This window comes from Phascolarctos cinereus, unplaced genomic scaffold, assembly GCF_003287225.1.
Source record: "Phascolarctos cinereus isolate Bilbo 61053 unplaced genomic scaffold, phaCin_HiC Scaffold_4;HRSCAF=312, whole genome shotgun sequence".
Lineage (NCBI taxonomy): Eukaryota > Metazoa > Chordata > Mammalia > Diprotodontia > Phascolarctidae > Phascolarctos > Phascolarctos cinereus.
This window is the reverse complement of record NW_027555847.1, coordinates 463,994,637-464,282,994: the sequence shown is the minus strand read 5'-3', so window position 1 is coordinate 464,282,994 and position 288,358 is coordinate 463,994,637. Positions and strand designations below refer to the sequence as shown.

Sequence of the window (288,358 nt, the reverse complement as noted above, 5' to 3'; positions counted from 1 at the left end):
ATTTGAACCAAGAGTCTTGGTCAGATCACCTTATATCAATGTAGGTTCACTGTCTGTAATCCTACAAGGAAATAAGTAAATGCTTCACACTTACTGACCTTTGTATTCTCAGTGCTGGACTCTCTATCAATTGTATGTTGCTCACCCATGGCCAGTTTTATAATTTACTTTGTAGAAGTTTTGACTGAAATGAAATGGAAGAGAAGGAACAGAATTCCAATAGCTCTCAAGGTAATTGTAATTATCTGGAGCAAATCTAAGAGACACATATCTTAGCGACAATTGGGAACTTTAATCAGTCTATATTTATTCAACTAGAAAAACAAAATGGTAGAAAACAGGAAATTTCTTTAATCAAGCAATGCCTTTGTGGTCCACAGTAATGAATACGTAAAGAAAGCTCTTGAATTAAAATAAAAGACATGAAGCAATATAAAAGTATTGTCATTCCTACATTCCCAGTAGTTGTTTCACAGATCATAAGAAATAAACTGATTTAACTTAAGGAGGCTCATAGTACTTGGACTGAACCCAAAGGTCTTTATTTGCCCAAATAAAGATGTTGCTGATGAGCCAGGTTGATCTCTCCTGGAGGACCATACAGTATACCTGTTCTAGGTAGTAAATGGGAGAGCATGGTTTTTGGTACCCAAAAGCTTAAAAACAATCTATTCCAGAGATTCTCTGAGAATTGTCAGAAGCTATCCCTAACCACCTGAAAAGTCCTCACTGTGTCTATAACTGTAAATTCCATAATTTTATTGACTCATCCCTCTAAACTGTGCTCTCAATTCTTTGCTTGTACATAATGTAAATATATATTTATACATACTTATATATTTACACAATATTAATTTGCTTCTCTATATTTCCATCCTACCAAATTATATCTATCTCACCTATCTTGTATTACAAGTCATTATAATTTAAGAAAATGAAAGGCAGGGAATTTATATCTTTACTTGCTTAGTTTTTGCCATACATGGTTAAGTGCTTAACAAAAGCTTTCAGATTAGTGACAATATAGCCTTTTAATCAAGCAGTAGCCATTTACATTCTTGCTGGGTACCACTGTGAAGTTGTGACAGACATCTGATGATAGGCAGTGGTACATTTCTATATAAACAGTGTTACTTGCTGACCACTATGTTGTTGATCTTTGGACATTAAGCTAGGCCAACTGTAATATATCGGCATGTTTTCCTCTGGGAAAGAAAGAGAATGCCAAATGCAAATTCTTAAGAAATGACCAAATGAAAAACACTTTTCCTTTACTGGGAAGGAGGTACACTTAGTAGAAAATATGCAGACCAAAATGCTGCATCACTATTCTAGTCAAGATGGAGGTCTTTAGCCAACTATTAAGGATTTTCTAAAGAACATCTTATGGATCTAAGAAGCAGAAAATGGTGGAAAGAAGCCTAGGATGAAATGGAAGATAGTTCCATAATACTTAGTACATAATAGGCTGAATTGTTGAATTAAATTCAAATTTAGATGCTCCACCCCAACATGATTATAGGTGAAATCAGCCTGAATAGGAAAAAATGCCACAAGCATATGACTCCTGGGACTTTAAAAAAAAATTCAGCTAGAATCTACCTCCTTTTGATTTCATACATGGAATGCTGTGTCCAGTTATGAGAACAACATTTTAGGAAGAACATTGAGAAGCAGGAGAACATCCAGAGGAGGACAACCAGTACATGGAAGGATCTTGAGTCCATGCTATATGAGGATCAGTTGAAGGAAATGTGGATGCTCAGTGTATCAGTCAGTCAGAAGGTCAATAAGCATTTATTAAGTGCCTACTTAATGTGCCAGGCATTTTTTTTAACCCTGAGAATACAAAAAGAGGTAAAAAACAGTGCTTGCCCACAATCTAATGAGTTAGGCAACAAAGAAACAAATAGGTAGACAAGCTATATACAGGACAAATAAGAAATGATACAAAGAGGAAAGGCATTAGAATTGAGAGGGGCTGGGAAAGACTTCCTGTAGTAGATGAGATTTTAACCGGCACTTAAAGGAAGCTAGGGAAGCCAGGAAGCAGAGGCGAGAAGGGAGAGCATTCCAGGTATGAGGGACAGCACGAGAAAGTGTCCAGAACTGAGAGATAATGCCTTCATGGAACAGCCAGGTGGCCAGTGTCACTGGATCAAAGAGTTCATGATGGAGAGTAAGGTGTAAGGAGACTGTACAGGTGAAGGGAGGGAAGCCTGAGCTTTGAACACCAAACAGAGGATTGTGTGTTTGATGCTTAAAGTGACAGGGAGCCACTGGAGTCCATTAAGTAAAGCAGTGACATGGTTGTACCTGTGCTTTAGAGAGAAGAAGGAATATTATGGCTATCTTTAAGCATTTAAAGGGCTATCATATTAAAGAAGGAATCGATCTGCTCCATTTGGTCCCAGTAGGCATAATCAGGAGCACTAGGTAAAAGTTACAGAGAGACAAATTTAGGTGCAAAGTCAGGAAAAACTTCTTAACCCTTAGAGTTGTCCTGAAGAGGAATGGGCTGCCTTGTGAGGTGGTGAATTCTATGTCACTGGAGGTCTTGGGTACATTGTAATGGTAATGATCTTTTGGGTCTGGGTTGGACTGGTTAGCCTTTGAAGTCTCTTCCATTCCTAAAATTCTGAGATATTAACATCCTCTTCTCCTGACCAAACCCTTGCTCCTATGTCCCATTCATACTACCAAAGGCTTCCCAATGCCCCCATCCTAAGGATGGTTCTTATTGCCCAGCTTTTGTCAGACTGGTTTGAAAAAGTAGAATTGGGGGTGACCTAGTCTATCCCTTAAAAGACACTCTGCTGGAGAAGAGTTGAGTGGGGACAAACTGCCCTTTTTGGTCAATCATTTCCAACCACCTTCAGTTTTTTGATTTGAACTATTTCTGTGATGGCTGTTGACCCTGGCTTACCCTAGGCTCTTTGCACTGTCAGGATCCCTGTGCCAAGATCACCTCTCTCTTTAGTGTAATAACCTCTGGGCTTTTTGTTTATTCATTTTCAGAGTTAACAGCACCCTCCAGGCCCTGTTCCTCCTGTCTGATTACCAGGCTTTGGTGTTTCTTGCTCTCTGCTTGTGATGCTTTATTATCAGCTTTGAGCTTAGGGCTTTCTACGCTCTAGTTTTCCTCTTTTCCCAGTTTGGAAAACTGGTTCCTTCCCTAGTCTGAAGAGTGAAAACTTCATTCTGTCCCTTTCATGCCTTGCTGCCAATTCTCAGTAATTTTTTTACCATGAAGTGGCTGGGTGGTTCCCATTGAATGAGTAAAAGGAAGGAAAGCGTCTAAATTTGAAAGTGAGCGCAATAGACTTTTTTCCCCATCCAAACTAGAGGGTCTTGCAAAAAGAATAGAGATGCCATCAGAACTTTAAGTACTATGGTGCTAGCTCCCCAGTGAGAGCAGCAGTCAAGTCAGCTATAGGAGCACAGAGTGTATTTCATTATTATAATTAATACTTTACTTTGCATAGTACATTATATTTATCAATGTGCCTCCCCAATTGATTTCTGTTTTTCCTGAGTGTGCTATTTCTTCCATTGTTTTTTAGCTTATTTATTTTCTTCACAACCAATCACCAGTACTCATGCAGAGAGAGAAAAATGTGTGTCATGCTTGAAAACTAGGTTCTTGAGATTTAATCCATAGTTGCATTTAGAAATATGCCTGCATTGCAAGAATGCACTTACTTTAAGAGTGCAAAGGTGAATAAAGTGGTTTCCTTATTCAAGACTTTTCTTCACAAAGTCTCATAAATATAACAATCCAAAAATTTTATTCAACATTGTGAAACACTGGAAAAGTTTCAGCAATGTTCTCTTTTTCCCACTTCTTTTTTCTAGTGCCAGTGTTTCTTAATTGGCAGCCTACTAAGAATCCCACCTACCTAGGAGGGTCACTGGGATCACCAAGTGTTCTTGCATTGCTTTTATTAGTTAGCAACAGGAACAAGCAAGATATCCCACCACCACCTCCAACCTCCCCTGACCCCCATGGGTGGTTCTGTTTCCAACATATTTTCATAGTGCAACTATGAAAATCCCCAAATATCACATAGCAAATTTAGATGTCTACATATGAATGTCCCTAGTGTTCTAGAGGTTGTCCTGAATATCTCTTATGTCTTATTGGTCAGAGGGTCTTAACTTTTTTGTGTGTGTCATGGATTCCTTTAACAGTTTGGTAAAGCCCATGGTTCCCTTGTCAGAATAATATTTTTAATGTATACATAAAAATTACAAAGGAAACCAATTAGGTTGAAACAGAATTATCAAGAAAAAAAGGTTCATGGACCTCAGGTTAAGAGTCTCTAATTATAGCTGGAGGCCTGTGAGTCTATTGTTAAATTTTCAGTGTGACCATTTACACTTTAGAGGCAAATACTACAAATTAGTGCTTGATTTATTATTTTACTGATTGTCTAGACTCAAGAAAGTGATGCACAAAATGTTAACAATTCAGATTAAACTTAAAAGTGTGTCCTGCTTACATTATCCCTGTCCTCCTTAACTGATTGATAAGCATTCCCCAGCACACCAATGGCCATAGCTGCATGATATGAGTGTGTACAATAGGGCTTGACAAATCTGCTTTGGATGCAGGAGCTGGTTTCCAAATCTAAGAACCAGATGAATTTATTCAATGAGTCATGTTGAAAAAAAGAAACAAAATCAACCAGCTTTCAAATGTTTTGAGCTATATTTTTGCATGCATATATGAGGGGAATCGACTAGATTTGTGCGGATCAGAATATTGCACAAAAGACAGTGATTTTGTTGCTGGACAATATATATAATAAAGACAGGAATGTAGAAGAAGGGTAAGGTTAGGGACATAGACATGTAGACATTTAAATCTGCTATGTGATATTTGGGAATTTTCATGGTTGCACTATGAAAATATGTTGGAAACAGAACAACCCATGGGGGTCAGTGGGGGTTGGGGGTGGGATATCTTGCTTGTTCCTCTTGCTAACTAATAAAAGCAATACAAGAACTCTTGGTTAGGAAATTCCTTTTAACTCTCATTAAATAATGATTTTCAATCTGCTTTCCCAAAATCTATTTCAGGGACCCTACCCAATAAAATGCTATAGGAGTCAGGTAGGGTCTGGAGCAACAAGTTTCTCCCCAGCTCCTGTAACATTTTTTAATTGGCATGCCAATAAATTGAGAGCCAAGAACAAAAGAGATAAAGAAGAATTTCCTAACCCCATGTCAGATGGTTGGCTGAGGTTAGGAACCTTGAGTCTATGTCAGGAGAAAAGTGGTTTAAAAAAAAAGACTAGCTAGTCTTAGCCTGGGATATTCTGCTTGCCTTTCTTGACTGCATGGCTTTGTGTGGTGGCTTATAGATCACATCTATGACTGAAACAGCTCTAGGCCTCCTTCATCAGAGAGAAGTTTGTTAGCTATTACTCTATTCTGGTGGATAACAGAGAGCATCTCAGCTGCCACGAGATTCGCAAACATGCCCAGCAGACCCAGTGCCATGGACAACACAGACATGATACCCAAGAGAATTGACACAATGTTCAGAGAGCAGAGACGTGGTGTCTAATGAAACTCCTAGTGGAGAGTAGCAGAGAATAGTGGTGGGCAGTGTGATGATATCAGAGGAAAATATCAGTGAGCATATGTGTGCCCATATAATCTGATAAACACATAGATTTAGAACCAGGAGGGGCCTTTTAGACCATCTACTCCAAGTCTCCCAATTTACAAGATTAAAAAACTAAGGCTTAGAGAATACATCATTGTGCCTTACAGGTTACTACCTATTTATATGCCCTCCATATGTGTTTGCTTCATACATATTACCTGGCCACACATGTACCCTCCATGTATGTATTCTTCATGCATATTCCCTGGCTACAATGTGCCCTCCACATATGTACCCTGGTCTCACATGTTCTTGCCTGTGTACATAGGATGCAATCTTTTTTGTCCCTTAATTTACTTTGTTTAAATATCTTTTGTTTTAAACTTTTGTTTTCCATCTTTATCATTGGAGGAAAAATTTGCATTGATGAGATAACAGACACATTGGAGTGCTGGAGAATCACATTATTGATACATTGACCTTGTAGCCCACTAAAGCTTCCAGACATTTTTCAGATAAACAGCTGATAAGTGATTCCTCTTCCATTTTGTATTTGTGAAGTCAATATTTTGAACCCAAATAAGAGTTTTTACATTTTACATTTATTTTGATTGAAGTTTGTATTATTAGATTCACCTAATGTTTTTGATTGATTGAATTGCTTGGATCCTGACAGTCAGTCATCCAAAGTGTTAGCTATATTCTTCCAAGCTTTGTTTCATCTGGGAATTTGATAAATATGACATCTCTGCCTTTAGTTAAGTTAATTACCAAAATCTTAAACATCACATAGCCAAGTACAGATTCATGAGGATACTCCATTAGAGAGATCTTCTAAGTTGCTTTTGAACCATTGTTAACTATTTTCTGGGTCTAAATATTAATAGGTCTGAATGCAGGCAAATGTACTGTGTTCTCCCCATATTTATCCATTTTGTTCATAAAAAATTACATGAGACACTGTCCTTTTATTCCTCCCTAATTGATTCCTTATCTCACTCTCCACAGAAGATATTCCAAATATTCTCTTCTCTCCTCAAATCTTCTCATACCTCCATCATTCATAGCATGCCCCATAACTGTGAGTATCCTGGAACATTTTCTCGTCTTTCTCTACACATGCACTCTCTTGGTAACTTCATCAGCTTCAATGGGTTTTTACCATACAGCTCTACATATCCAACTAATTTCTCTCCTGAACTTCAGCATTAGTAAGTAGCTATTAGACATTCCAAACTTGATGCCTCAGAGACATTTCAAAATCAGCATGTCCCAAACGGAACTCATTATCTTTGCCTTCAAATTGTTCTCATTCACCCATTCTGCTGGGGGAAATCTTCACATGCTTGAGCAGACTTTCCCTTAACTCACCAATGGGTTTGAGGCCTGTCAGTTACCCTCATCCTGATTTAGCTTGTATGCTGAGATGGATATGTATATATGTATACATACACGTGCATACTCAACAAATAAACAAAATGGTGTTGATTTGAATATATATGTCATATATATATATATGTATGTGTATACATACATACATACATGTATATATGTGTATATTATATACACACACATACATATATATATATATATGATTTCTCCTATGTGCCAGGCACTGTACCAGATTTTTTAAAAAACAACATTATTTAATTTTAACTACCCAATGAGAATTTAACACTTGCAAAGGCTTTAATATAAACATTAAGTTACATTTTCATAGTTGGTGCTAATTATTGTCAAGCACTAGGTGCCATGCTGCATTTCTAGGTGCTATGACAAGTTGATAGCTGGGATTTGTCTGACTTTGGTGTAGAAAGGAAGGTCTTGGAGAGGAAATGTGATGACTATGGAATGGAAAGTCAGGAAGATATACTTAACAACTTGGTAAATAAATTGCTGTTTGGGTGGAAACAGTCTGATTTTGAAAAATGACAAACTTTTTGGAACAATTCAGATCTTTGCTTAAAGTCAGTCCTGGGACAGAGAGGTGACAGTGGTCAAAACACCCTTGCTGTCCTTTTTGAGAGCAATTTTTAAAATCCCTAAAATGGATCATCTGTGTGATATCCTACAAAGGTCCTCCTAATTCTTCAGAGCACCAGGAAAGAATTTGTGAAAGAAGGAAGGCAGAAAGTATGTGAGGGTCTTGATTTTGCTTCCCTTTACCTGTGAATTATCTCCTTTCCTCACAGTTTAATTTAAATCATGGTATTTGCCTTCTGTTTTTAATTGGTGGGCTCTTTCTAGCCAGCTTTTGTTTTCCTAAACATTGAGTTTAACTTTCTGTTTTTAGATCTTGGACACAAGCATAACAATTACTTTCAAAGTAACCAACCGCAGAGCAACATTTCTAAAGCTAATTAGCCATTTTTCTGAATGTCCTACTCTGAGCTTCCACTCCATGCTGAAGGCACATTTTTCTTTCTTTTCTATTTTGGATTTGGAGAGTCTGAATTTATAATTCAGCCTGGACTCTAAAACTAGTAGCAGTAATAATATTAAGAATAGCAATCAATCAATCAATCAACATTTATTAAGTGCCTAACTGCAGCAGCAACAACCACCAGCAGCAGCTCTTTAACAGAGAGCTTTTCTAGCTTACTTAGTCTTCAGGAAAGCTGTTACAGACAGCTATTATAGTCATATTATTATTTTTTTTTAGAGAAACTGAGGCCCAGTGAAGGTGAAGCAACTCCTTTGATTCCTAACTTTAGTGTGATCTCTGTCCCTCACCTCTCGTATCTAAACAGGTAGCAAATACTGTCAATCCTATTTCCATAACATTTCTCACATCTGTCACTTTCTTACTCTTCCCACTGCCACCACCACTCCTTATCATCCTATTTAGATTATTGCAGTCTTCCTTCCTTCCTTCCTTCCTTCCTTCCTTCCTCCTCCTCCCTTCCTTCTTCCTTCCTTCTTCCTTCCTTCCTTCCTTCCTTCCTTCCTTCCTTCCTTCCTTCCTTCCTTCCTCCCTTCCTTCCTTCCTTCCTTCGTTCTCTCTCTCCCTCCTCTCCCACTGTCCATATAGAGTATTATACCCTGACCTGGGGATGCTCTGCCCAAAGGAATTTTGATCACTGAAACCTCACAAGATATCTTGGGGTTTCCAGGTTAGATTTCTTTCTTAAGGATCATGCCTTGAACCTAAATCACTCTGGCTCTCATTGATTAACTGCAGTAGGTTCCAGCCCAAGCCTTACTTGGTCATAGTTTGGGCCCTGAGGGCTCAGAGTGAGTGTAACTAGCAATTGTTTCTGTTTTTGGCCAGATACCCTGAGGATCTTTTCCTCCCAGATTGTTTTTTTTTTTCATTTTTTCTTTCAACTAGGTAAAAGAGGCCATTCTCTGTCTCATTTCTTACCTAGGCTTACTCACTGAATGGTCATTGCCTCAGTCAAAGTGGAAGCTGGGAAACTTAACTTAAAAAGGCCATTTCCCACTCCATAGGCGCTATCTCCAGTCGTCCTGATCCACATGTAGCCACTCGATCCAGTGGCTCTGGAGGAGAGAGTGAGGCTGGTGACTTTGCACAACCCTCCCTCACTTAAATCTAATTCACTTGCAAGTTATGGCATCATTTCCATTGTTCCTCTTTGAAAACAAAGGACAAACAACAAGGTTATTGCAATAACTTTCTTATATACCTTTCTGCTTATAACAACAACATTAAAATAATAGTAATAATAGTAATGATAGCTAACATTTATATGGACAGGTAGGTGGTGCAGTGGATAGAGCACTAGGTCTATGGTCATGAAGACCTGACTTCAAATGTGGCCTCAGAGACTAATGAGCTCTGTGATCCCAGGCAAGTAACTTAACCCAATTTCCCTCAGTTTCCTCACCTGTAAAATGAACTAGAACAGGAAATGGCAAAGCACTCCAGTATCTTTGCCAAGAAAAACCTGAATGGGATCACAGAGAATCAGACATGACTGAAAATGAATGAATAACAACATTTCTATAGCACTTTAAGGGTTGTAATCCATGTTTCTGGCTCTAAACCTCCTTTAACTCTGCTTCCAGAACACTCCTTCTTAAGTATAAATCATTCTATGATACTTGTTCACTCAAAAATCTTTAGTAGGTCCTGACTGTCTACTGAGTAAACTTCAAATTCCTCTTCCTGGCATTCAAGGCCCTATGCAATCTGACTTCATCTTACTTTTCTATGATCATCTCTTATTCCTGAATTCTGTGTACTGTATATTCTAGACAAGCTGGATTACACTCTCTTCCCTGAACCTGGCCTGTACTTTCCCATCTCTCTTCCTTTGTTTATGCTATTTTCTATACCTTAAATGTCTGCTACTCTTTTCAATCAATCAATAAACAGTTATTAAATGCCTGCTTTGTGCCAGGTATTGTACTAAGCCCTGGGAATATAAAAAAGGGCAAAAGATAGTCCCTGACCTCAAGGAGCTTACAATCTAATCAGTTGTAGCTTTTCACCTGATTTATTCCTACCCTACACTTTGCTTCTTTTTCCACAAAGCATTCCTGAAGGTCTCCTCTTTGTCTGCCATCCAATTTGATAGCAAAATTTCCTCTCAGAATTTAATTAGCAATTTGTGTTATACCTCCCTATTGCATCTGCAATGTATTTTTGTGGGTTGTAGCTACTTTTGATGATATTGTCCCTTTGTAAACACAATGAGGGGAGCTACTTAATCTTATATGATTGTTTTTTTTGCCAGTCCCTAGGATAATGTTTTTCATACAATAAACACATTCTTGACTGAAAGGAGGTCTTGACTTAACCAGACCACACAGAGAATTAGAAAGGCAAAAGTCAAACCTAGGTCTCCACATTCCAAATTCAATACACTTTCTCCTATACCACAAGCCATCTCTATATAAGACATTTGATGTTACAGTGAAATCATGAACAGAATGCAGAATCTGCTGCATTGATAAAGACAGAGTAGAATGATAGAAAGTCCTTGATTTAGAGTTGGGAGATCTAGGTTTTTAATCTAAGCTCTGAATAACTTTGGGAAGTCAATACCCAAATGTGCCTCAAATTCCTCATTGCAAAGGAAGTCCGATGATGGAGGTCTATTGTTGTTCCAGGGCATCTATCCAGAACATGATGGAGAACCACCCAAGGCTTATCAAACCTGACGACAAGTACCTTTGGGGCACAAATGATACTGTCAGAGAAATATAGAAAGCAGTGTTAGAGAGAATGAAGTCTTAGCAAGAAATTGAAGACCTTAAGGTCACAGGGAAAGTTTTCCTCTCAGCTGCTGGTCAGAGAGAGTCAAAGGCTGCACAAGAGAAGGGTAGATTTCAGAAGTGAGCAGCTATGGAGAAGATGTCTGAGAACATGCTTTAGATTTCCAGATCACAGCTTAAAATAAAGGAATGATAAGTTTTTGGCCAAAGTATACCTGACTAAGGCAGGTAAATATGTATTTCTCTAGCTCAGGGGTTCTTAACCTTTTTGGTGTCCTAGACTTCTTTGTCCGCCTAGTGAAGCCTATGGATCCTTTACCAGAATAAAATTTTAAATATGTAATATAAAATACATAAGATTGCAAAGGAAGCCAATTATATTGGAATATAGTTATCAAAAATAGCAAATTCACAAACCCAAAGTTAAGAATTCTTGATCTAGAGTCTTCTAAATATAATTAAAAGGTCTTAAAATTGAAAAATAATGGGGAAGAAAACTTCTTTCTATAAGTATGTGTTTCTGGATCTGTGTATTTATATGTACACCCCCCCCCAAGATAGATAGAAAATGGGAAGAATAGCAATAGAGTTGCCCAGAAATCCACATTGGATAAAATCTAAGAAAGGAAGCAGTAAAGAAACCTTCATGACCTCAGATATATACATAAAGAGGGATAGTGTGGTAGAGTGGAAAGACCACTGACTTTGGAGATCAAAGACTTGGGTTCAAATCCCACCTCTGATACTTACTACCTGTGCAACTTTGGGCAGCTCACTAAATCCATCTGGGCCTTGGTTTCCTTACTGGTAAAATGAGGAGGTTGAACTAGATGGTTTATGATGTCCCTTCCAGTTCTGTATCTATGCTCCTGTGTATCAAATGCAGGAGATACAGGTAATAAGCAAAATGGCCTAGAGAATTGAAGGACTGAAGGGAAGGAGGCAACCTGGACCTCACAGGTATCACTGAGATTGGTGGGATAGGGCCCAAGACTGGACTATAAGAATAGCTAGCAGTGCAGCTAGGTTGTGCAGTGGGTAGAGCTCTGTCCTTGGAGTCAGGAGGACCTGAGTTCAAATTTACCAGCTGTGTGACCCCGGGCAAGTCACTTAACCCCAAATGCCTCACCAAAAAGCAAAAAAAAAAAAAGAAAAGAAAAGAAAAAAAGGATAGCTATCATTTATATTACCTTTACATGTTATCTTACTTAATCCTCACAAAAACCGTGGGAGGTAAGTGCTATTAGTATCTCCATTTTACAGATCAGGTAACTGAGACTGAGAGAAGTTAGATTTGCTCAAGGTCATACAGCTAATGTGTGTCTGAGGAAGGATTTAAACTCAGATCTTCTGGACTCCTCCTTGACCAGTGTTCTTATCCACTGCATTACCTATGGCTCTGGAGGGTATATTCACTCAAACACTATCAGGAAAAGGAGTGGCAAAATAGCAATGTACATTAAGAAGTTATACTCATAACCTATCACAAGGATAATACACTATGACCAGGTAGCATTTACACCAGGAATGCAGAGCTGGTTCAATACTAGGAAAACTATCAGCGTAATTGACCATATCAATAACAAAATTAACATAAGTTATATGATTATCTCAATATATGCAGAAAAAAGCTTTTTGACAAAACACAATACCTGCTTAGGAATAAATGGAGTTTTCCTCAAAATGATAAGAGCAACTATTTAAAACCACCAGTAAGCATGATGTGTAATGAGGATAAGCTAGTAGCATTTTCAATAAGATCAGAGGTGAAAGAAGGATGTCCATTATCCCCACTGTTATTTAATATCGTACTAGAAATGTTAGCTTTAAGTATAAGAGAAGAAAAAGAAATTGAAGGAATTAGAATAGACAATGAGGAAACAAAGCTATCACTCTTTGCAGATGATATGATAGTATACTTAGAGAAACCTAGAGAATCAAGTAAAAAAGTACTTGAAATAATTAACAACTTTAGCAAAGTTGCAGGATATAAAATAAACCAATATAAATCATTGACATTTCTATATGTTACTAACAAAGCCCAGGAGCAAGAGATAGAAAGAGAAATTCCATTTAAAATAACTGCAGACAATATAAAATATTTGGAAGTCTACCTGCCAAGACAAACCCAGGACCATATGAATGCAATTACAAAATACTCTTCACACAAATGAAGTCAGGTCTAAATAATTTGAAAAGTATCAGTTGCTCATGGGTAGGCCAAGCTAATATAATAAAAATGACAATTCTGCTTAAATTAGTTTACTTATTCGGTGCCATACCAAACTACCAAAAATTATTTTATAGAGCTAGAAAAAATAATAACAAAATTCATCTGGAAGAATAAGAGGTTCAGAATGTCAAGGGAATTAATGAAAAGAAATGCTAGGGAAGGTGGCCTAGCTGTACCAGATCTAAAACTATATTATAAAGGAGCAATCATCAAAACTATTTGGTACCGGCTAAGAAATATAGTGGTGGATCAGTGGAATCAGTTAGGTATACAAGACACAGTAGTCAATCACTATAATCTACAGTTTGACAAACCCAAAGACTCAAGCTTCTGGGATAAGAACTCAGTATTTGACAAAAACTTCTGGGAAAACTGGAAAATAGTATGTCAGAAACTAGGTATAGACCAATATCTGATACTGTATATCAAAATAGGTGCATGATTTAGACATAAAGAGTGGTACCATGAACAAATTAGGAGAGGAAGGAATAGTTTACTTATCAGATCTATGGACAAGGGAAGAATTTATGACCAAACAAGAGATAGAGAACATTATGAAATGCAAAATGGATAATTTTGATTACATTAAATTAAAAATATTTTGCACAAACAAAGCCAGTGCAACCAAAATCGGAAGGAAATCAGCAAGCTGGGGAACACTTTTTACAGCCAGTATTTCTGATAAAGGTCTCATTTCTAAAGTATATAGAGAATTGAATCAAATTTATAAGAATACAAGTCATTCCCCAATTGACAAATGGTCAAAGGATATGAACAGTCAGTTTTCAGATGAAGAAATTAAAACTATCTATAGGCATATAAAAAAATGCTCTAAATCACTATTGATTACAGAAATGCAAATTAAAATAATTCTGAGGAATTACATCACACCTATCAGATTGGCTAATACGACAAAATAGGAAAATGACAAATGTTGGAGAAGATGTGGGAAAATTGGAACACTAATGCATTGTTGATGGAGTTGTGAACTGATCCAAACATTCTGGAGAGCAATTTGGAACTATGCCCAAAGGGCTATAAAAATGTGCATACCCTTTGATCCAGCAATACCACTACTAGGTCTGTATCCCAAAGAGGCCATAAAAAAGGGAAAAGGACCTAAATGTAGAAAAATATTTATAGCAGCTTTTTTGTGGTGGCCAAGAAATGGAAATTGAAGCAATTGGAGAATGGCTGAAAAAGTTGTGTTATGTGAATGTACTGGAATACTATTGTGCTATAAGAAATAATGAACAGGTGGATTTCAGAAAAACTTGTAAAGACTTACATGAACTGATGCTGAGTGAAATTAGTAGAACCAGGAGAACATTGTACATAGTAACTAGAGGGTTGTGTGCTGACCAATTTTGATAGACAGCTCTTTTCAGCAATCTAAGACAATTCTAAAAGACTCATGATAGAAGATGCTATCCAAATTCAGAGAAAGACCTATGAAGTCTGAATGCAGATAGAAGCATACTATTTTCTCTTTTTTTTTCTTTCTTGTAGTTTTCCCCTTTTGTTCTGATTCCTCTTTCACAACATGACTAATGTGGAAATATGTTTAATATGATTGTGCATGTATAGCGTATATTGATTGCTTGCTATCTTGGGGAGGGGTAGGGGAGGAAGGGAGAAAAAAATTTGGAACTCAAAATCTTATCAAAGTGAATGCTGAAAACTACCTTTACATGTAATTGAAAAAAAAATACTATTAAGTGGGAAAAAGAAATTATACTCATTAAGAAATCTGGGTATCAGAGTGGGGAAAAGTGGTGAAAATCATCTGGCTGGCAGAAACAAAAGCAAAACTGTGATTAGAATATCTTACAGACCAACTGGACAGAAAGTGGAAAGAAAGAGCAGTTGGGAAAACAGAATACCAACCTTGAATAGAAATGTGATACGAGAATGATGGGGAATTCAATTATTTGTCTATCTGACAAATTCATCTCTTAATTGTCTGATCTAATAATCTTTCCCTAGTCCTTATCTTCTTGGACCTTGATTCTCTTCGACCTCTCCCTTAGCTGAACTTCTGGGACATTCCTTCTCCCTTTTCTCCCCTCCTTCCTGCTAGTTGCTTAATCCTGTTAATTCTATTGCCAAGACATCTCTTACCTCTGAGCCCTTTCACATTCACAATGCCATCACTCCTAACCACTACCCCTCCCTCCAGGTTCTCCAAAGAATTTAATTTAAAAATGATATTTTAAACGTTGAGACTAAAGTATCAACACCATATATTCCCTGACTGCAGGAACTATAGTCTCCTTCCTCAGCAATGATCCCAAATAGCCATTTTGCTTTATACTTAACAGATGCTACTTTCTGATAGATTGATTAGTCTAATAATATTTTAGAAATGTTGATGGAAATGTCATTTTTGGCTTAACTAATTTATTCAGTTCATGAACTAAATATAAGTACCACTGAAAATGTAATGCTTTAAAAGTAGTGAATAAGTTTAGGAGATATCAAAAGTAAGAATTCTTCAATATGGGATAAAGTTGGTAGTAGCTGGAATTTACATATTTAATAATAATAATAATAATAATAATAGCATTTATCAAGTTCTTTAAGGTTTGCAAAGCACTTTATAAGTATTATCTCATTTGATCCTTAAAACAAACCTGGTAAATAGGTGCTATGATTATCCACCTTTTACAGATGAGGGAACTGAGGCAGATAGAGGTTAGGTGATTTGCCCAGGATTAAATAGCTAGTAAGTGTCTGAGCCTGGATTAGAACTTAGGTTTTCCTGACTCTAGATCTGGAGCTCTAAGCATTGTACCACTTGCCTGCTCCTTTATAGTTGGAAAGAGGTATATTACAATGATGTAAGATAATAATAGCTAACATTTACATAATGCTTTAAAATTTGCTTAGCATATTATCTTACTGGATTCTCACAACAACCTTGTAAGGTAGGTGCTAGTATTATCCTCATGTTACAGATGAGAACATGCTGAGACATGGTTAAATTAAGACAGTATCATATAGCTATTGAATGTCTGAGGCAGGATTTGAATTCAGGTCTTTCATACTCCAAATTCAGTATTCTATCCACTATGTTACCTCTAAATCATGGCCTCTTAATCTGGTGAGCTTAAATATTCTGATAGCTATAATTCAATATAATTGTTTTCCTTTGTTCTTATATATTTCATTTTATACATTTAAACACATTTAACAAAATGTCCATGGTTCACCAGGCCTCCATGGTATCCATGACACACATAAAAAAATGAAGAACCCCTGCTCTAGGTGGTGACAAGGTAAGGTAAGTAAGAAAAGTAGTGGTATCTCAACTATGTAGATGTGTAAGATAAGGTTATTTGTCCAAAGGCATGGTAAATAGTCATCAGAATTGGGATTTGAACCCAGATATTTTCTCTCATTCAATCCTCCTTCTACTATACTGCTCTGTGATGGTACATGTTTACTTCTACAATGCAATTTCGAAGCATGAGCAAAGGAAGAGAGAATTTTGCAGAATGAGAAAAGGGAGACTATAGTGTAACTTTTGAATTAAATTAGCATTTGGAAGGAAAATGCCAAATTTAAAAATCATATTAAAAAAACTTCAAGAAAGACATGGAACAAATATCTTAACATTTAGCTCATGCCCACATCTTTAGGTGTGACTTTCAGTTAAGCAACCTGAGGCAAATGATTATATATATTTCACTTCAAAGATCATTGTTAAAAACTATGGTTTTCCCTGAAAATATGTTTCAGCTATTCCCTAAAATTACCTTAAATTTCTTTTTGCTACATTTAAAAAACTCATTTCTATTCTCAGGAGACATAAAGGATATATTATCACCATCTTATCTATATTAACTCCAACCTAAAGTTAACTCTCAGTCATGTGTAGACAATTTATATAATGAATCATTAATCAATCAATGAGTGTATATTATGGGTTAGGGGCTGGTGACACAAATAAAAAATGGCTCTATGTTTAACGAACATTCTAAGGGGGCAGGGAGAAAATAAGTACATATAAAATATATAATATATAATATTAAGTGAATAAGTACAATATGTATATTATATATACACACATTTGGTAGTTTAATACAGTTTTTTTGGAACAAGGGCACTAGCATTTGTGGAGAGAAGATTGGGAACAGCTTCATGCAGAATATGGTACTTGAGCTGTCTCAAACAGAAAAAAGGGACTCTATCGGATGGAAATTAGGAGGTGTGGTGCTTAAAATGGTTCTAGAGACATAATTTCTGGGTAATTTAAATCATTTTATTAAGAATTCCAGCATTTTAATAAAAGGATGGTCATTTGACATCTTTCTCTTAAACCGAAGACAAGCATGGCAACAGGCTCAAAACATATATGTTCTTTTGGAAAAGGAGTGTTCAAAAGGATGGCAGTCAACTTTGATTAGTTAACAATTAATGAGAGAATGAATATTATAATGAGAGGTTGGATCTGAATTTTGATTAAATTATTTGGTTCTTAAGTTACCCCCAGGCTTGGGCAATCTATTCAAAGAATTTATGCCTCATTCAAGCCTGACACAATGGTTGCCCCCCCTGGGTGGGGTCTAGATAGAGGAGAAAGTTAGCTCAACCTTCAGAGACTGAGTTCTTGAAATGAGGATTAAGAAAAGGGGGAAATCTGAATCTCCCCAAATCCCTCCCCAAACCCCCAAATCATTTCTTTCAAAGGGAGTATATTCCAGGCATGTGGGATGGCCAGTACAAAGGCATGGAGGTGGCATGCAGCGTTTGAAGAAAAGAGAGAAACCCAGTTTGTCCATATCTCAAAATGTAAGGGAGGAGGCACTATTTAATGAGAATGGAAAAGTGGAGCTGGAAAGAAATTCAGTTAGTCAGTTAGTCAATCAACAAGCAGTTATTAAGTTTTTATTATGGGGAGGACCAGGAAAGCCTTCTGAAGAAGGTGAGACTTGGATTGAACCTTAAAGAAACCAGGTGGTAGAGATGAGGAGGGTGTCAAGTTGTGAAGGTTTTTTTTAATAGAATTTTACTGATTTAAAAAAAATTTTACATCATCTATATTTTCCCTATATCCTTTTTAAAATGGAATTTTATTCATATCTTCTGTTTATGCCACTTCTATTTCCCCCTGTATCTTTCTCCTTCCTTCTGAATCATGCCTTATAATTTAAAGCAAAAAGAAAGAGGAGGAAAAAAATTCAGAAAAATCTATCAACATAGAAAAATAAATCTAATATTACATGCACTGTTCCATACCTATAGACCCTGATCTCTGCAAAGGAAAGAGGAGGGCTTCTCACATCTCTTTGGCACTATGCTCGTTCTTGATCATTTCACAATATTCAGTTTCAGTGGTTTTGTAGTGGATGTTCTTTGCATTTACATTGTTATCCTTGTGTATATAACTTTTCTCCTGGCTCTGCTGACTTTTGTGAAGGGTTTTATGAGCCAAACAGAGGGGATTATATCTTATCCTAGAGGCAACAGGGAGCCATTGCAGTTGATTGGGTAAGGAAGTCACATGGCCAGATCAATTTTGAAAGAAATTACTTTGGCAGCAGAGTGTAGGATGGCTTGTAATGAGGAGAGATGTGAGGCAAGGAGGCCAGTTAAGAGACTTGCAATAATCTAGGAAAGGCTCAGTGAGGGTCTGGACTAAGGTGGCATGTAAATGGAGAGAAAGGGTTAGGTTTGAGAAATGTTGTAGAAGAGGAAAAGTGGAAATTCAAGAATATACTTAAAGCTTTGTTTCTGACAAAACTTTCAAGCTACTTGAACAAACCCATTACTAACAAATAGTGAAAGAAAGTGACTTGAATATCTATAATTTTCCTTATCTTAATTCTGATGAAAGTTTTAATTAGGAAAAAAAAGGGGTCAGAAGGAATTAATAATCACAACCAGCAGCAACAGTAATAATAGGCACCATCACGTAATGGGTAATGAGAAGGTCTTCAAGTCAGTAAGACGTGGGTTCAAGCCCTGCCTTTGACACATATTGACAGTGTCATTCCAGGTAAGTCATAGCATTCAGTGTTTATGTAATTCTTTAAGACTATAAGTTGCAGAGAAGATACTGACCAACATTACTACAGGGAGTTCCTCATATCAATGAAATCATGTCTAGTCTCTATCCCTGACAATAACAATCTCATACTAATATCACGAGTTAGTATTTACCAAGTGCTTTACTCATTTTTGCATTGTGAGGAAAGTTGTGTAAGCATAATTATGTGCACCATATAGATCATAAAACAATAGTATCACAGATTTGGAGCTGAAAGAGACGTGGGAGAGCTTTTAATACAATCTCTTCATTTTGGAGAGAAGGACACTGAGATACTGGGGGTGGTGGGAGGGGAAGTGATTTGCCTCAGGGCTTATAGGTAGTAAGTGACAGAGCTAGATGAGAAAGTGAGGCTCAGTAAGATGAAGTAATTTGCTTAGGGTAAACCAGCTAATAAATTCTGTAGAAGAAGCAGTATGACACTTGGAGACAGGAAAGACCTGGGTTCAGGTCTTACCTTTGACGTTTGTTAACTTTGGGAAGTCATTTAACCTCTTTAAACTTTAGTTTCCTCATCTGTAAGATGGGGATAATAATACCTGTAGTATCTACTTCATAGGATCATCATGAGGCTTAAATTCATTATATATGTACATATGTATGTGTGTATGTGTGTGTAATGCTTTGGAAATACAAAAGTGGTATATAAATGCAATATACATTGTTATAATTATCACATCAAAGATTTCTGGTTCCAAGGCCATGTCTGTTTTTCCTATACTATGTTGGAGGAAAAAAGCAAAAGAATTGAATAATATATGGACTTGATAATCTGTTTCTGAATAGTCCAGTTAATTGGGTTTGAAAATATGCTTTCAAGTTCTTTCAGCCTTTTATTTCTTGGCTTGTTGATTCTAATTCCTTAAGCAATTACACCACAAAAAGCCACAGTTAACTTCCAGTATTGAGTGCCTACTTGGGAAACTGTAAGCATCTGTCTTACCTTAAATTGATGGCATATGTTCTTCAGTACATGTGCCTCTCCCTCTGTTTCTGGGACAAGCCTTATTACCTTATCTCTGGGAAAAAGACAAAAAAAAAAAGAAACATTTTTTCATTCAAAAATAATTTTTAAAAGAGTAGTATTAACTAATTTTCTTTTCTGAATTTAAAACAACAATAATAAATGAACACAAGTTATTGCAAGTCCTACCAAACTGGAAGTGTTTCAAGTACTGATCCAAAGATGGCCTGCATGTCTTGTTTTAGCACTAGCTTTGCTAATTTCAAAGAGGCTCACCTCTAAAAGGTCTGGACAACAGATGATAAATTTCCACTGGAGATGAAAACTCAACATTGACTAAATCTTTAAATTTCCTCAAGTATGGGGCAGTTGTGATCTGTCTGGAAAAAGTGGTACCCCGTTCTAAAAAAGCCACAGATGCTTGAAGCATTTTTTATTTTTTAAAAATCAAGTTTTTATTGACAACTTTATCTTTTTATATCACCTTCATTTCCAAATATATCTCTCCCCCTTTCCTTCCTCAGTAGGCCATCCCAGCTATAAAGAATAAAAAAGAAAAGAAGAGAAAAAGCAATCCAGGAAAACTCATTAAAATATCAATTGAATTTAATAGTATATTCAGTGTTCAAAGTCATGGTCCCCCACCTCTGTAAAGAAGCTGGAAAAGGGAGGTCCATTTTCTCAGTAGAGCCAAGCTTGATTTTTATAATTACATGACATTTGGTCTTGGTTCTGGTTATTGTTGATGTTCTTTCCATTTACATTGCTACAGCCATTGTATGTATTTGTTTCTTAATGTTGCTTATTTTTCTCCGTATCAGTTCATAGAAATCTTTTTATGCATCTTTGAATTCTTTATATTTGTTATTTCTTATGATAGAGCAATATTCTGTTAATTTATGGGCCACAATTGGTTTAAGCATTCTCCAATTGATAAGCAGCTTTATAAGAAGTGTTGCTATGAATATTTTCAGCATCATGCAATGGATAGGGAGCCAACCTCAATGAGGAAGACTTGGGTCTTGTGACATATACTGGTTGTGTAACCCTGGGCAAGCCACTCAGCCTCTCAGTGTCCCAGGCAGTTCTTTAAGACCATAAGTTGTAGGGTAGGCACTGATATATATTGGTAGATGAAGTTCCTCACAGGAAATTCCTTACACCAATGAAATCACAGGTCTGATTTCATTTAATCCCCAAATGAGTATTTTAGTGTATATGGTACCTTTATTTCTGCCTTTGACCTACTTAGGATATAAGCCTAGTAATGGGATCTGAGACAAAGAGTATGGACATTCTTGTTACTTTTTAAAAGCGCATTTTCAAGTTGTTTTCTATTTTGGTTGGAACAATTCATAGCTCTGCCTAATATAGTATCAGTGTGCCTGTCTTTCTACAATCCTTCCAACATTGGTTATTTACATTTTTTCATCTTTATTAATGAAGCAAAACCTTAGAGTTATTTTCATTTGTATTTCTTTTATGATTAATGATTTAGAACAAATATTAAAGTAGAAGGTGAAAAAAACTAAAGACAACACTATTTTCTGATCAACTATCCATTGTTGTTGCTTAATGTCTTTAATCTCATTCCTTCTTTGCTTTGGTCTTTTCCATCCCTTTTTAAAGTTACCAGGTTGTCCTCAGGTAGCATCTGTAGATTATAGGGACTCTAATTTAGAGGCATAAGAATCAATCAATTAACTGGTCTTCCTGACTCAAGTCTCTCCCTTCTTTAATCCATCCTCCACGCAGCTGCCCAATACACACACACCACACACACACAGAGTAAATGGGCAGTTGGGTGCTGCAGTGGATAGAGCACTGGGTGGGGAATCAGGAAGACTCATCTTTTTGAGTTCAAATTTGGCTTCAGACACTTACTAGCTGTGTGACCCTGGGCAAGTCATTTAACTCAGTTTCCTTCAGTTTCCTCATCTGTAAAATGAGCTGGAGAAGTAAATAAAGACCACTCCAGTACCTTTGCCAAGAAAATTACAAATGGAGTCACAAAGAGTCAGACACAACTGAAAAAAAAATGACTGAACAATAACAAATATGTACGTAAATATGTTATATATAAACATATGTACAGTATACATGTTACATAACATACTTATATATATACATGTTGTTTTTTTAATAATAGATAGAATATAAATTCCTTGAAGGCTAGAACTGTTTCTTTGTATCCACAGCATCTAATACAGTACCAGCCCATCCATAGCGGACACTTAATAAATGCTTATTGATTAAAAGATGTAAGAAAATGTTAAATGATGACATAATGATAGTATCAGGACAGAAATCTTTTAGAACATCACATAGTAGATAGTAAATAAAAGTCACCGATCATAAATCAGTCACTGATGATAAAAGTCAAAGAGCTTTTTTTTTTCTTTTTGCCTTATTATTGAATGTGAACCTGTATTGACTCTACTGCTACAGAACTTCTTTCTGCCTTTCTTGTACTAGGACACTCCATATAATTCAACTGAACAAACATTTAAATGCTTGCTATATGTAAGATGCTGTACTAGGTAGTGGGAGTATAGAGATAAAACACCACAGCATTTACTATAGCTTCAAGGAGCTTGCTGTCCAATTGGGGTGGGGGAGATAACACATATATAGAAATATTTATGGTACCAAGTATAATGTGACAAGAACAAAAGAAAGAATACTTTAATAAAATATTCCCTTCTCAACTGAGAGAAAGTAGGGAAGGATTGATGGAGAAGACTTCTGAGCTGGGCCTTAAAAAAAAGGGAAGGATTTCAATAGACACAGAGAGAGAGGAAGTGTCTTACAGGCCTGGCAGATTGCCTTCATCTATGCATGGAAGCTGATAGGGCAAGACGGGATTAGGAAACAATTAGTAGTGCCATTTGACTAACACACCAAATGTATAAAAAAAAGGTAGAATAAACTAAGCAAAACTAGGTAGTTTTGAGCCAGCTTGGATAGGGCTTTAACACTACAAGGACTAGGTATGTCAAATGACAAGGAAATATATTTGGCAATAAATATTTTCTTTCTCCTATCTGTATGAATGCACTTTAAATACAAATTATTACAAGCAGATATTATAATTTTACTTTGAATCTCTCTCTCTTCTTTGCTTTATGGGATAAAAAAATGCATTGCATCAATTGATGTAGCTTGGTCCTTTGAGGTATTATTAAATTCCAGTCCTATGCATTAGCAATATGATTTTTCTAATATAGCTTTGGCCTTTGGTTTTCTGAAAGGACTATCTGTCAAAATATCTCTATTGCCTTTACCACTGCATGTCTTTGAATAAAGACATAGAATAGTCAAGAAATAAAGGAAAGGAAAAGAATGGAATGATCTAGGTACTGTAGGCAAAGCCTAATTGGGGCATTGGTGGACTGTGAATTAAAATATAATTTCTCAGAGACTTCCAGATGATGTGACCAATAAGGTAAAGGATTAGCCTTTATTCTGATCCTCACAAACTCTTAAAACTTGCCAAAATAAGAATTATGTGCAAGAGGGAAAGTTGCAGCTATGTGCACCGACCAAGATGTTAAGAAGATTAATGAGGTAACAGTGTGATGAATTAATAGCAGAGAAGGCTAATACCCCACTCCCCAATGTGCTCACCCAGCATATGCTAGCCCCCAATTACCCCAAGTACCTTGCACTCCAGCTAGGGTGGCACAATAGAATCCATGGACTTATGCATTAGGATCTGCTCAGTAATTTCCTTATTGTTTCTGCAGTCTTGGTAAGTATATCCTGCTTCTGCCCTCACCTCATCACTTTTTTTGGCAACAAGCAACAGAACTTAACTTTGCCCAACTGTTCATACCCCATCTCATCCTCTTGGGAGGAGGACATGGAGATATAGGAAAGCAGAAGGAAAGGGGACTAGCATTCACCTAGGACCAATCTATCCATAAGAAAACACTTGAGACAGGGACTGTGGCTGACAAAAAAGTAAATTCCCCAACATGAGAGAAAAGTGAGACAGCTTTCAGGTTCAGCACTGGGGAATCTACCATCAAAAGGAAAAGAGGCAGAAAGGGGAATATAAGGAAAACAGACCAAAATTATCTCAGGAAGAAGGAAAATCAGTTAAAACCTTAAGTACATGCAGAAAAATCAACAAAGAGTATATTAAAACAGAAGAGAAGATGGCCTCCAGGTGATCTAAATGAGTCCGATATCTTTGAGTAAAAATTGCAAGACAAAGGAAATTGTGCCAGCACTTGATAAAACAGACGACCTCATGGATTTTCAACAAAACATGGAACCACAGGAGGATGTTCCTGAACAGTTCAAGAGAAAAATAAAATTGTGAAAGCAGAATTTATGTCTTGCATGGCAAAAATATTTGGCAGAATAGAAAAACTTGAATCCACAGTGGAAGAACATGACAAGACAAAAAAACCTGATTACCATAACACAAGAAAACTGCCCAGAACTTCTGAACATAGAAAACCAACTTCCAATCATAAAAACCCAGTTCACCCCCAGAAAAAACCAAAACTCTATACTTTAAACTCTGATATGTAGTTGTTAAATTTAATAATTCCAATAATGAATTCCGCAAGCAACTGGGGAAAGCTCTTCAGATATAAAGGAAAATTAATTTAAATGTCATAAGAGTATTCTGCACCCCCAGAAACTACAGAACAAAATGGATTAATCTGTTCTGAAGAGCAAAGCAGCTCTAGATACAACCCAAAGCAACATAAATTGCAAACCTGCACTAAATCATCAATGAAAAAAGGTGGACTTTCAATGAAAGAGATTTCAAGCATTCCTATAAAAACCAAGCCAGATGTGAGCGTGTTATTTGCTTTGCAAAAACCTCAGTTAACAGAAACACAATATAGGTAAACAAATACAGTAACTGATGAAAATACAAGTAAAGAAATGAATTGGGGCACCTAGGTGGCGCAGTATATACAGCACCGACACTGAAGTTAGGAGGACCAGAGTTCAAATGCGGCCTGAGACCAAACACTTGACACTAGCTGTGTGACCCTGGGCAAGTCACTTAATCCCAATTGCCTAAAAATAATAAAAAAAAATAAAAAAAGAAATGAATTAATCCAGGAGAAAAAAGGAAAAAAAAACTAGAAAAAGACAGATATGGGATTAAAAACAGCAACAATGACAACAACCAAATAAGATCATTAACCAATTTCTTTCTAAAAGTAACCAAGGCTACGAGGGAGAAAATAAAACTTAAATAGAAGAAATAATGGTGGAAGAACAGGTCTGAAACATCAAGACTACACCTCACAACACCAGTTATGAGTGAATCAATGTCTTTTTGTGGGACTAAATTGAATAATGGGTGGGCACATAAAAGAGTAGGGAGGAGCAATTAGAGGGCAATGTATGATGAATCCTATCACATCAATGTAAACAATGATGGGAAAATAACTTGCTTACAAGTCTCTCAGGAAGAACAAGGGCTATAGGAGAATGAGCAAAGTGGCAAAAGGGAGGGAATGAAACAGGTAGAAAAAGGAGCAGTCTAAGTTAAATAGTGTGAGAGGGGTTTCACTGAAGAACACTCCCTGCAAATGAAGAGATACTGTGTAATGGGATATTGGGACCTTACAATGGATAAAATTTGCAGGGATTTTGTGTTTAGTGAGACCATTAGCTTTCAGAGTGTTTTGCCTTCATTGACAGCATCCTGCCTCAGGAGAAAAGGAATTGGAGCTCTCTGGGACAATTGACATCAAGACAAGCAGGAAGACAGACATCCAGATAAGAGATCTCAGGCAAGTGGGAAAGAATATGATCATGAGGAATGTAGGGGAGTAGTGATGAACTGCACTATTAGGGACAAAAGAAAATTTCTACCTCGCAAAATACTTCTATCTTTGCTATCTCCTGTAGAGACTGATACTTCTAACAGTGAAGCAAAACAGATAAAAGGAGTGGAGGGCAAGATCTACATAGAAAAGGGAACTCAAAATAGGTACTTTAATTACACGTGAAACTCAGAGACATTAGAAGGAATAAATAAGAATAAAAACCATTACTCAAAGAATAAAAGTCTAGAACAGACAAAAAAGGGAAGAAAATTAGTGGAGGGTGAGGGAAAGAAATCCTTTTTAGAAAAACATGAAGAAAATAAAAAAAATAACTAACAAAAGAAGCTGAAGGGGAGGAGAGTAAGGAAAGTATATTACTTTACTTAACTGAGAGGGAAAAAAGAGAAGAATCAGATAGCTAGATAAAAGGACAAAAGAAAAGGGAGTTAATAAATTAAGGAAAACTCCAAAAGCCTGGAAAGGATCCACAAAGAAGAGGGAGGAAGGCATAAGGGTGAAGGGAAGAGAGCTAATGGGAATTGGGTTACCTTAATGTAGATTAAGAAAAAGTAATGGAAGAGACAAAGTACTGTCTTTAAAGATAAAGAGTAACAAAACATGGTAAATCAGAAGAAAAAAAATTATTAGAGAAAAATATAAACCTAACTCTCATAAGTACAAACGTGAATGGATTAAACAATCCAATAAAATGAAAGAGTAATAGACTACCTAAGAAAGTGAAAATCCACAATTTGACAATTTGTTGCTTGTAAGAAATGTACTTAAAAAGCAGAGACATACACAGAATAAAAATGAGGGGCTGGAACAAAATTTACTATGTAAATTCCCCAAAAGCAGAAGCTGCAATCATATTACCAGACAAAACAGAAACAAAAATTTACAAAATAAAGGGAGATAAATAAGAAAACTACATTATACTGGAAGGAAACATAGACAACAAAATAATATCAATATTCAACTTATATGCATCATATGCCTTAGCATAAAAATTCTTTAAGGAAAAATTAACCAAATTATAAGAATCCATAGAGAGTAGCATACTAATAGCAGGAGGTTTGAATATCCTTCTTTAAGTTTTGGACAGTCCAACAAAGATAAACAAAAGGGAGAAACTAAAATTAAACAAACTGATGGAGAAATAGAGATAAGACTTATGGCAGATTCTATATTTTTGTCTTATTTTTAGGCAATTGGGGTTAAATGACTTGCCCAGGGTCACACAGCTAGTAAGTATCAAGTGTTCGGTCTGAGGTCAAATTTGAACTCAGGTCCTCCTGACTCCAAGGCCAGTGATCTATTCACTGCACCACCAAGATGCCCCTATTATGGCAGATTCTAAATGAGACTGCTGAAGTGTGTGTGTGTGTGTGTGTGTGTGTGTGTGTGTGTGTGTATGCGTGTTGTGTGTATTTCTCAGTACCACATAAATTAGCCATATATTAAGGCACAGATATATAAATGCAAAAAGGCAGAAATAATAAACCTATCTCTTACATACCATAATAAAACAAAAATTGTAATCAATTTAGAAGCACAAGCAGAACACACAGACTCAAGTGGAGACTTAAAAATGAAATTCTAAATAAGGGGTGCTCCAAAGAACAAAGCACAGAAACAACAATTCTATGCATGAAGATGATAAGGATGAAACAACATGCCAAAATTTCTGGGAGGCAGCCAAAGCAATCCTCAAAGGAAAAAAAAAATCTAAAAATATACATTAATAAAATATAAAGAGATTAATTATCTGAATATGCGCTTAAAACTTTGAAAGCAAACAAATAAACAAATTCAAAAGAACCACAAAAGAAATATGCTGAAAATTAGAAGGGAAATAGATAAACTAGAAACCACAAAAACCCATAGAAATTATAAATAAAGCTAAAAGCTGCTTCTTTGAGACAACTAACAAAATTGATAGACTTTTAGTCAACTTGATTAAAAAGGCAAAAAATAAAATCAGCAAAATAACAAATGAACAACAAGGCAAAATCATAACAAAACTGGAAGAAATGAAAAGAAGTATCAGAACCTACTAGACACAGTTGCATGCTAACAAAACTGGCAACACAAAAGAAACAGAAAATATCTTTAAAAAAATGAAATATCTATACTAATAGAATACTAAATAGAGATATCAAAAATAAAATATCCAATTTCAGAAAAAGGAATAGAATAAACTGTAAATGAACCACTAAAGAAAAAAAAATTCCTAGTCCTGATAGATTCACCAGAGAATTTTATCAAGTTTTGAATGAATGATTAATTAATACCAATATTACACAATTAATTTTTGAAACTTGAGAATAAAAATACTCTATTAGCCTTCTTTTGGGAGACAAATAGAGTTCTAACATCTAAACCATGGAAAGATAAGGCAACAGAGAATTGTAAACCAATATAATTAATTAATTATGATTTAAAATTTTTAAATAAAATCCTGTCAAGTAGACTACAACATTTCTAAAGAAATAATTATGAATAATTTGAATTTAAAATAAGGATATGAGGAATGTTCAACATTAGAAAAACCATGAACTTAATAACACTAAAAACAAAAACATCAAAAACTACTATTATCTTCCTAGATGCAGAAAAAGCCTTTGACAATGGTTAAAAGTCCTAGAAAGTAAAGGCATAGAAGGACATTTTGATATAATAAAAATTATCTAAATAAAACAAAAAGTAACATGGAGACACATTAGAAGTTTTCCTAGTACATACAGAAGTAAAGCAAGGATGCTAACTCCTCCTGTTACAATTTGATGTAGTTCTAGAAGTGTGATCAATAATAATAAGAGTAGAAAGAAATTAAAGGCATAAAAAAGGTAAAGAGAAGATCAAACTCTCAATTGTTAATAGTATGATGTCTTTTCTTTTTAGAAAATCCTAAAAAATTATCCAAAATAGTAATTGAGGAAATGAGTATCTTCTGAAAAGTTGAAGGTTACAAAAGAAATAGGCAAAAATAATAGCATCTGTATGTAATGACAAATAAGAACAAATTAATAACATCAATCAATAAAGCATACAGAATACCTGCATTATTTCAATTACACAATGCTCCTTTAAAAATAGAGAAAATAGAGATTAAAATATTTACATATTTGGAGAAATATTCAGTGCTCACATGTTACCAAAAACCATTTCCTGGTAAATAATTGGTCAAAGGATATGAACAGGGGCAGCTAGGTGGCACAGTGGATAGAGCACCGGCCCTGAAGTCAGGAGGACCTGAGTACAAATCTGGCCTCAGACCAAATACTTGACACTTACTAGCTGTGTGACCCTGGGCAAGTCACTTACCCCAATTGCCTAAAAAATCAAACAAACAAAAAAAATAAAAGGACTGTACAATTAAAAAAAAAGGATATGAACAAAGAATCCTCAAGGCTTCTAATAACCATACAAAATAATGGTCCAAATAACTAATAAGAGAAATGCAAATCAAAAGAAAACTGATATTTAATCTCACACTCTGCAAATCATCAAAGATAACAAAAGATAAGAATAGACAATTTGGAAGGAGTTTCAGAGAGATAAACATGCTAGTTGTTGTTTGTCCCCAAGAACCCCAGACATGCTAGTACATTGTTACTAGAGTGATAGAGTGGTCTAATAATTTTGAATTATTCTAAAAAATTGACTGAAAGTCCCTACATTGTGACCTGGTAGCACTTCCTAAACTGTGGGTTTTGACCCCATGGGATAGTGAAAAATTTGGCAACAGTAAAAGGTTTCTGAATGTGCAACAACCAAAAATTAATTAAAAATCAAATGTATAATGAATCCAAGGTGTTTCTGGCAGCACTTGCCCGTGTTGCATCGTGCAACTTCACTTCAGTCTTGGTTCCAAACACACAGCATGTGCACTTTGCACTGCGCATGTTGTCGTGCCACTCAATGTCAGCAAATATTGCTGAAATGCGAAAAGGGGTCATGAGTGGAAATACTTTAAGAAGCCCTGACCTAGAGCACTCCCCTATTCAGCATATATGTCAAAGAAGTCATTGATAAAGAAAAAAGTCTCCACATACATCTAAATATTTATAGCACTTCTTTCTGTAGTAGCAAAGAGCTAGAAAAAAATTAGATACCCATCAATTGGTAAATGGCTAAGGAAATTACAGATATAATACAATATTGTTGTGATGTAAAGAAATGACAAATGCAATGAATACAGAGGAGTGTTAAAGAAATTACATGAACTGATGAAGAGGGAAGTAAGCAGAACCAAGAAAACAATATACACAATGACTACAACAATATAAATGTAAAGAACGACTACTAAAAACAGTCAAAAGTGAACAAGCATGGCTCCACAGAAGAGATTAAAAAAGACATCCCCACTCTTCTCCTTTGTAGAGCTGGGAGGTCCATGAATATGGAACACTGTCTATGTCTCAAGACTTTTAAAAAATATATTAGTTAATATTTCTGATTTTCCTTTTTTCTTCCTTTTTTTCTTCTTTTCTTTTAAAATGTTATTTGTTATATGGGATGACTTTCTGAAAGGGAATGGGGAAGTGAAAATTTATCAATATAAAAAAGATATTAATAAAATGTTATCCAAAAATATATTTTCTATTTTCCTTAGATTAGTATACATGTGAAACAACTTTATTCCTAGATTCTGAATAGCCTTAGCTTTTTACACTTGACCTAATAAACTCCTTGGCAGAAAAAGAAAAAGCCTGTTAATGTGGTTGCTACTGATAGCCAGATCACTAGGACAGATTGTTGAGAAATATCTCCATCTGGGGCTCTGTCAGCTCAGCTCCTTAAGAGTGCAAAGAAAGCAGTCTGTACTAGTTTCACATCCATCCTGCAGTGATTTTTTTTTCCAGTAAAATGATGGGTAATTCAACTTGGCAATCAATTCTCCTTCTTTGAGTAAGTGATAGAAAAGAACACCCCCAGGGACTATGTAACCTTGAAATTAGTTTTTCAGAGATAAATTTAGTTTTACTTTATAATAAAATGTCTACTTTACAGAAAAGTTCAGAAAAAAAAATTTGGGGGGAGCCTTGGAAATATTTTCCCTATTTTATTATATATCAAAACCCAAGCCAAATGACAGGGTTAAAGTATTTAACAAATAATTAAATGTACTTCTTTGTAAAAAAAAAAAAAAGAAACAACATTGGAGAAAAATGTATTTTATTTCCCAGAACTTATTGTCTTTAATACACAGTCCTGAGAGTTCTGTGGGATGCTTAGAAGTTGCTAAAAATAATAATATAGTTATAATAATAGATAACATTTATGTAATATGTACTATGTGCCAGGAACTATACTTAGCCTTTTATAAATATTATCTCATTTAATTACACAAGTAGTATACATCAGAGAAGCAAGACTTGAACTCGTCTTCTTTATTCCTCTATATTTTTTACTATGCTGCTTCTTAAAAGAAAATACATTAGAAGTAGTGCTGACTACCAGTGGTATTTACATTGAAGTTTTTAACTCTTGGATCCCAAATACTAGTTTTTTCCAATTAGACATTTAAGATGTAATCTTATTTAGACTACAGTATTATATTTTAGAATCTAAGTAAAATTTCTACCTGACATTTTTCTAAGTAAACTTACTTTTGCAATCATTAACATTTAATATTTAGTCAATTTTTTCCCAGAATTCCTTATATTGCAACAATAATATTTTCTGTTTTTAATGGCAAATATTCAATATTTCAGTTACCTTGTAAGGACTAGGAAAATAACTACCATGTATAACTTCCCTTCTCTATTCACCCTAACCCTCCCCCCACCCCCATCCCATGGGAAGAATGGACTTTGAGTTCCCAACCAACTTAATAACTACCCAACTTATGTAATGACAACCCAATTTATGTGGCATTTTAAGATTTGTAAAGTTTAACTTGACATACATGATTCCATCCATTCTTCATGACAACATTGTAAGCTAGTAGTACTGGTATCACTGTGCCCATTTTACAAATGAGGGAACTGGAAAGAGGCAAGTTAAATGATTCACGCATCATAAACCCAGCTAGTAACTGTAAGAGTTGGGATTCTCTCCTCATTCCTGATTCAGAGTTCTTTGTACAATACCATACTGCTTCACAAAATTGCAAATGAAATTTGGAACATGATCAGATTGTAATTTGGGGATTTCTGGCATTTGAAAATCCTTCAGTTTTTCCTTTTAAAGATCAGGCATGCTCACTTAATTTTCCTTTCTAGCTTCCAATAGTTATTCCAACAGTTTATCTTAAATGCCAGTGCTTAAAAAGTAAATTTGCCTAAAGAAAGTAAAATTTTTTACTTAGATTCTAAATAAAGGTGATGAGAAGCAGTGGAAAGAGTGCTGGATTTGGAGTGTTAGAGGACCTACTTTCAAATCCCAGCTCTGCCACTTACTATCTGTTGCATCTTGGGGATTAGTCACTTAATGTCTTTGGGCCTCAATTTCCTTATCTGTGAAATGATGGGATTGGATTAGATGACCTCTAAGATCCATCTCAGCTTTCCACCTCTGTATCTATGATCTCATGATTATGACATGAATTTCTCGAAGTTTTTGGAAGTTTATCTGAGGAGAGTGGAAGGAGATAGAGAAGGGTGGGTAAAGAGGGGCTTCCTGCGTGAGATAGTTGTCTGAGGTAGAATTAATGAAATGCAGAGGAATAGAATGTAGCATCCAGGGTACTTCTCACACATGAAGCTCCAAGAATAGTTACGCTAGGTTCAAGATACTCTATGGGACCACATCCACTTGAAAACATAGCTTACAAGACCCAACAATGTGTTTAATCTTTTTCTAGTCAGCCAGAAAACACAATTAATTCTAATGAAAGGAATGTTAATGGGATAGTGTATTGAGAAAATTCATAACAAAACATTCTCCCCATAAACCTAGGGCAACTCTCCTACCAATGCATTTAACATTAGCAGAAAGAGTGAGCGGGCATTGGCATCACATGAGTGGAAATTGCATAGAGAGGTAACTCATATCTCCAACACTAAAGACCATTGATGTCTTCTGGTGGTGTTGTCGTGCCACTCTCCCTTGGTTTGTTTTCCTTTGAATGTGGTTTCCCTGTTAAGAGAATTGTCTTGCTAGTCTTATGGTCCCTGATGGACAGTTGTTTCAACTAAGTGGTGTTCTGGTGGCTGTATGGCACATGATCTCTGCTGGATGCTGCTCCCTGGGGCAGCTAGGTGGCACAGTAGGTAGAGTGCCAGGCCTGAAGTCAGGAAGACTCCTCTTCCTGAGTTCAAAATACTAGCTGTGTGGTCCTGGGCAAATCACTTGACCCTCTTTGCCTCAGTTTCCTCATCTATAAAATGAGCTGGAGAAGGAAATGGCAAAACCACTCCAGCAGCTTTGCCAAGAATACATCAAATGAGGTCAAGAAGAGTTGGGCATGACTGAACATACCAACACTACTTCTACTACCTACCATTAGCATACTGCTTTAAGTTTTCAAACAGCTTAACAAATTTTATTTAATCTTATTCTCATGGCAATCATGTGATGTAGGTGCTGTTATTATCCCTATTTTACAGATAAGCAAACCAAGGTAGAGAAGGGATAAGTGACTTGCCCAAGATCACATAGCTAGTAATTATCTGAGGTCACATTTGAACTCAGGTCTTCCTGACTTCAAATCCTGTGTAAATCTACTGTACCACCTAGCTGCCTACTAGTTTCTGGGTTCATTTCCTCAGATCTATGCATACTCTGTCAATTTTAATATGCTATAGAAAAGCGGTTAGATCATATTCCTGAGAAGGACACAGTTCTTTAATCATCTATTGAACAAAAGTTAGGCAGAGGGCCCCCAGGCTAAGAATAAGTTTTTTCTTTTTGATGTCTATGCTTTTTTGTTTGTTTGTTTGTTTTTGTGAGGCAATTGGGATTAAGTGACTGGTCCAGAGTCGCACAGCTAGTAAGTGTTATGGGTCTAATGTCAGATTTGAAATCAAGTCCTCCTGACTCCAGGGCCGGTGCTTTATCCACTGCACCACTTAGCTGCCCCTTGACATCTATGTTTGAACATAGATGAATGACCTTGTTAGATAGCTATCTAATTTAGGGTTCTACATTCCAAAGATCCCCTCTGGGTTATCATGCAGATGAGTTTGAACCAGAACAAAAGGTAAGCTAAGGAAACAAGATCATTATTCTCAACCTAACTAGCTCATATTCCTGTGTTTATTATGTATATGTGTCTGCAGCAATGCTTAATGCTTTGGTGGCTTATTTTGGCCAGTCCAAAAAAACAAAAAACTAAAAAACCAACAGCTCCCTACAAGGAAAACACATGATGTATAACACCTTAGTTTCTTCCATCTCGTTCTCTCCTCCAAAACAATGCTAAAATAAGGGAGAGAGGTAGTTGGGGAACAAAGGGAGATTATTGGATCAGCTAGTTTCTGGCGTTGGTCACAAGAACAGTTACTGGGCTAGGCCACTTTAATTTCTAAACATAATCTTGAGTATGGTAGCATTATAACCAATGGAATACTGCAATCATGGATGAAATCTTTCTTCCCAGGGAAAGCTCCTAGACTTGACTTTCTGGTATACCCTGATATTCTGTGGTTTCTATCTCCTAACACCTTCCATTTGTAGACTGGGTTTAAAAATACATTAAAATATATTACAGCATTTTTCTAAGTTTTTCAAGGGGGTTTGTTTGCTAAAAAGGGTAAGTTACTATGAACTAAATGGGACTGCAAGTTGAGGTAAATAAGGTTTCAATAATAAATCAAAGGGGGAAGAGACAAAATTTATTGAAGTCTTTTAGATAAATTGTATTCACACTTACTAGAAAACCAGCTTGTCTATAATTTCTTCTTCCCCTTGCCTCACTAACTCAATTATTTCTTATAGATATTTTGAGTTAATTGGCTGTCTAGGGCAGATTTTATCTCAGTTTTCAATCTACAGACAATCGGATTAGGTTTGACAAAACTATAGCTATTTCACCCTTTTTAAAAATCACTTCCCCAACATTGTCTAGCAATACTGAATAGTGACCTTAATAAACATTTCCCCTTTCTATATGAATCCTTCCCATTTCTTCCCTCCCTACCCACCTCCAAAGAGCTCTAGTCTTCTAACTAACTCTGACTAGTTGGAAATTAGGAGGAGCCCTGTCTCTGACCTTGGCTTCTTAGATTAGAATGACCCTTCCTGTTCTGATCTTTTAGTCTACCTACCCTTGACTTAGCATCTCGATATTACTCCTTCTTTTGGAGGTTTTGAGGCTCCATCCTTCTGCATTATCTGCTCTTGTTTGTCCTGGTTGGTCTGAAATGATATCATGAGCTAATTACTAATGCTGGTCCTATGTTTGTTATGATATCAACTTTTCTCTCCAAGACCCTTTATTGACATCTAAACTGTCATCTGTATTTATTCTTTATTTTCTTTCCTGGACCTTGTGACCAGTTCCAAGCCTCTCTAAACTTCTTTCTTGACTTCATTGCACTCATGTTGCTAGACAGGATGGTTCCCTTTTCATACTATACTCTTTCTCCTAAGACCTTTCCCACCACCTTTTCCTTTGGACTACCCAAGGTAGTTCTCCTACCAGGTTCCTGTTTTATGGCCATCCTGCTTCTGAGTTGCTGATACTTGACAAGAAGATACTACCTGGGGCCAGCTATCTTTTCATTGCTCTTACTTTTTCTTCACATTCCTATATGAGCTTCAGGCCACTGAATCATACTTCTACCCAGAGGATTGGCTCCCTAAACTTCAGTTTTCACAGCAACAACTAAAAAAAATATTTGGGGGGCAGCTAGGTGGCGCAGTGGATAGAACACTGGCCCTGAAGTCAGGAGGACCTGAGTTCAGATTTGAACTCAGACAAAACACTTGACATTACTAGCTGGATGATACTGGGCAAGTCACTTAACCCCAATTGCCTAAAAAAATTAAAAAAAATATTCGAGACATAGAGTGCTCCATGTCAAGTATTTTCTCACTTCTCCCTGCATTAATAGCATGAGTTGATATTGCAGGGAGTATAATGTGGTATATACTGATGTTTACAAGTACAACATTCTTAATTTGGAGGGATATTTAGAGGAAAGTTGTCTAAACAAAATGATTATATGAAAGTCTTTGAAAATATAATACTGTAGAGATGTATATTATATAAAAGTAACTGGAAAGAGTATGAGACTAGGAACTGGAGACCTGAGTTTTGTGAGTACCACCACAACCTGTTTGTGACCTTATTTCTTCTTCTTCTTCTTTTTTTTTTTTGTAATTGACAAATTTTGTTTTAAGTTTGCTATAAGCATACAAGCCTTCAAATCACTGCTATGTGCAGCAAATATCATTAGGGTGTGCAGGGCACCTAGGGAATTTTCTTTTTAAAGATTATTTAATAATCTAAAGGACAACGTTTTCAGTTCATCAAATTAAAGAAGCTGAAAGTTAACTAGACTTAATTTTTAAAAATTAACAAATAAACTTTAAAATGTACACAAAATAAACTGCAAAATAACCATTTTTAAGAAAAGATTTTAGTATATATCTGGTCACACCCAGCAAACCCTGTACAAATGTCTATGACTCAAATTGTGAACAAGAATAAGAAGATAGTAGAGTTAAAACTCAAAATAAGAACATTGATTTTTTTTCTTTAGGGACAAAGCCTTGCTTCTGATTCATTTGTTGATTTTCTAATTCTTTTTAAATTGTATGTTTGGTTCTTTAATTTCTTAAGAAAATTGGTTAATATAAATGTTCAGGGATATAAATTGTTTCTCTGTGAGGATTACATGAGTTACATCCCATTACTTTTGCTGTGTTTTCACCCTTAAAATATCTGAGTCACCATTTAATCATTATTTTAAAGCCCCATTGTTTTACCTTTTAATGACTCAGTTTAATCAATCAGCCAACTTAAAAATCAATCAAACAAGCATTTATCTAAGTCTATAAGGTTATCTAATTATTGGGGATATGAAAACAAAGAGACAGTCCTTACTCATTGAGCTGACATAGTATAGGGTAAAACAACATAGTCACATATAAATATGTGACACAGTTGATCCTCAACTTTCATTGGGCTAACATTCCTAAAAATGGCAAGAAAAAAAAAAAAAATGCAAATCTTGATACATTAATCTATGGGAAATAGGAGGTTAGGCTGCCTCGACCACCAAAAACTGTAATTTTTTGCTGGAGAGTGCTGAAAATACACTTTTTTGCATACAATTCTTTATAATAAAACAGTTCTGATAACATGCATTTTTGTTAATGCAGTAACCATGAAATAACCCATAGGGGGAGAGGAGAGGCAACTCTAGAAGAGGAGGGGCAGGGATGGCGAGAATCCTGAGGTAAGAAAGGGAAAGGGACAACTTGCCACCTCTAACCTTCCATTTGGCTCCATGGTTGAGCTGTTGCCCCATGAAAAGCACATGTCTTGGGGTTGAGACCCCGGTCAAGCGCAGAACTCTTGCTGGGCCATATGGGTGTAGTGCTGGTGGCTGGGACACTTGGGAACCTGGCCCCATGAAGATCAGATATGATTGCCATTTCATTATCCACAAACTTTTGCTTTTCTATTATTTTCAGTTCCCTCATCGCACACCTCAGAGGTTACTTTAGCACTTTTGGAGCAGATTCATGAATATTTTCCTCATTTTTTTTTCTGGATATAAGGATTAGGGGATTTGCTAACACCAAATGCTAGGCTGACAGCAGCTATAGACTTTCCAGCACAAAGTTTATCTGACTCCTTTATTTTCTCATTAGCTGTATCACTCACTTTGCATGCTTAGGCTTAGACCCCAAAGGACTTGCTCTAAGCTTTGGGGGGCATAATTGCTACACAAAGCTTGAGTTTTAAAGGCAAACAATGAAAATATGTGTGGGGAGCTCTTTACTCTACAAAGGTATGGTTCACAAGATCAGTGAAGCACCTAGTAGGATACCAGATTTACCACAAACTTACAAGCTTTGTGCTTCTCATTTTTTTTTCTCTACTGAGCATAGCCATGAATGTGCAGGATTGCCAATGTGAAAGTGAAAATGAGGTTACTAATAAAATCATAGGACGTCTTGGAGTCCCAAAAGTTAAACAGGCAAATGTTGAGGTTGAGGTTGGACTATACACTCAAATGTATCTTTGACCCCATTGCCTTGGGAGTTCCCTCCAATGCTACATATTTGTACCCAAAATAAATATAAGGCAATGGGAGGGAGTTACTAGCAGCTGAGAAAAGAAAGGTATCATTCATGAATTAACATTTGAGCTGATGTGAAGGACATCAAGGATTCCAAGAGGTGGAGTGAGATAAGAGAGCATTCCAGCCATGCGGAACAGTCTCTGAAGAAGATAGGATATGGGTGGAAATAATAAAAAGAAAGCTAGTTTGTTTTGAATAAAGGTTTCATTGAAGGGGAGCAATATATTATAAAGCTGGCGAGGTAAGTTGGAACCAGCTTGCTGAGGGCTTTAAATGCCAAATAAAGGAGTTTTTTATTTGATTCTAGAGGCAATAGGGAATCACTAGAGTACCGTGATCTTTGGAATATCACTTTGGTGGCTATGTGGAAAGTGGATTAGAGAGGAGAGAGATTTAAAATAAGGAAATCAATAGGAGGCTATTGCAATAATTCAGAGAGGTTGTGAGGGGTTGAATTCGGGTGGTGGCTGTGGGACTGGGGAGAATGAGACATAAGAGACAGATGTTTTGAAGAGAGTAGAGATGAGGATAAATTTTCATGTCATTGACTATTCCCAGGACTTATTTCTTGATTCTGCAGAACACCTGGAATGTCTTACTTGTATTATAAACAACAACAAAATATTTTCTCATTAAAAATGTGCTTGGTTTTGCTGAATAGGCAATATTTTTAGGGGGAAGTTTAATTCTCCAAGTTTTGGTGTATCACGTTTTGGGTTTTTTCATTCCTTGTTCTTGATTAGGAGATATGTATGAATTGAATTGGTAATGATATATGATTTATTTCTTCTTTATGACATTTATTGCTGAAACTGGAGCTTGACAGCTATATTTCTGGGTAAGTTGAAATTTAGATTATTTTTCTGCTAGTGTCCTATGGATTATATCAATCTCTTGTCAATCCTGGAAAATCTTTTTATCAGATTTGCTGAAAAAATGGCATTTAAACATTTGCCCCTTATTTTTATGGGAGTCTAATATAATTTTGAGGCTTCTAAGTTAAACTCTATTCTTTAGCTCTGTCATTTTATTCAAGGCCATTCTTTTTTCCAGTTGTGCATTAAATTTTTTTTTTAGTTACTTATTTTGTTACTACTGTCATTTTGTCTTTCATTTGGACTATTTTATTTATCAGATTGTTTATGAAAGTTTTCTACCTGTTGAGTTTCTAAGCTATAAAGTTTCATATTCAACTTTTTGTATTTTTTTAATTCATTGATTTTAATTGAAACTTTCTAGATGGAAGAGCATCCATTGTTTTTCTTATTAAGCTTATTATATAAGCACTCTAAAGATTCCTGTGGTTGGCCTAGTTTTGCTATCATTGCATTATTGTGTACTCTTAGCTTCTGTCCTCCCCTAGTTTTCTTTTACTCTATCATTTTTACCTTTTCTGTGCTGTGATTTTTTTTTTGTGAGCATTTCTTTTTTTTTGGGGGGGGAGGGATGGTTATTTGTTGCTATTTTAATGTGATAAAAGGTAATTAGGTTTAGTTATAACCATCTACTCTTCCACATTGTCAGAATCCCCCTCTTCATTTTTTTTTTCAATATGATATGGAAGCAACAGGTAAGTGGCACAGTAGATAAAGTGCTGGACCTGGAGTCAGGGAAACTCATCTTTCTGAGTTCAAATCTGGTCTCAGATACTTACACGCTGTGTGACCATGGCCAAGTCACTTAATTCTATTTGCCTCAGTTCCTCATCTGTAAAATGAGGTGGAGAAGGAAATGGCAAACCATTACAGAATCTTTGACAAGAAAATCCCAAATGGGATCACAAAGGTTCAGAAATGATTGAACAATAACAACATGAGTGACATTGGTGTGACAGGTGCTTAGACATTTTGAATGGGACCCAAAGGTGCAATAATCTAAATTCAGTATAAGTCATATTATAGGTTAACTGAAGATCCACAACTGTGAACTCTATGCACAGGAGAGCCTCTAAAATGTTTTCTAAAAGTGTACACAGTTCTCTATACTCCTTAAAATGAAATTCATCTAGATGCAGAAGAGTTTATTGTTACCTCCTGTTCCACCCAGGAGTGTCAAGATTGAAACCTGCCATAAAGTGGTACTTGGTTGAGTTCCACAGTCCTGAGTGAACCCGTCCTGATTGGGAAAGTAGGTGAACCAGGAAAGCTGGAATTTTCCAATTCGGGGAGGGAACAAACTCATTGTATGAAAAAAAAAAACAAGGTCACAATTTGGAATTGAAGGAACAAAGCAGAAACTATTTTCTTGACTGAAAAGTCTCAAATAGGATTAAACAAAGTCCAAGAAATTAACATGAAGATACATCAAGGATCAGGCTGAAGGCCTCAAAATCGACAGTTTTCATTTTACTACATTCAATTTTCTTTGAGGGTGTGTGTATTTATGTCTAATGGTGAGCTAGATTCCATCAGATTCACCCTCATTTGATAGCTCCCTTATGCCTACTCTCATTGTTTTCTGTGATAATACTCACCTCTGAGCAGTAGAAGACAACTAGGCATTCTGGATCTTAATGCTGAGTGTCATAATGCCATATGATAACTACCCTTCATATAGAATTTTTTTCTTCTTCTGAGGAGCAGTAAAGGGAACTCTTTAATGATAGTCCTTCAATTTCTGGCAAATTTCAATATAATCCCCTGAACTTATTAGTATCACTTCGTCATCTTCCAGTATCCCTGTAGACTTGGATTTCTATGAACAACCTTAAGTGCATTAGTCAGTAGAGAATGAGGACGCTCTGAGGTCTCCGACCAATTATCTTTTTTATTTTCCTGCTGACAGATGGAAAATTTATCTTGTTATGCTCCACTGAATATTGCCCTGACCTTGTTTTATAATATTGTGTTAATATAGCACAATAAAATTTCACTGTCACACTGTAACAAAAATTTCACTCTAATTCCTTTAGCCAATCACCTGAAATGTAAATTGGATGGTCAGTAACAATCTGAGCTAGCTTCTTACCCCAAAGGCATTAATTCCCCTGAGTGTCAGGGTGTTTATTTCCATTTACAGCATTATTCTTATGGAACTAACTATCTCCTGTAACATTGTTTTGCCTGTTTTCATGTTTTTATGGAATCAATAAAAGATAACAATGTGAACTTTTCCTTATGTTTATATTGCATGTTAAGGCATACAAAGCATCTTGGAGGTATTCTTGTATTTGTTTTTAGAGGGAGAGAACACAATTGCAATCCTTCAATACTGTACCTAAACGCATATATTTCTCACATCCACAAGAAAATAATACAACTAAGGAGGATTTGTTAAAGTCTTTGAAACTTCTGTGAGAGTCAATGGTAATACAAAGTTCCCTTATTCTTCCTTCTTTTCGCTGAACACAAAGAAAACCATTAAGCATTTCCATACTGAAAAATTACTGGTGTATATAGACTTCTTATTATAATGTATTTGGCTCTCTGAGATGTATTTGTATGCATGTGTGTATGTGTTGAAGGATTATGTTTTGATGCCTATGAAAAATTTCATTAAAAAGCAATAAATAAGAGACAACTTGTCAAGTTGCTCCTGAAAATGGTTCTTCCTATGCTGATCATACTTTATAGTTGCAATATAAAGAGTTGTGTGTATAAAGAAATATCCTAAGGCAGTTTGCTCAGGACGTGAAGATTTTAGACTTTACTTTTGATTAACACAAGGTATGAATGATGGCTTGATTCTTTTTTCTTTACATTCATTTCCATAGCAAAGAAAGAATAGATCTTTAGAGACCTTTTCAGCTATACCTTGCTTTACATCACAGATGTATTCTTGAAAAGGTGTGTGTAAAGGGAACTTCTATAAATTACTTGCTTCAAGGGTTCAATGGTTCTGTGATCTCATCTGTGTGGATATTTCCCCTGCTGGTGCCAGTCACACACCTTCCACATATTCTTACCTCATGTAATTCTCATCCCTATCTTTTTGTAAATCCTTCATGGAGCATCTGCCAAATGTACTGGATTCTTTTACATTTATGTGGTTGCCTGTGGACTTAGTTGTATCATCTGTTATCCATATATTTCACTATGTGACTGGTTCATGTGCTTTCCTAGTTATTGATACCCTTGATAATGATGGCTTTTACTCTTTGCCCTCGTGCAAATAAGATCAAATGAGATATTTGTAGAGTGCTTAGCACAATGCCTGGTACGTAGTAGGCAGTTAATGAATGCATCGTCCTTTTCCTTCTCCTTCCCTACTCTCTATGCAAGTCACTGGTATGCTGCTACCTATTTAAATCCACCATGTATTTTTCCATTATCTTTTGAGTCATAATTTTAGTTATTTTAATATCGTAGTATTCCATGATTGGCAGCCATAGAATATTACTGGGAGAACACTGGTGAAAAAAAGATGGACTTTTAAGGCAAGAGGTAGCTTGTAATCCTGACAGTCCTATACAGTTTCCAAATTTTGATCTAGACTAATTTCCTTTTGACATTATTAGTACAGATCACAGAGTGTAGAAGGGGGAGAAATGTCCAATAAAGCTAGAAAGATAAGTTGAGACCAGGTTGTACATGGCTTTAAAAGCTAAACAGAGGAGATATGTTTTATCATAAAAGCAACAAGAAAGTACTGGAATTGATTGAGGAGAGGAGTCACATAGTTAGATCTGAGCTGAAGGAAAATTATTTTGTTAGTAGTGTGCAGAATTGACTGTAGTAGTGAGATATTTGAGGTAGAGAGAACAACTTGAAGTCTGTTGCAATAATTTAAGCAAGGGGTGATGAGGGTATGATCTAAGGTGGCAACTTTGTGAGTATAAAGATGGTGTAGGATGTGAGAAATATTGTGAAGTTAGAAAGGGTAAGATCTGGCAATTGATTAGATATGTGGGGTGAGGGAAAGTGAGGATTCCAAAGTAATGTTGAGATTACAAACTCGATACCCTGGAAGAATGGTAGTGCCTTTGACAGAAATAAGGAAGTTTAGAAGATGGGAGGGTTTAAGGAGAAAGATAATGAGTTCAGTTTTAGACATGTCAAGTTTTAGATGTCTTTAGGAGATGTAGTTTGAAATATCCAGAAGGTAATTAGCCAATTGGGACTGATGCTCAGAGGAGAGACTGGGCCCAGATATGTAGGTCTGGAAATCATCTGCATAGAGACAATAATTAAACCAATGAGAGCTGATAAGGTGTCTAAGAGGGAGAGTATAGAGGAAAAAGAGAAGAGGCTCAGGACAGAACCCTAGAGGATACCCACAGTCAGGGTTGTGATGTGGGTGATGAGCCAGCAGAAGGAAAGGTCAGGCAAAGCTGGAGGAGAAAATAGCCTCATGAAAATCAGGAGAGGACAGAGTATTGAGAAAGGAGGTATGTTTGGTCAAATATTAGAGACAGGTTGAAAAAGATTAGAACTGAGAAAAGACCATGTCATTTGGCAACTTGATAACTTTAGAGTGAAAACTTTCAGTTGATGAGGCTGGAAGCCGTATTGCAAAGGGCTGAGAAATGAATGAGAGGAAAGGAAGTGGAGACAGTGAGCATAGACGACTTTTCCAAGAAGTTTGGCTGAAAAAGGAAAATGATAGTAATTTCAAAATATTTTGAACATGTAAATAGTTCATAAATGCAAGTGCTGGACAAATGATACAAATGGAAAATAAGCTAGGCCCAGAGATGAATAAGAAGAGGAAACTAGGTTTGATTATTTTCCACTTTCTTCTAGTGTTACTGTGAACGCATGATGCTGTGAATAACATTCACTATGGCTATGAATCATGGTACACAATGATTCAGAAGTATTAAAATGACAAATAACTTGAAGGTCAATGGAGAAGCACAATGTAACATGTCATGACTTGAAAAAATGATGACTTACTTGTAGGAAGCAGAGCAAAGAAATCATTGAGGATTTCTGTGCCCAGAAATAGAGGACAGCCAGTCATGAATGATGAACGAGAGACAATAGATGGACAAATCAAATAGTACAATGTTACCTCAATGATACAGAAATTACTAGAGTAATCCTACAGGTATGCTGGGTAGATTCTGACATGAATGACAAGTTCTGGATAAGTTTTGCTGGGAAAAGGAGTAGTGAGTAACTAAATGCAACATAATAAATAACATGGAACTCCCTGCTAAGGTTAAAATTTTTTTTACAAATTTAATACAGGAAAGAGGAGGCTTAACACTTATTCATGTGAAAAGGATTTTGGAGTTTTTTTTTGTATTTTGGTTTTTGCTTAATCTAAATCAGCGCTATCATATGAACCCCCAAACCTATGAATATTATCTTAGACAGCAGTAATAGATTTTTAGTAACCAAAGCAAAGATGTAAGAAGACTATTCTACTTTTCTCTTGTAAGATCATACCAGAAAGTACTGAGTTTTTTACATAACATTTTAAGAAGGATCTTGAGAAACTTTAATGCAGTTCAGTTCAACTACTATTTTAAGTATCTACTGTGTGTAAGACTAATATGTGCCTTTTTAGTAAGGGAAACTAGGATAATAAGGATCTTTGGAGTTGTGTGATAAAGAGTTGGACAAACTAGCAGTGTTTAGCTTTCAGAAGAGAAGACTTAGGGAAGATATGATAGATATCTCCACATATCTGAAGGGCTATTATCTGACAAAAAGTTTAAACATTTTATATATTATTCAAGAGTGGAATCAGGACAAGGGCTGGCAACTAAAGTGACATCGATTTAGCTCAGTAAAGAGAACTTCCTAACAGGAAGATCTGTCAAAAATGTAATGGGCTATCTTTTTAGGTACTGTGTTTTCTAACAATTGGAAATGTACCCACAGAGGTTGGATGACCATTTATTAGTGGATTTGTGGAAATAATCAATGCACTGTATAAAGGGCTAAAGTTTTGGCATTTAAGGTCCTTTTTATTATTCTATGATTCTATACTCTTAAGAAAGGAATCTATAAAAGAGTGCTAATATGTAAATGTATAAATACTTTCACATCAATTCATTCACCAAACATTTACTGAGTGTACTGAACCATGAACTGTCAGGACTGAAAGACACAATGGAAACCATTTAGTTAAACTCCCTCATTTTCTAGACAAGAAACTTACGGCCTAGAGAGATGAAGTGATTTGCCAAAGTCACATGATTATTTAGTGGCCAAAACAAAGCTCACAATATGGACAAGATACTTCCTGAAGTAAAGAATTTCATTAACTCAGTGACTGGCAAGATTGATTTGATGTATGAACAATATTTAGCTCTTATTGGGCCATGACATATTACTGCCACTTTCTAGTATGTAATCACAGAGATTATTCTCATTATTTTTAATAGTATGTAAGTAAAACAGAGCATGCTGGAGTGGAAACAGACTAGGACTTGTAGTTAGGAAACCCAGGTTCAAGTCTTGCCTCAGACATTTACTAGGTAAATGATCCTGGGCAAATCACTTCATCTCTTTGAGCCTCAGCTTCCTTGTTTGTAAAATGGGGCTAATAGAACTCCTCTTTCTTCTTTCAGAGGGATATTGTGAAGAGAAGGCTAAATAAACCTTAACACTTTTGCTGCTCCATGGATCTCCTGAATGTCTTGAATCCACTTAAGTGCTTTGACAGAGTTTGGCCACTAGATGGAGAACCCACCCCTGTAACTATTCTCCCAGGCTCTCAGAGCCGGCCCGGGACTTTAAGAGTAGTCCATTTCTGGCAAGTGGGAATCTTGGAGAGCTTCAGAAATATCCATTTCCACCAAAATAATCAATTCTTTATTATCAATATCTAACTTCATACACAATACATATCAATGATATTTGATTGAGTGATTTGAGGACATATTAAAAATTTTAAAAGAATCATATTTTATAAGTACAAAACAAGTTGTATACAATAATATTAGCTATGTATACTATATATCTAATATTAATAATAGATAACATTTACATAGTACTTACAGTAGGTCAGGCACTGGGTAAAACACTTTAATTCTCATAATAACCCTTGGAGATAGGTGCTATTATCTAAAGCTTTATATATTTTCTACATGAGCTCTCAGATGTTCCCCATAAACATGTATAGATTCAACTTGCTATTTCAACTTCTCTATGACCAATATTTCAGGAAACCTCTAGTATGAGATTGTCCTTTGGATGTATTCACTTTCCCTGGAGCTAATGACCAATGTATCTTCCAGACAGAGTTGTGTTTATTTTTTCTCCAAGGGCAAGGAAACAGGTAATTTCCTCTCTCTTTCACTACTTTGGGATTGAACTAGGACCAACAAGGAGAAATTTTAAGTTGCCATATTTCAAATCCATTGAAAGAAGAACTTTTTGAGAATGGAGTACCTGGTCAGGTAGTGAATTACTACTCATCAGTAGAAATATTTAAGCACAGACTCAAAAACCACTTGTTCAAAGTATCAGTTCTTTCAGGGAAGAGGTTGTAATTTTAACTTGTCTATCACTAGCACAATACCTTACATATAATAATGCTCAATAGATGTTTGTTTAACTGGGTTGAAGTTTGTAGGGAGGGATTCATATGATTACAGTCAATACATTACTAAGTTCTACTAATTTTCCATCTGCATCATTTCTCACATCTATTCTTACTTCTTTATTCCCATTGCCTCTTTTGGAATCCAGGTTCTCATTGTCAGAAAGACAAACATAAATCTGCAACATTCCCTAGCATGGCCTGAACCAGATTAAAATGTAATTGGGAAATATTTAACAGAGTAAATAAAATTACAGTAAAACAAAGAAAATGTTAATATGTTTTTTTTTTTAAAGTCAATAGCTAGGAAAGGACGAAGGTTTTGGGGAAAGATGAGGTCCATTTTGGACATGTTGAGTTTAAGAAGTCTACTGGACATCTGCATTGAAACATCTGAAAGCCAGTTGGAGATTTGAGATTGGAGGTGGGCAAAGATTTGGGGAAGGGTAGGTAGATTTGAGATGCATAGAGATGGTAATTAAATAGATGAGAAATGATGAGATCTTCAAATGAAGTGGTATAGAGGGAGAAGAGAAGAGGACTCAGGACAGAACTCTGTGGGACACTTACAGTGTCCAAGTACAGAACCAAGAACAGGGAATAGTACCTAGTGCACATAGTAGATACTTCATGTTTCTTGCATAAATGAGGAAGGGCAGAGGAATCATAGTGTAACAGTAAAGGTAATGGATTTGGATTCCATTCCCACCTTACCTACTAGCTATATAAGGATAGGCAAATCACAACCTCTCAGAACTTCCATTATCTCTTCTGTAAATCTACACTATCTCCTTTCAGGGTTCTTTTGTTTGTTTTTAGTAAAGCACTTTGCAAATTTTAAAGTACTAGATAAAACACTAGTTATTATTATTATTATCAACAGTAGTTAAAATGTTAGTAACATTTCAGATGCAGCTTGAACAAGTAGACTTCTGAAGTCACTCATTCCTGGCAGGAGTTGTGTACATATTAGAAATGTCAAATAGCAATGGTGATATTTTCAGTAAGTAAAGTTGATTCTAATTCTAATACTCTGATTCTAGTTCTATTATTTTATCACTAACTGAGCTATTTGTCAATCATTTAAACTGAAGTTTACATTTTTCTGAACACAATGTTGGAAATAAGTAAGAATTAGATTATAATGAGAATATCATAGATGTCATATGATGAGAGATCCAAAAAAGGAGAAATCAAGATGATTTATAATTTAATTCCCATATAACATATCAGTAATTCACCAGCAGACTGACCATTAGGTGACAATTCTTTGGGAATTAATGAAATGAAGAAAAAATTCAAAATATCCTTCCACTTTTAGCTCTACCTCCAAAGTTAAATTTAGTGGAAAAACAATGACAATAATAATATACAGCATTTATATAGCACTTTAAGTTTTTCAAAGTGCTATTCAAATGGTTTATTTGATGCTCACAACAACCCTGGGAGGTAGGTGCTATTGTTATTCTCATTTTATGAATGAGGAAACTGAGGCAGGGAGAAGGTGACTTGCCCAGGATCAGTGGAATCTTCTTTTAGACAGAAAAGTAGAAGAAAGATAGGTACTTATATTGTGAATCTTTAGTGACACACAAACACCTACTTTTGGAAGGTCACCCCTCTATTCTTTCAGCCCTAATGGGGACAATATGCTTTCTGCTCAGCCCTTGTTGGTCCCATAATTTTCTTCCTAATCAGGAATTGTCCTGAGTAATTGGAAAGGTCCACTAGTTTCTGCCTACTCTCTTGACTCTCTCCTCCTAAAAGAAAAAAGTTCTTAACGGTTGTCTGAGCTGACAGGGCTCAGTTTCCTTATGACAACATCAACTGTACATAACCATCACTGCAGATTGATGATTACTTAGCTAATTCACAATAGTTATTCCATATGCAACAAAGCGCTCTTTGTATTTCTGTACTGCCACAATAAATGGTTTCTTAAGTAGCTAATAGTCTTGAGGAGTATCTAAGGTCACAAGAGTCCATAATGTAAAATCAAGAAGACAAAGTAGGTCAGTGAGAGATCTGATCTTCATAATTTTCTGGAAACTGAGTTCTAGCACTAGCTTGGTCATTATCTAATTTTATGACCCTGAGCAAGTAACTCAATCTTTCTGAATTTAAGATTCCTTATCTAAAAAGATTTAGATTCCTTATGTATAAAGACTATAAGTTATCCTCAAATACATATTAAGAATGCTTTTGAATATTTCAGTCTATAGACCTTCTCAATGATCCCTTAAGTTCTTATGATTTCTTTGCATTAACAGGAACACCATGTGCCAGATGATACAATTTTGAACTTTCCAAAGTAAGTAAATAACAAGATAGCTCCAGTTTTAAAAATTAGACATCATATAGAAAATGTACTTCGTTGTTTTGACTCTTGTCAATCTCCGTCAGTGCAGCAACAGCTAACCGACAGAAGGGACCTGATTAACATCAGTTCTGGGTGGGAGGGGCAGGACATGTGAAGATTTCCTTTCCTTTAATGAGTTGAAGAGACAGAGCCTACCATGAAATTCTGTAAACCACTAGGAGATGGAATAAAGGCTATTCTAATGGAAAGATAGGATGAGATCTTCCAGAGATCAAGCCAGAACCCCATTAAGGATGGTAAATGAGCAACACCAAATCAACCACTTTGAAATGCTGAAACATCACATTCTATTCAGTTAGGTTTAAAAATCTGCTTCACTCTCCCTGATTTAGAGAGGAACAATAGCAAAAGATGGGAGGTCCTCTGCCAAATCTATTGCTGTGGGAAAATCTGTTTCTGGTTTCTGAACTTTGTCGGAAGCAGCAGGAAGGGATGAGGCTCATCTCTGTTGGCAATGGCATGGAAGAGGGGGAGTCCCAGTATGACTCTCTGTAATGGCTACCACATCAGCAGGGCTCATTACAAAGAAGTATTTAATTTAGATAATCTCTTTCCTTTAATAGGACATGACTGTTAGAATCAGGGAGGCGAGACATGTAATCCCTAGGAAACAGGGTTGGGGAAGGGCAGAAAGATGACTAAAAGGGGACAAACCACTTTTCCAGGCTAACCTATCCTGTGGTCTTTGCCCTCATCCAGTTTCCCCACTGGCAAACATTTTTTAAAAGCTTTATTACCCTGTTGCTTTGAAGCTCTGATCTATATATTGACATATAAGAACCCTGCTTCCAGTCTCTCCCCATATCTCTGTAGGCAAGCAAGGGGGGCAAGCAAACAAGGACATTTACAGAGAGTGTCATAAACATAGAATTGGAAGGGACCTTAGAAACTGTTCAATCCTGTAACTTTACAAATGAGGAAACTGAGGCTGAGAAGTTAAGCACCTTATCCGAGTTTGCATAAATTGTAGATATCTCAAGATATTCTAATACAGAATTTGAAGCTGGGTCCTCCAATTCCAAATTCAATTTCATTTCCTCTATGCCATGCTTCTTTTGGATTCTGGCTCCTTTTTCACCTGCCTAGGTATTAATGGAATCAGGATTGAGAGTGAGGTTTTGTATGGGATGAGGTTGATAAGTTTCCTTATTCCTTGCCACTTTCACTGATGGACCGAGGTGCTTTTGAGTGTCTAGATCAGTCATCATCTTCCAGAAGTCATAACCTGCTACCACAAAACCCATTCTCCAAATGGATGGTTAGAGGAGAAATTGTATTGAGTCAGCTGTGTTTCCAGAATGTCTTACATCTCACCATTGAAAACACTGAGCTTGGAAATTTATGGGAAAAAACAGTGACTATATCTAGAGGAACTGAAATTAATGAACATATTCATTCATCCATCCATTAAACATTTATGGAAGCATCTACCATGTGTGAGGCACAGTACCATGCAGTAAGGATGCCCTCAAGGAGCTCGTAATGTAATAATGAGGACAAGACAGTGACACAAATAATTACAGTAAGAATAGGACTGGGCAGCTAAGTGATGTAGTGGATAGAGTGCTGGGCTTGGAGTCAGGAAGACTCATTGTTCAAATCTGGCCTCAGACAGTTACTGGTTGGATTGCCCCTGGGCAAGTCATTTAACCCTGTTTGTCCCAGTCTCCTCATCTGTAAAATGAGCTGGAGAAGGAAATGGCAAATCACTCTAGTGATTTGCCCAGAAAACCCCAAATAGAATCACAAAGCATTAGACATGACTGAAAAACTACAGAACAACAAAGAATTAGATTGTGATGAGAATATGATAGATGTCATTCTATAAGAGATTCAAAGATGGAGGTGATTTATAATTTAATTCCTATATTCCCATTTAATTCTATATCAGTAGGCTACCAGGAGGCTGACCACTAGGTAATGAATTCTTTGGCCATGGGAATTCGTGAAACAAAGAAAATTTCAAAATTTTGCTCAATCTTATCCCTTCCACTCCTGCAGTGACCTTGGAAGAATAGTGAGAAAGGGGGTAGGAGTGATAAGATATTACAAAGTTTTTAGATCATCTCTGAACATTAACTTTACTATTGATACTAAAAATGTGAGGTGATAGTCTAAGAACAAATGAGTCAACACAGTGTTGGAAGAATAAAATAATTATAAATGATGACATTTTCACTTTAAACAAAAGCAGAAGGTATCTACCCATGAAAGATGGGTGGATAGATTGTTCATAGGTCCTCCTTGGAAAGGCAAATAAAGAAGTTGACAGAATTGGCCCTATCGTGTTTCCAAAGACAACAAGAATGCCACTATCAAAGGATTATAGATCTGGAACTGCAAGAAATCTCTGACTTAATAGGATCATAGGGTCATAGATTAAGTTGTAGTTTAAGCTCTGGAGCTAAGCTCCCAATCTCCACTTTCACTGGCAGGTTGGGTCACCAGAAGGTGGCTATGACATCTTCTCTCAAGGATCTAGGGAACCATGGGAGGTTGAGGGTAATGATGGTGGTGGTTTTTCTAATATTATAGTTCACTAGTCAACACCACATATTTTCCCCAAAGATTATCAGTTGATATAAATTGATCAGAAAATCAGCTTTTAGAAAGTGGTTTTTGTAAGAACAGTTGATACAAAATATCCCCCCAAGAGTTTGTGATATGCTCTCTCACCAGTATATACAGAGTCCAGAGGAAGGTGGGCTCAAGCTTAGAAAGCATATATAGCCAAGGAGTAACTCTCAGTTCTTGGTTGGTGAATATCCTGTTCTCCTTTTCACAGGGTAGTCATTAAGTTCACCATGGGCAAGATGAATTCTTTTTTCTGATGGGCCCCTTATAGAGTCTTGACGCTGTTTTTCCTCAATGTGTTGAGTTTGCCCTTGACTCCTAATGGCAGACATCAATTATTACTGTTCTGGGAATGATGCTAAGATGCTTAGGAGGTTTATAAGATCTCTGATCAAATTGGGGAAGCAGGAGACAAGCTTGGGCTCTCTCTGCCTCCCCTTTCACCAAGCAGCACCTCAAGAGCTCAATTGGAATGGTTTTCTTCTATACAAGCCCTCAAATCTCTGATTCTAAACTAGGCTTCTTATTTTACAATTTTACAAGCCCCTCAGTGTGTGCTCAACTCTCCTCAACCAAATAGACTTCCTGTTATACCTAGTTATGGGCAACTAGGTGACACAGTGGATAAAGCACCAGTCTTGGGGTCAGGAAGATCTCTCAGTTCCCCAACTGTAAAATGAGCTGGAGAGGGAAATGGCAAACCACTCCAGTATCTTTGTCAAGAAAATCCCCAAAGGGACCACAAAGAGTCAGACGCAACTAAAAATGACTAGACAACAACACCACATCTAGTTAAAATGCTTTTGATTGATTGGATCAAGTATCACACAGGTAATAAATCAGAAAGGAGCTTTGAACCCAGGTCCTCTGATTCCACACCAACTTTTTCAATGCTACTACAACTCTGCAAGGCTCATGATAAGCATAAAGAAAAACATCACCATGAAGACAGCTACAGTTTATAGGTCAACGTCCATGACAGAAGATGAGCAAGTTGGAAAAAGTCTTTAAGACTGATAAAATGTTCCAAATTAAATACACAATGCTTAATATTGGGAGATTTCATTAAGAACAAAAGCACAGTGAGAATGGCAAAAATATGCTGAGATATGTGGTTCAATAGAAAGAAATGAGTTTAAAGGATTATAGACTATGAAGAAGATGCTTCATTAGATATTACAAATATCTTCTTTATCATCTCTATATCATATTTTTTTTCTTTAAGGTGGAAGTTAGAAGATATAGAATATGACAAAAATAGAGAAAAAAACTGTATAAAAATTAAGTGACCATACATCAATGACAGAAAATACCAATGTGGGAACATTGCTGAATTAGCTGTGTATATATAGACAAGGTTAGTTTAGGTAAAGTTAGTTTAGAATAGATAAAACATGTATTATACACATTATGTACCAGGCATTGTGCTAAGTGCTGAGAATGTGAATAAAAGCGAAAAGAATGATAGTCTCTGCCCTCAAGAAGCTTACATTTTAATGGTGTAAGAAGACACATAAAAGGGAGCTGAAAAACAGGAGGAGGGCAAGGTGGAAAAAAAAAGGTGAGGTTTACCAATCATTCATTCATTAATTCATGTGAAATGAGTGAACATGGTTGGCATAGGTACTTTCCTAAATGGAGATTCTAAAGAGGAACTTGCCAATTGGAGGAAGAGGCTGCAAGAGTGGAAAAGGCTCCAGAGGAGGAAGGGGAAAAATAGTATGGAGCAGAATGGAGTTGGAGGTTAGCATGGCTAGAATAGATATTTCCTCAAATGAGGTTCTGAAGAATTCACCACTCCAATCATTAATTTACTAGAACAAAGATCAAAATAAACTACGAATGAGAAAAAATGATAAAGATGAGATAAAACAAGGAATGTAATTCAAACAGCTCTTATCTGACCTATATAAAGAATCTGCTGATTACAAAAAGTAGGAAGTGTGTTAAAGAACAGATATCCATACAGACTTTAAAGTTCTTTATAACTTGGCCCCAACCTACCCTTCTAGCTTGGATTTATATTATGCCCCTTCCCACACATGATGGGTCAGCCAAGCTAGTCTTCTTGCTTTTCCTCATAAATGATACTCCATTTTGTCTCTGTGCTTTTGCACTGGCTCTGCCCCATGCTTGGGCATGCACTGCCATGTCAGTCAGGATGACCTGAGTTCAAATCCTGTAGCAAACACTTAATAGCTGTGTGTACTTAACCTTTATCAATTTCTCCATCTGTAAAATGGGGATAATAATAGTACATACCTGACAGGGTTGTTGTGAGGATAAAAAGGTATAATATTTGTAAATTATCCTGTGAGGATAAAATAATATTTATAAATTGTATCACAAACTGAAAGCACTATATACTTCCTTCAAGATTCAATTCAAGCTCTGCCTTGTATATGATGCCTTTCCTGATCCCCTAGCTATTAGTGTTACTCTCCCACTACTATATTTATTTATTTTGTGTGTATTCTAGATATATTTATTTTATATGTATGTGCTATCTTCCTCCAGTGGAATATAAGCTCCTTGAAGGCCAGGTCTCTTCCACTTTTATGGAAAAATGGAAGCTCTAAGTACAATATTTGGCACATAGTAGAGTAATACATGCTTTATGTTGATTGATTGTCAACATTTCATTTGGAAGTTTAACGCATGAAAAGGCAAACACCAACAAGGAGGTCAAAAAAATCCAGAAAAATATCTCAGTAAAACAACACCAGATTTCTTTGCCAACCATAGAAATACAGCAGCCAAAGACTGTATAGGTCTAAAATATAAATTCTTTTGCAAAAACTTTTGGAGGAGGATGATGGAAGATTGTGAAAAATATTGTCTCATAAAACATAGAGAAACAGAAAGAAAAAATTAAGTTTGTAGAAAGGTTGTCATTAGACTCAATTAAGTCAGATTATCCTAAGAGTATTTAAAGATAATGCCAGAAAGTGGATAAAAACAGATGAAAAATGGGGGAAAGAGGAAGGAAAAATCTGTGAACATTTCTGTGACAAATTGTTTCATCTATCAGTGATGATAGAATTGTCACAGTTGGACCCTCACCCCTGATATGCAACATGAGGAAGTAGAAGATGGGAGAAAAAAAGTGGGAGGAACATCTGGACTTATATGTATGTGTGTATGTGTGTGTGTGTGTATATCTATCTGTATCTCACTATATGTATGTGTGTGTATATAAATATATACATATGTTTATATATGTTTATCTATCTGTCTATATGCCACTGTGTCATCAGCTTCAGGCTGCTTTCCCTATTCTTCCTTACAAATTTGAAATTTAAATACTATGCCCCTCCCTTCCTCTTTCTTATAGAGTCTGTTCGGCATAAAACAACAGTTATTTTCATATTCAAACTGATAAGAACATAAGTAAAATTTCAGAGTTTGATGATAGTCTAGGATTAGAGTGTTATAGAGAAGAGATTTGGTGACATGAGGGAGGAAAAGTGTGTGAAGGATAGAGTAGTTGGGATGGTAGGAATAATTCCTTTATCCTTCTGCAAGGATAACAAAAAAAAACCCATCTGGGTATATTTTAGGGTAGAAAGGAAAGTTGGTAACAAGCTCATTAATTTTTTTTTTTGTGATTCCAAAAGACTTGTGATGTGACCATGAGTTGTCAACTTTAATACTATATTTCTCTTTTTAAAAAACAATCTCATTTCACTAGAGGATGGAGAAAATAAAACTTGACAGTTTTGGAAACAAGATAGAATCTCCAAAATCCATCAATTGTGCATATAAACTATTTCTATCAACTTTATTGCTTTATGAAGGTAGAAAGTAAAAAGCTTATTGGATTTGATAAATTAAATATAAATTTTAATTTTTCAATTAATTTATCTATTCAATAAACATTTGAGTGCCTATATCATGTAAGGTGTGACTAGGTATACAAAATATATTTGTATTAACTATACTACCTTTCCTCAAAGAACTTATTATGTAATAAGAGGTTCAATATAGGTACACAAATAAATATACTATGAATATTGTATAAGTACATGAAAGAGATAAAAATAAATTGCTTTGACTTTAGAGCATAAGTGTCCAACATGTATATACTGTGTGTGACCCACAATACTCCTGAGTGTGGCCCAAACCAGATTTAAATGTAATTGGGAAAATTTAATTTAAAAAAATAACAAAACATAGATAGTAATATGTGTTTTTTAAAAAGTTAATGTGTAATCTGCTGAGATCCTTATGTATAATGTTTCTAATTGAGTGTGACACCTCTTAATTAGAAATTAAGCTCCTTTTGAGTAGAAACTGTTTCATTTTTATACTTGTATCCCTGATGCCTTCTTCAGGACATGGTGCATTATAAGCAATTAATAACTACTTATTGGTTGTTTGCTTTATGAGAATTGAGAGGAGGGAGAGATCACTTTTGATTAGGAAGGGAAGGGAAATCTTTGCGGAAAGAGTGACATCTGAGCAAGGATTCAAAGCATGTTTAGAATTTCAACACATGATGGTGAAGGGGAATGGAGTAGGAAGGAGGAAGAAGCTCAGTCTGAAAGCTTTTAAAATATTCAGTTAGAAAATAGCAGAGAAAACATGTTAAATCATTTAAAAAAAAACTCAGAACATAGAAATCGTGATTGTTCTTCATACAGACAGCTTTATTTTACTTTAGATATAAGTACAGGTGGTTTGTTCTCATTGTCCCATTAATAAGGTTGGTTTTTTTTTTCTGCAGACTTGTTAATTCAGCTAACATTTGTGAAGAAGTTACACTGCGCAAAGAACTTAAGTCAAGAGTTCTTTCTCTAGGTCACTTAATGGTATACGGTTATAATATCTGGTTTATGAATGCAGTGAACATATTTACTGATCCCAAACTAAGAGCATATTGACTAAAAAAGGATATTCTTTTCACAATGTCGTATCCAAAGTAGCGTATATCAAGCCTAGGTTATTTTGCATGCTGCTAATTAGGTGTGTTTCCTGAATTGGTAAAGAGAATGTGGATATCCCTCTCTGACCGTATGAGGGGTTGAACTGGTGTGAGAGCTTTAGAGAGGAGGGACATTCTTCATCTTGTTTGGAGAGAGTATGTGTGTAGTTTTAGACTCTCATGGAGGACTCACAATATATCTTCTACCTTTAAGGGACAGTGACTATGGAAGCTAAATGCTTTTGAAACTAAAAATATGCTCCTAGACTTGCATATTTAGGAAATATATATAATTCCCATCTGGCGTCTTCTTCTCTATCCAAGGGGAATAGAGCAACTGTCCTCATGGCCCCTTTTCCTGTTCCCCTCAAGTCAAGAATCACAATCTACCATGGAGAACTATGGTCAAAAGTCTAGAGGTAACTATCTATGCTTTCCCACAACCTGCCCATGAGGTTATTTAGGGATTAAGTGATTTGCCCAGGGTCACCCAGCTAGTAAGTGTCATGTGTTCAGTCTGAGATCAGATTTGAACTCAGGTCCTCCTGACTTTTAATCCCGTGAGGATATTCGATATTAGACATGAGAAAGGAAGGAAACAAGCATTTATTAAGCTTCTACTATATACCAGGCACTGTGCTAAATGCTTTGCAAATATCACATTTGATCCTCACAACAGCCATGTGAGATAGATGCCATTATTATTCTCATTTTACAGCTGAGGAAACTGAATTACACAGAGGTTAAATGGTTAGCTCAGGATTACACAGCTATTATCTGAGGTTGCATTTGAACTGAGGTCTTCTTGGCTCCTGGCCCACAATTCTCTCCACTGCAGAACCTAGCTGTCTGCTACTTATATGGGCAGCATATATACTTTGTAGGAGAATCACAGAATCTCAGAGTTGGAAGGAAGCCTCAGAAGTACTTATCTAGTTCAATCCACACCTAATCCCTCTAACTCCCTGACAAGTGATCATTCAGCCTGTGTTCAAAGACCTCTGGAGGCAGTCCCATTCCATTTGTTTGGGGGGGCTCTAGATCTGTGATTTCACCAGTGTGGAAAACATTTCTCCTCCCTACACTCCCTCCTCCAATCCCTCTACCCTGCTCCAGGAGTTTTTCTGCCACCTACTTAATCTAAGCTAGAATTAATCTTTCACCACTAGAGACAAAAGCTGACTGCCTGTTTATCATTTTTTAAATGATAGTTCCTTATTTCTCCTTCTATCCCTTTCTTTACTATGTGTCTTCTTTATTAGAACCTTGCTAACGAGGTGGTGGTAGTGGTGGATTTGTATTGAATGTATATGGTTCTGATGTCAAGAATGGAGGTGAATGTAATTTTAGAAAGGACCTTGATAAGCTGAAATAAATTCACAGAAAAGTAACTATGATAGTATAAATGTGTCACCTCCTTTTCCTCTCCCCCATCCCAAGGCAGGTCAGTGACTTGTTGGTAACTTGATAGTTGCAGAAAGCTGAGAGCTTATATGACTAGCCAATGGTCACACATCTACTATATGTTAGAGGTGGGACTAAAATTCAGGTCTGCCTGACTCTGAGGTTGGCCTTCTATTATTCCACATTGTGCTGCCTCCCATTCCACAGAACTATAATTGTTAGGAGTGAGAGAAATGATTATTAATAGCCAATGATTTGGAGAGATCCAGAGTTCTCTCCCTTTTCCTAAAGTTCTCATTTCAAGGCTCAGCCTCTGAAGGATTGGACTGACCAACCACAGATAGGATTAACATTCTCTTCAGTCTAGGTAGTGCTACCCCACCAAACTTTGCAAGGAATTTAATCTAAGGTGGAACTTCAGCCCATTGTCTTGGGTGGGGGTAGAGCCTTTGTCTAAATTCCCACTGGAAGTGATTTGGAAGTAAAGGACAAGATCAAAATTACATTCCCCCTAGCCCCTCATAAGAGTAGGTCCACCTTTCATTATAATATTCATTCTTCTCATTAACTGTTAACCAATCAGAGGTGATTGCCATCCTCAGGAACACCCACTCTTCTGAGGGCATATCGACTGTGAGCTCACTGCCATGATTTGTCTTTGGCCTTCAGGAGTGTCACTGTCCTGTTTTATTGATAATATACCAGCATTATTAATAAAATGATTAATTACTGAGAAACTATGGGTCTCCAACTTTTTAAATGTCACAGGACATTTAAATCTATCTTTATAATTCCATTTATTGTTCCTAGTTCTGCCCTCCAAGTGCAAGCAAAATAAATTTCATCTTTTTTTTTCACGTGATAGCTCTTCAAAATTTTGAAGTCAGCTGTCATGCTCTTCCAATTATCCTCCTAAGCCCCCAACACTTTTTCCTCCTACAAGGTAAATATGCCCAGTTCCTGGAATTGGTTTGTACATAGCATGGTTTCCAGACTTGTTATCATTATGGATACCCTCTTCTGGATTAATTTCAGCTAACCCAAGGTTCCTCCTAAAATTATATATACTTTCTTTCTTGAAGTCAGAACCATATGGTTTAGCACAAATGTCCCTCCCCTTTCTCATCCTGACCTCTTTAAGCAAGAGTTCTAATAAAGAAGTCACATAGTGAAGAAAGGTATGGAAGGAGACATGAAGAACTACCATGAAAATGGTAAGTAGGTTGAATAATGGTGAAAGATTAAGCTCTAGGGTAGAGGAATTAAGTAGGTGGGAAGGCTTCTTCCCCTAGCTTAAAAGCAGATATTATAAAGGCAGGAACTTTGCAGGAGGAGTAGAGTAAAAGGATTATAAAATTTGGAGGTAAGAACTATTATTATCCCTGATTGTTAGATGAGGAAACTGAGGCTTAGGGAGGTTAAATGACTTGCCCAGGGTCACACAGCAAGTAAGTGTCAGAATTGAGACTCACAGGTTTTATGACTTCAGTGTCTAGTCATACCACAAAGTTGAAAAAAAAATTCAAACTTTAATTTACTGCCCCTTAATTCTGTCTACCAGGAAAATATTGGCTAGAAGAGAATGTTAATCCCATCTGTGGTTGGTCAGTCCAGTCCTTCAGAGGCTGAGCCTAGGATTTAAAGGGAGCAGATATGAATTCCTTGAGGAAATGACAGGATAATGGAAGCTAAGAGAAGCCCACCTAGTACCATGGAATTCTGATACTCATCTGATTGAGTTATAGATTATGTTTATTATTTATAAGAGAAATTTAAATCCGCCAAAAAATTTGAAATTTGTGAAACAAACCACACTCCTTCTCTACCCCTCTCCCTTAATGTGGGAAAGGAATATAACAAAATACAGAACCTAATATTTTGTCTGACAAATTAGCTGGGAATATTTAGGGCATGATGCATTCTAGGGAGAGAAAAAAAATCATTAGATTAGCAATGCTGGTCATTCTGTGAAGGAAATTTCTGTCTCCCTGGCTGCACACTAATAATTTTTTAAAAAATCACATTTCATCAATATCTTTCAAAGATAGTCTTCCAGCACGATTACTGTTGCAAATGTATTATGTGTAAGAGAAGCGCCAATACCCACTTTAATAATCTGCAAACCTGATTATGTTTGCAAAACTGCCCTGAAGTCTCATTCTACAGTTCAACAAAATTTTCCACAGCTAAATCCTGGAAGTGGAACTTCATATTATTGAAACTCTTCTCCTTATGAATTGAATTACTGTAATTTACTTTCATCATAAGAAATAAATTACATATTAGAAATCAAGGGGGATAACCCATTTTCTGAAGCTTGATTTTTTTCCACTATTTTTTAGTATTACTTGTGAATTTCCCTAAACTGAAAAACCACAAGGATTCTCAAAATTCATAGCAGTTAGAAAAGGTAACATTTATTTTTTATATTATTCTGTACATCAATAAGACTCCTTTGCTATATATATTAGTTCTAATCCTATAGTTACAGTATCATTATTAACTTTCTAATTGTTTCCCTGCATCTAGTCTCTCCTTTTTCTAATCATCCTCTACACAGCTGCCAAATTGATATTCCTAAAGCTGAGGTCCAACCACATCACTCCTCTGCTCAGAAAGGTTCAGTAGATTCCCATTGCCTTTAGTATAAAACACATAATTCCTTTGTCAGATATTTAAAGGCCTTAATAATCTGGTTCTAGCCTACTTTCTAGTCTGATTATATATTATGTCCTTTCATGCATGTTACACTTGAGCCAAACTGTCTGACTTTGCTGTTCCCCATACAAAACACTACAGTTTTCATCTCCCATTGCACAAGTTGACACACATGCCTGGGAGACTCTTCCTCCTCATCTCTGCCTCTTGGTAACCCTGGCTCCCTTCAAGACTCAATTGAATCCAGTGCTACTCCTTTAAGAGAATTTTCCTGATCTGTTCCAGTTAGTGTCCCCCCCAAGTTGCTTTGCATTTGTTTTGTGTATAGTATCCTACAATTTTGACTTGGTCACCTCTTCTACATACACCATTTAGCTGCAGCCTGTGTGACTTGGCTGAGTCTGCACTTTTTTACTCAATAGCTTTTCCCACAGAAACTTGCTTTCTGAATCTGTATTCTGGGATAGACCTCCTCCTTCATCTTCCCATCTCTGGTTGAACCAAACTGGCAGACAGATATTTAGGCCAATTAAACACATTTTCTTTGTGCTCATCTGGTGATCCAATTAATTACTTCTTTATCTCAGGGTCACGAGTTATTGACTTGGTGGGGATTGGGTCAAAAAATCAGCATAGTTTCATTCCATTACCTATTCCCTCCCCTAAACCACCTCCCTCTGCAATGATTGGGGTCCATACCACCAGAATAAAAGAATCAACAGCTTTGAAATGTTACATGTCAGGCTATTCAATGCAAAGCCATTCATTGCTCACTAATTCTCATGGATGGCAGTTAGGTGGCACGGTGAATAGAGTTCCAGGACTGGAGTCAGGAAGACTCATCTTCCTGAGTTCAAATCTGCCTTCAGCCACTAGCTGTGTGACTTTTGGCCAGTCACTTAACCCTGTTTGCCTCAGTTTCCTTATCTGTCAAATGAACTGGAAAAGGAAATGGCAAACCACTTCAGTATCTCTGCCAGGAAAACTCCAAATGAGGTCATGAAAAGTTGGACATAACTGAAAAATGACTGAACAAATTATTATGATTAGGGATGAAACATAACTTTAAATAATAAAATATGACAACACTGCCAAAATTTGTTTTAAGTAGATGCTTTAAAAAATACTAACTTGGTCTTAGAAGCACAGGCATTTTATTTCTCATTTTCAAAGTGAGGAAAATGATAATTTCTTTTACTGAAAAAGGGCTAATAGGATGGTGATTTGCATGTGTAATGGAGTTTTTCTTTTTGAATCTCAAGAGCTCTTGTTTTAATTGTGAAATACCCAATTAGGTAGGCTTTTAGGAAACTGACACTAAAAAAAGAATTTTACTAATACTGCATTTTGTCTATTATGGTTTGTCTATTATGGTATGAGTATTTTACTCACAATATTTTAGTACAGCATTAGTGCTTATATTTCAGCAACTTTGGTAAGTACTTAGTTATTACCATTAGTTTTACAAGTATAGCAAAAGTTCTGTGAAGTCAGAAAGTCCTGGATTCAAGTTGTGTTTGACACATATTAGGAGTGTGACCCTGAGCCAGTCATTTAGACTCTTAGCAGCTGAGACAATTCTGTGAGTCTGTAAGTTGTAGATGACCTGCCCATTTATTGTATGAATGTATTGCTATATTTTTTTTTATTAATCATTGATTGAGAATTATATGTAATCGCTGGAATTGGTACTTGGGAATTCGTTTGACTTAAAAAACAGTTTGACTACTTAACATTAGAGTCTATATGATGGTTTGACTTCTTTATAAGAGTAACTTCCCTATTTGTCTGTGCTACGGCTTAGACTTTTGCCCCAGATGGGAGGGGAAGGGGAGTGAATCCCTGGAGTCATAAGATGTTCTGCATAGTCATAAGTCAAGGGTTGCTTAACACCAGATTTTCTAGAGAAAGTTGATTAACTATGCTCTCATGAGTCTTGTAAATCTCCTCCTGTAAATCAGGCTAAATGTAAGCCCACCCTATACCTTTACCAACTATATAAAAGACTGCTCTGTCTGCTCTAATGCATCCCAGGCCACTGAGGGACTTTAGGGATCTCACTTATTGACAGTAGCCAGCCTTGCTAATGAATGATTATGCTCAGACTTTGTGCCTCAGTTCTCCTCATTGCAGGTTTTTATCATGGCAGGAGGGAGCTCTCTGCAAATGTAAAATCACAGGGCTAGCTAAAAGAAAAAAAAATTGGAGTGAATCGTCTTTTATTGTCAAGGAATTGATCTCAGAAGTCTTGAGATTCTATATGATTTCCAGTTACGATCTTATTTTAAATGGAAGGAGCATTTTATAGCAGGAAGTATATCTAACCTATGGAAATCAGAACACTCACTTCTGATGTGAAAGAAAGGACAACCCTGAAATGTTTTCAAGAGGAGCCTCTCAATTTTTTTTTTAAAGTTTAATTTTTAATTTTGGAAGCTTTAATTCTGGGCTGTTTGTCTGAGTTTCCCCCTATATTTGGTGATTTATGATTCCCAAAGAGAGTGGTTTTTGTTCACTTTATTAAAATGGCACCAATTAATTTATGATGTGCATTTTACTAGCATTTCTCCAGAAACTGACTAAGTATATGTTTATAGGGTTCATTAAATTACATTTGAAAGTATTAAAAAAATCAAATGTTCTATGAATTACACAAAGTTAATGAGGATAAAAAAGGTTTTTGTGGCCCGAGGATACTAAAAGAATGTTCTTATATTAAAATCAGAGGTATGAAATTTCAGATCTATTTAGGGAACTAACTTATGCTCATTTCTTCATTATCTTGTGTTTGGATTACTATATTAGGCTTCTGTCTCCTTATTCTCCTTACATATCCCCCCCAACTCTTCTATATACTACTGCCAAATAATCTCCCCCAAACACCCATTTTATCCTCTAACCTCTCCTGCTTAAACTCCACAATGGCTCCCTATTGCCTATGTAATCAAACTCTTCAGGACTCTCTATTAACTGACAGTACTTCATTTCATATTTTAAAATCCAGTCTATTACATTTTAAGTTTCATTGACAAGTTTTATTTTTATATTATAAACATTTATAAATCATTCCTGCTTAGTGAGAGGTCTCTTGTAACAAAATAGAACAGCTGAACTAAAATACAACGACCTCACGTGAAAGTTCATGTAACATTTCATATCTACAGAGCCTTCTCCCACCTCTGGATTTTAAAAAATGAACAAAAATCCATTTTCTCCCTTTTCTTCTCTCAGTCCCATTGGAAAGAAAAAGAAAAATTGTAAATTTCTTGTAACAAACACTCATAGTCAAGCAAAACAAATTCTCTCAATGGCTATAACAATGTATGTTTTATTCTGTACCCTATATCTGCCGTATCTCTGTGATGGATATCATGCTTGATCTTTGGTCCTCTGGAATCATAAATGGTCATTATGTTGATTATTATTCTTACAGCTTTCAAACTTGAGGCCCAGACATATGAAGTGACTTGTCCAAAGTCACACAGGTAATAAGCAGCATATTCAGAATTTTAACTCAGATATTCTGATTCCAGACTCTGTGCTTTTTTTGCTGCACCAAGCTTCCTAGAGTTCGAAGACTTCAACGTTTGTCTTTCTCAAGTCCTGTGTCACTACACTTATTTTCCATGATCTTTCAAGATCACTGATAGCGGCCCAGCAATTCAATCTTTCAGTTAAGTGCTCTGGGATGTAATTTGACTAGACCTGGTGACAGTTCAGAGATAGAGAACTCCTTGTGATTGCTTGAGTTAAGATTCAGACACTTGACTCTCAGGCCACTGGCAAACACATCTATCTATCTATAGCTATATCCGTATGGATATGTCTATCTGCCTTCCTATCTATCTACAAACATGTAAACATGACATTGTTATATGTTTTTAGTAATGAGTGGGGCTCCTAGTGAGGAGGGGTAGGGAGAGAAATTCTCTTTCCCTGACTACCCCTTGATATACAAGGGAGAAGGTGAAGATAAACTCCTCGAGAGCTGACGGCTCTGACAAGGGGAGGCTGATTCTTCAGTCAGTCAACCAGCTTAGTTCCTTGTGTGTCATCAGGTTGATTGGACAACTCTTCAACTTGATCAGGGACTTCTTGGATCAGCACCCTCTTTCCTCCTTATACTTATATTCAGTATTATCCATTTACATCTATCCTATAATAGGGCAATGATGTAGAGCGTCTGGGAAGATTTGAACAAGTTTTCTTGGGCCAGTGTTCTGATTTTCCCTACAACAATATCCAATTCTCATGTTGACCATGAATAAGATCTCTGATACCTTCATCAGCAATGCTTGGATTGTGGCTTCATCACTACAGAGGTTTCCCCTTCACATCACAATCTTCTTTACTCCTTAACAGATAATCTTTTATGTGTAGATATAATTGAACAATGTTATCGTTTGGCTCGTCAACTCTTAAGTAACAATTTTTTGCACACTTAGCTAGGTTGGTTCTTAGATCACAGACATGTCAGGACCACAAATCAGAGCATCATAGATTTAGAACTAGAAGGACCTTTAAAGTTTTTTTTTTAGTCTAATCCCCTCATTTTATAGAGGAAGACACTGAGGTCCAGAAAGGTTAAGTGGTTTTGTCCAAGGTTACAAAGAAAATAAGTAGCAGAGGCAGGATTTGAACTCAGGCCCTGATTATAAATAAAACTAATTCCTGAGCCTGTGCTTTTAAGCCTTTTGAGTCAACAAATCACAAACATTTATTAAGCAATTATGATGTGCCAGGCATTGTGCTAAGCTCTTGGGTTGCAAAGAAAAGTGAAACAGTTCCTGCTCTCAAGGAGCTCATAGTCTGATAAGGGAGACAATAGTAAACAAATATATATAGACAAGATATATAATACACATGCACACACATACACATGTGCACAACACATACATATGTATGTATGTGTGTATATGTATGTGTATATATGAGATATATATACACACACATACACATACACACACACACACATATATACACACTTCCACTTTTAAATCAGCTTAGCTTTGTTATACAGCCTTTCTCTCTTGGGATATATCTCATATATGTATGTATATATATGAGATAATCTCAGAAGGAAGGCACTACAGGGAAAGGTGTCTTGCAGAAGATGAGATTTATGAGCCTTGACACGGGCAACAGCCAATTAAAATGCCTAGACAGGAGATGGAATGTGTTGCTTGAGGAATAGCAAGGAAGCCAGTGTCTGGTACTTGTGGAATACAATGGAGGGGAGTAAATTATAAAAAGATGGAAAAGCTAGGAAAGGTTTGACAAGACCTCAGAGAACCTGAGTTCCACTTCAAGAAGACAAGGTTACTTCCACACCATAATGAGGGACTGAAATAAGACGTGATTGGAGGAAGATTTCAAATAATGTCTACATGTTCAATTAAGGTCAAAGTATATTTTCACAAACACTTTATCCTATCTGTATAGCTACACAAAACAGGGAATGATTCCTGCAATTAAGACCTCAGTAATTATTTGTACATTTTGATGACAAAGCACTTGCAGATTTTCTGTTTTGCCTTAATGGAGTCCAACAAAGGTTCTATTGAAACCCAGTGCAGTGGACAGCTTGGAAAGCAATCTTAAATTTAGAAGTAATAAAACAGTTTCCCCTTGTTTCTCCTGTAGAAATGAACAGTTTTTCCTCCAAGCTCAGAAGCTGCTTACTTTTTTTTCTCCTAGAGGAAGCTGGCACAGGAAAAATACAACAAAGAATTTCACCTTTCATAAGGTCATCATATTTCTGGGGAATTGCCTTCTATTAGGCCAGAGGTGATTGATATTGGTGCCCACCCACTCCCCAAAACTTTCTTGCACAGAAATTCTTTCAGGTTGCAACAATTCGTTGTGTCTGTGAGGGCCACAACTTTGTACTGTACAACCACAAAGAAAGACTCCTGTCCCTAAGATAAATATAAGAATCAAATAAAGTAATGGCTAACAATATCAATTAATACTGCTTTTAAGGTATGCCCCATGGAAGTAATGTATATGGTTAAGCTTGAGCAGTATATAAGTCTTAGAATCCATTATTAGGAGGTCAACAGAGGAGAGACTCAAGCAGAGCTCATGAATTGCTTGATGATGTCATGGCTACCACTTTTAGGCAATGGAAATTAAAATTCTCAAATAAAAGGATCTGAGCTATTAACTTATGAATTCATTAATCCCTAATGTCTCCATGTGACATATTCATGTTTGGCATGCTTAGTATTATTTATTAGAAGCACTATTCAGGACACAGCATTTAATGTGATCCATGGAGACACAAAAGGAAGGCAGAGAGATAAATAACATTCCCAAGGTGACATAAATAGAATTATAATATTTTATAGTTGGAAAGGACCATAGTGATCATCTAGTTTAACCCCTTCATTTTACTTATTAGGGAAATGAGCCCCAGAGAGCTTTGATGAGTTAGTTAAATTTACTATTAAATAATTTTTATCTAGAACAGGAAAAAAAAAACCAAGAGCATTGTTTGTAAGGACTGGTGCTAACTTATGTGAATGGTATTCTATCAATATCCTGTCAGTCGATTGGTATTATTACCTCAAAAGTTCAGTAGTTGAAATTCAGGAGGGAAAAAGAGGATGGCAGTTAAGTTTGATTCTACTGCAGAAAGAGTCAAACTTAACAAAGAGAAAAGGAAACAAACTATAAAATCATTTGGACCACCATTTACTCATCAAATGATATAGAAATACCATATATACTATCTAGGCCTGGGAAATTTAGCAACTGGTCATGGTTACATGGTAAATCCTATTCTTGGAAAACAAGACATGTGCAACACCTGAAAGTTAAAAACTCTTTTCACTCAAAGAACAGATAAGATTTCCCTTTTAAAAGTCAAAGAAGAACATTAATGCTAAATTTGTGATGCAGCATCCAGTTCTACAGTATAGCTATTTTTTCCCCCAAGGGAAAATACACACGCATACAAAATGGGGCAAGTAGGTGTCACAGTGGAGACTGTTGGATCTGGAAACAAGGAATATCTGAATTGAAATTTTGCTTAAGATATTTACTAACTTTGTGACCTTGAGTAAATCAATTAATTTCTCTCAGCCTCAGTTCCCTCATCTGTAAGATGAGAATAATAATAGCACTTAATTTACAAGGTTGGTTCTGAGGATCAAATGAGATAACATGGAAAGTGCTTTGCAAATCTTAAAGCTCTACAGAAATTCTAGTTATAAAATGTACATTTCTGAAAACTGTTCCGCTTCTAAATCAGCTTAGCTTTGTTATACAGCCTTTCTCTCTTGAGATTCTTAACAGAACTATCTAAATGAAATGAGAGTCTTCAGGACTTAGACAGTTATAGGCTCAATCCTCTAGCTGACACCATAATTTCCTATTTTTTGACCTCAATCATCACTGTTGAAATTGGATAGTGTGACATCACCAGAATGAAAAAAAATGGCTCAGGAACAGATCTCCTAAGAAAAGGCCCTTGCAAACATTCTCAACTGCAATACCCCAAAGCAAAAGATGGAAAAATGATAATGTGTACACAAAACTATTTATAAAAGTTTTTGACAACACAATTAAAATGTTTCTCTTCTTATCTAATAGGGAAAAGTGGGCTAGGTCAATAATTTTCCAGTATTCTAGGGGATTAGAAACCCTTTTCAATATCAATAAATTTCAGAGATTTCCACATGATAGTCCTTGTTGAAAGGGTGAGAAGACCCCCTGTGAGATTCAAATTGCCTTAACCTTCCCTTCTTTCTTTCTTTCTTTCTTTCTTTCTTTCTTTCTTTCTTTCTTTCTTTCTTTCTTTCTTCTTTCTTTCTTTCTTTCTCTCTCTCTCTCTCTCTCTCTCTTTCTCTCTCTCTCTCTTTCTTTCTTTCTTTCTTTCTTTCTTTCTCTCTTTCTTTCTCTCTTTCTCTCTTTCTCTCTCTCTTTCTTTCTTTCTTTCTTCTTTCTTTCTTTCTTTCTTTCTCTCTCTCTTTCTTCTTCTTCTCTTCTTCTTCTTCTTCTTCTTCTCCTCCTCCTCCTCCTCCTCCTCCTCCTCCTCCTCCTCTCTCTCTCTCTCTCCTCTCTCTCTCTCTCTCTCTCCCTCCCTTTCTTTCTCCCTTCCTTCTCCCCCCGTAATTTCAATGGAAATTCTGGGAATTTTCAGTGAGGAAAGCTCCATTTACCAGTGCTGAATAATACCCATTCTGCCAACTTCTAGTCCTGGAGAGTTTCTTGGGGCACTGAGTCATTAAATGACTTGCCCAGGGCTACATATTCACTTTGGGTCAGAGCTGGGTCTTGAACCCAGGTCATCCTCACCCTAAGGTCAGTTTTGTCTAGCTACTATAACACACTGATTTTCTACTCTTGGTTAACGAGTGTTGAACTCTTTATTTTAGTGACCCTTAGAGTGGTTATACTAAGTTGTGGGAGGCCCAACTTAGCCTGGAGAACTGTGTAGGTCTTTGGGGAGGTGGAAGCCCATTGGAAAAGGGAAGTAAATTGTTCTGACTTTTCATGGGTTTGTGTGTGAGTCCTTGCTTTTTTATTGGGCTCAGCTAGGTCACATAGTGGATAGAGCACTGGATGTGGAGTCAGGAAGACGTAAGTACAAATCCAGCTTCAGATGCTAACTGTGTGACCCTGGCCAAGTCACTTAACCCTGTTTGCCTCAGTTTTCTCATCTGTAAAATGGGCTATAGAAGGAAGTGGTAAACCATTCCAGTATCTTAACCCCAAATGGGGTTATGAAGAGTTGGGCATAACTGAAGAAGAACATGAACAAAATAAAACCTCTACTATTCTAAGTATTGTTACCTTGACTACTTACATGAGAGCTGCAATTTGTGTTTCAGACCTATGAGTCAAATGATGATATTATCAAGGGAAACCTTGGTTGAGGAAAAAAATGAACTGAATTCTCATGCTCTTTGGAGGGACTCTAGGTAGAGGCATAAGCTAAAAAGACTGATTTGTAGGAAATCTCCAAGATTAAATCTGGTCTGTAAACTAAAGAGCCTTCCTTTGGGGCTCTAGGTTACTAGTAACATTAACTGACAGACAAACTCTCTACTGTGGATTCAGTAATGCTTTAAAATAAATTTATATTTTATTAATCACAAGAATATCCACATACATTTGAAAAATTCTAAGACATAGCTGCATGAGACATTTATTTAGTTGACAGATGGTATTTTTACTTATTTATTATAATGAGTTGTGTAGTGTGATGGCTGATGCACATGTGGATTCATAAATCCTTTGCAATAACTTTAGAGCCCGTCAAGAGTCCACAGGATTGGATCCAGGGAGCTAAGTGACCATGCCAACTAGTATGGTTAGTTGGATTCAGAATTGGTTTACTGACTATGCCCAAGGAATGGTCATTAATGGTTCTTTGTCAATTTGGAGAGATAGCAGAATCATAGATTTAAATTTCGCAGTGACCTTAAAGGTTGAATCCAATCTCTTCATTTTACATATAAGGAGACTGATGTCTAGAGAAGTTAAGTGACTTGCCCAAGGTACCACAGATAGTAGTTATCAGAGGCAGGATTTGAACCACCCTCATTCTAATTTTAAGTCTAGTTTTCTATCCATTATACCTCAGTGATGGAGGGGTCCCTTTGCCCTTCTCCCTGAGTTGGTCATCATTGTTGTCAATGCCTTGGATAAAAACATAGAGGATACAGACTTGTTAAACTTGCAAAAGACGCAATACTAAGAGGGATAAGGGAGTCACGATCCAAAAGATAGACTATTATATAGGAAATGATGACGTACATCTTTAAAATTCAATTCAATTCCATAAACAATTATAAAGCACTAATTGCATGTTAGGTACTGTGCTGGAATAATGAGTGGGAATGGCCAATGAAGGCACAATTATTAGAGCCTGTGCTATATATGCTCTGCTTAGAAGTCATTCACATAGAGGTTTGGTGAGCTTATTTCTAGAAGTGTGTAATGGGGGGCCCCTTCCCTCTGATTCAAAGCATATTTGTAGGTATCTTCTGTCTCCAATCTGCTCAGGTGACAAAATAGAACAAAAAAGCCTTTTAATTGGATGCTGAGTCAGTCCTGAGTGCATATACAAAAGGCTGGAATGCATGCTACCTCTCTTTCCCTCTGGCTGCTTTCAAGTGAGGGGGAAGAAATGGGATGGACCTCCAGGTGAAGAGAGAGGTACTTTAATAACTGTTGCAGGTACTGCTGCCACTGCTTTATCTTTCCTCCCTGCCCCCTGCCCTAGGCCTTTCCAGAGACTGGAGCACATGATGCCAATGTTGTCTTTCTTCATTCTCTATCTATTCTTTCCTGATCTTAAGTGAATAAGTATTAGGGACAGATCAGACATGATTCTCACTCTGTGAGCTTTGAAAGGTTGGGAAAGGAGGTTCAGCTACTGTAGTCCATATCAGGGTTTGCTGTTAGCTGTAGCAGCTCAAGTAAGTAATGAGTCAGCCCTGAGCAGTGAATTGACTGACCCAGGTCAGCAACGAACTAATCCACAGCATCCAAGCCCCTGTGTTTTGAATGCAAGGAAGTGTGACTCATCCATTAGCTCTGCTGTCACCACGTAAACTTGATGGGGAGAATGCCTAGCAGCAACCATTCTAAGTTTGTGTCTACTTTCCCCAGGGACTAAGGTAGTAGACGAGAGTATCAGAGGTTTTGCTGTTTCTTCTCAGTAAAATTCCCTTTGTAAAAACTATTTAATATTAATTGGTTAATTGATAATGAGGAGAGATCAGTTAATCAGAATGATATTGGGGCAGTAATCACTGGTTAGATGATATTGGGGGAATATTAACTGGTGATGATATTGAGCAAAATACATGAGATGGCAACTCACGAGATACACTATCTCACCAGAGGAAAAATCTCCCAAATCCTTAAAGTTATCACTAGAAGTCTAAAGAGAGCAGTTGCTTTGTTCTGGGGACACTCCTCAGAGTGTGAGAGTAGAAGAATGAGCTCTGAGCCCATGTCTTCTTCCAGGGGAGATAAAGCAAAAATAAAAACAATTTGTACCCTCAAAGAGCCTAACTTCTTCTGGTGAGTCGTAACTAACATTTATTTTGATAGTTAATGGAAAATAACTTCAGAGTGGGGAAGCAGAGTAGTTAACAACTGGGTAGGGGTGGGGAGAAAGGGAAAAGGCCTTTTCTAAGGAGTGGCATGGAACTGAAGCTTGCATGGAGCAAGAGATTCTAATAGGTGATGGTTTAATATGCATAGCTTGGAATGCTGGGAAATTAACCTATACCCAAGCACTGACTATCCTGTTGCTGTCAGAAATAGGGTGACCCACTTTGAACAAAAGCCATGGGCTATAAATAAAGGGAGAATCACATAATGCTCACAGTCCTGCTGCTTTGTCCACATAGGAGGCATTCAAATACTGGAGGTGAGCTGGTCACACACTGGTCTTTGTTGTAACTGAAGGCACATGTTAGCAGTATCTTCTTTAAACACAAAGAATGACTGTGTTTGCAGGCATGTGAGTTGACATTATTAATCCCGCTTGAAATGAACTTACTGGATGCTTTATTTCCCAATTACAAGAGTTAAATTTATTCCTGTTACAGTTAGGAAATTGTTTGTATTTCAATATCCTGTTATGATATATTTTGTTGAAGTCATTTCAATAGCTTTCAATGAATGTAAAAGCCATTTTCTTTACAATGATTCAGAGTGTCAGAGCTACAGAAATATATTCACCTCCAATAAAAGCCTCAATGCCACAATTCCTTGTCTGTTGTCCATTAAGGATACACTCAGGCAATTCTTTACTGCCATGGTTGTGTGAAGTAACTGCTCCAATTAAAGTGAGTTAAACATTTTTTTCCTAAACTTGAGAGTTAGGATTTATTTATGAATGCATAGCTAGTTCTCCACAGTACAGTAACTCTTTGGCAGTTGCTTGACAAAGTTTTGCAAAACAAATTGTCTTATTTAAAAATGAGCCTATTATCCCAGCTATACATTTACATTCCAAAAGAGATACTTTCTTAGCTAGAATGAATACACGCTGGACAGCAGAGGGAGAGGTTAACTATGGAAATTCACTCATGGTCTTAAATATACTAAAATATCCACAAAAACAAAGGCTCTGATGTCAAAGTGTTGCCCTTCTTTCATAAGACTGACAAAAGGTCTATCACCTCCCTATCTTTTTCCACATAGCCACCAAAGCAAGGTACAGTACTGTAACTGAACTACCTCCCTTTTACATCTACTACATTATTAATTGTAGTGGTTATTACTTGACATATCCTATGCCAATATTGTTAAATTTACTTTCAGTATATCATCATTTAAGCAGGTTCTCTCTATCTTACTCAACAAATAATTATTAAGTACCAAATGCTATGTCAGAAACTGGGAATACAAAGACAAAAAGAATTCGGTCTTTGTCCTCAGGGAGCTCACATTCAACTGCGGAATAAAAATATAAATAGGTAAAAATATATAGTTGGGGAAGAGGGATGGATTGAATACATTTATGGGTCGCTTATTTAGGACAGGTAGGGCAACTGATACGTGTCCGTGGGCCTACTCCTTATGGATTGCAGCATTTCTCTGAGTATCTTTCCCTACATGCAAAACTCCACAGGAAATGCTTAAATCCAGCACCCTACTGCATAAATACAAAATAGTCTGAAGACTGAGGGAGTACTAACAATGAAGGTAATCAGGAAAGGCCTTACAGAGGAGATAGCGCCTGAGTTGATTCTCCAAGGAAACCAAGGATAGGGAAAAAGAGAAGGGAGGAAGTGGATTCCAGGTATGGCGGACAACTAGTACAAAGACACAAGTCAGAAATGAAATGCCAAGCTTGGGAAATAGAAAAAAGGCTATTTTGGTTAGAACATAAACATAAAATATATGTTATAGCCTGGAGTCAGACTGTAAAAGCTTTTTGTTTCCCTATTTCAGCCCATCCTCCACTCAGTAGTGAAATTAATCTTCCAAAAGCACAGGTCTGACCGGTGAATTCTCTTCTCTCCCCCTTCAATGCTTTCTAGTGGTTCCCTATCACTCCCCAAAGTCAAATATGAAATTCTCTGTTTAGTGTTCAAAACCCTTCATAATTTGCCTCCTTCCTACACTTACAGTCTTCTTATACCCTACTTACCTCCTACATATTCTGCAATGGAATGACAGGGGATTTCTTGCTGTTCCTCACACAAGACACTTCATCTCTCAACTCGTCATTTTCGTTGGCTGTCCCTCCTGCTTAGAATTCTCTCCCTCCTCAACTCTGCCTCCTGACTTCTCTGCTCTCCTTTAGCCCCTAGCTAAGTTATTATCTAGAAGAAGTTTTTCTTGACTCTACCCTTAATGCTAGTGCTTTCCCTCTGTTGATTATATCCATTTCATCCTTTGTGTGTGTGTGTATACATACATATACATACTTATATAAATCTTATTTGTACATAATTATTATACTGTGAGTTGCTTGAGAATTGTTTTCTTTGTATCCCCAGCTTAGCACAGTTTGTGGCACATAGGTACTTAATAATGCTTGTTGACTGAAAAAGGCAAGATGAGTAGTTTGTATTTTACCATAAAGGGAATAGGAAGCAATTGGACATTTTTGAGCAATCAGATGTCATGGTTAGACCTGTGCTTTAAGAAGATTATTTTTATGACTATATAAAAGATGGATCAAGAAGAGAGAAACTGGAAACAGAGACATCACTTAGAAGAAATAGCCCAGGCAAGAAGTGATAAAGGTTTGAACAAGGATGATCGCCATTTATGTGCGAAGAAGGGGATGGATCCATGTGTTGCTGTAGAAACAGAATTGATAAGACTTGGCAACTGATTGGTTATGGGAGGAGGGGTGAGGGAGAGAGGAGTCAAAGGATGAATTTGACATTGGGAAGATGGGTGAGATAATGGATGGTGGTATCCTCAACAAAGATGGGAAAGTTTGGAGGATGGTTGGGTTTGGGAGGGAATAAGGGATTTCACTCGGGACATTTAAGATGCTTGTGGCAGAGGTCCAGGTAGAGATGTCTACCAGGCAAGCAGGGATGTGGGGCTGGAGTTCAGAAGACGTTAGGTTTGAATTTATAGATTTGCAAGTCCTCTGCATAATGATGATATTTGAACCTATGAGAGCTGATGAGATCACTGAGAGAAAGGGTGGAGAGGAGAGAGAGTGGAGGAAAGAAAGAGAATAATAGAGGTTGACAAGGGAGGAGAAAAGTGTGCATGCGTGTGTGTGTGTGTGTGTGTGTGTGTGTGTGTGTGAGAGAGAGAGAGAGAGAGAGAGAGAGAGAGAGAGAGAGAGAGAGAGAGAGGTTGTTCAGAATAGACAGGGAGGAGGACAACCAGTGAGAGGCTGAGAGATGAATGATGATACAGTTAGGACAATTGATGGGCAATGTATGTGCTGGTCATTAAACCCATACTCAAAAGCCTTTTCAGCTTGGGAGAATCTGTTAGGACCTGTGCCTGGCTGGTATGGACTTTAAGAACTCAAGGTCATCTCCAAGCTTTGATGAAGCTTCAGAATAGGACTTTGGAATGGAGACTTCATATCCTTTTTTCCCTTTTTTTTTTTGTTGAGTTGATTTTTTTAAAATAATAAGTTTATTTTTAGTTTTCAATTTCCATAAAATTTTGAGTTTCCCTTCCCTCTCCTTCCCCCTCCTCAAGATGGCATGCAATCTGGTATAGGTTCTACTTATACATTCATATTAAACACATTCTCACATTAGTCATGATGTAAGGAAGAATTAGAACTAATGGGAGGAACCACAAGAAAAGAAACAAAACAAAACAACAAAAGAAAAGGAGAGCAAATAGTTTGCTTGCATCTGCATTCAGATTCCAAAGTTCTTTCTCTAGATGTGGATAGCATTTTCCATCATGAGTCTTTTGGAGTTATCTAAGATCTTTGCATTGCTGAGAAGAGCTAAGTCTATCAAAGTCAATTATCATGCAATGAAGCTGTTACTGCATACAGTGTTCTCCTGGTTCTGCTCATTTCACTCAGCATCAGTTCATATAATTCTTTCCAGGTTTTTACACAACATATTGTAGGATTGTGGTTCTTAATCTACTCTGCTATCCACTTCTGTTTTATGGGAGAGTTCATCCCATTCACATTCACAGTTATGACTACTATCTGCGTCTTTCTCTCCATCCTATTCCCCCCTCCCATTTATGCTTTTTTCTCTCCTTTCTCCCTTTCCCTCCTCACTAGAGTTTTGCTTTGGGCCACCTCCTCCCTCAGTCTGCCCTCCCTTCTATTAGCCCCCTCCCTTTTCTTCCCCTTTACCCTTATTACTTCTTCCCTCCCTTCTATCCACCCTTCCCTTTTCTTTCCCCTTTCCCCTCCTACTTCCTGTAGGGTAAGTTAGATATCTATACCTGATTATGTTATTCCCTTTTTGAGGCGAATCTGATGAGAGTGAGGTTCAAACAAAGCTTATCTCCCTCCCTTCTTTCCCTCTACTGTAATAGATTTTTGCACCTTTTCATGTGATGTAATTTACCCTTGTCTGCCTCCTCCTTTCCTCTTCTCTCAGAACAATCCCTTTCCACCACTTAATTAGATTCTTTATCATCACAACAAGTGAACTTATACCCACATCCTCTATGTATATACCCCTTTTAAATGTTGTAATAACAATATAGTTCTCAAGAGTTATAAGTGCCATTTTCCCTTTCAGGGATGTAAACAGTTTGCTCTTATTAATAACATGTTATTGCTTTTTTCTTTCCTGTTTACTTTTTTATGTCGCTCTTGAGTCTTGTATTTGAAGATCAAATTTTTTGTTGAGCTCTGGTCTTTTCATCAGGAAGGTTTGGAAGTCCCCTATTTCTTTGAATATCCATCTCCTCCTCTGAAAGATTATGCTCAATTTTGCTGGGTAGTTGATCCTTGCTTGTAGTCCAAGCTCCTTTGCCTTATGGAATATCATCTTCTACACCCTCCGATCTTTTAATGCAGAAGTTGCAAGGTCCTGTGTAATCCCAACTGTGGCTCCATGATATTTAAATTGTTTCTTTCTTGCTGCTTGCAGTATTTTCTCTTTGACCTGGTAATTTTGGAATTTGGCTACAATATGCCTTGGCATTTTCAATTTGGAATCTCTTTCAGGAGGTGATCAGTGGATTCTTTCAATGACTATTTTACCTTCTGGTTCTAGGACCTCAGGGCAGTTTTCCTTGATGGTTTCCTGAAAGATGTTGTCCAGGATCTTTTTTTCATCATGGTTTTCAGGTAGACCAATAATTTTTAAATTGTCTCTCCTGGATCTATTTTCCAGGTCAGTTTTTTTTTTTTACCAATGAGATATTTTAGGTTTTCTTCTATTTTTTCATTCTTCTGTTTCTATTTGACTAATTCTTAATATCTCATAGAGTCATTAGCTTACACTTGTCCAATTCTTAGATTTTGTACATCCTTTTCCATTTGGCCAATTCTACTTTTTAAGAAGTTGATTTCTTTAGTGTACTTTTTTTTTCCATTTGGCCAATTGTATTTTTAAGGACTTGCTTTCTACAGTCAATTTTTGTCCTTTTTCCTAGCTATTGGCTCTCTCTTGCATACCTCTCATTTCCTTTCCAAATTTTCCTTCTACCTCTTTTATTTGACTTTTAAAATTCTTTTTGAAGCTCTTCCAAGAAGGTTTTTTGTACTTGAGACTAGTTCATATTCCCCTTTGAGGTTTTAGATGTGGGTATACAGATAATGTTTTCCTCTTCTGAATTTGTGCCTTGATCTTCCCCTTTCCTATAATAAGAATGTATGGTCATTGTCTGTTTCTGCTTTCTGCTCATGGTATTTGCCTATTTCCTGGCTTTTAAAGTTGAGCTCTCCTACTGGAGAGCAGGAGGCAGTGACCCAAATTTCTTGTGCTGGAAGCCTGGGACCTGGTCACCAGCCGTCTGTGCTGGGGCCTCAGGTGCTGGCAAGCTGGAGGCTGTAGGTATCTGGCAGCTTATCTGGTACTGGGCTGGGGTCAGCAATACTGGAGCTCTTGAGGTGGGAGTGAGGAGTCTGGACCTAGGGGTCCATCCCCTGGGGGGATGCCTGCTCACCTGGGCTTCTTTAAAGCACTCGAATGTTTGGTTGCTGGAGGATGTGTGCCAGCCTGGAGTTGTGCTGAAGCAATGGGAGATTTGGCTGCTGGAGAACTCTGGTGCACATGGTGGTTTTCGAAGCTGGTGTTGATGTGCTGAGGCACTCAGGGGGTCCTGGTGTTGGTGCTTGCCTGCTCCACCTCCCTAGGGCTCGGGATCTCCCCCTGGTTTGCTGAGGTGGGGCTTGCTGATGGCTTGCTGGGATACTTCCCCTCCTGCACTGTTCCTCCACCTGCAGAGAGAGAGGGGCCTTTCCTGTTAATCCCCCTAGCTTCCTGGGCTACAAGACTGCTGCACTCATCCTTCTGCTGGCTTAAATGTTCCAGGGTTCTTCCTGGGGCAATATTTTCTGGGCTTTCAGAGGTCACTAAGGGAGGGGTGAGAGCGACTTACTTCTTACTCTGCCATCTTGGCTCCTGGAAGTCCCCTTCATATAATTTTCTAACTACAGACACACATATGAAATCAGAGCTTAAAGGTACCCTGGAGGTCATCTAGCCTAACTCTCTTCTGATGCATAAAGCCCTCTTCAGCAACCAAACAAATGGTCATATATATATAGCATTAACTTCTGAGATAGCCCATCTATCTTCTGAGACTGCCCATTTATTTTTGGATAGCACTACTTGTTAGGGGACTTTCCCTTGTATTGAGGCAAAATCTGCCTCCACTTAACTCCTAGCATTTTGCTGCTAATTTTAATACTTCTTCCACATGCAAATTCTTCAAATAGTCAAACAGTAGATATGTTTCTCCTTTTTCCTCCCCATTCCCAATTTATTCTTCAAGATAAATGTACTTAGTTCCTTCTATTTGTCTTCTATTGCAGAGGTTCTTAACCTGGAGTCTGTGAATTTTTAAATAATTTTGTATTTTAATATTTGTATTGTATTTTAATATAATTAGTTTTCTTTGTAATACTGTAAATACTATTTTATGCATTTAACAACATTATTCTGAGAAAGGGGACGTAGGTTTCATGAGACTGACAAGGGAGTCCATGACAAAAAAAAAGTTAAGAACTTCTTTTCTAATGTATGGTTTTTCAGTCCCTTCATCAGCCTGGTCATCCTTTGCTACATCTACCATTGCTTGTCATGACCTTCCTAAAATATCATGATCAGAACTGGACATATGTCTTCAGATGTGGTGTGACCCATATGGTAGGTCTGTCACCTGTTGCAATCTTTTGCTATACAGTTATCTCTTCCACATCACAGAGGGAGGAGCATGGAACATGGAGCCCCTTTGATCTGGGAAATCTGTGTAAAATTTTTTGGCCCTCCCTTCATACCAGAGAAGAAATCTGAATTTTTTATTTTTTTATAGAGGGTTTACAGTGTCTTTAATATAAAATTTGAGTTAAGTATTTGGTTGTAGGCTCTGTTTCATCCACTTCACATGTCATTTGCAACTTCTGCAAAACTCCCCAAAAATTCCCATTCAATTTCATATGCTAACCTGCCATGTATCAAAACCCAGATGGGGAAAGTTGCAGTGTAGAAGGGATAACTTATACTTTTACTAATGTAGCCCAAGAGCCACTAATACACCAATTTCTTTTATATGAACTATTGACATGCCATTCTCAACTTTGCAGTCATGTAATTGATTTTTAAAATCCAAGTTCAGGCCTTTATGTTTGTCACTATTAAAATTAATCTTGATGGATTTGCGGTCATCGTCCTGGTCAATCATGACATTTTTCAATTCTGATTCTGCCATACAACATAGGAGCAATCCTCATTTGATAAGCTTCCCATCTAAGTTGTTACTGTTCAGTTGTTTCAGTCATATCTGACCCTTTGTGACTCCATTTGGGATTTTCTTGGCAAAGATACAGGAATGGTTTGCCCCTTCCTTCTCCAGTTTATTTTACAGATGAGGAAATTCAGACACAGGTGACTTGCCCAGGGTGACACAGCCAGTAAATTTTTGAGGCTGAATTTGAACCCAGGACTTCTTGACTCTGAGCTCAATGGTCTATCCACTGAGTCACCTAGCATATTCTTATCTAAGTCCTTAATAAGAATGTTGGAAAGTACAGGGCGTGGATAATGCCTAAGACACTCTACAAGAAAATCTTCTTTCCCTCTTCCTCCTTTCTCTCCTAGGTTGACATTGATTGCTACTTTTGGCATTTGGTAATTTAACATGGTGTGTATTATAGAGACCTGAGTTCAAATCCAAGCTCTGTCACTTACTAACTGTATGACTTTGGGCAAGTTAATTAACCTCCCACTTTCTTCCTCTGTAAAATGAAGGGGTTGGACTAGAAAAGGATTCTGAGTTCTCTTCTAGCTCTAGATCTATGGTGTCTGATCCTAATCTACTAAATTATACCTGGGATGCTATCTGTGTTGCTGGAGGAAATTCTCATACCAGGAGTTTACTATACTAGCAGATTTATTGTATTGATGGTTCAAGTATTGTCATAATGAGCTCATACTGAGAATTATTGAGCATTATCGTGTTAATAGCTACTTCCTTATCCTCTGCACTCTAGGAACAGATGATTTGATGGCATTTTTCTTCATTTTTAAGCTTCTTCAGAGATCACTATCAGTGGTTTATCTGTAACCAGTTTTTCTTTTCAATGTCCTGGAATGTAATTTGTCTAGTGTAAGTGAGTTGAATCCATTGAGAATTATGAAGTTTAGAGATACTATCTCTTCCCTTTTTTTGAGTGATTTGTACAGTCATTTTTCAGTCATGTCAACTCTTCATGACCCCATTTGGGGTTTTCTTGATAAAGATACTCTTATGGCTTGCCATGTCCCTCTCCAGCTCATTTTACAGATGATGAAACTGAGGCAGGCAGCTTTAAGTGACTTGCCCAGGGTCACACAGTTAATAAGCGTCTGAGGCCAGATTTGAACTCATGATGATAAGTCTTCCTAATTCTAGTTCTGGCATTCTATCCACTGTGCCACCTAGCTGCCCCTTTTGAGTGTTAGTTCTCTGTTTACTCTTTGTCCCTATCCTTTTTCATTAAGTGTTAAAATCTTTACTTTGGTACAGAAAACAGAAACAAAATTGGAGATGGACAGTTCCACATTGTTTCTGTTACCTGTTATAATCATTCCATTTCCCCCAAATGGTGTTCTTCTCTATTCTTTGTTCCTTCACTTGTTTTGAGCAAAACAAAACAAACCCCCCCCCAACCTTTCACATTGCCCTTAGAATTTGTCATAATCTTTAGCTCATTCCAAGCGTTAGCTTTCCTTACATTACGTTCACCCTCTTTCGTGTATATTTGTCTCCAGTAAACTTACCTCTTTCCTATAGGGCTGTAAGGTTTGCAGAATGCTTTGCTCACAAAAAATATAAGTGGTCATCAAAGGACTAACTTCAGCAGACCTTTCCTGATCTCCCAATTGCTAGTGTCTTTTCCCCAAACCACTTGGTATGTATTTTGTATATAACTACACACATACACGTTGACTCCCGGGCTACCTTGTAAGCTTCTAGGGACAGGGACTATTGTCACTTTTGTCTTTGTACCTATAGGCATAGAACCTGGAATATAGTAGGGGGTTACTAAGTGCTTATTGATTGATACAAATAAGTGTTCTTTGCCTCCTGAAATTAATTTGCATTTACTTTGCACTTATTTCACATTTTCTCATCTGTATACATTCTGTTTTCCATCAAAATCAAATGTGACATTATTTGTAAAACACTTAGTACAGGCCACAGAGTAGATGCTTAATAAATGTTTGCTCCCTTTCTTCTTCTCTCCAAAAGAATGTAAATTCCTTGAGTGTAGGACCTGTTGTCATATTTCCCTTTAGTACAGTGCTTGGCACATAGGTGCTTAATAAATGATTACCGTATTGAATTGAAGGAAACAGTTTCAGAGAGATTAAATGACTCATTCAAAGTCTCACTCAGTTGCTAAGTAGATTTACCAAGACTCAAATGCAGGTTTTACCCTAAGGCCTAGGTCCTTTCCATTATACTACATTTCCTTTCTGAATATCTCCTTATGAAATCTGAGAGCAGTGATCTCTCTCTCTCTCTCTCTGTCTCTCTTTCTCTCTTGTCTCTCTCTCTCTATCTCCATCTGTCTGCTTGTCTGTCTGTCTGTCTCTCTCTCTCACCATGTTGGTCTGCTTAGAAAGAACCCTGTCTCTGACACTTAGCAGTCACTTAGCTTCCCCAGGCTTTAGTCTCCTCCTCTTTAAAGTGAGGCAGTTAGTTGGATTAGGTGGCCTTTGGGGTGCCTTTGAGCTCCAGATCTATGATCCCATGACATCTCCTCTTTTTTCTTTATTGGCATGGTGAGGATTTAATTCTTGAGACCCTTTCATACTCAACTGTGACAAATTCCTTTTTAAAGTTTGAGGCTGTGTGATTCTCTATACACAAATACTCAACTATCCAGAACCCAGCTATCCAGCAATCTCACTTGCTAAGAATGAGGAAGTAGGCCAAAGGGCCCCTGAACAACCAGAATTGACATCAGGCAATCTGTACAATAAAGCTCTGCTACTTTGCTTATCAGAGAACGCATTATGCTCCAACTCAGTATATTTGCTTTTATTTTATATGTAATTCAAATATTCATAGTTATTTGATTTCACAACCCACCTCATAGGTTAGAGGCCAAGAGAAAGACAGATAGGAGTAAACACACTGACAGCAAAAAACGGTGATTAATGAAAGCAAGAGGGTCTTCCTTCCAGTTTCATCTATAAATGCTTGTGGGATGATCTGGCTAGTTGTATCTCAACACCAAGATTTTAGCAGACTTGTTTTTACTTTGACTGCTTTTTGCCATTTTGTGAGATGATGTTGCTTATAATCGTTTCCCATCCTCCTCCATCCTCCTCCACAAATTTATTTGCATTTCTTTGTTTTACTCCACTACAAATTAATTTATGCTCTGGTGTATCTCTTGGATGCTGTATCTTTCTGGTTGGCAAGGAAATCAACTTTTTGATGGCTAATGTGGTCTATGGGAACTTTTGACATCCTAACTGTAGTGATGTATTGCATCAGTTGAACTTCTCTAAGAAATGATGATAAAGTCAATGCCTTTCTGACTGCACAAAGATAATTGGTCCTAAATTAATGTATATAGGTAGTCATTTCCTGTTTAATATAAAGTTAATTTCCTTTTTTGTGGTGCTCCCCATGTCCAAGTGATACCCTATTCTTTTTAAATCATAAATTTGCATACTACCAAGAAAAATAGTGAAATAAACATACAAAACAAAGAATACGGTCTTACCCAAACCCCTTAGATTTTAATAAGGCACAACTAAATGAATTAAGCAATAAGTAAAGAAAGTGCTTTTGTTTTATGTCTCTTTCTAAGCCTGCCAGAAGTCCTAATACCTTTGGCTCCCTTTTCCTTCCTTTCTTCCTTTTTCTTTCTTTTTAAAAATAAAATTCAAGTCAGTATGTATACAATTTTAGTTCTATTGATTTTACAATGCCTCATAGAGGCCTTTCCATATTTTCTTGTATGCTTCATATTTATGTTTTTTTTCTCTTTCCTTTTTTTGGCACAATGGAAAAAAATCAGCTTCAGATTCAACCCAGTGAGTTCAAGTTCTTTCTCTGACAAGTATTAGTTAGGTGACAATTACTTAACCTTTCAGTGTCCAAAGCAGCTCTCTAAAATTTGGTTGTAAGAACAGTTGCTGAACATCAGTGATAGAGGGAGGTCACTCACCTGGTATTTCCTATAGTTTCTCCTTGTTATAATTCATTGTGTTCACATACTGTAATTAATTCAGCCATTTTCAATTATTGTACAAAAGTTATTTCTAAATTTTGACTATTTCAAATAAAGCATCTATGAATTTGCTATATATAAGTATTTATTTTAACTTTTTATGACAATTTTGGAATGGAATATTAGCAAGGAGATCGCTGGTGAATTTTGTAACTCATCGTATATTACCATTGTGGTCTCTCTGATTCTTTTCTTGAAAGTATTCATGCCACATATGCATGAGACTTCTGAGTGTATATAAATCTTTGGTCTTTTCCATTTCTGTATCTTGAACTACATTTTACAACATATCTTTTGTATCCTCCCCTGTGCTTGCCTCCACATTGAAGTCATGTATTCAGGTATATGCTGACTTGGTTGGGAAGATTGAGTTATGTTTTTTGTAAAATTTCTCCAGTTCTTCATTCTCAGAAGCAGATGTCTGTGTATAAGCTGCAACTGCTTTCATGGCAGTCATTTTTCTCATGTTCATGATGAACACTGTGAGTTGAGACATCCCAAAGACTCATGAAATGATGTTTTTTATTGTCTTCAAGCACATAAAAAAAGAATCCCACTAGCTCCTTTTTTTTGTTTCTCCAAAGAGAATTTGTGAACCATCCTTCCATTTAACTGCAACTTATTTATGTCTTCTACTTCTACTTATACTAAGAATATCAATATTGATGTGATCAAATATATAATAAATCATTGATCATTGGGAAAAAATCTAATAGCTTCAATTTTAATTTTTTTTTTCAGATCAGAACTGTAGTCTCACTTTTATAGGGAGGACTTGATGTGAAACTTCCACTACTGCAACATGGTGTAGTGGATAGAGAGCTTGTTCTGGAGTTAGGGCTTAGTACTTAGTACTTAGTTCAAGTACTGCCTCTAAAACATACTGGTTATATGACCTTGGACAAATCACTTAATATCATTACTATAGGCAACTTTCAAAGACTAAAAGTTGCAGGACAGATGCCAGTCTGCACTGGGAAAGCTGCACAGTTATCAGGAGAGGATTTTTGCAGAAGATAACTAAAATGCACATGTATCAATACATATGCATGCATTGACATGCATATACAGATTATCCACATGTATACACATAACAATGGGGGCAGGGGTTGTAGGGTAGAGGGTAAAGATTGTTTTGCTGTTATTCTAATAAGCAAAAAAAGAGAGAGGAAAAAGTAATTTTGAAATGATTTTAAACTACTTTAAGGGTAAGATAAGAAGCAATGTTATTTTTTTTATCTCCCAAGGAGGATAAGAAACAATGTCTTATTTTCACCTAGAAATGGTTAATTGGACAATATTTGCAAAATGCAAAACCAAAGTAAAACTTCCAACATATTATGTTCAATATACACCACTGAAATAAAACATCACTGTTGAAAGGACTTATTAGGCCAAGCACATGACAGCCATTTTGTAGCAAGGTCAGGGGAAGGAAAATGTCTACTTGAACTTGGTGAATTGTGTGTTTTTCTTATCTTATTCCCAATATTAACCTCAAGAGGAAAACTTAGAATATCCTGGAAGATCTAAGACTTTTGACAAGTTTTTAAGTAAGTGTTTACTGTTTGTCAGGAGGGATACCAATATATACTGGCTAAAAATAAGCACTGCTTATATATGCCTTCATATGCACTATAGCACATATGCATCTAGTATCATGTATATGTACATTTTTTCTTTGATGGATCTATGATTTCCCTGCAGTCATAATATACATGTGCTTTATAATTTATAAAACATTTTACTTTAAATAATCGTAAAGTAGGCATCACAAGATTGTTGATTCATTTTATAAATGAGGAAACTGAGGCTCACAGGGGCTATGTGACTTGTTAGTCCACAGCTATTAAGAGTTGAAACTGAAACCCAGATTGATTGTATGACTCCACAAGTCAGTACAGTACTCTTTCTCTGACTCCACTATACTGCTTTTCAGGTGTGTTGGCTCAGTTGGTTGGATCATAATGCCATGGACATCAAGGTTACAGATTTTGACTTCAAGAGTCACTGGTCAGATATGTATCCTTAAAGCTGCCCACTCATCTTGAAATTATTGAAGTCTCGATGTGCACCAGTTGACAGAACACAAAACCACAAATCTATGATCAACAATAATAATAGCTGTCATTTATACAGTGCTTTAAAGCTTACAAAATGCTTTATGTATGTTATCTTATTTGATACTCATGGCAACCATGTGAGGTAGGTGCTGAAAGTATTATTCTCATTTTATAGATGAGGAAACCAAGAGTCAGAGAAATCAAGTGACTTCCTTGTGGTCACTTAGAATATCTAGGGTGGATATGAATCTAGTCCTTCCTGATTCTAAATCAGCACTATAGTCACTATGCTCTGTTGCCTTTTTACTCATTAGAAAAAACAAAACACAAGGTAAATATGTTTCTATTGAGAATTGGCTACCAGGGTCATCTTTGCATGGTACTGTTCTCAGGAACATAAGTCTAGTGACTGGTTGGACCATCTTAGAGTGTAATGTCAAAGGAATCAAGGGTTTTAGAGGTCTCCCAACCCCCTCATTTTATAGAGGCCCCAAAATATGATGTTCCTTGCTCAAGGAAGCACAGTTAATGGGAGACTAGAACCCACTTCTATGAACTCCCAGTTCAGTGTTTTTTCCATTATATCAACCTGTTTTCTAAAATGCTCGCGCGCATGCACATACATACACACACACACACGCACGCACACACACATGTACACACACCTAAGACTCAAATACATGATTCCTGACCACTGATTCAGTTAGGTTCTCTGGACCATTTCAAAAACTGGAAATAATACAGATCAGTCCTGAAGATGGCTTATGATGAAGTTATATAGAATTAACATTTGGTTTCCTGTCTACAGGCCTTTGTGCAGACCCCTGCCTGTAATGTACTCTGTCCTTGGATTCCCTAGCTTCCTTCAAAGCTTACCAAAAAGCCACCTCCTACATGAGTTTTCCTTCCTATACCACCAGTTGTTACTGCCTCACCCTGATCTCCCTCTATCTCTAGGATATTACCTTGTATTCAACTTGTATATTTTGTTTTATATCTATTTTGTACATGTATGTCCTCCCTCCCCTCAACTATATAAGCTTCCTGAGGTCAAGGAAATTTTCTTTTTTTGTTTTTGTCTTGGTGTCCCCAGAGTCTAACAAAGTACTTGGTGTATAGTAGATGATTCATCAGGGCTTCGTGATTGATTGCCATGGATTTCTGTGTAACAGTTGTATATGTGTCATGACCATAAGTGTGCTGAGTATGATGTTTCATAGATCTAGACATTTACATATGTTCTGCCTTGATGACTACTGAAATTCAGAGGTGATGGTACATATACAGAGCATTATCTGAATGTAGTCAAAATGACCAAGGTGTAATAATAAGCAGCTAGCATTTATACAATGCTTTAGGTTTGCAAAGGAATTTTCAAATATTATTTCATCTTCCCAACAACGCTGGGAAGTAGTTGCTATTATTATCCCTATTCTACAGATGAGAAAACTGAGACAGACAGAGGTTAAGTGAATCACACAGGTAGTAAATATCTGACTCAGGATTTGGACTCCTCTTCCTTGCTCCAGGTCCAATGCTCTATCCACTGTGCCACCTAGCTGCCTCAAAAATGGCCTTTTCCAACTAGGAACATGTGAAGATTGTTTTTGATTTGTGGTTGTAGCTCTTTAGAGCCTACAGTTGCTTTCAGCTCTCCTTCAGAGACTTGTGGTCTCTCTGGAGCCTTTGTTAGACAATAGTCAGCTCAGCCTTGCATACTGGCATACCATTATTTACCAGCTGTTTACAGTTAGCTGCTACTTGCTGAGGTTCTACCCTAGGGCAACCTTCAAAAATACCCTACATTCAGCTCCCAAGGACTCTTAAACATCTGCTCTCACTTGAGCTTCATAATGACTCTATGAGTTAGGTAGGTCAGAGATGAATAGTCCAATTTTACAGATATGGATATTGAGACTCAGAGGGCATAAGTGACTTGCTCACATTCACACAACTGGTCAATGGCAAAGCTGGGACTGGACCATCCTTATCCCAACTGTCCAGTCCAGATCTCTTTCCTTTCTATAAAGCTGACTCTCCTCATCTCTCACACTCTCCAAGTGCCTCAGATTCCATTATGGTGATGCCACAGGCCCTTAAGAGAAAGAGAGACTTGGACAGAGGAAAAGAAAATGAGAAAGAGGGACCAAGAGAAAGAAGTCCTGAAAGGAAGAGAGGGAATGAAAGAAAGAGATAGCAACTATAAAATAAAAAGAGAAGGATAGGAAGAGAGAATGAAGGAAATGGGAAGAAGAGGAGAGAGCTTAGGCTGAGAGGAAGTTCAAGTTTATTGCCTACTCAGGCCTACCTCCTGTAAGGTCCTCCCTCCAACCCTACCATGTCTCAGTCTCCAGACCCCTCAGAACCCAGTGGTCCTTTTAGCACCTGATTCACCTTTGCAATCTCTTCTTCCTTCCTATACCTCACTGTCTCTTGAATCTAGTTCACTCAAACCTTGCTCCCAGCACCTCCACCCTTCAGGTTCAAATCTGCTTCCTTGAAGTCTTATTGTTCTTCTCACTCCCTGGTTTACCCAAACCATCTGCCTCCCTAAGCCATGCCTAGAACCCTTAGAGATTTATACAAATTCTCATAATTTTTTTTTTCAGATTTGAAATGTCAGTTTGAGTTATTTCTATTTGTCTCTTCTAATGGATTCCAACTATCCAAATCCATAGCATCACATGATGCTAACATTGAAGATCCATGACCTTTCCCTGAAGGAACATCTGAAAAACTGAAGACCACGTATCAATGGCCCTTAGAGAAGGGTCTGGCACATTGACGACACATAATAAATGCCTGTTGACTGGCTGACCAAGAAGCTAACAAGGAGTCAAGTTGGTTTAGTTGGTTGGTGTTGTCCTGTGTTCTCCAAGAGGACCAAAGTGATGTCATTGTGTTGGAGCCAAGGTACAGTGTGCCCTACTGTGGCTGATCAGACCAACATGAGCTCAAAAGATTCTAGCACAGGTCGGGCACAAATAAAGAATATCAGCAAAGTATTCATGCCTCAAGAATTAAACTGGAAAGGAATCCACACTTACTGACAAAATCCTCGTTGACTCCTATTGGTCATATAACACTTCCAAGTAAGTTAAGCATTTTGTTTTCTCATTTGACCTCACAAGAGAAGTACTATAATTATCCGTATTTTGCTGGTGAGGAAACGGAGACTAAGAGGTTAGATGACTTGCCCACAGCCATGCAGCTAATAAATGCCAAAGAGAGAACATGAACCCAGCTCTCTTCTTAATTCCAAGTCCAGACTTTTCTCCATTTTACCAAATTGCCTCAATTAAAAGGCCAGTTAAGGTGAATACATAGCTGAGCCACAATGACTTTCTCAAGACTTTCACCATCACTTACATGGGCTAGGACAAGGCTTCTTTTAGTGATCTAGAGGTAGCTCCTGGGCTGGGAACAAGTTGGACTCCATTTCTTTCTAGATTACACCTTCCCTTACAATTCTGGATACTCCTGGGCTTCATTCAAACACCAATAACCCTGGAACAGGGGTTCTTAGCTTTTTTCTCAGATTAATGTTCATTGCTTACATTCATAATTGAAGGAAAGGCCAAATTTCAGTTACAGATTATTTTTTAAAATATAATTTTTTTTCTATTCAGGATCATTGACTCTCCTGGAATCTATCTGGGTACCTCTGCCCTAAGAGGTTACCTGGTAAACAGAAGAGCTGAGGCAGAATTGTGAGGAAGGTAAAGATTGCCTTTCACTGGCATTCTCCTCACCTAGCCACCTTATTGTCCTCTTCACTCTCTTTGTACTCCCTTTTCTTCATGCTTCTTCCCCTTATGCTGCCCCAGGTCTTCTAAATCTTGTTGTTGTTGTTGCTAAGTCATTTAGGCGTCATCTGACTCTCTGTGACCCCATGGACCACAATATCCATGGGGTTTGCTCGGCAAAGAAACTGTAGTGTTTTGGCATTTCCCTTCTACAGTGGATTAAGGCAAATAGAGGTTAAATGATATGCCCAGTGTCGCGCCGTTAGTAAGTATCTAGAGCTGGATTTGAATTCAGGTCTTCCTGATTTCAGGCCCAACACTCAATTCATTGAGCCATCTAGTTGCCCCTCCCAAATCTGGTATCTGCTACCTAACCCTGTTTATCCTAGGTGCTTTCTTACCACTGTTGAAACTTTTCTCTTTTGTGCCCCCTTCTGAAGAAAGCTAGTCTTAACTATCTGTAGTTCTGGTATGTTAATTCATTCATGGTGCTAATGGCTGACAGTGCCTTAAATGTGTCCCTTGCCAACCTATGGGAATTTTAAAAGGGACCATTGGCATATTCTCAGTATAGATTTTAATCATTAATAAATAAAAATAAAAATTAAATTAATAAATTAATAAACAAATAATTAAATTATAAATAAATGGCTAACTTTCTCCCTATATATATTTCTCTCTCTCTTGGTCTGTCTTATTTATTAAATCATTTATTCCTGGAAGGGGAAGTACTGGGTGAGTATGGCTGGGGTAATGTTTTGCTAGAGTTCTTCAAATCATCCCATATAGACAGTTGTCTACTGTGTCCACCTTAACTTCTCCTATTGGTCTCCACTACCCTTTCACTAAATATTTCATATTCTGGAGGAAAATATAGAGGCCCTGTAGTTTTTTTTTTTTTTGCAGATTTTCAGATGAGGAAACTAAGGAAGCTTACTTACTTCCCTAGGTCAGAAAGCCCCACTCCCAAATTACAAAAAGCTTTCAGACCCAGCATGACATCTGCTATTTTGCTCTCAGGCTCACCAGTAGATCAATGTTTTTGCCCTCTTTGCTGAGGCTGGGGAAGAGGGAGAGAATGGTCATGATTATTCAGTCTGTACAGATGTGGTGATTTTGTGCAGTTCATAAATACAGAGAGGCAGCTGTGCTTTCTCTTCATACTATGCTGTGCCCAGCAGGATGTCCCTTTATAGGTCTTTAACCCTCGATTAGGATAGGAAGGTGAAAATTCAGACATCCTTTCCTAAAATACCAAGCTCAGGCAAGTCTTCATCTTCTTTGAAACCCCCAGCCCTAATTATTTTCTGTGACTGTTTAGACATGTCAGATTTTTTTTTTCTAAGCTGATGATGGTAACTTTGCATTAATGTTGACTTCAAAAGGCATAGCCTGGGCCTAATCACTTCGTTTTGGAAAGAGAGTCCCCTTTTGCTTTCAACTTGGACACTAAACTATGCATATAAAATTTTTATGGGCTAATTGCCCAGAAAGACTGGGTACCAGCTGCCTGAGGTCTCCAGTGCTGGCTTTACCTTTTTTATCAGGCTGTCCCATGTTTAATGGATACTCTTTTGGAGCATGGAAAGATTTGGTAATAGACAAAGGTAGTAAAAACCAAAAGTATGTATACATTCAAGAGGTTGACCATGTATCAACTCCCTTGAAGCCATATACTTTAGTTTATATTTGCTATTTAAAAGGTAATTGAACCCAATTCAGTTTAATTGAACAAACATTTACTAAGTCCTTGAAATATCCAAGGCACTATGCTAAGTGCTGGACTATAAATGCCTCTGAGTGCTAGGACACTTCCTTAAACTACTTATAAATCAAAAGAATAAATCAATTAAAACATTCGGATTCTAGTGCTAATCAATTAGTGGTGTTCAGGGAAAAGCACATGCATTCAGTCTCCAGTGTACAAACAATCCACATGTACAAATAACCACTGCTGGCCGCCACCAGAGCCCTTGTTCTTAGCAGGGCAAATACCCCTTTGCCTCCTAGTTTATAACATTTGGGTGTAGATAGGTAGCTTTTGTAATGCAGCTGTAGAGAGTTAAGTTATTGCTTATTCCCTATTTCCTCATGGTAGAGTCCTGTTTTTCTGTTCTTCCATATTCCTCTTCTAACTTCCCCCCAAAGTCTGTAGCACTGCTGTCTCCATTCCTGATGCTTGGGCATCAAGTAGATATATTCACAAACACAGAATTTCAGAGTGACAATCAATCAATCAATGAACAACTAGTTATTAGGTGCCTACTATGGGCCAGGCACTAGATGCAGCTAGGTGGATCAGTGGGTAGAGTACTGGATAGAGTAGATTAGCGGTAGCTAGCTGGTTCAGTGGATGTGGGAGTCAGGAAGACCTGAATTCAAGCCTGCCCTCAGAAACTTACTAGCTGTGTGATGCTAGGAGAGTCACTTAACTTCTGTTTGCCTTAATCCACTGTAGAAGGAAATGGCAAACCACTCCAGTATCTTTGCCAAGAGAACCCCATGAACAGTATGGTCCATGGGGTCACAAAGAGTTGAATATGACTGAACTAGCGAACAACAAATGGGCTAGGTACTGTGCTTCAGGGGAGATGCAAATACAAAGAATGAAACAATCCTTATTGGCAAAGAACCTCCATTCTTTAGAACTGGGACTTTAGAGGCCATTGAATCCAACATATTCATTTTATAGGTGAGGAGACTTGGGCACAGAAAGATTAAGTGACTTGTCCAGGGTGAGATAGCTAGTGCTTGTGTTAAGATTTTAATTCAGGTCTTTCTGATTCTAAGTCCAGTTGTCTATCTGCTATGACACCTAGCTTTCACTTCTTCTTTGGAAGATTAATTTTAAATGAATTCTTCCAAAGATGTTTATCTTAACCCATTTTGTGCTGAAGAATTGGTAGAGAACTGGATAAAGTCACATGCTTTCATTTTCTCAAATGATACCTCTTATTCACCTAAGCAGAAATTTGCTTGTACAGTTACAACTATAAAATCAACTTACTTTAACACTTCAAAAATCTAAAATTTCATTGGTGTGGTTATTCCCCTTCACTGATGTAAATCTGCAACTCATCTATGATCTTGCAGAGTTGCTCTGGCTATATTTATTTATCATCTTAGGGACAACCTGGTGATGAGCCCCTTCAAACTTAGGTTGGTCTTTGGATGACAAGTATCGCTACACACGATGTATAAAGCCTTGCCTGTTTTTTTTTTTTTGGCAATTGGAATTAAGTTCCTTGCCCAGGGTCACACAGCTAGTAAGTGTCAAGTGTTTGGTTTGAGGCCGGATTTGAACTCAGGTCCTCCTGACTTCAGGGCCGGTACTCTATCCACTGTGCCACCTAGCTGCTCCCCAAGCCTTTCCTGTTTTATAGAAAGGCCAGAATTTATGTTTTGATGGCAGAGCCTGGTTCATTTTCATGCCATCATCAGGTATTTGAATGAAATTTTATTTAGCTGTAACAACAAAAAATCACATCCAAGTAGTATGTTTTTCAATATATTATTTGAGTCTATGATTATTTCCTTTTGGTGTTATATGTAATTTGGTCGATTTTTATAACTCCAGCCCTGACCTATGTCTCCCAATATTCATTCCTAATATTGGACTTTAAAAAAAATCAGGATATCATGCTATCGCTGAAAATTCAATATGTCTAAATTGGAGTCATCATCTACTTTCTGAAAGTTGAATCTCCCTCCTGATTCCCCCAATTCTGCCAATGGTACCCCATTCTCTGAGTCACCTAGCCTCAAAAACTTGGAATTATTTTGATCTCTTCTACACCCTTGCCCTTCATATTCAGCCACATAGAATCTTGTTATTTTTTTCCCTTTCATATTTCTCTTGAATCTGCTGCCTTTTTTCCTTTCTCACAGTTAACACATTAGTTGAGGACCCAGTCTCATGATTGATAGAGTTGGGACAAAGGGTTATCATGAGACACAATCACCTAGGAAGCAGCAAGGAAGGAAGAAAAACAAGAGATACTTTTTATTACAAACTTTTTATAAATGCACATATTTTTTAGTGCTGGGAAATCCTATTTTCTATGGCAGGTAGGTATTTATTTTGTGATAAGCCACTTTGAAACATCTTAGAAGGAAAATCTCAAAGTCTTAATGGGTTAGAACACACGGTGGTGGTGGTGGGGGTAAACATTTGATATGCAATTGATAACAGTTCTCAAATCTTGCCTGGGGTTCAAAAATGCCTTAAAAAAACTCCAGTGCCTGAATATTGCAATAACCCCATTATTGTTCTCACTGCTTCCAGTCTCTCCCTAGTCCTTCCTAAAACATGGCTTTTTATCACGTCATCCCTCTGCTAAAAAAAAAACAACCTTCAAATATTCTCTCTCCCAATACCTACAGGACTCCTTAACCTGGCATTCAAAGATTTCCACAGTCTAGTTCCACCTACCTCTTTCCTAAAGTGCAATATAATGTTTTTTCATCTACTTGAGTCTTACTACTGATACTTTCTTTTGAGAGGGAGCTTAACTCAAACTCCTTTTTGAAGCTTTCTTTGACAAACATGATAATATTGCAGGCAAGGGTGTGTTAGTAAATATTTAACAACCAACTCTTTGAAAAAGAGTATTCATGACACACTTTTAAGTTCAACCTGCATTATTACCATTTTCTCAGTCATGTTCTTAAGTCTAGGCAATCAATAAAACAATCAAGCCCTAATTTGTAACATGTGCTAATTTCCATGATGTAAATTCTCAAACTGAGATTTTAATGATCAACTCTCATCAACCAGTACAAGCTGTCTCCAGCATACCTCTTGCGGTAGTGGAAAGTCTGCTAGATTGCATGTGAAACTGCAAATTGAAGAAGAAGAAGAAGAAGAAGAAGAAGAAGAAGAAGAAGAAGAAGAAGAAGAAGAAGAAGAAGAAGAAGAAGAAGAAGAAGAAGAAGAAGAAGAAGAAGAAGAAGAAGAGGAGGAGGAAGGAGGAGGAGGAGGAGGAGGAGGAGGAGGGGAGGAGGAGGAGGAGGAGGAGGAGAAGAAGAAGAAGAAGGAGAAGAAGAAGAAGAAGAAGGAGGAGGAGGAGGAGAAGAAGAAGAAGAAGAAGAAGAAGAAGAAGAAGAAGAAGGAGGAGGAGGAGGAGGAGGAGGAGAATGAAGAAGCAAATGGGGAACTAAGAGTAGAAGCCCATATTTATATAGTAATACAAAGTATGTTAGATTGGGAGTAACAGGATTTGGGTTCAAATCCAAATTCTGCATCTTACTGGCTTATGTGAACCTTAGAAAAGTCACTTCAACTTTTTGAGCCTCAATCTCCTTACACATAAGATGGTGGGGTGAGTGTTATAGTGGGAAAGAACATTGCTGAGTAAGGTGACCTGGGTTCAAATCTTGCTTCTGATACTTATTGTCTGTTTGGCCTTGGGCAAGTCACTTATATTGCCCTCCTTTTCCTCCTCTATAAAATGAGGAGGTTGGAGTAGATGACTTTTGAGGTACTTTCTAAGTATAGAGCTATTATCTTTAGGTCTATGACCTCTAAGTTTCCTTTCAGCTCTAAATTTATGACCCCCCCCCCATCCTCATCTTATTCTGAACTTGGGTATTGCTGATTTCCAGAATTATTTATTTGGTCCATATTTTATCTTATTTTTTAGGGTTTATTTTTAGTGATTTTTAGAAACCTTGCCATCCAAATCATAAGCATCTTAAGGCAGGGACTCTGACTTTGTGTGTTCCCTAAGGTCTCTTGCACACTGGAGTTGGGTAGCTGGTGTAATGGGAAGAGCGCTGGTACTAGAGTCAAGAAGACTTGAGTTAAAATCCAGCTTCAGATACTTACTAGCTGTGTAACCCTGGGAAAGTCACTTAACCTCTTTTTTCCTTAAAGAAAAATACCTCAGTATCCTTTCTCTTGTAGGTTGTTTCTGTTATCTTTATCTTCCCTCCCCTCTTCCTCTTCTTGAATCAATCAGGAGTCCTCCATGTCAGAGACTTCCACTTCCATGAAGCTTCACTTATTTCTTGTTCCTTGCCTATTACTTCAGAGGAAAATGGTTCTGAAATATTATGTGATAGGATCATGATGCTGAGGTCCTTATCAGCTGCTGCCTACAAATAACAGTACAGGGGCTGCTTTAATAAAAAAAAATAAAAGCAATAAAATGCTGGGTATTGTCATGAAGAATACTGGGGGAAAACTAGAACATTGTCATATTTTAATGGAAAATCATGCTGCATTCTCAGCTGGCACATTTGGTTCAGTTTTGATGTCTATAGTTCAAGAAAAAGCAAAGCAGATTTAGAGAAAGTAGGGAGAAGGGAAGTTAAAATGATTAAGAATATAGAGGGACTGCTAGATGAGAAACAGAATGAAAAGATGAGATATTTTATCATTTTTATGCCTAATCTAAAACAAAGGCTTTTAGGGAGTACAAGAGAAGTGTCTAAGATGGGTGAGGAACCTTTAGCTGTGGCCCTCTAGGTCCCCAAGTGTGGTTCTTTGACTGAATCCAAACTCCACAGAACAAATGAAGTTTGGGTAAAAACAGCCTTTTAGACCAAATCCTCCAAGAATAGAACTAGGAGGTATCCCTCAAAACTTGAAGCAAATAAGTTTAGAACAGACATTGGCATGTGTTACTTTATACAAGTAATGAACTCACAGAATTCATTTATCTAAGCAATTAGTGTGATGGACTGGAATTAGTCAGACACAATTAGTCAGGAGGCTGGAGTTCAAGTTCTCTCCGTAACTTCCTTTATGATCTTGGGCTGTCACTTGTGTCTCAGCTTCCTTGGTTGTAAAATTAAGGGATCAGACTAGATAGTCTTTAAGGCCCTTTCCAACTTTAAATCTTCATGCTTCCCTGTGTCATAAAAGCTAGACATATGAATGGCTTAAAAATGTACATTAATTAATGGTTGATGGACTCATAATCAAATTATTAAGGGAAACTAGGTCATCCTAGAGGACACTATTACTCTTTTTAAAATGATAGTTAAAAAAAGAGTGCTAAACATTGTCTTTTTGTGTAACTGGGGAAAATAAAATATTATTTTTTAAAAATTGTTTAAACATTTTAAAATGATGGTAAGGTGAATAATTGTGTCTTTTGAAAACAGTACACCCTTAAGTAGCAGTGTCAGGAACCAAAAATTAACTGCAAAGATAAGGGGTTTGGTCCTGTATAGCATATCTTATATCTTACGGTTTTAAAGTGAGTGAGTGAGTGAGTGTGTGTGTGTGTGTGTGTGTGTGTGTGTGTGTGTGTAGGCCCATATGTGTAATGGGACACTTCAGTAGGAGAGTGTGTGAACGCATTGACTTTTTTTTTAAATCCACTTAGTATATACTGGTATGCATACCATGGAGGGGAAAAACATACATGTCAGTGAAATTAGCCATTGCATGCATCCAGTGCATTGCATATTTTGACCTTGAGGCTACAACTAAAACATGGAGTGAGAAGTATTTCACATCTCACTGCATTCAGTCACACATTCTGTTCCCCTTGAACACAGTACAGAGGGTCTCTTTGGCACCTTCCCCACGGCAAATTCCTTTCAGCACTGAGTATACAAAAATAAGTGTTCAGATTTAGTAACGTAATGCATATTAGATCTGAAATGTAGCTTGCTTTTGTGTTTTACCCCACAGTGTATAGTTAACCATTATGAGTATAAAATAATAGTTTCCCTATATCTTTACTCTTAGCGTCATTGAAAATAGCTTTCATTCATGAACAGTGGCAAATTTTGTAGAAATTTGTGTTATATCTATGTATGTGTACTTATATACATTTATCTAGAAGTACAAACATTAATAAGTATAGCACTACTTTTTAGAATTTAAAATGAGAGTTTTTAAAATCATTTGCATGAATAATTCTCAACGTGTCACATAAACCTGGGGTGTCAGGAGATTTGGTGCCAGCCTCAGACAGGGAGGTGTGATATTTTCAATCACACATTCAAATCAAGTCATTGGTTTTCTTATTCAAAGACATGCTTATCTGAATCCATAAAATCTAAATGAGGCCGTTTTAACATTCAGAAGACAGATAGTCCCAAACTAAAGATTTGGAGGAAACCTTCAAAAGCACAGGGATTGAGAATTGCATCTATGTAACTGTTACAGTGATAGAAGCAAGTTTACTTAAAGGCACAAGTCAGAAACTTCTCTTAGTTTAATCACCATAATGAACAACACCTATATTTTAAAGTCCAATAGATTTATTTGTTTTTGTCATAGATCAATGGCATTTGCCATTTAGGAACTCAGACAGGAGCTATGCTTCAAGACACAACTACATATCCATGAACACCATCAAGAAGTCCCTGTGTCATTGCTTTATTTAATTGGGTATAGTTGCTGAAGTAATAACAGCACGCGCGCACGCACACACACACACACACACACACACACACACACACATACACTCTACCAATCATATTTCTGTTTTGGTAAACATAGCAATATAAACATACCTCAGGGTTAGTATTGGATTAAATGGTATCCCAGGAGCAAAACACCCTGTAAGTCTATTGGAAACTGAGTTTTAGCAATCGCTAGCATCTGTCACTTTTCCCCTTCCCATTTGCCATTTGCAAGTTCATTTTGGTATATTCATCAAAATATAGCAAAGAAACCAGCAGGCATCATTCAAAGAATCCAAATGCTTTTGTCTTTCCCTTGGGGCTACAATTCAATTCAATAAGTACACCCTAAAATGTATTGGGTGCTAGAGAGACAAAAATGAAATAGTTCCAGCTTTCAAGGATATTATCTTCTGGAGGTAAGGATGGGGTAAGATACAACATGTACGCTAGTAAATTAATACAAAACATTTTTATTGGTCAGTTATTCCAGTCGTGTCCAACCCTATTTGGGGTTTTCTTGGCAAAGATACTAGAGTAGTTTGCCATTTCCTTCTTGAGCTCATTTTACAGATGAGGAAAATGAGGCAAACAGGGTTAAGTGATTTGCCCAGGATCACACAGCTAGTAAGTATCTGAGTCCTGATTTAAACTCAGGTCTTCCTGACTCTAGGCCTGGTGCTCTACCCACTGTGCCACCTAGCTGTCCCTTTAGAAAGTATATATGAAGTTATTAAATATTAATTATTATTAATATAAAATATTAAATGTTGATCTCTTACTAGATGGAGATAACAAAGGCAAAAATAAAACCATCCTTTGTTCTTAAGAAACTTAAATTCTACTGAGGGTGGGGAATAAGGGAAATAACATATAAAGATATCTTAATATAAAATATTCCAGTTTGAACCACCTACAACTAGCCATTTGAAAGTTACATGTTATTGTAATTATTTTAGGTACCAAGGAGATTCCATATATTTTGAGTTTAGATTGAAGACCCTTAAGCCCTTCGTTTCCCATTTTCTCAAGCATATTACTCCCTTTCGCAGCATGTCTCCTCTCTTCTCTCTCTCTCTCTCTCTCTCTCTCTCTCTCTCTCTCTCTCTCTCTCTCTCTCTCTCTCTCTCTCTCTCCCGTCTTCAATATGCCCCTCTCTACTGATTCCTCCCTTGCTGCCTACAAAGATGCTCAACTCCCCTATCCTTAAAAAAATCACTTGATCCTATCTAGCTATCATCCTATATCTCACATTGCCTAGAGCATTGCAGGTGCTTAATAAATACTTGTTGATTGATTAAATATTGTAGGTTTAAAGATAGAAGGAATTAGTGGGTCAGATGTTGCAACCCCATCATTTCGCGCAGATGAAGAAACAGAGGCCTAGAAAGGGTATGTAACTCAAGAGCACAGAGGTAGAAAATGGCAGGTCCAGGATTCAAATCTAGCTCTTCAGATTCCAAATCCAGGGTTCATTCCACTGCTTCCTTTGAGCATGTGCTCTCCCCTCACACTCTTGTGCTTTTGATTATGACAAATCCTTAGGACTCAGATGAATGAATGAAAAAGCATTTATTAAGTGCTTACTGTGAGCCAGGCACGTACACTTCCTGCCTGTGTGACCCTGAACAATTCACTTAATTTTTCTTTATTTGACTCAGTTTCCTCATCTGTAAAATAGGGATAATAATAGCAACTGCCTCCCAGGGTTGTCATGATGATGAACTGAGATAATATTTGTAAAGTAGTTTGCCAACTTTAAAGCACTATATAAATCCTAGCTAGTATCATTATCTTGATTATTACTAAATGATAAAGATAAAAACACAAAAGTGAGGCACTTGCATTTTAAGAGGATCAGATAAAATAGGGTCCTAGTGACCAGGAAAGGGAGCAACTGGAGACAGTGAATTGATCCATGGGGCAGTCAACTGACATGCATTTTCCAGGAAAACATGTTAGTATTGATATAATTATTGAATCTAGATTAAAAACAAAACCTAAAAGGACAATATACATTGGGCAGATGGCAAGATATCCAGGGTGGATGGATAGATGGGATGTGAAGATGTACAGAAGTGGTGGTTACCTGGACACACTGGGTTAGTTGAGTGTGGGCTTTCTCACTCAGTAATCAAGGAGGCTTGATGGGAATTGCCAGACTGAGTGGATTAACTCCCCTAGGGACTGTGGCACTTTTTTTTTTCTTTTGGAGGTGTGGCTCCTAGATGCTATTTTAGCTAGAGAGAAGCATAGGTAGTGGCAAGGTAGATAGCAAGATGGCTAGAGAGTATATGAAGCATGGTCATATATGTTAATACATGCACACATATATGATATATATGTGTGTGTGTGTATATACACACACTATACCTTAATAAATAGGATACCAACCTCTAAGTAGTTCTCTTTTTTAAAGATACTTCAAATAGTGTTTGAAAATGCTGAAGAAGTAATGAAAGGTAGTCAGAGCTATTATCAGATGCATTTTTAAATAGATAAACTGCCTCTAGGGGTCAGAGGCTGTCCAAAACTAAGATGAAATTTTAAAAAAGCCCTCCCCTCTTCTGTAGCTATCCCCTCCCCAACAAGGCAAAAATCCTTAAATTCATTTTATATTTATCAAAGTATGCTCCCTTATGAACTCCACTATGGTACTTTCAATTAACACATTCTCTGTCTCTCTTGGCAGCTGCCTGTGTAGGGAAGAAAAACAGACTTAGGGAATAGAAGTGTGCTGAAATTTCAGTGTGATGAAAGCATCCTTCTCCTGGAAGTGTGTGAACTAGGTACCGGCAGCTACATGAAAAGCCCTGTTTTATTTTCATGAGTCTGCCACCATCAATTTCACCAGTCTACTATTTTCCTTTGAAACTTCCCTGTAAAACATTTTAATGATGAGAGGTGAGCATGGTTTTCCAATTAAGGTTTTTACCAGCGAAGTGTGTATTTCTGGCAGCAATTTATTATGGGTGTATTCCTTCCTTAGGTAGGTATTATTATCATTCCACAAGTATCTGTGTTAGACTGTCATTACTGCATAGCTCATCTCATCTGGTAATGTTGTCCCCTCATAACAGAAGCATTAATACACAGTAGCATGAAGATTTGATGAGTGGGAAGGTCAGTACAATTTTCCATGTGTACATTGCCAGGCTGAGTACAAGAGGTATGCCATTTCCTTCCTCTCAAAGTCACTTTTGCAGAATTGGTAATCAGGGTGAGCTGAAACTTAATTTAGCAAATACATGATCTTCAAAAGCTGGGTAACACACAATAGGGGTGGGTAGAACTATGTCAAGGCAGACAATTTATTCAGGAGATGTCAGAACAATTATCATGGGGCAAAGGCTCTCAGCCTTCAAAGACTTCCGCCTGGAGGCAAATCATACTGTTGGAGAATGAAAATTAGAACGAAAATGGAAATGACCGTTTAAAGTACTAGAACTTCCCTTCTTTGGGGTCCTAATGCTTTATGCTTATTGAATCTCTTACTGCTGTGATGCTTAATGGTATGGCAAAGGCTGCAGTAGATTGGGGAGCTTTACAGGCTGTGAATCAAAAGGCAATCTACTCTCCAACTCAATCATCAGGAAATTTCCTGATTTTCTAGGTCTCCAAAATTTAGTGTATATTCCATTAAAGGACCTGAATCCCTAGCAAGACTTTTATTAACAGCCCTGCCTTATTTCTTACGAAATCCCTCAAGATAACTATCTCTGTAGCTTGTTCACTATATTCTAACGGCAGGGGCCATGTCTTTATACTGTACATAGTCATATTTCTTGCACTCTGCTGCTTAATACATTTTAACTGATGGTTATCCTTTATTGTGGAATCAATAAATCTATCAACAGGCATGTATTAAGAACAGTGCCTTTTATTTTGTTAGACACACCCACAGTGCACCCATGGTATGCTAAGCATCAGATGTTTCCTCCTCTGACAGAGACTAGAAAAGGTGGGTGGTAGGGAAGGAGTACAAATGAATAAATACATCAAGATTAAGTGAAATAATGTATTTAAAGTATTTTGCAAACTTTAAAGCATTATATAAATAAGAGCTAGCATCATTGTCCTCAATGTTATCCATAATTTGCTTTAGGGATAGAAGTAAACAAGCTAACTCAAGTTTGTTTTGTTTTGTTTTGCCTATACCTGTTTTTTTCATTGGTGTGAGGAACACATGGCATGGAAAATGCATCCATTCATGCAGTTGTGCTCTTCAGCTTCTCCACAACACACAGTTATAGAAATATGCTGGAGATACTTGCCCATGTATCAGAGGCAGGACTTGAACCTACATCTCCAAGATTGGCTTTTCATTCACTCTGTCAAGCTGCATCTCTGCATACTAATGTCATTATTCAATCTGGCTCCCAATGACAATTATGTACAGTAGAAAGGTTCAAATTTCTACTGGGGACAGCAAACAATAGTCTAATGTCTGCAATGATGCATAGAAATTCTCACCGTTTAGCTATGTGCTTGCACCCAAAGGTCTCAGGGCATTAATGGTCACATATGATGGGACTGGATATAAATGCTATTTCTGCTGACTATAATATCTTCTCCCTTTCTCTCTGCCTTTCCAATCTCATTCATGTTTCAAGAACAACCTTCCCTGATGACTTCATCCCACAATTATCCCTCGCCCACTAACTCCCCAAATAACTCCTGTGTGTTTATTTATTTTTCTTTTATAATGATCACATATATGTTATACCATTGAGGCAGAGTAGGGGCAGTGGTTAGAGGGCAAGCCTTGACTCAGCAAGGTCCTGGTTGAAGAGCCAGGCTGTTACACTTACTGGCTGAATGACTTTAGGTAAGTCCTTTAAATTCTAAGGGCCCCAGGCAACTACTTAAGGTAGGGATTCCTAACCTTTTTTTGCACATTGGTGAAACCTATGGACTTCTTATCAGAATAATGTTTTAAATTCATAAAACAAAATATATAAATATGAGAAAAGCCAATTATATTGAAATACAATTATCAATTTATTTTTATTTATTTGTTTTTCTTTTTGGTGAGGCAATTGGGGTTAAGTGACTTGCCTAGGATTACACAGCTAGTAAGTGTCAAGTGTCTAAGGCTGAATTTGAACTCAGGTCCTCCTGATTCCAAGGCTGGAGCTCTATCTACTACGACACCTAGCTGCCTCATCAATTAAAAAACAAAACAAAACAAAAAAACAAGTTCATGAACCGCAGGTTAACCCTGCCCTACAAATTCCATAAAAGGCCCAGATTCACAGTGGTAGAAAGAACTATCCCAATGAAATCATAGATCAGCATTAAAAAAAACGTTATCCTACTTTTTTATACAGAATACCTCCAGACTTAATGAAGAGAACATTTATTAATCATTTCACACATGCAGCTTTTGCTGCCCAATTGGATAAGCCCTTATAGCAAGGATCTCTTTTGTGCTGCAAAGAGCCTCGCTTTAGATGCATAGCTGATAGTCTATATTGAAAATAAAAACAAATTTATAGGTTAAAAAGCCACCTATGTGTTCTAAGATCCTAATGGGATTAGTTGGAGAAGGAGGAACAGAATTCAGCAGTCCTGCCTATTTCTGAGACTCTACTCACCAGATTCCCTCCCTTCCCTTTCTTCAATCATGGCTTTAAAGGAGGTGGAAGAGGAAACTAAATCTGAAAGACCAGAAGCTCAGGCCAGTTCACAGCCCCAGAGTAAGCAATACAGACTATATAACAATTCTGACAGTAAAAAAGAAAAAGGCCTGGGAGACTGGCAAAGAACCAGATGCTGCACTGCTAGAATAGATTTTCCCAAGTGCTCCATCATTATGGCTTTTGGACCCTCTTATTTCTTAACAAAGCTAGCAATAAAAGAAAAGGTCAAATAGGAAACACTATGTTTCTCTCAGCTGTCCTGTCCATTCTGTCACACAAAAAGAAGCCAACTCCAAAACAAATAAAAAATTTGGCCCGTATTGATGTCCAAGAGCAAGTGTAACCCAGAGCTGAACAAAGGCTAAATTTATTTTTTAATCTGTAGTAGAGATCTACAGGTAAGGTAAAAACCACAAGAGTTTTGAGTGTTTGAGTTTGCTCATGCAATAATGAAACCTATAAAAGGGGGTTTTTCCATTGTGCTTCTGCAAACAGCCTTTTGGATTCCATATTTATAATGTACTAATGGGTAATTTCTGTCGAAGGGTGCTATTTACAAACAGAGGTCAGAAGATTTATGTATTTAGAAGTCATGGTTCAATTTGTTTAAGCAAGGCCAAAGACTGAATTATACACATTCCTTTAGTCTCGTAAATGCTTGTGTAGTTTATAAGTCTGAAAGAAGGCTCACTATTTCTGCCAATTGACCCTAAACTGAATTGGCTAAGCAGACATAAATCACCATCCTGAATCAATACAGCCATCTTCCCAGTAGTTGTAGAGACATTTGTTGTGACAAAAGAAGGTTTCTGTAGTTTCTGGGCTTGCCAAAGACCTGAAAGTCAATTGATAATGTTATGGAGCTTTTCTATTTCCTTGGAGCTAGAAGAAAAAAGAAAAGGCCTGAAAGGCCTAATATAATGACGTGATGATTAGGTCCACCTGTATTAAGTACTTTGATGGATAAAAAGACAAGAAAGCCAAGTATTTTCCCTCAAGAAACTTACTTTCTAGTGGGAAAATAATAATAATAATAATTAATAATAATAATGTGTTTATACAATGCTTTAAGGTTTGCAAAGCACTTTGCAGATTCTATCTCATTTGAACCTCACAACAACCATTTATAAAAATTGTGTGTTGGAAGAGGGTCTGGTAGAAAGGCTCAGAGGTAGATGTTTAAAGATACTATGATGATGATGATGATGGTGATGATAACATTTATATAATGCTTTCAGGTTTGCAAAGCGCTTTACTTAGTGATTTTCAACAATCTTCTGAGTTAGTTAGTATTATCCCTCTTTTACAAGTGAGAAAATTGAGATTGTCAGAGGTTAAATGACTTGCCTAATATTACACAGCTAATGAGTGTCTGAAGCAGTATTCAAATTCAGGTCTTAGTGACTTCATGTCCAGCACTCTATCCACTGGAAAATGAGAGAGAATGATAGCATTGGTCATTTGACCTCAACGGAGATAAGATGAGAGGCTGAATAGGAAAAGGACTGAGATTTGGTACAGAATAATCCTTATGCCTGGCACTAGAATGATTGATTTAGGAATGTAAAGGGAACCAGATAACATGAGTCCAAATATGGGATCTGCTACTTAATAGCTCTGGGCATATCATGACATTTCTGAGCCTGTTTCCTCATCCATAAAAATAAAAGTCTGACTACTCTAGGGAGTCTCTAAATTCCTTTTCATTTCTGATTCCCATGGGTGAAGACCACTTTTTATACCACTGGACCAACAGAAAAAGGAGAAAAAGAACAAAAAGAGTCATGGCAGAAATCTGTGTAGGCAAGGTACTTACACGGACACTGAAAAGAACACTGGCCATAGAGTGAGACTAGGCTCCAAATGCCACCTCTGACACTTACTGCCTGAGTGAGTGAACTTGGACAAGTCACTTAACATCTTTGGTTTTCAGTTACCTTATCTGAAAAATGACAGATTTGAACTAGATGGTCCCTGGGGTCTCTTCCAGGTCTAGAGCTATAACCCTAGATCATTGAAATGGCTCATTTGTGGTGATATACCCATCAGGATTTCAGGATGCACAGCTGTGCTCTGAAACACTCTTTGGGAAATGCTGATTACACAACGAAGAGAGTTTGATCTGGCAACCTTCTCTCTAGAGTTGCTATCCAGAACCTTATTTTTCTGAGACCTCAATTTATCCTCAAGAGTAGTGATTTTTCTCTTTGCTTTCTCAAAGAAATAAAAATGATTTCCCCATTGTCTCTTGTGGAAATAATGGTTTTTCCATTGTCTCTACCAAGAATGAAGTAAAAAAAAATCATGAAATTGCGGATTCCCTAGAGCCCTTAGGAAAAGACTTTAGTGAGAATCAGAGTTCTTCAGAATAAGGAGAGATTTATGAGGTCTTTTACTCTGACCTCATCTGAAACATTGTGTTCAGTTCTGGACATCCCTGTTTAAGAAGGACCTTGCTAAGTTGGAGTGTCAAGAGGTGGGCAGAGAGCATGGTGAAGGGCCTTGAGTCTAAAACATATGAGGATTAGTTAAAAGAATATGAGCCATGTAACCTGGAAAAGAGAAAATCTCAGAGGGAACATTATGGATGTCTTCAAGCATTAGAAAGACTGTCATGTGAAAGAAGGAATAAATATATTCTATTTGGTTCCATAAGGAAAATGAGTAGAACCTGAAAAGAAGACATTTTAGATTTGATGTCAGGAAAAAACAAAACAAAACTTTGTAACAATTCCAACTGTCCAAGACTAGAATGGGCTTTCTCTGGAGGTGCTGGGTTCTCATCCTAGGAGGTCTCCATGTATTGTCTGGATGTTAGAGTAGGGCTTTCCTTGTAAGTAGGGGTTTGATTGGATATCTGTTAAAGTGTCTCCCAAGTTTCAAATTCTATGGTTTAGTGATACCTCAAATGTATGCCCCACATGGGAATTACCTCTACAACGTCCCTGACGGATAGTTATTAAGCCTCTATTTGGGGGCATTTCCAATGAATGGAAACACTCTACCTTAAAAGGCAGCTCATTCCATTGTTGGACATCTCCGTTACAAATTTCTTCTTTATGTTTATCTGAAAACTGATTCCCTTTAACTCCTACTCATTAGTTTTAGTTTTTTCCTCTGGAGCTATTCCAACTACATCTACTCTCTGATCCATATCATAGCCCTCCATATCTCTGAGGACAGCTGTTACACCTTTCCTCCTGAGTCTTCTCTTCTCCAGGCCAAACACTGATAGTTCTTTTTACCATTCTTCATCAGACCTGGTTTTGAGATTCTTTCTGCTATCCAACCTGAGTATTTTTTTAACACTTGTTTCTTAGACCTGATCATCTTTCTCATATTGTCTGATGAAGCCATAATAAAGTAAAATTATCACCTCCCTCATTTTGGACTCTATGTATCTCTTAATATTGCCCAAGTTTAACAGCTTTTTTTTTTAATGTGTAGAGTAAACAGAGAAGTGATCTTGTGTAGTGGTTAGAGAACCGGGCTTAGCATCAGAAAATGTGGTCTCAAATCCTTTCTCTGATACATACTGTCTATATGACTCTGGGTAAGTCATTTAACTTTTCATTGTTCCAAAAAATCCTCTTAGACTATAAATTGCTGAGCAAATGCTGATCAACATTGGTAGGAGTTCTCATAATATGTGTCCCATGACAATGAACTGCCATATCCCACAAAAACCCCACAACATTACAAAAACAAAGCGGTAAAGAAGGAATCAGCCAAGAACAGGCTTTCTTGTCTGTCTTTGGAATCACATCTTATGAATGTGGATCTATTCTGAATGGCGGGGACCCTCCCACTTTCAATGATTTAGAGAGAAGGCTTGCAAGGTGGCAACTAGGAGAGAGACCTTATAATCCTCTGAATGCTTTCTCCCAATCTACAGAACAGTTTAGAGACTACTAAATTACTTCTTGGTTAGGGATTTATTTTTAGTGTCCATGCTGATCACTTTTGTCAAAAGACTAAGTTGAGTTATCCAAAGTTTTGTTATGGCAAATGACAAGGGAAATGGGCTAAGTACCTTGTCTACAGATGATTCTTCACTATCACATTTCCCCATTTTAGAACTTTATGACTGCTCCCTGCAAATCATTTATTCTACTTAAACATCCTACTGCTGTGCCCTTTTAAAAACAAATCTTCATTCTACAGCAATTAAACCTGATGAAACATAATGCAAGCATTTTATAGAATAAACAGCAGGCAGTGGATGCCCTGGGTATTTTGCAATCAGTAGGAGAATATTTTCCTCATTATTCTTAAATTCTCACAGATTTATGACAACAGCTTAGATTATAAGACACTTGATATAACCAACATATTCAAAGTTAGCTCATAGTCTCTAAATACCTTTATTTTCTTTTTTTAAAAAAATTCTAATGATTGAGAGTACCGATTATATACAGTACAAAACTTTATGGACTTGGTGAGTCTATGCACCTTAATTTTCTAAATCAAATTAATTTCTGAAGATGCTTAGGGCTATAGAGGTAAAAGGCAGCTATACAGGAAAGCATTATTACTTTCAGTTAAGCATTTCAAAATTGGCAATGAGTTGTGATTTGAGACGTCTGGATGTTGTTTAAAGAGCTAGCTATAAATATCTTAATCCTTCTGGCTTTAAACAGATTCTAGAATTCAAGTAATTGTAATATCAAAAGGATTTTAAAAGCTAAAGCTAAAATATGTTCAGCGTATCAATACATGGATTGCATGAATCAGTATGTTGTTATTTAAAAGTAAATTGAGACTATTCAGAGGAGACCAACTATAAACTGATACAAATAACTACACATGGTATTTGTATATCATTCAACCACAAGATATGACAAGTGAAATTAATCAAGCACAGTGGTTTGTGTTCCACCAGACTCACTTATTTCTGTCTCTCTTGTACTCCAGTGCCAAGTAGTGCTTCTATCCTAGCCAGAGAATGAGGTACAGGTGGCTGTGCAAGAATCAAAGGGGAAGTAATTAGAAGGGACTATTGGCTTTGATACTAACCAGGAGGTCTCCATTCCAAGTGTGGGAGTTGTAGAAGTGTGAAACTGAATGCTGAGAGTGAAGACAGATATATTGCCATGGTGGAGTTCCTCCAAAAATCTCTTGATCTCCTCTATGATAATCTAATGTTTTTATGATATGATGACTCTATAGATGATAGGACAAACCCTTCTACACCATATGGACATTTCCTCATTCTTTATATTATTCCATTTCTAAAACAAAAAGAAAATTTTAAACCAGGAATGCACTGCTAAACCAAGTTAACTCTAAAACCCTACTAATATAAAGCTGTGAAGGACCTCTCAACAATCATCTAGTTTAGATTTTAGTGTTTTTGTCATATACCCCTTTGAGAGTATGGTGAAGCTTATGAACTCCTTCTCAGAATAATGTTTTTAAATGCATAAAATATATAGAACTGTAAAGTAAATAAATTATATTGAAATTCAATTATCAAAATATATTTAAATAAGAGCCCATCCTTATTGAACAGATGAGAAAAACGAGTTCCAAGTAGTGGTTATATCTTGGTCAGGGAGTGAGGTACTGGGAGCTGTCCAGGAATTGAATGGGAAGGAGTCAAAAGATAGTGTACTTTAAAAAGTATCATCACAAGGCTCCTCTGATGATTTTTCTGAGACTTTTTGACAGTTCCTCAGTTCTCAGTAAGGACAAACAAGCTCTCTGAAATGGTTAAAATGTTTGAAAAGAAGGCACTGGGTGACTTAAACAGAGCTTTTCATAACCATTCTAAACAAAATTCTGAGACCATAGTTCCAACTACACACATATAACAGCTGTGTTTATCCTCATGATGAGACATTAAAATAAACATACCTTGTAATAAACCAGGTTCATTTAATGAAATGCTTGATTAAATCGACACTTGAACATACTTTACTATTTCACCAGAAAGATGCAACTCTCATTCTATGGGAATGTGCAAATCTAATTATGGATACTTCAATAAATAGGGAAGGATAAATGCACACACTATGTTCATGATTGAAAATCTGATAGCAATTGTATAAAGTTTTTGTCTGTGATAATGTGTCCTTTTTTTTCAAAATGAAAAATTTCAGTCTCCTACATTAAGCAAGCAAGGTGGTGCAGTGGACAGAGTGCCTGGCCTGAAGTCAGGAAGACCCATCTTTGTGAGTTCAAATCCAGCCTCCTAGCTATGAGACCCTGGCCAAGTCACTTAATCCTCTTTGCCTCAGTTCTTCTGTAAAATGAGCTGGAGAAAGAAATGGCCAACCACTCTAGAATCTCTGCCAAGAAAACTCCAAATGAGGTCATGAAAAGTCAGACAGGACTGAATTGACTCAACAATAACAAAAACATTAAGGAAAGGAACCCAGCTGGCTTAGGACAAGGAACTATTTTAATGACATTCATTGAGACTCTTGTTCTATCTCTCTTCCTGTGCAACAAGTCAATGTTTTTTAAAATTATGGGACATATATGCAGAATATAAGCTCCTTGAAGGCAGGGACTGGTTAATTTTTGTCTTTGTATCAGGGAACTCAGAGCAGTTCCTGGCATATAGTAGACACTTATTGCTTCTTGTTTGATTGAAACCCATTTCCTATCACTTCTTGCCTCCATCTACTACTAATTCTTCTACATCTGGCTTATGGATCTTCTACATCCCTTATGGATCAATGTATCCTCCTGAAGTCCAGTTTGGGATCACTTGCTCCCACCTCCAGAATTTGCCACACAAGAGCAGGAGAATTGGAAGGAAAGATAGGGATGTTATACACATTATAATTAAATAAGTTTGCTTTTCTGTTCAAATTCCATTCACAGTGTTTATAACAGTTATGTGGGTCTTTAAAATGCTGATTCATCTTGTAAAGAGGTTGCTTGGGGGTATGGGTTAGGTGGTGTTAAGAAAAGCCAGTTTGACATTATAAGCAACCTAAGTATTCTTTGCCAATTAAATCAGTAAACTCTGTGGCTAAGCAAAAAAAAAAATTGAGAGAAATCAATAATCCCAGAGTGTTGATATTCTTTTTTTCTAGTTCCTAGCAGGGAAAGGGAAATGGAGAACTCTCAAAATGGGAAATGAGAGAAGAAATACTGTTTTCTCTCCTACTCTGGAAGTTCTTTGGTAGCTGAGGAAGAGTAAGGTTGGTAGTCATTTGCAGCTGAGAGACAGACTAGAGGAGCTTTGATGCCAGGCAAATATGAAATTGCAACTAAAGCTGAAGTGGCAGGAGAGGCTTTTGACCTGGAGTTAAGCAGGTAAATGGAAAGAGTGAAGTTATTTACCAGAAAGAAAGAGAAAGAAAGGAACTGGTGTTAGGGGTAGGGAATGGACCTGAGATTTTACAGATTGAGAAAACTCTACCAATGCAGGTTGGCACCTTTTTAAAAAAATTTTATTAATTTATTTTGATTTATCAACAAGCACTTCCATATGCTTTTGAGTTGAAAATTTTTCTCCCTCTTCCTTCCCCCCACCCTCCCCAAGACAGTGCACAATTTGATATAGGCTTTACATTTACATACCCATTAAACATATTTTCATATTAGTGAAGTTGTAAGTAAAAATTAAAACCAATATGAGTAACCAACAGAAAGATGAAACAAAACTCAGCAGAAGGTAAAAATAAGTGATAGCGAGTCAACTTCCATAGTTCTTTCCTTGGATGTGGACAGCATTTTCCATTCCTAGGTCTCTGGCAATGTCTTAGATCCTTGTAATGCTGAGAAGGGTTCAGTTTAACAATCTTAGTCATTGCATAACATGGCTGTTATTGTGTACAAAGTCCTCTTGGTTCTGCTCACTTCACTCAGCATCAGACCAGATAAGTCTTTCCAGGTTTTTCTGAAGTCAGCCTGTTCATCATTTCTTATAGCACAATAGTATTCCATTACATTCATATACCACAACTTGCTCAGCCATTCCGCAATTGATGGGCATCTCTCAATTTCCAATTCTTTGCCACCACAAAAAGAGCTGCTATGAATATTTTTGTACATGTGGGTCCTTTTCCATTTGTTTGATCTCTTTGGGATATAGCCCTAGAAGTGTATTGCTGGATCAAAGGGTATGCACATTTTTTAGCCTTTGGGCATAGTTCCAAATTGTTCTCCAAAATGGTTGGATCATTTCACAACTCCACCAACAATGTATTAGTGTTCCAATTTTCCCACATCTTCTCCAACATTTATCATTTTCCTGTTTTGTCATGTTGGCCAATCTGATAGGTGTGATGTGGTACCTCAGAGTTGTTTTGATTTGCATTTCTCTAATCAATAACGATTTAGAGCATTTTTTCATATGACTATAGATGGCTTTAATTTCTTCATCTGAGAACTGTCTGTTCATATCCTTTGACCATTTATCAACTGGGGAATGGCTTGTGTTCCTATAAATTTGTCTTAATTCTCTATATATTTTAGAAATGAGGCCTTTATCAGAGAGACTGGTTATAAAAATTCTTTCCCAATTTTCTACCTTCCTTCTAATCTTACTTGCATTGGCTTTGTGCAAAAACTTTTCAATTTAATGTAATCAAAATTATCCATTTTGCTTTTCATAATGTTCTCTATCTCCTGTTTGGTCATGAATTTTTCTGTTCTCCATAGATCTGATAGCTAAACCATTCCTTGTTCTCCCAGTTTACTTATGGTATCAGCCTTTATATCCAAGTCATGAACCCATTTTGACTTTATTTTGGTATATGGTGTGAGATTTGGGCCTATGCATCATTTCTGCCATACTGTTTTCCAGTTTTCCCAGCAGTTTTTTTCAAAGAGTGGGCTCTTATCCCAGAAGCTGGGGAGGTTGGCACCTTTTCTGTAATTTATAGTCTTAGAGTTGCCTAGAGCATTAATTTAAGAGACTTGTTCAATTGTCAGGAAGGAAAGTTAAACTGGATTTTAGAATTTGGCTACTTTAATGTTGTTCTAAAGTAACTCAAAATATGATCTGTTTGAATTTCCTTGAGTAGAACTATTTTAATCAAGAGATTTATTTTTGATAAGTGAAGGGGAAATTCAGAGAAGTCTAGTGGTCTTGAATAGAGGGCCACCATTCTCAAACTTTGGTAGTCATGTACCTGTTTGGGCCAGATGGTACAACTCACTCAATGCCACCTAATGATGGCATACTTGAACATCAGGAACAGCTCCTTCAGAGGGTAGGGAACCCATTTGGGAGCTGGATCTGCAAAATTAAAAGCACTAAATGATGTTTTGTGACTTGTATTACCTCTTTTCATCTGCCTCTAGGCAGCTCTGTATTTAATGGTCCCAGGCTCAGTGAGCATACAGTTTGTTCTTAAAGAACTTCACAGCTCTTCCAGCAAATTGTCTAAATTCCTTAAAAACCCTTAACAGCTGTTCTCTCCACCTGGAATGCTGGCCCTCTTTCTCTCTGCCTATCCAAATTCTACCCTTCCATCCTTCAGGCTTGAATCAAGACTCACTTTCCCTGTATAAGGTTGGGTTTTTTTTTGTTTGTTTGTTTGGGTTTTTTTTTTTTGACCATTCTCAACTTAGAGCCATCTTTTACTCCTCTGAATTCTTATATTAGATATTATTTCTACCACTGACTTGATTTTCACATTCCGCCTTGTACTGTTAACTTTCCAGATTTATTTGACTTGTTTTCCGAACCTTTACTTCATTATAAGCTCTAACATACGTGGCATATAGGAAACACTCAGTAAATATAAAAAGCATTTTCTTTTAGAATGGTGTTAGATCCTCATTTCAGACCACTTAGCTTTGCCCTACTCCTTGAATGACCAGCTCAAAGTTCCATAGGATTAGTTTTTTTTTTTTCCTGAAATAACTGTATTTCCAGCAATTAAGTCTACATTTATGTTTTTGGTCTGCTTCAACCCACAACTGATTCATATTGAATTTATAAATCCATTATTGTTCTTTCTCTCTCTCTGTATATATCTCTATATATCTATATCTATATACATATATGTATACACATATACACACACACACACATATACACACATATGCATATGTATAATTTTCCAGCCAAGTATTTCTTATCCTGTCCTTTTATAGATGATTTTTTTGAACAAAAGTGCAGGATCTTACATTTATTCCCTATTGAATTTCATCTTGTTAGCTTTAGCTTGTCATTACTGCTAGCCAAGATCATTTTAGATTCTGACATCTCATGCATTATCTATTTCTTTAAGCTTTTTGCTAGCCACAGATTTGATAAGCATGCCATCTATGCCTTCAAACAGGACATTAATTTAAAAAAAAAACTAGATAAAAGAGGGTCAAAGATTGAGCCCTGGGCCATTCTGCTAAAGATTCCCTTGCAAGTTACTCAAGCTGACATTGATGTTTTGGGCCTTGTTAGTGGTACTGTGTCCACTCACCTGGACTTTCTGTCAGAACCATAGGACATTTTAGGGCTTAGAAAAGAAAAAGGAGAAATAGATGTATCCTATTGTAGAAGATTTTCTTGCTATCTCATACCATTTCAAGGTCAGCTACAAGGAAAAGCACATGCCTATAATCCAATGGGGTTTTGGGGAGAATCAGGAAGTAGACTCAGGAATGGTATATGCTGATTGGTAGTTTAGGAGAATGACTTAAAAGCTGAGTAGAGTCACTGATTGTAAGGAGAGTGTCACAGGAATAAATTCATATGTTAGGAGCTAATGTGAGAGTCTGGGCAAGTGTTAAGAATTGAATTTAAACATTTGTTTGATGTTAGGAAGTGAATAGATGGGCAGAGTTGGGCTGACTGGGATTAGATTGAGAGGGTCAGTGAAGGTGAATTTTGGTTTAATGGCAATTGGAGCCCTTAGCACTATGGGAATCGCAATGGAGTGCCCTGTCTTCCAAGTGCATTGTAACATGAATATGAGACCTAGTTACAGTACTCCTCCCCATCCCCCCTTCCCCTACCCTCATCTCCACCCTACCCCCATATAGCATGTAGCAATATACAGTGAGTAGTGATGAATGATTATAAAATGAAATTTTATACAAAATAGCATCTCCGAATTATAGGCATCTGAGTTTACATTTCCCACCCCCAACTCCTATTCCCCACTGCCCACAGCTTACTCACTAAAATATTGATGGTAACAAGCTAATAACCTAACCTAATCTTTGGAATTGAGTGTTCTTTGTTCTACTCCAACACCATTTCAGATTGTATTTTCTTGATCAATAACTTAGTCTGTGCTTTTACTGGAAAATGAAAATTCTACAGTTTATCTAACTTATCCTACTCATAGAGTCACATATGGATAACATTCTGTGGCTTCTGAACTTCTTGAAGTAATAGGCTCATAGGTTTGGATTGGAAAAAAGGACCTCAGAAGTCAGGGACTTTCACAAATAATGCAGATAACAGCCCACCTTTATACATCATTTTACTGCTTGCAAAATTCTTTCTTGATAACAACTCTATGAAGTAGGAAAAGCAGGAATTCCATTTTACAGAGGAGAAAGCAGATTGAGAGATATTTGACTAGCTCATATCCATACCAATAGTTAGTAACAGAAGCAAGATATAATCTAGGCTTTACTGCAAGTCCAGTGTTTTAAAAATAAATAAATAAATAATTACAATAGCTAAAGTATATAGCACCGTAAGATTTGCAAAGTACTTTACTCATTATCTCCATATTTCCTTTCTAAAGAAAAAGCACTATGGAACTAACTTCAACAGGTTATTTATTAAGCACTTATCATGCACAAATCCCTGTACTAGGTTAATGTTATATTATTACTCTCCATTAGATAAAAATGTTAATAATTAAAAATATAAATTAAATGCAGGCTAGAGGAAAATAAGTTATGAACCTATCATATGGAGCTAATGGTGCCGAGTTACTTGTTTTTACAAGCACGAGATCTCTGTTAAAGCTGAGGACTCTAGCTATGCCTATTAGGTTATGTGGTCCCCTCTGCCTTTGTTGTAGACATCTGGTACTTTACTGCCACTGAGTCTAAAGATAAATACCATACATGCCATTTGGCTTTGTCTCAGACTTCTTAACTATTTCCTTTCAACTTGGCCTTTCTCTCTTACTCATAGTTACCACCATTTTATTTAGTAAGAGCTTTATTTATGTGCTTCAGACATTGGAGTTCTTGTGCTAAGATTTTCTTTTTTGTCATTTAAACAACTTGAAGCTCCAATTCCAGGGAAGGAATGAAGTGAAGGCTTTGCCTAATTCTGGGCAAATCTGTTTTGTTTTCTAAGATTCTAAAAGTAGCCCATTGACCCCAAATCTGAACTTGTGAATATATATCTATGTACACACATACATATACATATATATTTATATAGCTACAAATATAGACACAGTGCTAGGAAACAACACATATATTAATTAGTAAATTTAGGAATTAGGTTTTAGTTTTAAGCTCTACAAGGGTAAGAACTGTGTCTTATCCAAGTTGTATCTCCTCTAGAGCTGGGCATAGTTTGTGGCAGAGCAGGTCATGATTGTAAAAGTTAATAAATGCTGCATTGAATTGTTTTTATTGTCGAGGTTAATGCTATGTATTAAATAGAATCACAAAATTACCTTTTAACTTTCTTGATCTTTAGTAGCAAAGGGGGAAAGCTTAAGTGAAAATGAATTTGAAATTCCTTCCCTTTTTCTTCTCTTCCCCTTTTTCTTTCTTTCTTTCCTTCCTTCCCTGCCTTCTCTTCCTTCCTTCCTTCTTTTCTTTCTTTCGGTGGAAGGTTGGATGAAAGACATGAGTCTCAGTATGTCAGTATACAGATTTAATGCAGCTCTGAACTCCTAAACTCAAGTAATCCATCAGTCTTAGAGTGTGCTGGCCACCATGCTCAACCAATTGAATTTCTAGAAGTATGTTTCAAGTTCAACTAAATCCAGCAAACATTTGAAAGGAGACAACAATAATAACTGTTGGGCAGCTAAGTGGTTCAGTGGATAGAGCACTGGGCCGGAAGTCAGGAAGATGTGAGTTTAAATTTGGCCTCAGATACTTACTAGCTGTGTGACCCTGAGCAAGTTACTTAGCCCTGTTTGCCTCAGTTTCTTCATCTATAAAATGGGCTGGAGAAGGAAATGGCAAACCACACCAATGTCTTTGCAAAGGAAATTCCAAATGGAATCTCGAAGAGCTGGACACAACTGAAACAACTCAACAACAACAACAATAACAACAACAACAACAACATCTGACATTTATGTAGAACTTTAAGGTTGATCAAGTGCTTGATCTTATTTGAACCTCACAATATTCCTGTGAGGTAGGTGCTATTCTTGTATCCATATTACAAATGAGGAAACTGATTGTCACTGTACATGCCTTGTTCAGAGTCCCACATCAATCAATCAACATCTATTAATTGCCTACTACGTATCAGGTACTGTGCTAATTTCTGGAGGAAAAAAAGACAAAAGACACTCCCTTCCCTCAAAGAACTTACAATCTAATGGGAGATAAAATATAGAAGCAAATATATACAGAGTGAGCTATAGTCAGGAAAAATGGGAAATAACAGGGGGAAGGCAGTGGAATTAAGAAGGATTGGGGAAGGCTTCCTGTAGAAGATGAGATTTTAGTTGGGACTTAAAGGAAACCATGGAGGTCAGAAGGTAGAGTAAAAAAGAGAGAGTGTTACAGGGATGGTCGACAGCTAGAGAAAATGGCTAGAGTCAAGAGATGGAGCGTCTTGTTTGTGGAATAGCCAGCAGTCCAGTGCCATTAGATTGAAGAGTACATGGCAGGAAGTAAGGTATAAGGAGACTGGAAAGTTAGTGGGAGGTCACGTTCCAAAGAGCTTTCTTTGAATGCTGAAAAGAGCATTTTGTATTTGCTCTTGGGGGCAATAGGAAGCCAATGGAGCTCACTGAGTAGGGTGTATACGTATGTGACCTGATGAGACCTGCACTGTTAACACAGATGCAAAAATAGTTAACTACATTCCTATAGATAAAGAGACAGGAACAGCTTTAAAGTGACATGTCAAAGACAAGTGACAAAATCAGAACAGAACTTGTACCTCTCAGTTTTTAGTCTAGTTCTTAAGAACTGCTGACGGTCATTTATTAACTGTGTGAATTTGGTCATCACTTAATCATCTCAACGCCCCAATTTTTCACCTGCAAAATTAGAGTTGAATGAGATTGCCTCTAAGATTTCTTTTAAGCTTGAAATCTCCGATCTTCTATTCCTATAGATTTGCATGATAGAATACTCTGACACTTTGATGGACCCAATGGACTCTCCATTGTTGGTTATTTGCTACATCCTATTTATACCTATTGTGTGATTTTCCATTAACCTTGGCTTTACTTGTAATTTTTATAATTCAAGATAACGTTGCCCCATGGTTCACAGTCACATAGCAATATATTAAATTAATTCAACAAGTATTTATTGAATGCCTACTGTGTTCTAGAGATAGAAAAACAAAAATATGACACTCCTTGTCCTCTAAGAAAACCAGCATTAAAGAGAAAGGGGGAAATATGGGATCACAGAAAGCAGCATAATTTTTTGGTTTTATCTTTTGCTTCTGAAACCATAAAGTACATATTAAGAGTCTGACTTGACTGGTGACCCTTTTAAATGGATATTACGACATTCTAAGTAAAATTAGGCTTTTTTGTCTACTTTTTTCTCATGTGGATAGTTATGACTGTCTCTTTTCCACTGGTATTGATTCTGCTGAGAAGGCAATGTAATATCTCAGGATATCATGCCCTAGATAAGTACAATATTACCTGCAAATGGGAATATTTGGAGAATCTCAACATTAAAAATGGAAACTTTTTTGTTTGGATGGTGTGCAGGATATCATTTCAAGACGCTAGAGTACATAAAGTAAGCATATGTCTCTGCTTTATACTTTGATATGTCAATACTCAAAAGATCATTGAATAAAGTTACCTCTATAGTTGCAGCTGTCATAACGTGGCATATTATTTAACAAATGATAGCAGTATGAGAACATGGAAGGGCTGGAAGGGACCTTAAAGGGTAGTCTAGCGCTTCCTTTTTACAGATGAGGAAACTGAGGCCTGAGAGATGTTCAGCAGCTTGTCCAAGGTTATATCACCTCACTAACTGCTACAAGATATTTCACAAGGAAGTGGCAGTGGCGTTTGGGAAGGTGAAGCTGGGAATAGAGGGCTAACTCAAACCAAACGCTAACAGAAGATAAGAGGCAGTATAATCTAATGGAATAAGTATTGGCTTTCAAGTCTGAAGAGTTGGGTTCAAAGTCTGCCACTTACTACTTATGTAACTTTAAGTAAATCCCTTTACTTCTCTGAATCTGTTTTCTTATCTGTAAAATAATAGGTTTAGATTAGAGGTGTTTGACTTAGGGTCCATGAAACCAAAAAATATTTTTTGATAACTATTTCAATATAATCTGTTTCCTTTGTAGTCCTATGTATTTTATTCTGTGCATTTAAAAACATCATTGAGAGTTGCACAAGAAGACATGAGTAACAATGGACCATATGGTTACTTTCTAATCTCCACAGAATGTTTATAAGCTATATGCACACACTGAGGATACAAGAGAGAAACATCAGGAGGGGACCTGAGGCTTCTAAAACTTAACATCAATGTTTTTGTTGTTTAGTAGTTTCAGTTGTGTCTGACTCTTTGTGACCCCATTTGAGGTTTTCTTGGCAGAGATACTGGAGTGGTGTGCCATTTCCTTCTCCAGCTCATTTTACAGAAGAGGAATTGAGGCAAATAGAGTTAAGTGACTTGCCCAGGGTCACACAGCTAGTAAGTATCTGAGGCTAGATTTTAACTCAGAAAGATGAGTCTTTCTGACTTCATGCCTAGTACTCTATCCACTGTGCCACCTAGCTACCCCTTACTGTCTATACCAGACCACATTTTTATTGATAACATACCAGAGAGATGTAGGCAATATAAAATGTTATCTACAGTTTTTTTTTATTAAAAATATGATTCAGAAATAATAACAAACAACTTTAATGTTTGCAAATATCTCATTTGAGACTAACAATCCTGTGATGTAGGTAAGACAGGTATTACTATCCCATTTTTTTTTTTTGCTTAAGCAAACTGAGTCTCAGAGTATTTAAATGACTTGCCCAAAGTTATATAGTTAGCAAGTGTCAGAGGCAGGATTTGCACCAAGGTTTTCCCAACTAAGTCTAACACTATTCACAATGCCACACAGTAGAAGAAAAAGAAACTAGGAAGACTCTTCTAAAAGAAGGTATCTCACATACATCTAATAGAATAATACAGACACCTAGATGATGGTATGGGATTTAAAATTTCTTCTAAAATCTTAAAATTGGCTTATTTTAAACTAAAAGGGGGATAAATTAATTTTCTCTATTTTAAAGATTCTCCCTTAATTCATCATTCAAACAAAAACCTGAAAAACAAATGTGGTTGAAGCAGCATCTATTGTTACTAAGCTGGACTAGTTTCCCTTTAAGGATGTGGAGAAGCTGTTCTTAGATTTATTATTACTTTGACATCCTTGCCACCTGAGGCATAAAAGACTAGTCTATTTGGGATTTATGTCAGAAGTTTTAACAGAATTCCCATGACTCTAAGGGAAAGCCTTTCTTATTTAGCATGGCTATTTGCCATGATGAATGTGGAGGCACAAGGGAATAGCCATTTCATCTAAATTACTATTTTTTTAATCTTAGGAATTGAATACTTTTTATTCTTTGTTTTTAGTAATTGTTATTTGTTATTATTTTTATATTTTATGGTACGTTATCATCTCATTGCATGTCACTGGCCTGGCTGGAGTTAGACCTACCCCAGAATAGAATAGAATAGAATAGAATAGAATAGAATAGAATAGAATAGAATAGAATAGAATAGAATAGAATAGAATAGAATAGAATAGAATAACAATAAAATAACAAAACCCTCTACTTTGCCAAGAATCAAAATCAAACACTGAGGATTTATATTTTTTTAAAAATGGGATTATTTAAACAAGAGCTGGAATATAAAGGGCTCCTGACACTCATAGCAACCAGGCCCATTTCTGTTCACACACCATTCCTAACAGTCTGCCTACAATTTCCCCACCATTTTTACCTCCTTCTCACCAGAACCTTGGGCTTTGCTCATGAGAAACCTGTCTCCGACAAATGAGCTTTCACCTCATCAGGTCACGAACCAATTCTCACCTTTACTTCCCAGTAATCTTCATGACAAGCTGACACTCAGGTTCCACTTCTCCCCTTTGCAAAGTTTTCCCACTAGAATGTAAGGTTCTTGAGGGGCAGAAACTTTCCTGCTTGTTTTCGTGTCTCCATTGCTTAAGCACAGTGTCTGAAACATGGCATGTACCTAATATGTTCTCTCTCTCTCTCTCTGTCTCTCCTTCCATCTTGCTTTCTTTTCTTCCTTCCTTTCTCTTTCTGTCCCTCCCTCTCTCTTGTTTTGTCATGCGATCATAGGATGGAAGAGCTCCTATAGCAGACCTGCACAACTTGTAAACTTCTCCAGGCCATAGATAGGCTAGACTAGAAACAGACTGATGATGGTGGCTTGCAGGTACTTACATTGTGCACGCCTGTTCTATGGTAACTTATATTCCCCCTACCTCTTTCTCATGGATATTTTTATTATATAATAGGTAGGGAGGACAACCATAAGGAGAGAATTATATCTATCTTGATCCTGATTCTCTTTGGCAAACACCTTACCCTTTGAGATTGTTACCTCCATTTACTAAAGAATGACATCTCACCACTAATAAACCACTTCTCCTGTCTATACTGCTTCTTATTTAGAAGGTTAGGTATAGACTGCATTAACCAAGGCATCTAATTGAGAGAGAGGGAGGGAAAAAGATGATTTGAAAGGGATTAAGAGGGCTTTTTATTTCAGATTTATTTTCAAGCTATGGATTTGGCTGAGAGGTATCTTCTATAGCCACAATGCATTGCCAGTGCCATCTCATAAGGCTGGAAGAACATTGGGAGCTGATATCTCACCTGGGATGGACATGCAGAGCTAGGTGTGAGAGAGCTAAGGAATGACCGATTGAGACACAATTGACTAGGAAGAGATGAGAAATGACTGAATCGATCTCCCTTCATTTTCTCCCCTTTTCTCTTTCCCTCGCATACTGCTAATTGGTCCTTTAATTAGATAACCCTCTGTCTATTCTGATAAGCAAAAAGTACATGGCCCTTAAAGAAGCCTTGATTGGCAACAATCATTTCAGTTTGTTTTTTTAATAAGGACTAGATGATAGAGGGAATCATGTATGGAAAACATTTTCCTTTCTAAAAAAAAATCATATAGGCACATGAAGGGAAAGGGAGAAGAATATGCATAACTGGGATAATAAGCACAATACATATATATAGGTAAGTAGAACTTTTATGAAAAATTATAACTTAATCTCCCCCTCCCAACCACTGCCAGACATTTCAAAAGCTTTTTGCTTACCTGAAGTATTAGCTTATAAAAAGAAATCCAAATACAGATTTATTCTTTCAGTGGTACTGAAGCCACTAGGGAATTTATGTGATAAAATGCAACTATTTAGATGTACATAGTGGCAAATTTCTAGTTCATTATATTAGGGTCTTCAAGTGCAGTGCCTTAGCATGTAATCTTGTGCAACATGCCCTCATCAGTACCTTTATGGGACCCTCGGGGGACAATAGTGTTAGTTGTTTAATTCCTCATTAGGACTCAACTACAGCATTTTCATTCAAAAATAACAGTTTAATTCAGGCTCATTTTCCCTTTCAGCCATTGGCTCAGTGCTGAGAGTTGTTTTTATTAAACTATTTTATTCTGTACATCCTATCTAGGAAGAGAAGATTCAGGTGACTTATATTCAGAAAATGGCACTGTGTTTTTCATCCTTTTTTTTTTTGTAAGGCAATTGGGGTTAAGTGACTTGCCCAGAGTCACACAGCTAGTGAATGTTATGTATCCGAGACTGGATTTGAACTCTGATCCTCCTGACTCCAGGGACAGTGCTCTATCACTGTGCTTTTAATAAGCCTGAGTCAACCACTTCTGTAAAGATCATCGTACTAATAGTAACACACCTAGTGATACTGTAGGGCTAGGAATCATAGGACAACATGGTATCAGAAGAATGGTGATCCAAAGGGCAATGAGAAAAGGTATGGTGGATATAAATAGGCTATGGCATATTATCCGTGATAATTCATACCCTAGGACTGGAGTAAAAGAGATCATCAAGAACATGCATGAATGGTAAAGGACTCACTCATGAGTCACATCAAGAATGAAAGATAACAACAGATGGGTAGCATGAATGTTGCCCTGGTATCTGCAAAAAATTATGATAACCGGAGAAAGCTGTTAAGAACATTAGATAGATCCTGTAAGGAGGATGTATGGAAAGATATGGTAGATAAGAGTCACACAGAAGGAAGTGAATGAATTATGATCATCATTAGTGAAGGGAATACCCATTCCAATTCAATCACAGATGCATCAAAATTTGTTGTCTATCACAGTACTATACAATTTAGAGCTGAAAAGGGCCTTTGAAAAACATATTCCAATCCCTTAACTTTTCAGATCAGGATACTGAAGCCCAGAGAGAATTAAGTTCTTGCAGATTATAAGTGTCAAAGCTGGCATTTGAACTCAGGTTTTCTGGCTCTAAAGATTTAAGACAGAAGATGACAAACTGTAGTCCGTGGGCCAAATTCAGCCTGCTGCCTGCTTTTGTCTGCCCCTTGAGCTTAGCTCCACATTTCTTTGATGATTGCTTGAAAGGCAGGATAGTGTGGTGGATGTTGAGGGGTGGACTTAACTTGAAGTTGGGAAGACCTGAGTTCATAGTCCAGCATTGACACATATCACAGACAAGTCACTTCATCTCTCCAGCCTCAGTTTCCTCATCTGTAAACTGAAGGGGCTAAGACTTGAGGACCTTAAGGTGCCTTCCACATTTAAATCTATGATCTTATCCTGAAGTTGTTGCAATGAAAAAAGAGTTTTTAATTATTTTCATTGTCATGAACCCCTTTGGTAATCTGATGAAACCTTTGAATCTCAGAATAATATTTTAAAGTGCATATAACAGTAATACATAGAATTGCAAAAGAAACCAATTATATTAAAATGCAATTATAAAAATGTTATGAAAAGCCCAATAAGTTCACAGGTTCCAGGTTAAGAACCCTTGCTACAGAATCATTCAAATTTTGCAAAGTTCTACCCCAATGCCTTATTATAGGTGGAGGTAACCTTGGGTTCTCAAAATCAATGGTAGTGATGTTCAAGTGATGGTAGACCCTACCAAGCTGGCAATACTTTAAGGATCAGCCTAGCAATGTTATACATTTTCATTGTCTTGCTAATCTCTGAAAGGTTCATCGAGTGAAAGGGTAACTACCAAGTGAGGCCTTTTGTTTTAGTAACAGGAAGTCATGTCTACTAAGGCTTAGAGGGACTGACATTTTTGTTAGCAGATGAAATACCACAGGACCATAGGATTTAGAATTAAAGTGACCTTATAAATCATTTTGAGCTAGAGTCAGAAATACCTGGCTTCAAATTCTACCTCAGACATTTATGAGCTATGTGACCCTGGGCCAGTTACTATAGATCTTTTAAAGTATTGGATAATGATAGCGATATATGCATTAGATCATAGAATTTGACAACTAGATGTGACCTTAGCCATAATTTGATTTAACCCCTTCATTTGAAAAATAAGCAAATTGAAGCTCAAAGAATTGGTGTGACTTGTTCAGTGCTACACTGCTAATGAATGGTAGAGATGTGGCCATGGCCAAGGACTCTAAGAACTTCTCTTGTCATCCTCCTAGTTGACCTATATGCTCACTTTAGATTCTTAGCTGACTGAGTAGCATATAATAAAAAAGCACAAAAGATCCAAGTGTTTTAACACAAGGAAAAATTCCTTAAAGCCATTTTAAACTTGTATTTTTCATAGAGGAGACAAGTTTGAAGAGATACCTAAAATTAGGGAAGCCTTTTCTTAGTCAAAGCAAAGATCAACCCCATTGAAGAAATCTATAGTGATGGCATATTTTTAAAAATTTGCTGCAATCTTAAGAAGTGTCTTTTCCACAGACTATATCTCAAAATACTTTATAGGAAGGCCCCCTTTTCCTCTACCTGACATTTGGAAATGAGATTTAAGAAATCAGACATACAGAAAATTTTCAATAGAAGACAAGACTTATAGAAGGAAATAATTATTTTTATATAGTTTTGAATATTTGGCATTCAAAGGCTCACAATACCACTATGAATCATCATTAACTAATATTAATTGGTTCTTCTACATTAGACCCAACTCGAATGCTCCACTGTAGAATGGAGCTGACCTTGAGAAATCAAAGGCTATGTCAGTAGAACACAGACTCTGGCAGGTTCTACCAAGCTGAAAGTGCTTCCAGGACAGTCCTGGCAACAGACGCCTTTCCAGGAGCCAGATGAGTTAAATACCAAAAGGCTCATTACTAGTAGTCTAGTCGCTTGGTGATGACTCCTTCAGCCATAGCAACCCATGAAACAAAGAATAATTCAAAAGGCTCCCAGCCCTGTGTGTCCCACTTTTGCTTCTACAGTGAGACTTGCAAAATGACAAAAAAAAAAAAGAGGAATGAGTATTTAAGAATCAAAGTTTTTAGACGCTCTAAACAGATGCTTTCAAAGGTGACATATATCTTGTATTTTCTGGGTCTTCATTTCAACAAAAGAAATTTTACTTTTAATTACTCATTACAAAATGAATGTCCTTTATTGGTCTCTATACACTGGTTTCTGGTTAGGAAAATGTGGTCCCTGTGCTTATAGGGAGGCAAAGCAAGGCAATGAAAGTACTGCATCAATGGGATGGGGAGGTATGACTAGATAGCTAATAGAAAAATATGAAGAATGAAGGCAAGTATGAACTATAATAGACTTTTAAAAGATAAGTCATATAACCCACCTATTGCTTTTAGTGGAAATGGACAGCAGCATTTGTACATGATGGAATACAGAATCGTCCATAGGAAAGGTACTGTTCTAATTGGCTCAGTTTTGTTACTCATCTTCATTGCCGGATTGTAGTTAGGCCAATTGATTAACTGCACTAATATGTGTAACAATCATTCTTGAAAGTATTCTATCCTCTATGAAACATAATTAGTATCTATGCTACATTAGCTTTTAGTAAAATTTAATGAAAATGCTTACCAGAAATTATGTATAATACTACTTAATTATGTGCTGTCCCTATATTTCCCAGGAAGAGTAACCTGCCTGTAATTTTTTTTGGGAAGGCAGGGGAAGTGTAAAGGGGAAGGGATACCTAAACCCGTTATTTCATTAAAAAAATTCTTGGTATGGAAAATTCTTTCACCAATGCAGGTCAACATCTTGAACTTAGAGTCTTAGTGAGTGGTCTAGGGACACTGAGAGGGTAAGCAATAGTATTTGGATAAGGCAGAACTTGAGCTCAAGTGTTCCTGATTGTAAGACTGTTTACAGTGTCAGGTTGCTTCTTGATAAATTCCAAATAAACAAGCATATCTAATTCTTGAGAGGGCTCATCGAGCTGTGGATAGAAGTTTGTCCTTGGGAATTATGAGTCATATCCCATCAAGTCTCAATGACATATCCATGAGATCAAATTTATCTCTTTACATTAAGCTCTCTAATTCACCTCATTTACGTTCCAGAGTCTTCCTTTTTACATAGTTAATTGAATCAGTTAGTTATATTACTGCCCTCTTGATATGGTCTCTAGTGCAATAGCTCTCTATGGGTATTATTTTTTCAATGTCATACCTATTACTAACTGTGATATCTGGCTTGGCTTATGTAAGTGAGCAAATTTTCCCTTTCCCCTGAATTTTCATTTTAAAGATGATGACGATGATGATGATGACAATGATGATGTAATAATAATATACTAACATTTACATACATCTTTAAGGTTGCAAAGTGATTTACACATGTTATATTATTTTATTTTATCCCCAAGAAGATATTAGTAAAATTTTCAAATGTCTAGGAAAATATGTTTTTACTAATCCTTTACAGATACAATCTATCCCTGGCCATGAACCCATTTTTCTTCTATCTTAAGTTGTATTCTAGAAAGGCAAATTCTGTTCTCAGACATTAGTTTCTTAACCAGTTGTTCACTCTCAAATTTTCCTGTCTCTTTTGAGGCCCCTACATTTAACTGGCAACAGTGATAAGAATAGCAGCTGAACTCCTAAGGTTTTCAGTTTCTTGCCAGGACTTCATAGTCCCTAGAAATGCTCTCTAGCTTCCTCGTATTGGTACCATCTGTCCCCATGCGAATCCCTAGAAGTAGGTAGTGGTTGTCAGGTTTGACAAGTCTTAGGGAATTTTCCATCATATCCTGACTACATTCTCTGGCAACATATAGTACAGCCCTACTCTTCAGGTTGGGTTGACATATGTCTCTGCTCAGCAGGGACTCATCAACCACTGCTATTTATTTCTTCTTTCTCTGTCCATGATTGAATGGATGTCATACTGTTTGCCCCTGTGGATCCTCCTCATCATTTCTTGGATCACCAGATATGGCTTCCTCTTCAGAAGGTCCAGTTCACCATGCATGGAAAGTGCCTTTTATCTATTTCAGAGCCCCATATATTCAGTTGTCCTCTCTCTTCCTTTTCTGTTTTTTTCCCTTACTCCCCCAACCTCCTGACAGAGGTTAGACTTCCTTTGCCTCTTCAGATTTCTGCTTTTTTCAATTTAAAGCATTTTTGTATTTTCTCAGGCTTTTAAAAAAATCTTCTTCTGTAATAAGATAATTGACCTTCATTTTTATTTTGCTTGCCTAGTGCTATCTTTCCAAAAATTAAATGTATTTTTTTTCATTCAATAAGCATTTTTTCTCTCCCTCCCACATTGAAAATAAGGGGGGAAAACCCTTGTATAGTTAAGCAAAACAAATTCCCGCAATGGTCATATAAAAAAAAAGCGTGTCTCATTCTACATATTTAGTCCATCCCTGTCAGGAGGTAGGTAGCATGTTTCATTATCAGTCCTTTGAAATCGTGGTTGGTCACTGCATTGATCAGAGTTCTTAAGTCATTCAAATCTGCCTGTTTTTACAATGCTGTTATAGTATAAATAGTTCTTCTGGTTCTACTCATTTCACAAGTGCATATAATCTCATTTAAGTTTTCTCAGGTAAAAGAGTGCCCATCAACTGGGGAATGGTTGAATAAATTATGGAATACAAAATGAAATGAAATGCTATTGGGCCATCAGAAACTAAGAAGAGGAAGGTTTCCAAGATACTTGGGAAGACTGGTAGGAACCTACTTGTATTGTTGCACATGCATAGCCTTTACTTTGCACTGATGAGAGTACAAAGCTTATGCAAGTAGGATTCCTCTTGCTCTCCTTTCTTGCTTTGCTGGAACGTAAATACACAGTTTTTTGCACTTCTTGTTCCTAGTTGCAGCTAATTCATGGGATTGATTGCCTGCTCTCATAAATTGTTTTAAAAAATGCTAGTTGTGTTTAAAAGAAATAAGTTTTAAGGAGTTGATGATAATATCTCTAGTTTGACTAACAGTTAAGATTACCCAGCAGATAGAAGGATTGGTAAATAGCCCTCACTGTTTGCTAAAGTACCCTAGTCCATTCAGTTCAAAGTACTGAGAGTCTTTCACTTGGGTAGGTCTGAATTCAGCTTTATCTATAGCAGATTTCATATTTTCCTCTTCTCTAGCTGATTTGCCCATTGATCTGTCTGTTACTAGTAGATTACTGCCAAAGACTTAATAAAAGCAGTAACTTCTCTCAATTCTCTACAGGAAGGCTTATGGAGAAGTCTCACCTCTAGTTTACCTCTAGTCTCACTTCTTTCTTTGATGGAGTGTAAGCTTGTTCAGGGCAGACATTGTTTCGTTTTTGTCTTTGTATCCCCGGGCCTAGAACAGTGCCCCTCAGAGAGAAAGTACTTAATAAAAGCTTGTTAATTTATTTTTCTTTTATTACCTCTCCTTTCTCCACTGATCTTCCAACACTTCTGGTTTCCTCACTGTCTCAGAATCTTCTTGGCATATCATACTCAGGTTTGTTAGTGACACGATAAGAAGAATATAACAACCTCTGGCAATGCATTGGTTACAAAAATCCTGGGATTTGTATGCAACTCTTCCCAGGAAGTCAGGAAACTAACACAAGATCTGCCCTTAGAACCCTTAGATGGGGGCCAGGAGGGAGTAGGTCTTTCAGGTACACTCTGCATGTGGTGGGAGTTTGGAGGAAGGAGCGGGAGAGGAGAAAAGAAGCCTGTGTCAGCCACATTTACAATTCCTTTCCTCAAGACCATGAGATAAGGCTTCTAAATGAACAGGCGGAAAGGTTTTGTTAAGGAATGTTAAAGGAGTCCCCTGAACTTGTCTTTCTGAGTTGTCATATTTTCCAGAAACCTGGACCCCAAAAATGTAGGAGGCTCCCTTTCCCCTGACCTGACACAATGTGTTTACATCCAAAACTGGATTCTCTGGGTGTGTTTTGGAGTCAAGGTAGTGTGCACTAGGCTGGGAAACTTTGTGCAGCTGGGACCCTTGTAGGTAAGAAGACCTTCCTATCTTCATGGTCTAGCAGTTCCCAAGTGAAAAGAATGGGGCTTTGGCCACTGCCTTGCTCCTCCCCTCGGAAGGGGTTTTGCCCTTTTCCTATCTTTGCTGCACCTTCCCCTCTTCTATGCCATGCCCCTTTAGGTGGAGATTGGTGTTTTATCCTCCTCCCTTTGTTGTACTATCAAAAATATGCAAACTTCTATATGGATTGTGAATTCTTTGGGTTCCACATGCATGTTCATTTCTCTTGCAATAAGCCTAGTTTTCATGTAAGTTTTGTGAAGTTGTGATTGCTTGTTGACAGTATGTGACTGCGGCATTTTTAAACTATTGGCTGCTTGTTCTAGTAGGAGTGCTGAGAAGGAAAAAACACAACAAAACAAAACTACCCAGAAGAACAGAACTGTTGGTGCCTAGCCACTCCTGTCTTGTGCTTTCATTTAATTGTGAAAAAAATTCTGTCAAAGAATACGGTTGCTAGATTTAATATATCTTATGAACACCTGGGATTACCTCTGTCCTTATGTCACCTGATGCCCCTGTTTGCAGTATAAGAGCATAAAGAGACCTGAGAGTTCAACCCCTCTAATCAATTGTTAGAGAGAATTGTGCTCTTTAGCTGGGGGAGTCAGCTCAAGTCATTTCAGAGCTATACTTTCAAGCCTTGTGTTATTATGAATATGGGGCCAAATTATAAATCTGCCCCACAGACAAGAGCCTACAAGTTATTGGCTATTACATAAATATTATCTTTACCCATGAGAAAACTGAGGTTCACACAGATTAAATGCAATGTCCATCGTTATTTCTTCATTCCACAAGCATTTATTTATATTATGTGCCAACCACAGTGTTAGTAACTAGTGATACAAAGATAGAAATTTAAATAGCCCCTGCACTCAATAAGTTTATAGTAATTATTATTATTATTATCATCGTCATCATTATTTTGGAAAACATTTACAGGGATAAGTACATATAAAATATGTGTGAAATAAATAGGAAGCAACATTGTGGGGAGGGTACTAACCACTGGGGTATTAGGAAAACGCACCATGTTTTTCCCTAGCCATTTCCAAACCTAATCTAGATTGTCCTCTTTATTAAAATGTTATCTCTGTAAGGGCAAAGACTGCCTTGCTTGCACATTTTTTTTTAAATTCCTGGTGCTTAGAACAGTGGCTGCCACAGGATAAACACTTACTAAATGTTTTTTTTCTGTCTTTTTAAAAAAAATTTTCGGGTAGAAGATTGGACTTTAAAGAAAGCTAAGGGAAGAGGGTGAGGAAGGAAAGTATTCCATTCGAGAGCTGTGTCAGTGCAAACATGCAGAGAAGGAAAATAGCATGTTATGTCAGGAGGCAATGTGTTGGGCATGGGCAGTGCAGGGAATTGGAAGTCAGGACTTGGATTCAAATACCTCTTTAGACACTTACTACTTCTGTAACCCTGTGAAAGACACAACTTCTCTCATTTGTAAAATCTGCCTCACAAGCTCATTATAAGACTAAAAAATGAGAAAAATATCTGTAGTGGTTTGCAAACCTTGAAGTACTATCAAAATGTTAGCTATTATTACATTGTATTCAGGAAACAGAAAGTAGGGCCACCTAAACAGTTAGCCCATATTGTAGCTAGGATTTGAACTGAGCTTCTCTGCCTCTAAGTCTAGAACTCTTTTTACTATACCACTGTACCTCTTTTCTGCATGATTTTTGAATGCAATTCTGAATGCTTTTTCCCACAGAAGCCCTGCCATATGGTGATTTGGTTCTGTAGCCCTATTAATAGAATATATGTTGTACCAGCTTTTGTGGGCTGATTTGGGAATGTAATGATCACATGTAAAATTGTTTCCATAGCAAATACATCAGGAGTCCTAAATAGCTGACTTCCAAGGCAGCATGGTGTAGATTTGGACTAAGGAAGATCTGGGTTCAAATTCTGCATCATACATTTGCCAACTGTGTACCATAGGCAAATTAATTACCTTCCCTGGAGCTCAGTCCTAATCTGAAAAAAGGAAAGGGTTGTACTAGAGTTTGTGTCAAACTCGAATAAAGATGGGCCACTAATTTGTACATAAGGAGTCCTGAAGGTTGCATATTGACTTAGTTTGAAAATGTAATATTATCTATGTTGTATTAAATTTTAAAATATATTTTGTTTAAAATTTCCTGATTATGTTTTAATCTGTTTCTGGAGCACCTCTGCACTAGATGACCTCAAAGGTCCTTTCCAGATGTAAATCTATGACCCTCCATTCCACAGGAACTTGAATAATATCCAACTGGTTATTTGGAGATTGTGGGAATATGTGCTACAAACAAATACTTATGTAATCTTTTTCTAAATATATGAAGAGCTACAAAAGAAGATCCAGTGACTAGAAAGGGTTGATAGAAGAGACAGAATCAAGATGAATTCTGAGAGACAAAGAAAAATTTTGAGGCACTAATAATTTTTGAAAACTTTTTGAAAAATTGGATCGATTACTTAATTGACAATGAATTGACAAGATCAGATCGACCTCTATTTTGAAACATTCAGTACAGATGACTCTTTTAAATAACCCCATTCAATTTCTAGACTAATTTTCCTCATGAGATAAACATCAAACAGAGATGATAGTTTCTCTAAATTTGGGGAAGCTAATGAAACTTCCTGGCCAGCTGAAACCAGATCTCCTGGCACTTTATAGCAGATGCTCTTTCTAAACAGGATGCTTGTCAAATGCACTTGAGAGACTTCACAAATAATACAGCTGAGAATGAATTTGAATGATATTCATGCAAGTGATACCCATTGAGGAGGAAGGAGTTGACATGTGGGTGGGGAAAGTTCTCCCTTAAGCACATACAGGTGGCAGCTGGAGGAATTTTCACATTCCTTTTCTTTAGCCATAAGGGAAAGACAAATGATTTCCATTCTCCTCTATCTTGTCATTCATGAAGTTCAATTTGGCAAAAAAAAGTGTCCCAGACAAGTCTGATTTCAGTCATTCATTCATCTATCCACCCAACTCTTACTGTCTTCAAGGCACTGGGAAGACAGCTCTCGGAGACCATCTGTGAACTCTCTCATCTCCCTCCTCCACACTTCAAATCCCTTCACTGCTTGCATTCATCTTCTCCCTCCTTTCCTTCTGCCTCAGAGTCTCTTATACTTGCCAAGACTAACCTCTCCCTACACAAACTCAATATCTCTGATCCCATTCCATCCTGTCTTCTCTGAGATCTTAGGCCATCAATCATTTCCACTCTGATTTATCCTGTCTCTCTTCCCCCCCCATCTTATTTCCTTAAACTTACAAATATGGTTACAAGCAGGGGTGTGCTGGTAAATGTTTAACAACCAGCCTTGGAAGGGAGGGGAGTAATATATATATATGACATACTTTTAAATTTGATTTGCATTATTAAGATTTTCCCATCACTTTCTTAAGTCTAGAGGCAATCAACAAAACAATGAACCAATTCCCAATTTGTAGCATTTGCTGCTTTCCAAAATAAAAATGCTCATGCTGAAAATTTAACAATCAGCTCTCCAGAGTCAGTATGAACTGGCTCCAGCACACCCCTGGATATCCCCTAGCTTAAAAATCTTAATTAGCTCATATCCAGATACTGTCTCCTATCCTCCTCCCCTGCCCAAATAGTCCATGTTCACTGTTTTTTCCAACATTCCAATGACCACTGCCACTTTAGTCCAATTACCCCCCAATTGAGCTTTTGTGTCTATTGCTTCATTGCTTAAACCTAGATTATATTTGCTTTAAAAAAAGAATTAGGAAGTTTTCTTACTTTTTTTTTAAAGCAAAGAAACTCATTTATCCAAATTAGTAAGTAGCAAAACAGGAAATCAGAGAAGGTATATATAACAGAATATACACCAGACAGTATAGAGGGAAGACACTCTCCCATTGGGAGCAGGGTAACTCAGCTCGACAAAGAAAGTCTCAGATCTCATTAAAGTGAAACCAGATCTCTCCCCAAAGTCTCTAGAGTAGCAATCTGGATTTAGGAGCATGATGGAGACTGCCAGATCCTCTCATGTCTTCCTAGAGTCTTTTTCTTTAGCAACCTGTAATGTGGTTGACCTCTTCTATCTTCTTTCTCAGAGCTGGGAGCCAGAAGAACCCTAACTTCCTAATTTTTTAACCTAGTTAATCAACAAGCATTTATTAAGCACATATTCAGTGTCAGAGGATACAGGTGGTGTCTGTCTGTCTGTTTCTCTTTCTCTCCCCTCCTTTCTTTCCCTACTCCTCTTTCCCTTCTTTCCTGCTCCTCTGTCCCTCCTTCCCTCTCCCTTTTCCCCTCCCTCTTTTTTTCCTTCCCCCTCTTCTTCCTTCTTTCCCTCCTTTTCTTTCCCTTTCTCTACTTTCCTCCTTCTCTTTCTTCTCTCCTCCCTCCCTCTTTCCCTCCTTCCCTTCCTCTCCCTCCCTTCCTCTCTCTCTTTTCTCTCTTTCTCTTTTTCTGTCTGTCTCTTTCATTCTCTCATTCTCTCTGTCTTGCACATATAGTTGAATTCACACATGTTAAACAGCCGTATGATGTAACTGCACTATATCCAGAAAGAGGGAGGTGTACTTTGTCTCTGCCTTGGATTGACAACATCTGGAATGTTATTTTCCATTCTAAGCACCACATTTTAGAACAGGGACAAATTGGAAGGTCTCTAGAGACTCTGAACAATGTAGCGAGACGACTAGAGACCATGCTATTATCAAAATATTGATGGAAAGAACCAAAGATAATTGAGATTAAACTTGGAGAGAAGATGTCTTCTGAGGTAATTTCCAACTCAAATCCTATAACACAATTGACCATGGTTTTGATATTTTCTTAATATTCTTGAGGCAGCTACATGGTACAATACATAGAATGCTGGGCCTCTATAGAATCTGGAAGACCTGAGCTCATAAATAGCTTCAGACACTTACTAGCATTTGATGATTGGACAAATCACAACCTCTGTTTGCCTCAATTTCCTCATCTATAAAAAAAATAGGGATAACAATAGGACCTACTTCCTAGGGTTGTTATGAGGTTCAAATGAGCTAATAATTATAAAGAACTTAGCATTGTGCCTGGCACATAGTAAGCTCTATATAAATGGTATTATTATTATTAGTAGTATATCCTCATCATCATTATCATAATCAACTGTCATTTATCCATGTCACAACCATGTTATACTTATGTATGATTTTATTTTTATCTCTTGAGTTTTCTTATTAGGTTCAACCCGAAGTTCCAATGTTTCAAAATGCTTTTGGATACTGACTCATCCACTGTGTTAGCTATCCTTTCCAGCATTATGTCACTTGTAAATTTGATGAATGTGTTAACTATGTCTTTATCCAAGTCACTGATAAAAATGTAAACCAGCAGGAGGCTAAGCACAAACATCTGGGATACTTCATTGGAGACCTCCTGCCAAACTAGCCACAAACAATTTGGTGCTCCTCTTTGAGTCCAGCGATCCATCCTTCTTGTGGTATTTTTCTGATTTTTTAAAGATCTTTCAAGTATCAACCCCTGTCATTTCTCTTAGGATCCAGGGATTTAGTCTATCTGGCCTAGGTGACTTGAATGTATTGAGGAAAGCTAGGTATTCTCTTACTATTTAGTTATTTGTTTTGGGTACCAGATCCATGTTAATTCTTTTTGCTCTGCCATTCCTGGTGTGAAGGTCATTCCCCCTTTGCAGAGAAAACAGAAATAAACACAAATTGGTCAGCTCTGCCTTCCCTCTGTTGTCAGTTATCTCTATCTCATCCTCCCTAAGCAAAGCTCCAATCCACTCTTTGATACTCTTGTATTCCCCTTCCCAATATAGCTACAAACACCCTCTGTGTTTGTTTGTTTGTTTTGTTTTGTTTTGTTCCTCTTTCCAGCCTTAGCTCATGCTGAGTCTCAGCTTTCCTAACCCTATTTCTACAGGACAAAATGTTCATATTCACTCTCTGTTACATGCTCTTGCTTTCACCTTTACACTACTTTTTAAAATTTAAATTGCTTAGTGAGTTGTCTGTGCATCCACATTGGTCTCTTTAGACAAATTCCATTTTTTCATCTCTCATTGGATTGTTATCCTTATGGTCTTCAGAATTTCATTCTTGAAATTCCTCCTGGGATGATTTCTTCTGAGGCATTTTGGTCCCTTCAATCTTACCTGTCTTTCCTCTAAACCCTTTTAAATCTGCTTTCCCCAAACCTAGGCTTCATGTGAGACTATGTCCAGATTTCCTTTCCTTGTCTGTCACAGATTCTAAGATGGAGTGGTCAGGCAACTGACTCTCCTTATTTTTACCCCAGCAACTAGGTTCTCACTGTTAGTGAGAATCAGATCAGAATAGATTTTCCCTTTGTTGGTTCCTCAATTTTTTTAAAGGAGGAAATTATCAGTAAGGCAAGTGAGAAAAAGGTATTAGTTGCTCTGATTTTGGAAGAGAGGGAGGAGGGAAAAGGAGAGAGACACAGATGGAGAGAGAGACACATACACAGATGGAGAGAGAGGGAGAGAGAGAGAGAGAGACAGAGAGAGAGAGAGAGAGAGAGAGAGAGAGAGAGAGAGAGAGAGAGAGAGAGAGAGAGAGAGAGAGAGAGAGAGAGACAGAGAGAGACAGAGAGAGAGACAGAGACAGAGACAGAGACAGAGAGACAGATAGAGACAGACAGAGACAGAGACACAGAGATGGAGAGAGAAAGAGAAACTCAGACAGAGTTAGGTTAGGCATTTGTACATATACATTTGAGGCCACGAGTTTTACTCCTGGCTCTTTCCTTGGATTTTTTTCTCCTGTGAATTTCTGTGTATCTCAGCTGCTATTTATTTCCTCCTATAACTTTGGGGACATAGAAAGGCAATTTTTTCTCTCTTCCATCCTCATTAGTTTAATACTCTTTTGATTATATTTCCTAGATCCCTAGCAAAGATATTACCTGATTTTGTTGAGAGTATTGTATCTTTGCCAAGGAATCTATACATACTGCGTCATAAGCTATGATCCAGAAATCCAAATATCATTTTCAGATATGACTTTCTTAGCTAGCCATTGACTCCTCATCGAATTTTTCTCTTCTGCATCTCTTACCTTCAGCAAACCCCACTCCTCACAAACCATGTCCCGAAGGTCTTCAGTTTCTGGCCTGAAGCTTCATAATCACTTGCATCATTTTTAAGGCCCCTTTTGAAAGTGTCATTTGTGCCCAGGTGAATCACTACAAATGCATAATTGTCATCTGTTCTGATTGGTCTTGGGAGATTTTTTGTTATATTTTAGACACATACTCTAGGAAGATTGTGGACCTCTCCATTATTTACAAGTCAACAGAATAGCTCTTTAGGTACTCCTGTGCCTCAAATTGCAAACTGCTACTGTTCTTCACACTTTCCTCTGCTTTTTTTCCCTGTGTTTTCACTGGAGGACCTTTCATCTGGTAGAAACTGTTAATTCTCCCTAACAACTTAGAATGTATAGATGTTCTTTGAGTCCTTTTCCTTTCTCCTCCAGGTGGGAGCCCAGCCTTCACTTGGAATATGAATCAATCATGTGGCAGTGACATAAACACTGTGTACACCAGGCAAATTGTGCTGTAACTGCTTATTCCTCATAATGGTTGAGTTTTTCTGATTTGTTACTTTAAACTACTTGTGAGTATTTAATAAATCTTCAACTCTGAGCACCTGGTTGCACTTTTTATAGCCGTTTACCACTTCTTAATAATTTGACAATCCCCCTCAGATTTCTTACCTTTATCTAAACATCAACACCACAGTTACACCTACTATCCTTCAACCCTGCGCCATTCTCCTGTCTATATAGCCAATTTATACTTTGCTCCAATCAATTCTATCAATTGAATTAACTTTCTAATTGTTCTGCTTATATTTCCAATTTGTCATATCTTGTCTGCCAATGACCTACTCCTTATTCTTCCTGAATTGACCTCTTTGGGTTCTACTTCTAATCCTTAATGTTCCTCAATCCTTCTATGTTCTCCTTAATTGTTCTTGATCCTGATACGCTTTCAGTGCAGAAATTGAATCTGTACCAGTGTCTGGGTCTGAACATTGTTCTTCACATCATCCTTAATTTATCCCAAATTTTACTAAATTTCTTCTCCCCAAATTCAACCTCTGAACTGATTCAGTAGTACAATAATGATAGCCATCATTTATATAGTACTCTAATGTTGGCAAAGGTCTTTACAAATATTGCCTCATTTTATACTCACAACAGTCTTGAGAAGTGGATTATTATTATTCCCATTTTACATATTAATAACTAAGGCAGACAGAGGTTAAGTGCCTAAATTATCTGAGGTGACATTTGAACCCAAGTCCTCCTGATTCCAGGTCTAGCCTCTAGCCTCCGCACCACTTACCTGCCTCCAAGTACAACCCATGAATGACTATGCCAAGATTGACCATAATCTGATTCCAACCTACCTTTCTAGCCTTATTTCATAGTAACCTTTTTCATTTGAAGCTCCTTGATTCTCTCTTGTCTTCTTCAGTCTCTGTGCAATCATATAGGCTATATTCCGTGCCTGGATTCTCTGGTTCCTTTTAACTTTGTTTCAAGGCATTGTTCACTGGTTATCTCTATCATAAAGCCTTGTCTGATCCTCCCAGCTAGTAGCAATGACTCCTTAATATCACTCAGTCACTCAGTTTGATCTCTCTTTGAACGAATGAGTAGATAGTGAGAAAACAGAAGGAAGCCCTTCTAATGATTCTTCTAACAATGATAGTGAAAGAGGAAGAGATTATGTGAAAGTCTGAAGTGTTTGCAGAGTCAAGGCAAGATTTTGGGAAGAATTTACAGGGCCTGAGTATACCTGAAGGTACAGGGAGAAACCAGTAAAGATGGAAAGACTGATGTTGCAAGAGGAGAAGGATTATATGTGGAGCAATAGATAGGAGGGAATAAGATTGAAGGAAAGCACAGTTAGAAGGGGGTAGACCTTGAAAGGCAGAAGGATATTTCTTTCTCTCAGGTTAGTGGGAAATGAAGATGAGTGGAGATACAGAAATTTTCAGGTATACAAAATATTAAAAAGGTGAAAAGGAACAACAAAGTATAATTTATAGCATATGATAGAAAAGACGGACAGAATGTTAATGTCTTGTAGCTCTTAGTAAACTGTTGGCTTTTTAAAAATTATAATTCACAACCAAAAATAGATTACAAATGTTTACTATGTTGATGTTCAAAATGTTTATAAATGTTCAAAATGTTTGTAAATAAATAAACTATTGGTGAATATGGCTGTTTACTGTCAACAGGGTAGCAGTACTTGTTAAAATGCCTCACGTAGAAGAAATTCAGTTAATGCCTGAGAAAAAGAAAGCCCTGGGGAGCCAGGTGTGAGGGTAGGTTTTGGGGTAGTAGTAATAAAAGTTCTCTTGATATGCTTGCAAGTTCCAGGTAGTCTGGAAAGGAGTTCTATGAAATGGAGTTGAGGGAATAATTTCTGAGGGATCAGAAAGGAAAAAGGAAAGCAGAGTCATTCAGTGGATAGCTATGGATCGAAAGAAGAGACCTAGGCTGTGGGTTACTCTATGGTAATCATGTCTTAGATTTTCTAAGATAGTATTGAGTCTCCTAATATCTTTTGTCAGACCACATTTGGATAGAAAATTATGTGACTATAAAGGAAGAGGTACTGATTGTTCACAGGGAGGTTCTGTGAACCAATGAATGTAGAGACTTCAGTTGGCCAAATATGTTATTTCTGAGGAGTGATAGAAGAACTCATGGTTAAGTGTGTGTGGGTGGGTGGAGGTGGGGGGGAGTGAAGTTTCAGAGAGTGAATATAGAACTGGGCAGTTACCTGAGCTTAAAAAACACTGTTTCTTTGTCTCTGACTATTAGAGTCTCTGTTTTCTTTCAAGGCTCAGTTCACTTGCCACCTCTTCAAAGAAACATTTCCTTGAACTCCCCAGGAACTAGTGATCTCTCCTAGTTCAAATTATCTCATGTTATTATTTGTATGTATTTTGTACCCTCCCAGTTTCATGTAAAATCCTTGAAGGGAAGGACTATTCTTTTAAAAATAATTTAGAAAAGGGGAAAATGGATTTTTAATAAAATAGGGAACTTCAAGAATTCCTGAAGACCAGTTTTCCCTTTTAGGATTATATTCAGTTCTGCTGATTCTTGGTTGTAAGACTATCCCTGTATAGGCTTATAATGTATGTATGCTAATATGTATATAGGTATGTATGTATGTACATATGTCTGTATGTATGTATGTTCTTTGCCTTCTGGAATATCATATCCCAAGTTTTCTACTTCTTTATATTGGTGACTGTTAAATCATATTCTTTCTTCCATAATTTTCATTTCTTTCCATTTTCCCCTCCAGGGCTCTCATTCCATAAAATAATTTAAAACTCTTAAAAACTCTTGCTTTATCTCTTCCAATAATTCTACTTAAACTTGTGACCAAGCTGTGTTTTTATTTGAGGCTTTGCTTGTAGATGTTTTGGAATAATTCTCTTTTTCTGGATTTGTGTCTTCAGTGCCCCTATCACCATAAAAACTCTTTGCCATGGTATTTTGTTGTTGTTTGTTTATTTCTCCAGCCCACTTCCTGGACTAGGACTTTATATTTTTGCTGAATTCTGTGCCCTTCCAGAATATCGAGTGTTGTGCTATTCCAGAGATGTTAGAGCTAACTCAGTCTGAGGTAGTGGGAGCTTTCAATGATGTCAAAATGGTCCGATCCAGGAAAAAGTCTGATCATTGTCCTAGTCTGAGTTTTGCAATCTGACCTGGATTTTTTCTGAGTGACACGCCTGTGGGCCCCAGTTGGAGTTCCTGTAACCTGCTGCTGGACCAGCTACTTTTAGTCAACTGGAAAGCTCTGCTGTTTCAGAGTGATGAAGTTGTAGCCTCCCCTTTTGTCCAGGATTCCTATTCTTGGTATTGCACTTATGGGCTTCACACTGGGCTGGGCACTAGAATTAAGGGCACTCTTCACTCTTGGGGTAAGAGTCACAAAGCTTTTGTTTGTTTCTGAGCCTGCTTCTTGCTCAGTACACAACCTTGGGCCTATGAACACTCTTTACCCTGGAATTCCACCAGTAGGTGCAGGTATGCTCCTCAGTCCATTTTGGATCTGTGACCCAAAACCGGTTAGTGAGTAACAGAACTGCCAGTTGATACCTGATTCTTCATCTTGCATTAAGTCACACCTCTTTGTGCTTCTCTGGGACCTCTTCTTTCTCTGTTGGATGGCCTCTCCCTTTTCTGCAATGCTCTGCATGGCCATTCCTAGCTAGACCCTGTCCCCTGTGTCTGTAGATCTCTCTGTTTGTCTACCTAGATTAATCTGGCCTGGAATAATGACTCAAAGTGATTTTTTCCCCCTCAGATTTCCTGATCAGGACATGCTCAGTCTGGTGTGTGGTTTTTTGGTTTGTTTTTGTTTTTTGTTTTTTGTTTTCTCTCTCTCTCTCTCTCTCTCTCTCTCTCTCTCTCTCTCTCTCTCTCTCTCTCTCTCTCTCTCCTCTGTCTCTCTGTCTCTGTCTCTGTCTGTCTCTCTCTCTCTCTGTCTGTCTCTCTCTCTCTCTTTCTCTTTCCTCTTCTACTCTCTCCTAAAAGCAGAGCAACTGATAAACCTGCAAGGGTAGAACTAAAGTGCTTAACAGGGAACTGAAACCTAAGCTAAATAAGATACTAAGATACTTGTCCTCGGAGAGTTCAAGTCAAGTCCCTGGGACTGGATGATCTATATCGCAGAGTACTGAAAGAACTGGCTGATGTGATGGGTATCTCTCTGAATGGTTGTGCAGAATGAGAGATCTGGGGAATGCCAAATGTGGGTACATCTTTCTTTAAAAAAAAAAGAATCTTTCACACTGTATATAGAATAATGAACTTGACTTAGTTTCTGGGAAACTATGTGAAGTATATTACTAAAAGGATGGTTTGTGAGTATTTAAAGAGGGAAGCTGTGATAGTGCTTTCTAAATGTTTGTTCAACTGAGTTACGCGTTTTCATCAGGAATAGGTCAAGCTGGATGAATGTTACTTCCTTTTTGACAGGGTTTCTAGAGTGGTAAAAGAAGGGAATGCTAGACATTTAACATACCTGGATTTGAGCAAGGCATTTATTATAATAATTACAGTTAATGTAATTGTAATTAAGTCATTAAGCAAAGTATCTCACAACTGTAGCTGACAGTTTTAATAGTGTTTCAAGGCTTACAAAGAACCTTGAATATATTGTCTAAGTAGCTAGGTAGCACAGTGGATAGGGCACTGAACCTGGAGTCTGGAAGACCTCAGCTGAAATCCATTCTCACACAATTTTCAGCTGTGTGACCAGGGATAAGGCACTTAATCTCTGTGCCTGAGTTTCCTTACCTGTAAAATGAAGATAATAATTGCACTTCCCTCCCAGGGAGATAGTGAGGATAAAATGAGATAATATTTGTCAAGTACTTTTCAAACCTTAGAGCATTGCATACATGCTAGTTATTACCAGAGTTATCTCATGACTATAATAGTCACAACAACCTTTTGAAGTAGGTAGAGGCTGCTTGGGATGTGCTTCCCAACTAGAGGTTTGTATGCAAAGATCTCTTAAAAAACTTGTTGAGGATGTTGCAAAGGAGATTGTGGCTCAGGTCCAAGTTGGACTGGGTAACCTTTAATGTCCTTTCTAGTTTTGAGATTCTGTAATCCTGATATTGTTATCCCAATGTTTCAGATGAGGAACACTCTTATGAAGCCAAGCGATTGTCTATGACCACTTAGCTTATATATGCCAAAGGCAGGATTCAAACATAGTCTTTTTTTTCTGATTCTGAATATGGTATTTCCTCCATTATATCAGGTTATCTTTTATGACATGAGAAAAATATAGAAAGATGTGGACTACATGGTAGCACAAATGGATGGAATTCAAACCTATTGGCCAGCTGCAAATCCATAAGTTAAAGGATTGATGTTAACCTGAAGAGAGGCCTCTGGTGCAGGGGTGGTGTTCTTGTGGCCTCTACGCCATGTATGGCCCTTTGACTGAATCTCAACTTCACAGAACAAATCCTCTCAATAAAATTATTTGTTCTGTAAAACTCAAACTCAGTCAAAAGGCTGCTCCCAAAGCTCTAGGAGGCCACATGTGGCCTCAAGGCTGGGTTCCCTACCCCTGCTCTAGTGGAATGCTCCAGGAATCCATCCGTATCGAATTCTGTTAAATGTTTTAACAAGAACCTAGATGAAGGGAAGATGACATGTTTATCAAATTTACGATGATACAAAACTTTGAGGTATAGTCATTACATTTGATAACATTCAGAATGCAAAATATGCCTTGATAGACTAGAATGGATTGAAGCCAAGAAGATGAAATTTAATAGGGAGTAATTGGGAACCCTTCGCTTAGATTCCGAAACAACTTCACAATTACAGTAATAAAACAGAAAACATTTATTTTATTAAATGCTTACTATGTAGCAGACACTGTACAAGAGACAGATATGACTAGGTAAGAGTTCAAGTGAAAGATATCTTTGGGTTTCAATGGATTATAAACTCAATAGGAGTCAGCAGGATGACAGCAGTCACAAGAGCTCATGTGAACGTGGGCTGTATTTAGAGAAGTATGGTGTTAAAAATGAGGGGAGTGATGCTCCCCATACCCTCTGCCATGGTAAAAATGTGCTTAGTGTAGTGTGTTCAGTTCTGGGAACTCTGTTTTAGGAAGAATGCTGGCAAAATACAGCACACAAAAAGGCAAGAGATCAGGGTACAAAGGAGATTGAAAATGACATAATGAAGATAGGTTGAAGGAACTGGGAATATTTACCAGGAAGAAAAGAACATTTGGGAGGGACATAACTGTCTCCAAGTTTTTGAAGGGCTATTATGTCAAAGAAAGGTTAGGCTTGTTCTGGTACATCCGAGTGCAAGACTACTAGCAATTTGTTGAAGATACAAAGTCGTAGATTTTGGCTGGTTATAATGATGAATTCACTAACAATTAAAGTTCTTCCAAAGTGTCATGAGTTGCCTTGTGAGGCAGTGAATTGTCCCTATCATGAAAGGCCTTCAAACAAAACTTGGAAAACCATTTTTTGTGGGGCCATTGTGGGAGATGGGCAGGATTCCCAATTAGACATAAATTGATCATGACTTCATGAGGTTCCTCCTGACTCAGATTCTGTGCTTCTTAGACTTAAAGTCTATATCATGGCTTGATATTCCCATTAAATTGTGTTAATTTACAATCTAGGAAACCCACCTCATCAAAATTCTTTATAGAAGTCGCACAGTGTAACGCATAGAATTCTAGATTTGGAATCCGGAAGTTTAAGGTTCAAATTCCATGTCTGACACTTAGTAGCTTTGCAATCATGGACAAGTTACCTGAGTTTTCTGAGCCTCCGTTTCCTCAGGCAAAAATGGAGATAACAGCTACCTGCTTCACAGGGTAATTCTAAGTTCAAATGAGGTATTTTGTTTAAACTTCTTGGTAAACTTTAAAAGGCTGCATATGTCTTTTACTAATGTAGTTGCAGGTGTTCAGTTTCTGAGCATAGATGAGGACAAATGTGAAATTGGGTGATTTTTATCCATTTTATCTTTATGGTCTATAACTTCTGCTGGACTTCCACGCTACTCATTAATCTTTCTATTGCACTTTTCTTTATCATCTTCCTATCTCTTTCCCTATAGTGACTATTACAAACCTTTCTCCTTTTGAGCCCCTAATTTTACCATAGTCCTAAGGCAATAGATGACAGCTTTCTACTTCACCAAGAAGACTGATGTAAGTAGCATTTATTATTGGCTACCTCAGGATAAGAAGTAGCGTTACAATAAACTCCTAAATTTCCCCTTGTAGCATGAATAAGCAGTACCTTTTTTTTTCTTAAAGGAAATAGAATAAAGGTAAATGTGAAAGCACTGGGGTGAATCCACAGGGGTAAGGAGAGCCTGTATAAATGAGGTATACAGACCTGAGATAAATGTCTATGTAGATGCTAGGAGAACTTTCAGCTTGTACAAAGTCATAGAAAACTGTAGTCAAACTACCTCAGGCTAAAATAAGAATTTTCCTAACTAGGGGCTTATAGAAATTATAAGTGAACTTACAACTTTTACATCTAAAATATACTCTAAAGTCACAGAAGCTAGAACCATATGGACTTTAGCAGAATTATATTGCTCCTAGACTTAAAATCTTCTTGATTCAGCCTTAGACACTTATTAGCTGTGTGACCCTAGACAAGTTACTTAACCCTGTTTGACTCAGTTTTCTCATCTGTAAAATGAGCTGGAGAAATAAATGGCAAACTGCTCCAGTATCTTTGTCAAGAAAACCCCAAATAGGGTCACTAAGAGTTGGACACACACAACTAATCAACTAAATAACAACAGCTCCTGGATCCCCTGATTTGTGCGCAGCTTCTCCTTAGGCTAGAATACTTCCTTCCCTGCTCCTAGAGAGACCCCATCACCAGTGTCTGTTATGTGTGTGTATGTGTATGTTTGTTCATTTTGTTTTTGAAAAAAATATTTATTTTTAATATGCATTTAAGGATTTTTTTTGAGTTTCAAATTTTCTCCTTCTCCCACCCATTGAGAAGCAAGCAATATGATTTCAATTATACATGTGAAATTATGCAAAACATATTTCCATATTAACCATGTTGAAAAATAAAAGCAAGAAAAATAAAGTGAAAAAATAAATTTCAATTTGCACTCAGAATTTATTAGTTCTCTCTTTGGAGATGGATAATATTTTTCATCATGAGTCCTTTGGAATTGTCTTGAATCGTTGTACTGATCAGAGTACGTAAGTCTTTCATAGTTGATCATTGTTACAGTATTATTACTACGTACAATGTTCTCCTAGTTTTGCTCACTTCGCTTTGCATCAGTTCATATAAGTTATCCCAGTTTTTTTCTGAAATCATCCCTCTTATTTATTATAGCCCAATCATATTCCATTACAATCATATACCACAACTAGTTCAGCCATTCCCTGGTTGATGGACATTCCTTCAATTTCCAATTCTATGCCACCATAAAAATAGCTGCTATAAATATTTTTGTACATACAGGTTCTTTTCCTTTTTCTTTGCTCTTCTTTGGGATGTAGACCTTGTAATGGTATTGCTGGGTTAAGGGTATACAGTCTTTTATAGCCCTTGGAGCATAATTCCAAATTGTTCCCCACAATAGTTGCACTAGTTCACAACTCCACCTACAATGCATTAGTATTCTTATTCTTTTACATCCCCTCCAGCATTTGTCATTTTCCTTTTGTGTCATGTTAGCCAATCTGATGGGTGTGAAGTAGTACCTCAGAGTTATTTTAATTTGAATTTCTCTAATCAATGCCATCCCTAGTGTCTGTAGACTTTTTCTATTGTCTCCCTAAGCTGACCTTGGTTGTAAAATTGACTCAGTGTGATTTTTTTCTTATATTTTTTCAATTAGAATTCAGTCCACTGCTTTTTCTAGATCTGTTTGGGGTTGTGCAGGTTGGTAGGTGGAGGAGGTGGAACTTGCTGTATTTTTCCTGCTACTCTGTCCTTTTGGCTTTGCCTCTCTCTTTAACTTTCTAAAAACTGTCATCTCTTTCCATTCTTCTAGGTATGAAATCTTTAATTTTCCTTATAAATTCTTTTGCCAGTTTGCCTTATTTCTAGCTCATTGCAAGATGGCTAGTTTCATTCTCTAAAAGCTGTCCTTTCTTCATACTGTTTTCTGTTTACCAAGAACTCTATCCCAATTGTACAAAGGACCCTTATTTTCTGTCCCCCAGTATCATTAATCTCTCTGTCTCTGTCTCTTCTCTGTCTCTGTCTCTCTCTGCCTCTCTCTGTTTCTGTCTCTGTCTCTCTCTGTCTCTCTCTTTCTCCCTCCCTCTCTCCCTCTGTCTCCATCCACAAACAAATATACACATTTGGGAGAAAAATATAGTGATGGAGGCAGTTAGGTGGAGCAGTGGATAGGACACTGGCCCTGAAGTCAAGAAGACCTGAGTTCAACTCTGGCCTCAGACCAAACACTTGACACTTACTAGCTCTGTGACCCTGGGCGAGTCACTTAATCCCAATTACCCAAAAAGGGAAAAATATAGTAATGAGTGATGCATACATCTGTCTGTGATTATATCTTTTAAACCAGACACACACATATATATATATATACACACATACATACATACATATATATACACACACGTGTATATATATATATATATATATATATATATATACATATACATATACTTTAGAGGTATGAATAGGATGGATAGATGATTTTTGAGGTCCCTTTCAATTCAGATTCTGGTTTCTAACTTACAATCTTAGAGAGCTGTCTGGGGCCACTGGGAAATAATGCAGTCTGCCTTGAGTCACACAGCCAGTATGTGTCAGAGGCTGAACTTCAGTCCAGGTCTTCCTGATTCTGAAGTTAGCTCTCTATCCACTATGCAATGATGCCTCTCACTCTAAATATATCACTATATGTACTGATACATACACAGCCAGCCCTTTTTATAAGGAATTTAAGAAAGCTAGTAAAAATGATGGGGCAAAAATATCTTATACTTGTGCTATCTGTACTCTTTTTCATTCTTTTGCATATTTAAACCATCTGTTTATTAATTTTGTTTCTTTATTCTTCAAACCATGTTTCATTTAATCCAAACTTCTCACATAATAGAGTAATATCTTTCAGTTCCCTTTTCTCTGTAATCTTCTTTTTGACTTCTTTATGCAGATATTATATAGTTTGGCCATATCCACCCCCTAAAGCCATCCATCTTTACTTCCAATCTTTCAACAATAGGCTCTCTGAGCCACCCTAGGTATTATGGTATTATGTTTTAATGCATTCTCCAAGCTCTTTAATCAATGGTCATATTTTAACATAATGCATCCATAAAGCAGGAGAACTCCCTATTACAAATGAGACCATATCATAACTTTTAAAAAGAACAAAAGTCTGGGGAATGAAATCTAGTGATGGAATTGCAACTATAGGCTAAGCTATTTGAAAAAAATGTAGTTCAAATTATATATTATTTTGTCATCTGATCAGATGCTGGTCATACTTAAATAAGCTAAACTTTAAGAGGTTATTGGAGACAACGAAATGGTGTTAAGTGGTTGAGACAATCCTGTCCTGTTTGGAGAGAACCTACAATTACAGAGGATAACTTAAAAGTCCACATTTTCAATAGTGAAGTTGCACAGACCTATTTGTAGTTTCAAAGAAGCTCTTCTTACAGAGATGGAAAACTAGGGCCCCCTTTCTTCAGCTTGTCACTAACTACCTCAGGTTTCAACTTTTAGAACTTTCAGGCACCTGGTTATTTATAAATTCGAGACAGAATCATTAGGTAACAGCCCAAGAGCAAATGACAATTAATACTCACGTGACAATTCAGCAGGTACTGTGTTATAGTCTCATGATTGGGACTCCAGGAGCCACAGCTTCTCTAAGCATGAGTGAGAAACAGTGACTGGCACCTTTTCATTCACTAAATAGTCCCTAGAAAATAGGCTCACACCTGCTCAGCTGTGGCTGGAATTGTACCTTGTAATCTAGGGCTGTTCATAGTGAAATCATCCTTCATAGAACCACAATGGAAGGATAAAATGACAACTTTGGTCATGCTAATGCCCTCTGTCATTTCTAAACCTGTAACATGTACTTTTTCAGGGGGCTGGGAGGAACAGGTGGGTGGCAAGAATGGGGTTTCACTAGTGTAGGGTTTGGAAACTCCTGCTCATCAGCAGGTCATCAGCAACATCCTCTTAGAAAGTAGCCTGGAGCCATGAGAAATTAAGTTGCTTTTCCATCATCATAGAGCTATTATGTGTCAGAGGCAGGGCTTCCTTACTCTGTTGTGCCATGAATGAGGTGTATGTGATATATTAATTTATTTTTGGTCCTGACCTGTGATTTTATCTTGGTAAGGAAACTCTTAGGCAGTGGGGATAGATAGATAAAGATGAAATAGTTCCAACCCTAAAGAACCTTACATTCTGCCAGGTTAACAAGTTGTCTAGGACATAGAGAGGCTTACCAGCTAGAATATTCCAGAAGCAGCACTTGAATCCAGGACTTCACAACTCCAGGATGGCCCAGTGACCCTATGCTACATGTTTTATTAAGTTAAAAAAATTTTTTTTACTAAGTACTTGGCTATGTGCCAGACACTGTACTAGGTACTAGGGATATAAATACAATGAATTTTTTAAATCCTGTATGTTGGTTAAAAAAAATGAAATCCACAAAGTATAATGCATTAAAAGGCTTATATCACTGAGCTACCCATGAAACTATGGCAGCTTGAATAATTTGTCCTCCCATAGGGCCCCTCTCCAACCCCCCCAATCCCAAAGTCTTTTGTCTCGTTCAGTCGTTTTTCAGTCATGTCCAATTCTTTGTGACCCCTTTTGGGGTTTTCTTGGCAAAGATACTGGAGTGGTTTGAAGGTACTGAAAAAGGAGGTTGATACTTAGGCCCTTTTGGTCCTCTGGCTTCCTCATGAGAATGTCAACAGTGATGACAGATTTCATGATGTAGAAACCAGGACTTTAGGAACTAGAGATCAAAAGTTAACTCCTTTCTTTTTCACCCAAAGACCCAGAGGTGAAAGACTGGATCACATTACCAGCTTTGTGATCCCTTGAGAGCTGAGACCATGTTTTTAAACTTTTCCCCAAGAAGCTCTGCTTTTCAGTGGTCTTCTAAAATGTTGGCCTGACCACTGAAGGAAAAAAAAAGCAAGAAAAAAAAAGTGTGTGCCAAGGTCACACTTGTAATGCTATACAGAATAATTTACAAGTGTCACCTTCTAGGAAAAAACAAACACACAAACAACTATGCTATTAAAGCCTTGGGTCCTTGTTTTCTTTCTCAATTCAATCTAAAATCTTTCTCATCTGGCAACTGGTGAATGAATGATATTAGAACCTTGACAAAGACTTCAAAGCACTGTTTCCTCATCTCCTCATCTGCAAAATGAGAAGCTTGGACTAGATTCTATTGAAAGGTTCCCTTTCCAGCTTTAACATTCTATTATCTAAAGATTAAAAGACACCTCCAACCCACTTCCTCCTCCCAGCCTAACTTCAAGAAACGAATATACTATATGTCATCCCCGTAAGAATCTTGCCTATGCTCTGTGTAATCCCAGCAAGACTTTGGGATAATAAGAGCAGAGAATGCTCAACACATTGCTTATTATCTGTCCCTCACTTTCAAGGGTTTCAGTGGCATAAATGGACATGAACAAAATCTAAATTTATAACCAGAACAAAAACGAAGTTAATCCCCCCTCCTTCTTTAGACTGCCATAAAATTTTTTTCTTTTAATGACAATAGCCAATTTTTGATCAGATTAATCTGAACAGAAACCACTGACATCACGCAGATTTGCAAAAGTTTGTGACGCCTGTCTTCAAGAATACTCATAATAGCTTCTAGGGTTTTTTGGGATTTTTTAGCCCATTGCTGCTGAAAATTCTGACCACATACATTTCCAAAACAGAAAATCTGAATTCAAGTACTAATCCACGTTAACACAATAGTTCTCCCTTCACACTGAATCTCAAGCCCAGCGAACACATTGTAAAATAAAATATAGCCAATTCCCAGACCAGAGGCTCCATCACAGGGAGTCCAATTGTAAAGAGCATAAAAAGCCAGGCTCTCCCAGGCAGCATTCTTTTCATAGGTACAGCAAAGAAATGGGGAAGATTTTTATTACATGGCATAGCTTTGAGTAACCAAGAGAGTCTTTCGGTAGAAACTTCCAAGTCAGAAAAGAGTGTCCTTATCAAGGGTAGGCACGAATATCCGGCACCTAGTTGGAATAAGCGTTGGGAAGCTAAGGAGGAAGGCTACTGAACTTACCCTGCATAGCGATTGTTGTAAAGGTAGCAGTGCTCTGGTTCCGGAATCCGCAAAAAGAGCAGACAAAGCAGCCACTGAGCAGCTGTCCAGCCAGGGGGCTTCATAGTGTCCGGAGGGAGGGAGCGAGCCACAACCAGTCAGCCAGCGGCAGGCTCAAAGTGGCCAGGAGCCCACTCCCTACTAACTTAACTCAGTCCCTGGAGATCAGGGAGCAGGAGGAGAGAGAGGTAGGCAGGAAGGGACACTGCTTGGCTTCCAGCAAGGGAAAAGCAGGGAGGGGGAAACAAGTTAAGGCAACTGAGGAAGGAAAGTTGCTTCTGGTAAGAAGTGAGTCCTGGAGGGAGAAGCTGGAGCAGCAGCTGCTCAGCTCGGGTAGGCGCGGCTCCACACCCCAGCAGCTGAGTCCGAGCCCTAAGCAGGCTCTCCACTTGTAAGGGTTGGGACCTCCTCCCTTGTTGCTGCTGCTGACTCAGCAGCCGGCGCCCCACGGCGCCCTTCCTTTGGGTAACCCCTCTCTGTTTGTTTGTTTTCCCACTTCAGGCCCCTAACCCGCCTTTGACAACCTTCTACTCTCTCTCCCATCCCGCTGCGCTCCAAGTTCCCCCCTCCCCCCGCCCCCTTATTATTCTGCGCACACTGTGGAATGGACGCAGTTCCCTGTGTAATATGGTTAATTTCTTCCTGAGGGAAATTCACTAAGTTTTTTTCGTCCCATCAGGGCTGATGTCCCTGTCCTGTACTGATGTCCCAGTATCCTCTTCCAGATTAGCTCCTAATGGATCGGAGTTACTGTTATAAGAGCCTGGGTTACAACAGGTTATTACTCTAAGTCACTTGTTAATGTGTTAAACTTTCTTTCTGAAGTTTATCCTTGACTGCTGTGTGCAGAGGAATAGGGGGAGGTAGGTCGGTAGACGTAAGAGTAGCAAAAAACAGTTCCTGGTCCTTTAGGAGCTTACAATTTAGCTGAGCAGACTAGGTACACACACAGATAACAAAAAGGACCAGACTTGTGATTTCATTGGTTGGTAGAGGAAACCAACACCTTTTCTTTAACTTCTCGTTTTAGAGAGTTACTTAAAGCATCTGGATGCTTAAGTAACTTACTCAGGGTCATATAGCCAGTATGTGGCTGAGATTTGAACCTACAACCTCTTCACTCAAGACCCTGTTCTCTATCGTTGCTACTGCAGCTTCTAAGTAAGAAGAGGAAATGTTCAATCCGAGAGACATTGTTAAGGAGAAATGAGGCACTTCAGGTATTCAGTGTGTATTAGAACACACCTTACCTCAGTGTAGGGACTTAAAGAAATATAGTGTGTTTTATCTGGAGAACCAGGAAAGTGAATGAGCAACATTGATGCTTCACTGATAACTTATTTTGAACAGACCAAATATGCCACTTTTCCACTGCATCTCTTAATTTTTTCTTGGACTATTTAAGTCGTCATGGCCAAGACCACTATATAACTTGCAAAAACCAGGAAATCTCAACTGTTTCCTTATATAGGAGAGTGTAATGATGACAACAATATTGGAGTAAGATGACATCGGTGTCTATATTCAGGATGAACCAACCAATAGCATTTGCCAAGGCTAAAGCCTCCAACCTGGAAAGAGATGAAGCTCAATGCATCAATCTACATGTGTCACTATGTGCCAGGCACTGTGCTGAGGAATAAGGATACAAAAGAAAGGGAGGAAAAGAGAGAAACATCATTGGAGAAGAAAGTCAACTGGGAAATAGAGATTTCTGGGGAACAATCAGGTCTTCTCACTTTATATCCTTACACACAATGCTCCTTCCATCTCTGTACCTTTCCTCTGGCTATCCCCATTCTGGAATGTTTTCCCTACTCATCACCACCGTCTGGAATCTCTGGTCTCCTTCAAAACTCAAGTTCTAGTTTCTACAGGAGACCTTTCCTGTTCCCTATCCCAGTATTTTCCCTACTAAAGCTACCTTCTGTCTACTTTGTATGTATCTTGTATATGCCTATGTATAAGATGTATGCAGCACACACAAATGTGCTATTTCCTCCTTTAGAATATAAGCATGTTGAAGGCAGGGGCTGTTTCACCTCTATCTTTGTATCCCCGGAGCCTAGCACTGTGCCTGGCACATAGTAGGTGCTTAATAAATGCTCGTTGATTGATTAATTTGACAACCTTGGCTTTGTGTGGTGCATCTTTTTAAACTTGTGAGGCCAGTCGGCAAACCTCAGTCTACTTATGGAGGCAAAGAGGAGGCATGTCCAATGATCTGAGTACTACTGAAACAAGAAGAGCTTGTCATAAATTGGGGAAAAGTCATGTAAAGAAACAACTTTTCCCACCTTGGGGCTTCAATGTGTCAGACTAATTTAGTATAAATCTGTCATAATTCATCCACAAAAGTACCCTAGCCAAACCAGGAATGTTGACTATGGCTGGGTGGTAAGCATGCCATCAAAGGAGTCTTTCAAAAGGTTATTTGGGTTGTGGTGATGTGTTACAGCAGCTGTGACAATCTGGACTCGGATCCCAAGGTAATAACTTCTCTACCCTCAACAAGCAAAGATCTAAGATGTACTGTAAGGGTACCTGGAAAACTTGAGATCAAAGAGTTTCCCAAACAATAGGAGTCACTCTCAGTGATAGTTTCTCAGCTTTTCAGGCACCATGTTATCTGATCAAATTCCTCTTGAGAAGATAAGCTTCCATAAAATGTCAGTGGTAGAAAGAGACCATCTAAAAAGTGGGAGAAGAAAGCAGAGAGATAGGCAATTTTGAGATAAAAAGGTTCTTTTTTTAAAGCCCTAAAATAGAGTGAATTTTTAAAACGTTAGGAATATGGAAATGTGGATGAATGGGTAGTGGTAGGAGAAGAGAAATCTTACTTATTGTCTATGGCTTATTAATGTTTTAGTGGACAAAACACCAAACACTTATCTACTAAACAAGCTAAAAAAGAAACAAAAACCAAGTCCAAACAAATAAATAAAAAACCTTCTGGATCCTGACTTACTGACTGACCAGTCATAAGGAGGAGAAAAGGAAATGCAGCAGACAGAAGAGATTACTGATGTGGGGTTTATGAAAGGTGAATCTCTGAGTCTTTCAAAGGATTACTAGTGACTTTGAATTATACCCTGACAAGCTCCTGCTGGGAACTGTATGATGGAAAACTGACTATAAAGTCAAATGGGAGTTTCCCTCATCTGTAAAACGAGAAGGTGGGATGTTATATAGAACTTTGCACCTCTTTTATGTACTTCAATATGTCAAAGACCAGTGATTTCATGAGTATAAGTCCTCCTACATCAAGTGTAGACAATAACCCTCCACACCTTACCATATGATCTTTGTGAGTTTCTATAGGTCAAAGTCGAATTCTATCACTTGATGATCAACCATCTGGAAATGAGTCACTCCCAACTTAGACTGGTCCTGAGCTGTCAAGGGGTCACTATTTGATGCTTCTAGAGCATGGTAGGACCTATCAAATCTGAATTCCACTGATATGACTTTCAATAATCCAAGGTCACCTGCATACCATGCTGAGATATCAGAGTAAGATATTGCTCTTATGTAATTGTGCTGTTGACTGGGACTTGTTTGAATTCTGCCTTGGATGCCTACTAGGTAATCTAGGGCAAGTCACTTAACCTCTCAGCCTCAGTTTCCTCATCTGTAAAATGGGAATAATAACACCTACCTCATACTGTGAGGCTCAAATGAAATAACATGAAACATTTTGGAAACCTTATTGTACTATGTACATATTAGCTATCATTATTACTGTTATTAATGTTCTAATTGTTATTTTGTATTATATTTATGAAACAGGGACATGAAACTTTGCCATTTTGGCAGGGTCATTGGTAGTGGTCACCAGCTTTGACATCCCCTTACTGTATCTAGTTTTTCCTGTAGTGCTTTCTTGAGATTTCATAAAGTTTCAGGGTAACTTGCATGGCTTTGGCTCCAGTCCCTCAGGGTGGAGGTGAAGGTTGATGAGAGCTGGAAAGGCAAAAGGAAAAGAGGTACAAGAGTTTTCTCCCCAACTTCAAAATGACTCAGGGGGATACATTGACCTAGTAGGGGACAAACTACGTCTGCCTTGAGGTTGTTGCTGTTGTTATTCTCCTCCATTCTTGAAGAGGACCAATAACATCAGGTGGGTGGTGTCGAGTTAAACATGAATTAGATTTAAGTGAGGCAGAGCTGTGCAAAGTTGTCAGCCTCACTCTCTCCTGTAGAGTCATCAAAGTCCAGTGACAAGACATAAGTCAAGATGATTGGTGATGGTCCAAGATGCAAAGGATGCCTTTCTAAATTAAGGGCTTTCCCATGCCACATTGGGAATGAAAGGAATGAAATTTGGTCACTGTAACTCAGTAAATGTTGGAGACTATTGCTTGAGATGTGAATCAAAAGGTCTTTATAGCGGCTTAAAACACTCTTTTTCTATTCTGGTTTGTTGGGTCTATAGGTAGAACTAAAACAAAAGAGGTGGAAATTTATCTGCTAGCCATCGTCATGTTGGCCCTAGTTCTCTCATTATAAAGCTATAATACTTTTCTGAGGAATGGGAAATGAATGGCAGCAGCAGCAACTGTAGTGCTGCCAGCAATGCAACTGTGGTGTAGTAGTAGGAGCTCAGCAGGGATATGGAGCCTCTAAGTCTCAACAGGAGTGGCTACATAGGTGCCTGAAAGAAGATAGACCCCACAAGAGGGAAAAATTGTATTAGCTGTCTATGAATTCAGGTGCAAGTACCTTCTGTGTTCTTTATGATTCTTAATGAGGAAACTGAGGGCTCTTTGGGCAGAACTAGAAATGAGTAAAATTCAGATGTTCCTAGCTAACCCTGGGTGGGAGCATGAGCTAAAGAACCAATTTTTTAGATGCCTACAAGATTGAACCCCATATATGTGTACTCAAAGCTTTGGACATTGTCATCAGGTTGTAATTATTTGTATATGTGTCATAGTTCCTTCCACTAGACTTTAACCTCCATAAAAAATAGAGTCCTAAATGACCACATCACTCCCTGTTTAATAAACTCTAGTAGCTTCCAATTACCTGTAAGATCAAACACAAATTTCTCTTTTTGACACATCAAGCCCTTTATAGCCCAACGTCATCCTATCTTTCCAGATTTATTATGCATTACTCCACTTCTCATAATCTTTAGTCTAGCCAAACTGGCTTTCTTGCTATTCTTCCCATATAATGCTCCATTGCCTTTGCAATGACTATTTCCCATGCCTAGAATTCACCCCCTTCCAGTCTCCCATGGGAATCTGTAACTGACCTCAAAGCTGAACTCAAGGGCTACCTCTTACATGAGACCTTTGAAATGACTTTGTATTTATTTTGCATATATTTCTACATGATAGTTCTGTGTAGGACAGAGTTGTCATGCATGCAATCCTTACTCTGTGTGGCCCACAATAGTCCTGAGTGCAGCCCCAAACAGATGAAAATATAATGGGAAATATTCAACAATAAATAAATAAAATACAATAAAATATAGATTACATTCTTAAACTAAGTCAATATGCAGCCAACAAAGATCCTTAGGTATGGATTAGTGGCTCCCATCTCTATCTGAGACTGACACCACTGGTGTAGTGGATGCCTCTGACATCTACTGGCTGGGCATCGGTGAGCAAGTCACTGAATCTGTCAGGGCTCTAGGCAATGCTCTAAGATGATTGTGGTTAAACTATTTTTAGTCATGTCTGACTCTTCATGACCCATTTGGGGTTCTCTTGGCAAAGATACTGGAGTGGCTTACCATTTCCTTCTCCAGCTCGTTTTACAGATGAGGAAACTGAAGCAAACATGGTTAAGTGACTTGCCCAGAGTCACATAGCTAGTAAGTGTCTGTAGCTGGATTTGAACTCATGAAGATAGTCTCCCTGACTCCAGGCCCAGCACTCTATCGACTGTACCAATAAGTTGCCAATAAAGTACCAACTTCTCTTGTAGAGGAAGCTTCCATCTCAGAGCTGCCTATATCATTGAAATAATAGGTCCAGTCCCTAGATCCATCCTATACTCTGTATATACTTATATGTACAAAGTTATCTCTCCACAGAATGTAAGTTCCTTCAGGGCAGGGACTGCTTCATTGTTGTCTGCATCCCCAACACTTAACATAGTGCCTGGCACTTAGTGGGTGCTTAATAAATGTTTGAAGAATGACTGATTGATTGGAGTAGGGACTATATCACCCAATTTTCACATTTCTCCCACTGTCTAACATAAATAGACAATTAATAAATATTTGTTGAAATGAATTGGACTAAATCTGCCAATGGTCCTTTCATCTCTTAATTTTTTTTATCCTGTGAGAATCACTTGGGGAGGCAGTTTTATAAAGAAAAGAGTAGAATAATTAAAATGTTATTTTTTAAGAGCTACCTAGGGAAAAAAAGTTTAAAGACACACTTGAGCTTTGTAATATACCCAGACCTTCATTTTGATCCACTTATTCTTTAATGCTTAAATAATAACCATACCTTCTTGCTTAGTGACCTTTGTGTATCACCATTGTCTGAATCTAGGAAGGGAACACAATTAGTCAGGGGGAGATTTCTCTTGGTCCTAGCACTTATGTGAGAAATGCTTTGAACTGTCTTCCCAAAGTCATTGCTAATGGCCAAATAATTGCTAATGGATTGTCAGTGAAATATGAGGGGCTCTGATAGCTATCAATAAAACATAATTTCCCTAATTCATTGAAGGATGATGGATAGTCACTTACCAATATGTTTATTCTGGGCACTACATTTGTCTGATATTAAACATATGTTCCTAAAGTTTTAAATATATTGAGGGAACTGGAGATGTGAATTCTTATTCTTATTGAGGAGTGCCATAGTGAAATAATAGCATCCTCATCATCAATACCAAATGCAGGGGAATGACTGATTTTGAGTGTGTCTCCTTGCTAAAGGGAAACTTACTGAGGAAAAAATAAAGGCATCAGTTCTAACTTCCTTGGACAACTTAAATTTTTTTTAAAGATAAGAGTTATCCAAATAATTCCCCCAAAGCCTTTCTAAATTCTTAATTGAATGTTTAATGTTTGTCATGGTTGAGATATGCATTAGGTCAAATATATCAAAGAGTTTTTTTGTTTGTGTGTAGATCAATATTTTACACCATTTTAGCAAGATAAGGTAAAAATGGATACATGACCTAGATATAAAGAGATGTTAAAAGAAAAATTGAAGAACATGGAACATAGCACTTATTAGACCTATGGATAGGTGAACAATTTGTGAATAAGCAAGATATAAAGAGCAGAGTATGTGTGATTGAATTTAACTCTTCTATTATTGGACAACTTTTTAAAAAGAAAACCAAAATCATCTGCTTTCTTTTAAAACAACATGTTTTGTTGATTTCTTTTTCATAGCATGTTTATTTCCCAATGGCTTTCCTACCCTCACTCTATACCTTGCCAGTAGAAGTGTCCCTTGTAACATCGAAGTACAGTACTATAAATCAAAACAAATCACACAGTAGCTATGTCTGAAAGAGAGTGCCTCGTCCTACAACTATAGTACATCACTTCTCTTTAAGAAGTGTGACTTATGCTTTACCACCTGTTCTCTGAAGTCTTGAATAGTTATTAAATTGATCAGGATACTAAAGTCTTTCAATATTGTTGTTTTGCATTATTTTGGTCATCATATCCAGGTTCTGTTTATTTTGCCGATATGGATTCTTTATGTTTGTCATTTTTTTGTAATATAACATTCATTAATTTATATACTACTACTTGTTCAGTCATTCCCAAATCAATGGGAACTAGTATTCCTTCCAATTTTCATGACACTGCTCTCTCTTGGTTCTCCTACTTTTCTAACTGCTTCTCTTGTCTCCAAAGGATCTTCATCCCGGCCACACAAGCTAACCATGGGTGGTCCTATAGGGCTCTGCCAACTGTCATCTTCTCTTCTTCCTCATTGATCTCATCAGCTCCCATGGATTCAATTCTCATCACTATGCTGATGTCTCTCAAATTTACTTATCCAGTCCTAACCTTTCTGCTGACCCCTAGTCTCGTATCTCCAACTAACTATTATACATCTCAAACTAGATGTCTTATAGATATCTTAAGTTCAACCTGTCCAAAATTGAACTTGCAATCTTCCCCTCCCCCTCCGATACTCTCTACTCTTTCTAATTCCCTATTACTGTTGAGAGTACCACCATTCCTCCCAGTCTCCCAGGCTAACAACCTGAGTGTCGTCCTCTGTTTCTCACTATCTCTCAACCTCCCCCCACCACATCCTTTCTGACATCTCTTATATATTCTCCCTCCTCTCCTCTGTTACTGCTGCCACCCTGATGAAGGCCGTCATTACCTCATGCCTGAACTATTGTAAAAGCCTGCTGGTTAGTCTGTCTGCTTCCAGTCCCTCCCTACTCCAGTCCATCTTTCACTCAGCTGTCAGTAATCTTCTAAAATATAGGTCTGCCTATGCCCACCCACCTCTTTCTCCCCCTGCTGCCTCTACACTCAATAAACTCCAGCAACTCCCTAGAGGGATACCTCTAGTATCTAATATAAAATCCTCTGTTTTTGTATTCAAAGGCCCTCATAACCTGCCCCACCCCTTTCCTGTCTTCTTATACCTTATAACCTCTCCTCTCTGGTTCCCTCTCCAACAATTACTTTGTGATTCAATGACAGTTCAATGATTCTTGCTGTTCTTCACATACACAGCTAAGTGGCACAGTGGATAGAGTGCCAGGCCTGGAGATAGGAAGACCTGCGTTCAAATCTGGCAGCAGACACTTACTAGCTGTATGACCTTGGGCAAGTCACTTAACTCTGTTTGCCTCAGTTTTCTCATTGTAAAATGATAACAGCACCTACCACCCAGCGTTATTGTGAGGCTCAAATGAAATAATAATTGTAGAGTTTAGCACAGTATCTGGCATATAGTAAGTTCTTTATAAGTGTTAATTATTACTATTAGTTAATACACTGCTCCTCCTTACTCTAGTCATTTTCACTGGTTGTCCACCATACCTGGAATACATTATCTCCTGGCTTCCCTGGCTTCCTTCAAGTTCCATCTAAAATCCCACCTTCTACAGGAAGCCTTTCCTGATCTCCCTTCATTCTAGTGCCTTTGCTCTGTTAATTATTTCTAATTCTTCTATCTTGCTTGTTTGTCTACAGCTGTTTGCCTGTTGTTTCTCCCATTATACTGTAAGCATTGTCTCCTGCTTTGCCCTGTTGCTTAGCACATTTCCTGTCACAGGGCACTTAATGATTTTTTTTTCTGATTTGCTGCCAGGAAAAGTGCTTTTATAGATATTTTTGTATTTATGAGACTTTTCCTTCTGTCTTTGACCTCCTTGTAGTACTGCTTATTAGTGTTGCTGCTGGGCCAAAGGGTATGAATGGATGGAATTTGGTGGCTTTTAAAAAAGTATTCCAAATTGTCTTCTAGAATGGTTGGGCCATTTCACCGCTCCAACATCCATATGTTAGGATGCCTGACTTCCAACAGTCCCTTCAACACGCCTTTTTGTCATCTTTGCAAATCTGATGGATATAAAGTAAAACTTCAGAGTTGTGCTATATTTCATATTACTTTTTAGTGATTTGAAACATTCTTTTATTTATTCATTTGTTGATGGCTGCTTTTATTCTTTTGAAAACTGCCTGATAGTGTACTTTGCCCACTTATCTACTGGGCAATGGCTTGTATATTTGTAACAATTCCCTACAAATTTGGGGTATCAGAACTTTATCAGAAATACTTACTGCAAAGATTTCTTTCATAACTTTCTCTTCTGATTTTGGCTGCACTGATCTTGTTAAGGCAAAAGCTTTTCGTTGTTATATAATCAAAACTGTCTGTTTTGTCTTGTATGAATATGTCTATCCTTTGCTTAGTTAAAAATTCTTTCCCTAGACATAATTATGCAAGGTATGTCTTTTGCATTTACTAATCATTTTAATGCTTCATTCTATTTTTTTTTGCCATGTATTCATTTGGAGCTTATTGCATATGTTATAAAATGTTGGCCTAAAACTACATTTTGAATAAACAGCTTTCCAGTTTTCTAAGCACATTTTTTAAGGGAAGGGAGTAAGCATTTATGTAGCACCTACTATGTGCCAGGCACTGCACCAAGCACTTTACAAATATTATCTCATTTGATCCTCAAAACAACCCTGAGAGATAAGTGCTATTATTATCCTCATTTTGTAGTTGAGGAAACTGAGGCAAATAGACATTAAGTGACTTGCCCAGGGTCATACAGCCAGTAAGTGTCTGAGGTCAGGTTTGAACTTAGGTCTATCATGACTCAATGCCCAGTACTCCATCTATTGTACTGCATCACCTAGCTACCTTTTTAAGTAAGAAATCCTTAACCTAATTCTTGGGTTAATAGAGCACTAGGCTTTTATAATCTATTACTTATGGGTCCTGCTTACCTAGTCTGTTTCAGTAGTCATCTTTTCTATTTTTTAAACAATATAGTGTTTTCTTTTGGTATTTTTTTTATTCATTTTAAATTTAAATACAAAATGAGAAAAGGAAAAAAAAGACATTTTCATGCATGCAGCAGAACACGAGAGGATTTAATATAAAACAATAAATTTCCATTTCAAGAAAACCTATACATAAAAAAAGAAAACCTATATAATAAATACTACATATGGTTTTCAAAGCTACCCAGCTTTTCTTTGCTTCCTCCTAGGTTTTCTTTTGTTCTCTGTGGTGTACTTTTTACTTTATTTTTTTTCTCTCTCCCTGCCCCCCACCCCCACCCTAAAGAAGGCTATAATTAAACAGGGATATATGTGTATACACACACACACACATACACACATACACACACACACAATTCTCTCACATATGTATATATACATACACATATGTACATACACACATATACACACATGTATATTGTATATATATATACACATGCATACACATAGATATCTATAAACATACACACACGTGTGTGTGTGTGTGTGTGTGTGTGTGTGTGTGTGTGTGTGTGTGTGTAAGACCATGTTACACATATTTCTGCTTGTCTTCATGCTCAACACATACTGGAAAGTAGTTTTCCAGCATTGGCTGTGTGGGTGTCCTCAATTAAGTTGGTGTTTTCTTCTTCCAAGAACAGATTTCATGGCTCCCTTAGAAAGACTGGTAAGGTGAGAAAAGAGCATTTACCTTTAGGCATCACAATAGCACAAAATGCTACGGATTGGTGGGGGATTCTGAGTGTTCCACTTAATAAGGAAGTGAACATCAGTTAAGCATCTTCCTGGATTCTCAAATCTTCTCAAGCCCTCAGCTCTTCTTCTGACCCCTATCTTGGGAGAGGATACCATCTCCTACTTTATAAAGAAAAATGAGAGCGTTACATTTGAGTTCCCTCATGTCTCATCTTCCATAGCTCAAAACCTGGCTTCTGCTCCCCTTCCATTTCAGAAAGAGATGGCTTGCTTTCCTTCTGCCTCACTTGACCCTGACTAGCCCTTCTCCCCTCATCCCATGAATTATCTATCCTCTCATCTTCAATCACTCTACTAGCCCCCTTGTGATTTATAAAAAAGTTTGAGACTTACTTTTTGGGTAATTAGTCATTTTATTAATCATGCTAGCAATAATTAATAAAAGGGGTCAGTGACACTCTCGAATGCCAATGGAACCCACTCAATGTTTATATGCTCTTGGAAGAATGGATGTTCCTGAGGGTGTAATTGACTGATTGGTTAACAATTAATGAGAAGAAGGAATATTATAATTAGAGATGGAGCAATTCTAATGAGAAGCTGGGGTGGGGGGGGGCTTGACTCAGATCACTCAGTCTTAGACGTGGATACTATCCCTGCCTAGGGCAATCTAGACAAAAGGGGGTCCACCTCTGCTCTGACCTGACTGAGTGGAACACAGTGGGCTAGAATTCACCTTAGATAAATTCATTGTAAGTTCTCCAGTCGGGTGGGGTCTCCCACTCTGGATCTGAAGGGCATGTACACTGGGGATTTGGGTAATTTCAGTCATCAACAATGCCCTTCAGAGAGTGAACATATTTATACCTACAGGCTTCTAAAAAAATCCTAATTTTAATTCGATAATTGATTTTTAATACATGAAAGAAATAATCATTTCTCTTACCTCTATAATATGCTCAGATCTCTTCTACCCAGCCCCAATCCTCCTTTTGACCCTGATATCCTTAAGCTATAGTCTCACATCTCAACTTCATTGCAAAATTCATTGAAAAAAGTAGTCCACCTCCACTTTATCACCACCTTTTCACTTCAAAATGTCCTGAAATCTGGCTTCCATCTCTACTTCTCTAAAAATTGCTTTTTCCAAAGTCACCAATGATCTCCTAATTAGAATAATTTCATTTTAAGAGACATGTATATAATGGAAATCAGAATAAAAGTCATACAGGGTACAATAAGATATTTGAAGAATGGGAAATCACATCTAGTTGAGGGAATCAAGGAAAAATTCATAGGAAGTAGCACATAAACAGATCCTTCTTAGTGGGGCAGGGTATCTAGGTTCACTGCTAGTATACCAGATGGCTCCAGAGAAGAAAGTGAGACTGGTGACTTTGCAGAGCCATCCCTGACTTAAATCCAATTCACTTGCATGTCAAAGCATCTCCTCCCAGATGTCATGGTCCACTTTGTGAACAAAGGACAAACAGCAACATTCACATTCTAAACTATAATTACTTGTGTATTTCCCTTCTTCCTATTTTTCCTTACTATCCTTATCCTATTTACCCTATCCCTCCTCACTCCTCTAATTTACTTCTGCCTGCTACCTTGCCCTCCTATTTTTTAACTTATCTACAAGTCCCTCCTTTATCCTGTCCCTCCCCATCCCCTTGTTCTCTTATTTCTTTCTAAATTTAGAAGAGTTTTATACCCTTCTAGAAAACCGTGTGTGTGTATACGTGCACACACACACACACACACACACACACACACACACACACACACATATATTTGTGAAATAATTACTCCTTTTTTTCTCTCCCTACAGTTTTTTTTTTGGATTCATCCCAGCATACACAGCTCAATTCAAGCCTTTCTTTCAAATTATCCAAATAATGATCACAATCATAAGAGCACTGATAACATGTCCACATCAGAAAGCAAACAGTTTAACCTTACTGAGTCCCTTGTAATTGGTCATTAAAGTTTACTTTGTATTTCTCCTAGATCTTATATATCAAATTTTCCATTAAGTTCTGCTATTTTTGTCACAAATACCTGAAGGTCTTTCAGTTCATTAAATGTCTATTTTTTTCATTTATGATTGTACTTAACTTTGCTGGGTAGTTGCCCTTGGCTATAACCCCAACTCTTTTGCTCTATGAAATATAGTATTCCAAGACCAATGCACCTTCAACATAGTATTTTCTAGGTCTCGGGTAGCTCCATGATATGTAAATTGTTTTATTCTTGTTGCTTGCAATATTTTCTCCTTAACCTGGGAGCTTTGAAACTTGGCTGTGATATTCCTGTAAGTTTCTCTCCTGTGATCTCTTTCAGGTGATGATTGATGAATTTTTTCTATTTCTACTTTGCCTTCTTGTCTAGAACCTCAGGGCAATTTTACTTGATAATTTCTTGTATATTGTATCAAGATTCTTTTTTAATAATAATTTTCAGGTAGTCCAAAGTTTTCTGATGAGATGTTTCACATTCTCTTCCATTTTTTCATTCTTTTGATTTTATTGCTTTTTGGTGTCTTATGATGGCAGTTCTACTTTTCAAGGAATCATTTTCTTCCTTAAGTTTTTTATTCTTTATTTCTAGTTGGTTGATTTTCTTTTATTGCTCTTATTTTTTTTTCTAATTTTTCCCTCTTTATGTCTTATTTGATTTTTAAAGTCCTTTTTGAGTTCTTTTTTAGAAACTTTTTTCAGGCTTGGGACCATTTGACATTTCTCATGAAAAAGGAGTGGCTTTTTCAGCTCCACTATTTTCCTCTGAGTATGAGTCTGAGAGCTCCTCAATCGCCATAGTAGCTATCTATTGCTGGCTCCTTTCTCCTTTGCTTACTCATTTTTATTTCATATTATTTTGTTTTTAGCAGCTATTATCATAATCAAGTTCTAGTCCTGAGGTGTGGGGAATAATGCCCCAAGCCTTAGGTCCCTCTTACTGTTATTTTCTGAACTCTGTCTTGGGGTTCAGCCTTAGGCACTCCTCTCTACCAGTAAGCCAAGGCCAGGGCTCCTGGCTATGCTGTCCCACAAATGCTCTCACTCCCTGTCCTCCTTCTGGTGGCTGTAAACTTCAACCTTCCTTTCAGCCCCGGAACTGAAACTAAGGACTCTGCTCTCTTGCAAATGCCCACAGCCATCAGGGACCTTGACTGTCTGCTACCATACTTTGTAGGCATGTGCTAACTCCTTCTCCCCCACAGCCACAGCCCAGGACCGTGCCAGGTCAGCACAGCTGAGTTTGATGGCCCTCCACAATAGAAGGTTCTTCCATCTTCTGCTACTCAGCCATCAGACCCCAACACTGTCAGTGAGGTGAAAGTTCCTGAGGCTGAGGCTTCCTCTCCACCCGGCTCTCCCCAAGGTCACTTTCCTCATCGGTAGAAAGAAAGAGTTGGACTCAACCTCCAACATCCCCATTCAGATCTAAATCTATGATTCTACGAAAGGCAAATTTTTGTTGGAAAGAATTAAGGAGGATTTCATGGAGGAGGTGGTATCTAAGCTGGACTTTGAAAAATGGGCAGAATGTCAGTTCATAGAAATGGAGGGGTGAGAGGGGGAAAAGTATAACAGGCACAGGAAGATAGCACAAACAAAGGCATGAAGATAAAAAAATGCCCTGGATATGTTTGGGAAACAGTGAAGGGTCCAATTTGCTAGGAGCATAAAGAAAGTAAAAGGCTGTGTTCAGGACACTTGGCAGGTTGAACCCCATTAAACAAATAGACAATTTTGCCTGAGGAGCTGTTTAAGGAGGACTAGTAAGCAAAAAGTCTTTTGCAAAAAATTTTAGCTCACTTGTAAACATACAAATCCATCAAAATGGTTTATACAAATCCATCAAAATGGTTTCTATATATAGATCCTGGGCAGCACTATGGGAAAGTACAACCAGTACCTATTCCTTTAAAGCCATCAGCAGGAACCGTGTGGATATTTGCTGTCAGCTTCTGTGTTACACTCCCAGGCTCTAATGTCAAGTTAGAGGTATGTACATCAATCAGTTTCTTAGCTCTGCCCCCACCTTTTGGCTACTCCTTTTCTCTTCTTTTCCAACATGTTATACTCTATTATTCAATTTGCATATACATAGGACAGAAAAAAACACATTTAATTAAATTTTTAAAGATTGTAAAATAGAATTATTAAAGAGGCAATATTAACTCTCTCCTACCCATACCTGTAAACATTAATCCCCCAACCAAATCCTTTCCCCCACACACACTCTGCTTTTTTTCTGCCCAATCCCCAAGCAGACTATTCCTTGGATTCTTGAGGACTCAGACAATATAACTTCAGTATTCCAAGCTAGACCTGAGGGCCAGTGGATATGTCTTTTTTCAAGGGGCAAGTTATTTTGTAGCAAGAAAGATACTTAGCACCAAATGATAATTATAATATCACTAAGGACAACTAAGAAAACAAGTTTAAAACTCCAGCTTGATAGGACCTGGCACTGCTTGTGTTCCTTTGACATAGCCTTGAAGAATTGAAGTGTCATCTCCATTCAATGATGAAGGACTGGGGTAGGATTCTAGTGGAGTCAATAGCATCGTATTTATACGTATTTTATTAAATTGTGCTATAGAAAAGAGCTAAACTAGAAGTTTATTTAAAAACAAAAGTATTACTAATTTGGTGGTAATGATGAATGCTTTCTGCCTGATTACACAAAGCAGTAAATAGGAGGTCACTTAGAAAGGAGAGAGGACAGACAGAATAAATACAATCCATATTTAGAAAGCATCACTGTCACAAGATAGTAAGGAAATGATAAAGCAGAATGCATACATTCTGTTCTGTTTAGAAAATATCAGTATCAGGACATTATGGAAGAGATTTTTTTTTTGAGGGGGAGCATTTGTAACACTTAAATCTCAAAATTGTTTTGGAGAAGAGAAGGAATTAAGAGAGTGCAGAAATGAAAATAGACCTAAATAAATTGGAGAAACAATAATTGCTCATTGGTAGGTTGAACTAATATGACAATACACAAGTTAGTTTACTTATTCCATAAATTACCACAAAGATGCCAAATTACCAAATCAGATTATCAAAGGGATAATTTATATGACTGGAAAATTAAAATGAAATTCATATGAAGAAACAAAAGATCAAGAATCTCAAGAATAATAATGAACAAATATGGGAAGGAGGAGGGTCTATCAGTATCAGATCAGAAATATTAAAATGATTTAGTACTGGTTAAAAAAAAGATTGATCAGTAGAGCTCATTCCACAACTTTTGGAAGAAAACACAGGACCAGAGCATCTAATGAATCCACAGACCTCAGTAACAGGGGGAAGGACTCACTATTTGACAAAGACTACCTGGAAAACTGGACAGCAGCATGACTATTCTTTATGTTTATGTAGCTTCATCTGTAGGATGAATTTTCTGATATCCAGTCAGGTCTACTTTCCAACAAAAGGCACTTCTATACTGATATAATTCACTAAGGAAGGTTTAGACCAAGACCTTACACCATACACCAAAATAAACTCCAAATAGAAACACGACTTAGATGTAAAGGTCGATTCATAAACCCTAGAGGAGCAAAGGAAAAAAAAATGACCATTCAGACCTATGGGTATGGAAGAGCTCATGACTAAACTTGATTACATAAGATTTAAAAAAATTTGCACAACTAAATCGAATTTAGTAAAAATGAGAATAGAAAAAGGTAACAAAAATTGGAGAGAGTTTCTTTGAGTAAGATCTCATTTTCAAATTTGTAAGCTAAGAACCATGCCATAATATATAAATGGTCAATGATATGAATGGGAATTTTTCAAAGGAAGAAATTCAGGTGATCAACAACCATGTGAAAAAAGTTATCTAAATCATTAAAGAAATACAAACTAAAATAATTTTGATGTTCTACCTCACATGTATTAGGCTAGCATAGAAGGCAAATGAGGAAAATGACAAATGCACAAAGGGGCATGGGAAAACAAGTATATTAGTTCAAGGTTGGTGGAAATATTTAATCCAGCCATTCTGAAACTGTTTGGAATTGACCCCCAAAGTTACTAAAATGTGCATATCCTAAATCTATACCCCACCCCAATCAAATAAAGAAGAAAAAGACCCGTATGTACAAAAATACATCAGCCCTTTTTGTATTAGTCAAAAACTGAAAACTAAGTGTGTTCCCACTTATTGGAGAATGGCTAAAAACAGTTGTGCTATATGAATATGATGTAATATATTGTCAAAAGAACTGATAAAATGGATAGTTTCAGAGGACTCTGAGAAGACTTTTATTAACTTATGCAGAATGAAATAAGCAGAACTAGTAAAACAATTTCTACAATGACATTATAGAGAAAAATAACTTCAAAAGACTTTAGAACTCCAATCACGTAATGATAAGTCACAGATCCAAAAGAATGAAGATGAAACACTCCAATCACATTTTGAAAGAGAGGTGATGGAATTAAAATGCAAAAGAGACGTACAGTTTGGGATATAGCCAATACAGGAATTTGTTTTGCTGAACTATGTGTCTCTGTATTGAGCATTTTATTTTTATTTTTTCTAAAAGTTGCTTAATTTGAGGGGGATAGTAGGAGGGACAGATTAATAAAAACAAAAAAGGGATATTTATGCTATATGCTACATTAAATCAAATTTATTGCTGTGCAGTGGTATTGCTCTGAATTAATAGGCAGTGAAACATATAGCCAAAGAGGAATGATAAAAACACATTGCATAATCTTGCTACTGAAAAAAGGTATTTCAATGCATTGTCCTGATGCAGCAGAACTGCTACTGATATTACTGTTATTGAGAATCAAAGAAGAGTATTTTTTGAAAACATAATATGTGAAATGGGCAACATTTAAAGTGTATACCATTTATATTTTTAAATCACTGTATTGTTAGACACATGCTGAGAAATATAAACAAAACTACAAGTTTGAGATTTAAAAAATAGAAGCTAAAGGGGCATCCAACCACTGGGGAATGGCTAAACAAATTATAGTATATGAACATAATGGGATTTTATTATACCATAGAAAATGATGACCTGGGTGTGGTGGTGTACATCTGTAATTCCTTTTTCTAGGGGCACTGAGGCTGTAGCTAAGCTAATTGAGTGAATACATTAAATCTGGTGCCAAAATGGGGAAACTCCAAGTGCAGGGGTCAGCCAGGATGCCCAAGGAGAGGCTAACACAATCAAAACATAACAGATCAGTAGTGAGATTGGGTCCATGAATGTCTACTGAACTTCCAGCCTATACAAATATAGGGAGACTTGGTCTCAAAGAAAGAAAGAAAAAATGATGAAATGGACAGTTTCAGAGGAAACTGGGAAGTCATCTCTGTACTGATACAGGAAGTGAGTAGAACCAGGAGAATAATTTATACAAGCACAATAAAATTATTAAGAAAAACAGTGTTGAAGAAATATACATCTCTGATTCATGCAATGGCAAATCATGATTTCTAGGATTTAAGATGAAAAACGCTATGTACCTCCTGACAGAGAGGTGGTGGACTCAAAATGAAGAATGAGACACACATTTATGAACATGGTCAATGAGAAAATTTGCTTTGCTTAACTGTGCATATTTGCTGTGAGGGTTTTTTTTTTAAACTTGGTTGTAAAGTAGAAGGGGGAGTGGAAAGCAGAGAAGAGAAATACTTGTTAATTGAAAAAATAATAAATTTTAAAAGAAAAGCATGGAAATCTGGGAAGCAGAGAGGATAATAAAAATAAGTAAACTTTGTTTAGAATAGAAGAGTCAAATCTTAAAGCAGACTGCTAAATGATTATTTTGTTTATCTATATGTCTGAGATTGATGATAAATTGGAGGGGGGAGTGGGTGGAATATGAAGAACTGTAGCAGTGCAAGGAAATTTATGGACAAGAAATATCTTCATTTCTGTCAGTTGTAGAAAGGGTAGGAAAAGGGAAAATGCCCAAATAACAGAGATCAAAGTATACGAGATGGAAATACATCTGAAGAGGGCAAAGGTGACATCAGAAGAAAGATGGCAGGTACAAAGTAAAGATTTATCTAGGGATATAGTAGAATGTATTTGGAAATGGAAAGAAGGAAAAGTTTTCATAGTGTTGAAAGTCAAATTAAAATCAGACTAAAGGAAACAAAAAATAATGACTTTTTTCCCTCTCAGACATATTCAGAGAAAGGTGAAATGAACAAAATTCAGGAAGACTTTGGGATTCACTTTAAGATGCTATTAACAGATAGAGGAACTGAACATTTTTTAAAAAATAGCCATAACTGGGAAGAAGAAAGTGAGATTTGTAGAGTTCCTAAGATAAAAGAAAGTAATTGCAGCAGGAGAACTCAGATGAGAATTTGCTAAAGAAATCACTGCCTGGGGCAAACCGAGAGGGTATCTAGACAATATTTTTGAAAAAGGAGAATTGGCAGAGTCCATGACAAAAAGCAATATTATATAGTGCAAGAAGCACTGGTTTGGGCATTAGATAATCTGAGTTTCAATCTTGCCATTGTAACTTACTGTCTGTGTGATCTTGAACAAATCATTTAATTTTCTCTGGGCCTTAGCTTTCTTGTCTGTATAATGAAGGAATTGGAAGACATGACCCCTAAGGCCCCTTCTAGACCTTTTTCTATGATTCTACGACTCTATGGCTATTTTGACTTTAGGAAAGAGGGTGGAGGCATCACTAATTTTTGGTTCCATCAAATGCCAACAACAAACTGCAGAAATTTTATTGCAAAAGTGAGCAACTGGCTGAATTTCTAGGTTGGCCCACACCTGTAGAATGATAAAATGTCCCCATAAAAGAAATACTGGACTGCTCTGGAAGGGGGAAACAATTAAATTGGCTGGTGATTCTGGATCGAGAGAAGACATTTCAACAGAGCAACAGAATCATTTCAAAACAACACAAAACCTCTGGGTTATCATGAAGGTCTATGAGACTGACCATATATATATATTGGATTAGAGGGAGGCTAGGGATACTGGAAAGTAGGTACATTGAGGAAGTTATGGCAATAGTCTTGGTAATTAGGACATGAGGTAAAGTGATAATGGTGGGAATGAAAAAGAGACATTTTAGAGATAAAATACATAGAAGATGATGCCAATATTTTAAATGTAGGTAAATGGAAAAATTCATTTCTAGGGACAACTAATGAGTTTTTAGGTAAGAATGGCATTTAGTCATGGGAATATAAATTTTATGCTTCTGTAACATCATTCTGCTGTCCAAACTGATTTTAGCCCTTGAAATTTTAAATCTAATATACTTCTGAAAACTACTACATGATTCCAAACTAGTTTTATTCAGAGAGGGAGCTTGGGATTGAAATCCAATGAAACTGATAGACCATAAAATTCAATAAACATGACTTTATTTATAACAAGAACTTAGATATAACTAAAAAGAGATAATCCTCCCCTCTGCCTCCACATTTTCTGCAGCAACAATTTTGGGTCAGAAAGACATTCCGTAAAACCGTGTCAAACCTTGGGCACACCAGCTCCCTATAGGCTACTTTTTTGTACCTATAGTCTTTAATATCAGCCAAACCCTGAGCCCAGAATCTTTGTCTCCTTAAAGGGAAACTAGTAGCTTAGTTAAAATAAATGCTGTTTCTACCACACACCCCTCCCTTGATAGAAAGGTTCCAAAGTCCTTCGGGGGAATTTCTAGTACTTGAATGAATGACCTTTAAAAATCTGATCTTGGCAAGAAATGTATGAGTGAAAAGGTGGGTTGGTCACTTGGTGACAGAGAAGAATAAACAGATTGACTAGTCATACGATCTATTAATATACTCATGATATCAAGAGAATTTGAAAAAGTCCCTAGGATATATCCTTGTAACTGACTTGTGCAAGATATGGATAAAGATTACATAGGATAAACAGGTATAGATGAGTTGCAATCAATATCATTGGGAAGATAAGGAGATGGAAATAAGTATTTTTTGGTGAGGTAGTTGGGTTAAGGGACTTGCCCAGAGTCACACAGCTAGTGAGTATTATGTGTCTGAGGCCAGATTTGAACTCAGGTCCTTCTGACTTCAGGGCGGGTACTTTATCCACTGAGCCACTTAGCTGCCCAGAATAAGCATTTGTATAGCACCTACTCTATATATCAGACACCATGCTGAGTGCTTTATAAAAAAAAAGTTTCATTTCATTTAATCCTCACAAAAAATCTTGCAAGGTAAGTGCTATTATTATCATCCCCATTTTACAGTTGAGGAAACTGAGGCAAACAGCTGTTAAGTGATTTGTCCAGAGTTACACAGCTAGAAAGTATCTGAGGCTGGATTTGAATTTAGGTCTTCCTAACTCAAGGCCCAGCACTATCTACTACACCACCAACTGCCTCATTGGATGGAATGCCCCTAATTTTCAGAAGTATTGGAGTAGGAAAAAATACGACTGATGTGGTCAGAAACAATTGCAGCTGGTCTATTTTCTTCACAGAAATAGAAAATTAGTACTGACTGATACAGAATATTTTAAGAAATTGACAAGCTTGTTTATAGTTTAGCTTTTTAAAGGAAAAGTGAATTGGTGAAAGTTTTGGATTCTATCTTTCATTTTGAAACTGGAATGGGCTGGTGTGAAAGGCTTGAGAGAACCTATGTAATAATAACTTTAGTTTTTGGCACATTGGAGCAGAACTGCAGGAATGGTCTCTATCAACCCCTTTCTGTAATCCTCATATGCTATCTTAGCATTATGACATTCTAATTTTCAAATCTGCGCATTGCCTTCTCTTCTTCTGTTCCTTATTTGAAATGCTAGTAAGTGCTTAAAAAAAAAAGCAACAGGACAGACAGATTTTTTTAACAAGAAAATGTTAAAAAAAAAAGCAAACCAAAGTTAAAAAAGTGAGAAAACAAATCAACTTTTCCTCTATCACTTATCCTAAAGTATATTTAAAGCACTCTATACCATTTTCCATTAGATCTTTCTATACTTAATGCTATGATGGTACAGTGGGGGAAAAAAAGACTCAGAGGACCTGGTTCTAAACCCTAGCTTTGCTATTTACTACTTGTGTGACTATAGGTAAGTCTCTTAACCTCTCTGGGTCTTAATGTAAAAGTCTTAATGTAAGATTTTTTGGACTAACTTCTATGGACTGGACTGTATGTTTTTTACATACATACACATATATTTCCTATATATACATATGGAGGTATGTATATGTGTGTGTATAATATCTGAGATATGGAAAGCCTCCTTATCTCCCCTTCAAAACCTTCATCAGTCCTCTGACTGGGAAACAGCACGGAGCTTCCAACTTTACTAAGAGAAATCAAGAATCATTGACAACACAAACAATGGCCAGTTTCCCATTGTGGACAACAACATTTTTGGTTTTTTGGCTGATAACTAGGGTTGCTAGGTATAGTATATAATGTTGTAGTATATGTATATGTGTAGTATATAATGTTGGTGCATTTTCCTATTTTCAATTGTGTCAAAGCTCAGTCAAAAGAATCTCCCTCATCCTGTACTCAGAATGATTCTTCGATCAGAATTCCATCTTTCAATTTTTCACACTTGCAATCTTCCCTGGAATCCTCTGATCACTTCACTTGCCCCTCTAACCTATTAAGTAGTTGCCTGCCCCCTTTTCTCCATGTGCTGCAATTCCTTTAGCTTAGAACTCTAAGATCCTCATTCTATTGAGTTGGAACTCCCACTGGTCTAGCATGTTTTCAACATATCCATATCAGAGGTATAAGAAGCTTAGCTCTCTGCATTTTGTTGATTTTTTTGAGATGGTATAACAAAAATGGGTCTTTGAAATTATAAATTAATGTATGAAGAAACAATTATTTGAAAACTATTTTAAGTATTCTAAGTGTCTTTCTGAATGAAATGAAAACTTCCAAGTCCAGCTGGAATTTCAATTCAAACTCAACAGCTGTAGTATAAAAACACTCATAAGCTTCTTGTTAGGAGGTAGACCATCATTATATAAGTAAACTGTATTTGAAACAGCAACTTGGCATTAAACTCACAGCTGCAAGTGTTTTTCTGCGGACTCTCATCATTGTTGATTGAAAGTTCCCAGGAGGGAGATAAAACCTTTTTTACCCCCCAGCATTATATTAGCAACAGAAGAAATTTAATTTCTGAGATTTTAATTCCTTTGTCAGAAGCAATAGCAGGAAAAAGTTTTCATGATTGCTTGATTAGCATCAGCTACATCTTACCACATGGGCTGAGAACAACACTTCAATTGCCTGTTTCCAAGTTTGGCTAGCTCTTGAGCTTGCAAAAGCCTTAGTCATTGCCCATTATTTTTAACAATATAAAACTTCCTTTGTTCTTTCACAGATATTGCTATGTAATTCTAAAAAAAAACCTCTCTAGATTTGGAGATGATAATGAAAGATTTGCTACAAAAGATAGGAGGAAACAGAAGCAGTGGACACAAATTAGAAATATTATGCAGATGTTCCTTACACTAATGCTCCATATTTGTGGATGTGTGATTATATGCATCCTTACCCCAGCTTGCCCAAGAAAGCAACCAAGGTGTTCTAGGCTGATGGCATCATCTGGTGGCCACTTACAGGTAACTCTCTGAATTAATAAGTTTCCCCACTACTTTATTTCTTCACTGTCATAGGGATCCTGCCAATATTGTGCACCCCATTTCTCTAATATCTTGCCCATGGCTAGGGCAATCTTTCATATATAATGACATATCCTTTTAAGATCCAATTATTATTCTCCCCCTTTTAACTCCTTGCCTATTTAGTTCAGGAAATTCTCTTTTCATTTTTCCTCTTTCCCTTTATTTGTTTCATTTGAATTATACCAAGACACACACACCAAGTAACAGGACCAACCTAGTTAGTAGAAGAATTAAGGCCAGGGAATCAGCAAAGCAAGAGGTATCTGGCAGGTACTGTAGGTGAAGCAGGCAAGAGATCAAGTTCTTTTTCTTAAAGAAATGGTGTACTTTTCAAGTAGCAAACACTTATTTATTTATTTGCCTTTTTGGTGAGGCAATTGGGGTTAAGTGACTTGCCCAGGGTTACATAGCTAGTAAGTATCATGTGTCTGAGGCTGGATTTGAACTCAGGTCTCCTGCCTCCAAGGCTGGAGCTCTATCCACTGCACCACCTAGCTACCCTACAAACACTTATTTTTTTTTTCTTCCTCTAATCACCCCTACTACTAGGAAAAAAATTTCCTTGTAACAGATATGTATAATCCAACAAAATTTACATATTAGTCATGTCTAAAAAATGTGCATCTCTTTCTGTGTATTTAGACCATTACCTCTTTTTTCAGGAGCGTGTAACACACTTCATCACTGGGCCTCTAGAACCATGGTTGGTTATTATCTTGATTAGAATTCATAAGTATTCCAAAGTTGTTTATTTTACAATGTTGCTATTATGCTGCAGATTTTTCTCCTGGTTTTGCTCACTTCAGTCTTCCCAGGCTTCTCTGAAACTGTCCCCTTTGCTGTTTCTCACGATACCTAGTCAGGAAGTCAATAAACAGTTATTAAATACGGACTCTGTACCAAACACTGCACTAAGTAATGGAGATACAAAAAGAGGCAAAAGGCAGTCTTTCCCTCAAGGAGCTCACAATCTAATGAGGGAGACAACAAAAAAACAAGTATGTATAGACAATCTATATACACATCGTATAGATGAATTAGGCTTTTTCCACTTGGCTCCAAAAGTAAGTGGGTAAAACTAGGACCAACAGGTAGAAGATTCAAGAAGGCAACTTTTTGTTTGAAATAATAATAAAAACATATAACCATTTATATCATGCTTTAAAGTTTGCAAAGCATGTCATTAATATTTCATTTTACCAGCACAACAACCCTAGGAGGTAGGAGCTACTATCCATGTTTTACAGATGAAGGAACTGAGGCAGAGGTTTATGGTCAAAATGAGGTAAACTGAGGCACAATGTTCTGAGCATGAACAGTTTATTAGTAAAGTGCAAATTTACCAATAAGTAGAAGCTCAGCTTCTTCAGCCAAGCTAAGACCCCAAATTGGGGGGGGGAGACAATTTTTTTTTTTAAGTTTTTTGGTGAGTATAAAACAAAGAACAGGACTTTGTAGATGAGGAACCAGTTATGATGAGTTACAAGAGTTCAACGTCATGAATGGCGTAATCTATATGATTGGTTGGAAATTGGGAATGAAGTGCTACAACGACTCCCTCTTTCTCTCCTGTGACTAAGAAATATTAATTGTTTGAGTCTACCTGCAAATTCAGTGGACCAGACTGTTTTTCGGATAGCAAACCAAATATTCTTGAAGGATAGCTTGGTGGTGTAAAGATACTAGACCAGAATTCCTGGTGTCCACCTGCATCCCCCAAGGATAACAGATTTCCTTGAGGTAAGAACAGAACAGTGATTAGCAAGAGAACTGTATTTCTAAACTTAACTCATTATAAAGGCCAGATGAATTTCTGCATTAAGTTTTGAGACAAAGAACCATGACTTAGGCAGTTACAGGACAAAATTATCTGTAAATAGGATCAATAAAAAAGATAAAGAATCATTTAAATCATCTCAGACCGAATGTCTTGCTCAAGGTCAAGCAGCTTGTAAGTGTCTGAGGTGAGATTTGAAATCATCTCTTCCTGACTCCAGGTTCCGTGCTCTATCCGTTGTACCACCTAGATCATTAGACCTGCCCAAAATGGAATGGGTGGCCTTGGGAGGTAATGTTTTTCCCTTCATTGGAGATTTTGAAACAAAGGCTAGATACCACTTGTTGGATCTGTTATAGTGGTGATTCTTTTTTCTTTTTTTTGGATACTGGTTGGACCAGATGGCTGCTGAGGTACCTTCCAACTCTGAAAATCTGTTTGTGTAAATGAGGGGTTTGGACTAGTAATTTTTTATGGTAAAGGATCAAGAAGTCAGAAAATACCATTTTTAATCAATTTTGTTATTTGTATGACTTGTTTGAATACTAGAATTGTAACAGTTGTTTTTTTTACTTTTTGTATTGTATATATACATTGTTAGACTGGTAACACGATATAATAAAGTGCTAGATTTAGAGTCAGGAAGACATGGGTTCACATCCTCCTTCTGAAATCTACTAGCTATGTAATTGTCCATGGGCAAGTCCTTTAACCTCTCTGAGTCTCAGTTTCCTTATATGAAATACCTGTAAATACTTTATTTTACTTTGAGACTCAAACAAGATAATGCATGTATAGTGCTTTGCACATTTGAAACCACAATATAAGTATTACTTGTATTATTATTTCAGTTTTGTAACAAGGTAGGAGACTTTATGGGCTTGCCTGTGACAAGACATTTTTCCTCATAAGAAAATGTATTCCAAGTTCCAAACAACCAATTTACAAATGGAATAATGGAACACAGCCTGTTTCTAAGTTGGTAGCTGCCCATATTTATTTGTAGAGAAGAAAGCAAAAACCCACTAGATATATAGCTTATATATTAGTCAAGCAAACATTTTTGGGTTCCCCATTTGTAAAACGGGGATAGTAGTAGCGTCTACTTCCCAGGGTTGTTATGAGGATTAAAATCAGATAATATTTATAAAGGATTTTGCAAACCTTAAAGCACTATGTAAATGCTAGTTATTGTTATTATTTTCCTTTTCTCCCCATCACCATTATACCTTCTTTTATATCATTAAAGTTATTACTACAATTCTAACACCACTTCCCATACCTAATGATTGTTTATCTCAAGAAACCAATCCTCATTAAAGGCAATTAGCTGGGAAACATGATATATAATGGTCCAAAGTACCTAGATGACCAAAAAGCAAAAACAAACAAACAAAAAGAAATCAAAGTACACAGAACAGAAATTAAGACCATTTGGAAAAGCTATTAATATTACATAGCCCTTATGTTGACCAGGCAGTGTTTGGTTGTTATCCTTCATTCTCAAAGAAAAACAAAATAGTATCACTATGTTGGACTCAAGGTACAGTGTGTTCAACTGCAGCTAATCAGACCAATATGAGTTTGGATGGCTCTACCACAGGTTGGGTATAAATAGTTCATATGAACATTTGAAATGGAGATGTCTCTAAATTTGTGCATCTCAAGTTTCTTTTCAGATATTACAATTCTGCTTTGCTCATAGAGCACAGAGCTTTCTTTGATGAGGGCATGCCATGCTAGGCAGTCCTTTGCCAGTGTCTCCCATGTCATGCAATTGATTCCAAAGGTCTTCAGAGAGACATTGAGAATGTCCATGTATTGCTTCTTCTGATCACCACGTGAATTCCTGCCTTGTGTGAGTTCTCTGTAAAATAGTCTGTAGGCAAGCATACATTTGGCATTTGAACAATGTGGGCAGCCCATTGGAGTTGTGATCTCTGTAGTAGAATTTGGATGCTTGGCACTTTAGCTCAAGAAAAGACCTCAGTGTATGGTACCTTCTCCTGCAAGGTGATCTTCAGAATCTTCCTAAGACAATTCAAATGAAAGGGATTGTTTCCTGGCATGGTGCTTGTAGACTGTCTCAGTTTCACAGGCATACAACAATGAGGTCAACACAATGGCTCTGTAGACTTTCATTTTGGTAGGCAATCTGATATCTCTTCTCTTCCACATTTTTCTTTGGAGTCTCCCAAATACTGAACTAGCTCTGACAATGTGTGTTTCAACCTCATCATCTATGTATACATTTCTGGAAAGTATATTGTCAAGGTAAGTGAACTTATCCATAGTATTTAAAATTTCTCCATTTACTGTAACTGATGGTTCTAAGGATGTGTGGTGTGGTGTTGGCTGGTGGAGAATCTGTATTTTTTGTTATTAACTGTTAGGCCAAAATTAGCACAAGCAGCAGAGAATTAAGCCATACTTTGTTTCATCTGTTTCAGAGACTGCAGTGAATGCACCATCATCTGCAAACAACAAATCATGCACCAACTCTCCCTCCACTTTAGTCTTGGTCTGTAGCTTTTTCAAGTTAAATAGTTTACCATCAGTGCGGTAACTGACCTTGATGCCATTTTCGTCCTCGTTTGAAGTCTTCTGACAGCATTGCTGAAAACATGCTAAAAATCACGGAAACAAGTACACAGCCTTGTTTCACAGCTCTTGCTGCACAAAAATCCAGCAGGTATCACATCCAAATAGCAGCCCTGAGTGAGACAAGGCTGGCAAATGAAGGCCAGTTTACCAAACTTGGAGCTGGATGCATGTTTTTTCTGAAGTAGCCTTAGTGAAGGGGAGCTCTGTGAAGCTGGTGTAGGTTTTGCAATCAAAACAAATCTAGTCAACAAGCTTGTATGCCTACCCAAAGGACCAACGTGCCATATTGTCTGTCCCTACTCCAGTGTCACTGGCAGTCTCTAATGAGACTGCATACATACTAGTGGTTTCCATGAATCCACCCAGTGGTCTACTCTGTAGTCTCTAGTATGTCTTTGGTAGCTTGCTGTTACCTGGTCTCCATTGATGGTGATGCTGTATTATTTTACAATGCCCCAAATTGGCAGGGTCTCTGCATTGTCTCTCTTGTGGTTTTTCTTTGGACCTTCTGGGTAGTGATGTTAGAGGAGTAGAGTTCCACTGAGTTCTTTTTCTAGGTTGGCACATATTGTCTCTTACCATTCTCCTCTCATATGAAAAACTCATAACTAACAATGAGATGCCAGATCTGGATTACTTCTTGTCTAAATTCATCTCCTCCATCCACATAGAGATTCATTTAGTCTCACTAGAAATCTTCTGCTTTACCGGTTGCATGAGAGTCATTAGCACAAACTTGATTTATAAAATTCACTTTGGTCCTGGTATTCTTACTTCTTCTTAATATTAGACCTGGGTGTCCCTCTTTGTAGGAATTATTCCCTACTGGTACACATAAGTAGTGTTTTGGTGATTGCTACTGGTTGAAGAAAAACACTTCAGAAGAGAAAGAAGCATCTGTGAAGTGAACAGCTAGTTAAGAACATGATATCTGAGAATTGAGTTTAAATTTCTGGACCATAATTAGAAATATAGGAAGGATGGGTTCTTGGTGTGAAATAGATCATACCTTATATGGCCTGGTAAAATAGATCTGCCTGAAGTTTTGTAAATCTATTAACAAAGGCTTTGACCTAAAAAAAGAGGAGGTCAATAAGTGCCTTTGTATGATTACCAAGCTAGATACCATAGAACAGAAGTTCTTAACCTTTTTTTTTTTTTGCAGGCTGGCAAAGCCTATGAACCCCTTCTCAGAAAAAAACATGTTTTAAACCCATAAAATAAAATATGTAGGATTACAAAAGAAGCCAACTATATTAAAATACAATGATTTTTTAAAAATCAAGCTCATGGATTCTAGTGTAAGAACCTCTACTATAGATAGTAGATATAATGTAGGAGGAAGAATTCCCAGGAGACAAAACCTAGAAAGGAACTGGAAATAAAATAGTCACAGATTGTACAAATAAATGTAAAAAATATGAGTGTCAAGGAAAATATATATATATTTGAACTCATAATTTAACATCATAGACTTAGGGAGATAGAATTCATGACTGGACCAGTGTGTCTTAATGAAAGGGAACAAAATAGATAAAAGACAGTGGGCTGAAAAGCTATTCCTCCATTCACTCTCCCTTGTCACCAGGTAGAATTATTCAAATCATGTTGAGTGAATCGAAGTGTTTGCTATGGATCACAAAGCAGGAATTTTTTCAAGGTCTGCCTGTAACTATGCAGATAATGGAAGAGGGAAATAATAAATCAGAATATTCTTCTTCCCAGCATCACTCCTTCCCAGTCTCAAGCTTTAGCAAGGCTACAATTATCTCATTAGACTGAACACTGGAGAGGTGGGACTGTTCCTGGTATGTTTTGCACAGTGCTTTGGTAGACATTGCATCAGGGTATACTGCTGTCATAATTCTTGCTACCACAAACTGAATATTTAAATGCCTCCATCCTATAACCTTTGAAGTTTAGTTTTAGTTACCAAGGGCTATTGCTATAGCCCAGAAAGAGTCTGTACTAGACTGTTATTCAAGTATGTTGCTGAGTTAACAATGGTTTGAAAGATGGAAACAGTATTCTTAGTATTTTGTGGAGGTAGAAAGTAATTAGGGAAGGGTAAGATAGAACTGAGGTTCTGGTTTTGTTTCCCAAGCTAACCTGAATCAATATGGAAAGAGGAAATGTTTCAGAAAATTCCTTTAGCAGGGGGCTAACATGTGACTGTGATTATTAGGCAATTATAAGGGGTGGGAGTGGACAGTAACAAGGTAGAATCATTCTTTCTTGGGTTTTGAATCATTCTTTCTTGGGTTTTGAGTCAAAAGGCTTGGAATTCTGTCCCAATTGGAATATGACAATTAATCGTGAGGCAAGATAGGCAATAGTTCATAATATAGCTAGGTGATCAAAAGAAAAAAAAATCAAAGCAAATGGAGCACTGTAATATGTTTCAACATTATTTTTCTGGAATCATGATTAGTCATTATGCTGATCAGAGTTCTTCAGTTTTTCAAAAGTGTTCTGTCTTTATCCTGTTGTATAGATTGTTCTGGTTCTGTTCACTTCATTCTGCATCAGTTCGTACAAGTCTCCCCAAGTTTCTCTGAAACTGCTCCCTTCATCATTTCTTTCAGCATGATAGTATTCCATCACATTTATATACCGTAACTTATTCACCATTAATGAATGTATGGGTACTGATTCAGATTCCCATTCCTTGATGCCTCAAAAAGAGGCATATTTTTTGTATATCCTTAGAGTTCTTTTAGGACTAAACTCTTCTCTAATCTACCATCCCTTTAATCCCTTCCCCTTTTTCCTTTTCTCTCCTTTCCCCCCTGTTGAATGAAATGTATGTCTGGACCCAACTATGTATGGGTGGATGTATTCTTCCCTCTTTTACCAGTTTGGATAAGAGTCAGGGTCACCTATCAGTTGTTTCGCCCTGCCCCATCATCTTTGTTTGCATAGACATCTATTAGTTTGGGGAGATAATTGACTATGGGAGATAAATTCCCCTAACCTTCCATTCCACCTCCTTCCCTAGTGTATTCCTCTTCCTCTCTCTTTCCATTCTTGTCTTAAGATCATTAAAACATAACAGAACTGCTCCCAAGCCTTAGCTAATTATTCTTTCTCTTTGACCCTGGATGATGACAGGTTTCAGAAGAAACCGGTATCATTTCTGCATATTTTAATGTAGTCAGTTTATTCTTGTTGACCTCCTTTGATTATTCATTCGTGTTTAGCTTTTTATGTTTCTCTTAATGCCTATGTTTGAATTTCAATTTCTACTCAGCTCTGTTCTTTTCATTAAGAATGCTTGGAAGTCCTCTATTTAATCAAATATCTATTATTCTCCACCCCTACCCCCACCCCCACCTCATTACAATGTATTCAGTTTTGTTAAGTAAGTTATTCTTGACTGTAAGCCCATATGCTTTGATTTCTGTAATATCATATTATAACTTCTCCACCCATTTGTGAACAGGCTGCTAAATCATGTGTTATCCTGACCATGGTTTCTCAGCACTTGAATTCTTTTTGTCTCTGCAGTATTTTTTCTTTGACTTGGAAACTCTGGATTTGGGCTATACGGTTCCTGGAAATTTTCATTTTGGGGATTCTTTCAGAAGATGACTGGTACATTTCATTTCCACTTTTGCCTTTGGTACTTTGCTCTGGGTAATTTTCTTTTAAGATTTTTTTTTGGAAATATAATGTCTTGGCTCTTATTGGTTATAGTAGTCAGCAATCCAATAATTCTTGTTTTTTTCTTTCAGATTTGTTTTCCAAGTCAGTTTTTTTAAAATAAGATACCTTACATTGTATTAAAAAATTTTCAGTCTTTTGAATTTGTTTTAATTTTTGCTATCACATGGAGTCATTGACTTCTATATGGCTAATTTTCTGGGAATATGTTGCTTGGGCAAGGTTTTGTGCCCCTGGTACTAAGCTATTAATTCCCTTTCTAGTTCTTTCTTCCATAAATCTCATTTCTTTTCCAATTTTTCCTTTAGTCTTCTCATCTCACTTATAAAATTTTAAAACTCTTTTTTTTAATCTTTTGCTTTATTTCTTCTAAGAATTCTAGCTAAATTTGTGCCCAAGCTGTTTTTTATTTTATTTTATTTTATTGAGATTTTACTTGTAGATATTTTGGAGTAATTCTCTTCTAGATTTGTGTCATGAACATTCCTGTCATTATAATAGCTTTTTAAGATGAGAATCTTTTTTTTTTTTTATTTTGCTCATTCTTCCAATTAACTTCCTGATTTTGAATTTGGTGGATGTTTGGATGTTGGTGGGCTCTGTATGCCTCTGCAGAGGAGGTCTAAGCTGATCCTGTTGCTGTTTTCTTGGGATATTGTGTTGCATTATTTCAGTATTTCAGAGACAGCTCCAATTGGGGACCTGCAAGCCTTCAGCCCTCCCAGAGTAGTCCGATACAAGGCTATTTGCCATTCTCCTGGTTTCATTGTCTAAATTCTACAAGCTCCTGACCTGGGTTTGAGTCTAAACTAAGGTAGATTGCTGTAGCTATTAGGCAGCTGGGAAGGTCTGCTGATCCAGAGTTACGGAACCTCAGGCTTTCCTTCAGTGTGGGATTACTGCTCTATTGTTGTAGGCTTTAGACTGGGCTAGAAACCAAAACTGAGATCTTATCTCTAGCCTGAGCTATACCTCTGCTGCTTGGTTCTGCACTTCCTCTTCTCTCAGTAAATTATGTAGGGCCCATGATTGCTTTTTACCAGGGGATGCCATCTCTGAGTACATATCTTTTCCTCAGTCCGCCCTGGATCTATGACTCAGAATTGGGTAGCGGGTAACAAAGCTTCCATTTGGCGTCTGTTTTAGTTGTGGTGCCTGGTAGGGCTCTGGGACCTCCACTTACCCTAGTGTACAACCTTTCCCTGGGTGCTAGAATGTTCTACAAGGTACATTCCTTTACAGTCCCGATACCCAATATCCACGGACATCTCTGCTATCTCCCTGTGTCAAATTGGGCTAGAAAAATGACTCAATGTGACTTTTTCTTGGATTTTACCATCAGTATTTGGTGTGTTGTATTTTCTAGACTTATTTGGAGGATTTGTTTTTGGTGCAGAGGAGAGCTTGCTGTACTTCTTTCTTCTATTCTGTCACATTGGCTCAGCTTCCCCTGCTGTGGGGAACCCGCTGATTCACTCTATAATTGCTACAGTAACTCATTGCTACTTGATCTCCATTGGTGTTGATGCTGTTCCAAGCTGGAAATTTCTATACTTTGACTCTCTTCTGGTCTGCTGATCTTTCTGGGTATTTCTTGATGCTGGAGAGGAGGGTAGCACTATGTGAGCGTGGGTATGAGGAAAGATGGTCTGGATCCAAATCAATATTCAAGCTAGTATAATCCAAAGGCCTGGCCAGCTGGGAGTTTGGATTTCCAGGGAGGACCAAAGTCCTAGGATCTGAGAAGGAGGAGATAGCCACCTATGGAAACAGAGTATTTAGGCTGGAGAAGTTAGTACAGAATCAGGAGGCATTCTACCAGAATTTTTTTAAACACAAGATGTTTATAGCAATCTGTCTCCTGATAGCACTGGATTTGGAGTCAAATGATGTAGATTTGAATCTTGGCTTTGCCACTTGCTAGCCAGACATGAGCAGGAAGAGGGCAATTCCTTAAGAAGCTATAGGAAAGTAAAACCGGCAATGACTAAGTCTAGTTAAATAGAAGATGAACTGAGTCATGTAAGTATCGTAGTATTTGTTCTGCAGTTACCATGGCAACTGCAGAATTCACTCCCTGGATCTTGTCCCTGGCATGTGAATGTTTCTGTGAATATATGGCGGTGATGTGAAGATAAACAGTAGCATAAAGAGAATTATTCAGGCTGATATTTCAATGACATTGGGTGAGGGTGAGTGGGGTGATGACAAGAGAAGAGTGATACCTTTAAGCATCATGGGGTTGGGAGGAGAGGGTAAATTATGTGTTTCTGAATAGGAAGTCTTCTATTCTTTGAGGAAGTTATAATTTAAGTTATACTGAAAAGTAAGGTTATTAGCTACAGTAGCTAGCCAGACCTCTGTAAGCATAATAAAGTTGTATAGACATATGATGTCTTTAAGTGTTGGGAACTCCAGGTAAGGAAACTCCTACCAACGAACCTTGCAATTGTTCTATAACATAGTCTTAGAGAGCTGTCTGGTGGCATTGAAAGGTTAAGATGATTTTCCAGGATCATACAGACAGTATATATCAGAAGCAGGACTTGAATCCAGGTCTTTCTGATTTTAAGGCTGGCTTTCTATCTACTACCCTATGTTGTCTCTTAAATATAATGAGGTACTTCAGTAAATTCAGATTTTATCTATATCCCTGGCCATCTTGGGAAGCTGTAATGGAGGGTCAGAGGAAAATAGATAGCACTGACCTTTACTCATACTCAGCAACCCTCCTTTGGATGACAATGGCCTTCTCTCACTTTTGAGAACTGGTGCTTAGCATTTAGCATCAATTCTTCCTGCCTCTCTCAGAGCACCAAATATAATACGGTCAGAACTGTGGCATACCTTTTATGACAGGTTGCTTAAGATTGTTCTAGGATGTGCTAGAATGCTATACTGTTGTTTTGCAAAGAACAATAGTGAATTGATAATAAATCAATTTGTGATACGTATATATATATATATATATACATGTATATACATGTAGTGTGTATATATGTATGTGTTGTACGTATGTGTGTGTATATATGTATGTGTGTGTGTGTATATATGTATATATATATATATATATAATATATATATATATACATATATATATATATATATATATATATGCAGTTATCCCTTCTACATCGTGACGGCTAGAGGTGTAGTGCCCCTGTGATATGGAAAATCTGCTTAAAACTTTTGGCCCTCCCTTCATGGCACAGAAGAAGTCTGAATTTTTTTCCTTTTCTTTTATGGGGTGTTTACAGTACCTTATTGTAAAATTTGGGTTAAGTATTTGGTCATAGGCTCTGTTTCATCTGCTGGCCTTTTTGTCTGCTGCTCCCACAAAACTTCCAAAAAATTCCCACTTAATTTCTTATGTTGACCCATGATATATCAAAATCATGATGGGGAAAGTCATGATGTGGAAGGAATAACTGTAAATTAAGAGAAATAGTCACACAATGCCCATTTCTGTACTACCTAGTTGAGTCCTTGAAATTTCTACATGGAAATTTTGACCATTAGGGATTAATTCATGCATTGTATTTGTATTTGTTTGTAAGAACTTAATAAATATTTGTTCATTGATTATGCAGGGTGGTTGTGAGACACAAAGGAAGTAATGAATATATATATATATATACATATTTAAATTGTTTTATTGTTATTGTTGTTCAGTTGTTTCAGTCATATCCAACTGACTTATCATGACCCCATCTGGGTTTTTTTTTTGTTTTTTTGGCAAAGATACTGAAATGGTTTGCCACTTCCTTCTCCAGCTTATTTCCCAGGTGAGGAAACTGAGGCAAACAGGGTTAAATGACTTGCCCATGGTCACATAGCTAGTAAATGTCTGAGGCCAGATTTGAATTCAGGTCTTCCTGGGTGCTCCACTCACTGTACCACCTAGCTGTCCCCAGGATGTCCAATAAACTCAACATGTCTAAAACTGAACTCATTGTCTTTCCCCCAAAAAAACCTCCCTTCTTCTTAACTTCCATATTATTGTTGAGGGTACCAACATTCTCCTGGTCCCTCAAACTTGTAACCAAGGTATCATCCTTGACTCTCCACTCTTTCACCCTCTACATCTAATCTATTGCTAAGCCCTGTTAATTTTACCGTCATAATATTTCTCATATATGCCACCTTCTCTCTTCTGACAATACCATCTTAGGCCCTCATCACCTTATACCTGGACAATTGCAGTTGCCTGCTGATTGGTTTTCCTACCGCAAGTCTCTCCCCACTCTAGTTCATGCTCCACTCAGCTGTCAAAGCAATTTTCCTAAGGAGAAGGTTTGCCTATGTCATCCCTCCCTCTCCCTCTACCCCCTACTCAATAAAATCCAGTATCTCCCTATTGACTTTAGAATCAAATATAAAATCTCCTGTTTGGAATTCAAAGCCCTTCATAATCTGCCTCACTTTACCTTTCCAGTCTTAACACTTTACACCTCACCCCTACAATATATGCTCTGTGATCCATATGTGGCAGTTAAAAAAAAATCTGGCTCTAGCATGGGTTCTTTCCCATGTCTGGAACTTTCTTCCTTCTCATCTCTGCCTCCTGGCTTTCTTGTCTTCCTTGTCTTCCTTCAAATTCCAGCTAAAATCCCATCTTTTACAGGAAGCCTTTCTTAATCCCTTCAAACTCTTTTCCCCTCTGTTGATTACTTGCAAATTTATCCTGTATATATCTTGTCTATCCATAGTTGTCTGCATGTTGTCCCCACCCACCAACACATTAGGATGTGAACTCTTAGATGACAGGAAATGTCTTTTGCCTATCTTTATATCCTCAGTGCTCAGCATAGTTCTTGGCTTATAGTAGACACTTAATAAATATTTATTAATGGACTTGGTCAGTAATGACTAAGGGGAAGATATGAAAGATGTTAAGGAGATAGCTGAAGCGAGATTTGGTGATTTTATGGAAATGTGGGTAAGGAAGAATGAAATATAGATAGCAACAAGGTTACAAATTTAGCAGATTAGACTAGTGTGCCCCGTGAGCTTACTTCTTTTTTTTTTTTTTTGGCTGCTCTGACTGTGATTTCTGAGCTTCTACTCTCCCAGCCCCGCTCAGCTTTCTCTCAGCATTCCCCTTTCCAACTTTTTACATCAAAGTACCTCACTGAGAGCTGGGCTCCTCCTACAGTCTGGCTTCTGCTTGAACTTCCTTGACTTTTAAACTGTCTTTTAAAAGTCACCCAGAATTGTGAACAATGATTTTTTTTCCTCCAGTGGTTTTTCTCATTTTCTTATGAATTCAGGACTTTTTTTTTTAGGTTATACAGGTACAATTATGTTAAACACGTTTCTACATTAGTCATGTTGTGAAAGAAGAATCAAAACAAAAGGGAAAAACCATGAGAAAGAAAAAAACAACAAAAAAGGGAAAATAGTATGCTTTGATCTGCATTCAGACACCATAGCTCTTTCTCTGGGTGTGGTTAGCATTTTTAGAGGACTTCTTTACATCTCATAAAGAGATCACTTCATGTGGCTATATTTTTAGAATTAATTTAATACTTCCTTATTAAGGCCGCCTTCCTATGTTTAGGATCTGAGCTTTCAAAAGCCAACTCCCTTAACCAACTCTCTGCCTACATGATTACATTTACTGCTCTATGATATCCAGAATATACCTTTTCTCCCTTTTTGAGAAAAGAACCTTTACCTATTTTGGAGGGGCACTTTTCACAATCTTGAAGACTTCCGAAATTACTTAGTAGTTTAGCAATCTTATTTGCAATATTTTTCAGCATTCTGGAATGCAATTTATCCTGGACTGGGGCGGGGGCAGCTATGAACTTACTGAAAGTAACCAAGTTCTCTTTGAATATCTTGTCTAACATCTTGAGCTTCAGTTCCCTCTTAATGATGTTTGGTATGTTCTTTCCAGCTTGAAAATTGTCCTCATTGGTAGAAAAGGCAGCAGTAAAGCCAGGGTAGAGTAGTTCTGCCTTCTCTCTGTCATCTGCTTATATGACACCACTTAATTTTGTACACAAAGCTTTGTGCAGACAGCACTTAAAAAAGTTAGTTTCTACAGGGACCTTTGGAGTCTCATATTCCAACAGCCTCACTGGAGCCACTTTCTTCATTTTCCCTGTGGATTAAACGCATTCATTAGAAGGTACCATTTGTTCTTGTAACATTTTCCTTACCTGCCTTGGGCATCTCTTAAAGGAAAAAAAAAGGTTTAAAATCTCGGTTCACCTACCTTTCAATTATCCCCTGTGCCAAATGAGAGGTAGTAACACATTTACAACTGCTATATTGTGTTAGGCTGGTATCAAACTTCTTTAAAATATTTTAAAATAAAAATTATCTTATCAGATAAGAAAGAATATATGTGCCTAGAACAATTTCCAGGAGAGATTGCCGCAGAAAAGGGTATTGATACACCACTATTTGAGTCCTTGGAAACAGCTGCTATCACTCCCTACAGCTATTCTGGGGTTGTTTGACCCTAAGTGTGAAATACCAGACCTTTCTTTGGAGATTAGCTGAGGTGATCAACTGGTGCTAGTAAACAACCCGTTAGTAAACACACTGTTTTGATTTTCCTCTAACAACTAGATGGTAGGAAAATGAAGAGAGAAAGAAGAGCAATTGTCATTTGTACCTCTATCCTAAGCTTTATGCTTTATTTTTAAGATAGTTTTATTGTGTTGTATCATTTGATATTTTTTTTTACCAGTAAATAGAAAATAGAAATGACTTTTATTGATGCTTCGGCTTACAATGTTCCTTGATCCTAACAAATACTTGCTTCTTAAAGAGATACATAATTAAAATAATTGTAACTTATGCGCCAATGTCAACTGCTGAAGACTGAAGTGGTAAAGGAATTTTATGAACTCGATAAGACCCTCCATATGAAATCAACATATACTCTGATGCTCTGATGACTTCAAAGAAGAGATGGGAAAAAGAGGCTAGGGAGCTGTATGAGAAGCAAGACACAGGAAGAAGGAATGAGAAAGCCTTGAGATTTGCGGATTACAAATGAAATTAAGCCTTCTACCTCTGTATAATGAAGATTTGTTTTTTAAAAATGGTCAGTACTTGTTTGGACTGATGCTGAGGGAAGTGAGCAGAACCAGGAGAATGTAATAGCCACGTTGTGCAATGACTAACTTTGATAGACTTAGCTCTTCTCAGAAATGTGAGGATCTAAGACATCTCCAAAAGTCTCATGATGGAAAATGCTATCCACATCCAGAGAAAAGTATTATAAAGTTTGAATGCAGATTGAGGCATACTATTTGCTTTTTTTCCTCTTCTCTTCTCTTCTCTTCTCTTCTCTTCTCTTCTCTTCTCTTCTCTTCTCTTCTCTTCTCTTCTCTTCTCTTCTCTTCTCTTCTCTTCTCTTCTCTTCTCTTCTCTTCTCTTCTGTTGTGTTTTGTTTCTTCTTTCTTATGGTTTCTCCTATTGGTTCTAATTCTTCTTTACAACATGACTAAAGTACAATATATATGTAGAGCCTATATTAGATTGCACGCTATCTTAGGGAGAGAGGTGGGAAGGGAGGGAGGGGGAGAAAATTAAAAACTCAAAAGCTTATGGAAGTGAATGTTGAAGACTAAAAATAAATTACTAAAAAGTTTGGTCAGTAATGGTCATGATGAACATCAGATAATATCACAAAGAAAGAAAGGACAGAAGACTTATTATTGAAGTGAGAGTTTTCTGTGAATTGAATGTTTGTATATATTCAGACCAATGATTTTTCAGAGCAAATGATTGTAGTTTATAATAAACAAGAAGAGAGAATAATAATGAGAAAAAATATGGTATACAATTCACAAGATTTAAAGTGGACCAGTGGAAAAAGACATCAAGGGAATTGTAGGGCATACAGAGAAGAAAGCTGGTCATGTGGCAAGATTGAGGGATAATAAGTAGATATTACATTCTCATGGAACAATTTGTTGAGACATTTCCTAGTAAATGGACATCTGCTTTGGTTCCACTTCTTTACTACAACAAAGAGTGATGCTATAAAAGTTTTTGTTCAAACACATCCTTTTCCTGTGTGTTTGACCCCCTTTGGCAGATATGCCAAATTGTGTTATAATGGGGTCAACAGGTCTACATAGTTTAGTGACTTTCTGTATATATCCAAATTACCTTCCAGAATGATTGTACTATTTCACAGCTCTACCAAGCTACATTAATGTGCCTGTCCTCCTAGATCTTACCTATTAATTGCTGTTTTTATTTTTTTGTTCATCTTTGACTATCTAAGAGATATGAGATAGACTCTCAGAGTTGTTTGTCTTTAATTCACATTTCTCTTATTATTAATTATTTGAAGCAGTTTTTCATATGATTGTTGATAGTTTGCCTTTCTTCTTTTGAAAACTGTTCATGTCCTTTGATAATTTGTCTATTGGAAATGGATCTTAATCTTAAATATTTGTATCAAAACCTTACATATCTCAATATCATTTATCAGAGAAATTTGCTGCAGAGGTTTTTTTCCTAGTTAATTTTTTTCCATTATAACATTGGTTTTGTTTGTGCAAAATTTTCAATTTTATGTAATCAAAATTATCCATGTTATCATTTATGATCCTTTCTGTTCTTTGTCTTGCTTGTAAAAATTTCCTCTATTCGTAAGTGGGAAAAGTACTCTCTTTCTTTTTATTTTTTTTTATTTTGAGGCAAGTGGGGTTAAGTGACTTGCCCAGGGTTGCACAGATAGTAAGTGTCAAGTGTTTGGTCTGAGGCCGTATTTGAACTCAGGTCCTCCTGACTTCAGGGCCGGTGCTCTATCCACTGAGCCACCTAGCTACCCCAAAAGTATTCTCTTTCTTGCCCCTCTAATTTGTTTAGGATATGCCTGTTTATATTTAGGTCATGTATTTATTTGAAACTTATTGTGATTTCTGGTGTGAGATCTTGATCTAAGCTAAGGTTTTTTTTTTAACCTGAGGTCTCCGATGTTTAAAAAAAACTTTAATAATTTCATTTTAATATGTTTGGTTTCCTTTGTAATCTTTTTATTTTATTCATTTAAAAATATTATTATGAGAAGAGGTCAATAATAATGATGATAATGATGATGATAGCTGTCAGCCACTGTGCTAAGTGCCTTCCAATCGTCTCATGTTATCCTCACAACAACCCTGGAAAATAGATGCTGTTATTATCCCATAAGCTTTGCCAGACCGTCAAAGGGTTCCATGACACAAAAAAGGTGAAGAATCTCTGGTCTAAACCTAATTTCTTCCATATTGCTTTCCAATTTTCCCATCAGCTTTTGTCAAATATTAAATCCATAGTCAAAGGCCTGGGATATCTGGGTTTATCAAATACTATTACATGTTCTTTTGCTTCTGTATGTTGTAAGCCTGATCTGTTCCACTGAACAATTTTTCTACTTTTTAAGCAGTACCACATAGTTTTGATAAGTATAGCTTTGTGTTATGGTTTGAAATTTGTCTCTTTTGGTTTCTTTCTTTTTCACTTTTCCACCCTCTATTTCCCTTGAGAATCTTGGCCTCTAGATGAATTTTTTTTAATAGATTTATAAGATAACTTTAAAAAACAAACAAAATATATAAACTATTAGATAGCTTGATTTAAAAAAAGAAAGAAGAAAACAAAATAACCAATTTCAAAAATGGAAAAGGTAAACTCATAACCAATGAAGAAGAAATAAAAGAAAATATTACTGGCTATTTTCCTAACTCTATGCCAACAAAACTGACATTATAAATGAAATGGATGGATATTTGCAGAAATATAAATTGGTCAGGTTAAGTAGATACTAAGATGTTTGGTGCACATATATTAATTATTCATATTAATTTACTGTCTATGGGCATTTTAAGCATAATATAGTTTCCCTGTTTTTTTTTAATCATCTCTATTGTTTTCTTGTCTAAGATTATTGTTACTATCTCTGCTTTTTCAAGTTTACCTGAAGTATAGTAGATTTTGCCCCAGATCATTACTGCTTGAAATAGATACAGTCACACAGTGTGAGCTGGCTTTGTCCACTGTTATAATAGCTACAAGATATCAGAGATTTCACTGGCTTCAGGTATTATGGAGGGTCCTGAGGTATGCATGTACTGTCTCGGTGCTTCAACAACATCTCCATTCTGGTCAAGGCAGGTCTTCTCACCAATTCCCACACATGTCAGGCTCATTTTCAACCCTGTACCTTGATTTCTCACATCTAGATTGTTCTCCCTCTTCCTTCTCTGTCTATTAAAATCCTTCCTGTGCTTCAAATTCTATCTTAAGTTTTATCATCATGAAGCTTTCTCAGAATATGGCATTGATTTCTGCTTTCTCTAAATTTTCTTTGGTGACAAATATCAAAACATACAACCAGAAGAAGACAACAAAGTCAAAGCTCCTACGTCCAAAGCTTCCAAGCAAATATGAAATCAGTCTCAGGCCATAGAAGAGCTCAAAAAGGATTATGAGAAGCCATAAGAGAAAAAGAGGGAAAACTGGGATGGAGATACAAAGAAAGAGGCAAAAGACCTAAGACAGTCTCTGTCCTTGAAGAGCTCAATGGAGCCTATTCTCTCCATTCTCTCATCCCCTTCCCCCTATTTTCCTGTAGGGTAAGATAGATTTCCATACCTGATTGAATGTGTATGTTATTCCCTCCTTAAGCCAAATCTGATGAGAATAAGATCCATTCATTCCCTCTTACTTTCCCCCACTTCCCCTCCACTGTAAAAGCCTTTTCTTGTCTCCTCTCCTTTCCTCCTACTCCAATCCTTTCTCACCCCTTAATTTTATTCTCCAGATATCACCCCTTCATCTTCAACTCACTCTGAGCCCTCTATCTATCTATCTATCTATCTATCTATCTATCTATCTATCTATCTATCTATCTATCTATCTATCTATCTATCTATCGATCTATCTATCTATTCTCTATCTATCTATCTATCTATCTACATACATTTATATGTATAATTTTTTCCCTCCAACTACTCTAATACTGACAAAGGTCTCGTGAGTTACAAATATCATCTTTCCATGTATAAATGTAAACAGATCAACCTTATTAAGTCCCTTATTATTTATCTTCCCTGTTTACCTCTTTATGCTTCTCTGGAGTCTTGTATTTGAAAGTCGAATTTTCTATTCAGCTCTGGGCTTTTCATCAAGAATGCTTGAAAGTCCTCTATTTCACTGAATATCCATTTTTCCCCTGAAGGATTATACTTAGTTTTGCTGGGTAGGTGATTCTTAGTTGTAATCCTATCTCCTTTGCCCTCCAAAATATTATATTCCAAGCCCTCTGGTCCCTTAATGTAGAAGCTGCTAAATCTTGTGTTATCCTGATTGTGTTTCCACAATACTTGGATTGTTTCTTTGTGGCTGCTTGCAATATTTTCTCCTTGACCTGAGAACTCTGGAATTTTCCTAGGAGTTTTCCTTTGGGGATCTCTTTCAGGAAGTGATTGGTGGATTCTCTCCATTTCTATTTTCCTTGATAATTTCTTGAAAGATGATGTCTAGGCTCTTTTTTTGATCATGGATTTTAGATATTCCAATAAGTTTTAAATTTTCTTTCCTGGGTCTGTTTTCCAGGTCAGTTGTTTTGCCAGTGAGACATTTCACATTGTTTTCTATTTTTTCATTCTTTTGGTTTTGTTTTACAATGTCTTGATTTCTTGTAAAGTCATTAGCTTCCATTTATTCCATTCAAATTTTTAAGGAAGTATTTTCTTCAGTGAGCTTTTGGACTTCCTTTTCCATCTGGCCAATTCTACTTTTTAAGGCATTCTTCTCAGCTTTTTGGACCTCTTTTGCAATTAGGTTAGGCTATTTTTAAGGTGTTTTTTCTTCAGTATTTTTTGGGGTCTTCTTTAGCAAGCTATTGACTTGTTTTTCATGATTTTCTTACACCAGTCTCATTTCTCTTCCCAGTTTTCCCTCTTCTTCTCTTATGGCTTCTCATAATCCTTTTTGAGCTCTTCTATGGCCTGAGACTGATTTCATATTTGCTTGGAAGCTTTGGATGTAGGAGCTTTGACTTTGTTGTCTTCTTCTGGTTGTATGTTTTGATATTTGTCACCAAAGAAAAATTCTGTGGTCTGACTTTTTTTTGCAGTTTGCTCATATTCCCAGCCAATTACTTGAGTTTTAAACTTTTTGTTAAGGTAGGGGTCTTCTTCCAGTGTGGAGAATGTACTGTCCCAAGCTTCGGGGTTTTGTGCAGCTATATTCAGAGACACTTCTAGGGACCTGTAAATTTTCAGTTCTTCCAAGTTGGTAAGATCAAGAGTGAGGTGTTTACTCCTTTCCTGGCCTGTGCTCTGGTCTATAAGTGTCCACAAGCACTCTTTTCTACCTTGGAACTGTGATGATGATTCCCTCTCTGCCAGTGCTCCTCCTTGACCCAGGACCACCACCAAGAACTGTGACTCAGATCCAAGCACAGGCAAAGCAAGAGAATCCTGCCTCAGCACCAGCAAAGAGATCTCTGCAATCTCCCTCTGATCAGCCACTCAATTCCCCCTCAGTCTATGGGCCGAGAGCTCAAGAAGCAGCCGCAAGCCAGGGGCTTTGCTGGGACTGGGGCTAGACAGAGCTTCTCTCTCATTGAAGTTATTGACCTTTCCTACTGACCTTCTAAGTTGTCTTTGGTGTTTGTGGGTTGAGAAGTCTGGAAACCACCACAGCTGCTCGTGATTCAGTCCTCTGAGGCCTACTCCAGGTTTGCTGAGGCCTGGTCTTTGCCTATATGGCCACATTGAACTACACTCCTATGTGGAACTGTGCTCCTATCTCAGTCCAGTGCAATAGGCCTTTCCAATCATCTGTCTAGGTTGTGTTGGGCTGCAAATTTGTTTCACTCCGTCTTTTTGTGGGTTATGCTGCTCTAGAATTTGTTTAGAGCCATTTTTACAGGTATTTGGAGGGGTTTGGGGGAAAGCTCAAGCAAATCACTGCTTTTACTCTGCCATCTTGGCTCTGCCCCTCCCCCCCAACCTGTTACTTTCAAAACTGACCTTATTTCTTTATTCTTCTGTGCAAATTAAAAAAAAACAACATGTTTCAATGTCTCTCTATTTTTTCTTTGTTGGAATTATTATCTGCTCCCATTTCCTCTAGTCTCTGAAGAGGTGACTTTTCTATACCCCACAATCATCCCATCTCTCACCCTCCCTAATTTTTAATCTCTCCCTATCTACTGCTCCCTTTTCTTCTGCCTACAAACACACAAAAGTCAACTCCACTTTGTAAAAACCCTCAACAGAGTTTATCATACTCTCAAGCTACTGTCCTCCATCTCTCCTCCCTTTTTCAGTGAAATTCCTAAAAAGAAAGCCACGAAAACTTGTTGCTTTTGCTTCCCCTTCTATTCCCTTTTAAGACCTTTGTAGTCTGTCTTCTGACTTCATCAGTCAGTTGAAACTGCTGTTTGCCAACTTTTTGGTTACCTCTTTATTGTCCAATCTGATGGCCTTTTTCTTAAATGTTTTTGTCAGCCTTTGCAGCATCTGACACTATTGACCTGTCTCTTCTCTTAGGATATTATCCACTCACAGGATTTTCTTGATACTACTCTCTTTTGATTTTCCTCTTATCTGACCTGTTCTCAATTTTCTTTGTTGGTTCATCAACCATATTTCATCTCCTACATGTGGACATAAACCAAAGCCCTTTCCTAGGTCCTTTTCTTATCTTCTGTCTCTATATATTTATTCATTTGGTATCTTCATCATGAATTTAATGATCATTTCTATGCAGACAACTCCCATGAGTTAGCCTTAGTTTTTTCTCTTGAACTCCTTTGCTACATCACCAACTTCTATAGTTCTTTCTCTGGATATGGGTAGCATTTTCTGTCATGAGAATTTTGGAAATGTCTTAGATCGTCACATTGCTGAGAAAAGCTAAGTCTATCAAAGTTAGTCAGCACACAATGTGGCTGTTACTGCACACAATATTCTCCTGGTTCTGCTCACTTTACTCAGCGTCAGTCCATACAAGTCTGTACAGGTTTTTCTGAAGTCTGATTGTTCATCATTTCTTGTAGCACAATAGTACTCCATTATATTCATATATCACAACTTGTTCAGCCATTCCTCAATTGATGGGCATCCCCTCAATTTCTAATTCTTTGCCACCACAGAAAGAGTTGCTATAAATATTTTTGTACATGTGGGTCCTTTTCTCATTTGTACAATCTCTTTGGGATACACCCCTAGGAGTGGTATTACTGGGTCAAACGGTAGCACATTTTTATAGCCCTATGGGCATAGTTCCAAATTGCTCTCCAAAATGGTTGAATCAGTTCACAACCCCACCAACAATGCATTAGTGTTCCAATTTTCCCACATCTCCCCACATCTCCAACATTCATCATTTTCCTGTTTTGTCATGTTAGCCAATCTGATAGGTGTGATGTGGTATCTCAAAGTTGTTTTGGTTTGCATTAATCCCTTTCTCTTTGAAGGAAACAGGCTTTTAGAAATACAGAGAGTAAGTGTTGCTGTTGTTCAGTCATTTCAATCATGTTCAAATCTTTGTGACCCCATTTGGGGTTTCCTTGGCAAAGATACTGGAGTGGTTTGCCATTTCATTCTCTAGCTCATTTTACAGATGAGGAAACCAAGGCAAACAGAGTTGAATGACTTGCTCAGGGTCACATAACTTGTAAGTATCTGAGGCCAAATTTGAAGTTAGGAAGGTGAGTTTTGCTAACTTCAGGCCTGGTACTTAATCCCCTGTACTACCGAGCTACCTTGTGATAGTAGGTAGCAGAGCTAATATTCAAAGCTAGGACTGATTCTAAATCCAGTTTTCTTTCCATTCCTCTATGCTGCTTCTTATTAGGTCACAGATTTGTAGCTAGATGGAATCTTACAGGGCAGCTAGTTCATCCTTCTCATTCTGAAGATGAAAAAACTGACTCAGAGAAATCAAGGGATTCACCTAAGGTCAGACAGCTAATAAATGCCTGAGGCAGGATTTGAACGTAGATTTTTCTGACTCCAGATGAAGTACTCTATCCACTATAACACTTAGCAGCCTAACGTTACTTCAATTTAATCTAACAAACCTTTATAATAGAGTGCTTACTTTGTGCAAAGCAGTAGGATGCTATAAAGTTGAAACCATCATCCCTGTTATTAAGGGATGGATACTCTAATTATTTTGATTGTAGTATAACCATGGTTTCCTGCCTGATGGTATTTGCATTTCCAAGAGATTTACTTTTCTATCACACTGTTTCAACACTTTTTGATGCTTTCCTAATTCAGGGATCCATTGCAAGAATTTCCCATGACTCCTAACTCCAAATGCACAGTTGCCACAACATGATTTCCTTCCTTTGCATGCATGAATATTTGTCATTTGATGGAGCTGAGCTGCAATATCACTTTGATCATAGAAGTAAATTGACCACAAACCATATTTACTGAAGGATCAGTGTCCTATCTATGCAAAGAGGTTCCTGCTAATGGTAATGATATCCACATGTGGCTCTGTTGCTTCTTTCCTATCAGAGCTCTTCCATGGCTGGAAGGCTGCTTGGATTAAATGCTGCCCACTACTTGGATGAAGGTATTGTGATCAACCTTTGTCCAGTATGCACCAATTTTGACTTTGCTATCAAGCAGCGGGGTGTGTAATTATGGCTCACAGAACCATATGTACCAGTGCCAGAACTCAAGCTGTCATTTTTGAATCATTTAGTTATGGCCAAATTGAACGTTTTCTCTCAGAACCCCAAGAACATGGTGTAGGTGTTAATGACTACTGTTTAGCATCACCTAACTCAGATACAGGTTTGCATTTGCCTCAATAACCATCAATTTTTTATCTGACAGTGAAGCTGAGATTTTGTGATAGGACTGGGAGAGGAAAGAGAGAATGGGGGAGATTTTTCAGCTGTGAAGTTCCTAGGTGATGGTTTTTTGTAAGACTGCCAGTAATAACAATAGCAACACTATTTAGGCCTATATTTCATGACTTGTGATCATTAGATAGGACATATGTAATCCTTTTGTTAGAGTATGGAGGCACAAAGGCAAGGCTTACAGTTCTAGGTCAAATTCATTATTGTTTAAAGCTCCTATTTAGGACCTGCATACATGTTTTCTTCTTCCCCTCTCTCCTACCAATTATTTTGTATTTACCTTGTATATATTTTATATTTACCTATCTATGTACATGCTGTATCCTCTCAATAGAAAGTAAGTTCCTAGAAGACTTTTTCATTTTTGTCTTTATATCAACAGCAACCAACTAGGAAGGAAGGGATATTGGAAGGAAAGAAGGAGGGATCTTGAAGGAGGAAGAAAGGAAGGAAGGAAGGAAAAAAGGGAGGGAGGGAGGAAGGAAATAAAGAAGGAAGGAAGGAAAGGAAAAAGATAATAAAGGGGAAAAGGACGAAAAGGAGGAAAGAAAGAAGGAAGGAGAGGAGGGAGGCAGAGAGGGCAGGAAGGGAGTAAAGCAGGGAGGGAGGGAGAAATAGCCTTACTAGATAACATAGTAAGCTCCCCTTTGTGGCCCATTTGGCTAAACTATACAAAGAGAGTTTTATCATTACAAATAACATAGTATCAACACATGAAGAATAGTTCTAGTATTTAAATATCTTGATATAGTTCATACGGGAAGGCTCAGGTTCTAATTTTCTGGCTCCCATCTAGGCCACAGGTGTGATGGGATATGAATAGGTCCTGTGTTTAATACCCATTGAAATCCCCCTAGCTAGTGGAGGAAAGAATAGCTGGGAAGTCACCTATTCAGGGGGCAGCAATGTCATACAATCATCTAGAGCTACTAACTGAGATATGAGTTTCAGAGCCAAAGGGTTAGCGGTAAAAAATAGTGTCCACAATAGAAGCAAAATCAGAAAAAGAATCAAGAATGTCTAAGGAGAAGTACAACACCTGAAATACAGGATTGGCTTGCAGGGATTTTGTACGTTTCATACTTATTTATTCACAAAACCTGTTGGTTGTTCTCAGTAGGCATGCCTTTTTTTTTTTTTTTGGCATCACCAGTTCCTATGGAGGCATGTTGCCTGGTATATAGCAAGTGCTTAAGTGCTTTTTAAACTGAATTGAGTCACTTGCATTTATGTAGTTCTCTAAGGTTTGCGAATTGCTTTATTTACATCATCCTCACAACAACCCCATGAGGTAGGTGTATTATTATACTCATTTTAGAAATAAAGTGGCTGAGACTTGGCAACATGAAATCAAGTTAAAGTTCACAAAGTGAGTAAGTCTCTCCCAAGCAGGATTTGAACCTATCTTTGCAAACTCTGAGCCCTGTGCTCCTTCCTCCTTGGCAACCTCCTTTCTAATATTGAGATAAGCAATTTGACAGAGTTTACTCAATTTATTGCACTCATTATTTTGGAGGCACATGCACGTTTATGCCTGTCAGCCCCCTTCATATTCTCTATAGTTGAATAGCTCTAGCCAACTCCAGTGGCATTGTTCTTCCACAATAAAGGCTACATCTCTGGGGTGGAGAGCAATTCAATTCATGGATTGTTCTCTTTGAACCTTGTGCTATTCTCCATTACTGTCTAGTGAAATCTACTGTACCACCCTTTACTGACAAGGCTGCACAGCCATACCTTCATTGATGGCTTGCTGCTTGACTTCGGGTGTTTTATAATATTTACAGCTTTCCATGGATAATCTTATTGCCCAGGAATTCCTCTCTTCAACCATCTAGTGGCAGTAGCTCAGACTCTCTTACAGTAGACTACCTACCATCGTTTGTACATATCTGGTACCTTCCCTCTTCTGAATTATACCTATCCTATAAAGCTCAATCCATATGCCATTTTTCAAATATCTTGATCTCTCCAATTAATTTTCATCTTTTCCTTCTTATACTTTGCAAAGCTCTTTATACCTCTCATACAATAATCATGTATGATATTATATTTTAGTTAATTGTATATGTATAATACTCTTTACTAGACTATGAGCTTCATGAGGGCTTCTCTAAATTTTTTTTGTCTCCTCCAGAGTCCAGAACTGTCCTCTGCACACGATAGGTTTTATGTAAACTCTGAATTGAATTTATACTTCTTCATTTAATAAATATGTTTGACATCTACTCCAGGAATATCAGCCAGGCAGTTTTTCTCTTAAGACTAATGCACTTGTGCAAAATTCAGTATCTCTAGATGAATATGAGATATCTAGAATACAAGTAATAACCCAGGTGGCTATTTAGAGGGTAATACACTCTCTTCCTTCTTGTTCTAATCCCCCAGATTGAATAGGTTACTACCTTGCTTCTTTCCACAGGTGGATTGACTTATACCTCAAATTTAGGTTGGATACTTGGTTTCTTTAGGTAACCTGTATCAAGGCAGTTCAGAACTATGGTGAATAATGTACAAAAATCCTCCAGAGCCATTTCTGCTTCTTTGCCTTAGTTGAAATTGAGGAAGTTCCCCAAGACATGAAAATACTCTTAAATTTTATCCTCAAAAAAGATTCATAATTGGTCAGAGCTGAAGGCCAGTTATTATGCTATCTAAAGTATAGCTCTGGGTATGCGTATAAAGAGAGACTTTTGAGGGGAACAGGAAATGAGAGAATATAATTATAGGACTATAAGCCTTATCAGTATGCACATCATTTAATAGTATGTAAATGACTTCACAGAATAAATATTTTTTAATTGTATCTCTACATATTTGGCATTTTTCTCACCCACATAAAACCAAAGCTTTTTATAATATATAATAGCTCATTATAATGTATTTCCAGAGGACTTCTGGAACATTTAAAAATTCTTATTCCTTACCCTGGCCCAAATTAATTCATATATCATTCATTACAGGAAAATCAATTATATTCAATAAGGCCCAAACTACAGATTACATTTATTTGCATTACTTTACTTTCAAGATTATTTTTGTTTAGGGTAGCATGATATTTAATTACAAAAAAAAGAGAGTATTTTCTGAGTATATTTTAGCACTCTAATGAATCTAGGCTATTATACATCTGAGCTTTCCCTTCAGTGATGCCAATTACAATCCATCCATGCTGCCCATCCTGTGTAGCTTTTTTTCTAGCAGGTACTTAATACACACGATCAGACCATGGTCCTTTAATTTCTCTCCTCTCTATCTTAAATTTTCTTTGGTTTTTCTCCAATTCTTTCCTTCTTTCTTTATGTCTCAGTATCACATGTGATGGCAGCTAGATAGCGCAGTGGGTAAAGCTCTTGCCCTGGAGTCAGGAGGACCTGAATTCAAATCTGGTCTCAGACACTAGCTGTGTGACCCTGTGCAAGTCACTCAACCCTGTTTGCCTCAGTTTCCTCATCTATAAAATGACCTGGAGAAGGAAATGACAAGCCACTCTAGTATCTTTGCCAAGAAAACCCCAAATGGGATCATGAAGAGTTGGAGATGACTGAAAAATGGTGAACAATAACAACAATCATATCTGGTGCTCCCAACCCCATTCCTTTCTAAGACTAAGAGGTCAGGCTTTCAGAGAGGCAACGTATCAGATACAGCTTTAGACAATTTCATGAAGGCCTAATACTGTAAGGTTGACTTTTCTCCTGGGCAGTCTTTCATCAGAACCTTATTTGACTGCTATGATCCATGGTTTGGAGTACAATTAATGTGTAAATGCAGAAATAAAGAGAATAGAAACATAAATACAGTAATATTTCTATTATTGTGGGAAAAAAGCTAATCACCAGACTTCTGCATGGGATCAGATCTATTTATTATATCATATACTAAAAACACAAGGGCAACTCCCATTTTGTTGTTGTTCAGTAGTTTTTCAGTCATGTCTGAGTCTTCATGAACCCAATTTAGGTTTTCTTGCTAAAGATACTGGAGTGGTTTACCACTTCCTGCTCCAGCTCATTTTACAAATAAGGAAACTGTCTTGCCCAGGGTTACACAGCTAATAAGTGTCTGAGGCCATTTAGGATACTTCTTTTCTGAGTAGAAGAAACATTTGTATTGTGTGGCTGATTGTAATCCCTTTTTGTTTGATTGCTGGGTTAATGGGTTTATTTCAGTAAATCTGCTAACAGCTTTATAGTTTTAAAATTCCAACAGTTTTTCCCCCTTTAACATTTTTTTTTCCCAAAAATCCTGACTGAGCTTTCCCCTTCCATCAGTTGAAATAATAAGAACTTGGGCATCCTGCTCACATTGAGATAATAGTAATGTCTGAGGTCACTGAATATATGTTTTTGTTAGGCTGATTATGAGAAACTGCCCATTATTGATAGCATTTCCTCTTTCCCCCACCACTGGTTTTCTAGCATCTACCTGTTTCTTTAGCTAATAAGATTCTTGAATGTGTACCAAAGTTGAGATGCCTGAAATACAAATCATGAACTCAGAAAAGATTGTCTGCTAACTCACTTTAGCTCGTTCCTAAACATTAAAAAAAAGACTAGATTGCTAAGTGATATAAAAGATGGAGCTTTCTCTCTATATATGCAGGCACAAATTAACTTTAAGCTGTATTGCTGCCAAAGTTTGTCCTGCAACTCCCACACTAACGCTGGTGGTTATCGAGGCATGCATGCTGCTGGCATAGGACCAGGAATTCTGCAGGCTTAGGGCAGCATTCAAGGAAGCAACTGAAAAGGAAACTAGAAGCTTTCACTTACTGGAGTATACCTGAGTTGTGTCTTGGGTTTTGCTCTCACTTTTTAATGCCAAGATGGTGATGTTTATAGCATACCTGTCCAGTTTGAGAGCATTTACTGATAAATAATGGGGAATGGGTGGCCTCTGCAACCCTTGGAATTGGTCTCTCAAGTCTAGGACAACCATCAAGGCCGTGGGGAGTATACTAAATAGAGTTACAGTTCACAACCTATGAAGATGCAGTGCCTATGGGGATGAGAAACAAACACAGTAAGGCTCCCTAGCTACCTTCCCAAGGGGTTGTTGACATGGGAGAGACACAGAATCACAACCAACTTCAGGAAAGTGTGCTGGAGATCCCAATAATATAGCTACAAACTTCTCAAACCTGTCAAATCTTTTCAGTCTTCGTCATTCTGTAAGAATAACAGAAACTACTCCAAAGTTCCAAAGTAGGCAACAACCTGTAATTACTAGTTATCCATTCTTCTTCTTCCTAAAATTGACCCCTATATTTTATATCTGTACAACTATGATGGTGATACAATTCAGTGCAGCTATGAGCAATTCAGGACTATCAATGTCTTGCTGTCTTAGCTCACAGTTCTCAAATTTTTCACTGCTTCTGGCTAGAGCATTTGGTCTTGTCCTAGGTTAAGCTCTTCCTTTATACCATTAAATGTATTCCCTCCTGTCTCCTTTAGAACCTTGTTCCATCATTAGTCTCCTCCATCTTTTGCTTTTTCACATTCTTTCTCTTCTTGGTGCTCTTCTTTTTTAAAAAATTTATTTTATTAATTTATTGTGATTTATCAACAATCACTTCCATATGCTTTTGAGTTTAAAAATTTTCTCCCCCTTCTTCCCCACCACCCTCCCCAAGACTGGGCACAATCTGATATAGGCTATACATTTACATTTCCTATGAAACATATTTTTACATTAGTGAAGTTGTAAATAAAAATTAAAACCAATAGGAGGAACCATGAGAAAGAGTAAATAAAAATCAACAGAAGAGAAAAAAAAAGATAGCAATTCAACTTCCATAGTTCTTTCTTTGGATGTGGATAGCATTTTCCATCACGAGGCCTCTGGAGATTTCTTAGATCCTTGTATTGCTGAGAAGGGTTAAGTTTATCAATAGCAGCCATCGCACAACGTGGCTGTTATTGTGTACAACATTCTCTTGGTTCTGCTCACTTCACTCAGCATCAGTCCATACAAGTCTTTCCAGGTTTTTCTGAAGTCAGCCTGTTCATCATTTCTTATAGCACAATAGTATTCCGTTACATTCATATACCACAGCTTGCTCAGCCATTCCCCAATTGATGGGCATCCTCTCAATTTCCAATTCTTTGCCACCACAAAAAGAGCTGCTATGAATATTTTTGTACATGTGGGTCCTTTTCCCATTTGTATGATCTCTTAGGGATAGAAGTGCTATTTCTGGGTCAAAGAGTATGCACATTTTTTTAGACCTTTGGGCATAGTTCCAAATTGTTCTCCAAAATGGTTGGATCATTTTACAACTCCACCAACAATGCATTAGTGTTCCAATTTTCCCACATCTTCTCCAACATTTGTCATTTTCCTGTTTTGTCATGTTGGCCAATTTGACGGGTGTGATGTGGTACCTCTGAGTCGTTTTGATTTGCATTTCTCTAATCAATTACGATTTAGAGCATTTTTTCATATGACTATAGATGGCTTTAATTTCTTCATCTGAGAACTGTCTGTTCATATCCTTTGACCATTTATCAATTGCGGAATGGCTTGTATTCTTATAAATTTGTCTTAATTCTCTATATATTTTAGAAATGAGGCCCTTATCAGAGAGGCTGGTTGTAAAAATTCTTTCCCAATTTTCTACCTTCCTTCTAATCTCAATTGCATTGGTTTTGTTTGTACAAAACCTTTTCAATTTAATGTAATCAAAATTATCCATTTTGCCTTTTGTAATGTTCTCTATCTCCTGTTTGGTCATGAATTCTTCTGTTCTCCATAGATATGACAGGCAAACTATTCCTTGTTCTCCTAGTTTGCTTATAGTATCAGCCTTTATATCTAAATCATGAACCCATTTTGACTTTATTTTGGTATATGGTGTGAGATTTGGGTCTATGCCTAGTTTCTGCCATACTCTTTTCCAGTTTTCCCAGCAGTTTTTTTCAGAGTGGGTTCTTATCCCAGAAGCTGGGGTCTTTGGGTTTATCAAATAATAGATTACTATAGTCATTGACTACTGTGTCTTGCATATTTAACCTATTCCACTAATCCACCACTTTATTTCTTAGCCAGTACCAAGCAGTTTTGATGATTGCTGCTTTATAATACAATTTAAGATCTGGAATTGCTAGGCCACCTTCCCCTGCATTTCTTTTCATTAGTTCCTTTGATATTCTGGACCTTTTGTTTTTCCAAATGAATCTTGTGATTATTTTTTCTAACTCTATAAAATAATTTTTGGTAGTTTGATTGGTATGGCACTGAATAAGTAAATTAGCTTAGGTAGGATTGTTATTTTTATTATATTAGCTCAACCTACCCATGAGCAACTGATGTTTTTCTAATTATTTAGATCTGATTTTATTTGTGTGAAAAGTGTTTTGTAATTGTGTTCATAGAGTTCCTGGGTTTGTTTCGGGAGGTAGACTACTAAATATTTTATAATGTCTACATTAAGTTTAAATGGAATTTCTCTTGCTATCTTTTGCTATTGGGCTTTGTTGGTAATATATAGAAATGCTGATGATTTATGTGGGTTTATTTTATAGCCTGCAACTTTGCTAATGTTTATTATTTCAAATAGTTTTTTACTTGCTTCTTTAGGATTCTTGGTGCTCTTCTTCTATCTCTATGTTCTTTTCATTGGGTCCTGCCATCTAATAGCCTTTGGTCTTTAAGAAGTAGAAGGGATGGGAGCAATCCAACCATAAAGAATGCTAAACATAGCATAGCAAACTGATTTAGTTGTCATCTCAAAGTTGGAATAATGTCACGTTCTTGACTCCTATTAGCCCACCTTAGCAGCTTACGCTCATTCCTACTTTATGTTTCAGTCTGTATAACTCCTGTGCATTCAAACCAGCCTGCACCTCCTAGTTCTAGTTCTGGTTATTTTCTTAGTGTGGCAATTCCATTCTCTGACACTCTGGTTCAGCCTTTGAAATGTTCTATCAGGGGGGCCTTGGCAGTTAACTTCTAATTGGTAACATTGGTTGAGTGGATGTGACACTTGGCAACCTCATCTACATCCAAGACATTCCTCGCTTTTATGCAGCTGACTCCTAAGTTCTATCTTTAGACCTTACATTTCTCCTAAGTTCTAGAAACCTGCATTTTTAATTGCCTTCCAGACATCTCTACCTGGATGTCCCACTGATACACTAATTCAATCTAATCTAATTCAATAAACATTTATTGAGCATTATGTCCAATTAGGATGCTGTTGCAATTTGAATTCAGATTAGGGCCTGAGTTAGGGTGGAGACCATGAAAGTGGACAGAAGATGAATGCAAGATATGGTGTGGAAGTAGAATTAATTTGACTTAGCAACTGCTATCGGGAGGTGATGGTAAGGGAGATTGAAAGTCAAAAATGCCTCCAAGGTTGACTTAGTGGCTAGAAATATTACAGTGCTCTTAACAGAAAATAAGTAAATTCAGAACAAGTATAGAATTGGTGAGGAAGATGAGTTCCTTTTTATACACATTAGTTTGAGATGCCAGTAAAGAAGACTGAGGAGGAATTGTCTGACAAATAGGAGGAAAAATAGACAGTAATGTTATGAAAAATCAGAGAGAAGAGACTATTCAGGAGGAAGGGTTGCATAGGGATCAAGAAAGGGGTCTGAGAAAGGCCAACGGATTTTACAATTTAGAGATCATTATTAACCTTTGAGAGAGCAATTTCAGTTGATAGGTGAGGATGGCAGCTGATTTCAAGAGGTTAAAAAATGATTGAAAGGGATGAAATAGAGGAAATAAGTGAAGAGGTGTTTTTCTAGGAGTTTAGCTATCAAAGGAAAGAGGTGAATAGGATGATAATTTTAGGGGATGGTAGTTGATGGAGGGGAATTTAAGTTTATTTGTATGTGGCCAGAAAGGAACAGACAGAGAGAGTAAAGATTAGGAAGTGAGAGGAAGGCTAAAGGGACATACTTGTAGAAGAGTTGGGAAAGGATGTTATCAAGGGAACAGATAGAGGGGTTGGCCTTGGGGAGGAGATGGGATAAGCTCTTTGTCAGAGATCAGACAAATGGAGGATGATCTTGAGAGGCTTTCAGGTTTAAAATTTGGCAAAACTTACAATGAATCAAATGAACACTTATAATTATTTCTGTATATATTGTATATATGTTGTATTCCCTCTATTATACTATAAGCTCTATGAAGACAAGAATCACATGCAATTCATCTGTATTATCAAGTACCTCGCATAATACTGTATTAAATATGTTTATTGAACTGAATTGAACATTTCTGAATGACCTTCAAGAACTTGGTTTAATTGAATAGGGATGTGATGAAATTTTGAAGCAAAATTGAAGAAATTAAGGCATTCAAAATTTTTAAAAATCTAATAAGTATTTTTGATGTGTACATAATTTAATATTTAAGAATTTTTAAAGGAAAATATCACTAATATTAAAGTTTACTCATGGAAAACTATTGATGTCAAAGAGCCCCAACATTCTCCTCAATATGCTTTAGATCCTCCTGAAGATCACTTTGTGTCATGCAATATTAATGGAGGATGCAGACAGACATCACTCTTAGTATGTGGCTACCTAGCTCCTTTTCTTGTAATGTAACTCTAACCCACTCATTCCCATGGCTTCATTGCCTTTAAAGTTACGCACAATCAATTTTTTTGGAGACTGTGGTACTACCTGACTTGGCATATGCTCAACATCATTGAAAGAATGTTGATATTTAAGATATGGGTCTTTGTTTAGAGAGAAGCTTATGGTCATTAAAAATATGCTGCCATTTCCCCAAGAGAATCCAACCCCATTTTTTTTCCCTCCACACTGACAGTGGAAGGGTTTAATTACACAACCTCTAAGGTCCTTTCCAGTTTTTGGTATTTGATTCTATGAAGCCATAATTCAAGGAGCATTGCTTGAAAACACTGGTCTAATTTAAGAAAAAAAAGAAAGAAAAGGAAGTCCCTCTAGGGTCTGGTCTCTATTTACTGTTCTACTTATCTTCCACTACTTGTATTCATTCCCCCTATGGTCCAATCAGATTGAACAACATAATGTTATCTGAATACGTTCCTTCCTTTCTTGCCTCTGTGCCTTGGTTTATGTCATTCCCTCTCTCCTAGCCATCTTCAACTAATTAAAATGTAAGAATCCTACTATGTTTGCAAATAAGATAATATTTGTAAAGCATTTAGCACAGTGCCTGGCACATAGTAGGCCCTATATACATGCTTATTCCTTTCCCCACTTTCTCCTTCTTCTCCATTAAGCCTTCCCTGATTATTTCTCACTTAGGGACAAGGATAATCTGTCTTTCTTCTGAACTCCCATAACATTCAGTTTCTATTATAGAGTTCACTGATCACATTCCACTTTGCATTATGATTATGGATGTACATGTCTTATCTACCTTTTAAGGCTAGACCACATCTCATTCATCCTTGTATTCCTCCACAATATCATGCCTGTATTAGATACTCAATAAATATTTGTCAAATGGATAATTGAATGCATAAATTCAAGTTAATTATGTAAGTAAGACCAAAGGAGAAGCTTACAAATATTTAGAACAAACAATATTCTATCAGGCTCCATCCAACACTTTAGAAATTCCCATTTGCATGTAAATAATTTATGTGCTCATCACAAACAACCATAGAGTGCATTTGTTTGACTAAATGACCTCTAAGTTCTGTTCCTACTCTAAGATTCTGTGATTCTTATCGATTAATTAAAGCAGTGACCTAAGAACCTTTATTAAACAAGTTTGTTCATTTTAACAATTTAATTAATCATTAAGTGACTACTTTTCATACAATTTATTACTTAAAAATAATAAAAAAAAATTTAAATTCCCATATCAAGCTGAATTTTACCCTAATGAATCAAATTTAATGAGGTGGTATTGTATAGGAATGAAAGGGTGTTTTGAGCTAAGCAAATTTTATTTTGATGAAATGGGCAATGAAAAAGATGATTAGGGAAATAAGACATATTTCCATAATTTAATGTGCCTGAGGGGCATTCCACCAATAGAAAAGGGCATACATTTTACCTTGCCTTGATCCAAGGGGTGGATATTGACTGGAAGATATCAAAGATTTTGCTTTATCATGAGATTACAGGGACAAATGCTGATTGGGGGAGAATTAGACTCACAGAGAGCAAGAAGAAAGAAGGTGTGTGTGGTTGGTAGTGAGTTTTTGGATAGGGAGTAAAAGTGCTGGTGACTTTAGCAGCAATTTCAATAGGCAGAACTGGAGCTGAGAGGCCACATATCTGGGATGTAGAAGATAGGGCAAGGAAACTGAGACTGAAGAGGAAGCTGGCCAAGAGATAAGATGGAGAACATCTTCATCTATGTCTTCCAACTCTATCAATACTATTGATATTTCTCTCTTCTGGTGTCATTAATTTGTTTGTTAGCCACAAAAGTTCCAAGATGCTATTGGTGAACCAGAAGGAAAAAAAAAACTTTTGTTAACAGCCTAACAAGGCTGGGTGTCCCATGCGTGGGCACATCCTTGAGGCACAAAAATACAGCCTTTTATTCCCTATCCTGAAATGCAAGTCCCTCCTCTGATTTCTGATTGGCTGGGTACCACAGAAGTTACAGCCTATCCAAAGCTTCTAATTTCCCCAAATGAGTCTCTGCCCCTAATTACATCTCCCACTCCCCACATTTCCTATCAACAGCCTACAGCTGTCAATACCCTAGCAGCTCCTCATCAAAGAACTTTTGAGGACTTATCCACACCCTGATTAGTGATATGCAGAAGCAACATTCCCAACCACATTTTCTATATTTATGTGGAAGGGATAACCATTCTGGGAAGGGAGAAGGAAGCTAGGTAATATTTCGCCACAACACATAGGTGAGTCTTATTTGTACATTTATATACTTGCATTTATGATATTTAGATAGAGAGCTGGACTTGGAATCAGGTAAAACTGAGTTCAAGTACTATTTCCCCATTGCCAATGAAAAGTTCCTAGTGGTGGGTACCATATATGTCATCTATAAGCAATGAATCATAGGAGTAAATACTTCAAGAAAACCATCCATCTGCCCATGAGAGACACAACTAGGCAGTTTAGTTGATGGATTGCTGGGCTTGAAGTCAGCAAGACTTGAATTTTAATCCTGCCTCAAACACCAGCTGTGCAGCTCTGGGGAGGTCACAACTTTTCTCAGCCTCAGTTTCCTCATCTATAAAATGAATATAACAAAAGACACCTACCTTGTAGGGTTATAAGAATTAAATGAGATAAGATATGCAAAGTATATTTTCAATCTCCAAATGTTACACAGTTTAATATATAGTTTTCTCATCTGAAAAATGAGGAGGTAACTTCTAAGGTTCCTTTCAGCTCTAAATTCTATGAATTTATTAACCAGTAAGGATGAATATGAATAGTAAAAAAAAATCAGCAGAGGGAGCCACTTCTTTATCAGAAAGTCCTGCTTCTAGCTTATATCAGTCTTGATATTGAAAATCAATATTTCACAGAAGTTTGATTTCTAATCAGCTGTGTCATGTGACAGAAGGATTTCTTATTGCAGACTTTGTGTGCAGCATTGCACTACATATATATGGTGTGTGTGTATATGTGTGTGTGTGTGTGTGTATATATAACACACACACACACATATACACACACACCATATATATGTATATATATAGATATATAGATATAGATATAGATATAGATATAGTGATTAACCCATATTGCCAAATTATTAGTTTCTAAACATTAAGAATGTCATATCTAGAGACAGTCCCTCATGGCCCCGGCAGTGACAGCAGCTTTGGAATGGTGATGGAAAGCACTAGTCTTCTCTCCTCTGCCCCCGATGCTGCCCCAACCCTGACCCCCGCTGGGATGATGGTGAAGTATTTCCTGGATCAGAGAGTGCTCTGGAGCTCCTGGGATCAAGTGTTTGCTGCCTTCTGACAGTGTTACCCCAACCCCTAAGGCAAGCATTTTCTGATGGAGGAAATTGTGCACAGGGCAGCTGCTCTCCAGGCAGCTTCTAACAAAGACCAATAGAGAGCGCTTCTTTCCTGCTAATGTAGCCCACTCAGTGTACATCCTTGAGGACTCTATTGTGGATCCCCAGAACTAGACCATACCCACTTTTACCTGGAACATCAATGATGCCCGGCTGGTGGTGGCGGCGGAAAGATGTGTCCACTGCGTGAACCCTGAAAACAGTGGCAGGACTGAAATCTAGCAGGGAGGCCTGGGTCTCCTTCAGTTTGTTTGGTGTCTCCAGACCTGTGCAGGAGTTTGACTTTGCTGGATTCAAAAGTATTGTGACCATGACCATCAAAGGCTTTCAGTATATCTTGACCAAACTGCAAGATGAAGCCCTAAGACACTTGTTGAAACCACTAAGGAAGCACCTGAGAAGTCGAAGGAAACTGCTCTGACAATCACCAAGAAGGCCAAGGACCTGGCCAGCAAGGGGGCCATCAAGCAGCAGCAGCAGCAGCAGCAGCAGCAACACTGTGTTTAAAGGAGTCACCCTACTGCTTCCCCTGCAAAAAAGGCCCCGCTCACCTCCCAGATTGCTACTCCCTAAGGCTGAGAAGCCTCTTGGCAAGACCTGGCATTGGGCCTGGAGCCCCAGCCCCTGACAGACCATCAACACAATGCAGACAATCCAGCTCTTATCCTTTACCCGTCCTGTGTCCATATTGTAATTTATCATTAAAAATCATTTTTCAATCCTGAAAAAAAGAATGTAATATCTAGTTGTATCCTAAGATTAATGACTCCCGTATCTTTCTTTGAGTGTCTCAAATGTAAGATTAGAGATGATGAAGCCAGAGTATCACAAAATGATTACAGTGCTTTGCCCACAGTAAGTGCTTAATAAATGTTTTTTCATTCATTTAGTTATTCACTTGCCAACTTCCCTAGAATCAAGCCCACGGTCTTTGATGATCTCAATATTATCTACTTTAAAGCTAGGTCATCTACGGGGAATCACTTAAAAAAAGGACAAGGGGAATAGAGCTACATGCCACATTTTTTTTTTATCAAGAAAAGGAAAGTATTTAGTATAATTGACTTCTACTTCTTTTAAGAAACCTAAGACTTTGGTTAAAATTCTGTGAAGCATCTTTTCTAATATTTGTTTCTTAATGCAAACATTGTTCTTAATGAGGACATCCCACAGAGAGCATTCAAAGAGACCAGCTTCGTTCTGTAATGCCATCTTATTAGGACGTTTCTCAGTATTGCTTCTTAGTAATTGGCTTTCCTCTTCAAATTGCAATTATTTGAGCTCTAAGAACTCTTTGTAATTTATCACAATGGGAAAGAAGGAGGGTGTCATCCATAGATTCTACTCCAATTTTGCAGCATTCAAAAGAGCATGTAATAATCCCTATCATGTTCTTCTAATTAAAGCTAACAAGTGCAAAAATGGACTGATTTGACTTTAATGTTTTGTTATATCTGACTCTTCTTTTACTGTCATTCCCTCCAACACCCATACGAGTATTTACCAAATCCTGTAGCTTGTCCTTCTGAAATATTCTTCATTTCTATTCCAGTTGCCACTACTTGAGTTCATGCCTGAATTGCTAAAAAATACTTGCCTAATCAAACTGTGTACCTTCCATCTCTCCCCATTCCAATCCATGGTATGCATAGATTGAAGGACTTTGAAGGCGGTCACTTCATTTCGCTGCTCAAAAATCTTCATTGGCTCCCTTTTACCAACCAAATAAAATCTGAACTTCTTAAATTAGATTGGCATTTATGGCCTCCTATAATCTCTGTCCAACCTGATTTTCTGGTTTTATTTTATAATACTCTCTTTCTTATGCTTTACACCAGTACTGTCAAACTCGAGTAGAAATGTGGGCCACTAACCATATATAAGGATCCCTAGGGGGTACATATTGACTTAGAAAACCACACATTAATATTATCTACATTTTATTGTATTTTTATTTATCTAGTTACATATTTCTCAATTATATTTTAATCTGGTTTAGGCAGCAGTTGGAGCTGCAAGCCCACTGGCCTGTGTTTAACACCTCTAGTGTTCAGTCAGTTACTTAGTCAACAAGCATTTATTAAGTGTTTAGTCTATGCCAGGCAGTTTTGCTGATCTCTTGGAACACAAAGAAAGCCTGAATACCCCAAAATGTCCTGCTTTTAATGACCATGCATTCTAATGAGAGAAACAACATATAAATAGCTAGGTACACATAAGATCTATATACAGAGTAGATGAAGGCAATCTGAAAGGGAAAGACAAACTGGGCTATGTGCCATTCTCCAAATGTATCTTTTTCTTTCCTACATCTTCCCTTTCCTATCTTAACTTGCCTTTGCTCAGACTGTCTCCTAGTTTTTGTTGCTGTTCAGTCATTTCAATCGACTCTGACTCATCATGACCCCATTTGATATTTTCTTGGCAAAGATACTAGAGTGGTTTGCCATTTCTTTCTCCAACTCATTTTATAGATGAGGAAACTGGGGCAAACAGGATTAAGTGACTTGCCAAGGGTCACACAGCCAGTGTCTGAGGGCAGATTTTGAACTCATCCTGACTCCGGACTCTAGGCCTGCTATTCTACCCACCGCACCACCCAGCTACCCATCTCCTTTCCCTAGAACATCCTGTCTCTGCCTGCTGAATAACTTCCCACCCTTCAATGCTTATCTCAGGTACCATTTTTTTCATGAAGTTTTTCTTCATATCTTGGTCAAAAGTGACCTCTCTCTGAACTTTCATATCGCTTTGGCATCTTCCATATATTTACTATGTATTTTATAAATAACTATAGTTATTTACATACTTGACAGCCCAGTAGAAAGAAGCTCCTTGAGGTTAGATACTATTTTATTTTTGGTTTTATGTTGTTTGTCCTTCATTCTCAAAGACGACCAATGACATCAGGAGGCTGATGTCTTGGCTTGCAAGTGAATTGGATTTAAGTGAGGCTGAGCTGTGCAAAGTCATCAGCCCCACTTTTGGCAAGATATAGGTCAGGATGACTGGTGATGGCCTAGGATGTAGTAAGAGAACTTGGCCTTCTTAAGCTAACGTCTTTCCCAGGTCTCAGTTTGCCTGAGGCAACACCCATTTAGCGTTAAAAGCTAGGTAAGCATTGAGGTAAAAGAAAGCCTACTTTGCCTTCACAAAGAATCAGTCAGGGAAGGGAAGACACTCAGAGTTTCTGGCCAGAACAGAAACAATTGCTATTTACACTCATTCTGAGCCATCAAAACTAAACAATGAGCCAGTGAGACTTGGTCTAGGACCTGTTATTGGCCAATCAGTGAGAGCCAGAGTGATTTGTGTTTAAAGTCATAGTTAAGTAGCTCCATTTGAATCCCAAAGGGCTTTATCAAAGCCTGGTTTTTCAGAGCTATATTTCAAGAAATCATAAATGAAAACTACATGAGACAAAAGGGTTAATTGTCCCAGTTTTAAAAAACAACAGCAATGATTGCATAAATAAGTAGAAAAGGAAAAAAATCTAGCTCTCAAACCCCAAGATACCTTGTGAAGCATTAGCAAGCAAAATTTATATTCCTTCAGACAGAGCACTCATGTGTAAGAATATGGGTCCCCACATAGATAGAGGAAGAGGAGGAAGAGGAGGATGAGGAGAAGAAAGAGGAGAAGCATGAGGAGGAGAAAGAGAAGGAACAAGAGGAAGAAGTGGAAGAGGAAGACGAGGAAATAGTAGCATTGCCCAACTGGAACTGGCCTGCTGGGTCCACCAGGGGTCATGGCTTATAGTTGGCACTTAATAAATGCTTATAGAGTTGAAGTGACTCTCCTCTATAAGCTTCTTGAAGATAGGGCCTATGTTATTTTTCATCTTTGTATTTCCCAGAGTCTAGTGCAGGGTCTTGCACGATGGTTGTTGAATTAACATCCTTTTATTTAGCCTGCCCTCTGGTGGAGAATCAAGGGAACAGTGAAGTGTCTATAAAACAATTACACATTGGAAGAAGAAAGGAAAGACAAATCGACAACTGAATCTTGTCTGTCTTGCTCTTGATTGGCCCAGAATAGAAAGTATTAGTCATCTTTCATATTCTTCAGGCCCTCCAAAAGCATATGTAAAACGTAATGATTTATTGCTGATCCAAAGGACCAGCCCACATGGGTATCATTTAGCTTTTGTTTCCTCTTTAAAATTTGTCGTCTCAATTATCCCACCTGTGTCTCAAGTTTTCAATCTCTTCTTATCCTTTCAATAATGTTCTAAAGTTAGACTTGATCTTGATTTGCTCTTACTCCATACAGACACACCCAATTGCCCTCCATTCTTAAAAAAAAAAACACCTTCACTTGACCTTACTAACTCCTAAAGCTATCATTCTATCATTCTACTTTGCTTCTCCCTTTCATGACCAAATTCCTAGAAAAAAAATGAAGCTATACTTTTTTCCTTCCACTCATTTCTCATACCCTTGGCTTCAGAGCTTGTCATTCAACTGAAATTGTTCTTTCCAGTGTTGCTAACGATCCCATAACCGATAGATCAAACAATCTTTCCTCAATCCTTGTCCTGGACTTCACTACAGCATTTGACACTGTTTAACACTTCCTTCCTTTGGATACTCTAAATTCCCTGGGATTTTGTGTGTGTGTGTGTGTGTGTGTGTGTGTGACATTCTATTCTAGTTCTCCTACCTTTCTGACCATCCCTTAGTTTCCCACAATGTGTTTGTTTCTGTGTATACTCCATCCTACTCCCTCTCTTCATCTTTCTTCATACACTGTTGGTGATCTCATCAGCCCCCATGGATTTAACTATTATTTGTATGAATTACAGAGCCATCTCCAGCCCTACTTACCCTCTTGAGTTCCAATTCCACGTTACCAGTTACTTGCTGGGCATTTCTTATTCAGTGTTCCAAAGGCATCTCCAGCTCAACATATCCAAAGGATAACTCAATAGTAAAACTCATGGCTTCAAATATTTATACAGTGATTCCTGAAGTCTTAGCAATAAATCTAAAGACCTTTAGTGTTCCTTATGCAAAAGGGTAACTTTGACCTCTTATTTATCAATGAAACTTGGTGAAATGAAACTCATGACTACAATGTAGCTCTGGATAGATACACTTTATTAAAAGGCAACAGTTCAGAAGGGATTATAGCATCTCCAGATCTGGAACTACAAAGTAGTTACCATCAAAACTATTTGATTCTGGTGTAAAAAAAAAAAAGTAGATCAGTTAAACAGATTCACAACTAGTCAAGTAGATGGACTTAAAGACTGATTGTTAATTGTTTCGTGTCAACTTGGCAAGAGATTTCCAGTAATGTGCCCGAGGGATCTTTGCTTGACCCTATGCCTCTGTACTGACTTTTTTTTAAAACAATGACTCAGAGAAAAACAATAGGTGGCATGTTCATCAATTTCACGGAAGAAACAAACTTCAAGTAGCCACTGTTTGACCGAGTCAATATTTGAAAAGATCTTGACAAAATAGAACATTGGTTTGAATCTCATAAAGGTGAAATTCAATAGAGATAGGTGTAAAGTCTTATGCTTGGATTCAAATAATCAAATTCATTAGTGTAGAATGGGAGAGGCATGGACTGACATCAGGATATGGGAGGTAAGAGGATTACAAGCTCAGTAATTACTTTTCCTTTGTATATTTGGTATTTACTTATCCGTGTGCATGTTGTTTTCTCTCAATAGAATGTAAGCTTCTTGAAGGCTGGGACTCTGTTATGAGCACAGTGTCTGGCACAGAACAGATTACTTAATGCTTGCTCAATGAACCAATGAATTTGTGGATATGAACTCTTCCAAGAGGAAATCAACTGCCAAATTCTCATCTTTTTTCTCCTTCATATACTATCCTTTTCCTACAATTCCTCGGCATTTCATCATTTGGGCTTTTTTTTTTTGGTTTTGTTTTGTTTTGTTCTGGTTTGGCTATTATTAGAAGTAAGGAGCTTAAGAATGGAGTGAGTATGCAATGGCAGGAGAAGTGGGCTGGAGAAGGTTTAAATGGGGGGCTAATTCTAAGCAGGAGTGTAATGGAATCCTTCAATGGTAAGGCAGGGGAGGAGAGGAATAGGGGAAAAATGGGAGGGAGGAGAGGCAGGATGGGGTCAGACTCAAAGGGGACAGGCATCAGGCAGAAAGCTAGCAGGAGAGGGCCCAGAAAGTAGCTTCCTGGGAACTGCGAGCGGCCATCAGAGCCCATTCAGTTGCTCATGAGTTACAAACATCACTACATTCTAGGAGCCCAAGCTCAGGAAGGAAGGCATGAACGCTTTGTAGAAGGCTTGGGGTCCCTCCTTCTGAAGCATAGTGAGGGCACAATGGCCAGCACTAGCATACTGGCCTGTGGCAGGGTTCATGTATCTTGTCTTGTGGTATACCACAGACTTGAGATTTGAAAGTGATTAAACTCTGAGTCTGAAAGAATTAGGTTATTATAATGCGTAAGGTTTTGGAGAATTTGAAAACATGGTCCAGACACTGGTGATGCACATCTAATACATTAACATAAGGACCCCAGTGTGCAGATACATTAAACTATGGGGACATTTTATGCCAAGTTGTTAGACTTTAAGATGTGATCTTGCTAAATGAAATGATGGTAAATTAGTTGAAAATTCAATTCTGTAAACATTTACTAAGCATCTACCATGTACAAGGCATTGTTCTGGAAGTTGTAGATATAGAAACAAAGTGAAACAGTCCTTGCATTAAGGAGCTTATGTTCTAGGGCATAGGTTCCCAAAGTGGGAGATACTGCCCCCTGGGGGCACTGAAATGATCCAGGGGGGTGGCAGTAGCCTCAGATACAATTGGGGGTTGTTGAATAAAAATAAAGGGGCAATGGAAGCATAAGGAAAGAAGAGAAGAAAATTTTGAAAAACTGTTCATACATGTCTCATCTGTTGTGTAACAGAGTTAAAGTCGTAGTGATTACATTATTATCCACATAAACACACACAATGCAAGTTATAAATAATGGATTAGTGGTCAAGTCCACAGACAGGTCTTAACAAGGGAGTGTTGGCAGGTGAGCATGCTGTGTATCAGCAGGAAGTCCAGCATGTGTGGGCAGGAATATGTATGTATAATGACTTGTTTACAATATGATACTATATGGTTACATATGATACAATATTACATCGTCAAAATTTCAATGCAGGAAAAGCCCCCCACAAATTTATAATAAATTATTAAATTTAAGATATCATTTTAAAATGTATTTTTTGAAATGATGCAAATTTTAAAAAAACACTAAAGGGTTAAAGAAAGTAGATTTTCAGGGGAGCACTGAGTAATTTTTTTTGAAAAGGGATGGTAGCCCAAATAAGTTTGGAAACCTAGAATCTAGGGGAAGTCTTTCTGAGATAAAAGTATGGATTAAGAAATAGAAATATGTTTATATGTCAGGTACAGCTCTTATATATAATGCCTTCATTTGGGACAGCACAAAGCCTTTGGGAACTTTGAATGAAAGGGTCTAGTTTGGCCACTAATTGGGTATGCACAATTATTGCAATTGTCGGGGCCTCAATTTCCTTGTCTGTAACATTAAGGTGTTGAATAGATGGATTCTTTAGGTGCCTTCCAGATTAAACACTTAAATGATGTTATGATTTTGATGTGGATGCTCAGAAAGTGAGGCATTGATTTTATGTGATCTGTTCTTCTTTTGATATAGATATATTTCAGCATTCCTTTTTCTGGTTTGTTCTGGGAAAGGTGATACGTAGAGAGTACATGCTATAATCAATGGAAAGACTATGGCTCTATAGTGAGAGAACGTTAGTTCAAATCCCACCTCTGGTGTTCGTTAGCTGTGTGACTTTGGTCAAGGTATTTATCTGCCTTTGGCCTCAGTTTCTTCAGTGGTTAAATGAAGGGTTTAGACTAGATGGCTTCTGAGGTTTTTTCCAGCTCTAGATCCAAACTGTCATAATCCTGCCCTTGAGGTAGGATAAGAGAAGTCCAGGGATTGAAAGATTAGGCAGAGTGGGGAAAGATTAGGTAAGGCAGCGGAAACTCTTGTGATACAGGCTCCTCTAATGATGTTTTCACTGTTGACTTGCTTTGCCAATTCATTTTTCATAGATGCCATTAAGATAAATTTCAGAGGAACAATATCTGAATTCTAAAATAGTGGGGTTAAATTGTATTAGCAACCATGTAAAGAAAGCATTCCATAGCCCAGTGAGTAGACAAAATAAGAAGAATGGAAGGAATTTATTCCACACAATTGTAGCTGTTCAACATCAGACTTATTTTGTATTTATTAATTTCAAATAGGTTTATCATCCAATAAAAGAAGCATATTTTAGAACACAAGTACAGTCTGAAGCAAAAGCATCCCTGTGTATAATTCGTCACATTTGTTATTACCTTATGTATTATTCATGAGAGTTATGTTAATAATTTCCATTGCTTTATTTACAGCAAATCACTGTCAATTATTTCCATGTTTTAGGGAATCATGAATTTTATCTTTTTCTCATTAAGGATTTTTGGAAGTAATTTATTTTAATTTCCTGCCCTCTAGTGACAAAAACAATACATATCTCCCTTTGTATTTGATAAGTTCTGCATACTTTGGACTCAGTAAATAAAATAAAATAAAAAAGAATTTAGAGAAAGAAACAAAATACCAGAAAGTCTGATTTTTTTTTATTAATGTCCAATACCTTACTTAGCACAACAAATAACATTTTTGCATTTGATAAATTTTTTTTGCCTCCAAAGTTATCACTTCTGATGTATTTAGCTGAAAGGTTTTTTACTGAAGTAAATTTCAACATTGTTTTCATCTGACATTCAGCACAGACATGAACCTATACCTTTGTAGTAATAGGAACACAAATACAGGAAATTCTGATGACTCAGAAATCAGATGCATTTTAAAGCCTTTAAACTGAATATCTGGGGGCAGCCAAGTGGTGCAGTGGCTAGAGCCCTGGTCTTGAAGTCAGGAGGATCCGAGTTGAAATCCGGCCGCAGACATATAACACTTACTAGCTGTGTGACCCTGGGCAAGTCATTTAACCCCATTGCCTACCCCCCCCCAAAAAAAATAAATGAATGAACTGAATATCTGAATGGAATGATAGTAACAATAAAACAGGTTTCTTATAGGTTATCCCACTGTGAGCTATTTAGTTTCTACCAACAGTCAAATGAATAGTAAAACCTTGGAGCTTAATGTCAGGGATAAGAATTGTCCTCATCTTCGGTTGCCTTGCTGACATGTCTGAAAGGTGCTGGAGTTGGTTAAGTAAGCAACAACATTTTGAATATCCTCAATGATTCTTGCATCACTGATGATTCCTCATTTCATTCAGTATTTTAGCATTTGCATCAGCTTATATGATAGAATCTGCAAAACCCAACTTGTCAAGCCTTACTAAGACTTCAAAAGCATGAAATTCTGTACAGGTCTCATTAGCCACCTTGCCTATCCAGAAGACCCACAGATGCTATGAACATGAGCAGGAGCCCCTTAGCAGAATATCTAGATGAAAGGGATCTCAGAAGCCAATGAGTCCAACTCCTTAATTTACAAAAAACCCAAAAAACAAAAAACCCCAAAAAAACAAAATCCCTTAGAAACAAGAAAACTTAGTCTCAATAATTGACCATATCAATAACAAAACCATCAGAAGTCATATGATTATCTCAATAGATGCAGAAAAAGCTTTCGACAAAATACAACACCCTTTCCTATTAAAAACACTAGAGAGCATAGCAATAAATGGTGCTTTCCTTAAAATGATAAGTAGTATCTATCTAAAACCATCAGGAGGTATTATCTGTAGTGGAGATAAGCCAAAAGCCTTCTCATAACATCAGAGGTGAAACAAGGATGCTCTTTATCATCACCATTATTCAATATTGTACTAGAAATGTTAGCTGTAGCGATGAGAGAAGAAAAAGAAATTGAAGGAATTAGAATAGGAAATGAAGAAACAAAACTATCACCCTTTGCAGATGATATGATGATAGACTTAGAGAACCTTAGAGAACTAACTAAAAAACTACCTGAAATCATTAACAACTTTAGCAAAGTTGTTGGCTATAAAATAAACTCACAGAAATTATCAGCTTATGTATTATCAACAGAGTCCAGTAGCAAGAGATAGAAAGAGAAATTCAATTTAAAATAACTGTAAAGGACATATAATACTTGAGTCTATCTGCCACTATATAAACTAAATGAATGCAATTACAAAACGTTTTTCAAACAAATAAAGTCAGATCTGAACAATTGGAGAAATGTTAATTACTCATGGGTAGGCTGAGTCAATATAATAAAAATAACAATTCTACCTAAATTATCATACTTATTTGGTGCAATACCAAGCTACCAAAAATATTTTATACAGTTAGAAAAAGATCATACCAAAATTCATCTAGAAGAACAGAAAGATAAGAATATGAAGGCAATTAACAAAAAAAAATAATGTGAAAGAAGATAGCTATACCAGATTTATAACTATATTATAAAATGATAATCATTAAAACAATTAGGTACTAGGGGCTGTTAGATGGTGCAGTGGATAGAGTTCCAGCCTTGGAGTCAGGAGGACCTGAGTTCAAATTTGGCCTCAGACACTTGACACTAGCTGTGTGACCCTGGGCAAGTCACTTAACCCTGATTGCCTCACCAAAAAGCAAAAAACAAAACAAAAGCAAGCAAACAAACGAAAACAAAAACAATCAGGTACTGGCTAAGAAATACATGCTGAATCAGTGGAATAGATAAGGTACACAATATACAGTAGTAAATGACCATAGTAATCTAATGTTTGATAAACCCCAAAACCAAGTTTTGGGGGCAAGAACTCACTATTTGAGCAAAACTACTGGAAAAACTGGAAAACAGTACGGCAGAAACTAAGGACAGACCAACATCTTATACTGTAAACAAGAAGGTCAAAATAGGTACATGAGCTAGACATAATGGGTGATACCATAAGCAGATTAGAGGGGTGTGGAATAGTTTACTGGTCATATCTATGGAGAAGGGAAGAATTTGGACCAGAGAAGAGGTAGAGAGCGTTATGAGTTGTAAAATGGACAATTTTAGGCATTTGACGTTAAGTGACCAGCCCAGGGTCACACAGCTAGTAAGCGTCAAGTGTTTGGTCTGAGGCAGGATTTGAACTCAGGTCCTCCTGACTCCAGGGCTGGTGCTCTATCCACTGCACCACCTAGCTGCCCCTAATTTTGATAATATTGCATCAAAAAGGTTTTGCACAAATACCAATGCAGCCAAGATTAAAAGGAAAGCAGAAACATGGGAAATAACTTATACAGCAAGTGTCTCTGATAAAGGCCTCATTTCTCAAATACATAGAAAACTGAGTCAAATTTATAAGATTACAAGTCATTCCCCAATTGATAAGTGGTCAAAGGATATGAATACATAGTTTTCAGATGAAGAAATGAAAACTATCTGTAGTCATATAAAAATGCTCTAAATCTCTATTGATTAGAGAAATGAAAATTAAAACAGCTCTGAGATACCACATTATACTTATCAGATTGGCTAATATATCAGAAAAGGAAAATGATTGAAGAGATTATGGGAAAATTGGGACACTAATGCATTGTTGGTGCAGTTGTGAACTGATCCACTCATTCAAGAGAGTAATTTGGAACTACACCCAAAGGGCAATCAAAGTGTTCATACTCTTTGATCTAGCAATACCACTACTAGGTATATCTCCCAAAGAGATTACACAAAAGGGGAAAGGACCTACATTTACAAACATTTTTACAGAAGCTCTTTTTGTAGTGGCTAAGAATTGGAAATTAAGGGGATGTCCATCAATTGGGGAATGGCTGAACAAGTTGTGGCATATGATTGCAATGGGATACTATTGTGCTATAAGAAATAACAAGCAAGATGATTTCAGAAAAACCTAAGAACACTCATATGAACTGATGCAAAGTGAAGGTAACAGAATCAGGAGAACATTGTAACAGCAATATTGTATGGTGATCAATTGTGAATGACTTAACTCTTCTCCACAATACAATGACCTAAGACAATTACAAAGGACTCATGACAAAAGACTCTATCTACCTCCAGAGCAAAGAACTGGTGGAGTCTGAATGTAGATTGAAGTGTCCTGTTTTTCACTTTCTTGGGTTTTTTTGTGCAGTTTAAATAGCTGGAGGAATATTTAGTGCTCACGGCTCGACCACAACATTCTAATAAAAATGAAGATATTGCCAAGGTTCATTTGTAGTTTTATAGTATATTTATAGTACATTGGAGAGATACTTTATAGATTTCAATAAAATAATAAAAAACTTAGAGAAACAAAAGGTTTAAAATATAATGTGAAATTATGGAAAAAGAGATGAAGCAGGAATAGCACTGTATTATAAAGGAGCAATTATCAAAGCCAGTTAGTAATGGTTAAAAATAAAGAAGTAGACTAATGGAACAGACCAATAGACTTGAATAGGTAGAATCAGAAACAATGGAATTCAATAACTTAGTGTTTTATAAGCAGGAAAGCATAATTACCTATGAAAAAATTCCCTATTTGATAAACACTTCTGGGAAAACTATAAAGCAGTCCAATAGTAATTAGCTTAGATGAGAATTTAATGACATATTCCATAATAAATTCAAAATGGATATGCTACCCTAATTGTAAAGATTATACTATAAAAATTAGAAGAAAAGCTGATCATATCCTATCATAGCTATGGGTAGATATTTATTCTTAACAAACAAGGAATAGATACAATTACAAAAGATAATGTTAACTTTCATTATAAGAAATGGAAGAACTTATACAAAAACAGAATAATATATTTAGGATAGGAAAGTAAGTGGTCAAATGGGGAAAATCTTTTGGTAGCATATTTCTCAGATAACAATTTTTACATCCAAAATACATACACATTTAATCTCTCTCTCTCTCTCTCTCTCTCTCTCTCTCTCTCTCTCTCTCTCTCTCTCTCTCTCTCTCTCTCTCTCTCTCTCCAAAAGCCCTTTCTCAATAAACAAATGGTTAAAGGATATGAATAAACAAAAGAAAGTTCTCAAAAGGAAAATTGCAAATCCTTAACAACTATATGGAAGATCACCAATAATAAGAGAAATCCAAATAAAAAACTCTGAGACTTCACCTCATAGTTAATATATTGGCAAAGATGAGTATTATCAATGTTGGAGGGATTATGGGAAGATAGGCACATCATTGCATTGTTGATGGAGCTGTAAGTCAGTGCAATCATTTTGGAAATTAATTTGGAATTATGCAAATAGAGTCACTAAATTTCTATATTCATCTATTTTGACCTTGGAGATTCTATAGCTAAGCTTATGCCCTAAGGAGGTATTTAATAAGGAGAAAATCTCCATAGACCCCCAAATATTTATAGCAGCACTTTTTTGTGGAAGCAGAGAATTTGAAACAAGGGAGATGCCATTGGGGAATGGCTAAACAAATTGTGGTACACAAATGCAATGGAGTATTACTGTGATGTAACAAATGGTGAACATGATGAATACTGAGAAAAAAGGAAAGATTTACATGGTCTGATGTAAAGTGAAGTAATCATAGCCAAGAAAACAATAGACACAATGACTACTATAAATGTAAAGAGCAACTGAAAAAACAAAACAAAACAAAACAATGTTGTCAAATTACTAAGAACTGTCATGGTCCCAAAGAAAAAATATGAGAAGACCCTTCCTATATTACTCCTTTTCAGAGGTGGTATGTCCATAGATGTGGCATATTACATAAATTTTCATCTTTTTTTACATGTCTTCATCATTATTTTTCCTCCCCTTCCTCTTTTTCATTGTTTTAAAAAAATGTTATTTATTACATGAAATGACTCTCTGGGAGAACATAGGGAGATGGAATACTGCAAGAAAAATCTGCTTATATAAAAAACAAAAGATACCAAAAATTTTGTTTAAAATTTTTTAACGTTGTGGTAGTTCTGAGGATAGAAAGAGGCTTGTGGCTAGGGGAAAAGGAAGGGATCCTTGGAGGAGGTAGCACCAGATTTATGCTTTTTAAAAAGGGATTTTGGAGATAGGGGCAGTGGTGTACTGGTGTTTAACAACCATCTCTCTGAAAAAGAAAATGTGTGTTCAATACACTTTTACTTTTAATCTACATTATTAACATTTTCTCAATCACTTTCTTAAGTTTAGACAATCAGCAAAACACTAAATCAAGCCCTAATTTGTAGAATTTGCCTATTTCTGAAGTGTAAATGTTCACACTGAGAATTTAACAATCAGCCCTTCGATCCAGTATGAACTGACTCCTGCATATCTCTGAATAAGGGATGAAGTTACATTTTTACTAAATAGAAGTAAAGAGGGTGAGTAATGCTGTATGTTAAAGAATACACCTGTACGTCAATCAATGAATCAAAGGGCTTCGAAGGCATGGTAGAGAGCATTTGAAGTGAAGATACAAGAAGAGTCAGAAATGATATTCAACCAAATGGCCATATGGAAGAGCTGGGTGATGCTTTCCCAATTACAGAACTGTCAGAGGACTAGATAGATCAGTGAAGTGGGACTTCAAAAATCTGGAAATCTGCTGGAAATTCATTGTGCTGTAAAGCAGGTAATTTGCTAAGTCCCTAGCTTTACTTGCTGTTAATTTCTTTCCCAGAAGTTAGAAGCCTGAAGCAGAACAGCTTCTCTGTACTTCATTCTGACTAACGAGGGAGAAAAAAACCAACAACCCTGCTTTGTAACCTGGAAGGAGGGCTTTCAATAAAAACTGGCCTTGCTGTCTTAGACTTTTTAAAAGACAAAGAGGGAACTCCTAGCTCAATGACACATATAGCTTACTTTTTAAGAGAGCAAAAAATCCAACTAACCAAAAAAACAAAATCAGAGAAAAGGTAGGTATGATCTCATGGCCTGAAGTTTTAGGAGAGAATATGAAACAAAAAATACCGAAAGACTAAAAGGTAAAATACTGACTACAGAAGTGCAAGTGATATTGATGAAGAAGAAAGAAAGAAAGAAATAGCTCATTTCTACCCAGGAAAATGTAATTTCTTTGGAAGGCAAGGAAAGCTTTATTTTTGCCTTTGTGTGCCTAGCATCTGCAATGGTGCCTTAATTGTTATCATAGGGATAAAACATTGGAGTGGGAATCAGGAAGGCCTGAGTGTGAATCCTGCCTCAGAAAGTTACTAGTTATATCACCATGGACAAGTCTCTTAACTCTGTGTGCCTATTATCATCACAGGGTTGTTGAGAAGATATACTGATAGAATATATGAAAAGCACTTTGCAAACCTTAAAGCCCTATATGAATGCTAGCTATTGCCTTCTTCTTATTATCATTAATTGTTCACTAAAAAGAACTGGATTGTTTATTCAGGGTGCTCCACTGGAGCTCAAGTTTTAAAGGATCATGTATAAAAGATGGAAATTGTACAAAATGAAAAAATGATTTTTAAGAATAATTTCATGGAAATTGAGAGGATGTCCATCAATTGGGGAATGGCTGAGCAAGCTGTGGTATATGAATGTACTGCAATACTATTGTGCTATAAGAAATGACGAACAGGTTGACCTCAGAAGAACCTGCAAAGACTTGTACGGTCTGATGCTGAGTGAAATGAGCAGAACCAAGAGAACTTTGTACACAATAACAGCCATGTTGTGCGATGACTAATACTGATAAACTTAACCCTTGTCAGCATTACAAGGATCTAAGACATCTCCAGAGGCCTCGTGATGGAAAATGCTGTCCACATCCAAAGAAAGAACTGTGGAAGTTGAATCATTATCATTTTTTTCCCTCTTCTGTTGAGTTTTGTTTACTCTTTCTGATGGTTCCTCCTATTGGTTTTAATTTTTACTTACAACTTCACTAATGTAAAAATATGTTTAATAGGAGTGTAAATGTATAGCCTATATCAGATTGTGTGCCGTCTTGGGGAGGGTGGTGGGGAGGAAGGGGGAGAAAAATTTTCAACTCAAAAGCACATGGAAGTGATTGTTGATAAATCAAAATAAACTAATAAAATTTTTTTAAAAAGAAGAAAAAAAAGAATAATTTCAGAAACACTAGACCAGAATGAGTTTTAAGATTATGAATAATGCAAAGGAATATCAAAAAGCTTTGGATGCTGTGTTTTGACCAAGAAGAAAACCAACAAAAGTATAGGTCTGTTCCACAGGGAATTGGTATAATGTTGACAGATGACGGGGGGAAATGTAGAACTACTCATTTCCTACCTTGTTTGTGTCTTCTTCAACAGAAAGAATGTTCTTCAAACTAGAAAAGGTAGAATAAAAGTCATTAAAGGGAAATTGAAGCCCAAGATTGGTGAGGAGATTAGTAGGAGCAAATGTTGACTTTAGATTAGTTTAAGCCTCTAGGTCTAAGCAAATTATGTTCTTGAATGCTGAGTCTGCTAATGTAATTTTTAAAAACTTGTTTTGATCATTTTTTAAGGAATTTCAGGGAAAGAAAGGATGTTAGAAGTAAATGTGGGCAAATTTCTTTTTTTACAAAGATGAACTAAAGATAAATTCCACAACCTCTAAGTCTGATGACTATCTTCAGCAATATTCTGTAACTAATAATTAAACAATGCTACGACCACATAAAAAGGAAAGAAGCCATGACATGTTCACTGAGGGAAAATACCACAGATACAGTGTAATTTGGTTTTATAGGCATTTGACAAAGTCTCTAATATTTAGAAATGTTTGTGAACATGATGGAGGACCACAATTTGAGGAGAATTCAGTTAGATGAAGTCATGGAATTGCAGAATTTTAGAGTCCATCTAGTCCAACCTGTAACTGCATAAGAATCCCATCTGCCATAAACCCAACATTGAATCATCCAGTCTTCCCTTCAACTGAGAGGGAAGGAGACCACTACTTCCTGAAGCAATCCATTCCAGTTTTGTTTAGCTCTAATTTTCTTTCCTCACATCAACCCTAAAATTTCCTCTGCATTAGCTTCTATCTATTTTTTTCTTTTTCTGTCCTCTGGGACCATGCAGAATGAGTCAAATCTCTCCCATATAACAGCCCTTCAAATCCTTGAAGATACTTCACATGCTGTTCTCTAAGCTAAACCTAGATCCTCATTGATTGGTTAGTTGTTGTCTTTTGTTCTCGAAGAGTACCAAAATGACACCACTATGTTAGAGTCAAGTTACAATGCATCTGACAATGGCTGATCAGACTGTTACTAGTTCAGAATGTTCTACCACAGCTCGGGCACAAGTGGTCATGTGGACATTTGGGGTGGATTCCTTTAATTTGTTCATCTCGCATTCTTTTGAGCTACTTCAGTTCTGCTTTGCTCATAGAAACACAGCACCTTCTCTGATGTGGACATGCAATGCTGGGCAGTTTCCCATGTCACACAATCAATTCCAAAGTTCCTAAGAGAGACTTTGAGAGTCCTCATATGGCGTTATTATCTAAAGGCTCTTTACCATCTGGGTTGCCCTTATCTACATGTTCTGTAGTTTGTCATTATGCCTCCTAAGTTTGGTGCCCAGAAATGAATATAAAACATCAGATGTGGTCTGACCATGAAAAAAAAATAGAGGGTCAGGGTTATCTCCCTAATGCCAGATGCTCTGCATTCTAAAGGCAGTCTAAGTTTGCTTTAACATTTTAGGCTACCATAATGGTATTCATATTGAGCTTACAAACCCACCATACCTCACTAATCTTCTTTTGAAGTTGATTTTTCAAAACCAAGTATGAGATTTTATTTACATTTGTGCCTATTAAATTTCATTTTATCTAATCTGACACAGTGCTCTAGCCTGTTAAGATCTTTTTGAATCCCAATTGTTATTCAGTATGTTGGCTCTCTTTTCCTAAACTGATGTCATCTGAAAACTTGAAAAGATTATAATTTGCCTCTCAAAGGAGAAACTATGATCCATATGTGCATTTAGCTGCAACTTACTTATACATATTTTTGTATGTTTCATTAATATCGAGACCATCAAATTTGCTGACATTCTCAATGCTACAAATGAGTTTCATTGCACTTTGGTAGAATGGTCTTCAGAGGGCAGACCCAATCTGTCTCAGATGCCAAACTCAAATCTTTTCCTATATACTACAGTACTGCCCAGAGAAGAGCCTTTAGGAATCTGAAGTCACTTCCATACCATAATGAGGCAGTAGAGTCAAACTTTGCTTGAGGATATGGAGGTACACCCAGAAATAATCATATACTATTACTACGTGAAATCTATTTATGGTGAAAGGTATTTAAAAAAAAACAACTCTGTAAATTCAAGTAATGATGCTTTTTTCATTTTAGCACTGATTTCTTTGTCTTTCATTTTTATTTTAATTTTTCACCATATAAAGTGTTAAGAATATGGTAATAATACATTAGTTTTTTTTTTTCCTAGCAAACTATATTTGGAGAAAAATTATGACCTACATTTGGGCCAATGTGGTTAATGTTGATCCCTTGCTGATTGAATTTTTTTCATTTCACCTTATTACACAGTATAACATCCCCCAAATTCAAGATTAATTTTGGTTACCAAGCACAGCTTCTAAAAAACAAAATTATCTAGCAAGGAAAATAAGTCACTCACATATTATTGTGAATTAGTTAGATAAACTTGTTTTCACCTGAAGGGGGAGCTGCAAAAGCTGCAGTTATAGAATGGGAGTTTTTATTGGGAAGAAGCACTAAGGGGAACTGTCTAATTGAGGGCCAAGGAGCACTTTTCGGGGAGTAGAGCGGTAGAACAGGCTTGGGCAGGGTTTCATATCTACCTCATGCTAAGGGTAGCGTGTGTGTATGTATACTAGAAGACTGGGTAGTAGAGTCAAAGATGAGAGAGTGGTATAGGAAGGGAGGTGGGTTGATACTAAAAGATCTCTCATCTTGCTTAAGTGCTATCTTTCCAAATGAAGTCTTTTCTGAATGCCCCTATTAGTGCTCCCCTGTCTTTCGAATATAATTGTCTCTCTTGATAGAATGAAAACTCCTTGAATGAAAGAACGATTTCCTTTTTATCTTTGTAATGCTAGCACTTGGCACAATGTCTGACTCAAGTCGGTGCTTAATAAATGCTTGATCTTCTGACACTGCCTCTGGAGTCAGAAGGGCTGGGTTTAAATTCCACCTCTGATGTTAACCACTTGTGTTACCTTGAGTAAGCTGCAACTTCCTAGGGCCTCGGTTTCTTCATCTGTAAAATGAAGGGATTGAACTAGATGGCCCATCTGCTCCCCTCCAAATATAGTTACTTAGGATTTATGGTTCAAAATTTTGCCGGGAGTGTCTAGTCCTGCACTAGAGGCAAGGGAGAGAAGATACTATTTCTCCTCTCTTCTTCCTGCTGGTATCATTAGCACTTTAACTCGGCTCTATAATCATTGAAAAAAATTGCTGTGACTCAACCTGGGAAATGGACCACCATTTATAACATTTCTATATTAATGCTATGACATTATTTGTATAACAATAAGCCGTTGTTTAACCTCATGTAATTCTTTCTTTGGGAAAATGTTTCTGAATTTCAAATAAACAAACCTCTGGAAACCAGACACATTGGGGGTTTCCTGTGCATACATCAAAACATCTCTATTTTGAAATGAAAATTGTTAAATTCAACATAAGCATTAAGCAAACATTCAGTATGCTTTTAATTCTTTGAGCTAAAATTACTTTCTTCTTATAAAAATTTGGGCTAAAGAATAAAAACTAAAGGTTAGTACCTTTATACAGGGTAATAGCTGAGCAGGCAGCTAAGCAATGCAATGGATAAAGCACTAGGCCTGGAGGCTGGAAGACCTCAATCCAAATTTGGCCTCAGACACTTAACAACTGTGTGACCCTGGGCAAGTCATTTAACTTCTATTTGCCATAATTCACTGGAGAAGAAAACGGCAAACCACTCTAGTGCCTTTACCAAGAAAACTCCACTTACAGTATTGGAGTGCTATGGTCCACAGGGTCATGAAGAGCCAGATATGGTTGAACAATAACAATAACTGAAGAGGTGGGTTCTCCTCTACTATCTTTTTCCTATCACGGTAATCATATCAGAAGTGTCATTTATTATTTTGACATAATGAATATCATGTATATTTTAGTAAAAAGTTTCCTTGTATCTGTATGACTAAATTTAATTCTAGACTTTAAGAAAATATTTAATTTTTTTCTTTTAAGTTAGCATAAAGCCCTCTCTATATCTAGATCCTTCTGGGTTTTTTTTTTTGGCTCAATGTCCAGTATTTTTGATTTGTATTTCCTGATAGCACATAGTTGTGGTTGTGAAAATCATGTGTAGTGGTTTTTAAAAAAATCCATAAAGAGATTATAAAATACAATACTAAATGCTATGTTTTATCATGTTTATTTTCTGGTTTCCCAAGCAATCTATTAAAGGAACAAAAAGACCATCACTAATTCTTCTAAATTATAGGGCTTCAAAACAATTCTTTTGTTATACTCATTTCCCCCCCTTTTCATCTGACATCTGCAGATGATCTTGGTTTGTTAATATAACTTTAAATTTAGACTTTCTTTTGATATTGGCTATTATTGCATTTTACTGTTCTCTTTAAAAGAAAATGACCTTGCATTCCAAACAACAGTATTTGGATAGGTTAAGATCATGCATTGTTCTTTTGAAAATATATTTGGCTTGTCTTTTAAATCAAGGACTCTTAACCTTGGGTCTATGAACTTGTTCTTAAAAATATAAATGCTTAATTTAAAAATATTTAATTTAAAATATTTTGGTTACTATTGCAATCTAATTGTTTTCCTTTGTGACCCCATTTATTTTATTTAATACATTTAAAAACATTCTGAGACAGGGTCTGTAGGCTTTGCCAACACTGCCAGATTGACACACAAAAAAGGTTAAAGATTCCTATTCTAAATCTTTAAGACATAAGGTAGAGTGTGCATATACTTATTACAGGGCTAAAAGATGGGTTTACATGATATCCTGAAGACGTTTCCCAAAGGCTATGTCAGAATATCTTAGTGTCAAAGTGTCTGCTGATGAAGTATGAATTGAAGGCCAATGAAAGGCCTTGTCCCAAAATATCTTCTTTACCATGGCAGCTGGAATTCTCAATAGAGTCAGTACTTTGCATTGAGGCATTGTGATTCTAGAAAGCCACTCTTAAAATATAAGTATTTATCTGGGAGGGGTAACACACTGATCCATTAGTGTTCATGATCAGATTGGTTTATCAGATTACCTGGAAGAGAACAGCATCGTGAAAGCCATTTTTATTAGGGGAGGAGGTTTGAGGGAAATTTGGTCCAGAAGGGACATTATTTTAGAAATGCAGCTAAATCTTGAGCAGTCTGGAGGATAGTATTGATTAGATGATTACAAGGATTTCTTCCAATTCTCATTCTATGGGCATTGGGTATATTGCATATTGGAGGCTTAAGGAGTTTTTGCTAGGCAGGCAGAATGCCTTGGTGAAAAGGGTGCTGGATCCGGAGTCATTTGAATTCAAATCCTAGGGCAAGTCACCTAACATCTTTTCATCTAGAGAATGATGCAATTGGCCGTCATGATCTCTGAGGTCCCTTCTACCTCTGAATCTATGACTGAATGATCCCAAGTGAGGCAGAGAAGAGTACATAAAGAGAGAGGTAGAGAAAAGGTTGAAGAACTTCACTTAACTCAGTTTTGCCTAGCACTGGCCATCTTTGCTTCACATAGATCTTTCCATGCCTCTACCAGTTTTTGACTATGAGTGAGGAATATGGGCATTGTTGCAATCAGGCAGGCAGAAGAAGAAGGCTGGCTAGTACACGTATATATTTAAATAACTCAATTGGGGGTGGGAAATATGTATGGACAAATAGACTTCACGATAAGTACATAAAGTTGAATTGGAATACCAATCCTTCCATCACCAACCAGCTACCCTCCCTACACCCTATTCAACCCTCACACTGGCTTGTTTGTCGCAGTAAAGGTACACCATGGTACAGAAAAAAAGTTGGAAAACACTATCTTAAAGAAGACATACGTTTATTATAGGTCATATTCTGGAATAGAATAACTTGCTGCATTTTGGTTTAAGGAACAGATAGGGGCAGGTAGGTATTTCAGTGGATAGAGCACTGGGCCTGGAATCAGGAAAGATGACTACAAATTAGGCTTCAGACACTGTGACGCTGGACAAGTCTGTTTGCCTCAGTTTCCTCATCTGTAAAATAAGCTGGAGAAGGAAATGTCAAACCACTGCAGTATCTTTTCCAAGAAAACCCCAAAGGGGATCGTGAAGAGTCAGACATGACTGAAATGACTGAATAACAAAAAAGGAGCAAAGGCATTTTCTCAAGATAGTGTCACAATTTCATAGGATTTAGAGAAAGACAGGACCTTAAGGATTTTTCACTCCAATCATTTCATTTTACAGACCTACAGAGGTTCAGTTTAATTTCATTAGACATTTATTAAGTACCTACAATATGTCAGGAACAGTGCTCTGCACTGGAGATTCAAAGCAAAAAAAGAGAGAGTAGTCCTAAACTTGCTGGACTGAGATTTGAACCTGTGTGCTCTGGCTCCAGATTCAGGGCTTGTTCTACTCTTACCACACTTTCTCTCACAGTTTTGGTCATGGATTTAAAGAACTCAATGTCAGATAGATATTTTAGGGCAGTTATTATTGTTTCATTTGTGGCAATGTAAGATTAGTGGTGATGAAGGTTAATATGACATGGCATATCAAAAACTACCTGTAAGACACATGTGGGTGGACAGAAAGAGAGAGAGAAAGACAGAGAGAGACAGAGAGACAGGAGAAAGAGAGACAGAGACAGAGAGACAGAAAGAGAAAGGGAGAGAGAGACAGGAGAAAGAGAGAGAGAGACAGACAGAGAGACAAAGACAGAGAGACAGAGTCAGAGAGAGACAGAGAGACAGAGACAGAGAGACAGAAAGACAGACGAGGGAAAGAGAGAGACAGAGAGACACAGAGAAAGATAGACAAGACAGAGACACACAGAGACAGACAGATAGCTAGAGAGATAGAAAGATGACTCAGTTGACATGTAGCCTAGATAAATATCTGCTCTAGGATATAATCTACTTCTCCCCCAATGAAGCTTCAGTTTCTGCCGTTTTAGGAGCAAGAAGTAGACTGGCTGGCACTTGCTCCTTCCTTTGCCAAGACACATACTAGCTATGTGACCTTTGGTAGGTCACTTGATCTCCGCCTCCATTTCTTCATCTGCAAATTGGGGATAATAATAGCACCTACTTCCCAGGGTTGTTGTGCAGATCAAAAGAGATAATATTTGTAAAGTGTTTACTAACACAATGACTGACACATAGTCTCACATAAATATACGTAAAGTGTTACTGTTATTATTATCATGTCATGCTTAGCTAACAAACCTTAGCTTCAGTTAATATTTTATAATATTTTTGACATAATTATAAAAAATTTACATTTTTTAAAAAATGTGGAGTTTTAGAGGTTTAAAGCATTTTTGAATTTTCTTTTCTCTAAATGGAGGCCATTTTTCCCTCCAGTGAAATTTGATGGGAAAATAGGATTCAAAATAAATATAAAATATTTTTAAAAATCAGTTTGCCTCTGCAAAGTGAAGCAAGTCTCAGCCAGAAATCAAGGGATTAAAGAGATGTTACTACTCTATTGAAATGATGTTGCTTGTAAGAAGTTTGTCCCCTGAAGTCTAAGATTAATTTGATACAGTCCTTGCTCTTATTTTTCTTTGTAGTTTAATTCCGAGATATTCATCTGTTTCAATGAAAATCTAGCAACTGTGGCATATATGTATATATACACACATGCATATGTCTGTGTGTGTGTAACCAGTGAGAATGTGAGCGGCAGAAGCAGAAAAATCAACTTTTGCCTTGAAAAATGGTAATTTAATTACTGATCCTTTACTATAAACCTTTGTAATAAGATGTTTTCATTCCAATATATTAGTGAATATACTCTAAAATGCTTCATTTTCTACTTTCACATGTATGATAGAAGCCAGATTCAGACATTCAATATTGCATCTTTGATGCACAATATTATATTTTGTGTTTGTGATGTTTCAATTTTGGTCGGCAAGTCCCCTCAGTCTTTCATTTATTCATCCAACATTTATTAAGCATCTACTTTGTGCAAAATGAAAGGTTGTGTGGCATAATAAGTAGACAGAGGTCAAGACCTGGGGTCAAGAAACCTAGGTCCACTTTGATGAATATTACGTGACCACGGGTAACCAACTTAATCTGTCATTGTCCTAAGCAACTCTCCATATCATGGGAGGAAGTTTACAAAATAGGAGTTCCCCTCACTACTGAAATCACAGTTCTGGACCCCACCCCACTCATTCCTTGCCTCCAACACATATAAATGTGTGAAGCACTGTACGTATTACAATGTAAGCTCCTGAGAGCAGACTGTCTTGTTTGCTTGTGTTTGTATCCCTAGTTCTAGTAACAGTGTCTAGAACACAGTAAACACCTCTAAGAGATACTTTCTCATTCATTTATTCTTTTATTCACTTTCAGTATTTTTATTTAACAGTAGTATAAGAACCACTATCTGCACACTTAGATGCATATACATACCCATACTGCCACTACTTCAGCAAAGTAAATGGCACCTCATCCTAACTCAATTTCCCTGTATTCCCAGGGAAGACATAACCTGTCAGGAATAGAATATTCAGAGATGGCTAAGGAAAAATGGAAATGCAATCTTTGCTTCAAAAGTTTAGTCAGAAAATTGAAAAGGGAGAGACAGAGACAGAGACAGAGAAAATGAAATAGAAAGAGATACAAGGAGAGAGAGAGAGAAATATAGCAGTTTAAAATTCCCTTTACCATGGTGAGCAATTCACTACTTCAAAAGAGAGAAAAGAAAAAAAGAGCTTAATCAGCTGCTTCTTGCCCCAGATATAGAGTATAAAGGCTCTCTATGGGTGATTATGTCTGTCCTGAGTCATGAAGCTAATAAAACAATAAGCCAATTTTTTGGAAGACTTTTCTCATAGTAAAAATAAAATAAAGAAAAGAACTGTTGGTGACAGAAACAGGAGAGAAGGTGAACATCTCCTAAGCCTTGGAATTTGACTTAATATCAATCACCTCTGATTGATAACATGACAATCTGGTTATGGGACCAGAAGGAGAAGAGAAAAGAGTTATATTAAAGATGATGTACATGGAATGTTTAGAAATGGAAGGGAATATGAGAGATCACCTAGCCCAAATTTCTTATTTTATAATGAAGCCTAGGAAAGTTAAATGAGTTGCCAGCATTCTAAAGCTAGTTACAGATTGAGATGACAATTCAAAAGAACAGTAAAACAAAATAAAGCAAAAGGAGGCTATGCTTCAAAGGACAGAATTTTAGTATTGAAGAAGACAAGGAAAGAATGAGAAAGATTAAGCAAAAGCTAATCCAAATGCAATAAGCATTTATTTAATGCCTGCTATGTCTTCTTCAAAAAAGGATAAGCAATATATAAAGGCACTGTGACGTGTACTGAGGACATAAAGAAACATTTAAAAAACAATCACCTACCCTCAGGGAGCTTGCATGCTACTTGGGGTAAGCGGCATATAAACCAAAAATTATATCTTTGATAATATGAGGAGGTCAGAAAGAACAAGTAAAAGGGATCAGGAAAAACTTTCCAAAAGAGAAGTCATGCCAATTTTGAAAAAGGAATAAATGAAGAGTAGGAGGATTGCTCAGGAAATCACTCAGCTATTTTTCTGTAAACCTATGGATGAGAGGATGGAGAGCAAACAAAAGGAAAGGTAAAATCTTTTAGGTCCATTGTGTGATTCCTGAGGAGTTCCCTTGGTTTGGTTTTACATAGCATGTGTAGTGACACATGCTATTTGTGTGTGTGTGTGTGTGTAAGTGCTTGCGTTTGAGAAAGACAGAGAGACAGACAGAGAGAGACAGAGACAGAGAGAAGAGAGAGACAGAGTTAGAGAGGAGAGTGAAACAAAGAGAAGGAGAGGGATCCTGAAATAGAGAGAATGGAGAGAGAGAAGAAAGAAAAAGAGAGAAGATAGGAGAGAGATGTAGAGAGAGTGAAAAAGAGGGAGAGACAGAAACAAAGAGAAAAAGGGAGAGAGAAAAGAGTGAGGGAGGGAAAGAAAAAGAGACAGAGAAGGAGGAAAGAAGAGAAAGAAAGAAGAAAGGCTGGGAGAAAAAGAGAGACAAAGAATAAGAGAAAAGGAGGTGAGAAAGGAGAGAGAGCCAGAGAGAAAAAGCCAGAGAGGGAGAGACAGAGACAGAGAGACAGAAACAGAGACAGAGTCCTTGGCCTTTAAGATGCAGCTCAGACACTAACTTCTACTTGAAGTTTTCCTGATTCCTTCAACCGCTAGTGCCCTCCCCTCTAATCTAGTTTGTATTTAGTTACTTTGCATATATGCTTATATATTAATTCTATGTTTATACTATGTCTTTGTTTATGTTATTAGTCTCCCCCATGAAAAAGTAAGCGCTTCACGAGAAGAGTTTGTTTCATTTGTTGTATTTATATCCTGGTATCTTGCAGAGTGCCTGGCACATATGAAATACATGTATCCTGAAAGATTGAAAGTGGTCTTGTCCTCGATGAGGATATTTTGTCTTTGAACACAATCTCTTTCCAAATCTTGTCTTCTCTGACCTGGCAGATTTTTGTTTTGTTAATGGCTTCCACTTAAGTCTTTCAGTAAGAGGCCTATATCATGTTTTATTTTATCATTCCCTTTAATCAGGACAATACACAAATGACATTAATTTATAATAAGGGTTATATTCTGCTATACCTGGGGCCTATGAAATTGTGTTTTTTTAAGTATGTTAACTGTTTTTATATAGTTTCCTTAGTAATCTTATATATTTTATTTTATACTTTTAAAAACATTATTCAGAGAAGGGATCATTAGGATTCTCCAGACTGCCAAAGGGGTCCGTGACCAAAAAAGAGTTAAGAATGTATGTGCCATATGTTGCTGGATTGGAATAATTTTTAGGTTTGAAAAGTAAAAAAACAATAACAACAATGAAAATATGTTTTATAAGCTGGTTTTCTCCCCATCCTCCTCAGATTTGGGGAATCTAAACATCACTGAAAGATCTTATCTGAGAGAACTTGTATTGATTAAACTAAAAACCACCTCTCTCATATCCCTTGTGGGTCTTCAGAGCATTATAAAACAAATTAAAGAAGTCCAAGAGATTCTTTCCAGAAGGAACCAATTATGACTGCCTCTCAACATAGAACATATGGAGGCTGGCGGCTGCAGCTGTTTCACATTGGAGTCTTGGATGGTGTTCCTGAAATCTGAAATGCACACCAAAATGTCTTTTTGCTCAACACATACTGGAAAGTAGTTTTCCAGTATTGACTGTGTGAGTGTCCACAATTCGGTTGGTGTTTTCTTCTCCCAAGAGCAGACAGAAAGCCTGGGATGGTGAGAAAAGAGGATGTACCTTTAGGCTTCACGGTAGCTATGGATTGTCAGGGAATTCTAAGTGTTCCACTTAATAAGTATAACATCAGTTAAGTATCCTCCTGGATTCTCAGAGGGGTCTTTCAAATCTTCTCAAACCCTCAACTCTTCTTCTGACCCCTGTCTTGGGAGAGGATATCATCTTCTACTTTATAAAGAAAAATGAGAGCATGACACTTGAGTTCCCTCATCCCTCATCCTCCATAGCTCAAAACTTGGTTTCTGCTCCCCTTCCATTTCAGAAAGAGATGGCTGGCTTGCTTCCTTCTGTCTCACTTGACCCTGACTAGCCCTTCTGCCCTTATCCCATGAATTCTCTATCCTCTCTCTCATCTTCAATCACTCTACCAGCCCACTTATGATGTATAAAAAGTTTGAGATACTTTTTGGGTAATAAATCATTTTATTAATCATGCTAGTTAGTAAAAGGGTCAGTGAGACACTTTTATATGCTAAAGATCCATCATAGAACCCACTCAGTACTTATATGCCCTTGGAAGTATGGGTGTTCCTGAGGGTGGCAATTCACTCAGCTTGGTTAACAATTCATGAGAAGAATGAATATTATAATGAGAGATGGAGCTATTCTAATGAAGGACTGGGAGCCTTGACTCTGATCACCCAGTCTTGGACAAGAATACTTATTCTTATCAAAACTATGCCTGCTTAGGGCAATCTAGACAAAAGGGGGCCCACCTCTGCTCTGACCTGGCCAAATGAAACACAAAGGCCTGGAATTCACTAGATTAAATTCTTTGTAAGATTCTCTAGTTGGGTGGGATTTCCCACCCAGGATCTGAAAAGCATATACCCTGGGGATTTGGGCAATTTCATCCTTCACCAGTGCCCTTCAGAGACTATGCAACCTACAGGCTTTTGAAAAAAAAGAATCCTAGTTCTAATTCAACAATTGATTATTAATATATGAGAGAAATGCTCATTTCTCTCACCCCATAATATGCTCAGACTTCTTCTATCCCCTGCCCCCCAAAAAATCCTTCTTGTGAGCCTAATGTCCTCAAACTGTAGTCTCCCATCTCCTTACCTTCATTGCAAAATTCATTGAAAAATGTAGCTCATCAGAACTTCATTACTACCTTCTTTCTTGAAAATGTCCTGAGATCTGGCTTCCATCCCTACTCCTATAAAAATTACTTTCTCCAAAGTCACCAATAATCTCCAAATTATCAAAGCAAATTCTCAACCTTTGTGCATTGTTAAACACTGTTAATCACCTTTTTAATACTCTTCATCTCTTTTGGCTTCTGTCTCATTACTGTTTCCTAGTTCTCTTATATTTTTGATCACTTGTTATGGATCTCTTTTGTTCTCATTTTTTCCCAACCATCATACCTTTGTGCAAGCAATTTGTCATACTAGTAGTGAACCTGGATACCCTTCCCCACTAAGAAGGATCAGTTTATGTGCTACTACTTCCTGTGACTCCTTCCCAGAGTCTCTCAACTAGATGTATTTCCCATTCTTCAAATATCTTATTATACCCTGTTTAACTTTTATTCATTATATACATGTCCCTTAAAATGAAAATACCAGTGAAATATTGGGAGGTGGTGTGGTAAGGGAGAAAAAGCACTGGAAAAAGAATCTTAAGAGTTGAGTTCAAATCCTGTCCCTGATATTTGTGACTTATATGACCTTAAGGAAGTCACTTTCTGGGTCCCAATTTTCTCCTTTATAAATAAGAGGTTTAAATAGATTATTTTGAAGGTCTCTTCAGCTTTACATCTTTGTTCTTTGTATTTACTCCCCTTCCCCAGTTGAATGTATATTTCTTGAGGGTTGGTGTTGCACATTGTAGGTTTTTGATAAATGCTTGTTACATTAAGTTTGTTGAATCTTTGTCTCAAATATTAGGTTAGAATTTCAATGTCACTGAAAAGAGTTAGGCGAGGAAGCACTTTCCTAACTTCCTTAGTGATACATAGTTAATTTCATCTTTCTTAACAGAAGGCATTGCATATATACCATCAAAAGAAAACACTTGTGGTTGCCTCAGATGTAGGCCAATTATGTATATAAAATACATTAAAATATAACTCAAAAAAATCTATAAAAAGAAGAATACATTAGCTACAGAGCAAAAAGGATTCCAAAAAGTCCCAGGGGTATAAAGAATAACCATTAATTTATTGTTTATTGAACAAGCCTCCTGAAACCACCACAACATATACCACCATTATTGATTACTACAGTCTTTGAATCATATCAACACTCATGACTTAGCTATGTGCTGCAAATACATAAACTCAATTTAAGCATAGAACATTAAAATATTTGATATCTACATAGAAAATGGTTTTGTTTTTAAAATATATCACATCAGGTAATTTGACAGACAAGATGAAGTACTACACATTTTCTTCAAATTCTCACTACCTCTAAAAATCACCCCAAATAAAAATTGTGATCATGAGGTAAAGCAACTGCAGCTATCTCTGTAGAGAAGTCTAACACCAAGAAGTCTAAGAACAGAAAAACCTGATTGATAGTAAGAAGTTTCATTCTTTTTTAAATAGTGTTTTATTTTTTCCAATTACATATGAAGACAATTTTTAACATTCATTTAAAAATTTTTTTGAGTTCCAAATTTTCTCCTACTCTCCCTCACCTTTTTCCTTTCTAAGATGGTAAGAAATTTGATATGGGTTATAAATGTGCAATCACATAAAACCTATTTCCATATTATTCATGTTGTAAAAGAAAAAAGAAACATCAAAGAAAAAAAAAGTGCCCAAAAGGCCAAAAGAAAAAGAAATATTAAAAAAAGGGAAGACAGTATACTTTGATTTGCATCCACACTCCATCAGTTATTTCTCTGGATGTGAATAGCATTTTCCTTCATAAGTCCTTTGGAATTGTCTTAGATCATCATATTGCTGAGAATTGCTGATTCATTCATAGTTGATCATCACACAACATTGCTGATACCATGTACAATGTTTTCCTCATTCTGTTTACTTCACTTTGCATCAGTTTTATGTAATGTCTTTTCAGGTTTTGTAAGCTAATTTATTGCAATAATTTGACTTCGTTGTTTGAGGAGAAAGTTCTTTTGGGCCCTGAATGTTCTTTTTGAAGTTTCATTCTTAGGTTTGTTGAGTCCTTGAGTGGGCACTTTAAGAAAAATATTAGGAGTTTAATGGAAACGACATCTGAGATCTAAGGCTAATGAATATCAATCCCTGGAAATAAGGTAGGAAAGTTACCTTGGGAAAAACTAAGGTTGGACTCTTTTTAATTCATTTTACCATACAAGAAATCTGTTCACCTGGTTCCATATGCTAGGCTACGTATAGTGCTGTAGGCCTTGAGGTTGTTATAACCATGTCCCTGCTTCGAACTCTCTTAGCAAATTTCTATTATAAAGGTAGACAAATAGTAGAAGCTTGTTATTGTAATACTGAATCTATTAGTTATTAGATTAATACTAAAGCATCTAAATTACTGCAATAAGCTGCAAGTGTGAAAGATCTTGCTGTTTTGATCTGCATTTGTAGTCATTCCATGGCCTAAGCAAGAGTTAAATTAGTGCTTGAACTTGTCATATGTATGAGATTAAATTCCTGAAGTATCTTATTTGTTCAGAATGATATGAATATAATTAAACAAAGGTAAAGAACCTTGTGAAACAAAGGTATGCATCTATTAAGTTGTGAGATTAAAGTCAGGAACCTCTTCTGTTTACATTTTAAGGAATAGGATTTCAGTATAGTCAGTTATGTTAGTGAAGAGTGCTAACTTATGAGCTATCTTGCCTCACCTTAACAGGAAATCTGATTTTGCTTATGTTTATTACTTAATTTGGAATTAGAACATGTGTAGAAATGCATGCAAACTACTTAAGAGTTACCTAAAAGATGTTCCCATTGTTTTAAGGGATTCCGAGAGCAATAGGCTATGTTTAAGTCCATTTGAACATAGTTAATAACTGAACATGTTTTAATATAGATAATGTTTCATATAAGCTGTTCTCCGTATACAATGTTGGATTATTATATTTACACATCCCACCTCAAGTCTTTTGTTGTTTGCTATAAAGCATCTTAAAGCAAAATCATTTGTGTAATGTTGAACTTACAAATGAAAAAGCGTCTACTTACCATGAGTACTAGATAAGGTGTGATTTTTTTTCTGTGATGAATCCCTTACCGTTACCAATGTGAGATGATAGTCAATACTTGTTATCTAAGATCCTTGAGAGCTGAATCCACCTAAAGCTCTGATTATTGGACCTTGCTATTTAAGACCTTATGGGACTATAGCTGTCTAACTCCAGGTATGGTCATCAAGGAATGCTGTTAAGCCAATGATGCCTGTAACCCTATGGGGTTTTACATCCATGAATTGTAGGTGGAGTTCTCATAGGAAAAGTTGGGAGAATCACTCTTGGCATCAGCTGAGGTAACACTTTCCTAATTCAATTTCTTTAATATGACATTTTCTCTTGAATGGAAAATATACCACCTTTAAGCCCTGACTTTAAGCCTGGCTCAGTGCAATTGACTATATAACTTTTGCCTGGAACTGATACTAGGTTACGGAAACATTATTCCCTATGTTCCTGATTCTTCTTTTATGGCAAATTTCCATAATCATGTTAGGTGATCAGTATTATAGTGAGATGCAGGTTTAAGATTTGAGCTATTTGGCCTAGAATTTTAGTCCTTTCTATACTCCAAACAATTAACTATTTAAGTATTTAGCTTCATATATATTCCTGTTTAAGTTAAATTCCTTTAATTTCTCACAATGGTATGGAGATAATTAGGCAAATGATGCAAAGACTTGTGAAACCAGGATATAATTCCTTATTTAGTGAGATTAATATCATAACTGTCTCAGTTTTGTTCTAATGAAAAGAATATCAGTACATTTAGTTATCTCAAGAGAAGAATATCTTGTGGTCTGTCTTGTAAATGATTCAAAGAGACATCCACTTTTGTCAAGGGTTATTTATTTGAACAGATCTAGAAGCTGAAAATGTTTTATTATACGTAACTTATTTGATATGCAGTTTTGAAATAGATTATTCAATGTACTTATACCATCTGAGAACTTTTTGTTACAATTTAAGTTAATCTGGCAACATTTAAATGAATTCCTTTTTGTATTAGAGTCCATATTCTCATAAAAAGTATTCTATTATTAATTCCGTAGCAGAATTTCATCCTCCTAATGGAGGAATGAATAATGCCAAGTATAATAATAGGCTTCTAATTTTCTGTTTGTAATGTGTGTGTGTATACACACACACACACACACACACACACACACACACACATACACATACATGTACACACACATACATACACATACATGTACACACACACACACATATATCAACATGACAAATGACCAACCTAAAAATGCAAATTCCCTGGTCTAAAAAGTTCCAAATTTGATTTTCTAAAAACAAAGACAAGATCTGAGCTAACTTTCATTATTTGACCTGGTTATTGGCAAAGTAAATTTAAAATTGTGTTAAGACCAATTTTCTTGGCAAAGAAGAGGATCTCTACAATGACCTGAACCAGAGAAGAGCTACTCTGAAACTACACCCAAACCAGAGGACTACATCAGATGTTTCCAAAGAATCAGAGAGAGGAGACTTTGGTTTTACTGTTTACTTTTCCCCTTTGAGTCTTTCATCCACTTATCAAATTCTCTTAATCAAAGAGATTTTCTCCCTTTGATTTTATCAAAGTGCCTGTCCATCTTTCCCTTTTATCCTCATATGTTTCCTCTAATAAGCCCCATAGTTAGAAATTCTTGATAAAGTGTTTGTCATATCATTTAGTGATTCATTGAGGTGGCTGCACCTCTCAATAGAATCAAATGGGGGAAAGAGAGAAATGATTATTAATAACCAACAATTTGGGAAGATTCAGAATTTCCTCTTCTTCCCCCCTAAAGTCTTGATTTCAAAAGTTCTGTCTATTGAAGGACATTACTGCTAATGAGATTGGACTAACTTTCTTAACAATCTTGCTTAGATTCCACCCAGGTGGGAAAACCATTATGCTCTACTCAGGTTTATGTGGGAATAAATCCTTTGAATAGATTGTCCAAGGTGGGAGAGTGTCTCTCTTTGACATGATGTCGCTCTCAGTCCCTCATTGTAATATTTATTTTCTCATTAATTGTTAACCAATCAGAGTTGATTGCTACCCTCAGGAATACCCCTCTTCCAATGGGCATATAAGCCATGAACCTGCACAACGATTGCCTTTGGTCTAAGAGAGAGATGGCCAAATAACCGTTCTTTTATTAAAATGCTGGCATTATTAATAAAATGATTACATTACCCAGAAATTATGTCTCTCAAACTTTTTTAAATGCCACAACCCAGACATAACAATGATTCATAAAATTTTAAGAACATTTTAAATCACTGACATACCAAATACTCATATTTTGCACAGAATGAAAAAGATTTTGGAATAAAGAGATCTAAGAAAAGAAATTAAAACAATGTGGGATTAGTATAAGACACATATCATCCCTGTTGTCCTGTCTACTGATGGAGTTGTTTTAACGATGTTTTCCATAAATCTACTGATGAGTTTACATCCCAATATTTATATTCAATTTTTAAAAATCAGTAATTTTATTTACCTGTGTAATAGTCCCTCAGACATAAATATGTGAGGTTAATATCAGGATAGCCATTTGTCTAAGAATGAATGATTTCTGTTGTTGCTGTTTGGTTTATTTTCAGTTGTATCCAACCCTTTGTGACCTTCTTTGGGGTTTTCTTGGCAAACATACTGGATAGGTTTGCCATTTTCTTTTCCAGCTCATTTTATAGATGAGGAAACTGAGGAGAGTTAAGTGACTCAGCTAATAAATGTCTAAGGCCAGATTCAAACTCATGAAGATAAGTCTTCCTGACTCCAGGTCTGGTGCTCTGTCCACTGTGCTCTATCCTACCTGCCCTAGAATCATTCCTATTTGGATTCTATCTGAAATGGTAGAAGGGAAAAATTACTTAATGTTTAGTAAAAAAACAAAAAACAGAGTGTGACAAATAGGTACAAAATAACCTTACAGAAATATTTTTAGAATAATTTTATGTCACTTAATTGAGCGATAGATCAAACCACTAATTGGTTGAATTTAACTGAAAGCAGTTTACCTCCAGATGGAGCCTATCAAATGGGAACCATGAATAGAATCAAAAGGTCCAAAGAGACACAGGCACTGAGACACCCTGAGTCACTTAGGAACCTAAGCAATTAGAGAACTAAGTACTTAGGGACCTAGGCATTACAGCACTTAGGGAGCTAGACACTTAGGTACCTAGTCACAGGCAGTTAGGCACTGAGGCAGTTTTGCATTTAGGGATCTAAGCATTTAGGCACTTAGAGACCTAGTCTACAAGATACTAAGGCATTTGGGGATCTAAGCATTTGGGCACTTAGGGACCTGGGAAATTAGAGACTTAGGCACTAAGGCACTGAGGCCCTGAGTCACTTAGGGATCTGGGCGCTTAGGAAATTAGGCACTAAGTTACTTAGGAACCTAAGCACTTGAGAGACTTAGGCATTTAGGGAAACAGGCACTTAGGAACTCAAGGAACCACACACTAAGGCACTTAGGGACATAAGCACTTAGGAACTTAGGGAACTAGGAAAGTAGAGACCTAGACAATGAGGTATCTAGGCATACGAAAACTAAACAGTAAGTTACCAGGGCCCTAGAGACTTAGGGAATTAGGCACTAAGGCAATTAGAGATACAGGTTAGGTACCTAGGCACTTGGAGAGCTAGGCTCCACTGGACCAGATTGAAACTATTTAGGTTGGTTTGAACTGGTTTACTTTGGTTTGAAACTGTTTATGCTTAGGCAATTTGTCATTTAGGGACTTAGGCATTTAGAGAAGTAGGAATTGAAGCAGTAAGTGTTCTAGACATTTAGGAAACTAGGCTATGTGGCACTTAGGGACCTCATGAGTTAGACACCTAGGCTTCTAGGGAACTAGACACTTAGGGCCATTGGAACTTAAGGAACTGGGTATTAAATTAATTAATTAGGGACCTTGACACTTAGGGACCTGTGCCCTTAGGGTCCTGGACAATTAGGCACCTAGGAACTAAGTGAACTAGTCACTAAATTATTTAGGGACTTAAGCATGTCGGGATGAAGGAACTATGCCCTAAGGTACTTAGGGATCTAGGGATGTAGACACTTAAAGACCTAAGGACTTAGTCACAAGTTAATTTAGGAAAACAGGTACTTAGAGACCTAGGCACTAAAGTATTTAGGAATCTAGACTTTTAGAAACATAGGGATTTAGGGAAGGCACTAAGGGAACCAGGCACAAAAAAATTTAGGGACCCAGACTTTTAAGAACATAGGCATTTAGGGACCTGAGCACTTAGGGACCTCTACATTTATACTCTTAGACCACTTAGGGGCCAAGGAAGTTAAAGAATTAGGCATTGAGGCAACTATGCATTCAGGGATTTGAGCACTTAAAGATCTGGAATCTATTGGTACAGACTGAAACTTTTTGGACTTGTTTAAATGGGTTAGAACCCACTTGAACAAATTTAGGCTAGTCTGAACCAGTTTGAACTGGATTGAAACTATTTAGATTAGTATTGTTTGAGAACCTGTTTTGACTGGTTAGAACTGGCTTAAACTGGATTGAACAGGCTTAGATGGGTTAGAAGGTGATTGAACTGGTTCAGAGCTGTTTATATTGGTTAGAATTCTGTTCAACTACTTTAAACTGTTTTGAACTGGTTTAGACCGGCTTGAACTAAAGCAGTTAGAATTAGTTTAGACCATTTAGAACTGGTTGAGACCATTTTGAACTAATTTAGACTGGTTAGAACTCGTCTATACCAATTTGAAATGGTTTAGACTATTTAAAACCAGTTTGAATTTAATTTTAACCGATTTAGAATGGTTAAAACTAGTTTAGACCTGTTTGAAATGGTTTTTCCTTAGATAATTTGTGATTCAGGGACCTTAGCATTTAGACAACTAGGAATCAAGGCAATTAAAGTTCTTGGCCTTTAGGGAATTAGTCACTTAAGAACCTTGCTAGGCACTTAGGAAACTGGTTATGAAATTAATCAGGGACCTAAGCATTTAGGGACCTTATCACAGAGGTAACCTGCTTAGGAATCTAGGCACTTGGGGATCTAGGCCCTCAGTTATATATCTATTTACAGAACTAAATACTTAGGGAACAAGGCACAGTGGAAAGAATACTTTATTACACTGTTTAGAAAAATTATTATGCTGTTTAAATCTAATTTTATTGATTCAAGACTGTTTGCACCCAGAATGTCATACTGACTTCATTGACCTCTAGGAATACTGAGGATGGCTACAAGGAATTTTGGCTTCCCCCAGGTCAGCATGGTTGTTTTGGATACTCACGCCCAAGTCTTGTTTTTGGTCCACCCAAACTTGTGTTTTAGTTTCCTTTATTCAAATTTTATTTATTTATTTTTAAATTATTTTTATTTATGGAATAAAACAAACAAAATTACCATGTAAATTTCTTTTTTTTTTCCTTCCCTCTAAACATGCTTTTACTTATCAATTCTTTTTCCGGATGCAGACAGCATCTTTCTTCACATGTCCTCCATAATTAATTTGGGGATTTATATTAATCAAAATAACCCATTTGCTCAAAGTCATTCTTTTTTTTAAAGTTTACTTTATTTTTTGATTTTATGTTTTATTTGATGTTTTAAGTTTTGGAAACATGTTTTGTTTTTAAATTACATTTATGGATTATATAGTGAGATGTCTCTTGTAACAAAGTATATAAATTAAGTAAAACTGATGATACAATGACTTCATATGAAAGTGCATTCAATGTTCCATATCTATAATACCCTCTTTACACACATATGTACTCATACTTTTAATTTTTAAAATTAATTAATTAATGTTTAATTTTTAAAAAGTGATAAATCTATTATCTCTCCACAAAGTCATTCTTAAAACAGTATTGCTGTTACTGTATACAATCTTCTCTTCGTTCTGCTCATTTCATGCAAGTCTTTCCATGTTTTTCTGAAATCGTTGAACTCATCTCTTACAGCAAAGGAGTATTCCATCACAATCAGATACCACAACTTGTTCAGCCATTCCCCAATTGATAAATGTTTACATTTATTCATATACATCTCAATCTACTTTGCTTTCAAATGCTCTCTCTGCAAAACTGCTTAACTACGTATGTGTGGTGTGGTTTCTATGTGGGTACCCTTGTCTAAATTCAATAAAAAGTAAACCTTCCAGAGCCTAGATGAGAGGGAATCACAACTCCTTTCAGGCTCACTCTCTTCTACAAACAACTTAATACATTTCTTTCCCAAACTATTTCTAATTTGGGGGTTTGTTCTCATAAACAGTAATATGGTGTCAGAAGTGGGTTTGCCTGGTACACACCCCGAGTTCCAAAGGCTTTTTCAGACAATGGAAGTTGAGCAAGTCTCTGTGCTTCTAGAATTAAGTATGGGTAAGACTGACCCAAAGTGGCATGACTTTGAATACAGCAAGAACTTGGTAAATCCCCTTGGTTTCAGGTCAGATACCATACAAATCTTGACTCCAGGTGTCCAGAAAATTAAAAGGCTATGTTTGGTCTTAGCTCAGAGAAAGATTCGAGTGCAGTTGGGATTCACTCAGGCCACCCTAATAGGCCAATAAGTAATCCACTTGATTTGATCAAGGGCTTGGTTGTTTGTCTTTTGTGCTTGAAGAAGACCAAAATGACATCACAATGATTTGGAGTCTACAGTGTGTCTGGCTGTGGCTGGTTACACCAATACAAACTTGGAAGGCTCTACCATGGGTTGGACACAAATAGTCCATTTGGGAGGGAGATGTCTGTAAATTTACACATCTCACATTTCTTTTGAGCTACTGCAATTAGGCTTTGCTCACAGAGTATAGCACCTTCTTTGATGTGAGCATGCCATGCTGGGCAGTGCTGTGCCAGTGTCTCCCATGTCTCACAATCAACATCAAAGTTCTTCAGAGAGACCTTGAGAGTGTCCATGTATTGGTTCTTCTAACCTCCACGTGAACCCTGCCTTGTGTGAAATCTCTGTAAAATAGTTTTTTAAGCAAACATACTTTTGGCATTTCAACAATGTGGCCAGGCCATCAGAGTTACACTCTCTACATTAGAGTTTGAATACTTGACAGTTCAGCTTGAAAGAGAAGATTTTTAGAACTTCAGTTTGGTAGGCAGCCTAATAATTCTCTCCCACACATTCTTTCAGAGCCTCCCAAATGCTGAACTAGCTCTGGCAATGAGTGTGTCAACCTTACCATCTGTGTGTACATCCTTGGAAAATGTACTGCCAAGGTAAGTTAACTTATCCATAGCATTCAAAATTTCTCCAGTTGCTGTAACCAATGGCTCCACATATGGATGGTGCAGTGCTGGCTGGTGGAGAACCTCTGTTTTCTTGGTGTTAATTGTCAGGCCAAAATTAGCACAAGCAGCAGAGAATTGAGCTCTGCTTTGTTGCTTCTCAGCTTCTGAGGCTGCACTGAATGCACAATCATCTGCAAATGAAAAATTGTGCACCAGCTTTCTCTCCACTTTAACCTTGGCTTGTAGGCTTTTCAAATTAAATAGTTTGCCATCAGTGTGGTAGCTGACATTGATGCCATTTTTGTTCCTGTAGAAGACTCTTGACAACACTGCTGAAAACATCACTAAAAAGCATGGAGCAAGCACATAGCCCTGCTTTGCTCCATCAGTGACTGGGAAAATGTGAGAGCATTGCTCATATCTAGAACCCACACAAGCATGCCATCATGAAATTGGCATCATGCCCTGGTGTCATTGTCACCATGTCCCACTATTACTGCCAAATATTACTGTCACACCCTGTCATTTTGTCACTGTCATTGTGGCACTTTATCCTTTTCCCCACAGTCACTGCCACCATGTCACTATGTTACTCAGGAACTTTCACCATGTCACCGTTACAGTATCACATTAGTACTGTCACTGTGTAACCTTGTTATCATGGTCAGGGCCACTGTCACAGTGTCATCTTTTCCCCATCACCATGTCCCTTTGGCACTGTAATAATGATAACTTATCACCATCATTGTTTCACCTTGTCATTGTCACTGTCTCACCATTTTGCTATCACCATGGTCACTGCCACCATGACAACTTCAATGTGTCATCTTGTTTCTCTCACTGCGCCACCATCACCATGTCACATTGTTTCCTTTTCATCATCACCATGTAATTGCTACCATATCATTGTGACTGTCATGAGGTCTTTCCCTCGACCTGGGTTTCTCTACCAGTTCTGAATTTTGACTCTGAGAAATGTGACTCCAACAGTTTCATCCCCCGTCCAAATTTTGACTCATATTGTCACTCTTTACTTGGACACTTGGATTTTGACTGCATTATTTTGACTCCAGGATTTTGTCACACCACTCTGAATGACTGCCAAATTTAGACAGATATGTTTTGACTCCTGATTTGTTGACTCTAGGTCAGCCCATGGGCCACGTGCAGCCCACCAAAGTGGCCCGCAGGTGATATGTGGTGCAGGCCTCTTTTACATCCTCTACATTTTTTGCGGGCCACCTAAAATCCTTTGGCAGGCTGTCTGTTGTGCAGGCCTGCTCTGGGTCTTGAATATTGGCTCTCATCTTTGGCTCCCAGGCCAGAATTTTAACTCATGTACCTGAATGTTGACTCTTAGATCTGGAATCCCAGTCCAGAACTTTTGAAATTTTACTCTCAATCCTGAATTTTAACACCCTGATTTTGACTCCCAGCCACATTTTGACTCCTAAATTTTTACCTCTGGTACTGAATTTTGACTTCACATCTTAACTTTTAAATTTGGACTCCTGCGACAGGATTCTCACTTCCAGATTATCACTTGTGAAGTTTTGCTCCTTGTTCCAGATTCTGATTTTTGGATCTTGACTTTTGGTTTGGATCCCATAATCACTCCTGAATTTTGACTCTGATGCCTGAATATCGACTCCTAAATTTTGACACCCAGACTTAGACTCCTAAATTTCGAGTCCTGGCCCTGAGTTTTTATTTCCACTTCTTTTGTTCCCAGATTTTGATTCTTTGCCTGTTGGAATTGAACTACTGGATTTTGATTCAGACTCTTAAATTGGGACTTTTGGATTTAGACATATTGGCTCTTGAAATTGGACTCCTGGATTGATGATAATAGCAAGAGTCAAGTAAATGATACTAATGAATAAAAAAACAGCCAGTTCTTTTTTTTTGGGGGGGGGGCTAGGCAATGGGGTTAAGTGACTTGCCCAGGGTCACACAGCTGGTAAGTGTTATGTGTCTGAGGTCGGATTTGAACTCAGGACCTCCTGCATCCAAGGCTGGTGCTCTATCCACTGTGCCACCTAGCGGTCCCAAAAACAACTACTTCTAATGATAATACTAAAAACTCTTAGGTAGAGCCTACTTTAAGTAGTGCCTACTTAGGTAGTCACTGTCAACACATCAGTATTATTATGTCACTGTCACTATTTCACCACTACCATTTCACCATCTCATTGTAATGGATAGTAAGTCACTTTATCATTGTCACCATGCTCACTGCCACCAAGTCACCTTTACCCCTTCTCCTGGTCACTGTCACCATGTCACATTGTCACTATCTCCATGTCACCATATAATCTGGTCACTATCATCATGATCACTGTACCATGTCACCTTATCACTGTTACAATGTCACCATGTCCCTCTGTCACTGTGTCCCTGTCACCATAGTCCGTGCTACCCTGTCACTATCACCATCTCCTTATGACACCATCCTTCTATTACTTTGTCATTGTCACTACATCACATTGCCACCGTCATCATGGTAGATGCCACCATGTCAACATCATGTCCTTGTCATCAGAGTCACCATAGTTTCACTCACTTTTGCTTTTACTGTCACCTTAGTTACTACCATAATGTCCCCTTTACCCTGTTTTTGTCACAATTACAGTGTCACATTGTTATTGACACCATGTCACCATCACTGTGTCACCATGTTATCATTACCATGTCACTGTCACTCTTACTATGGTCACTGCCATGCTATTGCTGTGCATTACTCAGGCCTAGGTAGGAGTGATGCACAATACCTGATGTTTATTGTGAAGGCAGGCGCATTTGCCTAGGGCCAGGGGTGATATTTTGTAAGACCAATGACAGCTGTCTGCTAGGAGCTGTTCAGCTGTTCACACTTGCAGGGGTACTTACTGGCATAGCCAAATTGTGGCTCCCCCCAGGCAGAGTCAGGTGAGCTCTCCTATCCTGCTACTGACTCAGTTTTAGTAATCAAGCTGGCTGGTCTGCTCTGGCTAAAACTGGCTAATTTGTGGACAAAACCACAGGTTTTTATACAATTTTTAGAAAGATGTAGCTATGTGTAAGGAGAGAGGTTGAAGGTTTTATCTGCAGTGCACACACAGTATGAGACCAGGCAGTGCCTTGAGGCCACCTAAGCTTAGCTGTATAAAATTTATGCCTAGAGGGTATAAACAGTGGCTGTGACTATAACTTCTTTATATTAAGAAAGGAGTTATTTTGCTAAATGAGGGATGGGGCACATTCCTTGCAGTTACCTTAACACATAATCTGGAGGCTTTAGGAATTTAAGTTGTGGACACAGCTGACAGACAACATCCTGTGCTGAACCCATTGTTCTGCTCTTGATTTCCATAGTCCAGGCTTTATAGGTGTTTCCTTTCTTTCACCCCCACCCCTCCACTTAATAGTATTTTATTTTTTCTAATTCCATGCAAAGATAATTTTTGACATTCACTTTTATAAGATTTTGAGTTTCAAATTTTTTCCTCTTTCCTTTCCATGCTCCCTCCTCAAGATGGCACGCAATCTGATATAGGTCATACGTGTACAGTCATATTAAACACATTTCTACATCAGTCATGTTGTGCAAGAAGAATCAGAATGAAAGGAAAAAACCATGAGAAAGGAAAAACAAGAAAAAAGAAAACAATATGCATCAATATGCATTCAGACTCCTTAGTTCTTTTTCTGGATATGGACAGCATTTTCCATCATGAGTGCCTTGGAATTGTCTTAGATCATTGCATTGCTGAGAAGAGCTATGTCTATCAAAGCTGGTCATCACACAATGCTCTGCTGTCACTGTGTACAATGTTCTCCCGGTTCTGCTCACTTTACTCAGTATCAGTTCATGTAAGTCTTTCCAGGTTTGTCTAAAATCTGCCTGCTCATCATTTCTTATAGAACATTCCATTATAGAATATTCCATTACATTTATATACCACAACTTGTTCAGCCATTCCCCAATTGATAGGCATCCCTTCAATTTCCAATTCTTTGCCACCACAAAAAGAATTGCTATAATTATTTTTGTACATGTGGATCCTTTTCCCTTTTTTATGATCTCTTTGGGATACAGACCTAGAAGTGGTATTGCTGGATCACACCATATATTAAGATAAGGTCAAGATGGGTCCATGATTTAAACATAAAGGGTGATACCAGAAACAAATTAGGAGAGCAAGGAATAGTTTACTTGTCATATCTATGGAGAAGGGAAAAAATTATGACCAAAGAAGAGCTAGAGAATATTATGAAACGCAAAATGGATAATTTTGACTACATTAAATTAAAAAGGTTTTGCCCAAACAAAGCCAATGCAACCAAGATTAGAAGGAAAGCAGAAATCTGGGGAACAATTTTTATAGCCAGTGTGTCTGATAAAGGTTTCATTTTTCAAATATATAGAGAACTGAGTCAAATTTTTAAGAATACAAGTCATTCCCCAAATGATAAATGGTCAAAGGATATGAACAGGCAGTTTTCAGATGAACAAATTAAAGGTATATCTATAGTCATATAAAAAATGTTCTAAATCACTATTGATTAGAGAAATGCAAATCAAAACAGCTCTGAGGTACCACATCACACCTATCAGATTGGCCAACATGATAAAACAAGAAAATGATAAATGTTGATATACTATTAATATTTATCAACATTTGATTTGAAGGGCACTAGGAAAAAACTCCTAACTTCAAAATATAGCCCTCGCCCCCCTTTCATTGACAACTTATTTGGGGGGCTAGTCCTCCATTTTATTATATAGGTTATTATTTTTTTTTAAAGTCTGAACTTGAAATTTATGTTTTTATATTAAATCCTCTTTTTATGTTGTGCTGTGTACATAGAAATATTCTTTTTCTCTTTTGGTATTTAAGTTCAAAATAAATAAAAATAGAATAGAAGACTTTTAGAACACCCTTATTCTTTGAGTTTTTAGAGAATGGCTAACAGTATAGTCTGTCAAGATTGCAAAATGTTTTACATTTTTTCATTTGATCTCCGTGGAATGATGATACAGTAGAAAGTTATTGATTTGGCACCAGAGATCCACAGAATCATACCTATAAAGATCCAAGGAAATTCAAAGGCCTGCTAAGCAAATGTCCTCATTTGACAGAAGGAAACTGAGGCCTATGGAGATTAAGTGCCCTTGCCCAAGGTCACACAGGTAATATGTGCCAGAGATGGAATTTGGACACATATGCTCAGACTCCAAATCCTAGCACTCTCTCCGCTATTCAAATACCAACCCTGTTGCTTTCCACCCATATGACCTTAGGTAAGTGACTTCAGTTTCTGTTTGAGTTTCAGTTTCCTCATCTGTAAAGTGAAAAGGTTGAACTAGGTAGTCTTGAAAGTCACTTCTAACTTTAAAAGGCTGATCCCATGAGCTGGTAAAAGCTGGACAATGTATCTGAATAACTTATTAACTAAAGAGATAGCCAGAGTAGGATGGATCAGAGTAAAATTGTGAAGTAAGGGAAGTTTGTCTGTAGTCTTTTCCCACTCCCCCTTTCAGTCTCTTTTCCCCACTTGTCTTCTGCTATATCCGTTGAATCATATCGTACTCCAATGAGGAGGATTCAATGATCTTATGCTCACTACTCTTCAACCACTATAAAAACCAGGTGTCAACTAGCTTCCAAGTTGTCATGTATCCATTACCAATGACAGTTTACTTCCTCATAAGGAGCCTTTGTTTTCTAATAGAAAGAAACCCCTAAATCAAGAGTAATGGAAGACTAGCCCCCCAAATAAGGTATCAGTGAAAGGGTGCGAGGGCTCTATTTTGAAGTTAGGAGTTTCTTCCTAGTGCCCCTCAAATCACATCACATAAGCAATTATCTACTCCACTTAGAGGGCAGCTAGGTGAAGCAGTGGATAGACTTCCAGGCCTGGAGTCAGGAAGACTGATTTCCTGAGTTCAAGTCCAGCCTCAGACACTTAGTAGCTGTGTGACCCTGGGTAAATCTCTTAAGTCTGTTCGCTTCAGTTCCTCATCTGTAAAATGAGTTGGAGAAGGAAACAGCAAGCCACTTCAGTATTTTTGCCAAGAAAACTCCAGATAGGGTCATGAAGGATTGGATACAACTGAACAACTGAATTCTACATATATGCAAAACTAGCTATAATCAGATTCATTAGATTTTCAGTTCAACTTTTTTGGCAAGGAAAACATGTTTTAGTGAGACAGAGAAAGGTAATAGTAGAATCTTAGATATGTTAGAGCTGAAAGGAACATGAGAGCCCCTCTAGCCTACCCTGTTTGTCTTGCAGATGAAGAAACCAAGACCACAAAAGATAACGTGAATTACCCAAGTCCACCCCGCGTAGAGCCAGAAATACATAAATCTGGTGCATTTCTTGGGAACATTAAAACATTCAAGAACTACACAAAATGAAGTTTGCTGTGAACTTTGGGATTTGATTCTTCTATTTTTAGGAAGGAAAGTGTGTGTACAAATTTTGAGTACTTCCTCCTGCTATATAAAGCCTATTGCAATGACTACCTACAGACCCATTATAACCCATTTTTTTAGAAAAGGAAAAGATGTTTGCCTTTGACCTACCCCATGGCTTAGCCCACAAAAGCTGCTTAGAATCTGAAGCTCAGAAATGTCTATTTTTCTTCTAACACTTGCAACAGCCTCTGAAGAATAAATAGTTGATACCAGATATTTCCTTGGGACTCAGATTTTCTCAATTATATCTATGTTCTCTCAATAATTAAAAGAGGATAACAACAGTGAGATTGATGGTTGCCTGTCAGTTTTAGAACCTTATTAAAAGTATTGTTCAAAATTAAGAATTATAAAAACTCTCTACTATGAAGAGTTCAATTCTAGCAGCTCAACTATTCCCACAGGGCAAGCAGCAATAAAGAAGAAATATCAATATAAGGAAACAGTCAAGGTGTTTTGGAGCTGTTATAAGCAGGAAAAAGTAAAACTCAAAGGAGAAAAAATAACTTTTTTAAAAAAAGAAGAAAAAATAACTTTTAAAAAGTCACTCACAATTTCTTTTCTTAAGGTGATCCTAACTTGGATAACAGCTGGAGATTCTTACATTAATAACTACTGCTCATCAGGATAAATCTGTATGTGCATGTGAGTGGAGGTGAACAAAAGAGGTGAAAAGAAGGATGCTGGCTAGTGTAGGATCCAGTATCTCAAAATGACCATTCAAGAACCTAGAAACTTGTAGAAATAGCTTTGTACCTCGTATGTAGAATATACCCTTAATAAATGCCTGTTGCTTGATTAAAAATGGCACCAAAGGCTGAATGGCTCAGTAATCCTTGCTCTTTGAAGAGGAGAAAGAAAGAGGGAAGAAGTGGCTGAAAGCTAAATTTCTACATAAATCCTTGTGGACCACAACTGTGAGCAGCTAGCTTGGATTAGGGCAACTGGAAGAATGTTTGAAATGCAAATAAAAGAATTTAATCTAAGTAAAGCTTAGGAACAAATAGGCAGAAGGCACAGAAATAAATGGAGTCTTTCTTAAAATGATAAGTAGTATCTATCTAAAACCAAGAGCAACAATTATATGTAATGAATGTAAACTAGAAGCCATCCAAATAAAATTGGGGTGAATCAAAGATGTCCATTCCAACCACTATCATTCAATACTGTACGAGAAATGCTACCTGTAGCAGTAAGATAAAAAAGTGAAGGAATAAGAATAGGCAATGAGGAAACACAGCTATCACTCTTTGAAGGTGATACAACAATATGCCTGGAAAATCCCAGAAGATCAACCAAGAAACTATTAGAAACAATTAGCAAAATAAACCTACATAAATTATCAGTATTTCTATAAACTACTAACAAAACCCATTTGAAAGAGATAGAAAGACTATTTAAAATCATGGCAGACAATGCAAAATACTTGGGAGTCTCCTTATCAAGATAAACCAAGGAACTATATGAGCAAAATTACAAAACACATCTAATGCAAATAAAGGCAGATCTAAACACTGGAGAAATATACATTTCTCATGGGTAGGCTGAGTCAATATAATAAAAATGACAATTCTATCTAAATTCATTTACTTATTCAGTGCCATGCCAATCAAACTACCAAAGAATTATTTTATAGAGCTAGAAAAAATAATTTTAAAATTTCGTCTTAAAGAAGAAAAGGTCAAGAATATCAAAGAAGTCAATGAAAAAAAGTATGAAGGAAGGTGGCCTAGCAATACCAGGTCTCAAACTGTATTACAAAGTGGTAATCATCTAAACTGTCTGGCACTAGCAAAGAAATAGAGTGGTGGATCAATAAAATAGATTAGGTACACAATACACAGTAGTAAATGATCAAGTAATCTAATGTTCGATAAACCCAAAGATCTAAGTTTTTGGGAAAAGAATTCACTATTTGACCAAAAAAAATGCTGGGAAAACTAGAAAGCAATCAGGCAGAAAATACATATAGATAGCATCTTACACCATATACCAAGATAAGGTCAAAATGAGTACATGATTTAGAAATAAAGGGTGATATCATAGGCAAATTAGAAGAACATAGAAAGTTTCGCCTGTCAGAGCTATAGATAAGGGAAGAATTTATGACCAAGTGGGAAATACACAGCATTGTGGGATGTAAAATAGATAATTTTGATTACATTAAATTAAAAAGGTTTTGCACAAACAAAATCAGTGCAGTCAAGATTAGAAGGAAAGCAGGAAACTGGGTAAAATATTTGCCACAAGTTTCTCTGATGAAGGCCTCCTTTCTCAGATACATGAAGAACTGAATCAAATTTACAAGAATATAAGTCATACCCCAATTGATAAATGGTTCATTGATATAAGCAGGCAGTTTTCAGAAGAAATAAAGCTATCTATAGTCATATAAAAAAAACCAAAATTGCTATTAATTAGAGAAATGCAAATTAAAAATATCGCACCTATTAGAGCAACAAATATGGAGGGGTTGTGGAAAAATGAGATGCTAATACACTCTTAATGGAGTTGTAAACTGATCCAACCATTCTGAAGGGCAAATGGCTATAAAACTGTGCATAGCCTTTGACTCAGCAATACCACTATCATGTCCATATTCCAAAAAGATCAAAGAAAAAGGAAAAGGACCTATATGTACAAAAATATTTATAGCAGCTCTTTTTGTGGTGGCAAAGAATTGAAAATTGAAGGGATGCCCATCAATTGCAGAATGGCAAACAAGTACAGTTACAGAAAAACCTGCGAAGACTTGCATGAACTGGTGAAAAATGAAGTGAGAAGATCCAGGAGATCATTGTACAAAGTGAGAACAATATTGTATGATCAACAGCTGAGAATGACTTAGTTATTCTCTGCAATACAGTGATCCAAGACAATCCCAAAGAACTTAGGATGAAAAATGCTGTCCACCACCAGAGAAAGAACTGATGGAGTTTGCAAGCTTATCAAATCATACCTTTAAAATTTTCTTTTCTTTGTCTCTGTTCCCTTTTGCAACATGGTTAATATGGAAATGTTTTGCATGAGTGTGCATGTATAATTGCTTATGTTAAATGGCTTGCCCTTTCAAGGAGCAGGAAGAGGAGGGAGGGAGGGAATTTGGAAATAAAAAATTATTTTCAAAATGTTAAAATTGTTTTTACATGCAATTGAGAAAAATAAAAACTCCTTTAAAAAAGAAATGATGAGGGGGATGCTTTAAAAAAAAATTCCCAGGAAGGCTTATATGAACTCTTGGAAAGTGAAGTGAATAGAGCCAGGAGAACATTGTACACAAAAGCAATGTTGTAATGATGATTACCTGTGAAAGACTTAGCTACTCTGATCCATACAATGCTCCAAGAGAGTTTCAAAGGGCCTATGATGAAAAATATTATCCACCTCCAGAGAGAACTGAAAAAATTTTGAGTGTAGAGTGAGATATAATTTTTTTTCACTTTTTTGTTGTTTTTTCTTTTTTTAAAAATATGGCTAATGTAGAAATATATTTTACATGATTTCACATGTATAATTCATATCATATTGCTTAACTTCTGGGATGGTGGTGGGACTGGAAGGAGGTAGATAATTCAAAATGCAAAATCATTTTTAAATGTTATGACCAGTATGGAAATATGTTTTGCATGACTGCACATGCACAAGCTATATCAAATTGCTTGCCTTCTCAGTGAGGGGAGAGAAGATTGGGGAAAAAAATGTGGAACTCAAAATTTTTTTAAATGAACGTAAAAATTATAGTTATATTATATTATATTAACTATATTAATAGTTAAAATGAACGTTAAAAAGAACATTTTTTTTAAAAAAGGAACAAATGGGAAAAGTCCTAGGAGGAGAGGAGAAAAATCTGGTGGTAGGACTCTACAAGGAAAGAATACAGTGAAGTCAACATGTGGGGTAAACATGCAGATGTAAGAAATTAGTAGTAAGATTGAGAGAACTGAGGATTTTCTTTTCAGCAAGTATTGGGGGTAAAGTATATATTGCAGTAACTTGAAGATGTTGGATTATATTTTTATTCTTACCAGTTTCAAATAACAACTACTTGTAAACAAAATGCAAGTAGACCTCCCAACTAGAGAAGACAAAAGGCATGGAGAAACATTTCTCCACTCTCCAGATTTTTAGGGAGAAGGAAGTTTTCCTTGGGATAATGGAAGCAGTCCTTCTCAGGGAAAGCAAAGGAAAAAAGAGATCCTGAGGAGCTAGAAGGGGAGAAGAAACCAATTACATAATTGGTTCTGGGAGCTTTCCTAGAGAAGAGGTTACAAAGAGAAAACACTTCCCTCATAAAGAATTAATAATATGTGTTCACAGTTTCCACAAGGTACAGTGCCATCTATTAATGGAGAGAGGAAGAAGATATGAGTTGTTAAGATCAACTCCCATTGCAGGGGTTTGGGGAACAGAAATCAATCTATCATCAAGGGTAAAGAGGTATACTCTCTTCCTAGGGCATATATCTAGCTTGTGATGGGATAGTTTTCTCCTTCTTTTGATCAGATCTGTACATCTCTAAGTAAAGTTATATTTTATTGACCTTAATTAGATGCATTTTATCTGAAGCCAAGAATCACTTTGATCTCAAGTCCTCATTCAGAATTCCAAATATATATGTGTGTGTGCATATATATACATACATATACATATGTATGTATTTATATGTGTATATATGTATGTGTGTGTATATATGTATACACACACACACACACACACACACACACACACACACACACACATATATATATATCAGGCAATAGCTACAATGTGGGATGGAAAATAGCAGTTGACATATCCAGAATTCACAAGAAAAAAAATCCAAAAAAAAGCCAGTAATAAAACCCTTGGCCTCAAATACCTATACACAAGTGTACATGTACGGGTAATAAGCAATATGAATTAGAGATGTTACTTACTATGTAAGGAAACAAAAGTATTATAGAAACTTGTTAGTGTGAGATCCATGACTAGAAAATGGCTCTTAGAATATTTGCGAGGGATATTCTAAAGGAGATACCTGTTTAGTTATGGATTGAATTAGATTAATTTTCAAGTCTTCATATTTCAGTTTCTATGATTCTATATCTCAATGGATATCTAATCCCTATCACAGTGCTTACTTATTCCAGTGGAGCAGATAGTAATCCATACGTATATTCGCAACCCAAAGGATTGCCCTGGATGGTGCCTTAACCCAAAACTTAACGTCTAGTTTTAAATTTTTGAGACCTGGGGATAACCAAAAGAGAGAGGGTGATTCAGAGTTGTGTTTCGTTGGATTTTCTATAGAGCAGAGGACAAGCCTAATTGTGGCTATGTAGTCTGTTCATTCCCAAAGAAAGAGGAGAAAGAGATGCGGTTTCCTAGCCAGATATGCCAGTAGATAGAAGTTTCTGTAAAGGCTACCCTAGGTTCTACCTATTAAATTAACCTGATTACATATCAAAAAAAAAAAAATCCAACAGGAAGTACAGTCAGTCCTTAACATTTTCATATTTAATTTTCATGGTTTCAAGCATTTGAGTGATTTTATCAGTAACCTCATTTTCACTTTCGCATTAGGAGCTAGGAGCATTTTTGGTTATCAGCAGTAGACAAAAAAATGAGAGGCATAATGCACAAGTATATATCCTTAAAAAAGACAGTACTCATAAAAGTGTTTGTGAATCCATTCCATAACTTGCTACAGGAAACTGTCAAGTGCACAGTGAGGGAATTGAAAAAATGGAAAAGTGGCTCTGTTTGTGGGTAAATGAAATGGTGGCTACCCCCACCCTCTTGCTGGTGATCTCCTGACTGAGCAAGCATCCTTCTTCACTCTCTGCCCATGTCAGGCTTCCAAAGGTCTCAGGCAGCTTGGTGTAGAGTGCTGGAGCGAGTGCAGCCCACCTCCACTACATTTGGCCTGTGGAGAGCTGATCTAGGCCAGTCTGCCCCAGCCACTTTGGGCACAAATTCCAAGCTCAGACTTGGGGCCCAGGTCCAATCCTGAGACTTGTGCTTTTCAATGGGGAACAGTTTAACCACAGAACTGAAAGGGAGATTAGAAATGGCAAGTGTTTCTCCTTTCCCTTTTTTAGCTTGAGATTCTTCTGACTTCCCTACCCCAACCCTTTGCCTTTGCTCTTCCCCATCCTGTCCAGAGTTACTCTCCTTTTCCCCACATTTTATGGGTTATTTCATGGTTTCTGTATTAGGAAAAGGTCATATTATCAGAATTATTGTTTTGTAATAAAGAATTGTATGCAGAAAAGAACATTTTCAGCAATCTGTAGTGAAAGATTACAGTTTTGGGTGGTTAGGAGACCCTAACCCCCTATTTCTCATAGGCTCAATGTGTCAGCATTCATGTTTTTCACTTTAGGGCCATTTTCTATGAACATTAACTTTGCAAAAATTGAGGACTGACTGTACTTTCCTTTTACTAAATTGTCTATGATCTCAGCTTCCCAGTGGATCAGAGAGAAAAAAAATATCACACCTTCATCTTGAGGCCTACATTAGACCTATTCAAAACACAGGGCTAATTTTGTTTTATGGAAAGATCTCTGAGTTTTGAGTGAAGTGATTTTGGTTCAAATACCAGTTCTGTTATTTACTACCTATGTGACCTTGGGAAAGTCATTGTGCCTGGCATATAACAAGTGCTTAATAAATGTTTGTTGACTTATTGGCAAGTCACTTCACCTCTTCAGGGCTCAGTTTCCTTATCTGTAAAATTAAGGGACCAAACTAGATGATCACCAAAGAACCTTCCAGCTTTAACTCTATGCTTTCATGATCATGAGATCTTTAGGTATATATTTGGTCTATGAAAACCTGAGAACATCCTGCCTAATATTCACTCAAATAGAATCCTTGACTGCAAATATTGTTTTGTATCTCTAATGCCTATCATAGTACCTAGCACTTAGTAGGTACATAATAAATGCTTGAACGATTGAATCTTATACCTATCACCATCTTAATAATTATCCGGCCTGCAGGGAAATATGGCACATTACTATATGGCTATATACCAAAACTGAGTTGCAAATAGGCTTCTAACACTCTTCAACAAAATAGCTTTTGCATTCCCTGCTCAATTTCATTTTGGATCTTTTTCTAAGGATATTGCAAGATCCAGTTCTATAGCTCCTCTCTGACCCTAATTTGGGTTATAGCTATGATAGGGAGTCAATGTCTTACAATATTTTAATTCTTCCTATGTGTTGTCCAATAAAGGTTTATCCTTTCTTACATCAAGGATTCATTGTCTCTTTTTCTTCACTAAAAATGTGCTCAGCTGTGGTAAAGAGTTTGATTTCTTGCTGCCACACAAAGCTTTTATTATTTTTGTTAGTTTTGTATTCTAGAGCAAGGATGGACTGTGACAGATTCTGAAAACAATGAGCATTCAAGTTACTTCTGCCTAGTCAAAGGCAAATACAGTTATTCTTTCAATGGCTCTAGTCATTTTGAATTAGATAGTATGTTATTTTGAGCATTTTGGATTGTCCTTTTGTGGTTCCCTTTTTCCTTTTTATTATTTTTCTTTTTTAAAAAAGATTTTTTTGAGGATTTTTAAAATCCTCAATCAAATTGTTGTTTTACTTATGTGTACTGACCATCAAATAATTCCATAAAATTTCTAAAACAATCTGAAAGGGATAGAAGGCACTTAGGAGTATCTGATTAGGATTCAACATTTATGTGACAAGATAGAAATGTGACCTAAAAGTGGTTGTCATTGTTTGTCCTTCTTTTTTGGAGATGTCTAATGACATCATGGGTGATGTCTTGACTTGTGGTGAATTGGATCTAAGTAAGGCAGAGTGGCACAAAGCTGTCAGCCTCACTCTCTCTTCCAGAGTCATAGAAGTCCAGTGACAGGATGAAAGTCAAGATGACTGGCAATGGCCCAGGATGCAGTGGGTAACCTTGATGTTTTCAATGTCTAAGTTATAAGTGCTCCACAGCACCTGCTTTGGCTGCCTCATTGGAACAAATTGCTCCCATTCACCAAATCTAATGGGGAAAAACTTCATGTGCTTGGGGTAGACATCCCCCTAATTCACTGATGGGTTTGAGGCCTGCTAGTTACCCTCAACCTGTTTTAGCCCATCTACCAAGATGGGTTACTGGGATGTGACTGTTGCACATGTTACAACTTCTCAGTGCCACAAAAGAGAGTTAGGTGAAATGTGGACAACAAAGGTGGATGAGTAGCCCTGAAAAGGGCTTAGCAAGAGCTCACACCAGAGATGCTAGTCCTGCTGGAATATCCCTGACTTAAAAGTACAAGCATAAAGGAAGGGTGATTTTGCCTTTGTATCTCTAGTGCCTATCATGGTGCCTAGCATTTAGTAGGTACGTAATACATAATAAATGCTTGAACGATCGAATCTTGACGAGGCCAAAACAAACCCTAGCAATGCCAAGATAATACAAGTATTAATGGATTTCAGTAATGGTGTGTCATTAGACTCAATTGCATCACAACTCAGTATTTTGTACAGCTATCCAGCCTCATGGAATTTGTAAATTCGGGGAATGATTCTGTTTAAATTAACTGAAGACTCACTTTATAGAATTTGTTTACCAAGGAAATGACTGATATAAATTATGTGACGACTTGGGTTAGAGCTCCTCTTCTCTTCCTGATTTATTTAGTGTTATTTACTCTTCAAGTTGAAAGATTCCATCAAGCTTATTATTGCTATAAGTCTGTTGTTCCCCCTTTGGCTGAGGTCAATGTTTCTTTTGCAATCTTATTTTTATTGATGTCTTTTGTCTGTCTTGGGCTAGCTTTCTCTTTAAGGCAGTGGGGCAGCCATTCTTGGAATTATCATTGGTTTGGTTCCCTTGTTGCCCAAGGCATAAAAGTCCCTGTGGTGAATTGGGATCTTATTATAGCCTCTGCTGCCTTGGGGGAACATTTTCCTGACTTAGATTGACTTGTTGTCGTGTTGGTGAATATGGCAGTAGAAGAGAGTATTTGTTTTCTTCAGGTTACTATTTTGCAATCTTAGGATTTTTATAATTTTTAAAAATCCTTTGTCCCTAGTAAAACTGCCTTTATTATATTTTAGGGTCCACAGAGTTACTTATTGCATTCTAACCCCTGAGCCTGAATTAGTGGTCTGGCTTGAGTTAAGTCTGCCTCATAATAATGCGCAATATTTAATCAGTCAATCAATTATCAAGCATTGTTAATTGCCTACTATATTCTATGTGCCTACTATATTTCTACAAGGAAGGTGAAATTGTCTTAATCTGCAAGATCACCTCCATGGATTGAATCACCATCTCAGGCAGGCAGGATGAGAAGCTGGAGAGACAGCAGTGGTGTAACAAAAGTATAGTCAAGTAAAACAAATTGGTACTGTAATGGTCATTGTTAAGAAATGCGTATCTCATTCTGTACCTGTAGTCCCACACTTCTGTGTCCCCAAGTGGGAGGCATGCTTTAAGTGTTTTAAAGTCATTTTCCACTACGACTTTGGCGTCATTACAACAATAGTTTTCCTAGCTCTGCTCCCTTCACTCTGCATCAGCTCTCACAAGTCTTCCCAGATTTTTTGGAACCAATCCCTTACATAGATTCTTACTCTACAATTGTTTATTTATTCCCCAGCTGATGGGCATCAACTTCATTTCCAGTTCTTTGCTACCACAAAATATGCCCTATTAATATTTTTGTATGTATGGCTCCTTCCCCCTCCCTTCTTTGGTTTGTTTGGAGCACATGCCCCAGTATTAGTGGATCAGAGGCACTGCATAGCTTAGTGAAATTTAATTTGTGTAGTGAAATTTTGTGAAGAAAAGTGGCAGAAATGTGAAAAGGCAACATTAGTCTATGAAGACCAGAAGAGGAAAGGTACATGAATGTGTAGTAATCATAAAGAGCTATGTAAATGCAAGTCATTTTTTCCCAGGGTTACTTAGTTCCTCACAGCTGAGGTGGCCATATTTTTCTCACTTGTCATAGAATTGTTGTGAGGAAATGCTTTGTAAATTGTGAAGTGCCATATAAATGTGAGCTATTATTATTATTATAATTCATATCCTTATGAACAGAATCATTAATTCACCTACAGTAGATAGATTACTTTCCCAGGAAAAAAATATTGTCATGTGAGGCAAATATAAAGGGGAGTAAGAAGGTACTTGGAGAGAATGTTAGGTCTTTAAGTTCTTGGCCATGTGCCCTTTTCCCCCTTCATAAAAGCAACAAAACCTTCTTAAACATAAAATATCCACAGCTGAGGTCACCTCTGCAGTGTGAATGTGCATTTTTGAGAATTATAAACCTTAAATATTTGGTTTCAGAGGCAACACAAGATCAATTAATTCAACATTGGTTAATTATAATAATAACTCACATTTATATATTCCTTTACGATTTGCTGAGTGCTTTGCATATATTATTTCATTTAACCTTTGCAAACTGTGAAATTTGGGATCCATTATGATCCCCATTTTAGAGTTGAAGGAATTGAGCTTCAAAGGAAGCAAATTACTTGCCAGTTGAAAGTTTTGAATCCAGGTCTTCCTGACTCCAGGTTTCTATTGACAATGGATTAAGCACCTATCTGGTTTGGTGAATCATACTAAGTATATAGAAGGTACAAATCTGTGGTCTCAATTCTCCAGCACTTTGCAATCCAATGCAGTGACAAGGCATGGACATAAACTATAGGGCAAGGGATTTTATAATAAGTACAGTATGAGTGGGGCAAATAAAGTATCTGTAGGAGTTTAAAAAAAAGACATCATTTTCAGTTAATAGGATAGGGAGGAATTGTGGAAGAAATGATATTGAGCTTAAAGGATAGATAGAATTTTTATAGGCAAAAATGAGTGAAGAATTTTCTAGGCAGAGGAAATAACTTGAACCCACCTACTCACATATATACATGTGTATATGTATATATGTACGCATATGTATGTATGCATATATGTACATATACAGAGAGAGGGAGAGAAAGAGAGAACCTATAGGTATATCTGATTATTTCCTCCAGCCATATATTCTTTCTTTATCCAATAATTAAAGCATTCTATTCCAAATTGATTAAGGACTTATTTGTACCTAGTTTTCACTTTTAATTATTGATTGATTTACTCCAATATCTGGGCCTTCTATGATTAAATTAATTGGGAGGTAGGGGTAGAAATCACCATCATTATACATATAAAACAGATTAGAACTAGACTAAACAGGCCACCTTCAGTAGTTCCTCTTTCTGAATCACTTAGTCCCTGGTTTCTTATAAACTTTTTTTGCATAAAAAATGGATTATCAACTTAAGACCTTGTCCAAGCCCAGACACAATACCTTTAAAAAGAATTAAAGTGTCATTATCTAAAGGGACTATCAGGGTCCCCATGCCAAGATCACCCCTCTCTTTTCACTCCTCCCTTTTTACTATTAGGAGACACTCTGTTTTCTAGAGCTAAGGCCCAGTGAGCTAGCTGTGCCTTGAACTTGGCACAACAACAATCCTTTGTGCTTATTCTTTGGATGAACTCTGCTGCAGCTAAACCACAGAATTGGCTCAAAACAGCCCCAGGTGGTCCCTGAACTTGGACAAGTAACTGCAGGAATGATGTTCTGGTCATGAAGCCATGCTATGGATAGACTTTTTTTTTCTACTAGGCAAACTTATCTCATTGTTGCTGTTACCTCTTCATTGTTATGACTACATCTCAATGCTCAGGTCTTTTTCTAGCCACAACTATATGTACAAAGCTGTAGTCTCTCTGTCTTAGGATTCCTCCTGGAGGAGACACTGGCACATGTGTCATTTCCCTCCTCAATAGAATAAAGAAGGTTTTTTGCTTATAACCTCTGTGAGCTCTTTGGTTTTATATTATTTTATTTTATTTTATTTTATTTTATTTTATTTTATTTTATTTTATTTTTCATAGTTGACAGTGTAGGAGTTTGGATAAGAAAGACATCATTTTCATTCAATATGATAGGGAAGAATTGTGGAAGAAATGATACTGAGCTTAAAGGATAGATAGAATTTTTATAGGCAGAAATGAGAGAAGAGTTTTTTAGGCAGAGGAAGTAACTTGAACACACACACTCACATATGTACACATATACATATATATATGTATATATATATATGTATATGTGACTCAGGTAATTTATTTTAAGAATATGACAGGAAAACTTTTATGCATTCATTTCTATAAATGCTGAAGAAAAATACTGATGATAAAATAATTCATGGAAACAGAAATGTAGTGAAATCAAACTCAAATAACTTGCTCTGAAAGGTTAATGTTATTTCAGAATTTTATTCAAAGCTTTAGTATTTTTTATCTAAAAACCTGGTGGTGGGTTATTAATGGAATAATATTTTTAAATTCTTCTTCTAATGATGCCATTTACTCTCTGGAAAGAAACATTGATCTCTATTGGGTGATTTAATACTTGATGTGTTTATTTGAGATGACTGAACTGGCCAGCTGTCTTTGAGGCTCATTTAAAAAGAAGAAATCCATAATCATCTTTTAGAAAATGTACTTTTGGTCATTACTTTCCTTTCTAAGTAGTTACTCAAGAAGACTTTGTTATTTGGTCAATATCAGTTTCAATTCCTGTTTTGAATAGATCTCTCATACATCAAATCCTGACTTTAGGTCTGAGATTCCCAATCCCCCATGACTTTTTTTTTTTTTTACTGTGTGATATATGTCAGAGAGAACTAGAGAAAAGACTGGTGGCCATATGGTATGATGACAACTACTGTAATATCAGCAAGGACACCTTAAAACATTGTTCTAAGACTACAGAAGATATTACAATGTGTAGAAAAAAAATTTCAAAAAAATCAAAGAAACATTCAGAGACAAGAAAAATTCTATTGACATATCAGATGCATACTTCACTAGCATCTCAGACAAATAATATATAGAAATTTAAGGGAGCATAAATTGGACATTTGAAGATTTATTCAAAAAAATCTATCCACCAATGACTTGTAGTACTATAGAATCTGAGAATTAGAAGGGGCACAGTAATCATTTAGACCAGTGGTCAAATAGAAATGGGGAAGGAACAACATATTAACATCATCTATGTTTTGTTGTATTTTTTAATTTATTTTGTTAAATATTTCCTAATTAAATTTCAGTCTAATCTTGTCAGCACTTGGAATGTTGAAGGCACTTGTTTGATATCTCTGATCTAGACCAACTTCCTGACGTATAGGTGAATTCCCTCTACAAAATTGTATTGCTTTAATTTGTAAAATTAAAATAGAAGTTGCCACTTGCTGCCTAATAGGTGTCATGGCAACATTTCCAAAAGCCCTTTGAGATCCTCTGATGAAGCATGCAACTCAAAAACAAAATTGGTCTCATTTTACAAAGAAATATATGAAAGTAGTTACTCAACATCACTTACAAGACCCACTGTTGTTTACCCTTCGTTTTCAAAGATGACCAATAACATCATAATATTGAGGTAAAATAGTGGATTGTGTTGGCTTGCACATGAGTTGGAATTAAGTGAGGCACAGTTACACAAAGTCATCAGCCTCCCTGTCTCTTTCAGAGTCATCAAAGTCCAGTGGCAAGATAAAAGTCAAGATGATTGTTAATATCCCAAGATGCAGTGGATGATATTGGCATCTCCAATGTCCAAGCTCTAAATGCTCCACAGCACCTGCTTCAGTTGTCTTCATGGCCATTGGAACAAATTGTTCTCATCTGCCTACACGGGGGAAGTCTTCACATTCTTGGGGTAGACATCCCGCTAGCTAAGAACTATCAAAAACATGGAAGCTAGAAGAGATTTCAGATGACCTCTAAGCTACCCTCTGCATTTTAAAGATAAAGAAACAAGAATTCCAAAAAATTTGTGTTTTGCCCAAGATTTAAATTTAAGGTTTCTATTGGAAAACCTGGGGCTCTTCCTCTATCACTTTGTCTCCTACAAATGAGTCAAAACTGTCTAAAGAAGAATTCTTAACCTTTTTGTGTGTGTCATGGACCTTTTTGGCAGTCCAGTGAAGCCTATGAACCCATACTTTGAATAATATTTTTAAATAATTGAAGGAAGTGACAAATTTCAGTTAGAGGTAAATGAAAATAAATGTCACTTTTTCTCCTATCCAAATTTACAACACCTCCAAACCTAAAAGCTATTCATGGATCATGGACCTTAGGTTAAGAATCTTTGGTCTAAAGCAATAAGGATTAATAAACTTTAGGCAAAATTAATCATTCAGCTTTACCTGGCTACATCAATTGATTTACCTATCAATAATAATTTTTCAAAAAGTCATTAATGATATCACATTTTAGGAGTCTGCAACACATTTTGGATAATGAACTAAATGGATACATACAAAGTTATTCTCAGCTGATTTTCAGATTTTATTTCAGACAGGAATCCACTGGAGGGCAGTATATAGCAAAAACTCTAGCTGACTGGAATATGGCTATTATTTATGAACGAAATAGAATTTTTCAGCTGAATTTGGAAAAAAATATGCAATAGCCTTCTGTGTGTTTCAGAACTTTAGAAAAACTATAACATTTAGTAACAGGATAAACTAACATATTTTGGTCTAGTGAAAACTACATTATGGGAGCTACACACTGAAAATCTCTCTTTTTTTTTTACCAATATTTCTATTGCTCATTAACATTGTAACTCAAATTTCTTTACTAAGTTGAAAAATGAACCATTTCAGTCTGATTAGACTTTCATTTAAACATTTCTCTCCTTAAAAACTTAGTTCATTCACTGTGTAGTCATTAGGTATAAATTAGATAGCTGACACTTAGCATATATTGATTGTAGTACCTCATAGGGTTGCTGGGAGAAAATACTTCATAAACCTTAAAGCACTATGTAAATGTGAGCTATTATTATTATTGACATCTTCTTTATCATTGAGATGACAAAATAAGAGATTAATTTATTTATGTATTATTATATGCAGCTGAAAATGCCATCTCTGATGAAAATAGTCTTTCTTTGGAATGCAGCTAGGTAGCAAATGGATACAGCACTGGGCCTGCAGTCAGGAAAACCTGACTTCAAATCTGACCTCAGACACTTAGTAGCTGTGTGACCTCAGGCAGTCACTTAGCCCTATTTGCCTCAGCTTCCTCACCTGTAAAATGAAATGGAGAAGGAAATGGCTATCCACTCCAGTATCTTTGCCAAAAACCAAACCAAAACAAACAAACAAACAAAAAACAAACCCAAGGGGGTCACAAAAAGTCAGACATGATGTAAGTGACTAAGTGCCACATCAAGAACATCTCTGAACTAAAATTTGGGGATTTACAAGTCCAAATTGGCTTTGCAAATATGTGACAAAAATGTGTGTAAATATGTGTTAAGGCAATAATCTTTTCAGAAAAGGCTGCTATTGCTACTGTTGCTACTGTTGCTGCTTCACCTGTTCACCTCAAGTCTCCATCACTTCCAAAGTAGTTTGTGAGCTAAAAGTGGTGGCCATATAACTTTGTTTGAGTCAACCTGATAATAGAGTTCAATGTTCAGGAGCTGGAAAACAGAGTTCTCATTCACTTCCTTCTGGTGGACTGATAAGGTAGAGGGTACGTTTGCCAGCTGTCAACTCTAGGTTTTAGTAGGGAGAGGGGGAAGAAAGGAGGAGATGTTATAAATGGCAAGAAAACAGATGCTTTGATTTTAATAACTGATGTATCTGCTTATGAAAATTATTTCTCACAGCATCCTTGACATATTTGCTTTGTCACTAGTTGTAAAGTTGATAACATATAAACATTTTATGATACAATTAATCATACCTAAATTCACTGATTTTCTAAGATTTGTGAGGATTTGGGGAGGATATGATGGGTTTTCTGGAAATTAGTACAAACTTGTAAAGGTTTCTCTGGGGTCACCTGAAATCTGCCAGGTGCTGAAATACTTGAGAATTGAGGGAACCTGAGATACTGTTGCCATAGCTCTGATTTGTAGCTGAAAAGCTGGGGAACTGAATACCATTAAGGTACAGGGGCAGAGATGCAACTGCTCTGGGGAGTCTTACTTATGGAGCCTTATAACATCAGGCATTGTAAGAAATTTACTATTATATATGCTTAAAATTTATTTCATGTGTTCAACATGCTCTGCCATAATTTTAAATGTTTAAATTTGAGTCATTTGAAAATACAGGCTGTGAGAAGCCAGTCAACTGGGAATGAGTCTATTTTAGCAGCATCCCACAGTGTAAGAATTCTTGTAGTAGCTAGGTGCAAAGATTTGAGTGAGTTAAGATCAGGTTTGCACCAATCTTTTCAATAGGGAAGAAATCACAGTCATGAGAATAGGACTTGAAAGCTTTTGTCAGATCATTTTAGTGACCTTCAAATTCAAAATGAGTCAACAATGTGACATGACAACCCCACACACTAATGTCTTCTTAGATTTTATTGATAGTGTGAGAAGCAAAAGATGTGTGAGATACTCTCTATGCTGCCCTGCAGGATAAGATCACTTGTTACCTCATCTAAGTATTCCATTTTACTTCTGGGTGTCAGTTTTAGGAAAAAAATTAAACATTGATAAAGTGGATTGTGAGAAGAGTAGGACAATTAGGATGGTGAGGAGCCTTGAGATCTTGCCATACAAGGATTAGTTGTAGGAGCCTCATGCGATTAAAGTTTTGCTGCTAGCTAGAACTGTTCAAAACTAGAGGGACTGACTAAGGAGGTAGTGGAATCCCCCCTGTAAGAAGCCTTAAGGTAGAGACAATTTTATGAGATATTGTAGAAAAGATTTTCAATTATGTTGCACTAGATGGCCCTTTCAACTTTGTGATTCCGATTCTGAGAATTACCTGTATGTTTTCCATCCTTGGGGGACAGTTTTAGTTCATGGATTATGAACCTAACTATTAGTTCAAAGGCATACCTTATGTTTGTGAGATTATGGATCCACAGAAGCATTAATTTTAAAAAGCTAGGTAATCTTGACTTGACTTGACCAGTAAGAGGGTGAATTAGTTACTTTCTTTTTTTCACTTAATCGTATTTTTTCTTATTACATGTAAAGACAGTTTTCAACATTAATTTTTTTCTAAGATTTTGAGTTCCAAATTTTTTCCCTCCCTTCCCACCCCAGACAGCAAGCAGTCTGATATAGGTTATACATGTACAATCATGTTAAACATATTTCCACATTAGTCATGTTGTGAAAAAAGAATCGGAACAAAAGGGAAAAACCATGAGAAAGAAAAAACAAAACAAAACAAAAAACAACCAATTGAAAATAGTATGCTTCAATCTGCATTCAGATCTGCAGTTCTTTCCTTGGATACGGATAACATTTTCCGTCTCGAGTCTTGGATCATTGTATTGCTGACAAGAGCTAAGTATATCATAGCTGGTAATATCACAATGTTACTGTTATTGTGTACGGTGCTGTCCTGGTTCTGCGTACTTCACTCAGCAATGGTTTATGTAAATCTTTCCAATTAGTTACTCATCTGACACTCACAAAACAAAGAAATCATGTTCCAGATGTTGAATAGCTAAATCTACAGAAAAAGATAACAAAATATATGACAAGGCAAAATTCATTATGAATTAACACTAGAAAACTCTAATAATTTGAATACTCAGGGCTCCCAACCCACTAAACTCCACCCACAAGAGCCCAAGCAAATTCACAGGTTTCCACAGGACCCAATCTTAGAACAAGTATCCCTTCCTCTCATTAGTTTTATCTAGAAAGCCATCATTAAAAATACAAACATGCAAATATACAAATATGCAAATATGGCAGAGAAATAATAACAGACTATGCCACTTATCATATGCAGTAATAGAACAAAAGCAAGATAAAATGCAGTAAGTTTACCATAGTTCCAGGGGTTTCACTCTGTTAGAATAATTCAGTCATTCGTAGCTGGATTCTGTTAATAAGCCAAAAAGTGAGGTGGGGGAAGAGCAAGTCTCCAGCTGCTATAAGGATTAGAGTAATTCTCCTGGAAAACATCCTCCAACTGTGGCTGGTGTAGTTTCTGTTACTTGCTGCTGTTTCTACCTTTAATTCTCTTTCCACATCTCTCTCCAGAGATGTTTAAAGAAGTGCCACTGAAGTAGAAAAACCTTATCTTTCACCGTGATCTTGTGATAGTTTTATCCCTTCCAGAGCTGGCAAGAGCTATAACTCCCAGTATATTTAACGACATAGCCCCCTTTCAAGCAACCAATCCAAACCTTGTTAAAATGATTGTTACGTGAGTAACAGATCCTGGGGTTTGGAATTGTGCAGTCCCTTGAAAAATGAGTTGCAGTAAACTTAGCCTTTGCAGTGATTTGTCTTACAAGAGGACAAACTTTTTAAAAAAGTAATATTAAAGGAAAAAAAACACTAAGGGAAGCATAAGCCTAGCCTTCATAACATTAAATGTGAATGGACATACATCCCAATAAAATTTAAGAGAGCAACATATTGAATAAAAAAGTCTGTTAAATATTAGAAACATATCTAAAAATAAATATACCTACTAAAGCAGAATGAGTACAAAATTTATCCATGTATCAGGTGAATCCAAAAAAGTCAAAGTTATAATCATGCTTTCAGATGAATGAAAAATAAAAATTCATAATAATAATGAAAAACAAGGAAGAAATATTATGTTCACCAAGGGTTTTTATCTTGGGGACCATAGATAGATTTTAAAGGGTTCGTGAACTCAAATGGGAAAAAAAACTTGTATCTTTAGCTTCATTAATCTCAAACTGAGATTGGAGTTTCCTTCAATTATTTAAAAATATTATTCTGAAAATGGGGTGATAGGTTTTACCGGACTGCCATAACACAAAAAAGGCTAAGGTCCTTCCGAAAAGGAACAACAGACAATGAACCAATGCACTAACTGGCCTACAGCTAAATTCATAAAATAAACTCACAAAATAAAGGATAAATTAACTGAAAAGCAAGATAGATAGCAAGACAGCAAGATAGCTAGCTAGCTAGATAATGCTATCGGGAGACTTTAATGTTCCTCTCTTGGAGTCTGATAAAATCAATAGAAATATAAACAAAATAGAAACATAGAACTGAACAAACTGTTTAAGAATTTAGAACTAAAAGGCTCATGGTATCTTTTGAATGGGAATATTTTTAATACATATATACAAATTATATATTACATTAATATATAACATATTTATATAGAAATATATTTGTATGTACACACATATAAGTTGCATGCACACAAATATATATAATACCTTTAGAAAAATAAATCATATTCTAGGGTATAGAGAAATCACAAAGAAATACAACAAAGAAATACTAAACATATCCTTTACAGATTGTAACAGAGTAAAAATAATAATGCAAGGAGCACAAATAGATGTAGATCTAAATGCAGGCTTATTATAACAGCCCATATTCATCAAAAGCTCTTTCTAACCCAGTTGCTATTCACTCATGAGAATTCAGAGGTGAACCATTGCCTCTCATAGTGTTGATCTATTAGAAATATCTGGTAAATGAGACAGAACTCCATGAAACCCAGGCACTCTTGGGCCCATGAGTGCAACAATTTCAGCAGGTTATTCGTGCAAATATAAATCTTTTATTTGAGCTTCCTTAATTCCCATATTCTAGATCTTCATTCTGATCCTGGCTGGTTGATTCCATCTCTATTTTCTAATCCTGCTGATTTATCCCTTCAAATCAAATGCCTACAAATAGTTTCCCCACTCTTTAAGATTCCTCCCTAGATTCTACTATACTCTTTTGATTTTTTAAATATCTTTTCTCTTTCTCAACCAATCTCCCTGAAAAATCTTTGTGTGCTCATTGCATCATTTTCCTCTCATCTCATTCTACAACCTGTCTGATGTCACCATTCAACTGGACCCTCTCTTTCTACAGATAACAGTGATTTTTGTATTGTCAAGTCTAATGAGTTTTTCATATTCTTCTTTTCAACCTCTATGTAGCATTTAGCACTGTTGACTCCCTGCTTCTCCTGGATATTTTTTCTTCTCTGGGTTTTTGTTCTGAATTTCTTTGAACCTTGTAATGCTCTTTCTTGGTTCTCCTATCCATCTGACTGCTCCCTTTGAGCCACTTTTGTGGGATAATCATTCTTATCATGCTCCCTAACATTGGATCTGCCAAGGGCTCTGTCCTTGGTCCTCTTCTTTTCTCTCTCTGCACATTCTCTCAGTGATTAGCTCTTATTAATTGAATTAGCATCTCTGCACAGATTATAGATAGATAGATAGATAGATAGATAGATAGATAGATAGATAGATAGACAGATAGATAGAGATATACAGATATAGGTAGTAAAGAGATATGCATATATGTATCTATATCTACATCCATAAAGCAACCCTCATCTCTCTTCTTAGCTCCTGAACTCTACACAATCACTTACTTATTGGAACTTTCCAACAATAAGTCCTCTATGCATCTTAAATTCAACATGTCCAAAATAGAACTCATTATCTTTCCCAAGACCTATACTTCTGAACTTCCTTATTCCTTCTGAGGTCACCACTATTTTTCTAGCTACTCAGGTTCACAACCTTAGTGTTATCCTCAAATTTTCACCCTCATTGGCCCTACATTTCAATCAATTGTCAAAACTTTTCTAATCTGTCTCTGTAACGCCTCTCAGATATATCCCCTTATATCTACTCACATAGCCACCTCTCTAGTTAAGGCCTTCATCACCTCTTGTCCAGACTAATGCAGTAGTTTTCTAATTGATCCCCTTGAGTACAGCCTCTCCCCACTCTATTTTGTTTTCTTTTTATATATATTTTTATTTACTTCATTAAATATGTCCCAGTAATGCAAAACATTTTAACATTCTTTTTTTAAATTTTGAATTCCAAATTCTCTTCCCACCCCCCCTCCCCCACTGCTTGAGAAGGCAAACAATATATCAATTATATATGTGAAGTCTATTCTATTTTCCACATAACCACTAATGTAATTTTTCCTAAGGTGTAGGTGTGAACATGTTACTTCCATTATCAATAAATTCCAATGGTGTCCTATTAACTTAAGGATCAAATATTTTGTATTTAAATCTTTTCTCAACCTGGCTGTATCCCACCTTCCAGACTTGATACATGTTACTCTCCTCCATTTACTCCACAGTCCTGCCAAACTAGCTAATAACTTCCTCATAACTCTTTTCTGGCAATAATACTATCCATGACTTTTCTAATTGTTCAATATGTTTCCATCTTTCAGAGAGCTTGTAAATTGATTTTTCAGTGCTTTCAAAATTGTGTTGCCTCTGCAATATTTCTTCTGTGTATATTTGAGCTGGTCTAGCTAATTTTTCTAACTTCCTTTTGCTAGATAGTATTTCTTCTTCCTTACAGAGAAAATCAAAGAAGGGGGCTGCTAAAGTCCAAAAAGAAAAGTCCACTCTCATTAGTTAAAAAAATAGTTTGATATAGAAATTCTGGTAGAGCCATTCAATTTATTGCTTGTATGTTCTGATTCTTTCCAGTTTCATCTATAAATTCTTCTGGGATCATCTATTTTAGTTAGATTCCATGCCAAATTTTCTGCAGATTCATTTTCCTTTCCACTACTCTTAATTATTTTTGAGATGATATTGTCCAGAGCATCCCACTGTTCTTCCTTGTAGCACTTTACAATTGAGTTTATTTTCTGAAACAGCATTGCTCTTGACTGTCATATTTCTATGCAGCACCAGGTTATCTAGTGTTTGATGCTAGGGAAATTTGTGAGTTCCCTTGACCTCCTAGTTATAGCAATTACTTCGCATTGGTTAAACCTCTATAAGAAATGGTGGTAATTAGTATCAATGTGTCCTCATTTCACATTTTTTGGGCATCAGTTGCTTATTTGAATATTCAATTAAATTGAAAATGGATTTATTAGGTGCCTGCTCTGTGCTAAGCACTTGGGATATAAATACAAAAATGAAATAGTTCTAGCCCTCAAGATGCATTCTACTGGAGGAAGAAAGTGTATATACAGATAAATAAGTATAAAAGTACTTATCATGTGTTATACTGGTGTTGTTCATGAGAACAAACACCAAAATCTAAAAACAGTTTTAGAAGGAAATTTATTAGGTCCTTTGGTAGAGAAGAGCAAGCCAAAAAGAAGGTATGGTTCCCTCTCCCCAGGTTCTGGAATGTTGTACACAACTAATTCAGCTTGCCACTACAGCCAGGATCCTATACAAACTTTGAAGGGATAAGACCAGCTTAACCTTCTATCTCGAATGCTCATTGATGAGGTGGGAGACAAGATGGAAGCAACTCCGTTTATTTTTAGCAAAGCACTTACTTATATAGTAAAATAACAGGAACTCTTTCTCAAGTTACAATGACATATAGCCCATGCTGTGCTCAAGGACAGTGCATGCAGTCCTGTGGACTTATCTGACTGTAATCCCAGAATAGACTGCTAATGACCATACAATAACTAGGAGAGTTAAACATTGTTAAAAATCCATACAATGGAGCACCGAACCAGGCGACCTTTGCTGAAAGATCAGCACCTGAGAGGAGCCTTCACCCATCAGTGAGACCTCTTGAACAGCCTGTGGCCCTCTACATCCTTACAGATCCCCAACACTGGAAGGTATGCATTATACAGAATATGGAAAAGGCCATAATGATATTTGCCTGATTGGCCTTACATAGGCAGGAAGTAGTCTCCAAGAGAAGGTAAACTTGAAATATATAACAACAGGTAAATCAGTTTATTTTGGGGAACCCAAAAAACAAGCTTTGGGTAGATCAAAAACAAGACCTGGGTGTGGGGACCAAAAAAGAAGAATGTTTTGCATAGATCCAGGATCTGGGGAAACCCAAAATACCTTATAGCCATCTCCAGCATTCCTAGAGAGTTAGTGAGGTCAGGGCAACATTATCAAACAATAGCTAATGATGTAAAGTTAGGTTCAAACAATATTAGTAAATGATCAATAATAATCCACAGTGGGTATTCTTTTCATCAGTCATTTGATATGACTGCTAAAGCCCTTTCCAATTTTCAAATTATGTGAATATATATACATATATATGTATATGTATACATATATATTATATATAATTTATTATATATAATTTCCAAGGTGCTAGGAAGATACATTAAAAACTAAGATGATGCTTAATCTGAGCTTTTAAAGAAGCTAGGGGTTCCAAGAGATGAAGGTGTAGAGAGAGTATTAAAGCATTGAGAGCCTGTGAAAGGCACCAAAGACTTGAGATGGACTATTATGAATAGGGAAGAGCAAGTAGCTTAGTTTGGTTAGAAGGGAAAATATCTGAGGAGGAGTAATGTATACTTAGTCAGGAAAGATAAGTTGGAGTTAGAATGTAAAGGATACCATGTAGATGAGTTTATATTTATTCTAGAGGAAATATGAGGCACTGAAAAATTCGTAAGCAGAGGAGTAAAATGTTCAAATCTGTACTTTAGGAATATCCCAACAATATTGACATCTCTGAAAAGGGGAGAGGCTCAAAGCAAAGTTTTTTTTTTTAATCAATAGGAGGCTATTGCCATAGTCTATATGACAAGTAATAAAGACCTTAATTGGTGATTGTGGTGTCCATGGGAAAAAAAGGGTCAAGAAATGTTGGAGAAGTAGAATTGATAAGATTAAGCAACTGATCAGATGTGGAAGAGTGAAATACTTGGAATGACTGCTAGGAAGTGAATTTAGGTCATTAGAAGAATGATGATTCCTTCAAAAGAAATAGAGAAGTCAGAAGGAGAAGTAGGGTTAAGGAAAAATAGAATGTGTTGTCTTTGGTTTTGTCAAGTTTAAGATATCTGCAGGTGAAGATGTGGGGCAAGAATTCAGCAAAGGTAAGATAAGGGCTGGATAAATGTATTATTTATAGATGAAAGCTTAATCCATAATAGTCGATAAGAATATATACATATACATATATACATATATATATATATATGTGAGAGAGAAACACAGAGAGAGACAGAGAGACAGAAAGAGAGAGAGAGAAAAGAAGAAGAATACATCCTCATATAGAAGAGGAAGCACATATAGTGATCTTGAAAAGCAGATTGACACTGATCAGTCAGACAGGTAAACAGATAGACTAAGAAAATATATATTGTTTACTATATGCCATATAGTATAGTGTACTACATGCACTGTGCTAAGTACTGGGGATACCAATACAAGCAGGCAAGACAGTCCTTATCTTCAAGAGGCTTACATTATTCTAATGGGCAAAGATAACATGTAAAGTGATGCTAGAAAGCAGGGACAGGGAGAAGAAAGGTATTTGTTGGGGGAAATGTGGCTGGTAAAGAGAAAGAGGTGGAATCTGGGGTGATTTGAAGTAAGAGGGGAGATGAAATATGTTGAGAGTCCTGCCAAAAATGGTGATTCCAAAGAAAAAGCCATTAGTGTGGAAAGGAGAGGCCTAGGTCAGAGGTTTTCCAGTGTGACAATATGACCAGAGAAGAGAAGTAGGTAGAATCAGGAGAAAGTTGAGGTGAAAAGGAGACGAAGCTGATGGTCCCATGGACCAGTGGTGAAATGAATGAGAATCAAGGGAGATCAATATCATGAAGGAAAGGACTAGTAAGCATCATCAAATGCTGTAGTCAAGAAGGATGTACACTAAGAAAAGACTTGGACTTAAGCAGAAGGAAATAATTTGGTGATTTGGTATAGAATAATTCCATTTGAATGCTGGGAGATGCAAAAGTGGAGCAATGATTGTAGATCACTTTTCCAGGAGCAAGGGAGAAATATGGAACAATATTTTTAAGGGAGGGTAGGGTCAAAAGAAGGTTTTTAAAGGATGAGGGCATATATGGACATGTTTGTAGTTTTCAGGGTGGTAGCAGGTGAATAAAGAGAGACTGAAAATTAGAGAGAGAGAGAAAGACAATCAAAGGAACAAGTTAATAGAAGAGAGAGTAGGAGATGAAATCAAGTAATAAGCATAATTTGCTAGGTTGGGATTGTTGTAATTATATGATGTCTTCTTATCTTTATCCTTTCTTCTAATTTGGTTTGTCTTTGTTTTAACTAATTGATAGTCTGACTACACATAAATGATTTGAAAATGACACCCATACTAGGTGTGGTAGTCTACCCCTGTACTCTCTGCTACTTGGGAGGCTGAGGCTGGTGGATTCCTTGACTTCAGGCTCTGAGCTGCAATACAGTCAATTGTGTATCTGCCCTAAGTCTGGCATCAATATGGTGAGCCCCCAAGATCAGGGGTCCTCCAGGCTACCAAAGGATGATGAAACAAGGTTGGAAATTGAGTAGGTCAAAGCTTCTGTGTCAATCAGAAACAAGGTCAGGCCCATGAGTAACCACTGTACTTCTAGCTTGTGCATGATATGAAGACCCAGTCTTTAAAAAAAAAGAAAAATGATACCCTTATGAGGTAACTTCTTGTTTCCCGTCTTGGTTTTATGTTCCAGCATGTGGTTTGGTGCTTTATCATCTCCTATCCCTTCTGACTATCTTATTGAAAAAAAATTACATGTACACAAAGATGAGGCTTCTGTGAAGTCTATAAAACTTTCAGCATTAATTTCTTAATATTTTGCCATATTTTCCAACATGCTTTTCTCTATCCTTCCGTTAAGACGCTGACCATCAACATATATGCTAATTTAGTTTGGAAAATCTTGTCAAATTCCTTGGAGAATTTTTCTACTTCTTCTTTCTGTCCAAGAGATTTTGGTTCATGATGAACAATTATCTTCATTATAGCCTTTTCCTCATTATGAACACTGCAAGGCGAGATGTTCACGGGACATTTGATTATTTTTCCTTTCAGTGCTTCCAATGGGAAAAAAAAATAACAACATTTCTTATTGCTCATCTTCATTTGCCTCTTCAAGGTGAATTTGTGAGCCACCTTTCATTTAACTGTAAATCTCTTACATTGTCAAGTTTCATTTATGTCTAGAATGGGTATAGACATACACACACACACACACACATACACATACACACACACAGTTCTGTTTGCTCAGTATTATGTCATCTTGCTGTCTCAGTGGGCTGTTGTTAGAATTAAATAAAATAGCATATCTTAAAGCATTTTGGAAACCATGAAGCACTCTGAGATAGCTATTATTTCTGATAAAATTTAGTAGAATGAGGAGGCTAGAATTGAAGAGAATTTTTGACAGTCTGGACTAAAAGTGTTAGTGTATTGAGAGCTTTGCTCTAGGATCAGAATGATTTTTCTTCAAAAACAAAATCAGCATATTCATGTCTTTTTATTTTAGTTTATAGACTAGTGACAAAGCTTTGTAGATAAAAGCTTCTAAAGGGATGTTCCATGGGGGATTTAAAAAAACTCTGAGTGCAACAGTCATGTGCTTTCAAGACCTCAACAGAATTTGATGACCTCTCTTTAACTTCATTGAAATAGCTTTATATCTGTTCTTGTGGCCTTGCTGATGCACTAACTTTTGAAGCACACGAAGTGCCAGGTAAATAGGTGTACAAGAAGAGATAAGAGATGACTAATCAAAAAGAATTGCATATTATATAAGAAGCCCACGCTTCTCCCTTCACCACATCCATGGAAACTCCAAGTAAGATTTTCAGCGTCTAATTGTGACTTTGACTAGTCTCTTTTTTCTCCCTTAACTGAGAATCCGAGCCATCATATGACACATTGAAGATGAAAAGAGAAATTGGATCAGAAGGATGTGGGATGAATGAAAAGGCTATAGAATTATAAGAGCTACCTCATCATAGAATAAGGCAGTTAGGTGGCACAGTGGGTAGAGTGCTGGGCCTGGAATCAGGAACACTCATCTTCCTAAGTTCAAATCTGGCCTCAGACCCTTATTAGCTGTATGGCCTGGGCAAGTCACTTAACCCTGTTGCCTTAGTTTCCTCACCTGTAAAATGAACTAGAGAAAGAAATGGCAAACCACTCCACTATCTTTGCTGAGAAAACTCCAAATGAGGTCAAAAAGAGTCGGACAGGATTGAATAATGACTGAACTACTCATAGAATATGTTGTGGGTGTGATGATTTGCCACCCTGCAAAGAGGCACCTGTTGGGGGAAAAAAATAAAGAAAAGGTGAGCCTTTTCAGTTTGCCCAGCCTAGGAAAAAATTGAGACATATCTTCTCTCAGCTCTGAGAGTCAAGATATTATAAGATGTAAACTGGAAATAGAGAAATAAATCACTCCCTGATTGTAACCATGGGAAATCCAAAAGTTAATTAGAATAACTAAGTTGGAAATCTCCAACTCTAAATGGGTAGTATTGAGGATTAATCATGATTAAATATATTATCTACCTTCCAGCAATGACCATACTTTAGTAGCACCTAGAGGGCAGGGAATGGTTCTCTCTCATTTTTATCCCTTTTCCTTTCTTTTTAGAAGGAGTATATCACACAATGCCGTGTTCAATTGGATAGTTAAATGAATGCTGGTTTTTTTAAAAAAATAATGATGACAAGGATACCATGGTAAGATTATTGTCTTTGTACATCACAATAAAAATGTCTGTTTTCTAAGACCTTTCATTGTTATACATAATGTTGAAAAATGATATTATACGTAAGAAAGAGTAATGAACTTGAGTCCAGACTAAAATATTTTAAGTCAAGACAATGAGCAGAACATCCTTACTATGTGTGGTCCTTGAGAAGTATTCTTTTTTTTTTCCAGTAGTGTAATGTTAATGTTGTAATGTGGCTTGCTATTGCCTCTTCTTTAAAGGTCTTTTGCAAATGATTTAATTGAAGCCTTAGGCCTATAACCCTAAAGAGAGATGTTAAGGCTCAAGGTAATTTTTACTGCCTTTCTCTTTCTCTCTCTCTCCCTCTCTTCCCACCCCACTGTATTCCCTGTCATGTCAGTCAACAAGTTCTGTTGAATTCTTCCTTCAGGGTATCTCCCAAATGTAACACTGTCTTTCTCTTCCACTGCTATCATCCTGGTCCTAACTCTTATCAACCCTTGACTGTACTATCACAAGTCTCCTAGTAGACCTAGTAGACAGTCTGTATCTTTTTTTCCCCATCTATCTTATACTGGGACCAGATATGTCCTTCCAAAATACTGCTTTCATTATGTCACCATCCTACTCAAATCTTCATTGCCTATAGGATAATATCTAAGCTTCAAAGTTCTTCATAATCTGGCCTCAATTTGCCTTTTCAACCTTATCTCCTGCTACTCCTCAGCATAGAGCCTCTCTTCAAGTTAGGCTGGCCTACACACTGGGTACTGCATCCTGATTATGCTTTCCTTATTCTCACCTTTGTTCATAGTACTGATGAGGTTTAGGAGTTGAGGGGTCCTGGGACCTCAAAAATCACAACAGAAAAGAATTTGACCTAAGCCTTCTTTCAGCCAAAGACAAGGTTTATTAGAACATCCATCATATTGGGCAGACTCTTAAGGAGTCTGAACATGGGTAAGCAGTGGCTAGATTTTAGGAATCTAAGCAGTGGCTAGATTATAAGAATCTAGGCATCTTAATGGAGGCAAGATGGATCTTATATGCAGAAAAGCCTGTGGGAGGGATCTAGGAGTGGCCAAGTAGTCTATGAGGTAATGGAATTCCAAGGAAATGGAGGATGCCAAGGGTGGGAAGTGGCCAGGGGCCATAAGGAGGCAAGACAATAGAGGGGAGATTGGGTGTAGCCACAATGAAAGGCCAGTTGATGGGATTATAGCCTTAGGCTAATGCCAGAGACTTGGCTATGTGGGAAAGTCCAGGTTTTTTCCTTTTTGGGGTCTTGCTTCCATCCTCATCAGTACTGTCATTGTGTGGAATGTCTTCCCACTTCTTTTCATCCATCTAAAGTCTGCCCCTCCTTCATGACATAGCCCAATCTCCATCACAAGGAATCTTTCCCTGTTGTTGTTGTTCAATCCCTACTCTTTGTGATTGCCATGGATCATACTGTCCATGGGTTTTTCTGGGCAAATAAACTGGAGTGCTTTGCCATTTCTTTCTCTTGTGGATTAAGGTGAAGAGGCTAAGTGACTTGCCCAGGGTCACAGAGCTGGTAAGTGTCTGAGACTGGATTTGAAGTTGGGTCTTCAGCTGGGTAAGGCAGCGGATAGAATTCTAAGCATGGAGTTAAGAAAACTCCTCTTACTGAGTTCAAATCTGGCCTCAGATACTAACTGTATGACCCTAGGTAAGTCACTTAACCCTGTTTGCCTCAGTTTCCTCATCTGTAAAGTGAGCTGGAGAAGGAAGTGGCAAATTATTCCAGTATCTTTGCCAAGAAAACACCAAATGGGGTCACAAAGAGTCAGACAGGGTAGAAAAATGACTGAATGACAACAACTTCTTGATTCTAGGCTAGGCATTAGATAAAGTGGGTAGAATTATCCACTGTGCCACCTAGGTGCCTTCCCTAACTACCTGTTCAAACTTCTCTCCTTTCACTAAATGCTTATGACATTACTTTTTATACCCCACGTTATGCATTTAAATAATAACTAGCATTTATATTGTGCTTTAAGGATTGCAACGTGCTTTAAATGTATTGTAACATTAGGGTCGAGGTTCAAATCCTGGTTCTGCTTCTTATATTCCTGGTGACTCTATTTTCCATTTGCAGTTCCATTTAGCTTCAACTCCATGAAACAGTATTCCTCCTGGACCCTAAAGGATTAACTGACCACCCAAAATCTCATCACTGTGAAGAATGGCTCTGGTTTTGATATTCTATGCCTTCTCAACTCACCCTTAGCTACATCTCCTCTCTAAATGGAGGGCTAGCAAGCAGAACACTAAATTCCTCCCAAAGCCTTCCTTTATAAAGGGCTTACAACCTTCCTGGCAACTCCATTCTCTATCAGCAGCTCTGCAAGGCCTTTACTCCACTTATTGATATGGCCCCACACTGGGGCCTTCAACACCCCCTCCCCCTTTTTATTTTCTTTCTGTATATTGTCTTTCCTTTTTAGGTTGCAAAGTCTTTGAGGGCAGGGACTGTCTCTTTTTCTTATTTTTATACTTAGCACTTAGCCCTGTACCAGCCACCTAGTAGGCTTTAATGTTTATGGAATTGAACGGAATTTAACTGAACTGAGTCCTAACTGTGTGCCCTGGGGCAAGTAATTTCACCAATCATCTTTATTTTCCTCATTTGTAAAATGAGAGGGTAGGTTTACCTCAATGCTCAATCTGCAGAACTCTAAATACATTTTTTTTATTCTATGAACATATATTTAATGCTGGAAGGAAACTTAAAGACCATTGGACCCACTCTCCTCTTTTTACAGATGAGGAAACCAAGGCACAAAGAGGTGAAATCATTCAGAGACACATAGCTCTGTTTGAGGCAGGATATGAATCCAGGTATTCCTGACTCCAAGTCTAGAGCCTTATTCACCACTCCAAACCACCTCTATTTTTAAAAATTATCATTTAACTTTGAGGATGTAATTGTTTTATCTGTACTGCAGTTATTAAGTTTCTTGAGGGCAGAGTCTGTGTCTTTGACTTTTTGTATCCCCCAGAGCATCCTTAATACTTCGGCTCACTAAATGCTTACTTGATTAATGGAGAAGGCTTCTGAGCTGTGACTTTATTTTAAGATTCAAAACTTAACGATAACTTTGAAGAACACTTACATCTGTGATGGATGAAGCTTAGGAATAACCTCTAAGAATAATTGAAGGAAGTTCACGATTTTAGATTGGAACTATTCATTTTTCATCTAACAGATGAGATCATGTCAATGTTAACATTTTCTCCCTCATATATTCAAAGATATTACAGACTAAAATGATCTGTAGGACCTTGCTACTTGATTAGGGTCTTTCATTTATTTTCAAGACCTTGATTTTCCATGGCCTTCATTATTTATGCTCTACCAACTGCTTTTGTATTAAAATAATACTCTATCTGGAAATGAATTCATAGGAGTCTCTGGCTAAGCCAGAAAGGGTGTGTAAGCTCTAAACAGAAACTGCTGGCCTGCTCTTCTGACTTAGGAGGAAAGCACTTTAATCACCATGTGCTTCAGTCTCTCTGTTTATAAAGGGAACAACATGAAATATCTCGGAGCTATTTGAGAACACGGCTTTAATACTTCAATGGGTCTGTGATGTCATCAATGTGGGGACTTTCTCCAATAATTTAGATTAGCATTGATTGGTGCTTTCCCATTCTGTGTGATTCTTGTCCATGTCCTCCTACAAATGCTCCACTCAAATTACATCAATACCAATGCAGCAAGCAAATGAAGGCAGATCACAGTGAGGGCCAGAGGGACACAGCACAGATACCATGGTGGGGCAGCTCCCCTGGTTGGGGCAGCCAGGCCCCCAAGGAAAACTAATAAATTAAGAGTAGGGCCCAGCAGGGCAGGGCCCTTCCACTGATTCAAGCCTAGTCTCCCATTTTTACATTATCTTGCTTGCTGCATTGGTATTGATGCAATTTGAGTTCTTACTATGTGACGGTCTTACCTCCTATTTTGGATATATGCCTCTTTTTTGGATAATATGATTCCAACCTACCTTTTTCAGGCTGGCTGTACATTCCTGTCTCATGTATTTTCTGTTCCTACCAAACTGGCCTACTTGCCATTCTGTATACATGACATTCTATATCTCACCTTCATGCCATTGCCTAGAATGTTTCCCCTCCTTACCTTCAGCTCTTGAAAAGCCATAGTCCCCTGGCTCAGTTTAATTGATACCGCCTTCAAAAGGCCTTTCTTATTCCAGTTGTTATTCATCACATATACCCTCAATCACTTTGTATTTTTTAAAATATACAGTTTTCTAAAAGTCTCAGTATAGTTTTAAACAGCTTAAAACTGCATACTTGCATTTATTTATCAGTGAACTTGTTATATCCCTCCGGTAACCTTCACCCATAGTGGAATGTAAGCTTTTTGATGACAGAGACTCTTTGGTTTTTGTATTTTAATCCCCAGCACCTGGCATAGTACTTGGAACACAGGTGCCTTTTCGCTTTGATATGATCTTTCACAAAAAGATCCTGAATGATTCCTTGGTCTTCTCCCTTACCCTTGATAGTGGCAGTGAAGCAGGGCTCTCTGTCAATTAAAAGGAGAAATAGTCTTCAACAGATTCTGTCTTACTCAGATGCCCCAGATAACATCCTGTAACTGAGAATTCCAGGGAAGGGTGGAGGAGAGTTTGTCATTCTGTACCCAGCCATCATGGCAACCTTGCCCACATGGCAATTTAATGCAGCTGGACTCTAGCAGTCTAACTTGCATCAGGGCCCCTTGCTGCCTTTCCTGCTTTTATGTTTATTCTTTCTTGGTACTAGGTGAATATTGCCATTAGGTGATGTTAAGTGAATGAGTATCTACCTCTGAGATGGAAGTATCCAGGCTTAAAGTTAACTTTTTTGAATTCAAGAGATCTGAAGGTCCTAGATCCTCTTAGTCAGAAATGAATGGCAATAAGGGAAGGAGTTGCGAGGCTAGGTGATGCAGTGGATAGAGCACCGGTCCTGAAATCAGCAGGACCTGAGTTCAAATCCAGCCTCAAACCAAAACACTTGACACTTACTAGCTGTGTGCCCCTGGGCAAGTCACTTAACCCCAATTGCCTAAAAAAAAAAATAAGGGAAGAAGTCTATGGCAATTGTTACACCTTTTTTTTTTTTTTTTGGAAAAGAGGAGCACCAGCAACAGGCTTGGCTTATCTCAAGCCTGTCCAGTTTTACCCAAAGACATGGACTGGGAATTGTTTGGACCACGCACTGCTGAGG

At 37.1% G+C, this 288,358-nt stretch overlaps 1 pseudogene; it reads left to right on the top strand.

Moving 5' to 3' along the window:
- The first annotated feature begins 210,087 nt into the window (after window positions 1-210,087).
- LOC110219052 (PRELI domain-containing protein 1, mitochondrial pseudogene) lies at window positions 210,088-210,994 on the top strand (annotated as a pseudogene).
- The last annotated feature ends 77,364 nt before the right edge of the window (window positions 210,995-288,358 follow it).